Here is a 288358-nt window from a genome sequence, read left to right on the forward strand (position 1 = left end):
TGGAAGGGGCCTGTGGAGCAAGGATCAGTAAAAGCAACAGAAGGATCGGGAGCCGGGAAAGGAGAAGGCTTACTCATCAGTGGTGAAGTACTTCCTACCTTCAGCAGGCGACAAGGGTAATTGTCGCCCAGGGCCTCCCTTCTCTTCCGGAGGGTCTCAAATTCCACGTGGAAGCAGCCCAAGAGTTGAGCGCAGGGATCAACCTGCGACGAAGACGGAGCGTCAAGGCGATCTGCGTCAGGGGAGCCTGCCTGATACGCGCTGCCAATCGCCTCGCCAAGAGAAGCAGCTGGAGCCTCAGGGGCCTCAGTCGCAGGCGCTGAGGGCAGCTGCTTGTCACCCTCAGCTTCAGCGGCACGGGCCCCAAGAGCTTCTCCCTCATGAGCATCGCCCGGCGCTATCACCCCGCCGGGAGCCCCCTCGGCCTCTGGCGCCTCATGCCTCCCTGCTCCGCCATTTGAGGAAGAGTCGCGTTGGCCGACTGGAAGGGCAGTCACGATCACTGGGTTATCGTGAGGCCCCTGGAGGCCGGCGGGGCGCGGCCCCCACTCATCAAAGATAGGCATCTGATTCACAAAATCGCCCCTGCTCTTGCAGAGGTACAGCAAGGCCCCTCCCTGCTGGATGCTGCCAGGGTTGGGGTCCCCAGTCAGGGTCAAGAGCACTGTCCTCAGCACTTCAGGCGTCAGGTCCTCTTCCTGGAGCCTCATACGATCATCGCGCCCGCTGAAGGCCCACATCCGGCGGGAGTGGCGTTGGAGAGGAGCCAGAACGCGAAGTGACCTCAAGAACGCGAAGCGGTGCCAGACGAAGACGAGCCGGGGGCTCTCAAGCGTCTCCTGGCCCCAGCCCGAATTGGGGACAACAGGCGAAGTTGGCTCCGATAGCAGGGGGCTGGGCACCCCTGCATCCACATACAGCCACCGCTCGCAGAACCCAGCCGCGGGCAGAGGGAGCTTGAAGTCAATCCCCGAGGTCGCTGTCTCAGACGCGGCAACGAAGCTCACGCACGCCCAGCATTGGGTAGGGTCGACAAGGCGCAGCGAGAAGAAGTGGCGCAGCAAGGCAACCGAAGGAAGGATGCCCATCATAGCCTCGCAAACAAAGGCAAAGACCGAAAGGAGGGTGATGGATTCAGGACCCAGATGCATCATGTGGATCTGATAGTGGGAAAGCACGGCATTGAAGAAATCAGAAAAGGGAAGAACCAGACCCGCCCACAGGGCATCGGCAAAATATGGGTCCTCGGTGACTATCCTGTCGATGGAGAAGTGGGACGCGGGCCAGGCCGTCGTCCTCCCGCATTCGTTGAAGATAGTGGCCAGAGCCGAGCTGACCTTGCCCAAGGCCTCGGCGGGGGCCACCAACGGCGGCGGGCAAGGCGGAGGCACGGGTTTCTTCCCTCTTCCCTTCTTCGTCGGAGCCATGGCGATGGGAAGGGGGGGGGGAAGGTTCGAGATTGGGTTGGAGACGGAAGCTGGAGTTCGAGCGGAGGAAGGTCAGAGGGCACTCGAGCAACAGAAAGGGGAGCGGCTGTGTACGACTATGAGTCCGCCTAGCAAGGCGCCAAATAAGGGGGGCGTGGGGGAATAGTGCCGCCCACGCCCAATCAACCGCCACGCGGCGCCCAAGACCGTAGGTTGTTAGGGCCCGCGGCGCTTCGCCCTGGTCCTTTCGCCTCCCTGCACGGCCAAGTCCGGGCGCGCCTTGGGCTCGGGGGCTACTGTCGGCTTTCTGGGAACGGGGGTCCCCAGACTTGCCTGCCTGCGGCTGCGGCGTGGCTCAAAGGGGGCCCAACACGGCCCATCTTCATCAACACAACCCCAAGACCCTCGCGAGGGGCCAAGCCTCGCGGGGCGGACGACACAAAGCTTCCTCAGGCACGGCCACATCAGGCTGGCTCGCGAGGAGGCGGAGAGATCAAGGCGGGATACCTCACGAGGTGCCCGTGACGAAAGCCATGACGACCAAGGGCGCCAGGCGGGCGCCAGCCCGCGTAGTGTCCTCTTTTCCTCTTTGGTGCAAAGGGAGCAAGCGCGGGCAAGAGCATCAAGCAAAGGCACCCGTTTCGATGCAACGAGACCAAGACCAGTCCAACGGCAGGAAGGAAGTCATTGTGGAGCCCAAGCCAGCGTCACCACCAGAGCCTTTGGCAGGCGAGGACCAACTTTAGTCAGGATAAGTGTACCAGATGTTCCCCTTCAAAATGGCCAATTGTTGGCGCCCTTCCCGCTCAATATTTGGGAAGAGGCCCAGGGCCTTTGCCTGTAAATAGGACTAGCCACCCACAGAGAGAAGGGGGCGGAAATCAGAGAGAGAATCAACAAGAGAGAGAGAGAGAAGGGTGACTGAACTCCCCCTAGCAGTTCATCCCTCCAACCAAGAACAGACCCTCGCGAGGCTGTTCTTCCCTGTAAATAGGACTAGCCACCCACAGAGAGAAGGGGTCGGAAATCAGAGAGAGAATCAAGAAGAGAGAGAGAGAAGGGTGACTGAACTCCCCCTAGCAGTTCATCCCCCCAACCAAGAACAGACCCTCGCGAGGCTGTTCTTCCTTGTATTGCTCATCATCATCAGCCCAAGAGGCAATCCACCACACCACACACTGGAGTAGGGTATTACACCACAACGGTGGCCCGAACCAGTATAAATCCCGTGTTTCTTGTGCTGTTCTTTCCTTAGCTTAGATCTTAGCGAGGCGGAGGGGTGCAGGTAGGTAGGAGGCGAAATCTCCGCGCGCACCCCAGTGTTCGAACCTCAAGGGTCTGCCGGAACCCTAAATCCGACAAAATTATTGGTCTTGCTTCAATTGTCGTGCCTCCTAATGATCCTTTAGAATAATATTTGCTAGACCATGCAAATGATACGTTTATGAATGAAAGAAGGGAAATACATGAAGTACCCTTTAATCAAGGACCTATTTTGAAACACAATTTGCCTATTTAAATCCTTGGGGATCCTCCTTCACCTAAGGGTGATCCCGTGTTTGAGCTTAAACAATTACCGAATACTTTGAAATATGCTTATCTTGATGAAAAGAAGATATATATCTTGTTATTATTAGTGCTAACCTTTCAGAGCATGAAGAAAAGAAATTATTGAAAACTCTGAAGAAGAACCATCCAGCTATTGGATATACTCTTGATGATCTTAAGGGCATTAGTCCCACTCTATGTCAGCACAAAATTAAATTGGAGAAAGATGCTAAACTAGTTGTTGATCATCAACGACGGTTAAATCCTAAGATGAAAGAAGTGGTAAGAAATGAAATACTAAAGATTCTATAGGCAGGTATAATTTATCCTATTGCTGATAGTCAATGGGTAAGTCATGTTCATTGTGTCCCTAAGAAGGTATGTATAACTGTTTTTCCTAATGATAAGCATGAATTGATTCCACAAAGAATTGTTACAAGTGATAGAATGGTAATTGATTTTCGTAAATTGAATAAATCTACTAGAAAAGATCATCACCCTCTACCTTTTACTGATCAAATGCTAGAAAGATTATCCAAACATACACATTTTTGCTTTGTAGATGGTTATTCTGGTTTCTCTCAAATACCTGTGTCAAAAGAGGATCAAGAGAAAACCACTTTTACTTGCCCTTTCAGTACCTTTGCTTATAGACGTATGCCTTTCGGTTTATGCAATGCACCTCCTACCTTTCAAAGATGTATGATTGCTATATTTTCTGATTTTTGTGAAAAGATTGTTGAGGTTTTCATGGATGATTTCTCTGTTTATGGAACTTCTTTTGATGATTTCTTAAGCAACCTTGACCGAGTTTTGCAGAGATGTGAAGAAACTAATCTTGTCTTGAATTGGGAGAAGTGCCACTTTATGGTTAATGAAGGTATTGTCTTGGGGCATAAAGTTTCTGAAAGAGGTATTGAAGTTGATAAAGCTAAAGTAGATGCTATTGAAAAGATGTCGTGTCCTAAAGATATCAAAGGTATAAAAAGTTTCCTTGGTCATGCTGGTTTCTATAGGAGGTTTATTAAAGACTTCTCTAAAATTTCTAGGCCTCTCACTAATCTCTTACAAAAAGATGTTCCTTTTGTTTTTGTTGATAATTGTGTAGAAGCATTTCAAATACTTAAGAAAGCCTTGATTTCTGCACCTATTGTTCAGCCACCTGATTGGAATTTACCCTTTGAAATTATGTGTGATGCTAGTGATTATGTTGTTGGTGTTGTTCTAGGACAAACAGTTGATAAGAAATTAAATGTTATTCAGTATGCTAGTAAAACTCTAGACAATGCCCAGGGAAATTATGCTACTACTGAAAAGGAATTTTTAGCAGATGTATTTGCATGTGATAAGTTTAGACCTTATATTGTTGACTCCATAGTAACTGTTCACACTGGTCACGCCACTATTAAATATCTTATGGAAAAGAAAGATGCTAAACCTAGACTTATTAGATGGATTCTCTTGCTACAAGAATTTGATTTGCATATTATTGATAGAAATGGAGTTGAGAACCCCGTTGCAGACCAACTTGTCTTGGTTATAAAATGTTCTTGATGACCCACTGCCTATTGATGATAGCTTTCCTAATGAACAATTAAATGTCATAAATGCCTCTCATAATACTCCATGGTATGCTGATTATGCTAACTATATTGTTGCTAAATTTATACCACCTAGTTTCACCTACTAGCAAAATAAAAAGGTTTTCTATGATTTAAGACATTACTTGTGGGATGACCCACACCTTCATAAAGAAGGAGTAGATGGTGTTATTAGACGTTGTGTACCTCAGCATGAACAAGAAAAGATCCTACGCAATTGTCACTCCGAGTCTTACGGAGGACACCACACTGGATATAGACTTTTAGGGTTTAGCCATTACGATCTCGTGGTAGATCAACTCTTGTAATACTCATATTCATTAAGATCAATCAAGAAGGAAGTAGGGTATTACCTCCATAGAGAGGGCCTGAACCTGGGTAAACATTGTGTCCCCTGTCTCCTGTTACCATCGACCTTAGACGCACAGTTCGGGACCCCCTACCCGAGATCCGCCGGTTTTGACACTAACATTGGTGCTTTCATTGAGAGTTCCGCTGTGACGTCGAAAGATTGGATTGATGGCTCGCCTTGTTCTCAAGGACAATGTCACCTCCGGAGGAGCACTGACCCCATGACAAACCCTCCGGCTGGGCGGCTTCATCATGACCGCCCTTTCGGCCGTTAGGCCGACGATGACTTCTCGGGTCATCAAAAATCCCCTCCATGTTGACTCCAAATACTCCAAGCAGATGGATCTGGCGGAGCTGTCATCTTTAAACGAGCTCCTAGATAACATCGCCGCCCTGGGGGTCGCCACAAACTATGATCGGATTGGGCTTAAACCCGACCAGAGAGAAATTAAAACTCCACCGATTACCCATCAATTAGCGGTAGTAGAGGAGAAATACGACAACTCTTCCTCTATATTGAGAACAAAATGTGTTCAGATCTCTGAGCTTGAAGAGCCAGACACCTTCCTGCAGAAATACATGCCTTGTCCTCCAAACATAGAACTGGACGACCAGCCCAAAAAATCAGTTGACATCCCGGAGCCCGAACTACTATGTTTGGAAGTTCTTCAAACTCCAGATCCTAAATTGGGTCAGGTTCGGATTTCAAACCACCCACCCACCCAGATATAAGCGCTCTCATGGGCATACGCCAGCAGTCTCAGGAATTGGTCCACCACTTCTGGGCCAGATTCCTCCATGTCAAAGATAAGATTGAAGATTACCGCACCGAAGACACGATCTCAGCGTTCCGCAATAATTGCACGGATGAAGGAATGCTCAACTCTATCAACCGTCGTCGCATATCATGCTTCGCAGACTTGGCAACCATAGTATACAAGTACTGCGCAATGGAAAGCGCCTGGAAAACTCAGGCAGCTCGCTGGGAACCGCCGGTTTCCACCCAACCCCTCGTTCAGGTGAAAAGGACGCACCCTCGTGGCACGCCCGGCCCGATGGTAAAGAAATATAAGCCCATTACGGGACACGAAACCGTTCTGGAGGGATGGCTCGATGGACCATGCAAGTTAAACGCAACACGAGATACTATATCAACCCACAGCCTTAGAGCATGTTGGATACTCCGGCAGGTGGCCAAGAGCGGCGATGATATCCTCACCAAAAACAACCCAGAGCAATATCCCCCAGAAGATGATGACGTCAGAGTATTGACGGTCTTCGAGACTTTTGCTTCAACCAGTAAGCGCAAAAGGGCACTCCGCGACCTCGCCGAAGTATGCCAAATCGCAGCAACAAACCTTTGGAACGACACGGCCATAACTTTCAATACCGATGACGAACCAAAATTCAGGACAGTCTGGGCACCGGCCGCCTTGGTCCTCACTCTGATCGTGGACTGCTTCTGGTTCACCAAGGTTCTCATGGACAGTGGCAGCGGACTAAACCTCATTTACGAGGATACACTCAGTAAAATCGAAATAGACAAGAGCCACATCGAGCAAAGTAGCATGACCTTCTGAGGAATTATTCCTAGTTGGGAGGCGCGATGCGCGGGAAAAATCACGCTCGATGTGGTATTCGGCACACCGGAGAACTATCGGACCGAAGAATTAACCTTCCAAGTGACTCCTTTCAACAGTGTATATCACGCCCTATTGGGGTGAGATGCATTTACACGCTTCCAAGCTATACCTCACTACGGGTATATGAAGGTCAAGATGTCCGGTCCCAACGACATAATCACTCTCGCCAGTGATCCAGGCATAGCACTCCATGCCAAAAATAAAACCGCATCTCTGGCCCTTGAGGCATTATCTGAAGCCCTAGTGGCCGAAGATTAACCGCATTACGCTCCACGGTGGATAGGGACAATGTAATCCTGGACAAACGACCCAAATCCACCTCCTTCAAACCAGCAGAAGAAATTGTCATATTCCAAGTCCATCCAACGGACCCCAAGAAGATAGCATCTATCGGGGCACAACTAGACCCAACGGTCGACACCATTCTACGGGAGTTTCTGCGCGAGAACTGGGATATATTCGCCTAGCACCCCTCAGATATGCTAGGAATCCCACGCAGATTGGCCGAACACATCCTCAATATATTGAAGGGATATAAACCGGTCAAGCAAACACTACAGCGCTTTTCCAAACCCAAACGTCAAGCTATGGGGGCGGAGCTAGCCAAGCTAATCGAGGCCAGATTCATTAGAGAAATAAAACACCCGTACTGGCTAGCAAACTTGGTGATGATGCCAAATAAGGATAAATCCTGGCGCCTGTGCGCCGATTTCAAGGACCTCAATAAGGCCTGCCCTAAGGATCCCTTCCCCCTCCCCCGCATCGACCTGATCATTGATGCTGCCATAGGACACGACTCACTGTGCTTCCTCGATGGATATTCCGGATACCATCAAATCAAAATGAAGGAGTCCGATCAAGCCGCAACAGCATTCATTACCCCATATGGGCCATTCTGCTTCAACACCATGCCCTTTGGGCTCAAAAACACCGGGGCCACCTACCAACGCATGATTCGAACATGCCTGGAGAAACAGATCGGCAAGACAGTTGAAGCATACATGGACGACATCGTCATTAAAAATAGGCACGTCGATTCACTAATAGACGATTTACGTCTCACATTCAACAACCTCCATGCATATGACATCAAGCTCAATCCGGAAAAGTGTGTTTTCGGTGTCCCTGCTGGAAAGCTGCTGGGCTTCATCGTTTCCAATAGAGGAATTGAAGCAAATCCAGCCAAAATCCGAGCTTTGTCACAATTGGCTACGCCAACGGACCTTAAACAGGTCCAAAAAATCGCAGGATGCGTGGCAACTCTAAGCTGCTTTATCTCCAGATTGGGAGAAAGGGCATTGGCACTATTTCGCCTCCTCCAGCGCACCGATCATTTCGAGTGGACGGATGAGGCAACAGCTGGACTGGAGGAAATAAAAACCCTTCTTGCGAGCAACCCAATCCTAGATGCGACGAACGTCGGCGAACCAATGTTATTATACATATCGGCAACGCACCAGGTGGTGAGCGCCGTGCTCGTCGTTGAGTGAGAGCAGGACGGAGACAAATTCCCGCTTCTGAAGCCGGTATACTACGTATCAGTGACGTGTCAAGAGAACATGTGCGGAGCTGGAGAGATAAGCCCGACAGGCCTTGCCGGGCAGCTAGTGATGTGACACTGAGCGGTGCATTAAATCCACCCTGCCAGCCCGCAGAGTTAGGTATGATAGCACTGTTTGCTATCATTTCAGTGGGTAATGACTGTTTTGACACTGTGGTGACCCCTTAATCTATAAAAGGAGGCCCATGGCATTCGTAGGAGGGGGTTAGAGGGTTGGAAACTAGACAAACCCAAGCCACCATACGCTTGTGGTCACCGTAGCCTTGAGGCAGGCCTTGCTGGGAAAGTGTACCACACACTACCATGTTCATTTCCACCATCAATCCACCAAAGCAGGAGTAGGGTCTTACGCCTCGCGGCGGCTCGAACCTGGGTAAATTGCTTGTGTGCTCTCTGCCATGCTGCTGCGCGCTAGTCTGCTCTTTGTGCAACGTGACGTCCCCTACCGAACCAGCAAGGGGCCGCCTGGTCCCATAGGTGGTCATGGATATCCCGCGACAACGCCGGTCCTCTTCGACAAGGCAGTGGTCTCTTCCTGCTGTTCCGCACTCCCGACGATCTTCGCCCTCAGTAGGTTGTGCTCGGCCAGGAGCTTCGCATTGCTCTCATTTAGTTGCCAGATGACGCTGGTAGCCTATTCAAAAGAGGCATTCATGTCGTCCTGCAACCTTGCCCAGCCGGAGATCTGATCCATCTGGTGATGGACGATCGCATGCATGTGCCTGTAAGAGTCCTTGCCTACCCGCGAGACATTTTCGCAGGCCGCCGCGGCATGGGAGGACATCTCTGCCACATTCACGATGCTGCGGGACATCTCTTCTGCTTCCGTGGCGCGGCCGTACCAGTCTGCTGCATCGACGACGTGACGGGACCTGCGTGCTACTTCGATGGTGTGGCGGGACCTTTGTGCTGCTACGGCCAAGCGGCAGGACATGCCAATTGCTTTCGTGGCGAGGCGGGACATCTCTCGTGCTTCCGCTTCCATGCTCCCATCTCCTTGGTGGCAATCTCTTGACCCAGAACTCACGCTAGCCATGGCAGACCGCACAAGGGAACGATGATGAATGACTTTTGTTTTTGTGGATGAGGAGTTGAGGAAATGTGTAGTCATCTTGGAGTGGGTAGTATATATAAACAAGTAACTATACACTCCTAAGTGTTGAAACCATTTAGGTTTGATTCGGTGTGAACAGGTTTTGCAATTAATATAGCATGGCAGTAATTGGAATGTTGATGGGGACACATTGCTCAAAATTTATTGACGGTTATAGTGCGGACCACTTCTCGGGAAGGCGTAACGTGGGCACGCCTTCTCGCCGCATACGTGGCGTTTGCACCATAGTGCACTGCAATAGGCAATGTGTCATAGCCCTAGCTCAGCCTATTTCTTTGCTTGATCATCGTGTCATCATTCTTAATATGCAAATGAATTTGAAATGGGACTGTTAAAACCCTAGCAGCAAATGAAATTCAACTAGGTCAAAATTAAATCTTCATGAAACCTAAAATTGCCATTCAAAAATGTTCATCATCTTTGTCTTGGGGCTAGAACCTCTGACAAAAATGGTTCACAGACAGGCATGGGGTGACTGGAATAAATTCTTGGCCTTATCTGATTTGGGCATTTAAATTTTATATATTATCTGAAATGTCCAAATATTCATGAACAGAATGTTTGCCGTTGGAAATAATTCCAAACAGTGGCCACTAGCAGGTCTTCATGGATTTTTGAAAATGCTCTTTGCATTTTTAATAATCCAAAACAATTACAGAAGAAAATAGAAATAGGAAAGAAAATTAGAAAAGAAGAGAGAGAGGACTAACCTGGGCTCACCTGGCGCCCCAGCTGGCCCAGCACTATTGCAGGCCCATCCCACACCGCCGGTCGTCGTCAAGCTGCCTGCAGGAGGACGCCGGTGTGTGCTCGGCCGCGCGCGCCACCTCCACCCTGCCCGGCTGCCCACTCGTCGCCCTGGACGCCTCCCGAGATGGCACACATCTCCCCTCGCCCCCTGCACCTCTCCCCTCTCTCCCAGGACCCATTCCCCCTCCTCTGCTCTCTTCTCGAATGGAGCTCGTCGATGCCGCTCGCCGTTGCCGTCGCCACCTAGCCCCCCTCGCCTAGCTAGTATTCCCAGCAGCTCTGCCACCTCGCACTACGCCTCTCCACAGAAGGAAGCCAGTCGGAGCACCCCATAATGCTGCCATTGTCGTCATCCCCTTCTTCGGCTGCTTTAGATCCCCCTCGCCACTCCGCTCAGCTCCGGCCTTCCCCGGTCCCACTTCGACGCCCACTGCAGCCACCGTGAGATTCTATGCTGTTTTACCCTCTTCCCTGTGACGTTTGCTAGCCCTAGCCGCCGTTTCGCCAATGATCGAAACCCGCCGCTGCCTGCACTCGCCGCCGCCGACGCTTCGGTGACCATTTGGTCTGGGGCGCGTGTCCAGTGAGCTCCATGCACCGCGTAGAGCATCTCCAGTGCTTCACCCCGCCCGTTTGCACAGCGCAACTGCGTTCCCGCGCACACCCGAACGCCCGCCGCCGCTGCCGAGCTCGTCGCTGACAGCTCCAGCCACCACACGCCCGTCTACCACCCCCATCCGAGGTGCACCGGCAAGAGCTCTGGAACGAGCCTAGCCACGCATCGAACAGGTCACCATAGCCCAATCCCAAGCACCGCCATCGCGTCTGACCCCGCCGACGTCAAGCCATCGGTGTGTTTGACCATGTTTGACTAGGGGTTTGTCCTCCCCTGGGTAGCTGACAAGTGGGCCCAGGCCCCTGCTAATTTTGGTTAACTGTTAATTAAACTTAATTAGCCTTGCTGATACTGACATGTGGGCCCTGGGCCTTAACTAATCTAGATTAGGATTAGAATAGTGCTAATTAACTTAGGTTAGTTAGTTAGACACTGACATATGGGTCCCACTTGTCAGGTTTGACCTGGTCCAACTCGTTGACCTGTTGACGTCACTCAGACGTCATGTTGATGCAGTAAAGGATTTTTTGCATTTAAAATAATTCACGAAATTCCAGAAAATAGCTAAAACTTCTAAAAATCATAGAAATTCAACCATAACTCTAAATGAAATAATTTATATATGAAAAATTATCAGAAAAATCCAATCTATCTATCTATACCTTTTTCATGCATGTTAGAACAACTTACAGCTGTTGTTTAGGACCAATCATATAAATGGCATTTGAATATTCACGTATGGAGTTTGAATTTGAATCTTGGATTCAAACCAACTCCATTTACCCCGTTGCTAGTTGCATTAGCTCAAATCACAGCATATTGACATGTGATGAACATGCATCATATTGGTGCATTGCATTGATTATGTTCTTCCTTGTTTGCCGGTATTTGTCCCCTCTCAGTAGACGTGGTTCCAACGATGAGTTCAATGACACCGATGAAGAGCTATACTATCTTCAGAAATTCCAGGCAAGCAAAACCCCCTTGTTCATTCCGATACAATCCCACTCTCTCAGTCCTGCTCTCTTTTACTGCATTAGGACAACAATGATTCAACTGTTACATGCTGCAGTAGTTGAACCCCTTTCCTCTGCATGACCTGTCATTGCCACAGTAAATATATGAAACCCACTAGCATGAGTAGGAGTTGTTTGAGCCCTGATGTGCCTACTCATTCATGCTTGTTTGTCATGCATGCTACTACTTAGAGTTGAGTCAGGTCTGATTTATCGGGGATGAATTGGAATGTGGTGAACATGTCCTACTGTTGAGAGCTAAGTGTGTGAACACGATTTGGTAAAGGTAGCGGTGAGAGGACATGTAGGAGTACATGGTGGGTTGTCTCATTGAAGCCATCCTCAGGAACTGAGTTCTGTGTTTGTGATCCATGAACAGCTACGACCACACATTGGGCCCTGAAATATGACCCCGCTCGACTTATTAACCGCCCTATCCTCTGTCCAGGAGTTGCAAGTAGTTTCTGGTGTTTGTAGTATGCTAGAGGCCGTGCGCAGCGCTGACCCGAGGGGTGGGCTATGATGTGGTAGGCACGTGGCCCGGTGTACCGCGTCGCCTGTTCGGTGCCTCGGGAACCCTGCACACATCGTTCGGGGCCATAAGTGGAAACCTCGGTCGGACTCCCTTCGGATGGAACCTCAATAGGCGATAAACCTGGACTAGGGACTTGTGTGGTTAGTCAGGTCGTGGTCTACACCCACGTCGGCTTTCGCTTGAAGTCTGTCGAGCACATGTCGTGTGCAGACGCTAAGGGATGGAAACATGTGTGAAGAAGTACACCCCTACAGGGTTATAAATGATCTATTCGAATAGCCGCGTCCGCGGTAAAGGACTTCTGGATTGCCTATAAAATTCATAGACAAGTGAAAGTGGATACTCTAAAATGCGCAAGATAAGCGTGAGTACTATGGATGGCCTTCTCGTAGGGAGAGGGGAGTGGATCCATAGTGGTGTATTGATATGGTGAATATGTGGACTCGTGTGCGCCACCTCAAAAGAGTTACTTGCAGTTGTAGTTCAGGATAGCCACCGAGTCAAAGCTGGCTTGCTGCAGTTAAACTCCACCACCCGCTTTGTTGATACTGATGCATATGTAACTAGATCTGATGTAAGTCTTGCTGGGTACATTTGTACTCACGTTTGCTTAATTTATGTTTTTGCAGAGAGGCTTCAGTCTCGCTAGTTCTTCCACATGGACTTCGACGTTTAGCTTGTTACCTCAGCTACGATCTTCTGCCCTTGGCAGGGTCTTGTAGATTGTTAGGCTCCATCAAGCCTTCTTGCTTTATAGTTTTCTATACTTAGACAAGTTAAACTTCCACATGTGCTTATTGCTTGTATGACTTGAATGCTGGGTCATCAGACCCATGTTTGTAATATTTGGCTCCTCGGAGCCTAATGAATAAATACTTTGAGTCATAGAGTTTTGTTGTGATGCCATGTTGTATTTGCACATATCGAGCATATTGTGTGTATGTTATTGAAATGCTTGGTATGTGTGGGATCCGACAACCTAGTTTTTTATCCTTGGTAGGCTCTCTTACCGGGAAATGTCTCCTAGTGCTTCCACTGAGCCATGGTAGCTTGCTACTGCTCCGGAACACTTTGGCTGGCCGGCATGTGTCCTTCTTCGTTCCTGTGTCTGTTCCTTCGGGGAAATGTCACGTGGTATCTACCGGAGTCCTGTTAGCCTGCTACAGCCCGGATTCTCTGGATTTCTGTTAGCCCAGCTGCTACAGCCTGGATTCACTCGCTGATGACCGACACGTTCATTGCTGGGTCATGTATGCCGGTCCCTATAAGTTAGTGCCACTCTGGGTTTACGAATAGTCATGTCGGCCCGGGTTCTTTGTCATATGGATGCTAGAGACACTATCATATACGTGAGACGAAAGGCGCAAATGGTCCCAGGCCAGGTAAGGTGGTACCCGTGGGAATACCGTGTGACTTAGGATCGGTGTGAATTAGGATCGGGGTCCTGACACAATGTCAGCACACGTCTTGTTCCAACAACCATGCGCGCTCGTTATTACCATCGCGCATGATTCTTTTAATTAGAATGTCTGTGCCCGTCTAGCGCACACACGTTGATCTATCTAACTGTTTCTGTTTGTTGTGGCTAATCGCAAACAGTTCATCCATGTGAAGTGTATGCCATCAATCGCAGACACCTTGATCTGGCTGACCCGTTTCTGTTCTGTTGCCTAATCGCAAACAATTAATCCTTCTGAAGCGTATTCCCTTAATCACACACACCTTTATCTAGATGCCCGTTTCTATTGTTCCTCCTCATCACAAACAGTTCATCCGAGGAACCGTATGCTGTATATCGCACACGCCTTCATCTGGTTGCCCGTTTCTTTTGTTCTGCCTCATCGCAAACAGTTCATTGAACTGAACCATATGCCCTGCATCGCACACACAATTAAAATCAGAACCGTGTTTGATGCTTCTGTCATCGCAAACGTTTTGCACCTTTTTTGATGGTTCTTGTACATCACCATTTGCGATTATTGCATCACACACAATTTCGTCAAAGGGTCTTTGATCGTAGTGTCGCGTTAGCAACAACCTGCAGTAGTGTCTCTACCTGGTGCTTTCTATAAGAGGATGATGACTCAGCAATAAAAGTAAATAGATAGCCCTTCGCAGAGGGAAGAAGAGATTTGCAGAGGTGCGAGATCTTAGGCTTTTGAAACAGAGATGAATATAATTTTGAGCGGTATGCTTTCATTGTCAACATAAAAACCAAGAGATCTTGGTATCTTCCATGCTAGATACATTATAGGCGATTCCCAAACAGAATGGTAAAGTTTTTACTCCCCCTCCACCAACAAGCACACTCCACGGCTGGCCCGAAACAACGGGTACCGTCCATACAAACAACAGTCCTGGGGGAGTTTGTTTTGAAATTATATTTGGATTTGATTTGAGCATGGACCCGAATACCAGCCACTTTCTCATGAATGACAAGTGAATCAACACTGTTCTTGAGAATAAACCACCTAGCATGGAAGATACTGACAGCCCCTAGTCGCTACATGAATGATCAGGCATACAAAATAGATTATTATTTGATGGTTTAGAGTTTGGCACATGCAAATTTACTTGGAACGGTAGGTAAATACCGTATATAGGTACGTATGGTGGACTCATATGGAACAACTTTGGGTTTATGGAAGTGGATGCACAAGTAGTTTTCCCGCTTAGTACGAGTGAAGGCTAGCAAAATATTGAGGTGCGACCAACTAGAGAGCTACAATAGTCATAAACATGCATTGAGATTAACCAACATTGAGTGCAAGCATGAGTAGGATATAAATCACCATGAACATAAATATCGAGGAGGCTATGTTGATTTTGTTTCAACTACATGCGTAAACATGTGCCAAGTCAAGCCACTCGAATCATCCAAAGGAGGATACCATCCTATCATACTACATCACAACCATTTTAAAAGCATGTTGGCACGCAAGGTAAACTATTATGAAATCCTAACTAATTAAGCATGGCATGAGTAACTATAATCTCTAATTGTCATTGCAAACATGTTTCGTTCATAATGGACTGAATCAATAACAATGAACTAATCGTATTTACAAAACATTATAGGTCAAGTTCATACCATCTTTTCTTCATCTCAGTCATTTCATCATATATCGTCATTATTGCCTTTCACTTGCACGACCGAATGGTGTGAATAATAATAAGAGTGCATGTGCATTGGACAAAGCCGGAATCTGCAAACATTTATTAGAAGTAGAAGACAAGGTAATATGGGCTCTTTGTTAGATCAACAATAATGCATATGAGAGCCGCTCAACATTTTCATCGTGGTCTGCTCCTTATGACCCAAAGAAAGGAAAAAAGAATTTCAAAGAAACACACTGAAATATTTTCGGAGTTTTTGTTTTTCTTAACAAAGTAAAACAAGAACGAGAAAAACTATTTACACGGGAAAGCTCCCAACAAGAAAAAAGAAGAACGAGAAATCTTTTTGGGTTTTCTTTTAATAGTACTACTAAATAAACATGGAAAGATGCTACACCTATTTTTTGGATTTTCTCAAAGTTTTTCACTGGACGAGCTCGGCAGCGGCGGCGGGCGTTCGGGTGTGCGCGGGAACGCAGTTGCGCTGTGCAAACGGGCGGGGTGAAGCACTGGAGATGCTCTACGCGGTGCATGGAGCTCACTGGACACGCGCCCCAGACCAAATGGTCACCGAAGCGTCGGCGGCGGCGAGTGCAGGCAGCGGCGGGTTTCGATCATTGGCGAAACGGCGGCTAGGGCTAGCAAACGTCACAGGGAAGAGGGTAAAACAGCATAGAATCTCACGGTGGCTGCAGTGGGCGTCGAAGTGGGACCGGGGAAGGCCGGAGCTGAGCGGAGTGGCGAGGGGGATCTAAAGCAGCCGAAGAAGGGGATGACGACAATGGCAGCATGATGGGGTGCTCCGACTGGCTTCCTTCTGTGGAGAGGCGTAGTGCGAGGTGGCAGAGCTGCTGGGAATACTAGCTAGGCGAGGGGGGCTAGGTGGCGACGGCAACGGCGAGCGGCATCGACGAGCTCCATTCGAGAAGAGAGCAGAGGAGGGGGAATGGGTCCTGGGAGAGAGGGGAGAGGTGCAGGGGGCGAGGGGAGATGTGTGCCATCTCGGGAGGCGTCCAGGGCGACGAGTGGGCAGCCGGGCAGGGTGGAGGTGGCGCGCGCGGCGAGCACACACCCGGCGTCCTCCTGGCAGCAGCTTGACGACGACGGCGGTGTGGGATGGGCCTGCAATAGTGCTGGGCCAGCTGGGGCGCCAGGTGAGCCCAGGTTAGTCCTTCTCTCTCTTTCTTTTCTAATTCTTTCTATTTTCTATTTTCTGTAATTGTTTTGGATTTATTAAAAATGCAAGAGCATTTTCAAAAATCATGAGACTGCTAGTGGCCACTGTTTGGATTATTTCCAACGGCAAACATTTCTGTTCATGAATATTTGGACATTTCAGATAATATATAAAATTTAAATGCCCAAATGCAGATAAGGCAAGATTTAATTCAGTCACCCAATGCTGTCTGTGAACCATTTTTGTCAGAGGTTCTAGCCCAAGACAAAGATGATGAACATTTTTGAATGGCAATTTAGGTTCATTGAAAAGATTTAATTTTGACCCTAGTTGAATTTCATTTGCTGCTAGGGTTTAACAGTCCCCATTTCAAATTCATTTGCATATTAAGAATGATGACACGATGATCAAGCAAAGACAATAGGGGCTGAGCTAGGGCTATGACACATTGCCTATTGCAGTGCACCCTATGGTGCAAACGCCACGTATGCGGCCGAGAAGGCGTGCCCACGTTACGCCTTCCGAGAATAGTGTCGCACTTATAACCGTCAATAAATTTTGAGCATGTGTCCCATCACATTCCAAATTACTGCCATGCTATATTTAATTGCAAACCTGTTCACACCGATCAAAACCTAAATGGTTTCACACTTAGGAGTGTATTAGTACTTGTTTATATATACTACCACTCCAAGATGACTACACATTCCTCCTCAACTCCTCATCCACAAAAACAAACAAGTCATTCATCATCGTTCCCTTGCGTCTGCCATGGCTAGCGTGAGTTCTGGGTCAAGAGATTGCCACCAAGGAGATGGGAGCATGGAAGCGGAAGCACGAGAGATGTCCCGCCTCGCCACGAAAGCAATTGGCATGTCCTGCCGCTTGGCCGTAGCAGCACAAAGGTCCCGCCACACCATCGAAGTAGCACGCAGGTCCCGTCACGTCGTCGATGCAGCAGACTGGTACGGCCGCGCCACGGAAGCAGAAGAGATGTCCCGCAGCATCGTGAATGTGGCAGAGATGTCCTCCCATGCCGCGGCGGCCTGCGAAAATGTCTCGCGGGTAGGCAAGGACTCTTACAGGCACATGCATGCGATCGTCCATCACCAGATGGATCAGATCTCCGGCTGGGCAAGGTTGCAGGACGACATGAATGCCTCTTTTGAATAGGCTACCAGCGTCATCTGGCAACTAAATGAGAGCAATGCGAAGCTCCTGGCCGAGCACAACCTACTGAGGGCGAAGATCGTCGGGAGTGCGGAACAGCAGGAAGAGACCACTGCCTTGTCGAAGAGGACCGGCGTTGTCGCGGGATATCCATGACCACCTATGGGACCAGGCGGCCCCTTGCTGGTTCGGTAGGGGACGTCACGTTGCACAAAGAGCAGACTAGCGCGCAGCAGCATGGCAGAGAGCACACAAGCAATTTACCCAGGTTCGAGCCGCCGCGAGGCGTAAGACCCTACTCCTGCTTTGGTGGATTGATGGTGGAAATGAACATGGTAGTGTGTGGTACACTTTCCCAGCAAGGCCTGCCTCAAGGCTACGGTGACCACAAGCGTATGGTGGCTTGGGTTTGTCTAGTTTCCAACCCTCTAACCCCCTCCTACGAATGCCATGGGCCTCCTTTTATAGATTAAGGGGTCACCACAGTGTCAAAACAGTCATTACCCACTGAAATGATAGCAAACAGTGCTATCATACCTAACTCTGCGGGCTGGCAGGGTGGATTTAATGCACCGCTCAGTGTCACATCACTAGCTGCCCGGCAAGGCCTGTCGGGCTTATCTCTCCAGCTCCGCACATGTTCTCTTGACACGTCACTGGACGGCAAGGCCTGTGGGTTTCTTCTATAGGAGTTGGCTGCCATGTGGCAGATGCTGCCACTTAATCACCTTGCGGCTTGGCACCGCACTGATTGACGACGTGGGTCGTACTTGCGCGGTTGGCAGGGTGGTTTGGTCGTACCCACTGAAATGATTGCTTGCTTCTGGTTGTGGCCTGGCCCCTTGCCGGGCTCGCCTGCCCGGCGAGGGAGGCCCTTCTCTTGTCGATATCATGTTCCTTTGGCTCGATCTTAATCTCTCTGAGCTGCATGTTGATTCTTCAAATATCTTGGTTCTTCAACCTCTATCTTAAGCTGGTGCTCCAATCTTGATCTTGTGCATGTGCATAGTGGGGCAACATATGCGGGGTCTGTTGCACCGACAAAACCCCCGGGCCTGCCCCAATCGTGCTGCGGAACGCCGGCAGGGTAGGGCCTAATAAGTGCACAGGCAGGGCTGCTGAAGGGGTTGGCCCCTTTGAAGTTTTCTGTTGCTGCTTCATTAGTCTTGATCTTGGGGCGGTTTCCGATTCCCCCGTGCGTGGTGTAAAGCCAACAGTGGTGGGGCCGCGGCAGTGATAGCCCATGAATGACTTTAACGCACATGGTAGAAACCGCCAAATTACTCTTCCCACAACATGCTCTTATCCTCAGCCACATATGCCGCATGCATAGCGTAGGTAGGTAACGGAGGCGCATGCTACGAAAGAGCATCTTGAAGTGGGTCCATCCATCTTGAATTGGCGAAGGAGGGTGGTGTTTGCCTGTTGATGGAGCAGCTGCCCTTCCCCGCCCGGCCTATAAAAGGAGGGGCGGAAGAGGGCGAAGTCGTCCACCTCTGCATCCCTCTCCCCCTTATTTCTTGGTTATCTGCATCTTTTGGAAATGCTGAAGGAGGGGCCCGGGGCCAGCCCCCGGCCTTCTGTTAGGGGCAATTGTTGCTTCATGTTGGTGATGACGCTTGGGGAGTGAGCTTGGTCCTTGGTACGGTGAACTTCTTGGTCTCTTTGAAGATCGGCCGGGAGGCAGGGTTGGAGATCACTGGTAATCCCAGCATTGCCCCTCCCGGAGGCCTTGGGGCCGTTGTCGACGAGGCGCGCGCCTTTCGGTTGGCTGGGGCGATGGTAGCGGCGTATACCCATTGCGGGTGATGCCGCTACCATCTCCGCCCCTTCCCCCTTTTCCTCCTCTCCTCTTTCCGTTCGGGGAGGGGTGATGGGCCTTGCTCGTCACCTTGCGCAGCTCCTGGGTGCACATCGGCCGCGGACCATGGTGGATAACTGCTCCGCCGGTCCCTTCGTCGTTGTCCTTCCCCAATCTCTTATTTTATTCTCATTTCCCTCGGGTTTAATCATCCTGGGAAAAGGAGCAGAGGAAGGAAAAGAGGGGTTATAGGGTTTTTATCTTTTTTCAATCTTAAATCTGCTGGCAATTGCCAAATTTTAATTCAAATAATGTAATCTCGCAAGTCCATGTTCGTGTTCTGTAATGCTTGTACTTGTATTTGCATGTCAATGAAAGAGATAAACCTTGCCGAGAACTTGTGCATGTATATGTCCATGCAGAGGTGGGATGCCTCTTTACTGTAATTAAACGAGTTTTCCCAGCAGGATACCCTGCCGGCACCCTTTTTATCTGCCGGAGAACCATGTCTGCTGGGGAACAGACTGAGGCGCTAGCCCCCCACCCACTCCCTTTTCACCAAGGGCCACTACGACCGTCCAGGCCAAAGCAATGCTCAAGCCAAGGATGGGAGCACCCTAGTTTCAAGAGAGTGGCGAGGTTTCTCTATGCACAAGTGATAGCTTACAGAACACTAACAGACAAGAGGTAAACTTATCTGTTTGGCTTGCTGGGTATCGCCGTGCCGTGCAATCTTCTTGTCCCTTGTCGAAGCCAGGTACACGGCAAGAACCTACAACTTCATGCAGATGAGAATGAATGCAGGATGCAATCCTATCTATATGCATATGCAAATGCTCATGAAGTGCATATGCAATGATCTGGGTGTGCTTGTTCATGCATGCAATCTTAGTTGGGGGCCCCCTACAGCACTTCTTTATTTTCTCTTGCACGGGATCATCGCCCCGGCTTGACCAAGGGGTTACATGCAACTTCGACAATGCCATGTACAATGCATGGCTGCTGGGCCTGCCCAGCAGCCTCTGCGCCTTTTGTGTAGAACTTATGGAGATGCTCAATGTTCCATGAGTTTTGCAACGGCATGCCATCTCCGGACTCCAGACGGACTGCGCCAGGTCTGGAGACTCGTACTACCCAGTAAGGGCCTTCCCACTTTGGTGATAACTTGTGTGTACCCTTGACGGACTGAACGCGCCTAAGGACAAGGTCACCTTCCTCAAGACACCAGGCACGAACCAGGTGGCTGTGATAGCGAAGCAGGGCTTGCTGATAGCGTGCAGCACGCGTAGTGGCCCGAAGACGGTTCTCCTCAAGTAGCACGGCGTCGTCACGCCGGTGCTGATCTTGTGCTACTTCATCGTTGGCAAGCACCCGAGGAGACCCGTAAATGAGTTGTGTGGGGATAACTGCTTCTGCCCCGTAGACTTGAGAGAAGGGAGTCTACCTGGTAGCTTGATTAGGTGTTGTTCCGAGGGACCAGAGAACTACCGGCAGCTCCTCGATCCACCACATGTCGTGCTTTTGCAGCATATCGAAAGTCCTTGTCTTGAGTCCATGAAGCACTTTAGCGTTCGCCCTCTCAGCTTGTCCATTGCTCCGGGGGTGTGCCACAGAGGCAAATGAGATCTTTCATCCGAGGGTTTGAACAATATTGCATGAAGGCGTGGATCGTGAATTGGGTGCCGTTGTCAGTGATGATCCTTGCCGGAACTCCGAAATGACACACCAATTCTTTGAAGAACTTGATAGCTAACTAAGCAGTCACCTTCCTCATGGCAGTCATTTCCAGCCACTTTGTAAACTTGTCGATGGCAACGAACAAGAATTCAATGCCCTCGATTGCTTGGGGGAAGGGGCCGAGGATATCGAGCCCCCAGACCGAAAATGGCCATGACGGAGGGATTGTCTGAAGAGCTTGGGTAGGCAGGTGTGTTTTCTTGGAATGGAAATTACAGGCTTCACATGTCGTGACGAGCTCAACTGCGTCTCGGAGGGCTGTGGGCCAATAGAATCCTTGCTGGAATGCTTTCCCAACTAACGCCCTTGATCCAATGTGTGAGCCGCACATTCCTGTGTGAATCTCAGCCAGCAGTTCCTTTCCATCCTACCGGCAGACACACTTCAATTTCACACCATTGGGCCTCCTTCTATACAGATTGTCATCGACAAACTGATACATATTGGCCCTCCGGGCTACCTTCTCAGCTTCATCTGGGTCGTCGGGGAGTTCTCCGGTTTGGAGGAAGAGGACGATGTGCCTTGCCCAAGTTGGATCCTGAGGCTCGGCAACGAGGACTAGTGGCACCTCCTCGGCTGTGGGAGCACCAGCCTCGTTCACGGGGTCCATAGGCCCGGCTGGAGGGGGTGGTCCGGCAGGCTATGAGGAGTTGTTTCCGGCAGGGTCTCTCCTGGGAGTGGATGGCTCGATCGGGAGAGGCTTACCTTAGTCCAACTTTCTGCTTTTCTGGGCCATTGTGGTTGGTGATACAGAGGGTCGAGAGAGGTGGAGAATAAAAGTTCCTGGTTCCACAGGAAGCTTCTGCGCAGCGCACTTTGACATGTGATCAGCTATGCTGTTTTCCGCACGGGGTACGTGCTCTGTTTGCAACCCGTCAAAGCGCTCCTCTAACCTCCTTACTTCCTCAACGTATGCTTTCATAAATGGGCTTTGGTAATCCTTGTTGACTTGTCTCACCACCAACTGTGAATCTCCTCGAATGATCAGCTTCTTGATTCCCAATTCTGCTGCAATCCTGAGCCTGGCAAGGAGCCCTTCATACTCAGCTGTATTGTTGGTGGCTTCTTCCCGGGAAAAGTGCACTTGGATGACGTACTTCAAGTGCTCCCCGGAGGGGGCAATAAGAAGCACACCAGCTCCTGCACCTTGTAGGGAAAAAGCAACATCAAAATACATAATCCATTCTTGGGTGATTCCTTGCCGGGGAGAGCTGTTTCCATTGCTTCCTCATCAGGGGTTGGCATCCATTCTGCAATAAACTCTGCCAGCGCCCTGCTTTGAATGGTTGAAGTGCTCTCAAAACTTCAAACCCAAGCTGGATAACTCCAAAGCCCACTCCACTATTCTACTAGTAGCCTCAGGGTTTCAGAGTATCCTTTGCAACGGAAAACAAGTAACAACCATGATCTCATGGGCCTGGAAGTAGTGGCGCAGTTTCCTTAAGGCCATGACGAGGCCAAAGATCAACTTTTGCCCAACAGAGTACCTCGATCTAGCCCCTTGCAACAAGGAGCTAATGAAGTACTATAACATCCCATGTGTAACTTGCCATATTTGTATTCCAACTCTTGCCATTTTTGGCACTAAGTTATGATATTTCCTCGTTGTTGGGTTTCTATCTTCGTGTCGTTTTGTCTTTCTCATGCATCTCATATCATGTCATCATGTGCATCGCTTTTGCATACGTGTTCGTCTCATGCATCCGAGCATTTCCCCGTTGTCCGTTTTGCGTTCCAGCGCTCTTATGTCCTCCGGTGACCCCTTTTACCTCTTTTCATGTGCGGGTGTTAAAAATTTTAGGATTGGAATGAGACTTGCCAAGTGGCCTTGGTTTACTACCGGTAGACCGCCTATCAACTTTCGTGCCATTTGGACTTCGTTTGATACTCCAACGGTTAACCGAGGGACCGTAAAGGCCTCGTGTGTGTTGCAGCTCAACACCCCTCCAAAGTGCCCAAAACCCACCAAAACCCCCTCCATAATCTAGGTCATTCGATCGCGATCGCGTGGCCGCAAACCGTGCTCAATTTGGAGCCTCCTAGCTCCCTCTACCTATAAATATAGACCCCCCCTCGAAAATCCCGGATCTCTTCCTCCCCAAACCCTAAAAATCCACTCCTCTCGCCGCCGGACGTGTCCGATCGGGCCGGACATGTCCGCCCCGCTCCCCCCGACGAACCAGGCGCCACCACGTTTCCTGGCGGCCGCCCCCGCGCCGCCGGCCCGCCTGGCCCGTGGCCGGCCCTCCCCGCCGCCCGCGCGCCGCTCCACGCCGCCCCACTCGGCCTCGACTCCGGCCGCCGCCCGCCATCGCCGACTGCTCCGGCCGCCGCACCACCGCCGCCTCGCCGTCCAGCCGCGGCCACCGCCACCTCGTCGCCCCTCGCCGCCTCGCGCCGCCCCGGCGACGACTCCGGCCAGCCTCCTCCTCTCCTCCGGCAGGTCCCCGGCGAGCTCCGACGTCAATTTCGGCGAGATCCGCCGCCACCTCGGTTCGCGTGCCCGGACGAAACCTAGATCTGGATCTAGTCGGTTGACTTTTTCCCTCACCCGCAGTATTTTTAGCGTTTTTCATCGCATCATAACTCTGCATCCGTGGCTCCGTTTTGGGCGTGTAGCATATCAAATTGTTCGCCTCGATGAGTACTTCATTTCATTCCATTGCATCATGTTCATTTGAGCTCATCTTGATGCCCTAAATGCTGTTGCAAGAGTGCTATGCATTGTTAGTTTCAGATTCTTATCAGTAATTGCACATTTGTCATTTTTGCCATGATTGATGTGTGCCTCCTATGAACTTGAGCCCTGCATGTGTTTTGAAGTATGCCATGTCATCTTTACAGGGGTGTATGCCATGTATTTTTTTGATCTATGTGTTGACTAGCACAAGCATGCAAAGTAGCTCTCGTAATGTTGCTGATTTCAGGGACTTAAAATCTGTCTTTGCCCTGTTAATATTTTTAGGCCATGTATTCTTGTTGCTACAGAGTGATCCATGCCTCTTTTGAGCATGTTCAGTAAGGATCATTTTGAGATATTGTGCTGCTCTATCCATCCATGTCTTTGTTTGCAATTATAGAGCACCCTAGCTTGACTCAATCGAGCTCTACTTTTGCTATAAAATGTTCCTGGAAGATTGTTTACATGTTAAGCAATTTTGCCGAGGTTGTTGTATTTGATCCATGCATGCTATGAGGTTGTTCTTGCCATGTTTAGCTTCTATGCCATGTATACTTGCTGGCTGTATGCTTAGTTTGCCATGCAATGCCTTGTGTTGAGTGCATCGAGCTCGTAAACATGCCTACGTGAATCTGTTTTGCCATGTTCCAGTTTTCTTCCAAGTCTGAATCTGTTAACGAAAGTTGCTATGTTCACATGGTTGCCATTTTTTTTCTGATCCCTTTTGGCTTATGGTCAGTAAGGGACTTTTGTTGTATGCTTTGAGTAGCTTCATGCCATGCCTTGCTTTGCCATGATATGTTCCTGTAGCATGTTATTATCTTGCTCTAAACATTGCTTCCTGATGTAAATTCCTGACATGTTGTTATTTTCACTAAGTCTGTAACCTGATATCTTTTGCACTTTTGCCATGCTTGTTTTAACCTAATATAGAGTGAATTAGCCGTAGCTCAGTGTTCATATTTTGTCAAGCATCTTGAGTGGATCACTGCCATGTGATTTTTTGCTATGTTAGAGTGCAGTAGCTTGTTGTTCTTGATGCATTTAGATGGCCTCGTGTTGTTAATCGCAGATCGGTGCCATATTTGTTTTGCTTGCTATTTGCAAACCGTGCATCCGATTCCGGTGATCTTTACATCGATTTCGACCGAAATCAACTCATCTTTCTAGTGGCACTCTTGGTTTTCCAAGTTGAGGCCAGGTTCAACCTTTCCTTTCCGAAACATGCATATGCATCGCATATCACGTCTCGCATGTCATGCCATGTTTTGCATCATGTTGCTTGTGCATTGCACGTGGTTGATTGTGTCTCCCTTTGCTTGTATTCTTGCTTTGGGTAGAGCCGGTAGACGAGTACGTGATCGAGGAACCAGTTGAGTATGCTTACGTGGATCAAGCTAACGTCAACTTAGAGAACTTTGCAGGCAAGATGACCATACCCTCGAAATCACTTCTATGTTTGCTTGCTAGATGCTCGCTCTTTTGCTATGCCTATGCTACGATACCTACCACTTGCTTACCATGCCTCCCATATTGCCATGTCAAACCTCTAACCCACCTTGTCCTAGCAAACCGTTGTTTGGCTATGTTACCGCTTTGCTCAGCCCCTCTTATAGCGTTGTTAGTTGTAGGTGAAGATTGGAGTTTGTTCCTTGTTGGAACATGTTTATTGTTGGGATATCATTATTATATCTTGTCTATCTTAATGAATCTATATACTTGGTAAAGGGTGGAAGGCTCGGCCTTATGCCTGGTGTTTTGTTCTACTCTTACCGCCCTAGTTTCCGTCATACCGGTGTTATGTTCCTTGATTTTATGTTCCTTACACGGTTGGGTCATAATGGGAACCCCTTGATAGTTCGCCTTGAATAAAACTTCTCCAGCAATGCCCAACCTTGGTTTTACCATTCGCCACCTAGCCTTTTCCCTTGGGTTTCGCGGACTCAAGGGTCATCTTTATTTTAAACCCCCGGGCCAGTGCTCCTCTGAGTGTTGGTCCAAACTGAGCTGCCCACGGGGACACCTCGGGGAAACTTGAGGGTTGGTTTTACTCGTAGCTAGTCTCATCCGTTGTGACCTGAGAACGAGATATGTACAGATCCTATCGGGATTTGTCGGCACATTCGGGTGGCTTTGCTGGTTTAGTTTTACCATTGTCGAGATGTCTTGTAATCGGGATTCCAAGTCTGATCGGATTGTCTTGGGAGAAGGAATATCCTTCATTGACCGTGAGAGCTTGTGATGGGCTAAGTTGGGACACCCCTGCAGGGATTTGAACTTTCGAAAGCCGTGCCCGCGGTTATGGGAAGATGGGAATTTGTTAATGTCTGGTTGTAGAAAACCTAAATCTTAACTTAATTAAAATGAATCAACAGAGTGTGTGGCCGTGATGGTCTCTTTTCGGTGGAGTCCGGGAAGAGAACACGGTCTCGTGTTATGCTTGAACGTAGGTTGTTCTACGATCACTTCTTGATCATAGTTGCTCGATCGTGCCTTTGCCTTCTCTTCTCGCTCTCTTTTGTGTATGTTAGCCACCATATATGCTAGTGCTTGATGCAGCTCCACCTCATACCTTTTACCCTTCCTATAAGCTTAAATAGTCTTGATCGCGAGGGTGTGAGATTGCTGAGTCCCCGTGACACACAGATTCCTTCCAAAACCAGATGCAGGGACCGATGATACCGCTCAGGAGATTCGACTGAGCTCAAGTGGGAGTTCGATGAGGACTCAGGACGATACTATGTTTCCTTTCTAGATGATCAGTAGTGGTTCCCAATTGGGGGGATCGGGGACGTTGTTGCATTTGGGGTTATCTTTATTTTGGTTCCGTAGTCGGACCTTGATTGTATCTGGATGATTGTAATGTTATTTATGCATTGTGTGACGTGGTGATTTTAAGCCAACTATGTATCTCTTTCCTTTATTCAGTACATGGGTTGTGTGAAGATTACGCCACTTGCGACATTGCTTACAATGCGGTTATACCTGTAAGTCGTGCTTCGACACGTGGGAGATATAGCCGCATCGTGGGCGTTACAAGTACACTGGGCGCTGCACCACTTTCTTCCTTGCCATGTCCTTGGGGTTGCACTCATTATCGTGCTTACTGTTGTTCTGATCCTCCACTGACTCTGCCACGGTCTGGTTGCTCTCCGCTTCATCCACTTCTCGCTATGCTACCAAGGCTTCACTAACCACTTGGTTGGTTGCTGCCAAGTAAAGCAGTAACGGCTCTTGAGGTTTCGGTGCAACCAGGGTAGGCACAGATGATAGTTAAGTCTTCAACTCTTGCAAGGTTGTATCTGCTTCCGGGGTCCACTTCATAGGCCCTGCCTTCTTCAAAATTTTGAAGAATGGCAGGGCATGCTCGGCAAACATGGAAATGAATATGCTTAGCGTGGCAACGCATCCCGTCAAGCACCTCACATCCTTAACTATCCTTGGCGCTTGGATCTGCTTAATGGCCTTGATCTTGTCGGGGTTGGATTCAATCCCCTGATGGGACACGAAGAATCCAAGTAGCTTGCCGGAGGGAAAACCAAACACACACTTGTCCGGGTTAAGCTTCAGGTTGATCTTGCGCAAATTAGCAAATGTCTCCTCCAAATCCTGGATAAGGGTGGCCTTATCCTTGGTCTTGACCATAATGTCATCCATATAGGCTTCTATGTTTCTGTGCAGTTGTGGCTCAAAACCAATCTGGACTGCTCTTACAAAAGTAGACCCGACACTCTTCGATCCGAAAGGCATGCGGACAAAACAATATGTACCACATGGAGTGATGAATGATGTTTTCTCCTCATCTTCTTTGGACATAAAGATCTGGTGATATCCAGAGTAAGCATCCAAAAAGGAGAGAAGATCGCACCCTGAAGTAGAATCCACAATCTAATCAATGTGTGGCAAGGGGAATGGGTCCTTCAGGCAAGCCTTATTGAGATCTATGAAATCAATGCAAAGCCTCCATTTCCCATTCGCCTTCCGAACTACCACTGGGTTTGCTAACCATGTAGGGTGCAATACTCCTCTGACCAATCCAACTGCCACTAACTTGATTTCCTCGGCAATAAACTGCTGCCACTCCAAGGCTTGCTTCCTAACTTTCTGCTTGACGGGTCGGGCATGTGGGCAGACAACAAGGTGGTGCTCGATTACCTCCCTGGGAACACCGGGGATATCAGATGGTTGCTAGGTAAACACATCGATATTCGCCTGCAGGAAGGCAACGAGCACGCTTTCCTATTTGTCGTTAAGGGTGGCGCTGATGGTGAAAGTAACATCAACACCAGCCAGCCCTGTCGGGACCTCGTTCACTTGGGGTGATGCAACCTTGGATCTCTTGCTGTCGGACACTCCGGCACGTCGTCAACGGGTGTTGTGCACTCGGAGGGGGCACGCTTCCCGGACTCCTTGGTGGAGGTCCTACAATCCCTCTTCTTCCCTTTGTTTTCCTTAGCGGGGACCGTTGCCGCCATGGCCTCTGCTGCGACGGCACCCCGATACATCCTGTCCACACATATGATTGCGTCCTTCTCATCTGATGGGATGGTGATGACTCCCAACGGCCCACACATATGAACTTGGCCAAGGCCGTTCGTCCCAGAATCCCATTGTACAGCAGGAGGAGCTCAACCACATCAAACACAACCTTCTTAGTCCAATAATTCAGCTATCCCCCAAATGTCACCAGCAACGTAATCTTTCCCTTGGGACAGCTCCTGCCAGGATTGACTCCTTGAAACATGCCGGTAACCTCCAGCTCTTCTTATCCTATCTAAAGCTTGTTAATAACTGTTGGGGAAATCAGATTCAACCCGGCACCGCCATCCACTAACATCTTTGTGACCTTGAGGTTGTGAATTGTTGGGGAGACCAACAATAGCAAACACCCTACCACGGTGGTGCGGCAAGGGTGGTCCTCCTCATCAAAGTTGATGGGCGTGTGGGAGCGGCTTCCGGGCCTCTAGCGTTGGCTCCACAACACTGACCTCTTGTTGTCGGTGTCAAAACCAGCGGATCTCGGGTAGGGGGTCCCGAACTATGCGTCTAGGATCGATGGTAACAGGAGACGGGGGACACAATGTTTACCCAGGTTCGGGCCCTCTCTATGGAGGTAATACCCTACGTCCTGCTTGATTGATCTTGATGAATATGAGTGTTACAAGAGTTGATCTACCACGAGATCGTAAGGGCTAAACCCTAGAAGCCTAGCCTGTATGACTATGGTCATGAGTATCTCCTTTCCGGACTAACCCCTCCGGTTTATATAGACACTGGGGGCAATCTAAGGTTACATAGAGTCGGTTACATAAGAAGGAATCTTCATATTCGGTCACCAAGCTTGCCTTCCACGCCAAGGAGAGTCCAATCCGGACACAGGTACAGTCTTCGGCCTTCATGTCTTCACAGCCCATCAGTCCGGCCCATGATAACAGGCTAGACGCCTGAGGACCCCTTAGTCCAGGACTCCCTCAGTAGCCCTCGAGCCAGTCTTCAATAGCAAGGTATTCGGCACACAAATTGTCTTCGGCATTGCAAGGCGGGTTCCTCCTTTAATGATCTCCAAGTGATGTATTCGGCCATCGGTTCAATGTCGCCCCCCTCGGCTTATGCGCGTCAAATAACTTTGCTTCCCATGTGTCAAGCAAAGGTGGAAGGTCAGGGTATTTTTGCAGATAACACCCCCGTCCATGCAAGGAAGAGCACATATTAAAGAGATTGGATCCTAGATCCATTTAGCACCACGCAGAGGAAATCCCCGGAAACTGCTTAGGAGAAACCATTCCAGCATGGCTAGCGCCCACAGCTCCTCCACCCGTTCCGGCCCAGAGAAAGGCCAGTGGGAGAGGTGTTCAGTGTCCCATAGTCAATTGATGAAGCTGCAGACGCAGGGATTTCTTCCCCTTGCAGATCTAGTTTCTGCTCGAGGGGGGCTAGATTCCTTCAATGGTGAGATTTAGGCAGAGGACTTCCCCAATCCATCCGGGGGAGAGAGAGTATGTTTCGTCCCCTACCTGCTAAGGGGCGTTGGGTTCCCCATTCATCCGTTCCTCCGAGGGCTTTTGGAATACTATGGCCTCCAGCTGCACAACTTCACCCCTGCCTCCATTCTGCACATTGCGGGTTACGTCGCTTTATGCGAACTATTCCTGGGTATCGAGGCTCATTTCGAGCTGTGGAGGAAGTTGTTCTTTCTTGTCCCGCGTAATCACGAGGGGTCAATATTTGAAGTGGGCGGAGCCGAAGTATGGCGTATCATCGATACTCGATATCTGTCCGGCACACCAAGGAAGGCATCCGAAGAATGGCCTTCCAAATGGTTCTGTATTGAGGACATCGCGTTTCCTGACCCAGTCCAAAAGGGTCTTCCTGAGTTTGCGAGCGTTCCGCTAAAGAAACGCCACAGTTGGCGTCCCTAGAGTCTTGAAGAGGAGGACATCGCAGAAGTTTGCCAGCTCATGAGCAAGATAAAGATGCTCGCTCAGTCCGGACTCACAATAATCGGGGTAATGGCGACCTCCATAGTGCGGGGGGTTCAGCCGCTACAATACAGAGGGCTGCCCATGTGGCACTACAATGGAGTGTACGACGCCTCCCGCTATGGCCGGAAGGGTCCGGATACCCCCATCGCTCTGGCCAAAACATTGGCCGAGCTGTTTAAAGGGGAGGAAGAGGAGTTTCTTCGCATTAAGCACATAGATGGGTATTCTATGTATGATCCTCCCAGTTGGGTAAGCTTCGACCCCTCTATTCCACTCATTTCCCTTCCGGATTACTTTTGATAAATTTCAAGTCTGTTTGTTATGACAGCATTAGCGGAAGGTAGCTGAAGGACTTCATAGTCCTGCCCCATAGCCGGAGATCCACAACCGGGAGCTAGATCCTAGGTTTGAAGAGGATCCGGATATATTCGTGGTGCTTGCGGGGGGAGTGTTTTACCAGAAAAGCTATAACGGCACAGAAGTGGCCAGCACCGCCGACTACCCTGGCCTTCTTCCTGCTTCACATGTCAATAATTAAGAAACACCTTCTCTAAAAGAGTGCTCTTATTCTGCCTCACCCACCACACTGTATCGTGCTTCACAGGGGAGACGTTTGGCGATTTCGAAGAGATCGGCTCCCATGCCGGGCAAGCCTTCCAAGAGGAAAGCAAATAAAGACACGGTCGTGCCTTCATCGAAGAGGTATGAACTCGCCAACCTGCACCTGAGTAGTCACGTCCAACCGTGACCTTCCCGTTTTCCATGTGTCAGGAAGAAGGTGCGCTGGACTGTATCCAGAGGTTCAAGCGGTCGTACTTCCCACAGCCAGGATTCAAATCCTGCTGTGAAGACGGGGGGTGATGCAGGGGCGACGCCGGACTATCCTCCAGCCGAGGACTCAGAAGATGTATCTGTCACCAACTCAGAATTGGAGAGTGCCATGAATCATCGGCGCCACTGGGCCATTTTACAAGACCCTGGCTTTTCAGAAGAGTTGTTTAACGCCTTTAGCTCAGCCGATGCATACATCTGGGCTGCTCGAGATGGTATTAACAGGGCCACAAAGTAACATATGAAAGATGTGCATATAAATTCGCATTGTCTGACTATGATAACCATATGCTAGTAGCCCCCAAGACTTAAAGGAGTTGAAACAACTAATTTAAGGATCAATGTACAACCAGGTGCTTACGGAGAAGAATACCCAGCTAGCTCAGGAACTAGAAAAGTGTCAGCGCCAGCTGCTTGCTGCCAATGCCGAACTGGAGAAATACAAGGCATCTCCTGGTAATATTTTCCTCTATCGAAAATTCATAATGATACACCGATAGTGTGAATATGGGTTCTAATCTTTGTGTTGGGTCGTTAGACCAAATTCGAGAGCAGCTGGACGCCGCTCGAAGTGAAGAACACAGAGCCAAAAAGCTACTAGTAGCGGGCGAGCGTGTATTGACAAAAGTCATTCAAGAGAAAAAGAAACTCTAGGATTCGAACACCAAACTGGGCGAAGAACTGAAAGATGTGCGAGCGCAGCTAGCCAGCTCTGTGAAGGAGAACAAGAAGCTGCGAGGCGGCATATTCAGTACGTGGCCGCTTTTATCTTATAACAGTTTGGAGGTAACGGTAGCTGATATAGCTGGAATTGCAGGTGTATTGACGAACCGCCCCAAAGAGGAAGTGTCTGGATCATCAGGTGATCTTCTGCAAGGGCTGTCACAGTTGCACGAGCAAGCTCGGCATGCAATGTGGAGTGTAGACAAGGCTATATGGCCATTCGACTCCCCTCCAGGAAGTATGGAGAAGCTGGTAGAGCTGCTCAAGGGAGCACGACGGCGTATCCGGCTGTGGAAGATATCTGCCTGCCGAGAGGGTGCGCGAGAGGCCTGGGCCATGGTGAAGACGCGATATACCAAGCTGGATCCTAATCACATGGCTCGTGTCGGACCGCTAGGGCCGAATGGGGAAGAAATTCCCATTAGTATAGTATATGACCAAGTAGAGGTGGCCGCCAAATATTCCCAACAGGATTGTAAGTTAGACTGCCTATTGGAACGTGTAGAGGAAGAGGTGTTCGAGTCCAAGTGACTGTGTACTTTCCTCATCTAGCTGAATTGTATATCATTTGTCATGGCAAACCTTTTCGCTTCAACCTCCGGACCCGAAGGTGCGGAGTGTTTCCGAATACCGTCGCGGCCGAATAGGTCGGGGTATTCCTGGAAAACTAGGCGTAGAGGTCATAGTTTCTTGAACAGACAAGTTGTATCCGGCTAGCTATGTTATATTACATTGATATCGTAAGAAACATCTTCCAGACAGAATAGTCCTGTTAAGGGTTCCTTTCCGTGGGTGTGCATGCATTTAATGCACATGTCCGAATTGTGATGTGAACACCATAGTTTGTATAACTTCTGGGGGTACACAATGGAGTGAGTTTTTTAAAACATCTTTAATTCAGCGACCGAATATTCCCTTAAGAACGCTAACCTTCGGCTTCACCCAGTCTGAGGTACACATCCGGATGACCCGGCTGTAACAATCGTAGAGGTGCTCCCTTTATGCCGTAGCCAAGCTAACGGGAACGTAGGGCATAAGCACAGGAGCCAGTTAACCCAGCTTGGCCAAAACTTAAGTCATATCGATGCATATAGTGGCAAAGAAAAGGTACATATGGAAAAACTCATATGTGAGGAGCTTGATGCTCAAGGAATGACAAGAAATTATGTCCAAGAAGCCCCCAGGTACAAGTGGCATACATATTTAAAGATGTGTGTGCCAATGGTGTGCAGTCTAGCCGTACTAAAGCTTTAAAGCAAGAAAGAAGAAAAAATCGAAAAAGAGAGAAAAAATAATGGAAACTACTAGGGAGGAGGAGACAAACAAGGGGTTTGGTGCTAGGCATAGAATCTTTGGAGTCTGGCTGCATTCTAGGGGTTTGGCTTGAGGCGATTGTCTAATACATCGTGAAGACGGTACACTCCTCTGGTGAGAACTTCGTCAATTATGAAGGGACCCTCCCATTTGGGCTTGAGTTTGTCCTTTTTCTTCTCCGGCAGGCGTAGAACGAGTTCGCCAACATTGTAAGTCTTGGACCGTACTTCTCTGCATTGATATCTTCGAGTCTGCTGTTGGTAAAATGCTGAACGGGCTTTTGCGACATAGCGTTCCTCCTCCAGGGCATCTAGGCCGTCCAGCTAATCAAGCTCGGCTTCTCTCTCTTCATACATACACACTCGAGGTGAGTCGTGAATAATATCGCAGGGCAGCACGGCCTCTGCGCCATACACCATGAAGAAAGGTGTGTGTTCGGTAGTGCGGTTGGGCGTGGTCCACAGCCCCCAGAGTATGGATTCGAGCTCCTCAACCCGGTGCTTGTATGATTCTTTCAAAGACCGCACTAGTCTGGGCTTGATGCCGCTCATAATAAGATCGTTGGCTCGTTCGACTTGATCGTTGGTTTGTGGGTGGTAGACGGAGGCGTAATCGAGTTTAATACCCAGATTAGTACACCAGGTTTTACCTTGTCGGCTGTGAAATTGGAGCCATTGTCAGTGATGATGCTATGTGGGACACCATAACGGTGCACAACACCGGATATGAAGTCTATCACCGGGCCGGACTCAGCCGTTTTGACCGGTTTAGCCTCTATCCACTTAGTGAATTTGTCCACCATAACCAGCAGATATTTTTTCTTATGGCTTCCCCGTTTAAGGGGTCCAACCATATGGAGTCCCCAGACTGCAAAAGGCCAAGTGATGGGGATTGTTTGTAAGGCAGTGGGGGGTATATGGCTTTGATTGGCAAACAGTTGGCATCTGACGCAACGTTGGACAAGGTCATGTGCATCTGCTCGGGCCGTCGGCCAATAAAACCCTGTACAGAAGGCCTTACTAACAAGGGCCCAACCTGCGGCGTGGTGACCGCCGAGTCTGGCATGAATTTCAGCCAAGAGTTGCCGCCCCTCTTCCTCGGATATACATCGTTGAAGGACTCCGGTGGCGCTTTTCTTGTAAAGCACTCCATCATGAACCTTGTAGGCCTTTGAACGCCGGACAATGCAGCGGGCCTCATTCTAGTCCTCAGGAAGCTCTTTCCTGTTAAGGTAGGCCGGGAAGGGTTTGGTCCATGGGGCAATGACTGCCATGATGAGATGCGCCGACGGTGTTATTTCGGTGGCTGATCCCCCAACATCATTGGTGTTTCCGGGATCTGGGTTATGTTTGGGTCCGGACTAGTATTGCCATTTTCCCCCTACCACACCACGGATGGCTTAAAGAGCCTTTCCAGGAAGATATTAGGCGGGACGGGGTCGCGCTTAGTGTTGATACGAGCAAGAACATCCACCGCTTGATTACTTTTTCGAGCCACATGATGGAACTCGAGCCCTTCGAACCGGGCCGGCATTTTTATGACTTCATTATGATACGCTGCCATCTTTGGATCTTTAGCATCGAAATCTCTATTTATTTGAGATATTGCAAGGTTTGAGTCCCCGCGTACTTCTAGGCGTTCTATGCCCATGGAGACAGCCATGCGGAGACCATGCAATAAGGCCTCGTATTCGGCTGCGTTATTGGAGTCTGTGTATAGTATTTGGAGAACGTACTAGACGACGTCTCCACTAGGGGACGTTAAAACGACACCCGCTCCTAACCCTGCCAGCATTTTGGAGCCGTCGAAGTACATGACCCAATTGGAGTATGTGCCTTACTCTTTAGGGAGTTCGTCCTCTGTCCATTTGGCGACGAAGTCGGCCAACACTTGGGATTTGATAGCTCGACGTGGTTTATATGTAATCTCAAATGGGAGGAGCTCGATGGCCCATTTGGCAATCCGGCCCGTAGCATTGCGGTTGTTTATAATGTCATTGAGCGGTACTTCGGAGGCCAGCGTGATTGAACACTCCTGGAAGTAGTGACGGAGCTTTCGGGATGCCATGAAGACTGCGTATGCTATTTTTTGATAATGAGGGTACCGGGATTTGCATGGTGTAAGGACAGTGGATACGTAATATACTGGCTTCTGGAGCGGGAATTTATGTCAGTCCTGTTCTCGTTCAACGATGAGTACGGCGCTCACCACCTGATGTGTTGCCGATATGTATAATAGCATCGGTTCACCGGCATTTGGTGCGGCCAGGATTGGATTGCTCACAAGAAGGGTTTTTATTTCCTCCAGTCTGGGTGTTACCGCGTCCGTCCACTCGAAGTGGCCGGTTCGCCGTAGAAGGCGATAGAGTAGCAGTGCCTTTTCTCCCAATCTGGAAATAAAGCGGCTTAGAGCTGCTACGCAACCGGCAAGCTTTTTAACTTGTTTAAGGTCTGTTGGCTTAGCCAATTGTGATAGAGCTCAGATTTTGGCTGGGTTTGCTTCAATTCCTCTATTAGAAATGATGAAGCCCAACAGTTTTCCAGCGGGGATGCCGAAGACACACTTTTCCGGGTTGAGCGTAATGTCATACGCCCGGAGGTTGTCGAATGTAAGACGTAAGTCGTCTATTAGTGTTTCGACGTGCCTAGTTTTGATGACGATGTCATCGACATAAGATTCTACTGTTTTGCTGATCTATTTCTCCAGGCATGTTTGAATCATGCGTTGGTATGTGGCGCCGGCATTCTTGAGCCCAAAGGGCATGGTGTTGAAGCAGAATGGCCCATATGGGGTGATAAATGCTGTTGCGGCTTGATCGGACTCCTTCATTTTGATTTGATGGTATCTGGAATATGCATCGAGGAAACAGAGTGAGTCGTGTCCTGCGGTGGTGTCGATGATCTGATCAATGCGGGCAGGGAGAAGGAATCCTTAGGGCAAACCTTGTTGAGGTCTTTGAAATCAACGCACAGGTGCCAGGATTTGTCCTTTTTGGTACCATCACCAGGTTTGCCAGCCAGTCCGGATATTAGATTTCTCTAATGAATCCGAACTCGATGAGTTTGGCCAGCTCCTCCCCCATGGCTTGTCGCTTGGGTTCGGAAAAGCGCCACAGTGTTTGCTTAACCGGTTTAAACCCCTTTAATATATTGAGGCTATGTTCGGACAGCTCGCGTGGGATCACTGGCATATCTAAAGGGTGCCAGGCGAATATGTCCCAGTTTTCGCGCAGGAATTCTCATAGTGTGGTGTCAACTGTTGGGTTCAGTTGAGCTCCAATAGACGCTGTCTTCTGGGGTCCGTTGGGTGGACCTGGAATTTGACTATTTCTTCTGCTGGTTTGAAGGAGGTGGACTTAGGGCATTTGTCGAGGATCACGTCATCCCTGTCCACCGTGGAGCATAGTGCGATTAATTCTTTGGCCGCGAGGGCTTCGGATAGCGCCTTCGGGGCCAGGGATGCGGTTTTGTTTTCAGCGCGGAGTGTTATGTCCAGATCATTGATGAGAGTGATTATACCGTTTGGTCCGGGCATTTTGAGCTTCATATACGCATAATGGGGTATGGCCCGGAAGCGTATAAAAGCATCCCGCCCCAAAAGGGCTTGATATCCGTTGCTGAAAGGGGCCACTTGGAAAATTACTTCTTCGGACCGATATTTCTCCGGCGTGCCGAATACTACGTCAAGTGTGATTTTGCTCGCGCACTGCGCCTCCTGACTGGGAATAATTCCTCGAAAGGTTGTGTTACTTTGCTTGATGCGGCTCGTGTCTATTTCCATTTTATGGAGTGTGTCCTAATAAATGAGGTTTAGTCCGCTGCCGCCGTCCATGAGGACCTTGGTAAGTCAAAACCCGTCCACGATGGGACTGAGGACTAACGCGGCTGGCGCTCGTATTGTTTTGTACTTTGGTTCGTCACCGGCGTTGAATGTTATAGCCGTGTCGTTCCACGGGTTTATTGTAGCAACTTGGTAGACTTCGGCGAGCTCGCGAAGGGCCCTTTTGCGCTTGTTGGTTGAAGCGAATGTCTCAAAGACCGTCAATACTCTTGAGTTATCGTCTTCTTGGGGGATGCCATTCTGGGTCGTCCTAGATAAGGATGTCCTCGCTGCTCTTGGCTACCTGTCATAGTGTCCAACATGCTCTAAGGCTATGGGTTGCCATGGTATCTGGTGTTGTATGTACTTTGCATGGGCCATCGAGCTACCCCTCCAGAGCAGTGCTGTGTCGCGTAGCGGATTTGTGTTTCTTGATTGTTGGAATGGGCATGCCACGAGGGTGCGCCCTTTTCACCTGTAGGGGGAGTTGAGTTGGGACCAACGGTTCCCAACGAGCTGCCTGAGTTTTCCAGGCGCTCTCCATTGCGCTATACTTTTGTACGATGGTTGCTAAGTCAGCGAATTTCAGTATGCGGCGGCGATTGCTGGAGTTGAGGATTCCTTCGTCTGTGCAATTGTTACAGAACGCTAATATTGTGTCCTCGTCACGACAATCTTTTACCTTGTCCTTGACAAGGAGAAATCTGCCCTAGAAGTGGTGGACCGTTTCCTGAGACTGCTGTTATATGCTTATGAGAGCGTTTATGTCCGTGTGGGTGGGTGAAATTAAATCCGAACCTCGACCTGACCGGTTATCCGGAGTCTGACGACCTTCCGAGCTTAACAGTCCGGGTTCCGGAATATCTTCTGATTACTTAGGACCACCGTCCGATGTTATGTTCGGAGGGTTGGTCATATCCTTTTGCGGGTGAGTATTCGGATCTTCCTGATCAGCGATCGGAACATAGTCTGTCTTTGGTATATAAGAAGACTTGCCATCCTGCTCCACGACTACTGCAATCTGGTGGGTGACCGGTAGGGTCTCGATTTCTCCTTGATCGGTTTTAGGCCCGATCTGATCGTAGTCTGTGGCTATTCCCGAAGTGGCGGTGCGATCTAGAAGTTCGTTCAAAGACGAAAACTCCGTCAAATCCATCTGCTTGGAGTGCTCGGAGTTGATGTGAAGGGGGTTTTCAATGGCCCGATAGGTCATCATTGGCTCAACGGCCGAATGGGCAATCATAGTAAAGCCGCCCGGCCGGAGGGTTTGGCCTGGGGCTAGAGCTCCCCCAGAGGTGATGTTATCTTTAAGGACAAGGCAAGTCATCAAGCTTTTCGTCGATGGCACAGTGGAACTCTCAATGAAAGCACCAATGTCGGTGTCAAAACCGGCGGATCTCGGGTAGGGGGTCCGAACTGTGCGTCTAGGATCGATGGTAACAGGAGACAGGGGACACGATGTTTACCCAGGTTCGGGACCTCTCTATGGAGGTAATACCCTATGTCCTGCTTGATTGATCTTGATGAATATGAGTGTTACAAGAGTTGATCTACCACGAGATCATAATGGCTAAACCCTAGAAGCCTTGCCTGTATGACTATGGTCATGAGTATCTCCTTTCCGGACTAACCCCTCCGGTTTATATAGACACCGGGGGGGAATCTAGGGTTACATAGAGTCGTTTACATAAGAAGGAATCTTCATAGTTGGTCGCCAAGCTTGCCTTCCACGCCAAGGAGAGTCCAATCCGGACACATGTACAGTCTTCGGCCTTCATGTCTTCACAACCCATCAGTCCGGCCCATGATAACAGGTCGGACGCCCGAGGACCCCTTAGTCCAGGACTCCCTCACTCATGCCCATTGCTTGAGCTGGCGATGGGAGGAGTGCAAGGACACACCCCTATCAATTCATATGGCATGAGTGGCCCACCGAAATTCCTGCTGACTGGTTTCCTCTTCATTCCCTCCATCACTCAAATCATCACAGGTTTCCTTCTCTTGGCCCCTGGCGGGTTTTCCTTGGTTCCTAAAGGGTTTGCTGGGGCGGTTTGCTTCACCGCCTCGGCCCTTTCCGCCTGCACCATTCTGGCCTTTCCCCTTATCACGCTTATCATACTTTGCTCTCTATCTCTTGACAAGCTGCTCAACTTGATAACATTCATGGAGGTCGTGGTCCTTTGTCTGGTGGATCTTGCATTACGGCCCTTCACCTTTCCCAGCTTTCTCTGCGGCAGCGGCTTCCCGGCAGGCAGTGCACGCAGCAACTTCCTTGCCGGGGGCCTTAGCCTTGGCCTTCTTGCTGGTACTAGGCATGCCAGAACCTTCCACAGTCATCACTGTCTTATCTCTTGGCTTCTTGTTGCGCTTCTTGCCCTTTCTTTGACCGGTTGATTCATCTTCTTCCTCTGAATCAACATTGATGCAATCCTCCTCTCTGGGCAACTTCCTTCATTCCTCTATCTGAGCATACTTATCCACTAGTATGTACAACTCGTTCCAAGTGTTGGACAACCACACATTCATCTTAGAACGAATGTGGTGGTTGCGCACATTGGACTAGAAGGCTGCTATAATAGCTGCAGGATGGATATTCGGAATATTCCTATGGACTTTAATGAATCTTTGTAAATACTTACAGAGAGTTTCTCCTTCCTTTTGTTGGAGAAGCTGTAGGTCACTGGGACTGCTGGGCTCCTGATGGCCGCCGGTGAAGGCACCGATGAACTCGTGGCACAGGTCTGCCCATGATGAAATGGAGTTCTCTGGCAGGTGCATGAGCCAAGATCTCACGTTGGACTTGAGGGCCAATGGGAAGTAGTTGGCGAACACCTTTTCGTCTCTTCCCCCGGCAGCCTGAACAGCGATGGTGTAGATGCTCAGGAACTCTCCCGGGTTCAGTCTTCCGTCGTAGTTCTCGGGTTTCTCCGGCTTGAACGTGCGGATGGACGGCCAACGGACTTGCCATAGCTCGCGTGTAAAGGCAGGGCAGCCGACCTCGAAAGGTAGGCACCCGCCAACAGCGAGCGCAGGCTCGTCGACATTGAGGCCGCTGCACCCGTCGGTCTGGCAGGGGACGTCGAGAGGCCATCCCACGACAATGCGCACATCTCCCCGCCGCCTATCTTCCGGGGTCTGTCGTTCGCTCGGACGTGCTCGAGGGTCAGAAGGGGCCATCAAGACGTCGTCGAGGTCTTGATCTTGCCGCTCCCGTGCCTGCTGCCGTGGTGGGGACTGTACGGTAGGGACAGCCCCCTCTGTTTGGCCAGCAGTATGAGTAGTCGTCATCTCTTGGGGAGGCTGTGGCGAGCCAGCGCGCCATGAGCCCCCAGCCTCAGCGAAACCAAGTAGACTCTGGATGGCGGCACGCCATTCATCCATTTGCTCGGCTGCTGGCGGGAACCTTAGTAGCAACTGGGCTCGTGCCATAGCCTCTCTGGCTGTGCTTGGCATGGAAGTCGATGACCTTGACCACACCGTCGCCTGGCTCCTGATGGTGCCCGCAGCGGCGGCGGCAGCGGTGCACCTGCACTGCGGTGGGGCAGCCACCTAGGCAACGCGGTCGCGCAATGATGGCGCTCGAGGGTCCGCGGCTCCGTCGGTGGGAGGAGGGGGTGTAAGCGGAGTCACCCTCCTGTCCATACCTTGCGGATCTTGACCGTTGACACACTGCTGAAGTTGTTCTCCTCCGACGCCTTCAGCCCCCGTTGTTGCCGCAGGGGGAGTGGCGATGGCGCCACCTGCTCCTTCCACGCCCCCAGCAGCGCTCATTTTCTCACTCGTCCCCGCATCCCCCGCGGCATCTGAGGCCGTGGGCGGCGGAGCCTTCGAGGTAGATGGCTGGGCCGAAGGGCCGGACTTCTTCTTCTTGGGCGCCATGGTCAATGGCGTCGTCGAAGATGAAGATGGCAATGAAGATGACGCGCTGCGCACACTTTCGGGTTCAAACAAGTGAGCCCCCTACCTGGTGCGCCAATGATGTCGCGGGATATCCGCGGCCACCTATGGGACCGGGCGGCCCCTTGCTCGTTCGGCGGGGGACGTCGCGTTGCACAAAGAGCAAACCAGCATGCGGCAGCACGGCAGAGAGCACACAAGCAATTTACCCAGGTTTGGGCTGCCGCGAGGCATAAGACCCTGCTCCTGCTTTGGTGGATTGATGGTGGAAATGAATGTGGTGGTATGTGGTACACTTGCCCGGCAAGGCCTGCCTCAGGGCTGGTGACCACAAGCATATGGTGGCTTGGTTTTGTCTAGTTTCCAACCCTCTAACCCCCTCCTACGAATGCCATGGGCCTCCTTTTATAGATTAAGGGGTCACCACAGTGGCATAACAGTCATTACCCACTGACATGATAGCAAACAGTGCTATCATACATTACAAAAAAAGACACATCTGTGACATTTTGGGACAAACGAAATTTTTTCTGTCATACTTATGACACTTCTATGAAGATAATTGTGACAAAACCCGGTATCATCATAGATGTGGTGAGCTCCTACTTCTATGACAAAAAATCATGACAGAAAATGGGCTTTTCGTCCTGGGCAGGCCGGAGACGCAGATGCATGACATTCTTTGGGCCGTCCATGACAGAAAAAACCATGGTAGAAGCGAGGGCGAGGAAAATATCGGGGTGTTCCCGGTTACGGTGGGTGGTCGGGGCCGAGCAATGCACGGAGGTTTGCACGTTTCTCTCGTACACGCATGCGCGTGGGTGCGAGGCATTGGGCTCTAACTGAACCCAAGCGAGGCATTCGCCTACTGAACCCGAGCGATTGCACTGCAGGCTACACGTTACTAAACCCAAGCGAGGCATTCACCTACTGAACCTGAGCGATTGCACTGCAAGCTACGCCTTACTGAACCCGAGTGATCGATCGATGGCTGTTAACTGAACCCGATCGAGCGATTCCTTCACTACTGCTACTAACTGAAGTTGATCGATGCTGCCTCTGGATGAACAATGAGCGTTGCTGGGGGGGGGGTTTGGATGAACAGTTCCCGGTGGGGGTGGATGAACAGGACCCCGTGGTGTTGCCTCTGGATGAACAGGACCCCGATCGATCGAGCCGGTTGGGGCTGGATGAACAGGACCCCGTGGAGGGCTGAATGAATAGGACCACCCCGTGGAGGGCTGGATGAACAGTAGACAGTGGAGGGCTGGATGAATAGTAGCCCGTGGAGGGGTGGTTTGTAACGCCCTCGATGCGGCTATATCTCCCACGTGTCGAAGCACGACTTAGAGGCATAACCGCATTGAAAGCAATGTCGCAAGTGAGGTAATCTTCACACAACCCATCTAATACATAAGGGAAAGAGATATATAGTTGGCTTATAATCGCCACTTCACACAATTACATGAATAAAGCGTTACATCAACCAGATACAATCAAGGTCCGACTACAGAACCAAAATAAAAGAAGACTACCCCAAATGCTACACAGATCCCCGATCGACCCCAACTGGGCTCCACTACTGATCAACTAGAACGAAACAACACAAAGGACAAGATCTTCATCGAGCTCCTCCTTGAGCCTGGTTGCGTCACCTGCTCGGTAACATCGGCACCTGCAAACTGGTTTTGGCAGTATCTGTGAGTCACGGGGACTCAGCAATCTCACACCCTCGCGATCAAGACTATTTAAGCTTATGGGTAAGGTAAAAGGTATGAGGTGGAGCTGCAGCAAGCGACTAGCATATATGGTGGCTAAACATACGCAAATGAGAGCGAGAAGAGAAGGCAAGGCACGGTCGATAAAACTATGATCAAGAAGTGATCCTAGAACAACCTACGTCAAGCATAACTCCAACACCGTGTTCACTTCCCGGTCTACGCCGGAAAGAGACCATCACTGTTACACACGCGGTTGATGTATTTTAATTAAGATCAACTTCAGGTTTTCTACAACCGGACATTAACAAATTCCCATCTGCCCATAACCGCGGGCACGGCTTTCGAAAGTTCAAATCCCTGCAGGGGTGTCCGAACTTAGCCCATCACAAGCTCTCACGGTCAACGAAGGATATTCCTTCTCCCAAGACAATCCGATCAGACTCGGCATCCCGGTTACAAGACATCCTCGACAATGGTAAAACAAGTCCAGCAACACCGCCCGAATGTGCCGAAAAATCCCGATAGGAGCTGCACATATCTCGTTCTCAGGGCACACTCATATGAGCGCTCCATACAACTAAAACCAAACCTCGAGTTTCCCCGAGGGGGCGCTGCACAGGGCTCTAGTTTGGACCAACACTCAGAGGAGCACTGGCCCGGGGGGGTTTAAATAAAGGGATTTTTGTATTCGTGCCCCTAGTTGGGTCACGCTGGACTGATTTGCCCCTATTTTTCAACAATTGCGGTTTTGCCCAGCTCACTTCACTCACCTTGTGTTTTTGCCCTTCTAGGGCGGTTCCGACCAGTGAGCAGTCGCCACGTGGCGAACCGTGATTGGTCGGAACCGCCCCGGAAGGGCAAAAGGAGAGTGAAGTGAGCTGGGCAAAACCGCAATTATTGAGAAAATAGGGGGCAAATCAGTCGAGCGTGACCCAACTAGGGGCACGAATACAATTGTTCCTTAAATAAAGATGACCCTTGAGTCTGCAGAACCCAAGGGAAAGAAAAGGCTAGGTGGCAAATGGTAAAACCAATGTTGGGCATTGCTAGAGGAGTTTTATTCAAGGTGAACTGTCAAGGGGTTCCCATTATAACCCAACCGTGTAAGGAACGCAAAATCCGGGAACATAACACCGATATGACGGAAACTAGGGCGGCAAGAGTGGAACCAAACACCAGGCATAAGGCTGAGCCTTCCACCCTTTTCCAAGTATATAGATGCATTAATTAAATAAGAGATATTGTGATATTCCAACAAAATATCCAAGTTCCAACATGGAACAAACTCCAATCTTCACCTGCAACTAACAACGCTATAAGAGGGGCTGAGCAAAGCGGTAACATAGCCAAACAATGGTTTGCTAGGACATGGTGGGTTAGAGGTTTGACATGGCAATATGGGAGGCAAGAAAGCAAGTGGTAGGTATCGTAGCATAGGCATAGCGAAAGAGCGAGCATCTAGCAAGCAAAGATAGAAGTGATTTCGAGCGTATGGTCATCTTGCCTGAAATCCCGCAAGGAAGAAGAACGAGTCCATGAAGAAGACAAACGGACATAGTCGAACGGGTCCTCACAAACGCGACGTTATCGGAACCAACCCGAAGAAGCAACACCGGAAAGAAGCACACAACATAGTAAACAACCAACACATGAACATGGCATGATATGCGGGATGCGGTATGCGGTGCATATGCATGATTTGGAAAGGAATGATTGTACCTGGCCTCAACTTATAAATCCAAGAGTGCCACTGGAAAGGTGAAGTGATTTCAGTATAAATCGATATAAAGATCACAGGAATCGGATGCACGGTTTGGAAATGGCAAGCAAAAGAAATATGGCACCGGTCTACGATAAACAGCAAGTAGCCTCCTAAATACAACAAGACAAATATGTTAAAGCACTCAAACATGACAACAAAATACATGGCAGGGATCCACTCATGATGCTTGACAAAATATGAACACTAAGCTACGGCTAATTCACTCAATAACAGGCTCAAACAAGCATGGCAAAAGTGCAAACGATAACAGGTTACAGACTTAGTGAAATTATCAACAAGTCGGGAATTTATCATCAGGAAGCAATGTTTAGAGCTCGAAAACTACATGCTACAGGAACATATCATGCAAAGCAAGGCATGGCATGAAGCTACTCAAAGCACATAACAAAAGTCCCTTAGTGACCTTGAGCCAAAAGGGATCATAAAGTACAATTTCAAGCATGTGAACATAGCACAAACATAAACAGATTCTGACTTAGTGAAAAACTGGAGCATGCAAAACAGATTAACAAGTAGGCATGTTTACGAGCTCGATGCACTCACTATGAGGCATTGCATGACAAGCTAAGCATACACCCATCAAGAAGACATGGCATAGAATCTAGACATGGCAAGAACAACAACATAGCATGCACGGATCAATAGCAACATCCTCGGCAAAATCGCTAAACATGTCCACAATCTTCCAGGATCATTTTATAGCAAAGGTAGAGCTCGATTGACTCAAGCTAGGTTGCTCCATAAATGCAAACAAAGACATGTATGGATAGAGCACCACAGTATTAACAAAACATCCTTACTGATCATCCTCAAAAGAGGCATGGATCACTAGGAAACAACATGAACATATGGCATAAAAACAATATCAGGACAAGGACTTAGTGAAATTCTAAGTCCCTGAAATCAGCATCAACGAGTAGGCTACTTTGCATGATATTGCTAGTCGACACAAAGATCACAAAAATATATGTCATACACCCCTGTAAAGATGGCATGGCATATAACAAAACACATGTAGAGCTCAGGATCATAGCATGCACACATTAATCATGGCAAAAATGACAAAAGGCCATTTGCTGAAACAGATCTGACATAATCATCACATAGCCTTCTTCCAGCAGCATTTCGGGCCTCGAGATGAGCTCCAATGAAAATGATGCAATGAGATAAATGATGTACTCGTCGAGACGAACATTTTGATATGCTACACGCATGAATCGGAGCTACGATGACAGAGTTATGACATGATGAAAATGCCCAAAAATTATGGAGAGAGGGAAAAGTCAACCCTAGGGTTTCGTCCGGATCTGGATCTGAGGCGGCGCGCTCTTTGAGGTTCATCGGAATCCCTGTTCACCGGAGGAGGGAGTCGCCGGACTTGCTGCCGGGGTGGAAGGAGGCACCGGAGGGCTCGGGGCGGCCGGATCCGGCGACGGCGGTGCCGGAGCGGCGTCCTCGAAAGGCGCGCGAAGGCGGCGGCGATGGCCGGCTGCGGCGCGGGCTGGAGCTCCGGCAGGGCGGCGATGGCGCGCGGCTCGTCGCCGGCGAGCAGGCGGCAGAGGCGGCTCGGTGAGGAGGCGCGGTGTGGGCGGCGGAGCACTGCGGTGAGGAGGTGCGGGATGCGGGCGGCGGCGCTGGCGCGATGGGCTGCGGGGGCCGGCCCCGGGCCGAGCGGGCCGGGTGCGGTGTGGGAGGAGAGAGAGGGCGGCGGGATGACGTGGCAGCGGGGGATTCGCTGAGGAGGGCGGCATGGACATGTCCGGTGTGGGAGAATTTGTCCGGTGGCGCGAGGTAGGAGGAGCTAGGGTTTCATCCGCGAGATTTTCGGGGGAGATGACATATATATATATATATGTAGAGGGGGCAAGGAGTGTCCAAACGAGGTGCGGTTTTCGGCCACGCGATCGTGATCGAACGACCGAGATGATGGAACAGGTTTAGGTGGGTTTTGGGCCACTTTGGAGGGGTGTTGGGCTGCAACACACACGAGGCCTTTTCGGTCCCTCGGTTAACCGTTGGAGTATCAAACGAAGTCCAAATGGCACAAAACTTGACAGGCGGTCTACCGGTAGTAAACCAAGGCCGCATGACAAGTCTCGGTCCAATCCGAAAACGTTTAACACCCGCACACGAAAAGAGATAGAAAGGGACACCGGGTGACATAGGAGCGCCGGATTGCAAAACGGACAACGGGGAAAATGCTTGCATGCATGAGATGAACATGATGACATGATATTAAATGCATGACACGCAAGCAATGACAAGGCAACAACAGCGAAAAACTGGAAGACACCTAGCACATTGGTCTCGGGGCGTCACACCACTCCACCACTACGAGAGGATCTCGTCCCGAGATCTAGGATGGCACTGGAGGGAAAAATGGAAGAGAAAGAGAAGAGGTAAAACTAAGTTGCTTCTTTGACAAACGAGTGAATTCAAAGAACCTTGAAGAGGTTAAGCCATTTCGAGAAAAGAATACAACGGAGATGAACAAAGTTGAAAACACTCCGTTAGAAAAGATGAACAAAGAAGAACAACTTCGGACAGCACTCCAATTGGAAAGAGATGAAAGACTTGATAAAATGAAAAAGCTTGAGCAAAGGGACACAACACTCCGGTTAAATGGATAAACCAAGAAAAGAACACGATCCTGACAAAACAAAAAGATGGGTTCAAGAGGCAACATCACAAAGCCTCCGGAACAAAAGAGAGAATGGAATGGAATGAATGACGAGAAACAAGATCTTGAGGGAGCACGCTCTTCGAGGGTCATCTTTATTTAAACCCCCCCCCCCGGGCCAGTGCTCCTCTGAGTGTTGGTCCAAACTAGAGCCCTATGCAGCGCCCCCTTGGGGTAACTCGAGGTTTGGTTTTAGATTGCAAAACGGACAACGGGAAAAATGCTCGGATGCATGAGACGAACATGTATGCAAATGAAATGCACATGATGACATGATATGAAATGCATGACATGCAAGCAATGACAAGGCAACAACAGCGAAAAACTGGAAGACACCTGGCACATCGGTCTCGGGGCGTCACATGGTTGAATAGGAGCCCGTGGAGAGGGCAGGTTGAACAGTAGCCGGTGGAGTAGCGTGCAGTGGAGGATGGATGAATAGGAGCCGATGGATGAAGAGTCGCAGGTGGAGGCTGGAGGAGGTCGACGGTGGATGAGCAGTAGCCCGTGGAGGCGGGAGGGGTCGACGGTGGAGATGAACTGTATCCCATGGAGTCCATTTTGCGGTACGCCACACCCCTCCCAATGAACAGGACCCCCGTTTCGACCGTAGCGCTCCAACACAAGTCTGTTTCCTCCGTTTTGCGGTACGCCACACCCCTCCTGATGAACAGGACCCCCCATTTCGACCGTAGGAGGTCCGTTTCCTCCGTTTTGCAGTATGCCAGACCCCTCCCGATGAACATGATCCCGTTTCGACCATGGCCGTTCGAACACAAGGTCATTTCCTCCGTTCTGTGGTACGCTAGGCCTCGTTTCCATCGGATGTTCCATCCAAGCCCTCCCGATGAACACGACGACGCATTTCGTTCCGACACAGCTGGTTAGCTCCCCATTAACACGACGACGACGCAGTTTCTCCGTTCCGACCCAGCCATGTACACGATCCCTGGCCGTACGTATTCGCGAGTAGGCGTTTGAGACCTTGCCCGTATGTATGTACGTAGCCATATTTTATTTCTTGCACACTGGCCGCTGTACATACGTGTACATGCTACGTGCGCGCCTCTACTACGACACGTGCGCTCCTCTACATCGACCAGTATGTACGTACACGTTCGCGACCAGAATGACAATGCTATTTATGCTTTGACTAGGTGGGTCCCGACTGTCAGGCACTTCCTTGCGTGTGAAGATGTAGCTAGTGGGTCGTAGCAGTCAGGGGGCGAATCGTTTTTTTGCCCGGATGCACTTCCTTGTGTGCGAAGATGTAGCTAGTAGGTCCCAGCAGTCAGGGGGGCGTTTTTTTTTGCGAAATACGGTTGCCTGTCCGGTGGGTCCCTACTGTCAGGTCGAGGAATCATTATTTTCCGCGTAATAAGGAGGCACTTCCTTGTTGCGGCCGTGGACCCAGCTGTCAGCCTCTCCACATACAGTCCACGTCCGATGGAAGCCGTTCCTTGACCATGTTGACCATGCCGCGCCGAGAGCACCAGGGCGGTGGACGACGGCGAGGCCTAGGAAGGGGACGACGTGGAGCCGGGGAAGACACGGCAGTGGATGCCCATGCGTAGAGGAGTAAGAGGGTTCACTGGTTCGCTGCGGTGTGAGGCTGCCGTCGCCGCAGAATAACATGGGTGTGGGTGAGTAGAGGGATGGGCTGGCCAGCAGTGGGAGTAGTAGGGGGCGGTGATGCCTCCAGGACATCGCAACCGGCCACGGGAGGTAGGAGCACGAGGCATGACCGGCGCTGGTTTAGGCGGCTGGAGCAAGAAGACTAGAGGTTGAAGAAGCACTACGGCCGTTGGATGGACATCGTACGGTCACTAGAGCTAGAATCATGCATATTGACTAAGTTGAAAAAGCCCTCCATCCCCGTCAACTTAGTAGGCCCACAAGTCAACATCCCACTATACTAGGTCCCAGCTAGCAGGGGGAGTATTCATTTTTTTGTGTAATAAGGAGGCACTTCCTTGCATGCAAAGATATAGTTGGTGGGTCCGAGCTGTCAGCGGCGGTAACGTTTTTTTCGCGAAATACAGAGGCCCTTTTGGTGGGTCCCAGATGTCAGGTGGAGGAATCATTATTTTGCGCGTAAGAAGGAGGCATTTCTTGTGTGCGTCTGTGGACCCAGTTGTCAGCCTCTCCATGAACAGTCCACTTCAGATGCATGTCGGTCGTTGACCACATTGACCAGGCCACGCCGAGAGCACCAGGGCGGTGGACGACGGCGAGGCCTAGGAAGGGAATGACATGGAGCCAGGGAAGACTCGGCAGTTGTTTCCCACGCGGAGGGCAGTACGACTGTACGAGGGTTTACTGGTCCGTCTGCCGTCACCGGAGAATAACAGCAGGTGTGGGTGAGTAGAGGGATGGCTAGGCCAGCGCTGGGAGTACGGTGGGGCGAAGGCCTGCGCGGCAGCACAGCCGGCCACGAGGAGGAGGGAGTAGGCAGTCCCGCCGGCGCTTGTTTGAGCGGCTAGAGCAGCAAGAGCAGAGATTGAAGAAGCACGACGGCCATTGGATGGACATCCAACAGTGACTGCTTGTGCATCAAATCTGTGAAAAACAGCATACAACACATCTGCCATTATTTCTAATAATTTATAGCCCATTTGCTAATTCTTAAGGTTTTTTGGAGCCCATATTCTTTTTGTTAGCATTACAGCCCATATTGTGGCCATGGTTACAAAATTATACGAAAGTTTGCATATTTCGGTGCGGTCCGAACTGTTTTTAATCCCAAAATTTCGAGTCACATTCAAACTAATTTTAAAAATAAATGTATATCAATATAAAATCCAACAAATTGTCCACACATAAAAATCAACACAGTTTAAAATCTCGAAATGAAAAATAAGAAATTTGAAACTAATTGCTGGTTTGATGTGTTATATATATGTACAACCCATTTCTCATTACTGATAGGCCATTTTCTCGGCCAACCGAATGAAGCTCTCCTCGTCTTGAAAGATTTGCAGCCCAACAGGCCTGACAAAGTGACTTACTTGGCAAATCACAAAAAAATGGGCTAGCAATTTTCAAAAAGAAAAAAACTACTGGGCTGATCTGTGGTAAACATAAAAGAGAAGGCGATCTAGACAGGCCAGAGTGCCCCGCACAGCCCAGTTGACACCCTGCTTCCGTCTCAAAAACAAATTAGATAAATGCCACTACAATTATGGCGATACATAAAAATGCCACTGCAATTTCCAAACTTTGAAAATGCCACTGCAATTTTTGCAAACTTTGGAAAATGCCACTGCAATTTGCAAACTTTGAAAAACGCCACTCCAGACTTCGAAAAATGCCACTGGAAATGGCATGAAATGGCATTTTTCAAAGTTTGGAAATTGCAGTGGCATTTCTCAGAAACACCATATTTGGAGTGGCATTTATCAAATTAACCCAAAGCAAAAATAACTGGGCGAGCTGCTGGGTCCCTGGTGTCAGCCGCGCGTTGTGCAATTCTCTCGTTTATTGACTACATTGACAATGGCATGGGACCCAGATTTCAGAAATCAATTAGGAGGAGCCATTTTTTTATTGGCTTGAAATAAGGAGGCACTTGCTTGCGTACTGCCATGACCTTGGCGGGTCCCTGCTGTCATCCTCTCCACATACAATCATCTCTTGATTGTGTATGCATCAACTTGGTAGGCCCACAAGTCAGCCTCTAAACCCGTGGAGGACAAATACAACCTATTAAAAAAATAACAGCCCATTCCATACGTTCAAAGAAAAGTTCAGCATTCAGAGCAAAGTAACAGGTCTGATCCACATATAGAGTACTGAACTTCCACATTGACAACCATCATAGCCAAGTTAACTATCTAGTCCCACAAATACTCTAGTAGAGTACAAGTACTAACTTACTCTTAGCTAACTAGACGATGCCGGCCGCCATTTGTGGTACACGCTAAATGCCTGTACCGGCGTCTTCCGCCTCGCCTCAGACTTGCCAGAGGTGTGATAGGGCGCGTTGCTCGCGCACATTGGCCCTTTCCATGCTGGCGTGGTCTACCGAAGCTTCGGCTTCTAAGTGGGAAACCGACTTGACGAGCTATTAGTAAAAATCGGCGTCGCAAACGCGTGCGTCCCCGACAACCTCCAGGTCTATTTTCTAGGCACCGGCCTCCATGTAGTCGGCCCAGTTGCGGGTGTTCTGCTCGCGACTCAAAGCGTCGGTGCGTTGCTTCTCCATGTCCTGCTGGGGGCGCAAATCGGCAATAGGCCGCTCCTCCGCTAGGCGGTCGCGCTCCAACAACTCCTCATAGTCTGCATTGCCATCTAAAGACCGATAGAATGCCTCCTCCCTCCGTCTGCCTTCTGGTGAAAACCCAAACACTAGTTTCGGCGGTGACCGCCTCAGGTGTCTCCTAACACGGACGAGCGGGGGCATGGCGGACGTGGCGAGAGCGAGGATAAGTGGCGAGCGACGTCGGGCCAGTGGGGGCTTATGAGGATAGGATGAGTTGGGTGATGGTGCCACCAGAGAAGCTCGGGAAACAGTAATTATAGGTGGAAGGTAGGCGAACTAGCGTGTCGCGGGAAACGCGATGGTCATCGCGGTCATCGGAATTCAATGCATAAGCAGGCATGGCTTAGCGCACCAATTTGCCATGGAAAACTAGAAAGACTAAAATTATGACTGTGCCGTCCCGTCCCGTCCATGCTGGGTCACACACCGGCATGACGGTCAAACGAGTGCACTCGAATCATCCAGATGAGGTACTCCCTCCTTGTCAAAAATGATTCCACCACTCATCATCTACCTTGGTTGGTTAAATTTTTGAATTAAGCCCTGCAAACCAGAAAGGAGGAACTACGTGTGTGATCCGCTATTTATTCGTGTAGGATCGAGTAGGTCGTTTTTTGAATTGAGCCTTGCAAACCGGAAAGGAGGTAGTACATGTGTGATCCGCTATTTATCCATGTAGGATCGAGTAGGTTGGATAGTGTATGTGTAGGATCGAGTAGGTCGGATGGTGTACGTGTACGATCGCATTAGTTGATGAACGTTCACTAGGAGATAAGGCATTTGCGAACGTTTTTGCTGGCAGTTTCTTCAGATTCGCATGGCATTTTCTTCAGACCATCTTGTCAGTTTGTTCAGAGGTAGGCATTTTTATTCAAAAAACTACCACTTCGGATCTTGCGTCGGAACTAAAACTGCCAGGAGCGCATTAGTAGGCTAGCTAGTGATCGATCAGTAACTTGTAAACACCGAGCAAACAGAAATAAGGAACTGTTAGTAACATGTAAACACTGAGAACACAGAAATAAGGATCATGTTGTGCACAACAGTAAGAGCCGATCCATTCAAAATGTTCACACGAGACTCACAGGCCTGGCATTGTATTATGTTCACATTAGTAGCCCAAATTCAAAACCAACTAGTACGATTCCCATACATAAGATCAACATGTTAATGCATCTCAAACATTCAGTATAGACTGAAAGACAAATTTGTTTGTGAAGTCTACAATTCCTCTTGCAAACGTAAGTGGTTTCACCAACAGCTGGAACCATGAGAATGAACCACACATGATGGAGGAACATCCACTGCAATATGATTTGGTATTCTCTCGATCACCACGGTGAGACTATTTTCGGAATACAAACTTTAACTTAGGAAAAATGATGCCCATTGTATAATAACACCAAAGCAATGAAGCACCTAGTGTTGGCCAATAAATAGTACAATACTACTTTTCTGCAGTCCATGAAGTGACTATCCAATCTTTCTGTGTCTATTTTCAAATGGCACTGCATGCAGTGACTATACTATTCTCTTGTGTAGTTCAACCAAAATTGTGGTCACTTTGTGCGTTTGCCAAATAGCAATGGGCAGACATCTCTGTCTGCACAAATATCAAGTAGCTAGTAAACATATACCCCACCTTGTATTTTTGGTTTAAACATGTCTCTTCCGCTTAGCATATGTCATGTTTTGCACTAGACAATTTGATACAGTCATGTTTTGCCCTGGAAAATTTCATACCGAATTGATTTGCGGGTTCAGAGCAGAAATATAGCACCTATTCTTCATCAGACCAAGGATATCCATGTTCGCAGTGATGGAAGAGGTGAAATCGATACAACCGAAATTGAGCATCCAATCATTGAATCCTGTCCTGCACCTCCAATGTAGGTCCACCCTACCAATAAATTCACATGCAAACCACTAGTATTACTATCCAATGACAGTACAAAAAGAGTAGCAAGATAGTAGCAAATCATGTACCTTCGTAATGCACAGCTCATAGTGCCACCAATTGGATATAAAGGTTTGGAAGAAAACATGCTCCTAATGTTGAACCAGTTGGACTTTTTGTGCAATTCCACTAAAATCGAGCATCCCTGTTTGCATAGATATTGAAAGTGTGATTACTATAAAAGTGGCACTAGTTGAAGCACAGACTCACAAATATAAGCATTCCAATTTCTTAATGGGAAAAGGTAGCAAGAATGTTTCTAACCACCTGTTTGAAGGAATAAATAAGGCAACATTGGCTGATGTCAGAAAGGCATATATAGTTATTTATGAAAGAATGGTCGATTCCTGACCTTTCCTCTTGTTTTAAGCATATTTTGTGTAGTTCAACTAAAATAAAATGCCATCACCGCCTTAACAATTCAGTGACACTGTACAAAAGGAAATGATTTAACATTACATCATGATGTCAGGTATGTACTCGACAGGCATTAAAGACAAATATACAGACCTCCTCCGATAACATAATGAACATTAATTTTAACAAAGGTGTGACTAGCTTTACCGGGATAATTTGAGTGAACTCTACACCCTATGTTCCTTAATATAAGACGTTTTCGCAGTTCAATTTAAAGTACCCAAACATATAGTATTTAGAAAAACAGGTAGTAGTTTTCTTGAGCACATATTTGGGAAAGCTTGCAACACCATTCGAATAGTACAAATATACACTAATCCAGTGGCTAGTGCAACACTAGAGTTGTTATTTTATTACAGGGTACAGTACAATGGTTTTACTGAACAGGTTTCCATAATCTCTAGCACTGGAAGATTTCTATAAGAATTAACAATACAAAATGTAAAGGTAACAAGTTTCAGCATTGGTATACTAGTTGTGCAAGAGCATTAAACCAAATACAAAAGTCTGAAGTTAACTAGCATTATTAACTAATGACAGTATTAAAAAATTGCAAACCATGTACCTTCAAGGTAAATATCATTTTGAACTCGAGTGGAGATGAAAAATTGCTTTCCCTATCTTGATAATCGATCAAACATAAAAACTTGATCGAACGAATCAATACAATAGCCAAAGGAGGAGGTGCCCACTCTTGACCTTTCCTCTTGTCTTCATAATTTTTTGTGCGGTTTAACCAAAATAAAATGACATTAGCACCTTGGCATTTAGGTGACACTGACAAAAAATTTGACTTATCTCATGAAAGTGAGGTATGTAATCTATAAGCATTAACAGTGCAAAAATCTGAAGGTAGTAACAAGTTTCATCGTTGGTATACTGGCTGTGCAACAACATTAGAATGCCTTAGCTGAAAATTATTTAATACATCCACAATCAACAGCTAACCCTGAAATAATCCAGAGACATTAAATGGCATTGCTTAAATTTATCGGTGGCATTAGACTGAGTGCGGCATTAGTTAAATGTGGCATCACTTTAGCAATAGCATTGGTTGACTTTGCCGCTGGCGTTATATTAACAGAAAAAAGAGGCAATAAGAGCATGGGAGACCCATTCCGACAGTGGGTGCACCAGTACGATGTACCTCCATGGACGCATAGAGTGGTGAGGGAGGTATGGTTGCCCAGAGCAACAAATATCCAGGCAGCATATGTGGATTACGTCCCATTTTTGTTCTCTTTAGCCACCTTTTTCGTATGTGAGGACAACATACCGATCGACCTGGTCATTCTCTATTGCGTTGTCATGCCTTTCTACCCTTCTTCAACCAAGAGACACGAGACTTGTTCCTTAGCTATTGATTTCCCCCTTTTCAACCTAGATGCGGGTTCGATGCCTATTCTCTTGGATACTACAGTCTCCCTTCCTTTCCTTATTCAACCTAGACATGGATTAGTCTGCGTGAAGTAGGGTTTCCTTTAATAGTGCAAATTAAGGTTTTCGTCTGCGTGACCAGGAGAGCAGAGGATAGGAAATTGGGAAGATGGTGGAGTGGAAAAAGATCCACATGCAGCGATGTGGCAGATGAGGCAATAGAACAAGCGTATGGTTCGAAAAGAGGTAGCATAACTGAGGGTCGGCGGGAAGTGGCTTCGCTCGTGGTCGTCGTCCTCCGCAGGCACTACGGCAGCGAGCTTGGGGATGGAGGACATCCCGCACGGGCGCTAGGCCTGAGAGGACGGCCTTGTCGTTAGCGCGTGACCTCGCTCGCCGGCGACAAGTGTGTCAACGCTGCACATCATTTTCATCCCCGACGGATCTATGACCACCGGTGAGGAGGGAGAGAGAGGCCGTCTTTTTTACATATGGAGAGGGGGTGATAGTGTGAGAAGAAAGTGGGCATCCCTCAGCAAGAAAGCTCTGAAGCTCCATCCTATATATCTTTTATATACAACTAGTACTAGAGTTGGAGTAGTGGTAGAGTAGTTTATATTTTCTCTGCAAACATTACCAGTTAGTCGTGCTTCAAAACTGAACGGCACGCCATTAAAAAAATAAAGGTCAATAACTAATGTGGCACCTCGGGCCAACGCGGCCAGATCGCATTTTACACGAGAAATTACACACCATGTTTTGTTGACATGTGGTCCCGTTCCAACATGTTAGTGAGACGATGGCGAGTCCTTTTGTACAATTTTCGAAAGGACGTTTAGGCCGGGGCACCTCTTTGTGTACCGTGGCAAACTGGCAACCGTCCACCGACTCTTCGCCTTTCCCTCTCAATTTGGAACTACTGTCGCACGCTCTTCCTCCCTCCTCCATTTTCCTTCACCCTTCCTTCTGCCATTATTCGAGCGTCTTCTCCATGGAGGGAACAAGCCAGAAACGACCCCGTTATTCTTTCTCAGATCTGAAAGATAACGTGGTGGGGGAACTCATTGATCGGTGCGATGTCATCACCTCGGCTAGCATGGCAGGTTCGTTCAACACCATTCTCGACTCAACTAATAACATCATTACAAGGAACCCAAGGGTCCAGGAGCGGTTTGATCTCCCTTATCTTCTTCGTTATAAGCCTGTTCGCATGGGCGCGGACGACGGAGGCCTCGCCTTGTGCAAGTTGATGCCGCTTGATAACGATACATGTGATGTCAAGCTGCCATCGCTTCAGGGTAAGGCCTGGGATGGCGCAAATGGATATTGGGTACAATTGCGAGTGGGAACTTGTGAATGTGTACACAAGTTAGCGGATTCCACTTCCAAAAATCTCCGAGTGCCCTGAGGTTGAGCACATAGATGATCTACGTACATTCAAATACAATCATGGTGACTGTCATCTACGGAAGATAGCAATTTGTCGAGTTCCCAGCCGCTCTTGGAATTACAAGAACTATCAAGTTGTTGCTATCTTCAAAAAGCTTGTTGCCGTCCTTCGTGGTTCGACTGGATGGATATTGCTCAAAAATCAATTTCTGTACACTGGATGAGTACTATGATGCAACTGAATACGGGGGTCTTGTGTTTGCAGCCACCACTCATGGCACTGTTTTTGCATGCCATCCTCATAGTTTCGATACATTTATCTTCCACCGTAATTATAATTGTTTCATCCACATGCATGTGGGTTAGCAAGTTTCCCTTTACTAATTAACCTTCTTCTTGTGTTTCCAAGATCCTGTGAACATTCCACCACATATACTTGAAAAAATTTATAACCAAGGGGGAGATGACGATGGTGATTATCACGAGCATGAGGATTAGCAGAACTTATATACTCGGTGGCGCCTGGCAACTAATTCCGATGGATCACCTCTTCTTGTATGTATATAGTGCACTGTGATTGTTACTACTGAGGTAGCTGGTGTTGTCTCCCATGGTCGCCCTCTCCGGACCTATTCCAACACTCGTTGCAGGGTATTCAGGATGGATACTAGTGTGCTAGCGGCAACACCTTCTCCCTGGTTCAGTATTGATAGTCTTGGAGAAAACTCGCTCTTCCTTGGATAAAACTATCCAACATTGGTGAAAGGCGATCCATCTGCAGTTGACACAATGTTACTACCATTTATGAGAAGCAACTGCATCTATACCTCGAACATTGCGGTGGTTCCCTACCCTGGTCCTGATATATGCCGCTTCAGCATGGATGATCAGTCATGCGTTGCTCTCGATATTGACAATAGTTGGCCCTTCCCAGAGCACCTATGGTTCAAAGCAAGCGTTTCTAACGCCGAGGATTGGTTGAGTTGAAGTTCATTTCATTGCTTGTTATTTGTTGTGTGATGAAAACATCAGTATTTACTAGAATGTTTTGTTGGAAATAATCTATAATCCAATATGTATCCTCGTTGTCGTTGTGTGTTGATGACTTGTTGTATGTAATGAATGGTACATTTGCAAATGCATGTCATAGACTCAATTTATGAATGGTTTTCGAGTCACTTCTTGGAGTGTGAGTACGGTAGTAGTATAGCCAGCATCCAGTTAGTATATGAAGTTGCCACATCACATAGAGCCAACCTAATATTGGAGTATGCTAGCCCTCCACTGGCGCGGCGCTTCAAATGGCGGAGGAAGTGAGAGGTCGCGTCACCTTGTGTCCAGATCTGAGATGCCACGTGTACCCGATGAATGACTCCTAGTTCGACCATCGTGATGCTAGGTGCGAGCCGAGGGACAATGTTGGAGAGACCCCCTCATAATTTTCCTACATTGGTCGTTTGATTCATAGGATAGAATGGTATAGGATTTTTTTTCCTATGTAATAATGTTTTAATTGGCAATCTAGCATCCACTCCAACTTTTGTTTCACTTCCTTTATTCCTACGAAGAGAGTACTTGCTCCAAATGATGTGGCGCTGCAACAGCCGCCTATATTAATTAACCATGCTCTAAAAAGGTGGACCAGCTTTGGCTATAGTAGTAATGTACTAGGTTAGTAGGTGACCTTGCGCTTGGCTCTTCTCCTCTTCCGGAAGTCGAACAATAATGATGGTACTATAGTAGTACTTCTGGAAATTTGACACCAAATGAACTGCTGCACCTCCACCGCTTGTAAGCAAATGTTTCTCCTCGTGCTGCAGCCACCGCGCACGCGTTGGCGAGGGAGAAGGCGTAGTAAGCAAGCTTCTCGTCGTTATGGGAGTTTATGGGACACATAAAAGTTATTTATTAGTACTCTCTTCAAAAAGGGCCGACCATGTCCATGGCTACCATCTTGTGCTCTGTCATTGAGTACGTGCACTATTCATGTTCCATCGAGGAGAAAAAATATTGCGTAGTAGTACTAGGTGCCATCGAAGTGCACGGCTCACTTACGCACCTTGATGCTAGATGTCCCATGTGTCATGGAGGCATATAGTATGATTTTGTAAAATGGAGGCATATAGATGTCCCGCGTGTCGGCAAAAGGATGAACAAAGCTCATGTCTTAGACGAAAGAGTGGAAGAACATAGATTCCTGACGACCGAGAAGGAGCAGAAAACCTCGGGGTGGAGCGTCTGCACTCATAATATTTTATATTACTCAGCTATATAAAATCAACCAAATCTCTCCACGTTCCTATACCATTCTATAGTATGAGAATAACTTTGCATGTAAGCCATTGATTCACTCTATCCAATGGTCATAGTTGGAAAATCCAAACAAAACCAAGCATCGGATCAACGCTTTTTTCGATATCAACACTTTTCGCACTTAGATTGTTGCCGCCTGCCCACCTAGCCCACTTGTATATCCGCTCACGTGTGATGACCACAGGAGCTATCCACTTAGATTGTATGTTAAAAATTAAAGGTTGATAACTAATGTGGAACCTCAGGCCACGCGGCCAGATCGCATTTTGCACGAGAAATTACACACCATGTTTCATTGACATGTGGTCCCATTTCAACATGACAGTGAGACCACGGCGAGTCCTTGTGTACAATTTCCAAAAGGACGTGTAGGCCGGGGTGCCTCTTTGTGTACCGTGGCAAACTGGCAACCGTCCACCGACTCTTCACCTTTCCCTCTCGATTTGGAACTGTTGTCGTACGCTCTTCCTCCCTCCTCCATTTTCCTTCACGCTTCCTTCTGACATTGTTCGATCGTCTTCTCCATGGAGGGAACAAGCCGGAAACGACACCGTTATTCTGGCCCCGATCTAAAAGATGACGTGGTGGGGGAACTCATTTGATCGGTGCGACATCATCACCTCGGCTAGCATGGAAGGTTCGTTCAAGACCATTCTCGACTCAACTAATAACATCATTACAAGGAACCCAAGGGTCCAGGAGCGGTTTGATCTCCCTTATCTTCTTCGCTATAAGCATGTTCGCATGGGCGTGGACGACGGAGGCCTCGCCTTATGCAAGTTGATGTCGCTTGATTACTATACGTGTGATGTCAAGATGCCATCGCTTTAGGGTAAGGCCTAGGCTGGCGCAAATGGAGATTGGGTTGTTTATATTGGGTACAATTGTGAGTGGGAACTTGTGAATGTGTACACTCGTCAGCGGATTCCACTTACAAAAATCTCCGAGTGCCCTGAGGTTGAGCACACAGATGATATACGTACGTTCAAATACGATCATGGTGACTCTCATCTAAGGAAGATAGCAATTTGTCAAGTTCCCAACTGCTCTTGGAATTACAAGAACTATCAAGTTGTTGCTATCTTCGACAAGCTTGTTGCCTTCCTTCGTGGTTCGACTGGATGGATATTGCTCAAAAATCAGTTTCTATACACGGGTGTGTACTGTGATGCAATTCAATATGAGGGTCTTGTGTTTGCTGCCACCACTCGTGGCACTGTTTTTGCATGGGATCCCCGTAGTTTTTGTATGTTTTTCTTCCACCGTAATTATAATTGTTTCATCCACATGCATGTGAGTTAGCAAGTTTCCCTTCTCTACTAATTAACCTTCTTCTTGTGTTTCCAAGGTCCTGTGAGCATTCCGCCACATATACTTGAAAATTTTTATAACCAAGGGGGAGATGACGATGGTGATGATCACAAGCATGAGGACGAGCAGGGCCCATATGCTCACTGGCGGCTAGCAACTAATTCCAATGGATCACCCCTTCTTGTCTGTATACAGCCCACTGCTGATGTAACTACTGAGGGAGCAGGTGTTGTCTCCCATGGTCGCTCTCTCCGGACCTATTCTAACACCCGTTGCATGGTATTCGGGATGGATACTAGTGTGCTAGCGCCAACACCTTCTCCCTGGTACATTATTGACAGTCTTGGAGAAACCTCGCTTTTCCTTGGACAAAACTATCCAATGATGGTTAAAGGCGATCTAACTGCTGTTGACACAATGTTACTACCATTTATGAGAAGTAATTGTATCTATACGTCGAACATTGTTCCCTACCCTGGTCGTGATATAGTAGGCCACTTCAGCCTGGATGATCAGTCCTGCATTGGTCTCGTGATTGACAGTAGATGTCTCTTCCCAGAGAATCGCGGCGACAATCGGCCTCGTGAGCTTCTTCCAAAGCTCGCGAGCAGGCCTCATTGGCAATCTCGAGGGATGCCTCGGCCTTCGCATTCTCAAGGTCGCACTGATAGCGACCAAGGTTGATGGCCACTCGCAGCTTGCACCTCTCCTCCACCAACCGAAGACCTTCAGCCTCAAGACGCGAGTCGACACCAGCAAGCTCTTCACCAAGGCGGTTCATCGCTCCCATCGCCTCCTTGAAGAGCTCGTGGCGGACTACGCTACGCCCATGCTCGAGCTCGAACGCTCGACCCACCTTGTCTTCCACCTCGGGGGCTGCGGGTGGAGCATCAAGTGGCGCGCCACCTCCCGGTTGAGGGATGGGGGCTGGCGCGGTCCCAGGCGCCAACCGACCCTCGTGAGGGGCCCGAACCGAACAAGGCTCACTGCTTGAAGAAGACCCCAGGATCGAGGCCAGCTAGCCGCCGACCGTGACCAGGGGAGGAGCCCTTGGCACGCCTGCTGCACTCCGAGCAAGGCCGCGAATAAAGGACGGTGAAGGCGCAAGCTCGGGGCGCCTTGATGACGGACCAACTCCCATGGCTGACCACACGCTGTGGGCAGCACCCGAGCCTGTAGCGCTGGAGCTTGGCCAGTGCGATGGGACAAGAGGGAGCTGCTTCTGTGGAGATTTCACGGTGTTAGCAGAAGGGTCCTGAGGGGACAGTCATCAGGAAAGGAAGGCGGCACATAGAAGATCACCAAGATAAGGTACTTACTCGTCGATGGCGGTGTACTTTCGTCGCTTCAACGGCCCAAAGTACCGCTACCGCTCGGAGATCCCTTCCTCTTGCGGAGCTCCTCGGAGTCCACACAAAGGTGACCGAAGCGCTAGAAGTGACGGCTGGTGCACGGTGGAGCTGAAGAAGACCCAAGAGGGATGGCCTCAGGGGAGCCCGGCTGAGCCGAACAGCCCAACTCCTTCCCACTGCGACCTCCCGAGACTCCAGGAGCCTCAGCCTCGGTAGCCGCATGCCGCATCTCCTCGGCAACCGATGCCTCAGGAGGGGGGTCGCAGGCTCCCGAGGACAACGCCCCCGGATCACCACACGACATGTGCTCCTCAGCACCCGAGCCGCCGGCCCCCGTCGCGGCTCGCTCCCCTACATCGTCACCTAGGGCGAGCCCGGCACCGACGGCAAAGAAGGGGACCACGATGACGGGGTTCTCGCGAGGCCCCACCAAGCCGACTGGGCGCAGCCCACACTCATCAAAAGGAAGGCATGTTCGCAGCAAATGTGACTTTATTCTCGCAGTGGTACAACATGCAGCTGTTCATGGGCATCTCGTCTGGCAGAGGGACACCTGATAGGACTGTGAGCACTGTCTGCTACGCAGCGAGAGGAAGCCCCTCCTCCTGAAACCTCATGTTGTCCTGTCTGCTGAGCAAGTCCCACATCAGGCGAGAATGGCGTTGGAGCAGAGCAACTCGACGCCTGACGAACTCCCTCACCACCATGGGCACAGTCACACCAAGGTCCTTCAACCACCCCAGCCTGGCCCAGACGGGGGCAAGGCAGGGGCTCGTGAGCTTCTGATGACCCCAGCCGGAGTTTGGAATAGCAGGCCCCACCGGAGCTTGGAGCAGAGGGTTGAGCACGCCTGCGTCAACAAACACCCATCATGTACGGAACTCGCTCGTGGATGAAGGGAGCTCGAATTCGATCCCCATGCCTGCCTTCGCAGCCACAGCCTGGAAACCCACGCACCCCGAGTTCTGCTGGGGGCCGGTGAGATGCAACGAGAAGAAGTGGCGGACGAGTGCCACGGAAGGGGCGATGCCCACCGTGGCCTCGCATGCGAAGGCAAAGGCGGCGAGAAGGGTCGCGGCCTGAGGATCGAGATGGAGCATGTGGATCTGATAGTGCTCGAGCACCGCGTTGAAGAAGGCGGAGAAGGGAGGAAGCAGGCCAGCCCAGAGGGCATCAATTGAAGGTCAGGACCCTGGTAACTGTCCGGGCCATGCTGCTACGAGATGCGGGCTAAGCCGGCGTCTCTCCCAACTCGTTGTTGAGCACCTTGTCCATGGCCTCGTCGTTGAGCACCAGAGGTCGGCCGAGCGCCGGCTCGAAGGATGGACGCGTAGTCGGCGAGGATAGAGGTTTCTTCCCCTTCCTTGTTTGTTTCGGCGCCATGGCGGTGAAGCGGGCAGAGCACAGGTTGGACTAAGAAGGTGGAGTAGGGCGTCGAGGCAGCAGGAAGATTGGAAGAGCCAGGCGTGACGGAAGAAGAATAACTGTGTAAGAGGCGGGGCCGCATAGCCAGGCGGATTCAAGGGCAGCATGGGGAAGCGGAGACGCCCACGTCCAATCATCCACCACGCGTCAATCGAGGCCGCAGGCTTTGGGGGCCCGCGACGCTCCGTACTTGGCCCTTGGCTTCGCCGTGAAGCCAAGCCCGAGCGCACCTTGGGACCAGGGGCTACTGTCAGCGTCCTGGGAACGGGGGTCCCTAGACTTGCCTGCCTACGGCCCGCGGCGTGGCTGAGCCTGCAGGCCGTACAGCCCATCTTCACCAAAAAAGCATCCAAGACCCTCACGAGGGTCCAAGCCTCGCGAGGCGGACGACGCAAGACCTCCTCGGGAGTAGCCTAGCTAGGCAGGCTCATGAGGAGTGGAGATATCAAGGCGGGGCAAACCTCACGAGGCCCTCATGACGTGAGCCATGACGCACAACACCAGGCAGGTGGCAGGCGGGCACCAGTGCGCCCAGCATCCTTGTTTCCTCTTTGGTGCTAAGGAGGCCAGCACAGGCGAAGAGTACCAAGGCATCAGGCAAAGGTTGCTATATTGGTGCAACAAGACCAAGACCAGGAGGACGGCAAGAAGGAGGTCATCGTGGAGCCCAAGATGGCGTCACCACCAGAGCCTTTGGCAGGTGAAGACCACTTTTGTCAGGATAGCTTGTACCAGCTGTCCCCCTTCGAATTAGCCCGCCATTGTTGGCTCCCTTCCCACTCGATATTTGGGAAGAGGACCAGGGCCAATATAAATAGGACTAGCCACCACCTTAGCAGGGGACAGATCATTGAGGGACGGATCATTCAGACCATCCTCACACACACAAGCTCACCGAGCACAAGAACACCTCAACCTCAGGAGGTTGTTCTTCCGTTGTACTGTTCATCATCAGCCCTAGAGGCAATCCACCACCACCACACTGGAGTAGGGTATTACACCATAGCGGTGGCCCGAACCAGTATAAATCTTGTGTCTTTCTGTGTTGCGAGTTCGTCGAGTTCGTCCGCGAGATCTTAGTGAGCTAGGGCGTAGATTGGTAGGAAGGAAAGACTTCGCACGCACCCCAGTGTTTGAACCTTAAGGGTTTGCCGGAACCCCACATCCGACAGTGACAGGTATTACTAGATATTGCTAGTCAAATACTAAATCCAGATGGACATGGTAGTACTACTAAATCCAGACGATGGTGCTAGTACTAGTAGTAGTACTACCAATGTAGTAGCACTGTACTACCCGTTGGTCAAATTATTACATGCTGCTCCTCACAGTGAAGTGACAAGACCCTACGCCGGAGATGACACCTGAGTATAGGCGCCGTGTTCGACATACCATAGTCAGCCTCATAGTCTGCAGTCACTATCATCATGGCTGTAGACCTAGCCTGCTTACAACTAGCCGTGTTCGACATAATTTCCCGTGCGTAGATGTCTGTGCATTGCACGGAACACCAAGATTGGGGGGTAGACGGCACCGGCAGCGGCCATCGCGCCAGATTTTTTCCATGGCCTTCTAGATGTGGTGGGGAGGAGATAAGGCTGATTGTGAGAGACAAGGTGTTGTTTGTAAATAGGGAACAAGTGCGGGCATCTTTTTGCAAAACTGGAGAAGTTTGTGTTGGCGTCCTGGGAACGGGGGTCCCCAGACTTGCCTGCCTGCGGCCCACGGCATGGCTGGGCTGGCAGGTCTGTACGGCCCATCTTCATCGACAAGACATTCAAGACCCTCGCGAGGGGCCAAGCCTCGCGAGGCAGACAATGCAAGACCTCCTCAGAAGCGGCCTCGCTAGGCAGGCTCGCGAGGGGCGGAGAGATCAAGGCAGGGCAAACCTCGCGAGGTCCTCGTGATGTGAGCCATGACGATCAAGACCAGGCGGGCGCCACCGCGCGCAGTGTCCTTGTTTCCTCTTTGGTGTCAAGGGGGAAAGCGCAGGCGCAGAGTACCGAGGCATCAGGCAAAGGTTTCCATATCGGTGCAACGAGACCAAGACCAGAAGGATGGTAGGACGGAGGTCACCATGGAGCCCAAGACAGCGTCATCACCAGAGCCTTTGGCAGGCGAAGACCACCTTTTGTCAGGATAGCTTGTACTAGCTGCCCCCTTTCGAATTGGCCGTTGTTGGCTCCCTTCCCGCTCAATATTTGGGGAGAGGACCAGTGCCTATATAAGTAGAACTAGCCACCACAGAGAAAGACGAGAGAGAGGGAGAAGCGAGACAACGAAAGACAAGAAGAGAGAGGATCGACCTTATCACAAGTCCACCAAGCACAAGAGCACTTCAACCTTAGGAGGCGGTTCTTCCCTTGTAACTGTTCTTCATCAGCCCAAGAGGCAATCCACCATCACCACACTGGAGTAGGGTATTACACCACAACGATGGCCCGAACCAGTATAAATCTTGTGTCTTTCTGTGTTGTGAGTCCGTCGAGTTCATCTGCGAGATCTTAGAGAGCTAGGGCGTGGATCGATAGGGAGAAAACCTTCACGCGCACCCCAGTGTTAGAACCTCAAGGGTTTGCCAGAACCCGTGATCCGACATTTGGCGCGCCAGGTAGGGGTGCGCCGTAGCTTCTCTTACGTCAATCTGCGCTCCGTCGACACCGCGCTTCGCCCACATGATAGGCGCCCTGCCACCGACTCCGGCGGCCAGCGTTGACGATGGGGCCAGGGGGCTCCGAGCCATGGCCCCCGCCGTAGGGTGGGTGCAGTGGCCGCCCAAGTTCAAGCCGGAGATGCCACCGCGCTACGACGGTGCGGCGGAGCCGTCAGCTTTCCTGCTGGCGTACGAAGAGGCCGTCCTCGAAGCCAGGGGCGATGACAAGGTCATGGCCAACTGGTTTCCCATGGCCCTCGCCGGCGAGCCGCGCGCCTGGCTGCTCAATCTTCCTGGATCCACGGTGGCGTCTTGGGAGGAGCTGCGTGACCTCTTCACTACACGCTACGCGGCACCGGCGCACCACATCAAGCCATTCCTCCGCCAGATCGGCGCCGCTTCCACGCGCTCGGGGGCTCCGCCGGGCTGGGCCGCGCCTGAGGCCGACCTCACCTTCAACTCAGAAGACCACCCCGTCACCACCACTGGCTCGGGCATTCTTCCGATGCTCTGCATGCCCACCATTTGCAACGTGGCCATCACCAAGACCCTCATAGACGGCGGCGCTGGCCTCAACTTGCTCTCCATGGAGGCCTTCAGCCTTCTACATGTGCCGCTCGAGCGACTCAGCCTCAGCAAGCCTTTCTCAGGAGTTGGTGGCGGCGCTGCCCACTCCCTAGGGCAGATCCGCCTTCCCGACACCTTTGGAACACGCGAGAACTACCGCACCGAGCTGGTAGACTTCGACATCGCCCACATCGGCCTCCCGTACAACGCCATCCTCGAGTACCTAGCTCTGGCCCAGTTCATGGAGGCGACTCATCCAGCCTACAACCTCATGAAAATGCTAGGAAGAAAAGGTGTCCTCACCATCAAGGGACACACCAAGGAGGCCGTGACGGCACTCAAGCTCGCCTTCAGGACCGCTGCGGCGGCGCAGTCCGTCGGCACCGGTGCCCCCAAGGCCAAGGAGGCCGCGCCAACCAAGCAGAAGCAGTTGTTCACCCAAGACAAGGCCGAGACAAAGCTGGTGCCGGTCGACGAGGACGGCTCCTCAGGAGCCACCTTCACCATAGGTGTCGGCCTCAACCCCAGCCAAGAGGAAGCATTAGTGAAAGTTCTTGCGCGCGAACAAGGACATATTCGCATGGGAGCCCAATCAGCTGGTGGGGGTCCCGAGAGAGGTGATTCGGCACCACTTAAGGGTGTGCCCCAATGTGTGCGCTTTGAAGCAATGAGCAAGGTGGCAGTCCACGGAGAAGTAGGCCTTCATCTTCCAAGAGACCCGCAAGTTGGAGGCAGCGAGTGCCGTTCATGAAGTCAAGTACCCCGAATGGCTGGCGAACCCAGTTGTGGTGCCGAAGAAAGGTGGGAAGGAGCAAATGTGTGTCAACTTCACCAACCTCAACAAGGTGTGCCCTCATGATCGGTTCCCTCTCCCGCACATCGACCAAATCGTCGACTCCACCACTGAGTGCGACCTACTATGCTTCCTGGATGCATTCTCAGGGTATCACCAAATCAAGATGGCGGTGGAAGATGTAGAGAAGACAGCCTTCCTGACCCTGTGTGGGGTGTACTGCTACACCTGCATGCCCTTCGGACTGCGCAACGCGGGTGCGACCTTTCAGTGGCTGATGCGCATCGCTTTAGGGCGGCAGCTCGGGAGGAACACGGAGGCCTACGTCGACGACATTGTGGTAAAGTCTCAGGAGGCGAGAACCTTGATCCAAGACCTGGAGGAGACCTTCGAAAGCCTACGCCAGGTGAACTTGCAGCTTAACCCAGAAAAGTGTGTGTTTGGTGTTCCTTCCGGCAAGCTACTGGGATTGCTCGTGTCGCACAAAGGGATCGAGGCGAACCCGGAGAAGATCAAGGCCATTGAGGGCATGAGCCCGCAGCAGACCCACAAGGAAATGCAGAAGCTGGCTGGTCGGGTGACTGCATTAGGGCGCTTCATCTCCAAGATGGGAGAGCGCGCCTTACCCTTTTTCAAGCTAATGAAGAAGAAGGGCCCGTTCGAGTGGACTCCGAAGGCCGACCGAGCCTTCCAAGACCTCAAGAGATACCTGACCAGCCCGCCGGTGTTGGTGGCGCCGCGGCCTCTCAAGCCCCTAGTACTTTATATTGCAGCCACGCCATACTCCGCCAGCGCTGCGCTAGTGGCGGTTCAGGAGGAGCACCAGGCCAAGAGTGCGCCATGCCAAACTACGTCGCCAACTGAGATGACGCATGATCTGGAAGGCGAAGCCAGAGCCATAGCGGCAGCAACAGAAGACCAAGCTCGGTAGGATGACACCATAGAGATTCCCGCAAGCGACCAGACACCAGAGGTCCTACCACCTCATGAGGCACCCCAGCTTGCGCAAGATGCGAGCCTCACCAACACACCGGTCCTCGTCGAGCACCTGGTGTACTTCGTTAGCACAGTGCTCCGGGACGAGAGGGCACGTTATCGCATGCCTTGGAAGCTCCTGCTCGCGCTACTCGTGGCCTCGTGCAAGTTACGGCACTACTTCCAGGTCCACCCCATCAAAGTCGTCTCGGCCTACCCGTTGGAGAGGGTGCTCAGGAGCCCCAACTATGTTGGAAGGATCGCCGAGTGGAACATCGAGCTGCATGTATTCCAGTGGGAGTTCAGCACCACCAGGGTCATCAAGGTAGCCACACTCGCTGACTTTGTGGCAGAATGGACGGAAGCCCCGGCACTAGAAGCAGGCGAGGACCGGTCCACCTCGCCAGGAAGTGAGGCGCCAGACGGATGGGTCATGTATTTCGATGGTGCCTTCGCGCACCAGGACACGGGGGCTGGAGCAGTGCTCATCTCACCCACACAGGACAAGCTCTACTATGCTGTGCGGCTCTGCTTTCAACAGGGCGAGAAGGTCTCCAACAACATCGCAGAATATGAAGGCCTTATAGCTAGCCTGAAGGCCGTGACAGCTTTAGGGGTGAAGCGCATCACCGTTAGGGGCGACTCATAGCTCCTCGTCAACTTCTCCAACAAAGTGTACGAGCCAAAGGACGAGCACATGGAGGCATACCTCCCGGAAGTACGTAAGATGGAAAAGCAGTTCCTAGGCATGGAAGTGCAGCATGTGCCCCGTGGCACCAACAAGGAAGCCGACGACATCGCCAGGAGGGCATCCAAGCAGCAGCCCCAAGAGCCTGGCGTCTTTGAGGAGTGGCTCTTCAAGCCGTCAGTGACGCCACCGCTTTAGAGCATGGCACGGCCTCGGGAGGAGCTCCCACAACCGCCTGCCACGGGAGCCCCAGCTTGTGGCCCAACCTCAGGGGCTCGCTTGCTCTTGGCGATCGAGCCTCAAGAGGGATGTTGGACCAAGGAATTCAAGGAATATCTGATGCAAGGGGCGCTATCGGAGAAGGAAGAGAACGCAGAACGCATAGCCCGACAAGCCACGACATACTGCATCCAAGACGGTGAGTTGTACAGGAAGCGACCAAATGATGTTTCGTTGCGTTGCATTTCTAGGGACCAGGGGAAGGAGTTTCTGATTGACATACACGGCGGGGACTGCAGACACCACTCGTCGTCATGAACTCTCGTGGGCAAGGTGTTCCGCAATGGATTCTATTGCCCCACGACGCTCAACGACGCAGCTGAGCTGGTGAAGTCTTGCGAAGCTTGCCAGTTCCACGCCAAGCAGATCCATCAGCCAGCTCAGGGTCTCCAGACTATACCGCTCACCTGGCCCTTCGTGGTCTTGGGGCTGGATATCTTGGGCCATTCCCCCAAGCGCCAGGGGGCTACCGCTACCTCTATGTCGCCATCGACAAGTTCACCAAGTGGGCGGAAGTGGAAGCCATTCGCACCATCCCAGATGGTTCCGCAGTTAAGTTCATCAAGGGCCTCGTGAGCCGTTTCGGGGTCCCCAACCGCATCATCACAGACAATGGCACACAGTTCACTAGTAACCTCTTCAAAACATACTGTGCTAACCTTGGAACGCAGATCTGCTACTCTTCGGTGGCGCACCCCAGGAGCAATGGCCAGGCTGAATGCGCCAACGTGGAGGTCCTGAGAGGCCTCAAGACCAGGACCATCAAGAAGAAGCTCGAGGCCTGCGACAGGGGCTGGCACGACGAGCTCCAGTCCGTGTTGTGGTCCATCTGCACCACCGCCACCAAGCCGACGGGCGATACCCCGTTCTTCCTTGTCTACAGAGCCGAAGCAGCCCTCCCTCATGAGGTCAAGCATCGCTCCACATGGGTCCTGGCGCTTGATGAAACGTAGCAGGAAACCATGCGGGAGATGGACCTCATACTAGGCGAGGAATGACGCCGTGAAGCTGCACTGAGGGCAACAAGGTACCAGGAGGCGCTGCGGCGGTACCACTGCCGCAGCGTCCGCTCTAGGATGCTCGAGGCGGGCGACCTCATCCTGAGGCGGGTCCTCTCCAGGGAAGGGTTGCACAAGCTCTCACCCATGTGGGAGGGCCCGTTCAGGGTCGTCCATATCTCCAGGCCTGGCGTCGCGCGCCTGGAGATGCAGGACGGGGTGCCCATCCAGAACGCGTGGAACATCCAGCACCTCCGCAAATTCTACCCATGAAGCAAGGCCCGGTGCCTGTGAAGAATCGCCGCTCGTGACACTCTCACGTAATAATGAGTGGGGTTGTACATGCTGATTTGGTTTCTCTTAATCAAAGTTTTCTTCTGGGGTCCCTTGCTGATTTGGTTTCGTCGCCTTTTGCCGCCTTTTCTGAATCTAGTTCGCTTGAGCTCTCTCTCTCGCATACCTCACGAAGGGGCTAAGCCAGTGCCTTCGTGAGGGTTTCTTCTTCCTGCGTTTGTCCTTCTCTCTGCCTTCGGTCTGCCTTCTCACAAGGCACCCTCGTTCGAGCCCGCCACCGGCACATCTCTCCTAATCCGTGCCCCTCGGGTACCGCGATGTGAACCGCTGGGTCAAGGCTCAGGTGAACGATAAGTCTCCTAGCGAGCTTCCTAACAAGTTTTTTTGCAGTTCCTGAGCAACCACTAAGCCAAGACGGGCACGAGGAGACAAGTGCCTCGTGAAGAAGAGGCTGCCCGAACGCACCAGGCTAAGATATCTCCGCATGAATAGCGACATAGAATAGAAATAACAAGCATAGCGTAATGATTGAGGAATCACAGTTCGATACACGCCCCTCCAGGCCCATACTGGTTTCATTTTGATGCAGGAAAGAAAAGAGGAACTAAACAAAAGTGGCGTTGAAAAGGACCACGAGGGAAGGCCTCCAGCGACGTCTCGAGCTCAGCTGGACCCCTCCTCGCACTCCACGGAGGCGCGGCGATGAGACTACCCGCTACCACCTTCGAAGCGGGCGCGGCGGCCGGGCGGCTGGTCGTAGCCGCCACTGCTGGAGCTTTCGCCAAGAGAAGAGCCGTCGTAGCTGGACGAGGTGCGGCCGGTGTGCTCACCCTCATCGCGGCCATCGCCGAGGCTGAGCACCTCCTCGCCGTCATCCGTCTCGGGGCAGCACCCGGCGCGGCGACCATCTTCCCCGAACGCCCTCACGTAGAGGGTCCCATCACCGTCATACCTGAAGTGGAGGCTGCACCGCTTTCCTAGGCCGAGCGCGCGGCGGAGACTTCAACCGCGACCCAGGAGGCCCTGCTGCAGCAATCGTCCGTCCGCAGCCAGAGCCTGCATGGACCAAGGGTCGGCAGCTCGTTGGCGAAGAAGCGCAGAAGCTGGAGCCAGTTGCCGGCCGGATCCACCGACTAGACAACGAACTCCGACAGCACCTCCGCCGAGTGGAAGCGTGGCCGGGGAGGTCGTGCGACCACGGCACATCTCCCCTCATCAACGGGGCTACCACGACTGGATCGACCTCCGCCACGCGCAGCAGCCCACCCTGGGAGCAGGGGGCCACGACGGGAGTCGTGGTGTGCTTGCGGGTGCGGCCACGTCCCCGTTTAGGCGCCGGGGAGTTGGGCGCTTCATGAGGGGCCTTTCCTTTCTCCGCGGCGGAGAACCTCTTTGATGGCGCCATTGGAGTCGGTGGTGGAGTAGAGGAAGAAGAAGCGAGCGGAATGGGAAGAGATGGGTGACGGGGGCTTTGCCCCCCTCCCCATTTATAGCAGGAGAAGGCCAACCAGCACCCCCACGATCACAGGTAATGATAGCTTTCCTTGCATGTCGCAGGGACTTGTCAAGTCGGGCAGTTTCTGAGGCAGCGTGGGGAAGCGGAGACGCCCACGTCCAATCAACCGCCACACGTCAACCGAGGCCGCAGGCTTTGGGGGCCCGCGGTGATCCGCGCTTGACCCTTTGGCTTCACCTTGAAGCCAAGCCCGAGTGCGCCTTGGGCCCGGGGGCCACTGTCGGCGTCCTGGGAACGGGGGTCCCCAGACTTGCCTGCCTGCGGCCCATGGTGTGGCTGGGCTGGCAGGTCTGTATGGGCCATCTTCATCGACAAGACATTCAAGACCCCTCGCGAGGGGCCAAGCCTCGCGAAGAGGACGATGCAAGACCTCCTCAGAAGCGGCCTCGCCAGGTAGGCTCGCGAGGGGCGGAGAGATCAAGGCAGGGCAAACCTCGCGAGGTCCTCGTGACGTGAGCCATGACGATCGAGACCAGGCGGGCACCAGGCGGGCTCCAGTGCACAGTGTCCTTGTTTCCTCTTTGGTGTCAAGGGGGCAAGCGCAGGCGCGGAGTACCGAGGCATCAGGCAAAGGTTTCCATATCGGTGCAATGAGACCAAGACTAGAAGGACGGTAGGACGGAGGTCACCATGGAGCCCAAGACGGTGTCATCACCAGAGCCTTTGGCAGGAAAAGACCACCTTTTGTCAGGATAGCTTGTACTAGTTGTCCCCTTTCGAATTGGCCGTTGCTGGCTCCCTTCCCGCTCAATATTTGGGGAGAGGACCAGGGCCTATATAAGTAGAACTAGCCACCACAGAGAAATACGAGAGAGAGAGGGAGAAGCGAGACAATGAAAGACAAGAAGAGAGAGGACCGACCTCATCACAAGTCCACCAAGCACAAGAGCACCTCAACCTCAGGAGGCGGATCTTCCCTTGTAAATGTTCTTCATCAGCCCAAGAGGCAATCCACCACCACCACACTGGAGTAGGGTATTACACCACAACGGTGGCCCGAACCAGTATAAATCTTGTGTCTTTATGTGTTGTGAGTTCGTCGAGTTCATCTACGAGATCTTAGAGAGCTAGGGCGTGGATCGATAGGGAGAAAACCTTCACACGCACCCCAGTGTTCGAACCTCAAGGGTTTGCCGGAACCCGTGATCCGACAGTTTGGTTTGTATGCGTCAGATATAGATCCGGCGGCTATTGTGAAAGATGGCAGGCACAACATCATCACCAACTCAGGACCTGTTTGATTCGCAGGATTTTGAAAACGCAAGAATAGGACATGGCAATATTACAAGTTTCAAACCAATATTACAAATGTTAGGAGTAATGCTTCACCTACGAAGAGGGAATTACTAGGAAGTTTATGTAAGAACTTTCATTACTTTAGGTGGATGTAGCATTATCGTACACACTAAAACCCACCGCCCTGACAAGTCACTAATGGGCAAATAAGTTTTCGAGTCTCTGGCCACTTGATGTTTCAAAAACAAATTTAGCTTCTGCGGAGACTTTTTCATTTAGGCTTAGATGCTTGCGGTGATCAGCACGTCATTCATTAGTTGCACCAGAGAACGCCAAACCTCATTACCTTGAGCACACTTGCCTCCAGAACAAAGAACCTGGCCAATTTAATCTCTGATGTGCTGCCTCTGTAGTCGATCAAATCAATTTCTTTAAGATGGAGATGAAGGCATTCGATGAGATTGTTATAGTGCATCACATTTTTTCACTTTCGGGTCTTTTTTATCTGCAAAAGAAGGGAACATATTAGAGAAGCTGGCTGTATAAGATTGCCGTGTCATCAAGAGGTACCAATATCATTCGCTCATACGATAGGGTTAGCTGGCTAGTGATATTTTTTCACTCTCTCTCTCTCTTTCTCTTTCCTCTCATTTACCTAGGAGTACGTGAAGAGCTTGGGCATTTGTTTCCTTCCACTATGTGGCCGATGCCATATTTCGCAAAAGTTTTCCACATAATACGCATCGATGTCAAATCAAAAGATTTTGGCACCACTCTCGTGATGTGAGAGAGTTGGCACCACTGTGCACACAGGCCCACATGTATAAACAAATCAATCAAACCAACTACACCAGCCTCTCACTTTCAAAAACAAGTGTATTTTATTGCCTCAGTCCTCTCTCTCTCTCTCCCATGCAAGTGTTTTTTCATTGCGTGAGTTAATTTGGCACCGGAGCAAAGGAGAAAGTATCCTATGGAAACCCAGTTTCAATGGAAACATGGAAACTGGCGTCCGATCTAAAATATGCGGTCCAGATCAAGAAACTTCGGCCCATCAGATTGCTTTGTGATCTTTTGCAAAAAGCACCCTTTTTATTCCTTATTTCTCATAATCTGTACCAGCCAGATTCTACTACTTTCAAATGTTTAGTACATGGTTAGCCGACTACAATTTAGTGTATGGTGTTTCTGAGATCATAATCTCATCTATATTGTCCACTTCCTTGATTGATATAATCTGATTTTCAGCATTGCTCAGTTACTACTTAGGTACAGGGAGCTACTTGAGTTGTGCTCAGGGAACCCGGCATACTGAATGTCTAACCTTAGTCTGAATTCTGAAATTAGTAGTGCTCAGTTAGTACGCATAAGAAACCACTTTAGTTTTGTCTAGAAAGCTGAAACCGCATTCAAGACTTTGACTCTTTGAGTAATCTAATAAAGTTTTATCTGTATACACTTGATCTATCAGACTCATTCCTACATGTACTCTTGACTGATCCAGCAGCGCTAAGATTACTTTCAACAGATTCCATGCATAATATTACAATGGCATTAATTATCATCTTCACTGAAATTTGTTCACGAATGCACCAACTCAGTACTCACAAACACATGGTTGGATGCTTCATAAACCCGGCGTACAGTAAAAAATACAAATTATAAACTACTGACTACTGATTACTGATATGAATCTAACAGTACCAGGGAATTCTAGACTGAGAAAATCAGCACCCATGCATCAGGGTGGAAGAATATGTGCGCCCAGTTTTTGTTCAAGTAGTCGCTGATGACGCACTAATGCAGATACTAGCCATTCGCTGGAGTAAACAAAAGAGTTTGTGACGCCCGCCGAGAACTGAATTGCTGCACCAAGGACTCTGGTCCACGTCGCCGACGACACACAACACGCATGACCTCTGCAATGATGTCGGAGTCGAGGGCAAGCGGGACCGAAGGGATGCTGCTATCCGCGCCAGAACTTCAGAACACATCGTCGTGGCTGCCGAAATAGACGGCGCCGCCGCTCTTAGATGTGGAGGAAAAGGAGGGGAATTCCATGTCAGCTCAAACAAGACCTTGATTTGATAGAAAGAAAAACTAGGGTGTTTTCTGCAAAGGAACAACCTGACCAGCGGGCGCTTTTTTGCAAAAAGACGTGGTACATATACAAAGGTGATCTAGCCCGCATATTTCACATCCAACGGCACAAGTCGGGGTTTCCAAGTTTCCTGTGAGAAAGAGTTTCCATAGGATACTTTCTCGGAGCAAAGTAGGTGATCCAGATTGGGGCACCAGGTGACCAATGGAGGGGCACCAAGTGAATTCGGCACGTGTTTTGGCCTACATAGTGGAGGGCCGTTATAGCCCACTTTTGTACTACCTCTTATTTAGTATAATATTTTGACCATAGATTTACGTAAGAAAATGCCAATGCATGTCACTAAAAATTACACCATTTGAAATTATGTTCAAATACGAATCCAATGATATAGTTCTTAGTGACATGCATTAACATTTTGTCAGTTAAATCTATGGTCAAATTTTGATACTACAAAATAGGAAGAGTAAACCAGGACGGAGGTAGTACTTGCTCTTAGGGTAACCATAGAGTTACTGGAGTAGTCTAAGTTACTTTCCACTATGACTAGCCTAGGCTACTATAGTAGTACAAAAAACGATGCAGGTGATCACGTGAGAAAAAAATACTAAAAACATTTCTTTCGGTGCAGTGCGTAGATGCAGTTTTGAACACTACACTTGTCATCATAATTTGGGAAAATTACGAAAAAACTGAGCTATGTTGTGATTACTGTTTACTAATAGGAAAGAAGTTTCACCTCGATGAGTAGCTTCTCCGTGCACGGAAAGCATGTAAGGAATCCAACAACTTGATCCAAATTGGGGCCGATAGATTTTATTGCCAGGATCTTCACTGTGCGCATAGACTGGGTCAAGCTTGTGGAATCATTTTCTGGAAGACGGTCATAAATACATCAAGAAGAAATTTAAAAATGTGAATTTCAAGAAGACGGGGAAGAAGATGACCGTTGTACCTGAACGATTATGGATCCAATAAAGAGTTCAGAATTTGGCAGACGAGTGCACCAAGGCTATCAATTTCGGCGCGTCAATGAACCTAATTTTTTTTGGACCTTCTAGATCTGATACAAGCAATCTCACAAGGAAAGGCGCATTCTCAGTGACCATAACATGGAACAGATGGAGTGATCTCTTCCCAATTGATGTCTTGTTGCGGGGCCAGCAAGACACATAAATCCATCAAAGATTCGCCGAGGCGATGTGGAGGCTAATGAACATGTGGATCTGCTTAAGACGAAGGTACTCAAGCGAGTACAGCTGTAGAGCAGGTGCTCCATATCCTTCTTTGAGATGACAACGTCGAAGAGGTCGAGCTTCTTGAGTTGAGGGACAAGAAGGGCGGGCGCGACATTAATCTAGGGAAGATAGCAGGAGCTGAAGCTGGCGTGGCGCAGCGTTGGCGTGAGGCGAAGCACGGACGAAAATAGAGAGCGACATCGTCCAGCTTCAAAGCTGAGCTCCTCGAGCTGATCTAGGGCGGGGGAAAAGAACCACTCGTCGAACTTGGGTTGGACCTTGCAGTTGGTACTGAACATGCGGATGTCAAGGTGTCTGGCTGGCCCAGGGTGCGATGAAAGGATCCTGGAGACTGCGGCCATGCATTTGCAATCCCCGTCGCAGAGGCAGTTGTCGACGGTGAGGCTAAGGGGGATGCGGTGCCAAAGGGGGCGCCACCGCCGGGAGAGCTGGGCGATCCGCACGGCAGATTTGGTGGGGAGGAGGCCGATGATGACGAGCAGCATGTCATCGAGGAGGCTGCTGATGAAGTCCAGGCTTGCCGGATGCAGTTTTGGCTCGAGCCGCCTCCTCTTGTTGGCTGCCTCGTCATCCATCTCAACTGGCGCCGATGCCGGTGTACACGTGTGCTGGTGTGTGTTGTGTGTTGGGTGTGCGTGAGTGCGTTCTTCTGTGCATGCCGCCACGTAGTGGTGAATTGTGCACGAGTGCTTCCTTCACGCGGAAGAAGTGTGTCCTCAATGCGCCCTCAATTTACTAGCGTGCTGGGTGCTACCCCGAGTGGTTTCAACTTTGTTTACTTCACTGCGTGTTAGATGGGCCTCTAGTTTACTTATTTTCACCCACTGCCACATGGGCCAGCACACGAAGATACAGAACATGAGCTGGCAAGACAGCATGTGGACTGGTTGACCGGTCAACTAAACAATATACGGAGCTATACGCTGACACAGTGAGCGTATAATCCGACGGTATAGAGTGTTCGAGTGAGAGGGGAGGCCCGTGAGAGATAGCAGAGAGAGACAAAGAGCTACTCCCTCCGTTCGATAATGTAGTTCCAACATTTTTTTAAAAGTCAAACTTTTGAAACTTTGACCAAGTTTATAAAGAAATTACTTATATCTACAACACCAAAGATAAATGATAGTATGAAGTAAGTACATGTTGTGATGAATCTAATGATCGTTCCAGATGTAAACGTTTTTCTCCACATATACCTGGTCAAACTTTTCTGAGGTTTGACTTTTCAAAACATCCATATGCTTATGGATGTGAGAGAGTCCCTAACTAGAGAGAGAGAGTGTGTGTGAAATAGAAAGAGCGAGTGAAAAAAGTGTGTGTGCGTGTGTGAAAGAGACATGGACAACACTTGATAAAAGTCGAGAAAAAACATGTGTTTCTTATGAAAACATATCACACATGCATCTTCGACAACGGAAGCAAGGTGAGGAGATAGTGTGTGGTTGTTTGCAACCGAGAGAGCAAGACCCCTAGCACGTGGCCAAGAGGGGTCTGACAAACAAGGGAGAGAGGTCGACAGAGACATACGGAGAAAATGCGGACATGGGGAGGAGAGAGTGTATGTTTGTCATAGAGAGATCCCCTGGAGATCGTGGTGGGACTACATGGGTGGGAGATCAAGTGTAACGCCCTCGATGCGGCTATATCTCCCACGTGTCGAAGCACGACTTAGAGGCATAACCGCATTGAAAGCAATGTCGCAAGTGAGGTAATCTTCACACAACCCATGTAATACATAAGGGAAAAAGATACATAGTTGGCTTACAATCGCCACTTCACACAATTACATGAATAAAGCATTACAACATCCAAATACAATCAAGGTCCGACTACGGAACCAAAATAAAGAAGAACCCCAAAAGCGACAAAGGTCCCCGATCGACCCCAACTGGGCTCCACTACTGATCAACTAGAACGAAACAACACAAAGGGCAAGATCTTCATCGAGCTCCTCCTTGAGCTTGGTTGCGTCATCTGCACGGTTCAACGGCACCTGCAAGCTGGTTTTGGAAGTATCTGTGAGCCCCGGGGACTCAGCAATCTCGCACCCTCGCGATCAAGACTATTTAAGCTTATGGGAAAGGTCAAGGTATGAGGTGGAGCTGTAGCAAGCAAGTAGCATATATGGTGGCTAAACATACGCAAATGAGAGCGAGAAGAGAAGGCAAAGCACGATCGACAAACTATGATCAAGAAGTGATCCTAGAACAATCTACGTCAATCATAACTCCAACACCGTGTTCACTGCCCGGACTCCGCCGGAAAGAGACCATCACGGTTACACACGCGGTTGATGCATTTTAAATAAGGTCAACTTCAGGTTTTCTACAACCGGACATTAACAAATTCCCATCTGCCCATAACCGCGGGCACGGCTTTCGAAAGTTCAAATCCCTGCAGGGGAGTCCCAACTTAACCCATGACAAACTCTCACGGTCAACGAAGGAATAGACCTCCTCCCGATACATTCCGATCAGACTCGGTATCCCGGTTCTACAAGACATCCTCGACAATGGTAAAACAAGTCCAGCAAAGCCGCCCGATGTGCCGACATCCTGATGGGAGCTGCACATATCTCGTTCTCAGGGCAACACCGGATAGGTCAAGCTACAAGTAAAACCAGCCCTCAAGTTTCCCCGAGGTGGCCCCGCAGGCTGCCCATTTCGGACCAACACTTAGACAAGCACTGGCCCGGGGGGGTTAAAATAAAGATGACCCTCGGGCTGGCCTAACCCAAGGGAAAAAGAGGCTAGGTGGCAAATGGTAAAACCAAGGTTGGGCCTTGCTGGAGGAGTTTTATTCAAAGCGAGCTGTCAAGGGGTTCCCATTATAAACCAACCGCGTAAGGAACGCAAAATCCGGGAACATAACACCGATATGACGGAAACTAGGGCGGCAAGAGTGGAACAAAACATCAGGCATAAGGCCGAGCCTTCCACCCTTTACCAAGTATATAGATGCATTAATTAAATAAGATATATTGTGATATCCCAACAAGTAAACATGTTCCAACAAGGAACAACATCTCCATGTTCCAACATGGAACAAACTTCAATCTTCACCTGCAACTAACAACGCTATAAGAGGGGCTGAGCAAAGCAGGAACATAGCCAAACAACGGTTTGCTAGGACAAGGTGGGTTAGAGGCTTGGTTCAACAATATGGGAGGCATGATAAGCAAGTGGTAGGTATCGCAGCATAGGCATAGCAAAAGAGCGAGCAACTAAGCAAGCAAAGATAGAAGTGATTTCGAGGGTATGATCATCTTGCCCGAAATCCCGCAAGGAAGAAGAACGAGTCCAGGAAGAAGACAAACGGACGTAGTCGAATGGTTCCTCACAAACGCGACGTTACCGGAACCAACCCGAAGAAGCAAACACCGGAAAGGAAGCACACAACATAGTAAACAACCAACACAAGAACATGGTATGATATGCGAGATGCGGTATGCGATGCATATGCATGATTTGCAAGGGAATGAATGAACTTGGGCTCAACATGGAAATCCAAGTGTGCCACTGGAAAGGTGAGATGAAATCACTTGAAAACGATATAAAGAACGCCGGAATCGGAGTTACGGTTTGGAAATGGCAAGCGAATCAAATATGACCACGTTCTGTGATTTACAGCAAGTAGCCATCTAAATGCAACGAGATGAACATGCTACATCACTCAAACATGGAAAAAAAATACATGGCAGGGATCCATTCATGAAGCTTAACAAAAGTCTAGCACTGAGCTACGGCCAATTCATCCACTAACAGGTTCAAACAAGCATGGCAAAAATGCATATGGTAAACAGATCTCAGACTTAGTGAAATTAACACTTGTCTGGAATTTCAGATCAGATAGCACTCTTCGGAGCATGAAAACTATAGGCTACAGGACCTGAACGTGGAAAAGTAAAGCATGGCATGGAGCTACTCAAAGATCTTAACAAAAGTCCCTTAGTGACCTTGAGCCGAAAGGGATCAGAAAATACAATTGCAAGCATGTGAACATGGCAAAAACATAATCAGTTCTCAGACTTAGTGAAAACTGGAGGATGCTGAAACAAATATCAAGTAGGCATACTTACGAGCTCGATGCTCTCACTACAGAGCAAGTCATGACAAACTAAGCAAAAAATGGCAAGAGAAATACAAGCTAGAAATGGCAAGAGAAATAGCATAGCATGCACGGATCAACTACAATATCCTCGGCAAAATCGCTAACAAGTAGACAATCTGCCCAGATTCACGAAGTAGCAAAAGTAGAGCTCGATTGACTCAAGCTAGGGTGCTCCATAATTGCAAACAAATACATGGATGGATAGAGCACTACAAGATTAACAAATCATCCTTACTGATCATCCTCAAAAGAGGCACAGATCACTAGGAAACAACATGAACAAATGGCCAAATGAGATAAACAGGTCATGGACTTAGTGGAAATGCTAAGTCCCTGAAATCAGCATTACCAAGTGCCTCACTTTGCAAGCTTGTGCTAGTCACCACACACATCACAAAAATACATGGGTTGCACCTCTGGAAATATGGCATGGCATATAACAAAACACATGTAGAGCTCATGGGCATATCATGCACATAATAATCATGGCAAAAATGACAAATATCTAATTGGAGCAGCAGATCTGACAATTATCTCAAATAGCACTCTTCTAACAGCATTTCGGGCATCAAGATGAACTCAAATGAAAATGATGCAATGAGATGAAATGATGTACTCTCTGAGACGAACATTTTTATATGCTATATGCATGAATCGGAGCTACGGATGCAAAGTTACGATGCGATGAACATGAGCATATAAATCTGGGAATTTCGGGGACTTGATAGAATTTATACCTCCGAGAAACAGATCTAGGGTTCATCCGGCGCGGAAATCGAGGATCACCGGAATCCTCGCCGGAGAAGAGGGAGAAGGCTGCCGGAGAAGAGGGGGCCACCGGGGAGGTGCGGGGAGGCGTGGAACGGGCGGATCCGGCCGCGAGGACCTCAGATCCGGTCATGGCGCGGGCGGAGGAGGTTGGCGGGGCCATGGTAGGTGCGGCGGCGCGCTCGCCGGCCGGAGTGGGCGGCGGCATCCATGGCTGCGGGGCTCGAGCTCCTCGGGCTTGCAGCACCTGCGGGTGAGAGGGAGATGGTGAGGGGCGAGGGGAGAAGCGAAGGAGAGGGTGGCGAGGGACCTGGTCCCGACGGAGGTGCGGGCCGACGGAGAGGGCTCTCCGGCGAAGCTCCTCGCCGGCAGCCAGAGTCCAAGGCGGCGTGGGGCTTCAGAGGAAGTAGGCGGACGAGCGGGAGCCAGGCGCTAGGCGGCGGCGCGCGGGCGGCTCGACCTGGGCCCGATGCGGCCCACGGCGGGCTCGCGATGGGCTCCGGCGGGCCCCTGCGCGGTGGACGGCGTGGGAAGGACAGGTGGCGCGAGGCCATTGGCGCGAACGGCAGCGGAGGTTGAAATGGACATTTCCGGGCTGCGGGTATTCGTCCGGCGGCGACGGGGAAGATAGATCTAGGGTTTAGGGGGGGAGAAGAACCGTGAATTTCGGAGGGGATCACATATTTATGGGTAGAGGGAGCTAGTAGAGTCCAAATGAGGTGCGGTTTTCGGCCACGTGATCGTGATCGAACGACCGAGATGATGGAGGAGGTTTAGGTGGGTTTTGGGCCACTTTGGAAGGGTGTTGGGCTGCAACGCACACGAGGCCTTTTCGGTCCCTCGGTTAACCGTTGGAGTATCAAACGAAGTCCAAATGGTACGAAACTTGACAGGCGGTCTACCGGTAGTAAATCAAGGCCGCTTGGCAAATATAGGTCCAATCCGGAAATGGTTAACCCCCACACATGAAAGAAAGGTAGAAAGGACCACCGGAGGAGAACGGAGCGCCAGAATGCAAAACGGACAACGGGGAAAATGCTCGGATGCATGAGACGAACACGTATGCAAATGAAATGCACATGATGACATGATATGCAATGCATGATACGCAAGCAATGACAAGGCAACAACAGCGAATAACTGGACGACACCTGGCACATCGGTCTTGGGGCGTTACAACACTCCACCACTACGAGAGGATCTCGTCCCGAGATCTAGAATGGCACCGGAGGGACAATGGAAGATAAAAGAGAAGAGGTAAAACTAAATTGCTTCTTTGACAAACGAGTGAGACCAAAGAACCTTGAGAGGTTAAGCCACTTCGAGAGAATAGTACAACGGAGATGAACGAAGTTGAAAGCACTCCATTAAGAAAGAGGAATAAGAAAGAACCGATTCGGGTAGCACTTCGGCTGAAAAGAGATGAAGACTTGATGAAATGAGAGAACTTGAGCAAAAGGGACACAACACTCCGGTTAAATGGATAAGCCAAGAAAAGAACATGATCTTAGATGAAACGAGATGATGGTTGAAGAAAACAACACGCAATGCCTCCGGAACAAAAGTAAGAATGGAATGGGATGAACGAAGGGCAACAAGATCTCGAGGTAGCATGCTTACAACAAAAGCTAGAATGGAGTTGTTGGAAAACCAACAACGAAGGAATAAGCTTGATACGGTCTTGTGGAGTACATCTCAAATTAATAGATGAAAAACTTGCCACTCACGGGAAAAGGAATTTGATTGGTAAGAACAAGGAGACGAGAACTTATTTCATCTGGAGGATAATGAAGAACTTGGATCATTTATAAGCACCATAAATAGCAACAATCCTTAGGGAAGGCTTTGGTGAAATATAACCCAAGATAATTCCAATGACGAGATTGATGGATTTAAAATATCTCATTCTTGACAACATGTGAATCATGAAAAATGAACTCAAATTATCAAAAATGACATAATACCACCTCCAATGATACGGTAGACAGAAATGCACTCCGGGTCGCAAGAAGAAGAAAGCTTGAGCTCCTCTACAAGAATCTTGATGAACACTTCGAGAAAGGATTAAATCCTTTATGGACCACCATGTAGGGCCTTCATGAAGAACTCCGGGAAAGAAAAGATAAAGCATCTCGAACTGAGACTATGATATGATGAACCACTCCGGAAAAAGAATTAAACACTTGGATGGAACAAGAATAAGAATTATGTTATGCGTATCCTTCAACAATTTAATTGCTGACAAGCAACGGATTTGGCATACTACTTATCCTCGTAGAAGGATTAAGAGAGATATAGCGCAAACTTGAAGAGGCCTTCAACGAACCACTGGTATGATTGAAAAGAACAAAAGAGTTGATATGATAAACGAATGACGAGAAGTCTTGAACGAACCACCGTAAAAATTGGTTATGAACGAAGAGAAGATAAAGAAGACACTGGGAAGAATTAGAAAATAACAAAGATGCTTGAGAGAATTTAGATCCATGAGAACGAAGAGATCATGAACTGATTAGAGATCACTTGAACGAAGCACCGGTAAGATTGGAGAATGATAACTGAAAGCTGAGAATGAATAAACCTGAATTGATGGACTCCAGATAACCAAACTGAGAAGACTCTTGAATTGCTCCGGATAAGTGAAAAGAATTCTCACAATCAAACAATTATGAGAGGATGGCAACAAGCTAGAATCACGAATCTTGAAGAGAATGGAGCAAGATTAAAGAGAAACACTTCTTCGGTCTTCAAAATTCCGAGAATGACGACGAGAAACACCATCATGACTTATTTAGGCACTCCGGAAGAATCAAAACGAAGAGGTTGAGCCAGCGATGAAAAGAAATTGAAAGATCTTGGAGAAACACATCTGACTGATGAAAAAAATTCATTCTTACGTCAAACTTTGAGATGAATTTGAAAAGCTCCGGGAGAATAAGAAGAGTCAGGTAAACTCCTGGAAAAAAGACCCGTGGGTTAGGGCCCACTCAAAAGAAACACCGTTGGATGATTGTTAGAAACTGAGATTGTACCGGTTGAATTAAATGGCTAGAATGAGATAACAACCTCGAAAGATCTTGAACGAATGCAGAGTGGAAAAACACGAATCTTCAATATATCTTGAGCACTCCGGAAGAATTGAATATCAAGAAATGAAATATTATGAGGTGCACCGGTACGAGAAGGCATTTGAAACGAGGGAAGGATATGATCAACAAAGCTTGAATTAGTTCCACCGGAGAAGAAAGAGAAAGAATAATGATGAACTTGAGGTTCCGTTAGAATCTTCATGAGAATCACCGGATAAGAATATTGATAGAAAAGAATGGAGAGACTTCACATCAATAAGATGGATGCTTGAATAAGAAATCTGAATCCTTCAAAAAAAACAAGGGTGGGTGGGCGGGAAAACAAAGGCAACTTGGGGACGGATGAAACAAACACCGTTGATGAAAAACTGAGATTGGATTTTGCGGATGTTGAGATGATCGGGTCCACTTGAAGAGAAGCACACCGGTTAAAAAGGATTGACATGACAAACTCGATGATCGAGAAGGATTAGTGTTCACATCGGGGTATGAGAACACCGCTTAGGAAAAGGTATGGAATCTACATTTGTCTTCGTAGCAACTCGAATACCACAACTCAAAACAAAAACAAAGGATTGGCTTGCAGAATAAGCCAGAACAAACATATGATAGAGATTTCTTCCGAAGTTTTCGTGGTGGGGCCTACACGGGCTCGATCGTATAGCACCATCATGTACAAGGCTGTGCACATGACATACGAAACGTCCCTAAGTCCGCATAGCCAAGGACTCTTTAAGACACAACGAGACCACTGTAAAACCAACCGTGGATAGGCGGACCACTAGACGTCGAACCCCAATTTCATATCATACATCTGTCGGAAAGATATCCTAAGCGCTACTTGAATTCCCACCTATGAAACTCCCGAACCTTTCCGGTTATGCAATCAGGTGTTGGGGATACAGGGGAAGCATAATATCTCACCCAAAACTAGCAAATCCTACATCCAGCTGTATCCATCCTTCAACACATAACCAAGAAACCTTCGGAAATCGTCTACCTCAACCTTCGAAAAGCATCCGTTATACGAGTTATGGCAATACTCCCGAACTCCCGGCCCAGTACTGGGTGGCGTCGAGGTTATCTCACCAACGAACTGCATAAAAGAGATTTTCGATGTCGGCGTACTAAACTCAGGTATTCCAGAACTGCAACGATAAAATTATGACGACAACACCTCGGAGCTCAACTCCCCGGGACACTTCCACAAAACCCCTGACAGGAGGCACCAAGACAATGTTCTCGTCACAAAACCATCGGAACGATTCCAAGATACCCGCGTGATCCTAAAAAAAATTTAGTGAAATTTGAGAAGAGAAGAGTCAAAACTCTACGTCAGGATGCCTTACCAGAGCGATGAGGAGACTGGGAAGTAAAAATAATTCCTAAACTCTCCGATATATAATTCCTAAATGACTCAAAACATTTTTCTAGACACAACTCGGCCGCTAAAAACGATCAAGCAATGGGGCTCCTAAGGTCGGGGAAGGCTCTGATAACAACTTGTAACGCCCTCGATGTGGCTATATCTCCCACGTGTTGAAGCACGACTTAGAGGCATAACCGCATTGAAAGCAATGTCGCAAGTCAGGTAATCTTCACACAACCCATGTAATACATAAGGGAAAAAGATACATAGTTGGCTTACAATCGCCACTTCACACAATTACATGAATAAAGCATTACAACATCCAAATACAATCAAGGTCCGACTACGGAAACAAAATAAAGAAGAACCCCGAAAGCGACAAAGGTCCCCGATCGACCCCAACCGGGCTCCACTACTGATCAACTAGAACGAAACAACATAAAGGGCAAGATCTTCATCGAGCTCCTCCTTGAGCTTGGTTGCATCATCTGCACGGTTCAACGGCAGCTGCAAGCTGGTTTTGGAAGTATCTGTGAGCCACGGGGACTCAGCAATCTCGCACCCTCGCGATCAAGACTATTTAAGCTTATGGGAAAGGTCAAGGTATGAGGTGGAGCTGTAGCAAGCAACTAGCATATATGGTGGCTAAACATACGCAAATGAGAGCGAGAAGAGAAGGCAAAGAACGATCGACAAACTATGATCAAGAAGTGATCCTAGAACAACCTACATCAATCATAACTCCAACACCGTGTTCACTTCCCGGACTCCGCCGGAAAGAGACCATCATGGTTACACACACGGTTGATGCATTTTAAATAAGGTCAACTTCAGGTTTTCTACAACCGGACATTAACAAATTCCCATCTTCCCATAACCGCGGGCACGGCTTTCGAAAGTTCAAATCCCTGCAGGGGAGTCCCAACTTAGCCCATGACAAGCTCACACGGTCAACGAAGGAATAGACCTCCTCCCGAGACATTCCGATCAGACTCGGTATCCCGGTTCTACAAGACATCCTCGACAATGGTAAAACAAGTCCAGCAAAGCCGCCCAATGTGCCGACATCCTGATGGGAGCTGCACATATCTCGTTCTCAGGGCAACACCGGATAGGTCAAGCTACGAGTAAAACCAGCCCTCAAGTTTCCCCGAGGTGGCCCCGCAGGCTTCCCATTTCGGACCAACACTTAGACAAGCACTGGCCCGGGGGGGTTAAAATAAAGATGACCCTCGGGCTGGCCTAACCCAAGGGAAAAAGAGGCTAGGTGGCAAATGGTAAAACCAAGGTTGGGCCTTGCTGGAGGAGTTTTATTCAAAGCGAGCTGTCAAGGGGTTCCCATTATAACCCAACCGCGTAAGGAACACAAAATCCGGGAACATAACACCGATATGACGGAAACTAGGGCGGCAAGAGTGGAACAAAACACCAGGCATAAGGCCGAGCCTTCCACCCTTTACCAAGTATATAGATGCATTAATTAAATAAGATATATTGTGATATCCCAACAAGATAATTTATACCTCCGAGAAACAGATCTAGGGTTCATCCGGCGCAGAAATCGAGGATCACCGGAATCCTCGCCGGAGAAGAGGGAGAAGGCTGCCGGAGAAGAGGGAGCCACCGGGGAGGTGCGGGGAGGCGTGGAACGGGCGGATCCGGCCGCGAGGACCTCGGATCCGGTCATGGCGCGGGCGGAGGAGGTTGGCAGGGCCATGGTAGGTCCGGCGGCGCGCTCGCCGGCCAGAGTGGGCGGCGGCGTCCATGGCTGCGGGGCTCGTGCTCCTCAGGCTTGCAGCACCCGCGGGTGAGAGGGAGATGGTGAGGGGCGAGGGGAGAAGCGAAGGAGAGGGCAGCGAGGGACCTGGTCCCGACGGAGGTGCGGGCCGACGGAGAGGGCTCTCCGGCGAAGCTCCTCGCCGGCGGCCGGAGTCCATGGAGGCGCGGGGCTTCAGAGGAAGGAGGCGGACGAGCGGGAGCCAGGCGCTGGGCGGCGGCGCGCGGGCGGCTCGACCTGGGCCCGATGCGGCCCACGGCGGGCTCGCGATGGGCTCCGGCGGGCCCCTGCGCGGTGGACGGCGCGGGAAGGACAGGTGGCGCGAGGCCATTGGCGCGAACGGCGGCGGAGGTTGAAACGGAGATGTCCGGGCTGCGGGTTTTCGTCCGGCGGCAACGGGGAAGATAGATCTAGGGTTTAGAGGGGAGAAGAACCGTGGATTTCGGAGGGGATCACATATTTATAGGTAGAGGGAGCTAGGAGAGTCCAAATGAGGTGCGGTTTTCGGCCACGCGATCATGATCGAACGACCGAGATGATGGAGGAGGTTTAGGTGGGTTTTGGGCCACTTTGGAAGGGTGTTGGGCTGCAACACACACGAGGCCTTTTCGGTCCCTCGGTTAACCGTTGGAGTATCAAACGAAGTCCAAATGGTACGAAACTTGACAGGCGGTCTACCGGTAGTAAACCAAGGCCGCTTGGCAAATATAGGTCCAATCCGGAAATGTTTAACCCCCACACACGAAAGAAAGGTAGAAAGGACCACCGGAGGAGAACGGAGCGCCAGAATGCAAAACGGACAACGGGGAAAATGCTCGGATGCATGAGACGAACACGTATGCAAATGAAATGCACATGATGACATGATATGCAATGCATGACACACAAGCAATGACAAGGCAACAACAGCGAATAACTGGACGACACCTGGCACATTGGTCTCGGGGCGTTACATCGAGTGACAAGGTGTATGCGCGGTAGAAGATACCCTGAGAGATATCGAGATAGACGTATGGATGGAAGGAGACAATATGTGTGTTCCTGATGACTAGTGAGAGATAATCATACTTAGGGGGGAGTGCTTGCACCTATGATGGAGTGAGGGATTATGGTACTTATTAGGGGGGTGCGTGTCACATAGAGAGAGAACAAGGGCGGAGAGTGTTGGATGGGTCTATATGTATAGCGCAAGCGAGACATGTGTATGTATGAACCAGGGAGATAGGAAGTTTGAGAGAGATTGAGGAGCCCCGATAAGCCTGAGTGGTGCATCAGATAGCTGAGAGGGGGAAAGAGATATTCCATCCGCTCGATAATGCAGTGGATGTAAATTTTTTAGAAGTCAAACATTGGAAACTTTGATCAGGTTTACGCAAGTGTTATTTATATCTACAACATGGTGAATCTAATGGTATATGTTTGCCGTTCTAGGTGTAATTGTTTTTCACCACATACATGGTCAAACTTTGTGATGTTTGACTTTTCAATAAATCAATATGCTATGGACCGAGGAGAGTGCCTAAGTCGAGAGAGATCAAGTGCGTGTGAAGGAGAATGAGTAAGTGTGCAAAAAGAGTATGTGTGTGAAAGAGAAAGTAACAACAAATGATAAATTAGAGAGAGTGTATGTTTTTTCGTTTCTTAGGGGAACATCTCACGCATGCATCTCCGAGATAGAATAGCGAGGCGAGGAGATACACGAAGATATCTAGTGTGTGATTGTTTGCAACAGAGAGAGACACCCCTATAGCACATGTCCAATAGAGGTCTGGCCAACAAGGAACAAAGGTCGAGAGGGACACTTTGAGAACATGGACACATGGGGAGGGCGAGAGGGTGTGTTTGTGATAGAGAGATCCCCTCTAGATCGTGAGGGGACTATATGGGTGGGAGATCGAGGGAGGTGCGTGTGCGATAGAAAGATGCCCCGAGAGAAATCGAGATAGACCATGCACATCTTTGTGATGGAGACTAAGATTAGCTAGTCATATACATATAGGGGGACTGCGTGTGCCTACAATTGAGTGGGAGACCATCATACTTGGCTAGCTAGGCATGAGATTGTGTGTGTGTGTGTGCGTGTGTGATGGAGAGAGAACGAGGGAGAGAGATAGAGTTTTAGATGGGCCTATCGAGTGCAAGTGAGATTTGCATGTGTATGTGTGACCCAGGTAGATGGAGAGTTTGAGAGGGGGGAGAGCTCCGAGACGACAGAGTGGTGCGTGAGAGAGTTACGGGCAATGAGCCAAGGAATTTGTGTGCGTACGATGAGTGCACCCAATATATCTATCTTGGACTAGAGAATCATACATAGTGTGCGAGAGAGACCTGTAGATGGAGTATATATGCATGTGAACTAGAAAGACCCCCCCCCCCCACACACACACAAAGAGAGAGAGAGAGAGAGAGAGAGATGGAGAGAAAGCGAGAGGGACCAACAAGGTTTGTGTGTTGGATGCGTGCGACAGAATTGAAGATTGTCGGCGAGAGAGAGAGAGAGAGAGAGAGAGAGAGAGAGAGAGTTCGGGAGAGGGGGAGGTCGCGTTTTATGCATCAAAGACTGGTATAAACCATGTTTCGATATAAACTTGCATTCAAATATTTAAATTGGAGAACATGTTGTCTGCAATCCACACATGAACGGATATATGCGTATATCAAACAAGTTCATTAATTTGACTTTCAACATGTTCATGGAGTACCATAATACTGTACAACATGCTACTCGATTGAGGTGTTCAATTTTGGATTTAGTTCACTATTTTGACCTGGTGAACGAGCTATTTCATTGAATCGAGATATTTCATTTTGGGTTTGATTCCTGTTTTTGAGTGGGTCAACTATTTGTCATATAGTAAATCGCTAGCAACGAGCATGTAAAAACACATTACTCCCGAGCATCATCTCTCCATATAAAAAAGAAGTGGCAAGCTAATATTTCAAAATTTGATTCGAATTGACTTGGTAAGGTAGACGTGGATGCTCATTCTCCCAAATTTTGAACGAACCATTAAACATCCTCTGCTCGGTGGAATTCTCCCGAGCAAAAAATGGCAGACGCGAAATTACCGTCCTATGTGGGACACGCATCAATTGGCCCATTGTACATCGAGGGTAGGTTCATAACTTCATCCAAGCACGCCTTCTCCTCGGCCGAATGACATGTGCCGAATAATTCATAAACCATGGTCGGCAAAACATGCTCTCCTCGCCCGAAATAGCTCATGCCCACTATTTCAAAACACGCTCTCCTCGCCCGAAATCGCTCGTGCCCACTATATTTCAAAACACGCCCTCCTCGCCCGAAATGGCTCCCGCCCACTATTTGGGGAGAAGCAAAGTTACTCTACTATCCCCGACCCTCAGTACACAGACCCAAGCCGAGAAGCCTAAAGGCAGGGGTGGAACTGTAACTCCCCCTCACATTTCAGGCAAATGTGTCCGTAAAGCATGGTTCCCCTCCCCCCCCAATTCCCCCCCCCCCCTATTCATACCTCGTGGGTGCCAAATCACCTTCTCCCCGGAATCTCCCTTCTCCCAAGTCGTGAAACCTCGGCCCCTCCTCCATGGCGCCCCACCTCACCAATTTCACAGCCGCCCTCCTCCCTAATGCCGGAGACGATGTCCATTTGCCGTCGTGCACTGGGCCATGTGCCTCTTACTCCGTGCTGCTAGAGCTGCCTCGACGACGGCCGCGTGAACCGTACCGGAGCCGATTCATCCTGTCGTTGTTCACGGCACCAGAGTGGCTCCAACTTTGGATCCGTCCAGAGTCCCGGTGCTGCTTCCCCGTAGCCATCGACCGTCACGACATCATTGTTTCCCTGCCGCCGGTCGCCACCACAACCGCGCCGGCCTCACCGACTCGGTAGCTGGACCTACCTACTTCACCATGCCGCCAGATAGGTCGCACCCTCATCTCAAATCACTTTATTTAGGCGTCAGTTGTCTGAATTTTTATTCTGGGCCAATTGATTCCCAATGGGAAGCAGCACCCCTCGAGGCGGCAGAGCTCCTAGGCTGCCGGTTGGCTGGTGTCTAACGTAAGGGTGCGAGGCCGCAAGTTCACCGCGGAAGCAGTGCTTAGGTGGCTATCTTAGAGTTGCGTGGGTTGAAGGTATTGTCGCCGCCGGATCTGATGACCGGGAGTCTTTGTGGATTGGCCCGGGGGCGGTGCAACCACGGCAGTGCGGTGGGGCGGGGAGCGGGGTTTTGGCCGGGGCCACGGACGGCGGAGGCAGGCTGCTCTGCCGTTGGTCGCTGGCTCTTCGGGGAAGATTCCTAACAATGTCAGTCGGGAGGCACAAGACGGCCATCAAGCCATCCGGCGTAGATCGTACAATACCAAAATATAATAAAATCGTGTGACCCCAATTTAGTCTTCAGTCAACAGACGTGTCGCCACTGTCGTACCTTGCTGTTGATCTCTTAGTGTATTTCTTCAGATCAAAGAGATGTGTCGTTGTTAACATTATGCGTTATCTGCATCTTTAGCAACACCGTCTTTCGACTCACCTCAGCTGCTCCAACAAGGGAAGCATACACCAGAAGGGAGCTATAGTCCCACTCATCAGTTCCCTGCATCGAATGCGCGTGCCTGACATGGATAGCCACAACAACTGCAGGGCCATCGACAAGTCAGCACATGATGCTCACTCCTATGGATGGCGGCCAGATAGGTTGTACCCTCGTACTACTTGTGTGCAACATTTATGGCTTTGTTATTCATCTAAGCATGGAAAATATATTATCACATTTCACTGTATATTCATGCTGATCTCTTATGGGTCTTGTTCAGGAGTTAGCGTTGTTCCATAGTTCAACTAAGGTACTTGTTCTTTAGGTAACGTTGTTCCATAGTTATCATTCATCAGACAATGCTATCCCACAGGCTGGTGATTATAGTATTATACCACTTCTGGTATTACCTATTATGTTCTTTAATACTTGTGTGTGTCATCTAGTTAATCTCGAGTACAAACAATACATATTCTGTAGCTTTCATCTGTGTTCTCCCTTTAGTTTTTCAGACCTGTTGCTGCTAGTTAACCCCGGTCCTACTATTTATGTTGTCTCCTACAGGCACTCATTACATAAATCTAACTACTAGTTGTCTTCCATGCATGTCAGATATAATTGCACACACTGATATATCCACAAGAACCTCACAGAGCAATGTAAAGGCCAATAAACTTGATGTCAATGATACCCAATATGATGGAACATGTAAAGGCAGTTCTTCAGAAGACTTGCAGAAAGATGTTGAATCCTCTTCACCCCACAAGGTCCTTGCTCTAACTTGGCCCGTGATATGGGTACAACATGCATATAATGTCCTGGAGTGTATCTACTCTGTTGCAATGCCATGTGCTTAGCATGCTGATCATGCATGTAAATATGTCATGCCTTCCTGTTTTTCAGTACCTATTCCATTCATGACAACATGTTCTCAAATTCAAGTACTGTCATTCTAATCTATCGCAATGACATCTGTTAATTTGGACATCATGCTTCTGAATATCTTATGCATTGTTATTCATCAGTATGTACTTCATTAGTCTCCCATACCATGCTTTTTTACATTGAAGTGATGTTCTAGTGGTCTGTTGCAATGCCATCTTAGTTTCCCAATCATACACGTGTATGTTGCCTTAGTTTTTTCTGTACGTATTCCGCTAGCATATAGTTTTACATTCAACTAGTGTTTTTTACTATGTTGTCCTGTCATATCCCTAGCTCTTACACCATACTCCCTCCATCCGGATTACATGTTGCCGAAGTGGATAAAAAAGGATGTATCTAGAACTTAAATACGCCTAGACCCATCCATTTTTCCAGATGGAGGGAATACATGTCAATATGTCATGCCTTTCTATTCTTCAGTACCTATTCCATCTCTCTGTTGTAGCATGTTTTATAATTGAAGCAACATTCTTCTATACAAGGCATGCAAGGGCAAGAAGACTACGTTAGAATCTGAAGGGTTACAAACCAGGTCTTTGCAAAAGATCCAAACGCCAGGAGATAATAAACCAACTCCAGTTTTTATAGATACTGCTCTAGCATAGAGAAACCCAACTCCTACTGATAATAAGCAGATTCCAGTGGCCAAAGAACTAGTCCGCCCCAGTCCAGCAAAAATATGTCAACTCCATTCTAGGAAGCGTGTGCGTATCCTTGCATCATGAAATTTTATAGCATGCTGATCATATTTTCTACAAGTTTCTTACCCATCTCTCTTTTAGAAAATAAGCTTAACAGATAGAAGAATTTCTGCACTGGTATCGTCTGTGAGGAAAGATTCTTGCGGGAATTCTCTGTGCTCCAATGCATATGTAAGTACTGATACCTCTCCGTCATATCTATAATTTTTGATTGTTCCATGCCAATATTCTACAACTTTCATATACTTTTGGCAACTTTTTATACTATTTTTGGGACTAACATATTGATCCAGTGCCAGTTCCTGTTTGTTGCATGTTTTTTTGTTTCGCAGAAAATCCATATCAAACAGAGTCCAAACGGGATAAAAACGGATGGAGAATATTTTTGGAATATTTGTGAAATATGGGAAGAAGAATCAATGCGAGAAGGTGCCCGAGGGGGCCACGAGGCAGGGGCGTGCCAATGACCCTTGTGCCCCCCTAAGGCCGTTGCTGCTCTTCTTTGGCCGCAAGAAAGCTAATTTTTGGAGAAACATCTGGGCAAAGGTTTCAATCCAATCAGAGTTACGGATATTCGGATATATAAGAAACAGTGAAAGGGCAGAATCCCAGAGCACAGAAATAGAGAGAGACAGAGAGACATATCCAATCTCGGTGGGGCTCTCGCCCCTCCCATGCCATGGAAGCCAAGGACCAGAGGGGAAACCCTTCTCCCATCTAGGGAGAAGGTCAAGGAAGAAGAAGAAGAAGGGGGGCCCTCTTCCCCTCTCTTCCGGTGGCGCCGGAACGCCACCGGGGCCATCATCATCACCGCAATCTTCACCAACACCTACGCCATCTCCACCAACATCTCCATCACCTTCCCCCCTCTATCTATAGCGGTCCACTCTCTCGCAACCCGCTGTACCCTCTACTTGAACATGGTGATTTATGCTTCATATTATAATCCAATGATGTGTTGCCATCCTATGATGTCTGAGTAGATTTTCGTTGTCCTATCGGTGATTGGTGAATTACTATGATTGATTTAATTTGCTTGTGGTTATGTTGCTGTCCTTTGGTGCCCATCATATGAGCACGCGCGTGGATCACACCATAGGGTTAGTTGTATGTTGATAGGACTATGTATTGGAGGGCAAGAGTGACAGAAGCTTCAACCTAGCATAGAAATTGATGCATACAGGATTGAAGGGGGACCAATATATCTTAATTCTATGGTTGGGTTTTACCTTAATGAACATTAGTAGTTGCGGATGCTTGCTAATAGTTCCAATCATAAGTGCGTAGAATTCCAAGTCAGGGATGACATGCTAGTAGTGGCCTCTCCCACATAAAACTTGCTATCGGTCTAGTAAAGTAGTCAATTGCTTAGGGACAATTTTGCAACTCCTACCACCATTTTTCCACACTCACTATATTACCTTCATCGTTTCTTTATCTAAACAGCCCCTACTTTTTATTTATGCGCTCTTTATTATCTTGCAAACCTATCCAGAAAAAACTACAAAGTACTTCTAGTTTCATACGTGTTCTAGGTAAAGCGAACGTTAAGCGTGCGTAGAGTAGTATCGGTGGTCGATAGAACTTGAGGGAATATTTGTTCTACCTTTAGCTCCTCGTTGGGTTTGACACTCTTACTTATGAAAGAGGCTACAATTAATACCCTATACTTGTGGGTTATCAAGACCTTTTTCTGGCGCCGTTGCTGGGGAGTTATAGCGTGGGGTGAACATTCTTGTGTGTGCTTGTTTGCTTTATTGCTAAGTAACTTTTATTTGCTGTTCTAAGTTGTTCTCTATCTTTAGTTATGGATATGGAACATGAAGTCCCAAAAAAATAGGTGTACATGCTACTCATGGAGATGGGGAACCTCCTAAAACCCTCGATGCTCATTATGTGAAAGATATTATGTACTACTTTGATAATCCTAAGGAAACACCAATCAACTTAGTAATGGAAGACACGTTGGATCAGCATGAATACTTTAGGGATTATCTCTTGACTCAAAAAGGGAAACTATTATGGGATCAAATTCATATGTTGCATTGGTATGCTCGGGAACTATGCTTGAGATATGATTATACTTCTTGCTCTAGGATGAAGGCTCCACACCTTCCCTTTTCATGCAAATTTAATGATGATAAAACCTTGGCTTCTTATGCTAATTGTATATATGATTACTATGATGTGGAACAAATAGAAGAATTTGTTGCTTTTATGGGTGCTTATGAAATTGATTAAAGAGTGTGAAAGTTTTGATGATTCAGTTTATCGACCTGAAAATTTAGCTATCTTTAAATATTGCTATGAGAATTATGAATTTAATTCCGATATTGATGATTTTATTGAGAGAGACTCCGCTGTCCAAGAAGAGATTAATATTTTGTAGGAGTCTATGGAAGAAGAAATTGATGAAACTGTGAGCTCATTGGATGAAAAAGATGATGAGGAGAGCGAAGAACAAAAGGAGGAAGAACGGATTAGCTACCCGTGCCCACCTTCTAATGAGACTAACCCTCCAACTCATACATTGTTTAATGTCCCTTGATGCTTACCGAAGGATGATTGCTATGATAACTATTATGATCCCGTTGATTCTTTTGAAATATCCCTTTTTGATGATGCTTGCTATGCTTGTGGCCGAGATGCCAATATGAATTATGCTTATGGAGATGAACTTGCTATAGTTCCTTATGTTAAACATGAAATTGTTGCTATTGCACCCACGCATGATAGTCCTATTATCTTTTTGAATTCTCCCAACTACACTATATCGGAGAAGTTTACCCTTATTAAGGATTATATTGATGGGTTGCGTTGATGATTTTTATAGATATAATATGCATGTGCTTGCTGCTCCTACTTGCAATTATTATGAGAGAGGAACTACATCTCCGCCTCTTTATGTTTCCAACATGAAAAAATTGTAAGAAACTGTTTATACTATGCATTGGCCTTTACTATGTGTGCATGAATTGTTCTTTTATTACATGCCGATGCATAGGAAGAGAGTTAGACTTCGTCATTACATGATATATGTTACTTTGTGCTCACTACTAAATTACAAATCATTGTTAATTAAAATTGTCTTTGATATACCTTGGGATCCGGGTGGATCCATTACTTGAGCACTATATGCCTAGCTTAATGGCTTTAAAGAAAGCACTGCCGGGGAGACAACCAGGAAGTTTTAGAGACTCATTTATTTCTATTGTGTGCTTTTATAAAGTTTAAAAACAAAAAAAATAAAGTGGGGAACCCAAAACTTTTTCAAAAAGGAAAGTGAAAGTGAGAGAGACAAGCATTGTTGAAGTGGGGGAGCTCCTTGAACTTTGTTCATGCTCACGGAATCTTTGTGAATCTTGCTTACAGAAACTTTTAAACAAAAATAATTATCCCCTTCTACAATTCCATTGTATAATAAAAATAATGTGCCAAGGTTTGCCTTTACGATGTTTACAATTCTTGTTGGTTTGTGCGGTGCAGGACAGAAACTTTGGCTGTAGTGCGTGATTTTACATTGTTTACTGGAATGCCAAACGGTTCTGAAACTTTTTGCACTGTCTTTATATACAAATTGTTTATTTTTCCTAATTTTGGAAGAATTTTTTGAGTACCATAGGTATGGTGAATGTTCAGATTACTACAGACTGTCCTGTTTAAGACAGATTATGTTTTTGATGCATAGTTTGCTTGTTTTGATTAAACTATCAATTTCTATCAGTGGATTAAGCCATGGAGAAGTTATACTACAGTAGCTACAATGCAAAAAAATATGAATTGGTTTCCAACAGTACTTAGAGTAGTGATTTGCTTCATTATACTAACGGATCTTACCGAGTTTTCTATTGAGTTTTGTGTGATTGAAGTTTTCATGTTTTGGGAGAGATCACGATGGATGAAGGAATAAGGAGTGGCAAGAGCCTAATCTTGGGGATGCCTGAGGCACCCCAAGGAAGTATTCAAGGACTCCCAAGCAACCAAGCTTGGGGATGCCCCGTAAGGCATCCCCTCTTTCTTCTAACGATCATCGGTAATTTCACTTGGAGCTATATTTTTATTCGTCACATGATATGCGTAAATCTTGGAGCGTCTTTTGCATTTAGTTTTCACTTTTCTTTTGTGCACCATGCTGGCATGATATAGTCCTTGGTTGATTTATAGAATGCTCATTGCACTTCACTTAAATCTTTTGAGTATGGCTTTATAGAATGCTTCATGTGCTTCGCTTATATCATTTGAAGTTTGGATTGCCTGTTTCTCTTCACATAGAAAACCACCATTTGTAGAATGCTCTTTTTCTTCACTTGTATTTGTTAGAGCATGGGAATATCTTTTGTATAAAGAATTAAACTCTCTTGTTTCACTTATATCTATTTAGAGAGATGACAGGAATTGGTCATTCACATGGTTAGTCGTAAAATCCTACATAAAACTTGTAGATCACTAAATATGATATGTTTGATTCCTTGCAATAGTTTTGCGATATAAAGATGGTGATATTAGAGTCAAGCTAGTGGGTAGTTGTGGATTGTAGAAATACTTGTGTTGAAGTTTGTGATTCCCGTAGCATGCACGTATGGTGAACCGTTATGTGATGAAGTCGGAGCATGATTTATTTATTGATTGTCTTCCTTATGAGTGGCGGTCAGGAACGAGCACTGGTCTTTTCCTACCAATCTATCCCCCTAGGAGCATGCGCGTAGTACTTTGTTTCGATAGCTAATATACTTTTGCAATAAGTATGTGAGTTCTTTATGACTAATGTTGAGTCCATGGATTATACGCACTCTCACCCTTCCATCATTGCTAGCCTCTTAGGTACCGTGCATTGCCCTTTCTCACCTCGAGAGTTGGTGCAAACTTCGCTGGTGCATCCAAACCCCGTGATACGATACTCTCTATCACACATAAGCTTCCTTATATCTTCCTCAAAACAGCCACCATACCTACCTATTATGGCATTTCCATAGCCATTCCGAGATATATTGCCATGCAACTTCCATCATCATCATATACATGACTTGAGCATTCATTGTCATATTGCTTTGCATGATCGTAAGATAGCTAGCATGATGTTTTCATAGCTTGTCCGTTTTTTATGTCATTGCTACGCTAGATCATTGCACATCCCGGTACACCGCCGGAGGCATTCATATAGAGTCATATCTTTGTTCTAGACATCGAGTTGTAATATTGAGTTGTAAGTAAATAAAAGTGTGATGATCATCATTATTAGAGCATTGTCCCATGTGAGGAAAGGATGATGGAAGCTATGATTCCCTCACAAGTTGGGATGAGTCTCCGGACTTTACAAAAAAAATAAAAGAGGCCAAAGAAGCCCACAAAATAATAAAAGAGGCCAAAGAAGCCCACCAAAAAAAACGAAAACAAAAAAAGAGAAAAAATGAGAGAAAAGAGAGAAGGGACAATGTTACTATCCTTTTACCACACTTGTGCTTCAGAATAGCACCATGTTCTTCATATAGAGAGTCTCTTGAGTTATCACTTTCATAAACTAGTGGGAATTTTCATTATAGAACTTGGCTTGTATATTCCGATGATGGGCTTCCTCAAATGCCCGAGGTCTTCATGAGCAAGCACGTTGGATGCACACCCACTTAGTTTCCAGTTTGAGCCTTCATACACTTATAGCTCTTAGTGCATCCGTTGCATGGCAATCCCTACTCCTCACATTGACATTAATTGATGGGCATCTCCATAGCCCGTTGATTAGTCGCGTCGATGTGAGACTTTCTCCTCTTTTGTCTTCTCCACACAACCTCCACCATCATATTCTATTCCACCTATAGTGCTATGTCCATGGCTCACGCTCATGTATTGCGTGAAAGTTGAAAAGGTTTGAGAACGTCAAAAGTATGAAACAATTGCTTGGCTTGTCATCGGGGTTGTGCATGATTTGAATATTTTGTGTGGTGAAGATGGAGCATAGCCAGACTATATGATTTTGCAGGGATAACTTTCTTTGGCCATGTTATTTTGAAAATACATGATTGCTTTATTAGTATGCTTGAAGTATTATTATCTTAATGTCAAATGATAGACTATTGCTTTGAAGCACTCGTGTCTTAATATTCATGCCATGATTAGATTACATGATCAAGATTATGCTAGGTAGCATTCCACATCAAAAATTATCTTTTTTATCATTTACCTACTCGAGGACGAGCAGGAATTAAGCTTGGGGATGCTGATACATCTCCACCGTATCTATAATTTTTGATTGTTCCATGCCAATATTCTACAACTTCCATATACTTTTGGTAACTTTTTATACTATTTTTTGGACTAACATATTGATCTAGTGCCCAGTGCCAGTTCCTGTTTGTTGCATGTTTTTTTCTTCGCAGAAAATCCATATCAAATAGAGTCCAAACGGGACAAAAATGGACGGAGAATATTTTTGGAATATTTATGAAATATGGGAAGAAGAATAAACGCGAGAAGCTGTCCGAGGGGGCCACGAGGCAGGGGGGCGCGCCTGTCCCCTGGGCGCGCCCCTGACCCTCATGGGCCCCCCGTAAGGCGGTTGCCGCTCTTCTTTGGCTGCAAGAAAGCTAATTTTCAGAGAAAAATCTGGGCGAAGGTTTCAATCCAATCGGAGTTACGGATCTCCAGATATATAAGAAACGGTGAAAGGGCAGAATCCCAGAGCGCGGAAACAGAGAGAGACAGAGAGACAGATCCAATATCGGAGGGTCTCTCGCCCCTCCCATGCCATGGAAGCCAAGGACTAGAGGGGAAACCCTTCTTCCATCTAGGGAGAAGGTCAAGGAGGAAGAAGAAGAAGGGAGGGCTCTCCCCCTCTCTTCCGGTGGTGCCGAAACGCTGCTGGTGCCGTCATCATCACCGTGATCTTCACCAACACCTATGCTAGCTCCACCAACATCTCCATCACCTTCCCCCCTCTATCTACAGCGGTCCACTCTCCCGCAACCCGTTGTACCCTCTACTTGAACATAGTGCTTTATGCTTCATCTTATTATCCAATGATGTGTTACCATCCTATGATGTCTGAGTAGATTTTCGTTGTCCTATCAATGATTGGTGAATTACTATGATTGATTTAATTTGCTTGTGGTTATGTTGCTGTCCTTTGGTGCCCATCATATGAGCACGCGCGTGGATCACACCATAGGGTTAGTTGTATGTTGATAGGACTATGTATTGGAGGGCAAGAGTGACAGAAGCTTCAACCTAGCATAGAAATTGATGCATACAGGATTGAAGGGGGACCAATATATCTTAATGCTATGGTTGGGTTTTACATTAATGAATGTTAGTAGTTGCAGATGCTTGCTAATTGTTCCAATCATAAGTGCATAGAATTCCAAGTCAGGGATGACATGCTAGCAGTGGCCTCTCCCACATGAAACTCGCTATCGGTCTAGTAAAGTAGTCAATTGCTTAGGGACAATTTCGCAACTCCTAGCACCATTTTCCACACTCGCTATATTACCTTCATCGTTTCTTTATCTAAACAACCCCTACTTTTTATTTACACGCTCTTTATTATCTTGCAAACCTATCCAGGAAAAACTACAAAGTACTTCTAGTTTCATACTTGTTCTAGGTAAAGCGAACGTTAAGCGTGCGTAGAGTTGTATCGGTGGTCAATAGAACTTGAGGGAATATTTGTTCTACCTTTAGCTCCTCATTGGGTTCGACACTCTTACTTATCGAAAGAGGCTACAATTGATCCGCTATACTTGTGGGTTATCAAGTACCAGTTGTATATCACTATATTTTTACATCAGCATGTATTTTGTTAATCGGCGTGAATCCAACCTTTATCTAATCTAAATTTAGTTGTAGCAAAATGTATGATTAAAGGCCACAATGTTGATTTTTGTAAGGAAAACTTCCTGGTAGTTTTGCATCCTGAGCTGCATGAGTGTATTATCTCATATCAGTGGGTTTGATTACTTTGGTTCTGTAGTGGGTTTTCAGTGTTTTTTTACTGTGTTGTCCTGTTGTATCCCTAGCTCTTACATCATACTCCCTCTGTCCGGATTACATGTCGCAGAAATGGATAAAACTAGATGTATCTAGAACTGCAATACGCGTAGACCCATCCATTTATTTCTGGATGGAGGGAATACATGTCAATATGTCATGCCTTTCTATTCTTTAGTACCTATTCCATCTCTGTTGTAGCATGTTTTATAATTGAAGCACCATTCTTCTATATAAGACATGCAAGGGGAAGACGACTATGTTAGAATCTGAAGGGTTACAAACCAGGTCTTTGCAAAAGATCCAAACGCCAAGAGATAATAAACCAACTCCATTTTTCATAGATACTGCTCCAGCATAGAGAAACCCAACTCCCACTGATAATAAGCAGATTCCAGTGGCCAAAGAACTAGTTCCCTCCAGTCCAGCAAAAGAATGTCAGCTCCATTCTAAGAAGCATGTGCGTACCCTCGCATCATGAAATTTTATAGCATGCTGATCATATTTTCTACATGTTTCTTACCCATCTCTCTTTTAGAAAATAAGGTTAAATGATAGAAGACTTCCTTCATTGGGATTGTATTCGAGGAAAATATCTTGCGGGAATTCTCTGTGCTCCAATGCTGATGTAAGTACCTGTTGTATATCACTATATTTTTACATCTGCATGTATTTTGTTAATCGGCGTGAATCCAACCTTTATCTGATCTAAAATTAGTTGTAGCAAAATTTTAAAGGCGCCAATGTTGATTTTTGTAAAGAAAATTGCCTGGTGGTTTTGCATACTGAGCTGCATGAGTGTACTATCTCATATCATGGACATTACAAAATTGTAGTGCTGCTCCGGTTGCCCATTCATTCATTGTGTCAATGTTGCTTTCATATTACCTTACCTGGCTGATGATAGTTGTGCCATATTGTGTTAATTTGGTGTTGGCTAGTTGCCCAAACGTTCGTTGTGCCAATGTTGCTTTCCTATTATCTGACTTGGCTAATGATAGAATGCTAGTGTCTTAATTTGGTGCATGCTGATGAAGATAAGAAGACAAACTCTGAAAACAGCAAGGCAACCCCGTTGTTTCTTTCCAATAAATCTAGCCCAGGTAATATGGCAATAACTCATGATTAATCTGTTTGGTTCCCCTCCTAATTTATGTTATGATGAAGTGGTTGAGACCGAGTCCACTATCAATAATACAAGCCTGCCAAAGTCGCCATCTGAATCTGTTCAGTATCCTCTGTCTCGAATGCAACGGAAAAAATGTATGTTTGTGAACCAATTAATGGCTGAAGGAATGATGGAAATGGTGGAGGAATCAGAGGTGCAGAGTCGTGCGACACAACAACTGATCAATGTTTCCAGAGACATTGTAGCAAAGCAGCAAGAACTTGCCCACATGCTTATGGGCGTCATCCGTGCTGAGGTTGCAGATTGTGATGTTGTAGATCGTTAGGTTCTGTTAATTTATTTGCACTGGCATCAATCTTTGATTGCCTAGTGGATGTTATTTCCGGTAATATATGCTGGATGTGCAACATTTTTCCTTGTATGTCGTACCTTTGCTTGATCGGTTTTGGTCCTGTGCATAATTGCTCGTCGTAATGGGCTCAAATTATCTAATTTTTCCTAAAGACATGTACGAACTTTAGTGGTCCCATTAAGTTAATGGGCCGTTACCAGGCCGAAAGTTAATGGTCGGCCCTCTTAACTCCCGGGTCGTTAACAGGGTGACATCAAAGCGGGCAACAAGTGGGCCCAATTGATTTCACGGGCTGTTAACAGGCCGTTACTAAGTTCGGGCTACATATAGCCCAACTATACTGTGGGCCTTTAGCAGGCCGAAAGAGACAGCGGGCTTGTACTGGACCATGAAGAGCATGGGCCGCTAAGAGGCTGAAAGTCAGGTCGTATTGTAAATGGCCCAACTGTGTTGTGGGCCTTTAGCAGGCCGAAAGAGAAACCGGGCTGGTATTGGACCATGAAGGGCATGGGCCGTTAAAGGGCCAAAACTCAGGTACGACTACAAATGGCCCAACGGATATATGGGTCGTCAATAGGCTGAAAGACACACCGGGCCGGAAAATTGGCCCAACACTTAAATGGGTCGCTAAAAGGCCAAAACTTAGGTCCAACTACAAATGGACCAACTGATTTATGGGTCGTCAATATGCTTAAAGACACACCGGGCCGGAAATTAGCCCAACATTTAAATGGGTCGCTAAAAGGCCGAAAGATGTACATCATGAAAATTGGCCCATCCACTGAATGGGCCGTTAACAGGCCGAAATCTCATCGGGCCGATATTGAGCCTAAATATATAGTGGGATGTTAATGGGCTCGAACTGATGATGGGCTGCAATGGTGTCAAATCTTTAACGGGTCATTGACGGCCGGAATTGCCACATCTCGTATGGGCTGTGGGCTTAAATGGACCTGAGACAAGTAGGCCTTGTATGGGTCGGCCTGCTAATTTTTACTGGGCGACCTTTTTCACCGAAATGGGCCACTGTTGGGCCGTACCACGTGTCGACCTATCATAGGCGCCTCATGTCCAATGAGTGGATGACATCTGTCCCAACGGTGAGGCAACACATGTTTCCTCCGGCCAATGATGATTTCACACATGGAAAATCCCCATTGGTTCGGGCTGTTAACGGCTTATCGGATCCAAAACTGGACCAGATAGCTTAACGCGTTCCGTTACGGTGGATGCCACGTGTCAGTCACCCTTGACGAAAGCACTTCTGTGATGCGCGATTTATCGCCATGGAAGTGGACACTTCCGTGATGATAATTTTGGTAATGTCATGGAACACTTCTACAACAGCACAGGTATGACTATCTTGATTCTGTCATAAAATCGTCATGGGGATGTATATGCATGACAAAAAACGCGACCTACTGTGACAAACACGTATCATCACGGAAGTGTATTTTTTTGTAGTGATACCTAACTCTACGGGCTGGCAGGGTGCATTTAATGCAATGCTCGGTGTCACATCACTAGCTGCCCGGCAAGGCCTGTCGGGCTTATCTCACCAGCTCCGCACTTGTTCTCTTGACACGTCGCTGGACAGGTGTCACCTGTGGGTTTCTTCTATAGGAGTTGGCTGTCATGTGGCAGATGCTGCCACTTAATCACCTTGCGGCTTGACACCGCACTGATTGACGACGTGGGTCGTACTTGCGTGGTTGGCGGGGTGGTTCAGGCCCCACAAGCCCCGGCAGGCGCTACCAGGGTGTCTTGATTGCTTGCTTCTGGTGGTGGCCTGGCCCCTTGCCGGGCTCGCGTGCCCGGCGAGGGAGGCCCTTCTCTTGCCGATATCATGTTCCTTTGGCTCGATCTCGATCTCTCTAAGCTGCATGTTGATTCTTCAAGTCTCTTGGTTCTTCAACCTCTGTCTTAAGCTGGTGCTCCAATCTTAATCTTGTGCATGTGCATAGTTGGGCATCATACCTGGGGTGTGTTGCATCGACTGGCGTCATCATCGAGAAACTTATGGACGAGAATGCCATGTTGCGCATCGAGCGCAGAAGGCTGGTGTAGGAATCCGTGGATGCTCTCAAGCAGCATCTTGAGGATAAGACAGAGATCATCGCCGCTCGCCGCGGAGACTCCTGCAGCAACGCATCAAGAAAGTAGAGATTAGTGAGCCAGATCGTTGTCTTCCTTCTTCTTTTGCCCTTGTGTGTTTTGGGCATTGCCGCATGTGGCTTTTTTTAATTATGTTCCTAAATATGTAAGATAATAATTATCCGTTGTCAACTTCCTTATATTCATCATGCTTGCTATAAGTCGCAGTCGATGCTATATAGGTCCGTCAGATCTTACATCAAGATCCATGAAAAACTTTCTTTTTAGATTTTCATTTTTGTCTCTTAAATCTCAGTCCAGTGAGACATATAGCCATGCCATAAAACAGGGGCTCGGGCGCCATTAATGGAGACGTTGGGAGGGAGGTGCGCGGCGGGTAGAGGTCAAAGGGCTCTCCTCCCGATCAGCACGCGCAAGGGTCTGATCGCATGCCTCCCGTACTCAAATAGCTACCCCGCACAGCACCTCCTAGCCAATAAAAAAAGGGGACGCGTGGCGGCACATAATTGGTAAGTAGAACGCCTATGGTTTCAATAATAGTTGTGTTTCCGATTTGTAACGTGACAGCACTTGTTCCAAAATGACTTTGTTGATTGTTAATTTGTGCGCCTTCGCAAATCAGATAGAAAAATTACCCCAACATGTTGGTGCCATGTCATGACACCATGCCAAGTTTCATGATTTTCAGGCGTGTTTTGGATTTACAGGAATTAAAAACAAAGTTTCTCAATCTTTCCGGCCGAGCCACGATGCCCAGATGTTTGAATTTCATTCCCATTTCTTGCATGGGACCTAGAAATTCACCCAAGGCACACATGTGATTTTTCAACCAACTTTGGTGCACTAGAGCATGTGCTTGTAGTTCAAATTTGAATTATGCACATTAAATGCCAAGAAATTTAATTAATGTATAAAAAGGCCAAACGAACCCGGAATAATTCCAAAATTTAGCACGATACTTCTATTTGGTCTAATCTGCCTGTGTAAAAAAATTAAGGCGGGAAAAGGCAAGGTACGTATGTCGTTTCACACATGGAGGTGACACATTCCCTCTCAGAACCACGAGCCTTCTTGAGGGAAGCTCCGCTTTGCAAGAAGCTTACACCAAAGCTTGTCCCAATTCGGCCAAAAAAATTACCGCAGCATATTGGTGCCATGTCATGACACCATGCCAAGTTTCATGTTTTTCAGGGGTGTTTTGGATTTTCATGAATTAAAAAACCAAGTTTCTCAATCTTTCCGTCCGAGCCACGACGCCCAGATGTTTGAATTTCATTCCCATTTCTTGCATGGGACCTATAAATTCACCCAAGGACACACATGTGATTTTTCAACCAACTTTGGTGCACTAGAGCATGTGCTTGTAGTTCAAATTTGAATTATGCACACTAAATGCCCAGAAATTCAATTAATGTATAAAAAGGCCAAACGAACCCTGAATAATTCCAAAATTTAGCACGATACCTCCATTTGGTCTAATCTGCATGTGTAAAAAATTAAAGCAGGAGAAGGCAGTGTAAGTATGTCGTTTCGCACATGGAGGTGACACGTTCCCTCTCGGAACCACGAGCCTTCTTGAGGGAAGCTCCAGTTTGCAAGAAGCTTACACCAAAGCTTGTCCCAATTCAGCCAAAAAAAATTACCATAGCATGTTGGTGCCATGTCATGACACCATGCCAGGTTTCATGATTTTCTGGCATGTTTTGGATTTACAGGAATTAAAAAACCAAGTTTCTCAATCTTTCCGTCCGAGCCACGATGCCCAGATGTTTGAATTTCATTCCCATTTCTTGCATGGGACCTAGAAATTCACCCATGGACACACATGTGATTTTTCAACCAACTTTGGTGCACTAGAGCATGTGCTTGTAGTTCAAATTTGAAGCATGCACATTAAATGCCCAAAAACTCAATTAATGTATAAAAAAGGCCAAACGAACCTGGAATAATTCCAAAATTTAGCATGATACTTCTATTTGGTATAATCTACCTGTGTAAAAAAATTAAGGCAGGAGAAGGCTGTGTACGTATGTCGTTTCGCACACGGAGGTGGCACGTTCCCTCTCGGAACCACAGGCCTTCATGAGGGAAGCTCTGATTTGCAAGAAGCTTATACCAAAGCTTCTCCTAATTTGTCCCAAAATTTTACCGCAGCATGTTGGTGCTATGTCATGACACCATGCCAAGTTTCATGATTTTTAGGCATGTTTTGGATTTACAGGAATTAAAAAACCAAGTTTCTCAATATTTCCAACCGAGCCATGATGCCTAGATGTTTGTATTTCATTCCCATTTCTTGCATGGGACCTATAAATTCACCCAAAGACACACATGTGATTTTTCAACAAACTTTGGTGCACTGGAGCATGTGCTTGTAGTTCAAATTTGAATTATGCACATTAAATGCCGAGAAACTCAATTAATGCATAAAAATGCCAAACGAACCCGGAATAATTCCAAATTTAAACACGACACTCATGTACTAGTTGCATGTTCACTATACGTAAATATTCTAGCAATTCAAACACCATCCTTTCCCTCCGTAACACCATTTTGTCTTTCAAAACATAATGAAAAAATCAGGTATACCACAAACAGTTTACTAGAAAGAATCGTGTGGGATGCGATATAAAATATCTTGGCGCACCGTCTTGTCTGGCTTACGCATGAACCTTCACCGTCTACAGTCCACCGCCCCCGCTTGAACCACACTTGCGCGCTAGTTTCTCGCGGCACCGAGCGAAAAAAAATTGCCACCGCGGAAATATCTATCACCTCGCCCCCTCCCTCCCACCAAAAGCCACATTTCCACTGTTCGTCCTTGCTTTCCAATTTCAAACCTTCACTGTTGCTTACTGGCAACTCAGCCTCCTCACCGGTGACCCTTCTTCTTGTAGTGTCGCCTCCTCGCCGGCTACCCTTCTTCTTGCAACGCCGCCTCCTTACCGGCGACCCTTCTTCTTGCGGCGCCGCCTCCTTGCCGGTGACCCTTCTTCTTGCTGCGCAGCCTCCTCGCCGCCGACCCTTCTTCTTGCTGCACGGCCTCATCGATATGGTCAGGTAATCCACACCCCACCCACACCATCCTCCTCCATTCCCGTCCCACATGCCCCGGCCGACGGCGCTACACCTTCCGTCGAAATCACTGTCCCCCTCCTCCAATTAAGCACCGCCCACAGCCATTTGCACATAGTATAACATGGAGCTCAGTAGCATGCGGCGGCACGTGCGCACGAGATCGCTATGGCTGCCATGTGTGCCAACCGTCAGATCTTGGAGGAGCACCTCATATTCGAGGCCACCATCGACACCTCCATGCGGTTGTCTACTTTAAAATACAGTTTGTGCTGCTTTCTCGAGGCCACCGCCAGTGCCTTCTAGTGATTTGTCCTCTGTAATGTTAATATGCACTCTGATGTTCAGTTAACAATTTGGTCCTCTTAAATGTAATGTTCAGTTAACACTTTGGTCCAACAATTGCTACATTTCGTAGTACTGTTCTCAAGCATTATTTGTGTTGTTAACTGTCTTATCTTCCAGTACATGTTTCTATTCTGCAATGTCGTGCTCAGTTAACTATTTTGGTTCATTTTGTCTGTTGTCCATTTAACTGTTTGGTTCAGTTCTGCAGTTTGATTTTCATTTGCCGTGGGTACAATTTTTTATTGTTATTCATGTGAAATAAATCAAATTTGGATGTACTCAATACATATTCTACTGATAGTATGGCAACTCTCAGTTAACCTGATCAAGATCTTCCTTATGTGTGTTGCAGGGAAACAATCGGAGACATTGTGGTTTACCATCGAGGCTTCATCAAGCATGGTCCTTTGGCTAATAGCACGTTATTATGCAGTTGCAGGGATCATTCTAATATTTAGGTTTCTTACAATTTGTCCTTGCACATGTAGGTCCTGCTGTCAGAGGCTTAGACCCACTATTCGACCCATTTTGCATATGGGGAAATGAGATGTCCATGAATATCAATCGAGTCAAGAAACTCAGAAAGATTGTTAGGATGAAGAAACTTGCGACGAATAATTGCAAGATCTTTGTTTGCACAATGAAGAAGACATCAGTCAACTATAGGATGGTACTAACTCTTTTACCTTGTTTTTACCCCTTGCGCCATTTTAAAATTTATAACAGCGATTTATGCATTCAGTACTTTTCAAAGCAGTTCATTGATGATTACCTCTCAAACCACCTGCATGGTCAAGAGGCAAGGAAGGTATTCATTCAACACCCACGGTACAATATTGAAGTCTTGTTGAAGAGGACGAAGGTTGGGCGGGCAATTATCTGTAGCCACTGGCCTAAAGTTGCAAGGACATTCAACATCACTGAAGGCTCAATATTTGCCTTCCGCTTCTGCAGTTTCCCAGATGAGGTTCATCTGTCTATTTACCACAGTGTATGATGCTACTTTCCAAAGGTTTTTGATGATGCATGTGAAACTTGGTGCTGTTGTGTAATGGCGTAACTGAGTGCCGAAGCTATCTGATGTAATTCGATTATGAAATCCTGGTTGTTGTTATACGGATATGAAATATCTGGTGTGTTTTATAATAAATATCAATTTGATTAGTACATGGATTATCATGAATAGGCTAATTACCCTGCTTATTGGGGTTTTCTATTGCAGACGGTTACTCAGACAGCACCGTGGGCGATGAACTCAAACAACCCGCACGGTTTCTAGAAAGTAGGCGTGTTCGATCAACTAACAATCACACACGGCTTCTGACAGAGAACTGTTTGCGTTAGGCCACCTTGCATAAACGTTTCCACACAAAGAACTGTGTGATATACATACGAACGAAAATGATTTTCTCGGATTCACCGTGTAGGATGTACATACGAACAGAAACAATTGGGTTTTGATGCCCCGCCGGATCGCACATGAGATCATTTTGCCCCAACCAGTGAGTTAGGAGGGCCTATCCCCGACGGTTTCTGGGTCGTGTGGGAAGGACCCCCCTATCGCCCACACTCACTTGGCGATGGTTCCAAACGCCATCGTGGAAAGGGGTTAAAAACCGTTTGTATAGCACATCGTTGTACCAGTGAGAGCACCACTTTTATTTGTATGCATTGTTATTAATTGATATTGAGTATAACTATGAGTGGATCTCTTTTACCATGAATTACAATGTCTAGTCAGTCCTTGATCTCCAAGGGTGCTTTGCATTTATATTTTGCGGTCTCAGAAAGGGATAGCGAGATTCCATCTTGTTATATCATATCATTGTTTTGAAAAAGTGTTGTCATTCAAGATTTATTATTATTGCTCGCTAGTTGATTATGTCATTGATATGATTAAATTGGAGACCTAAATGTTATTGTGAATATGGTTAGTTCATAATATTCACTGAAAACCTGAATGCTGGCTTTACATATTTGCAACAACAAGATCAAACCAAGTTTGTAAAAGTTTTTCTTTATCACTTTGAGTTTGTCAACTGAATTGCTTGAGGACAAGCAATGGGTTAAGCTTGGGGAGTTGATACGTCTCCATCGTATCTACTTGTCCAAGCTCGTTTGCCCTTATTTTGGACTCTAATTTGCATGATTTGAATGGAACTAACCAGGATTGACGCTATTTTTAGCAGAATTGCCTTGGTGTTATTTTCGTGTAGAAATAAAAGTTCTTGAAATGACCTGAAAATTTACGGAGAACATTTTTTGAATAAATAAATAATATTGGCGAAAGAATCAACGAAGGGGACCCACCTTCTATCCACAAGGGTGGACGGCATGCCCTACCCCCCTGGGCGCGCCCCCTACCTTGTGGGTCCCCTGGACCTCCACCGACCTCAACTCCAACTCTATATATTCACTTTCGAGGAGAAAAATCAGAGAGAAGGATTCATCGCGTTTTATGATACGGAGCCGCCGCGACCTCCCGTTCTTCATCGAGAGGGCCGATCTGGAGCCTGTTTGGGGCTCCGGAGAGGGGGATTCGTTGCCATCATCATCACCAACCTTCCTCCATCACCAATTTCATGATGCTCACCGCCGTGCGTGAGTAATTCCCTCGTAGGCTTTCAGGACGGTGATGGGTTGGATGAGATTTATCATGTAATTGAGTTAGTTTTGTTAGGGTTTGATCCCTAGTATCCACTATGTTCTGAGATTGATGTTGCTATGACTTTGCTATGCTTAATGCTTGTCACTAGGGCCCGAGTGCCATGATTTCAGATCTAAACCTATTATGTTTTCATGAATATATTTGTGTTCTTGATCCTATATTGCAAGTTGTAGACACCTATTACGAGTTATGATATGCATACCCCAAGGTGACTAATTGGGATTCTTTCCGGTGATTGCCGTAGTTTGAGGAGTTCATGTATTCACTAAGTGCTAATGCTTTGATCCGGTTCTCTATTAAAAGGAGGCATTAATATCCCTTAGTTTCCATTAGGACCCCGCTGCCATGGGAGGGTAGGACAAAATATGCCATGCAAGTTCTTTTCCATAAGCATGTATGACTATATTCGGAATACATGCCTACATTATATTGATGATTTGGAGCTAGTTCTGTGTCACGCTAGGTTATAACTGTTTCATGATGAATGCCATCCGACATAATTATCCATCATTGATCCATTTCCTACGAGCTTTTCACATATTGATCTTTTTCTACGTTACTTTGTCGTTGCTACTGTTATAATTGCTACAAAACTGCTATTGTCACTTCTGCCACCGTTACCGTTACTTCCATACTACTTTGCTACTAAATACTTTGCTGCTAATATTAAGTCTTTCGGGTGTGGTTGAATTGACAACTCAGCTGCTAATACTTGAGAATATTCTTTGGCTCCCCTTGTGTCGAATCAATAAATTTGGGTTGAATACTCTACCCTCGAAAACTGTTGTGATCCCCTATACTTGTGGGTTATCATTGATAAGCCCCCTGCCGAGCTGCTGCTTCCGCCTCATGGCAAGCTCTGGCTTTATCCATGATCGCCTGAGCATTAATCATTAGGCCATAGGCCGGGTTATCATCACGGGGCGGGTTACGTCGCCGTTCACTGCTAGAGACTGCGGCAACTCAATGCGCCGGCTGTAACTGTGACTCGGATGGGGAGTCGAGTGCACACGATTACGGCTATAGGAATAAGCTGCTTGTTGTGCAACGATCATATGCAAGAGCTCAACCGCGTTCTGAGTCTCAACCGCGACTGGTGACTCACCGGTGATCGGAATCGCCGCCAGCCAGGTGCCGCTGCTAACATGTTATCCATCGGGTTAGAAAAGTGTCCAGGTGGCGTTAGGACACGCGAAGGCGGTGTCTGATTGGGGGTGGGTTAGGCACTTGTTCCTCCCTTTGTGCAGGCTCAGGCTACCGAGATTGAGCCACCGCCTGATTTCCTGGCACATCTGGGTTAATCTGAGGATTCACCCTTGCATCATGAGTACTTGGACCTGCCCCCAGTGTGTTAAACAGATTCATGGGCTCATAATGCAAAGGAAGGCAGGTTTAGTGCCTCTTACGAAGGACTGCGTTAGAGGCATTCTGATCCGGACTTAAACGCCAAGTTTCTGGCCTCACACGCACTGACTCAGCCTCGATCTGAGCCTATTCCGTTGCCATCCTAGTATTCTTTGTGTTAATGCCCTCCTGGGTCTTGGTTATCTCCTCACGGATCTTTGCAACCTCTACATTGCGCTCTGCTTGATTCGTCGCGGTGACCTTCGTTGACAATAGAGCTGTCAAGGTACCCATGAGATCCAGCAACACTTGAGCCAGCACCCTGCCTGTCCGGATCCACCAGCCCTTGCCGTGGCCAGGTCAGAGGCTGTTGCATCTGATGTTGAATAATTGAGAGCCGGCCCTATGCCAGCCATAAAGATAGCAGCCCTGCATGGCGGCTCATAGGGGTTCGAAATACTGTCACCATCGGAGTAGCCCCCAACCCCGCTGTCTTGAAGCTGATAGATCGACTTCGTCTCTCTAGTCGAGGATTCATCACCTGAGTAGATGAGAGTCTCTCCCCTAGATGCAGAATCTTCCGCAAGCCCTTGCCTTGTGCGAAACCTACAAAAACATGCTTCCGATCGGGTTGAACCCGGGTGGGTAGCGCGCGCCGAGCCAGCTCGGTGATGTCGGTGCAGATGTCCAGCTTAGGCTCTGATCCATCGACCTTGTCAATGAAGATGTGAATCCGGCCAAAGGGGGCCCGCTACTTGTACTCGATTGAGTCGGCCTCGGGGCCTCAACCAGCGTCATAGATGTAGAGCTTGCCGCGGCAACTCTTGGTCATCCTGCCAATGGTGTATCCCTCAATCCCTGGGAAAGAGCCCTCCAAGAACTCGAAACCACCATGCGCTGGCCACACAGCGAGCGCCAACTATCATGGTTTTGTCACGGCAGATGCCCTCATGAAAGGACTTAGGTATGAGGCCATGGCTATGGTGATTAGCTTAAAGGGGTTGAGCGGGACGAGAGACACAAGTTTACCCTGGTTTGGGCCCTCACGGTGGAGGTAAAAGCCTACTCATACCCTTGTTGCTATTGCTTGAGTATTGATAACAAGGGAGAGGATTCGCTTTACCTAGCCATCGATTGATCGTAACTTCCGTCTAACCCGCTATAGGGACTCGCCTTTATATACATAGGTCGAGGCCCTAGGCTTACGAGAGTCCAGGTCGGGTCATACTCTGTGACCGACCCTGGCTCTAAGCCACCTTGCCTTGCTAGGCAAGTCGTCGTTGGGCGGCTTACACCTCCTGGTCACGCGCCACCTCCGGTCTTGGGCCTTCAGTCGGCCCGCCTCGTAAGCCGCCTCCTGGCTTTCAAGTCTTGGCTTCTTGGGCCTGCCTAGGCTTCATTGCAGAGTCGCCAATTGTGTAACCCGACCCCTCCTGGGCGTGTTACACCATGGGGTTATATCCCCAACAGTCATAATAAAATGGAACAGTGGAAGTTGCATGGCAATATATCTCGGAATGGCTATGGAAATGCCATAATAGGTAGGTATGGTGGCTGTTTTGAGGAAAATATAAGGCATCTTATGTGTGAAAGATTGTATCATAACACGGGGTTTGGATACACCAGTGAAGTTTGCACCAACTCTCGAGGTGAGAAAGGGCAATGTGCAGTACCGAAGAGGCTAGCAATGGTGGAAGGGTGAGAGTGTGTATAATCCATTATTTCAACATTAGCCATAAAGAACTCACATGCTTATTGCAAAAGTTTATTAGCCATCAAAACAAATTACTAATACGCATGCTCCTAGGGGAATAGATTGGTCATAAAATATCATCACTTGTCCCTGACCCCACTCATAAGGAAGACAACTAAAAATAGATCATGCTCCAACTTCATCGCATAACTAGAGATCATACATGCATGCTTCGCGAATCACAAACCTTAACACAAATATTCTTACTAATCCACAATTATTCACTAGCATGAATCTAATATCACCATCTTTATATCTCAAAGAAATGCAAGGAATCGAGCTTCTCATATATTCAATGATCTTCATGAAAGTTTTATATCCCTCTTGAATACCCATCATATATTCCACAAAAAAAAGAAAGAATACCCATCATATTAGGACTAAATTCATAACCTAAGCAAATTGCCATACTATTTATAAGACTCTCAAAATAATATAACTAAAGCATGAGACTTCATCAATTTATTCAAAATAAAACCACCATCCTGCTCTAAAAAGATATAAGTGAAGCACTAGCAACTGCCTAGCTGAAAAGATATAAGTGAAGCACATTAGTATTCTAATAAATCCACGATTAATGTGTGTCCCTCTCAAAAGGTGTGTACATCAAGGATAATTGTGGCAAACTAAAAAACAAAGACTCAAATAAGACAAGACGCTCCAAGCAATACACATATCATGTGGTGAATAAAAATATAGCATCACGTAATTTTACCAATGGATTGAAGACAAAAGAGGGGATGCCATCCAGGGCATCCCCAAGCTTAGATGCTTGGTTGTCCTTGAATATTACCTTGGGGTGCCTTGGGCATCCCCAAACTTAGGCTCTTGCCACTCCTCATTCCTTAGTCCATCAAAACTTCACCCAAAACTTGAAAACTTCACAACATAAAACTCCACAAAAAACTCGTGAGATCCGTTAGTGAAACAAAGCAAATAACCACTTTTAGGTACTGTTGTAAACTCATTCCAATTTTATATTGGCCTTATATCTACTGTATTCTAACTTCTCCATGGTTCATACCCCCGATACTACCCATAGATTCATCAAAATAATAAAACAACACAATGATAGGCTGAACACAAGAAGCGTGCTTTTGAGAAGGCATTAGAGATCTGAAGATGATGGTAATCTTTGTCCCATGTTCCCTGCCCAACTTCTGGAGGACAGAGATCACCTATTCTTTAGATAAAACTTCAGCTCCAGGGTTTGGAATTATCTCCAGATCCAATGGCATGATGGGTTATTGAAAGTGTGTTATGTCGACTAGAGGGGGTGAATAGGCGATTTTTACAAATTCGTCACTAAGGAAATTCAAGGTGAGGAATTTCCTAAGTCACGAACAACTAACAGTGGAATAAGTACTCAGATGCAAGCGTAACAGAGTAGTAACACAGTCATCATGATGAAATGAAAACAAGCACAGAGTACAAGAAGCGTATAAACAGGATAAGTAGGCTGAAGACAAAGTTATTGAAGAAATAGGATTGAGGAAATTGAGAAAGTCTTCAGTCAAAGTCTTCAAACAATAACGATCAAGTACATCAACACATGAATGAGGAAATGAAAGGGTTGAGGAAATAGAACCATTAGCCTGGTGAAGACGATGATTTGGTAGACCAGTTCCAACTATTGTGACAGTCGTACGTCTGGTTGGAGTGGCTAGGTATTTAAACCTGAGGACACACAGTCCCGGACACACATTCCGCACCATATTCTCCTTGATCTAAGGTCACACAGACCTCGCCCAATCACTCATGGTAAGTCTTCAGGTGACTTCCAAACCTTCACAGACTCGGTCACTAGGCGATCCACAATTTCCTGTTGGATGCTCTAGACAATGACGCCTAACCGTCTGGAGGATGCACGGTCCTCAGAGGTAACAAGCATTAGTTCCACATAGGAACAATCTCTTCAGTGATGCTCAATCACTTTGGGTTTGTAGGTGTTTGGGTTTGGGTTTTTCCTCACTTGATGATTTTCGCTCAAAGTCCTCGGAGGATGGGATGCTCTAAATGACAAGTGTCAGTTTCTCTCGGAGCAGCCAACCAGCTAGTGGTTGTAGGGGGCAGCTATTTATAGCCTAGGGAGCAGCCCGACATGATAAGACATAAATGCCCTTCAATGATATGACCGTTAGGTGGGTAGATATTTTGGGACAGCTGGCGCATAGCACAGCAACGGTCGGATATTTGAGCTCTCAAATTCCTTAGGGCTATCATGTTCCTCACTTGTAGGCAATCCACACTGGTGAATTCCTAACTCCTCAGTCAGAACAAATTCCTCAGAGACCAGAAGATCTTCGTCTCTGTCACTGAAGAAGTTGACTGAACTGTATGAGATTTCCAATGGCTTCACTCGAAAGGATTGGGTAGGTGTACTATTTTGAGATGAGGATCACTTGGAAACTCTTCTTAGTTTTACCTCGACCCCTTTAAAAATACGGTGTTTCCTATGACTCAAGAAAGATAAAATAAAACTATGAAAACAAAATTCTTCACGTTTCATAATCCTCGCATGAATATCAAGTCTTCAGGGTCACACCAATTTCCTCACTTTCAAAGTCTTCAAGAAAACCAAAGTCTTCAGCTGAACACTTTCATTTTTAGGGGTCGAATTTCATCTTAAATATCAAACTCCTCATAGACTTATTGACTTGTGTACACTCACAAACTCATTAGTCCCTTAACCTATAAGTCTTCAATACACCAAAATCACTAAGGGGCACTAGATGCATATTGTAGAGTAGAGTCATGGAGATCTCCCCCTATATCTTGTAATTCATATACACATTTATCATAAGATATGAAGAATTTGAAATGCATGATGAAATATGGACTCTGACGGATTCAGCGTGCATGCATTAAGGCAGTTGAGGAATAAGCATGCTAAAAAGCAGTTCAAAAGAGTCAGAGCACCATGGGACTTAAGATTACAACTCATTGGAGCAAACACTTCAGAAGAGCAAGAGTTGTAACTTAACAAAAAAAGCCCATATATAGACCCGCTTGAAGACTAACTCAAATTTCTCCCCCTTTGTCATCGAATGACCAAAAGGGACGAAAAGTGAGGACTAACGCCCCTGAAGAATATCATCATGGTGTCGATGGAGGAGCGCTAGCGTTGTTGGGGTCGTCCGTTGGAGTAGGGCATATCGCGGTGTCGTTCAAGTCTTCAGCTTCATCCGTCTCGCACGATGAGGAATATGAGTTGGCGACCAAGTGAGGAACTTTGACCTTCTTGAATTTCTTCGAAGGTGGTTGCGCCTAGTCAAAGTCCTGTTGAAATTCTACCTCTTTGAGTTCTTCAGCACTTTAGAGGTTAGACAGAATAGCCCAAGTGTGGTCAAAGACTTCATGCAAGTAGTAGTGCTTCTTCTTCACAGTATTTTGAGTGACTATCATGTTCTGAAGAATTGCACCAAACTATCGCTTGACCCACTTTTGATTTCTATCAACTTTCTGATGTAGGCTGAGGAGAAGCTCACGATCAGTCATCACACACGGAGCAGTGGCTTGAGGATATTGCTTTGAAGCATTTGCGGTAGTATCATGTATTGTAGAGTCGTCATTAGTGGAATATGATGCAGCTTTGCAAAATTGTCCATCCAATGGACGAGTGCCTTCATCAATGACAGCAGCCTTGCCCTTCTCATCAGCTGAGGAAATAGTCCTTTTGAGGGCTTCAATTGGTGGCAAGTAGCTGAGATGATTTTAACAATCGGCCTTGTAATGAATTGAAGACCTTGATCTGATGAATCTCATAATCCATGGAGCATAAGGCATCAACTCAAACGGTGACAGAGCAGCATTGGCCAAAGTCCTCATGAAGAAATGATGGTAGTTGATAGGAATACCATGTATGATATTGAATAGCAGATTCTTCATTATGCCAAAAACTTCTTCATCAGAGTTGTGGCCCTTGATCGGACTGAGGGTTTTGGTCAATATGCGATAGACAATCCTTTGCACATACAGCAATTCCTTGACGAGGAATGCGGTCCTTGGAGCTTGGCCAGGCTTCAAAGGCTTCATCAGCACTTGGATCAGATGATTTGAGAGTTTAGGTTCACCATAGATACGCCTTGCACCTTCAGTGGGAGGACTGACTGGAATGGCATGAAGCAATTCAGAGGTTGGTGCTTTGTAATGAGTGTTTTCGGTCATCCAGTCAGGCACACATGAATTCACATCTTCAACATTTCCGGTGATGTGCAGCGTTGCATAGAATGAAGAATGAGTTCTTCATTCCAGTCATAGATGTCGGTGCAGAAGTTGAGTAGCCCAGCGTCATGAAGAACACTGAGGACTGGGGTGAAGCATGGAAGAGACTCCATATCCACATGAGGAATTTGCTCATGGTCAAAGATCTTATCCTTATCAAACAGCAGTGAGGAATATAAATTCATTTGGCTAGCCATCCAGAAATGCTTGCGATGAAGTTGAGCAGAGTCATAGGGATTGTAGTCAGAGAAGAAATGATGCACAACAAAGAAATCATCAGCTTTGAATTTCTGCTTCTTGGAGTGAGGATTATGTGGCTTGGGCTGAAGATTAGCATTTGAAGTCTTCACAGCCTCTTGATGTACAACCTCTGGATCCACAGGCTGAGGATTTTCAATTGCAGCTTCATTAGCTGCAGCCTTGGCTTCCATTTCTTCAGCACTAGCGGCTGGAACTTCTTCTAGAATTGCAAGATGTGAAGCTTGATGTCCTTCAGAGCCCGTATGAATTTCTTCAATTTGGACCGGGGACTGAGGAAGTTGATGCAGAGGTGTTCTCAAAGGTGAATTGGGGTGATGACTTTCCCAATAGTCATCATTCAGAATAGGAGTTGTTGACCCTGTCGGATCACGGGTCCTGGCAAAACCCTTAAGGTTCGAATTTTGGGGTGTGCACGAAGATTCCCCCCTACTGATCCACGTCCTAGTTTTGCTAAGATCTCGCGGACTAACTCGACGAACTCACAACACAAGGGACACAAGATTTATACTGGTTCGGGCCACCGTTGTGGTGTAATACCCTACTCCAGTGTGGTGGTGGTGGATTGCATCTTGGGCTGATGATGAACAGTACCAAGGGAAGAACAGCCTACTAAGGTTGAGGTGTTCTTGTGCTTGGCGAACTTGTGTGTGTGAGGATTCGGTCAGCTCAGGCTTGCTTCCCTTGCTTGCTGCCTTTCTCCTCTTCTCTCTCCCTCCCTCTACTGAGGTGGCTAGTCCTATTTATAGAGCCCCTGGTCCTCTCCCCAAATATTGAGTGGGAAAGGAGCCAACAACGGCCAATTTGAAAGGGAATAGCTTGTACAGCTTATCCTGACAAAAGTGGTCTTCGCCTGCAAAAAGGCTCTGGTGGTGACGCCGCCTTGGGCTCCATGGTGACCTCCGTCTTGCCGTCCTGCTGGTCTTGGTCTCGTTGCACTGATATGGAAACATTTTCTTGATGCCTCGGTACTCCGCGCCTGCGCTTGCCTCCTTTGCACCAAAGGGGAAACAAGGACGTTGCGCGTGCTGGCGCCCGCCTGACACCCACCTGGTCTCGATTGTCATGGCTTACATCACGAGAACCTCGCGAGGTTTGCCTTGCCTTGATCTCTCCGCCCCTCGCGAGCCTGCCTGGCAAGGCCGCTCCTGAGGAGGTCTTGCGCCGTCCGCCTCGTGAGGGTCTTGAATGCCTTGTTGATGAAGATGGGTCGTACAGGCCTGCTAGCAAAGCCACGCCATGGGCCGCAGGCAGGCAAGTCTAGGGACCCCCGTTCTCAGAACGCCGATAGTAGCCCCCGGGCCCAAGGCGCGCTCGAGCTTGGCTTCGAGGTGAAGCCTAAGGTCAAGCACGAAGCGCCACGGGCCCCAACAGCATGCGGTCTTGGTCGAAGCGTGGTGCTTGATTGGACGTGGGCGTCTCCACTTCCCCACGCTGCCTTGGAATCCGCCTGGCTATGCGGCCCCTGCAACCTACAGAGTTATTCTTCCATCACCCGCGCCATACTTCCTCGATTCCTCTGCTTCCCCGAGACTCTGCTCCTCCTCCCAATCTGGCCTGCGCTCCGCCTGCTCCATCGTCATGGCGCCGAAACAAGCTGACAAGGGGAAGAAGCCTCTATCTTTTGCTAGCGCGCCTTTGGCCATTGAACCCGCGGTTGGCCGATCGCTGGTGCTCAATGATGAGGCCATGGGCAAGGTGCGCCCCATGCTCGCCTCCAGTTTCAATGAGTGGGGGAAGACGGCGGCTTGGCCTGCGTCTCACGCTCGTATTGACCGGGCAGCCACCGAGGTCCCAATCTTCATCAACGCTCTTTGGGTTGGCCTGGTCCCCCCCTTTCTCCACCTTCTTCAACGTAGTGCTGGAACACTATCAGATCCACTTGCTGCATCTTGACCCCCAATCCATGACCCTCCTTGCCATCTTCGCCTTTGTGTGTGAGGCCATGGTGGGCATTGCCCCTTACATCGCCCTTATTCGCCACTTCTTCTCGTTGCACCTGATTGATCCTCGGCAAAGCTCGGGGTGCATGAGCTTCCAAGCTGTGGCTGCGACAGCTGGCACAGGGATCGACTTCGAGCTTCCTCCTTCCACGAGCAAGTTTCGGACATGGTGGGTATTTATCGACGCCGGGGTGCTCGGCCTTCCGCTCCATTCTCCATCAGCACCTGCCGTTCCCAACTCCGGTTGGGGCCACGAGAGGCTCACGAGCTCCCGTCTCATTCCTGTCTGGCTCAGGCTGAGGAGTTTGAAGGATAGTGGCGTGACTGCACCTATGCTGGTGAACGAGTTCATCAGGCGCCGAGTCGCTCTGCTTCAGCGCCATTCTCTCCCGATGTGGGCTTTGCTCAGTAGTCAGGACCATATGAGGCTTCAGGAGTCCGGGCTCCCTCTTGAGACGCGGTGAATAGTGCTCGAGGTCCTGACAGGTGTCCCTTCGCCGAACGACATGCCTGGGAAGAGTTGTCTGCTATACCGCTGCACGAACAAGGTTGAATTTGTGGAGCACATGCCTTCCTTTGATGAGTGGGGGTTGCGCCCGGACGGCCTGGTGGGGCCCCGTGAGAACCCCGTCAACGTGGTTCCCTTCTTCTTCGCTGGCGCCGGGCTCGCCCCGAATGTGGATGCAGGGGGGCGAGCACCGCCGAAGGCCGGCGGCCCGAGTGTTGGGTGCAGATGTCGTCTGGGGCTCCTGGGGCGTCGTCCTCGGGAACTCATGATCCTTCCCCTGGGGTATCGGTTGCTGAGACGATGCAGCACGCGGCTCTCAAGGCCGAAGCTCCGGAGGTCTCGGGAGGTCGCACTGAGACGGCACCCGACTGCTCTCCGCAGCTCGGCACCCCTGAAGCTGTCCCTTCGAGCGCTTCTCCGGTCGCACCCCATACCGGCCGCCACGTCCAGCGCTTTGGCCAGCTTTGCATGGACTTCGAGGAGCTCCGCAAGAGGAAAGGATCCCCGAGCAGCAGCGGTATCTTTGGGCCGTTGAAGCAAAGGAAGTACATCGTCGTCGATGAGTAAGTACTGTACCCTTGTGGTTTCTTGAGTGCCGCTTTCCTTCCTGACGGTGGTCCTTCAGGGTCCCTTCTGCCAAGGTCGTTGCATCTCCTGAGGAGCAGCCTCCTCTCTCCTCGACTGCCCTACTGGCCTTGAGCACCCCGCGCCCGCGCACCGCTCCCGGCACAGGGTCGGTTGGAGAGGCGCACTCGCCTTCATGGCGCCTTGAGCTCACGACCTCGTCGCCCCTCCTTGGCAGCCTTGCTTGGAGCTTGGCGGGCATGCCCAGAACCTCTCCTCTAGTTATGGACGGTGGCTGGTTGGCTTCGGTCTTCAGCTCCTCTTTAGGTAGTGGGCCCCATCTAGTTCGGGCCCCTCGTGAGGCCCGGCTGGCGCCTGGGGCAGCGCCAGCCCCCAGCCCCTCCTGAGAGGGGGCACACCGCTCCAGGCGTCGCCCACAGCCCCCGTGGCGGAGGACGAGATGGGTCGTGCGCTTGAGTTAGAGCACGGGCGGAGCGTTGTTCGTAATGAGCTCTTCCAGGAGGCGATGGGCGTGATGAACCGACTCGGTGAAGAACTTGTGGGTGTCGATGCGCGCCTTGAGGCCGAGGGTCTTCGGTTGGCGGAGGAGTGGCACAAGTTGATGGTGGCTATCAACCTCGGCCGTTGTCAGCGTGATCTTGACAATGCGAAGGCTGAGGCATCTCTTAAGGTCTCTCGTGAGGCTTGCTCCAGAGCTTTAGAGGAAGCTCGTGAGGTTGACCGCCGTCACGAGGCTGCAGAGAAGCGCGCGCGGGAGCTCCGGGCCTGGAGCGCACCCCTGGAGCAGCAGGTGGAGGCGCACAAAGCTGTCCTTGCGTCACTTAGGGGGACGCTCACCGAAGAAGAAGAGATCCGGAGGCGCGAGGAGGCGTTGGCACTGGAGGCCGTGGAGCGTAGCCTTGAGCTTGAGCGGCTGGAGACGAGGGTGCGTCAAGTTGCCCAAGCGGAAGATGCCGTTGGTGCGCGCGAGGCGAAGGCTCAGGAGGAGGTCGATCGCCGGGTGGCCGAAGTTCGCGCGGGTCTTGAGGGCAAGCATGACCTGAAGCTGTAGCCTGCGGAGACTGGGGCTGCAGGCAGGGCCGCTGCCCTTGGGCTCAGGCTTGCTGAGGTAGAGAGGCGCGAGGAGGCCACGGCAGCCGCCCTGGTCACGGCGCGGGCGAAGTTGGCCTCCGCCCGCGCCGAGCTGCTCTCTCTTCAGAAACGGGTTGATGACGCCGAGGTTATTGCACGGCTGAATAGGGAGGAAGTGCTTCAGCGGCGGACATTGGAGCGCGAGCACGCCCCTATGCTCCAGGTTCTCAGGAATGTACCATGACCTCAAGCAGTCGTATTGGTGGACTCGAATGAAGCGAGAAATTGCTCAGTTCATGAATGAATGTGATGTATGCGGAAGAGTGAAAGCAGAACACCAACGGCCATCTGGTCTCCTCCAACCTCTTTCCATTCCAGAATGGAAGTTTGACCATATTGAGATGGACTTCGTGACTGGATTTCCCAAGTCCAAGCGCGGAAATGATGCGATCTTCGTTGTCATCGACAAGCTTACAAAAGTGGCTCATTTTCTTCCTATCAAAGAATCTATCACAACAGCTCAGTTGGCAGAGCTATACACCTCCAGGATTGTCTCCTTGCACGGCATTCCGCAATTGATATCTTTAGATCATGGAAGCATCTTCACCTCTAAGTTCTAGACTCCTTTCAGAAGGCCATGGGCACCAACATTCGCTTTAGCACAGCCTTCCATCCTCAAACTAGTGGACAAGTCGAGCGAGTCAATCAAATCCTTGAAGATATGCTCGGGGCTTGTGTCATTTCCTTCGGTATGAAGTGGGAATATTGTCTTCCATATGCTGAGTTCTCCTACAACAACAGCTTCCAAGCGAGTTCGGGCAAGGCCCCATTCGAGATTCTCTATGGCAGAAAGTGCCGTACTCCTCTTAATTGGTCAGAGACTGGTGAACGCCAACTTCTTGGCAATGACTTAGTCACAGAAGCTAAAGAAATGTGTAAAGTCATTCGTGAAAATCTCAAAGCCGCGCAATCGCGCCAGAAGAGTTACTATGATAGCAAGCATCGTGACTTGGCTTTCGAGATCGGAGACCATGTCTACCTCCGCGTCTCTCCAATGAAAGGCACTCGTCGCTTCGGTATCAAAGGGAAGCTTGCCCCTAGATATGTGGGTCCTTTCAAGATCATTGGCAAAAGAGGTGATCTCGCCCATCAACTTGAGCTTCCGTCCAACTTCACAAACGTGCACGATGTGTTTCACGTGTCATAGCTTCGCAAATGCTTCAAGACGCCTGAGCGCACTATCAACTTCGAAGAGATCAATCTCCAGGAAGATATGTCTTATCATGAGAATCCCGTTGCTATTATTGAAGAAACCGAGCGCAAGACTCGCAACAAGTCAATCAAATTCCTGAAAGTGAAGTGTTCACACCATTCCGACCGAGAAGCCACCTGGGAGCGCGAGGATCACCTCCATTCTGAATATCTGGAGTTTTTTCAGTCCTAGATCTCGGGATGAGATCCTCTTGTAGTGGTGGAGTGTTGTAACACCCCAGATGTAAAACCTTCTTTATTTTGGCAACGTATCAATTTTGGTCGTCATCCAATTCCTTGGGTTTATCATGGTTGGCTTCTTTTGGTTTCCTTTGTGTTGTTATTTGTTGCATTGTTATGCCATTTCCTTTTATGTACTGCTTTTGTCATCCATGTTTGCATTGTGATCATTTCAAGTGTTGCATTTGTGCTTCTTGTAATGTTTCATTTCATCATGCTCATCATGTGCATTGTGTGTTTCATGCATGATCACCCCTTGCATCTCCCCTCCCCTCCTTCTCTTTCTTCTATTTGGCAAGTGCCATCTTGTCCTCCTCCATTAATGTTCAACACTTCCTCACAATTTAGTCATCATGTCCTAAACCTCTCTGCTGAATCTCAGCCTTATCTAAGTTGTTTTGGTTAGGGTTTAAAATGGTTCGAGTTTGGATTTAATTCAAACTTGAATTATTTTACTTCCTTTAAAAAAGTCCAAACCAATTTTATTAAATAGAGCACAATTCTAGGACCTTGAGCATATTTTCATTATTCTCAAACTCCTCTCCATCTCCCCTATGCTTTTTTGTTTCATTTCCGTTTGAGGAAAAAGAGAAGAGCAGCAGCTAGCAGCCTCAGCCCTGCCGAGGCCTCTTCTAGCCGCAGCCCACCTGGCCACTTGCCTGTTCATCTCAGCCCACCAAGCCCCCAACGAGAGAGAGTCGTCCTCCTCTGTACGGCGCGCATCCAGGGTGCCACGTCGACGTGCTCGATGATTTGACAGCCGTCCGGCGTCCCTAGCCCCTATTTATCATGTCACCGGTGCCCTAGGGTTTCTCCTCGACCGAGCCCCCTCCTCTCCTTCCCTCGTCGCCGCCTAGGTTAGCGTCGCACGCCACGCTGTCGCCCTGCCCACCATGCTCCGGCCGAGCTCGTGCTCGAGCTCGGGGTAGTCTCTCCGACCGCGTCCAGCCTCTCCTGCTACCGTGGGAGGGTTCGCCGAGTACCTCTTCGTCTCCTACCACGACGCACACGACGCCACGGCCCCTAGATTGACCTCCTCGTCCCATCTTCTTCCTCTTCATCACGGACATCAAGTCCACCAGAGTTCTTCGTCTCCCGTCGTCAATCTACCGCATCCCCGGATGTATGTTCTTGCCATAGGTATACTAGGTATACCCAACTCACTCCTTGCTCTTTATTGTCGCCAAACGATCCCCTTAGGAGTTGCTAGGGTCGTGCCTTCGTCGTGTTCTCGATGCTCCGGCAAAGTCTGCATTTTTTTCTTGTTGTTTTGAAGATGTTGTTGCTACCGTAGCATGCCTGTGTGTCCCCGCTCTGGATCCCCTCTGTCGCGCTCCCGCAGCTCGCTCGCGCCACACGTTCGCGTCTCGCACGCACCCTTCAAGCCTCCCGCAGCTCCGACGAGCTCCTCTGCCGCTCGCTACGCCCGGCACCTTCCCTGTTCCGCTCGTACCCGAGCACACACGCACGCGCGACACCACGAGCAGCAGCCACGAGCTCCCGCGCTCTCACAGCATCCCGCACGCCCGCCGGTGCTCTGCAGCTGCAGATGTCATCGCCTTTGCTTGCCGTCAACGCCAGAACTTTGCTGCACGCTCATGGTGATTCCTAGGACCGGGTCTCTCTCTGTTCAAAGAGAGACGCGCCGCTACATGTTCACAAGCGACCTCGTAGCCCACTAGTTGCTCCCACGCACTCTGATGCAGGAGGTCGCGGGTTCGAATCCCAGGCACGCTACCTTTTGGCTTTTATTTTCTTTGGTGACGCTGACAGGTAGACCCCTTTGGTTAGTCACACACGAACCTAGGCCCACTGGCCATCCCCCAATAAACCCCTGTTTTCCTTTTTCTTTTACACCCCAGCGAATTTCCATTTCTGGAAAGATGCCATTTCCATTTCAGACAAGTCCATTTCTGGACATTTCCAAATAAGGAAAATGCCATTTATGTCATATTCCATTTAGGGCAGTTTTTAACTTATTGCACTTGTGATGATTTTTCTACAGCAACCCCAACATATTATATATGTTTTGGGGGTAGAAAAATCCTACCAAACCAGTGGTGGCATTGTTTTTTGCATTTGAGCAAGTTCATGAACATGTCATTTTACATCATGTTGATGTTTTGTCTTTTATGTGTATATTCATGCAAACATGCTATGGGGATGTTTGGCACATGGTTAGCTTCATTTTCATGCCTACTCCATGCTAGATTTGCTTCATGCCATGTTATGCTATGTAGTGAGTTAGTCAAGCTTGTAAAGATGCCATGTTGAATCTGTTTCTGCTATGTCTAGCATTTTCACTAAGTCTTTAAAACTGTTATCTTTTGCATTATTGCCATGCTGTTTTAGTCATGCTCTAGTGGTTTATAGCTTTAGCTCAGTGTTCATGTTTTGTCAAGTATCTTGAGTAGATCACTACCATGTGCTTTGTTGCTATATTGGAGTGCAGTAGCTTAGTTTCTTGTTGCATCCTAGATGGCATCGTGTTGTTAATCGCAGAATTGTGCCATTCTTGTTGTGCTTGTCATTTGCAAACCGTGCATCCGATTTTGGTGATCTTTATATCGATTTCGACCGAAATCATCTCATCTTTCCAGCGGCACACTTGGTTTGCCAAGTTGATGCCTGGTCCAATATTTTCCTTCTGGAGCACGCATATGCATTGCATATCACATCCTGCATGTCATGACGTGTTTTGCATCATGTTGCTTGCGCATTGCACCGTGATTGATTGGTGGTCCTTTGCTTGTGTTCTTGCCTTGGGTAGAGCCGGGAGACGAGTACGTGATTGAGGAACCTGTTGAGTATGCTAACGAAGGTCAAGCTTTCGTCAACTCCGAGAACTTTGCAGGCAAGATGACCATACCCTCGAAATCACTTCTATCTTTGCTTGCTAGTTATTCTCTCTATTGTTATACCACGATACCTACCACTTGCTATATCATGCCTCCCATATTGCCATGTCAAGCCTCTAACCCACCTTTCCTAGCAAACCGTTGTTTGGCTATGTTACCGCTTTGCTCAGCCCCTCTTATAGCGTTGCTAGTTGCAGGTGAAGTTGAAGTTTGTTCCATGTTGGAACATGGATATTGTCAGGATATCATTATTATATCTTGTTTACTTTAATGCATCTATATACTTGGTAAAGGGTGGAAGGCTCGGCCTTATGCCTGGTGTTTTTTTCCACTCTTGCCGCCCTAGTTTCCGTCATACCGGTGTTATGTTCCTTGATTTTGTGTTCCTTACGCGGTTGGGTGTTATGGGAACCCCTTGACAGTTCGCCTTGAATAAAACTCCTCCAGCAAGGCCCAACCTTGGTTTTACCATTTGCCACCTAAGCCTTTTTCCCTTGGGTTCCGCAGACTCAAGGGTCATCTTTATTTTAAACCCCCGGTCCAGTGCTCCTCTGAGTGTTGGTCCAACTTGTCAGTCGCCGGTGGCCACCAGGGGCAACTTTGGGTTGGCCTACCAGAAGCTTGGACAATCCGGTGTGCCCTGAGAACGAGATATGTGCATCTCCTATTAGGATTTGTCGGCACATTCGGGCGGCTTTGCTGGTCTTGTTTTACCATTGTTGAAATGTCGTGTAACCGGGATTCAGAGTCTGATAGGGCCTTCCTGGGAGAAGGAATATCCTTTGTTGACCTTGAGAGCTTGCGATGGGCTAAGTTGGGACACCCCTGCAGGGTTTTGAACTTTCGAAATTCGTGCCCGCTGTTATGGGAAGATGGGAATTTGTTAATGTCCGGTTGTAGAAAACTTGACACTTAACTTAATTAAAATGAATCAACCGCGTGTGTAACCATGATTGTCTCTTTTCGGCGGAGTCCGGGAAGAGAACACGGTCTCGTGTTATGCTTGAACGTAAGTAGCTTCAAGATCACTTCTTGATCACTCTGAGCTTCTCGACTGTGTTTTGCTTCTCTTCTCGCTCTCTTGTGCATAAGTTAGCCACCATATATGCTAGTGCTTGCTGCAGGTCCATCTCACTACCCTTTCCTACCCTTAAGCTTAAATAGTTTTTATCGCGAGGGTGTGAGATTGCTGAGTCCCCGTGACTCACAGATACTTCCAAACAGATGCAGGTGCCGATGATGCCAGTGCAGGGGACGCTACCGAACTCAAGCGGGAGTTCGACGAGGATTCGGGATGTTACTATGTTTCCTTTCCGAATGATTAGTAGCAGAGCCCAGTTGGGGTGATCAGGGATCTAGCATTTGGGGTTGTCTTTCTTTATTTTGGTTCCGTAGTCAGACCTTGATTGTATTCTGGATGATGTATTATATATTTATGTATTGTGTGAAGTGGCGATTGTAAGCCAACTCTTTATCCCTTTCTTATTCAGTACATGGGATGTGTAAAGATTACCCCTCTTGTGACATGCCTACCATGCGGTTATGCCTCCAAGTTGTGCTCCGACACGTGGGAGATATAGCCGCATCGTGGGTGTTACAAGTTGTAACGCCCCGAGACCGACGCGCCAGGTGTCTCCCAGTTGTTCGCCGTCATTGCCATGTCATTCTCTTGCGTGTTGCATCTTGTCATGTCATCGTGTGCATTGCATCATCATGTTTTAAAAACTTGCATTCGCCCAGGTTCCCCAGTTTCGTCTGTTGTCCGTTCTGAGCCAAGACACACTTGCACACGCCCGCGGCATGTCCGAAATAATATTTTATAAGTGGCCAGAAAATGTTCTCGGAATGGGTTGAAAGTTGGCATGTGGTGTTGTTATAGTGTAGATAGGCCGCCTGCCAAGTTTCATCACATTCAGAGTCCATTTGATGCCCCAACGGATAACTATAGCGACAATATAGTCGGTCAAATCGTTGGTCGTTTTCGGTCTCCGGAAACCGTTGCCGGGCTGCCTTCTCTTCTCTCCTCTCAGCTCTTCACACTCTGCACAGCCCACCTGCAGTCCATCTAGTCCCTTTCTGTCTGGAGCCGTCCGATCATGATCGAAGGGCCCCCAAACCCCTCCTAACCCTAACCCTAGACCCCCTACCCTATTTAAGCACCCCTCCCTTCCAAATTTGGGCATTCCTAGTCTAAACCCTAGCCCCCTAGCCCTCCTTCCTCGGATCCGACGCCGCCACCTCGGAATCCGTGTCCAACCGCTACTCCGCCGCCACTTGTCGCCTCCCTGCACGCCAGCACCGCCGCCAGCCTCGCCCTCCACCTCTCCCTGCTTGCCACGTCGCCATTAAACCTCCACCCGCGCCGCAGGCCCGCCGGGCCCATCTGGAGCCCGCCCGGGCCCGGAACCGCGCCGCCGCCCGCAGCGCCGGAGTGCTCGCCCCGCACCCCGTGCGCCTCCCACCTCGTTCTCATTTGGATCAGTACTCCGCCGTCAGCAGCGCACCTGGCGGACCTCGCCGGAGCGCCGTTTTCTGTCGAGCTCGACCCCTCCGTCGGCGTGCAAGCTCACCGCTTCGTCGGCCTCATCGAATGCCATCGCCTGAGCCTCCCGATGCCCACCCCTCGCCCCCTGCCGCCTGTGTTGCCCTGTTCATCGCCGGTGAACCTCATTGTCACCTGGAACGGAACCCCGAGGCCAGATCCACCCGGATCCGGCCAGGTCCGACCTTCCCCGCCGCCGGCCGATCGACCCCAGCATCGAAGCCTCTGTTGGAAAAGGCAGTGCCTAGGAGGCGCTTAGGCACGCCTAGGCGTTAGGCAATGGCCAAACGCCTCGCCTAGGGCATAAATGGAGGTCTAGGCAGGGCAAGCAAGGAATTGCCTACCCAAGTAAGAAATCATGCCACATACTGTACTGATATGCCAAACGGGTTATATTCCAATGGCAGTGGATGGTAATTAACTTATTTATATGGCCTAAACTAATATCAACACCCATATAATAATCGCAAATACACTACGAGTAAAAAAATATTACCGCCTAGGCCGCGCCTAGGGCTCTTAGGCATCGCCTAGGCACTAGGCGAAGGCTAATCGCCTCGCTTACGCCTACCGCTTTTTCCAACCTTGTCCGGAGCGCCACCCCACCGCCGTACGGGGTCCGCCGGTGCCGCTCCCTGAGCATGAGGAGGACGAGCGCCCAGCTCGCCAACCTCCGCTGTCACTCGCACGCACTTGGGCCCCATGGGCCCCGATGACAAGGCCCAACTGCTCCAAGGCCCACCAACTGGCCTACCCGGCCTCCTCCCACCGAACTGGGACTGGCCCAGCTAGGTGAGCGCCAGCCCCTCCTCTCTGCTGGGCCGCCAGCCATTTTCGGTCCTCTTCTGGTTTTTTTCCTTTCAGTGATTTATCTAATTTTCCAGAGGTTTACCGTTTTGTAGAAAAGTCCCTAAACTCCATGCATATTAAAACTCAACAACCGTGCATCATATGTAAAAACATTATATATGAAAAATGCTTAGAATTTCATCTAGTTTAATAATATGCCACTTTCACCCATGTTTAACATGTTTAAAATGTTGTTTGTTTATATTTGCTCATATGCCATGCTAAAATGCTTTAATTCATAACTAAATAACCGTAGCTCCGATTTTAATAAGCTTTATATGTAAATGGGGTAGAAAATGCATAGTTTAACATGGTGGTTTTACTTTGCATGTTTAATAACTCTAAAATTGTGTTTAGGGTAGAACAGTAACAAACCTAAAATGTGCATATGAGGATTTTCCAGAATTGTTGTTTGTTATTTCTGGCATCATTTAAACTTGCCTAGATAGATAGCTTCTTTATGCTTACCTCTTGCCATGTTTAACAACATTTAAGATTGTTGAGTACATAAACGAGAGAGAACTAAATAAGTCATGTGGTGTTCCGTCAATATGAAACTCGTTGCATATTGATCTCCACTTAATTTGTAGTATTGTTTGTTGCACTTTGCCATGCCATGCATATTTAACCGGACATGCATCATACTTGGTTGTGCATCATGTCATGCTTATGTGATGGTTCTTTACCATGTTGTTTGCTTCTTTCCGGTGTTGCTTCTCCGAGTTGGTTCCGATAACGTCGCGTTTGTGAGGATTCGTTCGACTACGTATGTTTGTCTTCTTCATGGACTCGTTCTTCTTCCTTGCGGGATCTCAGGCAAGATGACCGTACCCTCAAAATCACTTCTATCTTTGCTTGCTAGTTGTTCGCTCTATTGCTATGACGCGATACCTACCACTTGCTATATCATGCCTCCCATATTGCCATGTCAAGCCTCTAACCCTCCTTTCCTAGCAAACCGTTGTTTGGCTATGTTACCGTGTTGCTCAGCCCCTCTTATAGTGTTGCTTGTTGCAGGTGAAGATGAAGTTTGTTCCTTGTTGGAACATGGATATTGTTGGGATATCATTATTATATCTCTTATTTAATTAATGCATCTATATACTTGGTAAAGGGTGGAAGGCTCGGCCTTATGCCTGGTGTTTTGTTCCACTCTTGCTGCCCTAGTTTCCATCATACCGGTGTTATGTTCCTTGATTTTGTGTTCCTTACACGGTTGGGTGTTATGGGGACCCCTTGATAGTTTGCTTTGAATAAAACTCCTCCAGCAAGGCCCAACCTTGGTTTTACCATTTGCCTCACCACCACCTACCTTTTCCCTTGGGAGTCGTGCTCCTGAGGGTCATCTTTATTTTAACCCCCCCCCCCCCCCCCCCCCCCCCCCCCCCCCCCCCCCCGGGGCCAGTGCTTGTCTAAGTGTTGGTCCGAACCTGTAAGCCGTCGGTGGCCACCAGGGGCAACTCTGGGCTGGCCTACCAGAAGTTTGGACAATCTGGTGTGCCCTGAGAACAAGATATGTGCAGCTCCTATCGGGATGTCAGCACATTGGGCAGCTTTGCTGGTCTTGTTTTACCATTGTCGAAATGTCTTGTAACCGGGATTCCGAGTCTGATTCGGTCTTCTTGGGAGAAGGAATATCATTCGTTGACCGTGACAGCTTGTGATGGGCTAAGTTGGGACACCCCTGCAAGGTTTGAACTTTCGAAAGCCGTGCCCGCGGTTATGGGCAGATGGGAATTTGTTAATGTCCGGTTGTAGAGAACTTGACACTTAACTTAATTAAAATGAATCAACCGCGTGTGTAGCCATCATGGTCTCTTTTCGGCTGAGTCCGGGAAGTGAACACGGTTCTTGTGTTATGCTTGAACATAACTAGTTTCAGGGTCACTTATTGATCACTTCTAGTTCACGACCGTGCATTGCATCTCTTCTCGCTCTTATTTGCGTATGTTAGCCACCATATATGCTTAGTGCTTGCTGCAGCTCCACCTCATTACCCCTTTCCTACCCATAAGCTTAAATAGTCGCGATCTCGCGAGTGTGAGATTGCTGAGTCCTCGTGACTCACAGATACCTCCAAACAGTTGCAGGTGCTGATGATACCAGTGCAGGTGGCGCAACCCAGCTCAAGTGGGAGCTCGATGAATATCTGATAGTTGTTTTGTTTTGTATCCTGTTGATCAGTAGTGGAGCCCAGTCGGGACGATCGGGGATCTAGCATTTGGGGTTGTCTTCTTTTATTTTGGTTCCGTAATCGGACCTTGATTGTATTCTGGATGATGTTTGTTTAACTTGTATTTGTGTGAAGTGGCAATTGTAAGCCAACTCTTTATCCCTTTCTTATTCAGTACATGGGATGTGTAAAGATTACCCATCTTGCAACATGCCTACCTTGCGGCTATGCCTCTAAGTCATGCCCCGACACGTGGGAGATATAGCCGCATTGTGGGTGTAACACGCCCGCCTGGTCTCGATCATCATGGCTCATGTCACTAGGACCTCGTGAGGTTTGCCTTGCCTTGATCTCTCCGCCCCTCGCGAGCCTGCCTGGCGAGGCCGCTCCTGAGGAGGTCTTGCGTCATCCGCCTTGCGAGGCTTGGCCCCTCGCGAGGGTCTTGAATGCCTTGTTGGTGAAGACGGGCCGTATAGACCTGCCAGCCCAGCCACGCTGTGGGCCGCAGGCAGGCAAGTCTGGGGACCCCCATTCCCAGGACGCCAACGGAGTATAAGGAGCAGATAATTCGTGAGTAATACCAAGTTCATCAAGATAGTCATCAAGACCAGTATTCTTGAACTCGGTCCCATTGTCACTCCTAATGTGCTTGATCTTCACACCGAAGTTTGTTGAAGCCCTCAAGGAAAATCGTTTGAAGACTTCCTGCACTTCAATTTTGTAAGTGATGATATGCACCCATGTATAACGAGAATAGTCATCAACAATAACAAAGCCATATAAAGATGTTGCATTTGTGAATGTATTATAGTGAGTAGGGCCGAAGAGATCCATGTGAAGCAATTCAAATGGACGAGTGGTAGTCATGATAGTCTTTGAGGGATGCTTGGACTTGGTCATCTTTCTAGCTTCACAAGCTCCACACAGATGGTCCTTGAGGAATTTGACACCCTCGATGCCAATGACGTGCTTCTTCTTCGTGAGTGTGTGTAAGTTCCTCATGCCCGCATGACCTAGTCGTCGATGCCATAACCAGCCTTCTGAAGATTTTGCAAGTAGACATGTGGCAGGCTGTGGTCCTGTAGAGAAATCAACAATATACAAGTCTCCTTTCCTAAAGCTTTTGAAGACTTTGGAGTGGTCAGATTTCATGATCACAACACAACAATACTTGCCAAAGACAACAACCATATCAAGATCACAAAGCCTTGAGACAAACATGAGGTTGAATCCTAAGGACATGACAAGCATGACTTTGTCCATGTGTCGATCCTTTGAGATCGCAACCCTACCTAGACCCAATACCTTCTTTTGCCTTTTGTCTACATACATGGTATGCTTCAGATGCGATGGAGATAAAGCAGTGTCCATCAATAATTTCTTGTCACCGGTCATGTGATTTGTACATCCACTATTGAGGACCCACTCAGTGGCTTTGGGTTGATCATCCTGCAGATGAATTAGTGCATTTTACGAACTCATATACTTCATCAGTGAATAATATGACATCAAATTCATCAGTTGAATTTCAGCAATCAGTTCAACAGAAATAGTAGCATAAGGACGTGAGAAATGAAAATTCATTCCTTCATAATTAGCTTGCGTCCTTTCAAGCAATTCAGGTCTCCAACAAATTCTACAGGTGTTTAAGTTCGTATGGAGACCTAGCCTTGCACAAGATATTAGTTCTTTTTCTTCACCACCCACATCTAGAGGGGTGGCAAAGAATTCATCATTATGCGAGCTCCATAAGAAAAAGGTGGCATAGAAGCCAGTCCACTTCATTTCATAGAAGAGGGATTAGAGTAAGCATATGAATAAGCAGAGAAATTCTTCGAGGACTTATGAACATAATTATTTGAAGGATAATGCACATATTCATAGCCCTTGGTCTTTCCCTGCGAAGCAGAAGTGTTAGCACGATGATGTTCATATGAGGATTTGGATCCATATGAGGAATTTGATCCATGTGAGGAATTTGGTCCGTATGAGGACTTGGATCCATATGAAGACTTTGGTCCATATGAAGAATTTGATCTGGGGTTCCTATTCTTCATAGGTGGTGTCATGATGACATTCACTTGAAGCCTTTCAAGGCACCTTTTGGGAACCCAGATTTTCTACATAGGGGGGCCATTCCTGCAGTTAGTTCCAACATATCTAGCAAATACTTCACCATTCTAATTTTCGAATAGTTTATAGTCAGAGTCAAACGACTCATCAGAAGAATATGAAGATTCACATGTAAAGCTAGATAAAGTAGATGGATCTATGGGAGGTCCTTTCGTAGCAACCCATGAGGTTTTGGGATACTGCTCAGGTTTCCAGTAGGTCCCATCAGCATTGAGTTTCTTCTCAAAGGCAATACCCTCTTTCCTAGGGTTCCTGTTGAGGATCTATTTTTAAGCACATCACAAAGAGCCTGATGCCCTTTGAGGCTTTTGTACATGCATGTCACATACAATTCCTTCAACCTTGCATTGTCACTGATACTAGTGGTATCCTCATATGAGGAATTTGTGACTATATAGGTAGTTGAAGAATTTGCAGCAATAGAAGCATTTGAACTTTCAGGTGAAGAATTAGCAAAATCACGTTTAATGCTTTTCAAACATGGTGGGATGAATTCAACCTGAGCGGAACTGAATAGTTGAGCAAGCAATGAATCACGTTCCTTTTGAAGATCTTCATAACTCACCCTTAGCTTCTCAAGATCTTGCTTTCTTTGAAGAAATTCATAAGAAAGCTTCTCATGATCAGCTAAGAGAGTGTTATGATGACTCTGAAGGTTATCAAACTTAGACTGAAGTCTCTGAAGATTTTCAGTCAGAGTTTGAGTACGATCCATTTCTTCACCCAACAGGTCATCGCTTTTGTCTGGCATGCATGTTTTGAACCTTTTCAAAAGCCTTTTGTTGTTTTACAACAATCTTAGCAAGTTTGGAATAGCTAGGCTTGAGGTTTTCATCGGATTCATCCTGACTTGATTCAGAGGACGGATATTTGAGTGCTTTGGCACTTTTTGCCATGAAGTAATAGGTGGGAGCGTAGTCATCATGGCAGTCGTCAATAGTGTTGGGGAAGTCATTTTCCTCAGAGTTGAAGATGGACTTGCTGACGAAAGCAGTAGCGAGAGCTAGGCTCGCCACACCAGAGTCTGACTCCTCAGATGCATCCTCTTCCTCATTTTCCTTAGATTCATCTTCAGAGTCCATTTCCTTGCCAATGAATGCCCAAGCCTTTTGGAGCTGGTCTTCTTGTGAGGCGAAGACTTTGAAGATTTTCACAATGAGGACTTTGAAGATTTCTTCTTCTTTGAGTCATCAGAACTATCTTCCTTGTATTTCTTCTTCTTTGATTCCTTCTCCCACTGAGGACAATCAGTAATGTAGTGACCAGGTTTCTTGCATTTGTGGCAGGTTCTGTTCTTGTAGTCACAGGATGAGGAATCTGATCTCATGTCATCACCCCTTGAAGATTTTCCAAAGCGACCACGTCTTGAGAACTTCTGGAATTTCCTCATGAGCATTGCTAGCTCCTGGCTCAGTTCTTTAGGATCACCAAGGCTACTACCAGAATCCTCATATTCAGATTCGGAGACTGCCTTGGCCTTCAGTGCACATGATCTGCCATAGCTTGGGCCGTAGAGGTCTCTCTTCTCAGCAAGTTGAAACTCATGAGTATTTAGCCTCTCGAGGATATCAGTGGGATCAAGTGACTTGTAGTCTCCACGTTCTTGAATCATCAGTGCAAGAGTGTCAAATGAGGAATCAAGCGATCTAAGCGATTTCTTCACCACCTCATGGTCGGTGATGTCAGTGGCACCAAGCTCTTGAAGCTCATTTGAGATGTCGGTGATGCAATCGAAGGTTTGTTGAACATTTTCACTGTCGAGTCTTTTGAAGCGGTTGAAGAGATTGAGAATAACGTCAACTCGAGAGTCACGTTGTGTTGAGACTCCTTTGTTGACCTTGAACAGCCTATCCCAGATAAGCTTAGCTGTCTCCAAAGCACTCACTCTGCCATACTACCCTTTGCTTAGATGGACACATATGATATTCATCGCTTCAGAGTCGAGTTGCTTGAATCTCTTCACATTAGCATCGTTCACAGAAGGAGTGATCGAGGGAACACCATTTTCACAATGTACCAGAGATCGTTGTCAATTGCCTCAAGATGCATGCACATCTTATTCTTCCAGTAGGGGTAGTCCGTCCAATCTAAGGTAGGACACCCAGCCGAGACCTTGATCATGCCTGCAGTCGACATAACTAAAACTCTAGGTGGTTAAACCAAAATCACACAGAACAAGGGAGTACCTTGCTCTGATACCAATTGAAAGTGCGTTATATCGACTAGAGGGGGTGAATACGCAATTTTTACAAATTCATTACTGAGGAAATTCAAGGTGAGGAATTACCTAAGTCACGAACAACTAGCAGTGGAATAAGTACTCAGATGCAAGCATAACAGAGTAGTAACATAGTCATCATGATGAAATGAAAACAAGCACAGAGTACAAGAAGCACATAAATAGGATAAGCAGGCTGAAGACAAAGTGACTGAAGAAATAGGATTGAGGAAATTGAGAAAGTCTTCAGTCAAAGTCTTCAAACAGTAACGATCAAGTACATCAACACATGAATGAGCAAATGAAAGGGTTGAGAAAATAGAACTAGTAGCTTGGTGAAGACGATGATTTGCTAGACCAGTTCCAACTGCTATGGCAGTCGTACGTCTGGTTGGAGCGGCTAGGTATTTAAACCTAAGGACACACAGTCTTGGACACACAATCCTCGCCGTGTTATCCTTGATCTAAGGTCACATAGACCTCGCACAATCACTCGTGGTAAGTCTTCAGTTGACTTCCGAACCTTCACAGACTCAGTCACTCGGTGATCCACAATTTCCTCTTAGATGCTCTAGACCATGACGCCTAACCGTCTGGAGGATGCACAGTCCTCAAAGGTAACAAGCGTCGGTTCCACACAGGAACAATCTCTTCAATGATGCTCAATCACTTTGGGTTTGGGTTTTTCCTCACTTGATGATTTTCTCTGAAAGTCCTCGAAGGATGGGATGCTCTAAATGACAAGTGCCAGTTTCTCTCGGAGCAGCCAACCAGCTAGTGGTTGTAGGGGGCGGCTATTTATAGCCTAGGGAGCAGCCTGACATGATAAGACATAAATTCCCTTCAATGATATGACCGTTAGGTGGGTAGATATTTTGGGACAGCTGGCGCATAGCACAGCAACGGTCGGATATTTGAGCTCTCAAATTCCTCAGGGCTATCATGTTCCTCACTTGTAGGCAATCCACACTGGCGAATTCCTAATTCTTCAGTCAGAACAAATTCCTTAGAGACCAAAAGATCTTCGTCTCTATCAGTGAAGAAATTGACTGGACTGTATGAGATTTCCAATGGCTTCACTCAAAAAGATTGGGTAGGTGTAGGATTTTGAGATGAGCATCACTTGGAAATTTTTCCTTAGTTTTACCTCGACCCCCTTTAATAGTATGGTGTTTCCTATGACTCAAGAAAGAGAAAATGAAACTATGAAAACCAAAGTCTTCACGCTTCATAATCCTCGCATGAATATCAAGTCTTCAGGGTCACACCAATTTCCTCACTTTCAAAGTCTTCAAGAAAACCAAAGTCTTCAACTAAAGACATTCATTTTTAGGGGTCGACTTTCATAGTAACTATCAAACTCCTCATAGACTTATAGACATGTGTACACTCGCATACTCATTAGTCCCTTAACCTATAAGTCTTCAATACACCAAAATCACTAAGGGCAATAGATGCACTTACAGTTATCACCAAGGGAATGCATTCTGGATGCAAAAAGAGGCTTTCAAAAGCCTTTCTTTTTATAGGTTGTTTTTCTGGCAGCCTGGAACATCTGGCTAACAAGAAATGATAAGATCTTCAGATTCAAGAGGCCAACTTTTGGAGCTTGGAATGCTAGATTCATCCATGATATTACCCTCACTCCCACAAAATGAAGAAATCAGTTAAACCCTTGCTGATACTCTAGATCAATGCTCTGCCTTGAGGGGTCTATCTTGTTTATTCATTAGCCTTGTTGTACATAGGTAAGGTTCTATGTATTTTGTGTAAGTAATTAACATAGAGTAGATATCTTAAATAGTTTTAATTTCTTTGTAAGACCTCTGGTTCCTTTGGTTTTAATATAAGGCTGTGGGGTTGTTGCCTCACAGTGTTCAGTAAAAAAACAGAATCTGTCAAGAACAGAATAGTCTATAGTAATCTGGACTCTAGACAAACTTCTGTAACTCCAAAAATTCTTAAAACTTAGGAAAACGTGGGAACTTTATATATCAATAAAGTGGAAAAAATTCAGAATTTTTTGTCTCCAGCACATTAGATCAATTTTGTTAATGGGCGCAAAAGTTTATGTTTTCTGACATAACCAAATCAACAATCTTCCAAACCATCCCAAAGGTCTTACTTGGCACAAACACTAAACACTAAAACACAATCATAACATAAGTATAATTGCATAAAGTCATAAAAACATAAAATAAAAATATTGGGTTGTCTCCCAACAAACGCTTTTCTTTAAAGCCTTTAAGCTAGGCGTTAATAATTTTAATGATGCTCACATGAAAGACAATAAGTTGAAGCACAAGGAGAGCATCATATAGAATATGAAAAACACATATAAGTCTAACATACTTCCTATGCATAGGCATCTTATAGGCAAACAAACTATCAAGGCAAGCAGAAACTAGCATATGCAAAGAAGAAGAAAGAAACAATAGCAATCTCAACATAACGAGAGGTAATTTAGTAGCATGAAGATTTTCCACAACCATATTTTCCTCTCTCATAATAATTACATGTAGGATCATAATCAAATTCAACAATATAGCTATCAGGTAACATATTCTCTACATAATCCACATGCATGCAAAGTTGACACTCTTCCAAAATAGTGGGATTATCAGAAAATAAAGTCATGACTTCTCCAAGCCCACTTTTATCAAAAAAATATAAAATTGAACAATCTCCAAATACATGGGATTATTTTTACCTAAAGTTGATGCTCTTCCAAACCCACTTTCAATATTATGGCAAACATATTCGTCATCAGGCTTAAATAAATTTTCAAGATCATAAGAAGCATTATCACCCCAGTCATGATCATTGCAATAAGTAGTGGACATAGCAAAATTAGCATCCCCAAGCTTGGGGTTTTGCATATTCTTAGCATAATTGACATTAATAGAATTTATAATAACATCATTCCAATCATGCTTTTCATTCAAGGAGCTATCGTGAATCACTCTATAAATTTTCTTCTTTTAACACGTACTCGCAATTTTTCAGATTCACGAGTTTCAATCAAAACTTCATAAAGATAATCTAGTGCACTCAACTCACTAGCAATTGGTTCATTGTGATTGGATTTTGTTTTAAATATTAGCAAGTGGATGACGATCCATAAGCTTTTTTCTAATGTTCAATAAACGTACAATTATACCAAGCGAACAAGCCCTGGAGGCACGAACCCCTAGGGCGCGGCCTCCTGGCTTGTGGCCACCCCGCGGCTCTTCTGGCCTCCTCCCGAAGCTTCGTGGGTGTCTTCTTGTCCAAGAAAAATCGTCAAAAAGTTTCGCTATGTTTGGACTCTGTTTGGTATTGATTTTCTGTAGAAGACAAAAACAAGGAAAAAAACAACAATTGGCGTTGGGCACTAGGTTAATAGGTTAGTCCCAAAAATGATATAAAATAGCATAATAATGCATATAAAACATCCAAGATGCACTACTGCAGGATGGTCCAAATGCGACACTACGATCAGAGACCCTTCGACGAAACTGTGTGCGATGCCATAATCACAAACGGATGACGGATGCAAGACATTTGCGATGACGGATGCATCAAACACGATTCAGATTTTAGTTGCGTGTGCGATGCAGGGCATACGGTTCAGTTCAATTAATTGTTTGGGATGAGGGGGAACAAAAGAAACAGGCAGCCAGATGAAGGCATGTGCGATATATAGCATACGATTCACTAGGATGAACTGGGTGTGATTAGGCAACACAATGGAAATGGTTCAACTAAACAAGATGTGTGTGATACGCGGCAAACAGGTCCGTAATCAGAAATGTGTGCGAAGACCAGTAATAACACAGATGGTTGCTGCTAATAAGCAGTGTGATTTGCTCTGTCTACAGTAGAATGACATGTGTATATATATATAATTGAAATAAACATCCAATTACATAAGTGACTAAAATATGTACATCTCGTAGCTTGTGTACGCGTCCATGGCCGCATACTTGGCATGTTGTTCATCCAGTCTCTCATGCCACACACTGTGCCAGGCGTTCTTGTCCTTATTGCTCTCATTCTCCATCTTCATGTAGTAAGGGTCAATGATGGCCAAGGCGAGGTCACTAGGGAGTTCAGTTTGTTTTTGTCACTGCCCCAGACCTTGTAGTGGCGCTGGATGTTGACAAGATTCAGGAATTTCAAGCCCGAAACCTTGAGTGCTTTTAGATCGTTGGTGGTGTCCACCGCAGCAAAACTGTAGTCGGAGCTATTGATAAACCTGGAGAAACGCTCGCAAGGCGTTGTGGCCAGGTGGTAGTGGTATACAAGAACGTCATGTCGCATGCACTACTGGGCAACGGCAACCTTCTGATCGTGCCCGTCACGACCCATGGTGTACTCGAGGTCAAAGCTAACCACTTGCTACTTGTCGTCTACAAGGAACTGCTCCATACTTCCGATGGAGCTCTCCATCGAGACCGGATCATTCGTGTACACCACCGAGAGAGCCTTCCCCCTCACGTGGGTGTCCACGATGTGTTGCATGGTGAACTGCTCGCCGTTGTCGTCGGTGGCCGCTGGGAGCGCCATTGGAGCCACGGGGAGCGCCATTGGAACCGCTGGATGTCCTCTTTGTATGTGTCCTCATGAGTGTGCTTATTGTGTCATGTGAGATGAGAGATGAAGGTAAATGGCTGCGGGAATAAAAGGGGGCAGGGCGGCGTGGATTCTCGGCGCGTCCACATGGCAGTTTTTGCAACAGGTAACTACATCGTCGCGCCGCGGCCGGCGCAACCGCATGCACACGAACGTGCATTATCGTGCGCCAGCCCCAATCACTAGTAGCGCGCGTGGAGGGACAGGGGCAGAGCACCCGAAGGGACACGAGAGCAGAGCGCGCGCGGCGGGACGCGAGCAGAGTGCGCCACGGTCGCCTGAACCGCAAGCAACCACACACATAGAGCAGTTGAACACGTAGGAAATGGTCGCCTACAAGCCGGCCGACAGTTGAGTCACTGCGTAGAGAGCGGTTGTGTGCTACCACCTCCGTCTAGTCTATAGTCCCCTTTATATTATGTGCCATACTTTGCCCTCAAATTTAACCAACAAAATGTTAATGCATGTTATAAAAAGTATAATTGGAAACGATGTTCAAATATGAATCCAACTATATAATATTTGGCGACATGCATTCATATTTTATTAGTTAAATCATACTTATAAACCAGGATGGGGGTATAGTAGGTAATTAAATCACAAACGTTTTTTTTGCATTAAGATTTCATGCATCCAACCATAAAAACACATGACAACCTCTGCTTCCCTCTGCGAAGGGCCTATCTTTTATTCTTGTCTTATACTTCATACAAGAGTCATGGTGATCTTCACCTTTCCTTTTTACATTTTATCCTTTGGCAAGCACAATGTGTTGGAAAGATCCTGATATATATAGCTAATTGGATGTGAGTTTTCATGAACTATTATTGTTGACATTACCCTTGAGGTAAAAGGTTGGGAGGCAAAACTATTAGCCCCTATCTTTCTCTGTGTCCGATTAAAACTTCATACCCATAAGTATTGCATGAGTGTTAGCAAGTGTGAAAGACTAAATGATAGTTGAGTGTGTGGACTTGCTGAAAAGCTCTTATATTGACTCTTTCCGATGTTATGATAAATTGCAATTGCTTCAATGACTGAGATTATAGTTTGTTAGTTTTCAATGAAGTTTCTGATTCATACTTGAAATTGTGAATGAATTGTTACTTTAGCATGAGAAATCATATGACAATGTATATATATGTTGCTATTATAAGAATGATCATGATGCCCTCATGTCCGTATTTTATTTTATTGACACCTCTATCTCTAAACATGTGGACATATTTTTCGATATCGGCTTCCGCTTGAGGACAAGCGAGGTCTAAGCTTGGGGGAGTTGATACGTCCATTTTGCATCATGTTTTTATATCGATATTTATTGCATTATGGGCTATTATTACACATTATGTCACAATACTTATGTCTATTCTCTCTTATTTTACAAGGTTTACACGAAAAGGGAGAATGCCGGCAGCTGGAATTCTGGGCTGGAAAATGAGAAAATATTAGAGACCTATTCTGCACAACTCCAAAAGTCCTGAAACTTCACGGAAGTTAGTTTTAGAATATATAAAAACATTGGGCAAAGGAAGCACCAGAGGGGGGCCACCCACCATCCACGAGGGTGGGGGTGCGCCCTACCCCCCTAGGCGTGCCCCTGCCTCATGGGCCCCCTGGCAGGCCTCCGGTGCCCATCTTTGTCTATATGAAGTATTTCGCCCTGGAAAAAACCATAAGCCAGCTTTCGGGACGAAACACAGCCGCCACGAGGCGAAACCTTGGCGGAACCAATCTAGGGCTCCGGCGGAGCTGTTCTGCCACGGAAGCATCCCTCCGGGAGGGGGAAATCATCACCATCGATCCTCTCATCGGGAGGGGGTCAATCTCCATCAACATCTTCACCAGCACCATCTCCTCTCAAACCCTAGTTCATCTCTTGTATCCAATCTTTGTCTCAAAACCTCATATTGGTACTTGTGGGTTGCTAGTAGTGTTGATTACTCCTTGTAGTTGATGCTAGTTGGCTTATTTGGTGGAAGATCATATGTTCAGATCCTTTATGCATATTAATACCCCTCTGATTATGAACATGAATATACTTTGTGAGTAGTTATGTTTGTTCCTGAGGACATGGGAGAAGTCTTGCTATAAGTAGTCATGTGAATTTGGTATTTGTTCAATATTTTGATGAGATGTATGTTGTCTCTCCTCTAGTGGTGTCATGTGAACGTCAACTACATGACACTTAACCATTGTTTGGGCCTAGGGGAAGGCATTGGGAAGTAATAAGTAGATGATGGGTTGCTAGAGTGAAAGAAGCTTAAACCCTAGTTTATGTGTTGCTTCGTAAGGGGCTGATTTGAATCCATATGTTTCATGCTATGGTTAGGTTTACCTTAATACTTCTTTGGTAGTTGCGGATGCTTGCAAGAGGGGTTAATCATAAGTGGGATGCTTGTCCAAGTAAGGGCATTACCCAAGCACCAGTCCACCCACATATCAAATTATCAAAGTACTGAACGTGAATCATATGAGCGTGATGAAAACTAGCTTGACGATAATTCCCATGTGTCCTCGGGAGCGCTTTCCTTTATATAAGAGTTTGTCCAGGCTTGTCCTTTGCTACAAAAAGGATTGGGCCATCTTGATGCACCTTATTTACTTTTATTACTTGTTACCTGTTACAAATTACCTTATCACAAAACTATCTATTACCGATAATTTCAGTGCTTGCAGAGAATACCTTACTGAAAACTGCTTATCATTTCCTTCTGCTCCTCATTGGGTTCGACACTCTTGCTTATCGAAAGGACTACGATAGATCCCCTATACTTGTGGGTCATTAGCGACCCTCCTTCATGCTGCTCAGCCTCGTCTATCCAGGCAGGTAATCCACACCCGACCCCCATCTTCCTCCTTCCACATCCCACATGCCCCGACCGCCGGCGCGAGCGCGACACCTTCCACCCGAATCACCGACCCCTACACCAAATAAGCGCCGCCCTAAGCCATGGTGCACGCAGTATAGCCAGGATCTCAAGGAGCATTTGGCAGCAGAGAAGCAAATTGCGGTCGCACGCGCGGATGAGGTCACGATGGCTGCCATTCGTGCCGACCCCTAGATCTTGGAGGAGCACCTTGCCATTTGCTAGCTATGTTGGTTAAGCATGCTCGGTTTACCTGTTGTGTGTATTGCTCCTGCCTTTCCTTCACAAATTCTAGTGAATTGTGCTATCTAATTTTACCATGCAATCTGTTGCTCTAGTGTATATGTTCTATATGTCATGCAGTGTGGTGCTCACTTATTAACTATTTTTTTAATTAGTTGTCATCTTCAGTTAACTATTTGGTTCAATTCTGCAAATGTGATGTTCAATTCTTCAGGCTGCAATTCTGTATTGTCATCCATGTGAGAAATAAATTGAATTTATCTTTACAAAATACATGAGAAATGAATACAATTGCTATATTTCCAAGTTGTCAAGCATGCTTGCTTTGGTTATATATTGTGCAATGGGGTGCTCAGTTAACGTTTGGTTCATTTGTGTTGTGGTGTTTAGTTAACTGTTTGGTTCAATTCTGCAATGTGATTTTCAATAGTTGTGGGTGCATTCTGTTATTGTATACCACGTGAGGAATAAATTGAATTTGGCTATAGTAAATACATGAGAAACAAATACAGTTGCTACAATTGGCTCTAGTTAACTTTTGGTTAATTATCTGATCTTCTATTAGGAGTATGTTATATTGTGCAATGTGGTGCTCAGTTAATGTTTGGTTAATTTGTTGTGGTGTTTAGTTAACTGCTTGGTCCAATTCTGCAATGCGATGTCCAATTGTCGTGGGTAGAATTTTGTATTGTTGTGCATGTGAGGAATAAATCGAATTTGGCAGCACTTAATACATGAGAAACATATACAAGTGCTATATTTCCTAGTTCTTAGTCATGCTTTGTTTGGATAAATGGGTTTTCCATGTGGCTTGAATTAATCTGATGAATCTGCAATGTGCTTATTTTTCATCAACATATTTTACTGATAGCATGCGAACCCTTACTTAACCTGATGACTAACTACCTTATATGTGTTGCAGGGAAACAATTAGAAGCACTGAGGTTTACAATCGAGGTTAGCACGTGCATGGTCCATTGTCTAATAACACATTATTGTGCAATTGCAGGAACCATTCTAATATTTTAGTTTTTAACATTTTGGTCTTGCACATGTAGGTCCTGCTGTGAGAGGTTTTGACCCATTGTTCGACCTTTTTGCATATGGGGAAATGAGTTGTCCATGAATATCAATCAAATCAAGAAACTCAGAAAGATTGTTACGATAAAGAAATTAGCGACAAAAAACAAGATCTTTGTCTGTGCAATGAAGAAGACATCAGTTCACTACAAGATGGTACTAACTATTATACCTTGACTTTTTTTATTCCTTTGCCCCATTTGCAATATAGAGAAGATATTTATGCACATCCTTGTTTTCAAGCCTTTCCAAAGCAGTTCACTGATGATTACCTCTCAAACCACCTCTATGGTCAGGAGGCGGGGAAGGTTTTCATACAACACCCATGGTTCAATATTGAAGTGTTCCTGAAGAGGACAAAGGATGGACGGCCTATCATCCACAGGCACTGGCCTAAAGTTGCAACTTCAACATGAATGATGGCTCAATATTCGCCTTCCGCTTCAGCAGTTTTCCAGATGAGATGCATCTGTCTATATACCGTCTATGATGCTAATTTCAAAAGGTTCTACATGTTGCATGTGAAACTTGGTGCTGGTGCTGTTGTGTAATGGGGTAGCTGAGTGCTGAAGCTATACATGTTGTACTCTGATGTATTTCAATTATGAAATTCTGCTTCCTTAATGTGGAAATGAAATATATTATGTGCTCAATATGAATGTCAATTAGATTAATAAATGGATTATTAATAATAGGGAAATTAGCCCGCTAATGGTGAATTAGCCTCCTAATTGGGTTTTGCTATTGCAAACGGTTATTGAAAAAATACCATGGGCGATGACCTCAGGCAACGCACAAAGTTTCTAGGAATAAACTGTGTTGGATCAATGAACAATCACACATGACTTTCTCTTGAAAACTGTTTGCGTTAGGCCACCTTGCGAAAACGTTTACCACATAAAAACTGTGTGTGATGGACAGCCTTTGCCTCACAGTTTCTTCTATGAATAGTGTGTGATACATTCAATAACGCAAACGATTTAACTAGAAAAATTGTGTGTGATGTACCTGTGAATGGAAACGTTTTCCTTGGAGTGGCTGTGTGGGATGTACATACAAATAAAAACATTTAGCGGGGACTGACTGTGTGGGATGTACTTGCGACCGAAAACAATTTCTCTTGTATAATTGTATTTTTAGCTCTACTGTATGTATTTCCGTATTTGAGCGCTCGCCGGTCGCACACGACCTCATTTTGCCGAGCGTGTGTGCCAGGAGGGCATATCCCCGACGGTTTCCGGGTCGTGTGGGAGGGACCCCCCTATCGCCCACACTCACTAGGTGATGGTTCCAAATGCCGTCGCGGAAAGGGGTTAAAAACCGTTTGTATAGCACCGACGCGCACCAGTGATGGATAATATAATAGCATGGAACAATAAAAAAAATATAGATATGTTGGAGACGTATCACAAGCCTAGAGTACATTTCGGTGACACCTTCACCATCCTTCATCTTGAACTTATCAAGTTGACTTTGAAGCACATCCAACTTGGATTCCTTGACAGACTCGGTACCTTCATGCGTATCAACCAAAGTATCCCAAATTTCCTTTGCATTCTTAAGGCGGCTGATTTTGTTGAATTCTTCGGGGCACAATCAATTGAAGAGAATGTTGCAAGCTTGAGCATTGTATTGCAGCATCTTCAATTCTTCCGCGGTCACTTCACGTTTTGGTTCTTTACCATCTTGGAAGAAATCACCTTGCAAGCCAACACACACAATAGCCCAAACGACGGGGTTATGACCAAGAATATGCATTTTCATCTTATGCTTCCAACTAGCAAAATTTGTCCATGAAATAAGGACTTCTACGGTGATAGTTACCCTAGCTAGACGCCATACTCTCCTAGGTTGTGGAACCAAGGCCATGATCACCAAAGCTATGAAAATCAAGGCTAATGGAGACCACCTGTAGGATCGAAAGTATGTCTTGAGGGGGTGATTAGACTACTTGACCAAATAAAAATCTTCCCTTTTACCAATTTTAGTTGTGGGCGGATTTTAGCAATTATGACAAGTCAAGCAATCAACCTACACATGCAATTCTAAGAGTATAATAGTGGAATGTAAACCATTGGATATGAAGGTAAAGGGAAGGGTTTGGAGAAGGCAAACGCAATAGAGACACGAAGATTTTTTTGGCATGGTTCCGATAGGTGGTGCTATCGTGCGGCCACGTTGATGGAGACTTCAACCCGCGAAGGGTAATGGATGCGCGAGTCCACGGAGGGCTCCACCCATGAAGGGTCCACAAAGAAGCAACCTTGTCTATCCCACCATGGCCATCACCCACGAAGGACTTGCCTCACACGGGTATATCTTCACGAAGTAAGCGATCTCCTTGCCCTTACAAACTTCTTAGTTCAACCCCACATCACGATGGAGGCTCCCAAGCGACACCTAACCAATCTAGGAGACACCACTCTCCAAAAGGTAATAGATGGTGTGTTGATGATGAACTCCTTGCTCTTGTGCTTCAAATGATAGTCTCCCCAACTCTCAACTCTCTCTCTCTCTCACTCTCACTGATTTGGCTGTGGTGGAAGATGGATTTGAGTGGGAAGCAACTTGGGGGAGGCTAGAAATCAAGGTTCAAATGGTTGGAATGGAATCTCTTGATCTCAACACATGAGTAGGTGGTTCTCTCTCAGAAAATGAATGGTGGAACTGCAGGCACATTCTGATGGCTCTCCTCAATGATAAGAAGGGGGTGGACGGGTATATATAGCATCCACACAAAATCCAACCGTTACACACTTTTGACTCATCTCGGTGGCACCGATTAGTTAGACTCGGTGGCTCTGATTTGTTCAAAAATATGAACGTTGGGAATCTCGGTGGGACCAATTGGAATAACTTGGTGGGACCGATGTGCTAGGGCTTAGGGCAAACCTCATCTCGGTGGCATTGATTGCATCAACTCAGTGAGACTGAAGTGAAGCAATAAGGAAACACGGAGTTGGCAAGCCATCTCAGTGAGACCGATTGCAATTCTCGGTGAGACCAAAATAATTGCAACAAGTAACAGAGAGTTGGCAAGGCCATCTCAGTGGGACCGAGATCCGTATGAGTGTGACCGAACTGTCAGAATGAACTCGGTGGCTTTGGATGGAAAATATCGGTGGGGCTGAGTTGGAGTTTAGGGTTTTGACATATTTGGATAAGAAAGTGGCTGAGGGTTTTGGAGAAATATCACTAAGAACTTGAGCAAGTGTACAATTAAGCAACACCTCATCCCCTTTTAATAGTATTGGCTTTCCTATGGACTCAATGTGATCTTGGACCACTTAAACAAACATGAAGAGTCTTGAGCTTTTGCCAATCCTTGTCCTTAGCATTTTGAGGGGTCCACATCTGTATGTCATGCCATGCCAATCATTGAACATCCTGAAATATTTATCTTGAATGGACATTAGTATAATAAGATATATGTTGTTATGAATTACCAAAACCACCCGGGGATTAGTTGCACTTTCAATACCATATACAACTCCTCTCTTCTACTCCTGCAAGATGATGGTTGCAAGAAGATGTAGTCTTCAATAGGATGAGCTTCTCCCCCTTATTCTGGCATTTTTGTTGTTTAGTACATAGGTACTACCCCATTTCTTTGATACTGATGCATATGTAGTGTAGATCCGGTGTAAGTCTTGCGAGTACTTCGGATGAGTACCCATGGTTGCTTTGCTCCCCCTTTCATTGAAATCGGTTATCGCAACAGCTGGTAGCACCACGGATGCAGGTTTCCTCGATGGCGCGTACTACGTGGAGGCCGACGACTAGGAGTAGTTCGGAGGTCCTAGGTAGGAGGCCTCGCCTTTCGATCTAGTGTCGTTGTTTTGCTTAGCCTTCTTAAGGCAAAAACTTGTCTAACTATGTCTGTACTCAGATACTTCGTGCTTTGATTACCCGTGACCCGGGCTTGTAATATAAAGACTTATGGTTATCCTTTGTGTCATAGAGTTGTGTTGTGATATTGATGCGAGTCACCGTTCGTGATCGTGCATGATGCGTGTATGATTAGTGCATGATTATAAATGGGGGCGTCACACCCAAATTACAACCCAAACCCTGGCAATTCAGCCATCGCCGTCGACCCAATTATAAGCGGATGTCAACTCTCCAAGTTGTTGACATGCGTGGGCTCCGAAATCAACATCATGTATGCAGAGACAATGTGGAAGATGGGACTACCACTGATGGGCCTTCGCCCTTCCCCACTCACTTTCATGGAATTATGCTAGGAAAGAAGGTAGAACCCCTTGGTCAAATCATCATGGAGGTCGTTTTCGGCTCCAAAGACAATTTTTGGGCTGAGTCCCCTTCAAAGGGGGCTATCACGCCCTCCTCGGGCGACCAAGTTTCATCAAATTCATGGCTATCCCATGCTACACATACATGAATCTCATGATACCAGGTCCAAACAACGTCATCATTGTCGCTGGCGACCCTATGAATGCTTTGGAAGCAGGTCGCCAACCTAGAGTACGTAGAAGCTGAGCTCGGCAACTTTAACGACACTGAGGCAAGCACAACAACCAATAACATTTCCATTGCAACAAGAAAGAAGCCTCACCCAAACAACAAAGAGCCCGAGGCATGAGCGCCACCAACAGACCCATCCGGCTCCAACTGGGAAATGGTAACCCCCACTAGCTAGTAGCCAAAAGGAGGAAACACGTCAACCAACCCGCGCAGAGCCTGAAATAACGCCATGAGCGGAACACCAAACCGACTGCGTCATTTCCTACATTAGAATTTTATTCCATTTAAACATTTTTCATATTTTAGTTCTTGTTATCGTCCTTTAGCTCGATCATATAAAGTTAAGAACAAAGGTGTTCCATAAAAATCACTTTTTCTCCAATTCCAAACTTTGTGATTGCTAAAACATGCACACGACCGTACCGACCCTCATGCGAAATGATTAAAGGCAGAGTATAAATAGATCCTCCTATTTTCTAGACTCATAGGATGCATCATTATTTGGACCCCTTCACTACTGTAGGATGCTGCTAACGCGACACTATGATCAGAGACCCTTCGACGAAACTGTGTGCGATGCAATAATCGCAAACGGTGGTGTAAAAGAACTATCAAAAAGGTGCAAAACATATGAGATGGAGGATGCATAAAACACGGTTCATATTTTAGTTGCATGTGCGATGCAGGTCATAAGGTTCAGTTCAATGAACTGTTTGCGATGAGGCGGAACAAAAGAAATGGGTAGCCAGATGAAGGCATGTGCGATATACAGCATATAGTTCACTCGGATGAACTGTTTGTGATTAGGCAACACAAAAGAAATGGTCAGCCAGATCAAGGTGTGTGCGATATACGGCATGCGGTTCACTCGGATGAACTGTTTGTGTTGAGACAAGAGAACAGAAATGGTCCAATATAACAAGATGTGTGTGATACGCGGCAAACAGGTCTGTAATCAGAAATGTGTGCGAAGACCGATAATAACACAGACGGTTGTTGCTAATAAGACATGTGTGTTCTGCGATGGGATTGCATACAGAACAACAACATATATATACACACTTATAAGAACATGGTTGCATAACCAAATTAAACATCCACTTACATAGGTGGCTACTACAACCATGGCATTTGCACACACCAAAGTAAACTATTACATGCATAATTACATAGGTGGCTACTACACACATGACATATCCACACACCAATAAAGTAAACTATATATTACATGCATGATTAACTAGCATAAACGATCATCTGATCATCATCTACTTCTTGTGACACTTGCTCTGCTTGTGGCTCGATCCGAGCTCGTCGATTTGGGTAACGAAGCACTTCCTCATGTCAATGATTTGCCCGTGCATCTCGTAGCATGTGTACACACTCTTGGCCGCGAACCTGAGGTGAGGTTCATCCAGTTGCTGCATCCAGGCCCTATGCCAGGATACGGGACTTATTCTCTGGGCATCCTGCTTCACCTTTTTGTAGTAGGGGTCGATGATTGCCGAGGAGAGTTCGACCAGGGAGTCCTTCTTCGTGCTGCCCCAGACCCTGTAGTGGTCACGAATTTCAACAAGGTTCTTGTAGGCCAAGCCCCGTAACACTGAGCGCTTTTACATCATCGGTGGTTTCCACCGTGGCGAACTTGTAGTCGGTGCTGTTGACAAACCTATTGAAATGGTCGCAAGGCTCTGTGGCCATGCAGTAGTGGTAGATGAGGACATGATGGCGCACGCACAATTGGGCGATGGCAACCTTCTGATCTATGTCGGGATGACTGGTGGTGTACTGGAGGTCGATGCCGACCACCTTGTACTTGTCTTGAGCAAGCAACTGCTCAACACTGTTGATGTAGTCGTCCACCATGGCCGGGTCGATGGTGTACACCACCGAGAGATCTGCCTCCCTCGTGTGGGTCTCCACTCTATGCTCGCCGAACTCCAATGGAGCACCGCTAGACATCCCCTCTCTATGTGTCGCCGTGGGTGTGCTTGTTGTGTTGTGGGGCGCGATCGAAAGGTTGAAGAGACTAAGGTTATAATGGCTGCGGGAATTAAAGGGGGAGTCGGACGGCTAGGATATCGGCAAGCCCTAATGGCAGTTCTAATTTGCAGCGCGTAGCTCCATCGTGCCGCACGTAACTGCATCGCATGGCAACGCGCGCGGCACGACCGCATGCATATGGGGCCCCCGACGTGATCATGCGCACGCCCAACCGCTGGTAGAGCACGCGTGGAGGGACGCAAGCAGAGCACTCCACGGTTGCCTCAACGGCGAGCAACCATATATATGCATATAGCAGTTGAACACGCAAGGAAAAGTTGTCCACAAGCCCAGCGCGCCAACGGACGCGAGCAGAGCGCGCCAATGGACGTGAGCAGAGCGCGCCATGGCGCCTAACGGCGAGCAGAGCTTGCCAAGGGATGCGAGCAGAGGCCGGCACAGTGATACATCGCAAATAAGATGAACTGTGCGAGCAATGTCGGAGACATCAAGCACGAATCATATTAGAGTTGTGTGTGCGATACGTGGCATACAGTTGATCCATCCGAGCTATTTGTGATGGAATAAGCCTTAAATTTAACGAAACGCTTGCTGGTATATAACCTTAAATTTAACCTTTGGCTGGTATATAACCTTAAATTTAACCAAAAAAGTGTTAATGCATGTTACAAAAATTGTATAACTGGAAACTATGTTCAAATACGAATCCAACGATATAATCTTTGGCGACATGCATTCCTATTTTATTAGTTAAATCCTACTTATAAACCAGGACGGGGGGTATAGTAGGTAATTAAATCGCAAACGTTTTATTGTATTAACTGTATGTGTAAGTGTCCTTTCTTCCTCCTCTCGCACGTCTTGTCACCCCGCTACTGCAGACGGCTTACAGCGCAAGCTTGCGCAGTGCGCGGAGGCGTTCTTTTGGCCAAACAGTGGCTCAAAGTGGCGCCAATGAATCGTCGGTGAGCCCGTTCCCACGCAACCTCACAGGTTCCTGCGCAAGCTTCCCGCCCGACTCGGTGAAATCCCCCAAAATCTCAATGCTTACCGGCCTGCTATATAAACCCTCACGGTCAGCGAGTCATGTGTCGCATTTTTCCCTCCCTCTATGTATCTTATCTCGTTTGCTTCTCCCACAATTGCCAATGGCACTGGTCCATCATCGCTCAGCCACTCTGCCGTCATCAGAGGACAACTCCAGCTGGGAGGCTACACTGTGGCGGCGACTCAGTCCCCGGCTTAGTGTAGTGCCCGTGGCGTCCCTGTTGGATGTGCATAGAACATCCACCACACGCTCTGCCGCCGTTGCCCGTTGGCAGCTGTTGCCGGCCGCCGTTGTTGCCACACCACCGTCGAAAGCCAGGGCCATCGCCCGCTCCGCCAACGCGTCTCGAAGGCGGGAGGTGGCCGTCGTGGCCGCCACCCCACTGTTGACCATCACCCGCTCCGCCACCGCGGCCTGAAGGCGGGAGGTGGCCATCGTGGCCGCCACCCCATCGTCTCCGCTGCTTGCCCCGTCTTCGATGGAACTGAATATCCCTACTGGAAGAATAAGATGCGCATGCATATTGAAGCCATTGACGTCGACCTATGGTATGTCGTCGAAAACGGCGTTCCCAAGGCTGGAGAAGGTGTCACTGCTGCTGATGTCAAGAAGTTCGTTCAACTGGACTCTACTGCCAAGAATATCATCTGTGGTCATCTGACCAAAGGACAGTATGGCCGTGTGAGTGCTTTGAAGACATCCAAGCTAGTCTGGGACTGGCTCTCAAAGGTCAATGAAGGCATCTCAACCCAGAGAGATCAAAGAATCAGTGTTCTTCGCAACCTCTTCAACCGCTTCAAGCGAAATGACAATGAGAATGTCCAGCACACATTTGACCGGCTCACTGACATCACAAATGAGCTTCAAGCCCTCGCGCTACTGAGATCACCAAACATGAAATCGTCAAGACGCTGCTGAGATCACTTGATAGTTCATTTGACATTCTGGCCCTGATGATTCAAGAACGTCCTGATTTCAAGACACTCGATCCGTCTGACATACTTGAGAGGCTCAACACACATGAGTTTCAGCTTTTTGAGAAAAGAGATATCTACGGTCCAAACTATGGGCGAACTCGTGCCTTGAAGGCAAAAGCTGTTTCCTCATCTGAAGAAGAATCTGACTGCAGTTCTGATGATCCTGAAGACATTGGAAGAGAACTTGCAATGCTAGTGAAGAAGTTCCAAAAATTCACTAAGAAGAAAGGCTTCAGGAAATCTTCACGATCAAGCTCAAGGAATGATGAAGCTTCTGCTCATGACTACAAGAAGAAAACATGTCACAAGTGCAAGAAAACTGGACACTTCATCTCTGAGTGTCCACAGTGGGACAATGAGAACAGAAGGAAGAAGAAGAGCAAGGAATATGATTCTGACGACAAGAAGAAGAAGAAATACTCAAAGTCTTCTTCCAAAACTTCATCAAGGTCTTCATCACACAAGAAGAGCTCATCTGGCAAGGCATGTGCGTTTGTTGGAAAGGAGATGGATTCAGAGGAGGAGTCCGCATCTGAGGAGGCAGAGGTGGAGTCTGAGGAGGAGTCTGATTCTGGCATTGCGAGTCTGGCTACAGCATACGTCGCCAAGTCCATCTTCAATACTGAAGACAATGACTGCATCACCGACACCGACGCAAATGACAAGAACGACTCCACTCCTACCTACTGCTTCATGGCACGCGGTGCCAAGGTAAACACACGCACAACTCGCTATGAAACATCTAGTGACGATGACTCTAAATGTGATTCAAAACGTAGCTACAAAACACTTGCTAAAATTGCAACTGAACAACAGAAAGCTATGGAACATATTCAAAAACTGTTAGACAGAAGCGATGATCTGTTGGGTGCTGAAATGACTCGATCTGAATCCTTAATTGAAGACATAAAAAACCTTCACGTTAAGTATCAGGAACTTGAAGATCGTCATGATACTCTCTCAACAACTCATGAAAAGCTTTCCTATGATTATCTTCAAAGGAAGCAAGAACTTGAGAAATTGAGGGTGGCTCATGAAGATCTTCAAAAGGAAAACGAGTCACTTCGCGCTGAACAGATCAGTCCCGCTCAGAAAGGATTTGAACCACCATGTCTTAAATGCATTGAGCGTGATAATGCTGCTTCTGTTGCTGAATGTTCCACTGCTACTACTCTTTCAATATCTTCAACTGTTGATATGGCAACTAACCCCTCTACTGAGGATACCACTTCTATTGCTGATGAGAATGCTAGGTTGAAGACATTGCTTGAAACAGGGATGTACAAAAGTCTAAAAGGGCATCAGACATTATGTGATGTCCTTAAGAAGCAGATTCTGAGCCGAAACCCTAGGAAAGAGGGTGTTCGGTTCATGAGGAAAATTAATGCAGATGGGTCTTACTGGAAACCTGAGCAGTACCCCAAAACCACATGGGTTGCTGCAAAGGAATCCTCAGCAGATCCATCCAATCTGTCTGGCTTCACTTGTGCTAACCCAATTATCATTGATGAATCCTTTGATGCAAACTATATATTGTTTAAGAATCAGAATGGTGAAGTGTTTGTTAGGTACATTGGTACTAACTGCAGGAATGGACCGCCTATGAAGAAGATCTGGGTTCCGAAAACATGTCTGGAAAATCTTCCTGTGAATGTCTTCATGACACCTCACTTGAAGAAGACAAACCTCAGACCAAAGGCTTCATATGGTCCAAATGCTTCATACAAACAGGGGACTCACCTGAGTCGCACTAACGCAAATATTTTGCAGGGGAACCATACTCGGGCATATGAATATGAGAGTGGTTCATCGAACCGTCATGTTCATATGACCAAAAATTATCTGCTTATCTATGAGTATTATTGTCCCCCTGCTAGACTGTTTGCTAAGGCTTCAAAGCCAAAATTCTCAGATGCTGCACTTAGACTCATAGCTTCTAAGCCACCCTTGAAGATGTGGGTGGTTAAGAAAGCTTAACTCTCTTTTGCAGGGAAAGGTCTCCAGCACAAAAACAAAATCTTCTGATGCTATTGCTGGGGACCATAAAAATCTTGTGGGGCGCAAGATAAACTGCCCAAATGGCATCATTATGTACTTCGTTCCTGAATCGCATGCTACTCTCCCCATTAGTCCTAATCTGGATCTAAGTTTTCATAACCCACTGGTTCGTCAAATGTTTATGCTTCACAACACTCTTCGTGAAGCCTATCCCCCTAACTGCACTGTAGGGTACGATACCAGCGACTTCAAAGTCTTCAGAATGGATTATTGACAGTGGGTGTACAAATCACATGACTGGCAGAAGAAGCCTTCTTATGGACTCAACTTTACGTCCATCCGACAAGAGCCACATTACATTCGCTGACACTGGTAAAAGTAAGGTATTGGGTCTAGGTAGAGTTGCCATCTCAAAGGATCAACACATGGATAAAGTCATGCTTGTTGAATCCCTTGGCTTCAACTTAATGTCTGTCTCAATGCTTTGCGATTTGAATATGATTGTAATGTTTGGAAAATATCGTTGCCTGGTGCTAATGGAATCTGACAAATCTCTAGTGTTTGAAGGGTATAGGAAAGGTGATTTGTATGTGGTAGATTTCTCAGCAGGACCACAACTTGCAGTATGTCTTCTTGCAAAAGCTTCAGAATGCTGGCTTTGGCATCGAAGGCTTGGGCATGCTGGCATGAGGAACCTCCACACCCTTGCGAAGAAAAAGCACGTCATAGGTATCGAAGGCATCAAGTTCAAGAAAGATCACTTATGCGGTGCCTGTGAAGCAGGTTAGATGACAAGGGCAAAACATCATTCGAAGACAATCATGACCACTACTCAACCTTCGAACTGCTTCACATGGATCTTTTCGGTCCCACTCACTACTCAACTTTTACTACTTCTGCATGCCTCTATGGCTTCGTAATTGTTGATGATTATTCTAGATATACTTGGGTGCACATAATCCTTTACAAGACTGAAGTGCAGGATGTCTTCAGACGCGCGCAATCGAGCTATGAACAATTTTGGCGCCAAGATAAAGCACATCAGAAGTGACAATGGCACTGAATTCAAGAACACTGGCCTTGATACATATCTTGATACCTTGGGCATCACACATGAATTCTCAGCTCCATACACGCCACAGCAGAATGGCGTCGTCGAACGCAAGAACAGAACACTCATTGAGATGGCCAGAACAATGCTAGATGAATACAAGACTCCAAGAAAATTCTGGACTGAAGCCATTGATACTGCATGCCATACAATCAATCGTGTTTATCTTCACAAGCTTGAACAAGACATTCCTATGAACTCCTAACTGGCAAGAAGCCAAATGTCAGTTATTTCAGAGTATTTGGCGCAAAATGCTGGATCAAGGACCCACACCACACCTCAAAGTTTGCACCAAAAGCACATGAAGGCTTCATGCTTGGATATGGAAAGGATTCGCACTCCTACAGAGTCTTCAATCTCTTCCATTACAAAGTGGTTGAAACAGTGGATGTGCGATTTGATGAAACCAATGGATCACAAAGAGAGCAATTGCCAAATGTGCTAGATGAAGTTCCAGCAAATGAATCAATCAAGCTTATGGGAACTGGAGAAATTGTACCTTCTGAAGCTCAACCTGAAGAAGAACTTATCATCTCAGCACCTGATCCACATGAAGACAATGCTCAGCCTGAAGATATACTTCAAATGACCACATAGATCAGCAAGAGCAAAGTCTTCGCCCCACACACCCTCGTGTTGCAAATGAAGTACAAATTGACAAAATACTGGACAGCATCAATGCACCTGGTCCACTCACTCGTTCAAGGGCAACTCAGCTAACAAACTTCTGTGGGCATTTCGCATTCGTCTCAATATCAGAACCCAAGAAAGTTGAAGAAGCCTTCATGGAACCTGAATGGATTCAAGCTATGCAAGAAGAGCTTCAACAGTTTGAGCTGAATAATGTATGGGAACTGGTTAAGCGTCCTGATCCACGGAAGCACAACATAATAGGCACCAAATGGATATACCGCAACAAGCAAGATGAGCATGGTCAAGTTGTCAGAAACAAAGCTCTCTCAGTTGCTCAAGGATATACTCAAGTGGAGGGCATTGACTTCGATGAAACATTTGCTCCTGTGGCTAGGCTTGAAGCCATACGCATACTGCTGGCCTATGCAAATCATCATAACATACTTCTATATCAAATGGATGTGAAAAGTGCCTTTCTCAATGGCAAGATTGAAGAAGAAGTGTATGTTGCACAACCGCCTGGCTTTGAAAATCCAAAACATCCTGACATGGTATACAAGCTCAACAAGGCACTGTATGGCCTCAAACAAGCCCCTAGGGCCTGGTATGACACACTCAAATACTTCCTGAAGAGCAAAGGCTTCATACCTGGTTCCCTGGATCCCACTCTTTTCACGAAGACATATGATGGTGAACTGTTTGTGTGCCAAATATATGTGGATGACATTATCTTCGGCTGCACCAATCAGAAGTACAGTGAAGAGTTTGGATATATGATGCAAGAGCAATATCAGATGTCCATGATGGGGGAGCTGAAGTTCTTCCTTGGCCTTCAAATACAACAACAGCGCAATGGCATCTTCATATCTTTTGAAGAAGTTTGGTATGCAAGACTGGAAAGGCTTCACAACACCAATGCCAGCCAAACATCATCTAGGTCCTGACGACAATGGTAAAGAGTTCGATCAAAATGCTTTATTTTATGTGCATCTAGGCCAGATATTATGCTTAGTGTTTGCATGTGTGCTCGATTTCAAGCGGCACCAAAGGAGTCGCATCACTTAGCTGTGAAGCGAATTCTTCGATATTTGGCTCACACCCCAACTCTAGGATTATGGTATCCAAAGGGCTCAGAGTTTGATTTGGTTGGATTTTCGGATGCTGATTATGCTGGTGACAAAGTTGATCGCAAATCTACATCAGGCACATGTCATTTTCTGGGACGATCACTTGTATGTTGGTCTTCAAAGAAGCAGAACTGTGTATCTCTCTCCACTGCTGAATCTGAATACATTGCTGCTGGATCTTGCTGCGCTCAGCTTCTGTGGATGAAGCAAACACTCAAGGACTATGGCATTCATCTGAAGCAAGTGCCACTTTACTGCGACAACGAAAGCGCCATCAAGATTGCCAACAACCCAGTTCAGCACTCGAAGACAAAGCACATTGAAATTCGTCATCACTTTCTCAGAGATCATGTTGTGAAGGAAGACATTGATATCATACACGTCAACACTGAAGAGCAATTGGCAGATATCTTCACAAAGCCCTTGGATGAGAAGAGATTTTGCAAGTTACGGTGTGAGCTAAATATCTTGGAATCCTCAAATGTCCTGTGATCAGGCACACATCCTAACACTTATGCATATTGATGACTTAGATGTGCAACACACGAAGTAGCGTATATCTTCAATCAATGAAGACATACATTCTAAGTGTGAATACATTAATGTGGAATTTGACTTCGGAGCGCCACGATAATTGTGCGCCGTGTCTGGGTCTAATACTTCCTATACGGTGGGTAACGCCACCACCAAACGTTCCATTTTGAAGTGTTTCACTCATGGCGTTACCTCTCAATGTCTCACATTGGTTTGGTCTTCATTCTCTGTATGTCTTCATATCTTCACTACGTTGATTATATGGATATATATGTACTGATGTTCAGTCCTCTACAGCATTCACTTATAGCTATGGTCTTCTTGGTTGAATCTTTTGAAAAGTGAATTGTGATCGGACCCTAACTCTCTATGCTTTCTATCTCAAACTCTATCTCTCCAAGTCATATGCAATTCTGTTGAAACTGTCGAATGTCTTCACTGTTCCTGTCAGCCGAAGACATTGAAGACAACCATAAAAGTCCGTTTTTAATGCTCATTCCTCCACATAAGATCCGGAGAAGAAGGAACGTCGCCCGACAATTTAGGCGTGCGTGGGACGTGGAACAAATCCCAATCGTCCTCTAACTGGCCACGCGTGCCTCAAATGCGAACCGCCAGGGGTACCTGCGTAATAGCGCAGTGCCGCCTCTATCCCTATAAATACACGATTCACTGCGGTCATTATCTCCTTCTTCCACCCTCGCACGAACCCTAGCCGCCACCGCTAGCACTCAGACGACGCCGGCCGACGAAGCGCTTCCAACCGCAACCTCTCCGACGCCTTTTTCACGCCGACAGCGGACATCATCTCTCCGCCGTCGCCGTAGGTGTCTTCCGTTGCCAAGTTAGGGCACGGAGGATCGAACTGCTCGGCCTCAACTCTCACTTCGTCTAGCAGTTCCAAGTGTGGTAAATAAAACCTCTTTTTACAGTCTCTTTTGATCCTACAGTTCAGTCACTTTCTGCCATAAGAAGTTTCTCTTCACACCAGTTAAATCTCTCGCTGCATCTCATAACATGCCTAGTATATTCACTTGTGCTTCATAAAGTAGTTAGATTCCTCACTTGTACTGATCTATGGGTTCGTACAAATCTGGAACCAACTTCTTATCTATAAGTGAATGTCTTCGCATAATGAGGTCAATGTCTTCTAAACCGATTTATCTTCAAAATCTTCTGAGAATGCATATGACCTCTTCCCCTTCCCTCGCACCTTAATGCTGTCACAGTACATGTCCGTGGGAGAATCCTTTGGTTCTCATAGTCTGCATTCATTTGCAGAGTACTTGCAGCATCACATCAACTCGCCTGAAGCCAGTTCTTGCAAAAGGAAGCCTTTGAAGCCTTTGAACATCTTGAAGCCTTCCAAGTTATTCATGGCTTCAGAAACAGCAGCAAGGAAGGGAGGCAGACAGCGACGTGGTGAAACGTCCAAAGATCTGCCTGATGAATTGGCAGATGTACAAAACTGATCCTGAAGAAACTATGGTCAGCGCAAGACACGAATCCAATGGATTCGAAGATATTGGGCAGAGCAATGGTTCCACTACCGCTTCGTCACTCAGGAATATGCGAGAAGTGCGCCATCAAGAGACCGTGGGGAGACGATACTATACAAAAATCTCGTACCCAGGTCCAGAACGAAGCCATTGCTCAAAGCTTCTATCCATGCATGTGAGAGACCACAGCCAGCTGAGGCACATCCGTCATCACTTCTCTGGTGCCGCGATGATAATCTCTTCAAGCGCAACTTTCAGTTTGCACAACAGTCAGCGAAGATAACAAAAAATTTGGGCTTGACTTCAACCCTGGTCCCTCCTCACCAAGGGCAGATGGCACACGCAACGCCGATCCCAATATCATCGGGCCGTATGCCAATCTTGCAGGCCTCATCACTCGCATCCTAGTCCAAGGGACTGCTGTGAATGACCCTCCAGCAGATACTGAGTCAGATGACGCCCCTGCTGCTCCGAAGCCAAAGCAGAAGAAGCCAAAAGCTCCAAAAGCTTCAAAGCCAGCCGCTTCTCCCAAGATCGCAAGAGTGAAGCCTTTAGCAACTGCACCTCCTGAAGCAGTGTGCAGTCAGAAGACTTATCACGAGTGTGCAAACCCCAAGAAGCCAAGAAGCCTCAGCCACACACAGGCAAAGAGCTCACAGCTGCTGACATTCTGCGCTGCGAAGCCATTGATCTCTCAAGCGATGAAGATCTTGGAGATGATGCTCTTGAGCAGCTTCATCAAGAGCAAGGAGGAGGCTGAAATCTTCAACAATCTGCCTCTGTTTGATGTCGCCATCATCCACAACTTCATCGATGAATGGTTTGACACACCAGACATAAGCTTCAATGATCTGCAGCTACCCATAGGCCTCAGCGTTGCCTTTCAAGGTGCAATCGCTTCAGAACTTGCAATAGCCCAGCGCATTGTAGAACTGAAGCAGAAAATTGATTATGAAAAGGCTCAGTTCAAGAAGCACGTGGCCAAGCTCAGTGTGCAAGAAGTGAAAAACTTCAAAACCATGTTGCATGAGCTGAAAGAGAGCTTCCTGAAGACGCGTGCTGAAGCTCAAGGCTCGCGAGAACGCATGAAGACTTTGGCTGATCACTGCGTGCAAGCCTACAATGAGGCAGAGAAGCGCAAGGCACTTGGGCGTCCCGGCATTGACCCCAGGATGGCCGCGAAGAAGAAAAAGAAGGCGGCTGTGCCCGAACCTGAAGCGCCAAGGTCAGAACCTAATGCTCCGATTGTCTTCCCCGCTGAAACGACTGGCTCGAAGCCAAAGAGTCGATCAACCGCCTCACAGCACAAGAAGACACGGACTGCAGAGGCTGAAGCTAAAAAGAGAAAACATTCTGAAGCCTCTCCTTCTGAACCCATCATTAAGAAGCGCAAGACAAAGAAATCTCGGGCTGCTCCCACAGAGCCCTTGATCGTTGAACCCCTCTCCGTCTGCTATCCTGATGCAGATCGTCAGTTGACAGTGCATGAGCCTGCTTTCATAGAGGCTCCGCACGCTGAAGACATTCCAGCAGCCAACCCCAATGCTGCTGAAGACATTGGTCCCCAAGACAATGTGCAAGGTGATGCAGCCCTTCCTCAGCTTCAGACAAGCGAACAGATCAGTATTGGTCATCCACTGACGCCAATCACACAAAATGCGTCGTGGGCAGATCGCCCACAGGAGGAAGATGAGCCCCAACCCACTGCAACTCCACCAGCGCCTACACTCCATAGGCTTCGCAGAGGGCCAAGGGCTCAGGCTGCTGAAGACATTCCGGCTGCATCAGCCAAAGAGCAAGCAGAAACACCACAAGCTCCAACTCCCCCGCACCAACAAGAAGCAGTTCTCAAGGAGAACGTGCCTGAAGCTGAAAAAGTTGAGGCTGCCACAAACAACGAAGCAAATGTGGAGCCCTTACCAACAACAGCTTCAGAAGACACCGAAGCTACTGCTCCTGAACATTCTGTGCCTGAGTCTGCTGCCGGACCACAATTCAACTATCATATTGCGCACAGGCCCCAGGTCCAGAAGCCGATCCCACGACTACCAAGGTTCCCAGGTCCTGCATCAGCTCCTGATTCCTTCAACATCAACGGCTTCAGGGCAGATAACACGTTTTTCGACCGCTCCAAGAACCCTTATTCAAGGGAACGGATTGTATCAGATAGGTTCTGGAGCCATCAACAGCGCAACTATTATTCATGCATCCTTTACAACCAAGGCCGCATCTTTCCTCACAAGCGCCTTGAGGTTGAAGCTGTTGCTGGTCTGCCTGGTCTGGAAGAAGCACTGGATTGCTTCAAGCAAGTGGGATTGCTGCCATTTATCACTGATGAAGAGCACTGGAACGAAGAGCTTCTGCTCCAGTTCTATGCCACTGTGCATATCAAAGGCTATAACAGAGATCCGAAGACATGGATTCTGGAGTGGATGACAGGCAATATCCATCATGAAGCCAATGCTTTCGACCTGATTGAGCTTACCGGCCTTCCCACTCCAGGCGAATTCTTTGAAGAAGGGTGCCAACTCCATGCTGAAGCAATTGAGAGCATATTTCAGCGTCCTGAGCCAGATATGAGTCAGATGCTCTCAATGATGAAGCCATTGCCTCCAAATGCACCCTATCCAACTAGGTTCTTCGTTGAAGACTTAGAGTACCTGCCCAGAACAATATATCAAATCATAAGGCGGACTCTCTGGCCAGTCAAGGGACACTCTCGATATGCAACGATCGATGGTGCAATGAAGACTCTCATCTTCTGCATTCTTCATGGCAAATGCTTCAATACACAGGATCTCTTCATCCGTCTATTTGCAGCGTCTGCTTCAGAACTGTTTGGATTAAAGTTTTATGCTCCTTGGGTTATGAGGCTGATCAAGCTTCACTCTGCAATCTCCTATCAACCCTCAGCCCGCAATCATAGGATATTTTTGCCTGAAGTGGACACATCTGCTGAAGCAATATATCCAGAGCCGGCCAAGCAACCACTAAGTCTTCAGAATGCCGAACACCAGAGCTTCACTCAAAATATTGAAGGTGTTGAAGCTCTCTCCCGAGTGTATCCAATGGCTGGCACCACACGTGCCCCTGCATCAACTGAAGCCACCAACAGCACAGCTGCAAAGAGACCCAAGAAGCGCGCTCGTGCACTCAATGATAGAGAGCTTCTTGTGGCTCTTCACCAAAAGCAAGATAGGCATCACGACTGGCTCAAGAGGCAGATGAAAAGCATCATGCAAGAAGTCAATCGCATCAGAAATCTGGCAACAAAGAATGCATTTGTCACACACGAGACTTGTCGCCGCACTTGGAAGGGCCTCACCATGATGTGCCCTGAAGCTGAACTGCATGAGGATGGCTTCAAAGAGCACTTCAAATTTGACTCCACGCCTCCAAGAAGAGCGGTGATGCGCAGCACACCATCACTTGAAGAGTCAGTACTGCCACCGTGTCTGCCCGGATTATTGAAGAAGAAGACGACGCGACATCATCTCCACCTGCTTCAACGCACGTCGAATCTGCACCAAGCTCGTCTGCACTGCCGCCAAACAACTCCACCAACCCTGCTGCGCCTGGGAACGCGTAGAAACCTCTATGTCTTCAAACCTTTTTGGTCATCACTGACAAAAGGGGGAGAAGCATATGATGGTTATAGTCTTCAAGCGGGTCACTATGGGCGGGTGCCTTCATATTTTGCTACATTTTGCTTAGTGCTTACAACTCCCGTTTTTGCTACATTTGCTTCTTTGAGTTGTAACACTTAGCCTTGATGGCCGTCTGCTACCTGCTTGTCACTCCGTTATGCGAAGATAAATTCCGCACTCATCTCTTACTGCAGACGTCCATTTTCCATTATGCATGACATTATCTTCATATACTTTCACATGCATAGTGGATTGTCATCATAAGTTGAAGTGGATCTCCACAAGTACAACCTGCCATGTGCATTTGCATTCAAAAGGAAAATTACTTATATGCACATCTTCAGGGGGAGCCCTTGCAACTTATGAAGACAAATTCCTTTACAATTTCACAAATTATGTTTTCCGTTGAAAACTTCAACTAGTTTGTCATCAATCACCAAAAAGGGGGAGATTGTAAGTGCATCTAGTGCCACCCCTAGTTCGTTTTGGAGTATTGATGACAAACCTAGTTGAGGGACTAATGTGTTTGTGAGAATTGCAGGAAAACACAGGTAGAAGTCCCTCATTGATTCGGTTTTATTACCAGAGATGACCCCTAAAAATGTACGAAGACATTGAAGACAATGGTGGTTTATGAAGATATTCATATTGAAGACAATGACATGAGAAGACTCCCTATGATGCTTTTGAAACTCGAAGACCTAGATCCTTCGTAGTTTTATTTCATTCATGTTGTGTCATAGGAACCACCGTACTGTTAAGTGGGGTCGAAGAGAACCAGTCAGAATGACTGAAGTGATGCCTAATTCAAATCCTATGTCTTCGAGCGAAGCCTATGAGAGAAAATCTTGTCCAGAATCAGACAAGTCAGCTTTACTTGTAGCCCAAGTAAAGTTGCCGTGTGAGTTCGAAATCCGACCGTTGGTACACGTGTCAGTTCCTTAGTGACCCAGGGTCATTTCGGACAGATCAGGTCGGGTTGCCAAGTGGCTATAAATAGTCCACCCCCCACAACCATAAACGGTTGGCTGCTCAGATTTCAGTACACGGCTTTTGTTGTTTGAGAGCAACCCACGTCGAAGCCTTTGAAAGAAAAATTCCTAGTGAGGAGAAAAGCCCTAACCACCCACAGCCAGAGTAAATTGGGCATCACTTAAGTCTTCGTGTCTGTGTGATTTGAAGACTTATTACACTTGAGGACTGTGCATCCTCCAGATGGTTAGGCGTCGCGTTCTGAGCATCCAAGAGAAATTGTGGATTGCCAGTGAATGAAGTCTGTGAAGGTTTGGGAGTCTACCTTGAAGACTTACCTGAGTGATTGGGCGAGGTCTGTGTGACCTTAGCTCAAGGAGAAAACGGTGAGGACTGGGTGTCTTGGACTAAGTGTCCTTGACTGAGTGTCCGGGACTGTGTGTCCTTTGGTTTAAATACCTAGCCGCTCCAACCAGACGTACAGTTGTCACAGCAACTGGAACTGGTCCAACAAATCATTGTCTTCAACGTGTCACTGGTTTCATCTTCACTTCCCTTCACTTACAGTTATTCATTGTGAAGCCATTGCATGCCTGCTTTATCTTTTGTCTTCACAACATGAATGTATGATCTGTTCGGCTTCATAACTTCTTCCTACCTGATCCTTATTACACTGAAGCTGTTTGTCATTGCGCTTTCACTCTATTGAATACATGACCATGGCTGGCCTAGTGTAATCTAACTTCCGCTGCATAGTAATAGGCATAATCTTCACTGTTTGTCTTCATAACTCTCATGTTTTGAAGACTTTCATAAAAATCGCCTATTCACCCCCCCTCTAGTCGATATAACGCACTTTCAAGTTCTATGTTGACACTAGAAAAATTTTGAAAGCAATAAGAGGAAATGGATATCATTTTGTCTCCAAAGGTGGCACGTTCCCTATCGAAACCATCACATTGTTGTGAGAAGCTCTGGCTTGTGAGAAGCTTATACCCAAACCTGCCCCAAATGGGACAAAAATTTTACCACGGCATGTTGATGGCCGCTCCATGATAGCATGCCAAGTTTCATGAATTTCAGACGAGTTTTGGATTTACTAGAATTTTAAAACCAAGTATCTCAATGTTAGCGGCTGAGTGACGGTGTCAGAGTCTTTGAAATTCATTCCCATTTCTTGCATGGGACCTAAGCATGCACCGAAGGACACAAATTTGAATTTTCAACCAATTTATATGCACTAGAGCATGTGCATGTAGTTCAAATTTGAATTATGCACCTAAAATGCCTGGAAAACTCAGTTAATGTATAAAAATGTCCAAACGAACCTAGAAAAAATCCAAAATTAAACACAACACTCCTGTTGTTCTATGTTGGCACTAGAAATTTTTCGAAAGCAATAAGAGGCAACGGATATCGTTTCATCCCCAAAGGTGGCGCGTTCCCTGCCGAAACCATCACGCTTGTTGTGAGAAGCTCTGGTTTGGGAGAAGCTTATACCCAAACCTGCCCCAAATGGGACAAAAAATTTACCGCAACATGTTGATGCCGCTCCATGATAGCATGCCAAGTTTCATGAATTTCAGACGAGTTTTGGATTTACTAGAATTTTAAAACCAAGTATCTCAATGTTAGCGGCTGAGTGACGGTGTCAGAGTCTTTGAAATTCATTCCCATTTCTTGCATGGGACCTAAGCATGCACCGAAGGACACAAATTTGAATTTTCAACCAATTTATATGCACTAGAGCATGTGCATGTAGTTCAAATTTGAATTATGCACCTAAAATGCCTGGAAAACTCAGTTAATGTATAAAAATGTCCAAACGAACCTAGAAAAAATCCAAAATTAAACACAACACTCCTGTTGTTCTATGTTGGCACTAGAAATTTTTCGAAAGCAATAAGAGGCAACGGATATCGTTTCATCCCCAAAGGTGGCGCGTTCCCTGCCGAAACCATCACGCTTGTTGTGAGAAGCTCTGGTTTGGGAGAAGCTTATACCCAAACCTGCCCCAAATGGGACAAAAAATTTACCGCAACATGTTGATGCCGCTCCATGATAGCATGCCAAGTTTCATGAATTTCAGACGAGTTTTGGATTTACTAGAATTTTAAAACCAAGTATCTCAATGTTTGCGGCCGAGTGACGGCGGCAGGGTGTTTCAAATTCATTCCCATTTCTTGCATGGGACCTAAGCATGCATCGAAGGACACACATTTGATTTTTCAACCAATTTATATGCACTGGAGAATGTGCATGTAGTTCAAATTTGAATTATGCGCATAAAATGCCTAGAAAACCCAGTTAATGTACAAAAATGTCCAAACGAACTCCAAAAATTCCAAAATTAAACACAGCACTCTTGTTGTTCTATGTTGACACTAGAAAATTTTTGAAAGCAATAAGAGGCAACGGATATTGTATCGTCCCCAAAGGTGGCACATTCCCTACCGGAACCATCATGCTTGTTGTGAGAAGCTTTGGTTTGGGAGAAGCTTAGACCCAAACCTGCCCCAAATGGGACAAAAAATTTACCATGGCATGTTGATGCCGTTCCATGATAGCATGGAAAGTTTCATGACTTCCAGACGAGTTTTGGATTTACTAGAATTTAAAAAACTAGGTATCTCAATGTTTGCGGCCAAGTGACGGTGGCAGGGTGTTTGACATTCATTCCCATTTCTTACATGGGACCTAAGCATGCAACCAAGGATACGGATTGGATTTTTCAACCTGTTTATATGCACTAGAGCATGTGCATGTAGTTCAAATTTGAATTATGCACCTGAAATGCCTACAATACCAAGTTAATGTATAAAAACATCCAAACGAACCCTGAATAATTCCAATTTTTTTGATGACACACCTATAGTTACATGTTCATTGTAGATAAAAGTTCTAGTAATTCAAACACCATTTTGTAGCTGTGACCCCATTACGTAACTCAAATCAAGACGAAAAATCAAGTAGATCGCACACAGTTTATTATCACCAACCGTGTGAGATCAGCACAAAATATTTTGGAGCACCATCTGAGGGTCAAGCACACTAGCCCGCTCCTCAAATATAATTTCACTGTTCAATCGTCGCCGGTGAAAGATGGGGACATGGACCCGCGTCGTGAGGGCAACTTCGGCGGCCCACTCCGGCGAGAGCGCGGCCGCAGCCGCCAGGCGCATTCTAACAAGCTTCATGAGGGCGGTCGCAATCTGCGTCCGGGCGGCCAAGGCAGCCCAAACGGCCGATGTTGCTTCTCAGGCGGCTGCAGCAGCATCTGCCTCAGGGATAGCAACTAGCAGAGCGGCACAGCAGATGTCTGTTCCGCAGCAGTGGCCTTAGCCCTAATGGAGGCCGCCCACCACCATGTCGAGGCCATCCATGCCTAACTCGTGGCGGTCACCGCACAAATCGAGCGAAGCTTCTCCGACAATGGTCGGCAACCCGCGGCCGAAGAGTTGGCAATCACTAGAGAGTTCGAGCAGCCGTCCGTTCCTGCATAGCATACCTTGCCACAACGGAGCCCGCCAAAGCCCAGATCGCGGCCGCCCACACCCATCTCGTGGCGGCCTAGTCCAAAGATATGGCGGACGCAGATGGAGAGATGCTTGCCAAGTATGGTGCCATTGATGCCATGGAGCCCCTTCCCCAGGAGACCGTCGGGCATGAGCTGGACATGGAGGCAGCGGCGGAGATCGACGAGCACCACCCGTAATGGTACTCTTTGTTTTGTTTAACTAAGAGCGTCGGTCTTTAATTTGATTGACTAATGTTTAGGTCAGCTAGCTATGTTTAATTGCTGAACTTGGTCAATTAAGAAGTGTGGGTGTGTTGTAGTCTCCTTTTTGTACCCAAATTATGCAATGACGTGGATGACCACTGTAACCAGGGAAATTCGAACCAAAATTTTTGACGTTTAAACTTATCACACACGGGTTAAGCTATCTAAATCATTTGTGATGTTCACATATCGTACACAGTTCTGAATAAGGGACCGTGTCTGATGACACTTTGCGCGCCAGCTTTTTCGCTGAAGCGATTCCAAAATTTTGGTTTCTGCGGAAATATCTACCTCCTGGCCCCCTCCCCCTTGCCAAAAGCCACATTTCCCCTGTTACCGCCTTCCTTTCCAAGTTGAAACCTTCACTCCTTGCTTGCAGCACTGCCTCCTCGCCGGCGACCCTCCTTCACGCTACTCGGCCTCGCCTAGCCAGGCACGTAATCCACACCCGAGCCCCATCCTCCCCCTCCTTCCACATCCCACATGCCCCGACCGCCGGCACGACACCTTCCGCCCAAATCACCGACCCCTCCACCAAATAAGCGCCGCCCTAAGCCATGGTGCGCGCAGTATAGCCAGGATCTCAAGGAGCATTTGGCAGCGAAGAAGCAAATCGCGGCCGCACGCGTGGATGAGGTTGCGATGGCTACCATTCATGTCGACCCCTAGATCTTGGAGGAGCACCTCGCCGTCGAGGCCACCGTCGACGCCTCGTGCACCGACGACGCGACGCGGTTAGCTGTTTGGTTCAATTCTGCAGTGCGATGTTCAATTGTTATGGGATCATTCTGTTATTGTATACCATGTGAGAAATAAATCGAATTTGGCTGTACTAAATACATGAGAAACAAATACAATTGCTATATTTCCAAGTTGTTAAGCATGCTTGGTTTGGTTAACTGTCTGATCTTCTATTAGGAGTATGTTATATTGTGCAATGTGGTGCTCAGTTAACGTTTGGTTCATTTGTTGTGGTGTTTAGTTAACTATTTTGTTTGGTTCAATTCTGCAATGCGATGTTCAATTGTTGTGGGTGCATTCTGTTATTGTATACCATGTGAGGAGTAAATTGAATTTGGTTGTACTAAATACATGAGAAACAAATACAATTGCTATATTTCCAGGTTGTTAAGCATGCTTGGTTTGGTTAACTATCTGATCTTCTATGAGGAGTATGTTATATTGTGCAATGTGGTGCTCAGTTAATGTTTGGTTCATTTTTAGTGGTGTTTAGTTAACTGCTTGGTTCAATTCTGTAATGCGGTGTCCAATTGTCGTGGGTAGAATTTTGTATTGTTGTGCATGTGAGGAATAAATTTAATTTGGCTGCACTTAATACATGAGAAACATATACAAGTGCTATATTTCCTAGTTCTTAATCATGCTTGGTTTGGATAAATGGGTTTTCCATGTGTCTTGAATTAATCTGATGAATCTGCAATGTGCTTATTTTTCAACAACACATTTTACTAATAGCATGTGAACGCTTACTTAACCTGATGACTAACTACCTTATATGTGTTGAAGGGAAACAATGGGAAGCACTAAGGTTTACAATTGAGGTTAGCACATGCATGGTCCATTGTCTAATAGCACATTATTGTGCAATTGAAGGAGCCTTTCTAATATTTAGGTTTTTAACAATTTGGTCTTGCACATGTAGGTCCTGCTGTCAGAGGTTTTGGCCCACTGTTCAACCCATTTTGCATATGGGGAAATGAGTTGTCCATGAATAATAGTCAAGTCAGGAAACTCAGAAAGATTGTTAGGATAAAGAAATTAGCGACAAAAAACAATAAGATCCTTGTCTGCACAATGAAGAAGACATCAGTTCACTACAGGGTGGTACTAACTATTATACCTTGCCTTTTTTTATTCCTTTGCCCCATTTCCAATATAGAGAAGATATTTATGCACATCCTTGTTTTCGAGCCTTTCCAAAGCAGTTCACTGATGATTACCTCTCAAACCACTTGTATGGTCAGGAGGCGAGGAAGGTATTCATACAACACCCCCGGTTCAATATTGAAGTGTTCCTGAAGAGGACGAAGGATGAACGGTCAATCATCCACTGGCACTGGCCTAAAGTTACAAAGACCCTCAACATCAATGAAGGCTCAATATTCGCCTTCTGCTTCAGTAGTTTTCCAGACGAGATACATCTGTCTATGTACCATCTATGATGCTAATTTTGAAAGGTTATACATGTTGCATGTGAAACTTAGTGCTGGTGTAGTTGTGTAATGGGGTAGTTGAGTGCTGAAGCTATATGATGTTGTACTCTGATGTATTTCAATTATGAAAATGAAATATATTGTGTGCTTAATATGAAATGTCAATTAGATTAATAAATGGATTATTAATAATCGGATAATTAGCCTGCTAATTAGGTTTTTCTATTGCAAACGGTTATTGAGAAAACACCGTGTATTCTGCATTCAATAACGCACACAGTTTCTAGGAATAAACCGTGTTAGATTAATGAACAATCACACACGACATCCTCTTGAAAACTGTTTGCATTAGGCCACCTGGCGCAAACGTTTACCACATAAAAACTGTGTGTGATGGACAGCCTTTGCCACAAAGTTTCTTCTGCGCACCGTGTGTGATGCATTCAATAACGCAAACGATAAAATTGTTAATATCGTGTGCAATGGCAATGCTATCACAAACGATTTAACAGGGAAAATTGTGTGTGATGTACCTGTGAAAGGAAATGTTTTCCTTGGAGCGACTATGTGGGATGTACATACTAACGGAAAAATTTAGCGGGGACTGACTATGTGGGATGTACTTGCGACCGGAAACAATTTCGCTTGTATAATTCTTTTTTAACTATACTGTACGTATTTCTATATTTGAGCGCTCGCCTGTCGCACACGACCTCATTTTGCTGAGCGTGTGTGCTAGGAGGGAATATCCCCGACGGTTTCTGGGTCATGTGGGAAGGACCCCCTATCGCCGTCACTCACTAGGCGACGGTTCCAAATGCCATCGTGGAAAGGGGTTAAAAACCGTTTGTATAGCACCTCGCTGTACTAGTGCTTGTAGTTGGTTTAGGTGCTGCATCCTAAGACCCCTCAATAAGCTGGGGGCTGCATCCAGGTATACCGGCCTCCACTTTAAAACAAACAAGCGACCAATGGTCTGAGCTCGGTCAAGGTTGGATTCCCTTTTTGTTTGTATCATGGTTAAAAAAGTCTTAAACAAAAGTATTGAGAAGCATACCCTAGCTTCGCTTCCTGCACCGACCACAGGCCAGCGCATGCAAGCCAGACCCTCGAAAGGGGCTCCCACTTTGCAAAATCCAAGTTACGACATTCTGGCTTGGTTGAAGAGGAGAATTTTCAAGGTAATAGATAAAAGACTTCTCGTTCACCCAGAGTTGACTGCTCATTTGCCGCGCCAGAGTTGGTCGACTGCTCATTAGCCGCACCAGAGTTGGTTGACTGCCTCTAAATAGAGGGTGCCCATGCAGGCAGATCGACGGCTTAAATGCGTTCAACCATAGTTGACTTCTCGTTCGTTGGCCAACATGAATGTCAGGCAAGCGGACAGACGGTCAACCCGCTGGAATGCAGTAGGAAGTTGTCTCGTCGTCCCACTCGGTCGCGTACGCTCTAAATTGGCGTTAACATGGTGCAAGTGGCGGGCCGCGACAGCTTTCTCGAACACTGCACATGAATGACGGCCGAATGGCTGACATGCGATAGTGACCCATCACGTCTGCCTAGGGTGTCGAAGGCCTACGTGGCGAAGGTCCGTATGGCCGCAAATCTTCACCAACTTTGCTTCCGATTTGTGAACTTTTGGACATCTAGACCGCGCCATGTTTCACTATAGGAATCAGGCACTTTGCTGTCTGCCATGGCTGGCGGCAAAGGCATGCCTGGCGAATGGCAAGGCCTTTGCCGTCAGCCAGCAGACGGCACCATGTCCTGCTGAACGAACTATGGCAAAGGGCACTTTGCCGTCTGCTGGCGGATGGCAAGATGCAAAGGTCTTTGCCGTCTACCAGCAGATGGCAAAGGGCATGGACGGCACAGGTTAGGGTTAGGTTCATTAAGGGGTTAACTATGTGCTTTGCCGTCTGCTGGCAGACAGCAAAGGCCTTTGCATCTTTTTCGTCTGCCAGCACACGGCAAAGTGCCCAAATAGGCCAACCCAGGTGCCCTCCCAGGTAGCTGCCACGTGGCTTGCTACGTCGTCTGCTGGCAGATGGCAAAGATGCAAAGGTCTTTGTCATCTGCTAGCAGAAGGCAAAGCAACCAAATAGGCCAGCCCAGTGCCCCCAGGTTGCATAGGTAGCTACCACGTGGCAGCTTTGCCGTCTGCTGGCAGACGGCAAACCTCTTTGACGTCTACCAGCAGACGGCAAAGTGCTTGTATTGCCCCTGTTTTTTTGTTTTTTCTTAAATTCAATCAATTTCATATATATATATATATATTTAAAATACTTTCAACAAGCATACATATCCCTGCCATATGGATATGATCATCCAGCACATATACATACCAACTCAAAAGTCCATATCCAACATATATATAGCCAACATATATCCAACAACAATCATACAATGGTTTCATCCATACATACATATATAGGTAGCAAGTTTCACATTGTTCATTGATGACCCACAAGTGTAGGGGATCTATCGTAGCCTTTTCGATAAGTAAGACTGTCGAACCCAACGAGGAGCAGAAGGAAATGATAAGCAGTTTTCAGTAAGGTATTCTCTGCAAGCACTGAAATTATCGGTAACAGATAGTTTTGTGATAATGTAATTTGTAATGAGTAGAAAGTAATAAAAGTAAATAAGGTGCAGCAAGATGGCCCAATCCTTTTTGTAGCAAAGGACAAGCCTGGACAAACTCTTATATGAAGGAAAGCGCTCCCGAGGACACATGGGAATTATCGTCAAGCTAGTTTTCATCACATTCATATGATTCGCGTTCGGTACTTTGATAATTTGATATGTGGGTGGACCGGTGCTTGGGTGTTTTCCTTACTTGGATAAGCATCCCACTTATGATTAACCCCCATTGCAAGCATCTTCAACTACAATAGAAGTATTAAGGTAAACCTAACCATAGCATGAAACATATGGATCCAAATCAGCCCCTTACGAAGCAACGCATAAACTAGGGTTTAAGCTTCTATCACTCTAGCAACCCATCATCTACTTATTACTTCCCAATGCCTCCCTCTAGTCCTAAACAATGGTGAAGTGTCATGTAGTAGACGTTCACATGACACCACTAGAGGGATGACAACATACATCTCATCAAAATATCGAACGAATACCAAATTCACATGACTACTTATAGCAAGACTTCTCCCATGTCCTCGGGAACAAACGTAACTAATCACAAAACATATTAATGTTCATAATCAGAGGGGTATTAATATGCATAATGGATCTGAACATATGATCTTCCACCAAGTAAACCAACTAGCATCGACTACAAGGAGTAATCAACACTACTAGCAACCACAGATACCAATCTGAGGTTTGGATACAAAGATTGGATACAAGAGATGAACTAGGGTTTGAGATGAGATGGTGCTAGTGAAGATGTTGACAGAGATTGACCCCCTCCCGATGAGAGGATCATTGGTGATGACGATGGTGATGATTTCCACCTCCCGGAGGGAAGTTTCCCCAGCAGAACAGCTCTGCCGAAGCCCTAGATTCGTTCTGCCAAGGTTCCACCTCGTGGCGGCGGGGTTTCTTCTCCAAAGCTTGCTTCTTCTTTTTTTTTCTCGGACGAAAGACCTCATATATCAGAAGATGGGCATCGGAGGGTCACCATGGAGCCCACGAGGCAGGGGGCGCGCCCCCACCCTCGTGGCCAGGGTGTGGCCCCCCTCTGGAACTTCTTTCGCCCAATATTTTTTATATATTCTGGAAATAACTTCTGTGAAGTTTTAGGACTTTTGGAGCTGTGCAGAATAGGTCTCTAATATTTGCTCCTTTTCCAGCCCAGAATCCCAGCTGCCGGCATTCTCCCTCTGTAACGCCCCCGATGCGGCTATATCTCCCACGTGTCGAGGCACGACTTAGAGGCATAACCGCATTGAAAGCAATGTCGCAAGTTAGGCAATCATCACAACATCCCATGTAATATAGATAATAAAAGGGGAGATACATAGTTGGCTTACACTCGCCACGTCAATCAAGTACATAAATAGCATTACAACATTCAAACACTCATGGCCCGACTACGGCGCCAAAATAAAAGATAACCCAACATGCGACACGGTCCCGATCACCCCCAACTGGGCACCACTACTGATCATCAGGGAAAGACACGTAGTATCTTGAGAGTCCTCGTCGAATCCCACTTGAGCTCAAGCGCGTCACCTGGAGCGGAATCATCAGGCCCTGCATCTGGTTTGGAAGTAATCTGTGAGCCACAGGGACTCAGCAATCTCGCACCCTCGCGATCAAGACTATTTAAGCTTATAGGTAAGGGAAGGTAAAATATGTGGAGCTGCAGCAAGCGACTAGCATATATGGTGGCTATCCTGTTCGCAAAAGAGAGCGAGAAGAGGAGTCAAAGCACGAACGCGAAACTAGAGAACAACATGTGCAAGCATTACTCCAACACCGTGTTCACTTCCCGGACTCCGCCGAGAAGAGACCATCACAGCAACTCACACAGTTGATTCATTTTAAAATAAATTAAGGTTCAAGTTATCTACAACTGGACATTAACAAATTCCCATCTGCCCATAACCGCGGGCACGGCTTTCGAAAGTTCAAATCCCTGCAGGGGAGTCCCAACTTAGCCCATGACAAGCTCTCACGGTCAACGAAGGAATAGACCTCCTCCCGAGACGTTCCGATCAGACTTGGTATCTCGGTTCTTCAAGACACTTCGACAGGTTAAAACAAATCCAGCAACACAGCCCGAATGTGCCGACAAATCCCGATAGGAGCTGCACATATCTCTTTCTCAGGGCACACTCATATTGTCCTAGGTACGGGTAGGCCAGCCCAGAGTTGCCCCTGGTAGCCACCGGCAGCTGACAGGTGGACCAACACTCAGAGGAGCACTGGCCCGGGGGGGTTAAAATAAGATGACCCTCGGGCTCCGGAAACCCAAGGGGAAAAGAGGCTAGGTGGAAAATGGTAAAACCAAGGTTGGGCATTGCTGGAAAAGCTTTAATCAAGGCGAACTATCAAGGGGTTCCCATTATCACCCAACCGAGTAAGGAACGCAAAATCCGGGAACATAACACCGATATGACGGAAACTAGGGCGGCAAGAGTGGAACAAAACACTAGGCGAGAGGCCGAGCCTTCCACCCTTTACCAAGTATATAGATGCATTAAGATAACATGGCAATATAATGATATCCCAACAAGTAAAAAAATGTTCCAATAAGGAACGGTCTCCAATCTTCACCTGCAACTAGCAACGCTATAAGAGGGGCTAAGCAAAGCGGTAACATAGCCAATCAATGGTTTGCTAGGACATGGTGGGTTAGAGGCTGAACATGGCAATTTGGGAGGCATGATAAGCAAGTGGTAGGCATCGTAGAATAGGCATAGCAAAAGAGCGAGCATCTAGCAAAGCAAAGATAGTAGTGATTTCGAGGGTATGATCATCTTGCCTGCAAAGTTGTCAGAGTTGACTGGATCCTCGAAAGCAAACTCAACGGGCTCCTCATTAGCGAACTCGTCTCCCGGCTCTACCCAAACAAGACAAACAAGCAAACGGAACACAATCAACCACGTGCAAAGCTCAAACAATATGATGCAAGGATGGTATCTATGCGGGATGCGATGCGGGATGCATATGCAAGATTTGACAAGGAATGCATGAACCTGGCGTCAACTTGGAAATCCAAGTGTGCCACTGGAAATATGAGATGAAATTGCTTGAAAACGATATAAAGAACGCCGGAATCGGTGTTACGGTTTGGAAATGGCAAGCAATTCAAATATGGCCACGTTCTGCGATTTACAGCAAGTAGTCATCTAAATGCAACAAGATGAACATGCTACAGCACCCAAACATGGCATAAAAATACATGGCAGGAAACCATTCATGATGCTTAACAAAAGTCTAGCACTAAGCTACGGCCAATTCATCCATTAACAGGTTCAAACAAGCATGGCAAAAATGCATTTGACAAACAGATTTCAGACTTGGTGAAATTAACACTTGTCTGGAATTTCAGATCAGATAGCACACTTTGGAGCATGAAAACTACATGCTATAGGACCTGAACATGGCAAAGTAAAGCATGGCATGGAGCTACTCAAAGAGCTTAACAAAAGTCCCTTAGTGACCTTGAGCCAAAAGGGATCAGAAAATACATTTGCAAGCATGTGAACATGGCAAAAACATAACCAGATCACAGACTTAGTGAAAACTGGAGCATGCTGAAATAGATATCAAGTAGGCATGTTTACGAGCTCGATGCACTCACTACAGAGAAAGTCATGACAATCTAAGCATACACCCATCAAGAATACAAAAAATACAAGCTAGACATGGCAAGAACAATACCATAGCATGCACGGATCAACTACAACATCCTCGGCAAAATTGCTAACAAGTAGACAATCTGCCCAGATTCATGAAATGACAAAAGTAGAGCTCGATTGACACAAGCTAGGGTGCTCCATAATTGCAAAAAAAGACATGGATGGATAGAGCACTATGATATTAACAAAACATCCTTACTGATCATCCTCAAAAGAGGTATGGGTCTCTAGGAAACAACATGAACATATGGCCATATGAGATGAACAGCTCAAGGACTTAGTGGAAATGCTAAGTCCCTGAAATCAGCATTAACAAATGCCTCACTTTGCAAGATTGTGCTAGTCACCACACACATCACAAAAATACATGGGTTGCACCTCTGGATAGATGGCAAAACATATAACAAAACACATGTAGAGCTCATGGGCATATCATGCACACAATAATCATGGCAAAAATGACAAATATCTAATTGGAGCAGCAGATCTGACAATTATCTCAAATAGCACTCTTCTAACAGCATTTCGGGCATCAATATGAACTCAAATTAAAATGATGCAATGAGATGAAATGATGTGCTCTCTGAGACGAACATTTTGATATGCTATATGCCCAAATCGGAGCTACGGATGCAAAGTTATAGCACGATGAACAGGGCAATATGAACTAGGGTTTCGGGAGAAAGTCAACCCAAATGTCCAGATCCAGATCCGGTGCATGGGAACCGAGGTCGCCGGAACAGTACGCCGGAGGTCGCCGGAGATGGCCGGAGGAGTCAGGGCGGCCGGCTTAGGGTGCGGACGTGGAGGAGGAAGCCGGAGGCAGCGTGGTGGTGGCGTCCGCGGCGGAAGCGGTGCGGCGGGGCGGCCGGAACGAGGAGGCGGCGCCTGGCGGCGATGGCGCCCACGGTGGCGCGGCAAGGCGGAGGTGGCCGGCGGCGGCCGGGTCGGGGAAGAGGCGGGCGGCGCGCGGGAGTCGAGCCGGGAGGGCCTCCCGCGGGCTCGCCAGGCCGGTGGCGCGGGGCGGCGGCGCCTGCCACGTGGCGCGACGGGAGAGGGCAAGGGGACAGCGGCGGACATGTCCGGCCGGGGACGGACATGTCCGGCCGGCGCGAGGTGTTTTTTTATGGTTTCGAAGAGGGGATCCGAGATTTGGAATGGGGGAGGTATATATAGGCATAGAGGGAGCTAGGAGTGTCCAAATGAGGTGCGGTTTTCGGCCACGCGATCGTGATCGAACGCTCTAGATGATGGAGAGGGTTTTGGTGGGTTTTGGGCCAAAATAGAGGGGTGTTGGGCTGCAACACACACGAGGCCTTTTCGGTCCCTCGGTTAACCGTTGGAGCATCAAACGAAGTCCAAATGGTACGAAACTTGACAGGCGGTCTACCGGTAGTAAACCAAGGCCGCTTGGCAAGTCTCGGTCCAATCCGGAAATGTTTAATCCCCACACATGAAAGAAAGGTAGAAATGACCACCGGAGGAGAATGAAGCGCCGGAATGCAAAACGGACAACGGGGAAAATGCTCGAATGCATGAGACGAACACGTATGGAAATGCAATGCACATGATGACATGATATGAGATGCATGACAATGATAACAACACATGGAGACAAAAACCCGAACCCGAGAAAATAAAATAACTTAAGGCCGGGAACGGCAAGAGTTGGAGTACATATTGGGTAAATCACATCCGGGGTGTTACAACACTCCACCACTACGAAAGGATCTCGTCCCGAGATCTAGGACTGAAAGAACGCCGGGTACTCAGAACGGAGGTGATCCTCGCGTTCCCAGGTAGCTTCATGGTCAGAATGGTGTGACCACTTGACTTTGAGGAATTTGATTGACTTGTTGCGAGTCTTGCGTTCAGTCTCTTCAAGAATAGCAACTGGGTGCTCACGATAAGAGAGATCTTCTTGGAGCTCAATGTCCTCGAAGTTGACGGTGCGATCAGGAGTCTTGAAGCACTTTCGGAGATGAGAGACATGGATCACGTCAGGAACATTTGCAAAGTTTGAAGGAAGCTCGAGTTGATAGGCGAGATCGCCTCTCTTGCTGACAATCTTGAAAGGTCCCACGTATCTAGGGTCAAGCTTCCCTTCGATACCGAAGCGACGAGTACCTTTCATTGGAGAGACGCGGAGGTAAACATGATCTCCGATCTCGAAAGCCAAATCACGGTGCTTACTGTCATAATAGCTCTTCTGACGGGATTGGGCTTCTTTGAGGTTATCTCGAATGACTTTGCACATTTCCTCTGCCTCTGTGATTAAGTCATTACCCAAAAGCTGACATTCACCGGTTTCAGACCAGTTGAGAGGGGTACGGCACTTCCTGCCATACAGAATTTCGAATGGGGCCTTGCCAAAACTTGCTTGAAAACTGTTGTTGTAGGAGAATTCAGCATAAGGAAGACAATCTTCCCACTTCATGCCGAAGGAGATCACACAAGCCCTGAGCATATCTTCAAGAATCTGATTGACACGCTCGACTTGACCGCTAGTTTGAGGATGGAAAGCTGTACTGAAGCGGATGTTGGTGCCCATGGCCTTCTGAAAAGAATCCCAAAACTTGGAGGTAAAGATGCTGCCACGGTCTGAAGAGATCACTTGTGGAATACCGTGCAGAGAGACAATCCGAGAGGTATAGAGTTCCACCAATTGAGCTGCAGTGATCGACTCTTTGATAGGCAGAAAGTGAGCCACTTTGGTGAGTTTGTCAATGACAACGAATATAGCATCATTGCCACGCTTGGACTTTGGAAACCCAGTCACGAAGTCCATCTCAATGTGGTCAAACTTCCATTCTGGAATGACAAGAGGTTGGAGGAGACCCGCTGGCCTTTGATGTTCTGCCTTCACTCTTCTGCAGACATCACACTCATTCACGAACTGAGCAATCTCGCGCTTCATTTGAGTCCACCAATAAGCCTGCTTGAGGTCCTGATACATCTTCGTGCTCCCGGGGTGGATGGAGAGGAGAGAATTGTGAGCCTCGTTCATGATCACTTTACGAAGGTCACCTTTGGGCACAACAATACGATCCTCGAAGAAGAGAGTATCCTTGTCATCAAGGCGGTAGCACTTGTACTTGGGTTGACTCTTGGAAATCCCAATCTTCACCTTTTTCACCATAGCATCAAGAAGCTGAGCTTGGCGAATCTGGTCTTCCAAGGTAGGAGAGACTTGAAGGTTGGCGAGGAAACCTTGAGGAACAACTTGCAGATTAATTTTGCGGAGAGCTTCACAAAGCTCGGGTTGATAAGGCTTGAGAATCAGACTGTTGCAATAAGCCTTCCTGCTCAATGCGTCAGCAATCACATTGGCCTTGCCTGGAGTATACTCGATACTCGGATTATACTCTTGAATCATTTCGACCCATCGAGTTTGCCTGAGGTTGAGATTAGGCTGAGTGAAGATGTACTTGAGACTCTTGTGGTCAGTGAAGATGTCCACTTTTCTTCCCAATAAGAGATGTCTCCAAGTCAAAAGAGCATGCACAACTGCCGCCAACTCGAGATCATGAGTGGGGTAGTTCTTCTCATTGGGCTTCAACTGGCGAGAGGTATAAGCAACAACTTTCTTCTCTTGCATCAACACTTGCGCCAAGACCTTGGAGAGAGGCATCACAAAAGACCTCGTACGGCTTGGATTCATCAGGCGGAGTCAGAACTGGAGCAGTGATCAATTTCTCTTTCAAAGTGTTGAAAGCAATGTCACACTCCGGAGACCAAACGTACTTGACGTGCTTCTGGAGAAGATTTGAGAGAGGCTTCGCGATCTTAGAAAAGTTTTCAACGAATCTTCGGACAGTAGCTTGCGAGACCGAGGAAGCTACGGAGTTGCTTCACGTTCTGAGGAGGTTCCCAATTCACAATTGCAGACACCTTCTCAGGATTCACACGCAATGCCCTTGGCAGAGATGATATGACCAAGATAAAGAACCTCATCGAGCCAAAATTCGCACTTGGAGAACTTGGCGTAGAACTGTGTTCCCTCAGCTTATCGAGTACCAAACGCAAGTGCTTGGCATGATCTTCCTTGTTCTTCGAGAAAACCAGAATGTCGTCGAGATAGACCAAAACGAATCATTGGTGTAGGCATTGAAGATGAAGTTCATCATGCGAGAGAAAGTCGGAGGAGCGTTGACGAGGCCAAAAGACATGACAGTGTATTCATATGAACCATAGCTTGTCCTGAAAGCCGTCTTGGGAATATCTTGCTCACGGATTCGAATCTGATGATAACCCATACGGAGATCAAGCTTGGAGAATACTTGGGCACCTTTGAGTTGTTCGAACAATCGTTTGATGTTGGGAAGTGGGTATTTGTTCTTGATGGTCTTCTTGTTCAATGGACGGTAATCAACACAAAGTCGGTCCGTTCCATCCTTCTTCTTCACAAAAAGAACACCACAACCCCACGGAGAAGAACTAGGCCGGATGAGACCCATTCTTCTCTTGAATATCGAGTTGCTTCTTCAGCTCCTTCAACTCTTCAGGTCCGAGCTTGTAAGGACGCTTGCACACAGGTTCCGTGCCAGGCTCAAGATCAATGACGAATTCAACTGGCCGGTGCGGAGGCATTCCTGGAAGCTCTTCTGGAAAGACGTCTTGATATTCGCAAACGACTGGAATTTGCGAGATAGCATCCAGTTCACCCTTCTCATTGAGAGAAAATAGACGGATGGTATCATCACGAGCGGCAAAGACAATTACATCCTCAGACGAATGAGTCAATTGAATCTGCCTGGCTGCACAATCAAGATGCGCCTTGTGCTTAGAAAGCCAATCCATCCGAGAATAAGATCAATATCCGAGTCACCAAGAACCGTTGGAGAAGCCAGAAACTTGTAGTCACCCAAGGTGATAGTAACATCCAGAACGATGGAGTTAGCATGCATGCGCTTACCGGGAGAGACAACTGCTAACGGACTAGGCAAAACTTGTGAAGTCAATTCATGCCTAGATGTAAACGGTCTCGAGATGAAACAATGCGATGCACCAGTGTCAAAAAGAACTTTTGGAATATCATTAACAGGAAGGTTACCCATGATCACATCTGACGAGTCCTCTGCCTGAGCTGCATTCATCAATTTGACCTTGGCGTGCTTGGGGTTATGCTTGACCACAGCTGTACTTGCCGATCTGACAGGAGGAGGAGGAGGAGACGCCTCTGGTTGAAGACACTTGTTGGCATAGTGACCCTTCTGTTGGCACTTGTTGCACGTGACCTCTGAAAGCGGACGGTGATACGGAGCACTCGATCTTGGAGCTTGAGACGAAGTCTTGTTCTGAAAGCCAGGGTTGGGTGGGTGGGAAGATCCACTGCCACCTTTGCTCTTCTGCTGATACGGCTGACGGAACGGAGGAGGAGGAAGCCAATACTTCTGCTGCTTGGCCACTTGAGTAGAGGAAGAAGGAGTAGCATCTCTGACTCGCTTCTTGGAAGCATCACACCTCAGTTGAGCAGCCTCTTGCTTCAATGCCATGTTGTAGAACTCATCGTATCCTCAAGGGCTCAAAGAGAACAAGAGCTAGCTGAATTTCTTCTCTGAGACCACCCCTGAACTGGTATATCATGCTCTTCTCATCAGGGACGTCCTGCTTGGCAAAGCGGGTGAGCTTCTGGAACAACTTGTTGTAGTCATAGACAGACAAAGAGCCTTGCTTCAGGTTGCGGAATTCCTCACGCTTGCTTTCAACCACGCTCTGGGGAATATGATGAGCTTTGAAGTCTTGACGGAATTCATCCAGGTAATCACACGTCCACCTCTGGAATCCTTGTACTGCTGGAACCATTCTGCAGCTTGATCTTTGAGTTGGAAGGAAGCGAACTTGATGAAGTCCTCAGGCCTGACGTTACTGCACTCGAAATGCTTGCACAGATCCACAAGCCAATCGTCAGCATCGGTTGCCTCAACACAATTGCTGAAAGTCTTTGGCCCGTTAGCAAGGAACTGGTTGAGTGTAGCAAAGTGATTCTGATTGTTGCCTTGGTTCCCTTGGTTGCCTTGATTGCGCTCTTGAAGAATTTGCATGATCAACTGTGTGTTTGCATTGGTTGCGGCCATCACAGCTTGCCATGCCTCCGGAGGAGGTGGAGGTGGTGGCGGATCTTGATTCTGATTCTGATTGGTGCTCTTAGCGGGAGCCATCCTGAAGAGGTTGACCACCGTTAGCACATTGACAGATAAAATGAAGCTGAATCCAACGGAATGAAAATTGCAACATAAAGTCTTCACATCCGAACAAAATGAACGAATGCATTCCTCTTGAAATGGTCACATATCCATAAATTGAGAAGCCACTTAGAATTTAGGTAGAGAAATAAATCAACAAGGTACGGATCAAGAACGAATACTCGGTAAGAAATCCCAATCTCAAACCAAATATCCGTGGAAGAAGAACTAGAGCTACAAGAATTCCCACCTATGAAACTCCCGAACCTTTCCGGTTATGCAATCAGGTGTTGGGGATACAGGGGAAGCATAATATCTCACCCAAATCTAGCAAATCCTACATCCAGCTGTATCCATCCTTCAACACATAACCGAGAAAAACTTCGGAAACCATCTACCTCAACCTTCGAAAAGCATCCGTTATACAAGTTATGGCGAACTCCCGAACTCCCGCCCCAGTACTGGGTGGCGTCGAGGTTATCTCACCAACGAACTGCATAAAAGAGATTTTCGATGTCGGCGTACTAAACTCAGGTATTCCAGAACTGCAACGATAAAATTATGACGACAACACCTCAGAGCTCAACTCCCCGGGACACTTCCACAAAACCCCTGACAGGAGGCACCAAGACAATGTTCTCGTCACAAAACCATCGGAACGATTCCAAGATACCCGCGTGATCCTAAAAAAAATTTAGTGAAATTTGAGAAGAGAAGAGTCAAAACTCTACGTCAGGATGCCTTACCAGAGCGATGAGGAGACTGGGAAGTAAAAAGAATTCCTAAACTCTCCGATATATAATTCCTAAATGACTCAAAACATTTTTCTAGACACAACTCGGCCGCTAAAAACGATCAAGCAATGGGGCTCCTAAGGTCGGGGAAGGCTCTGATTACCAACTTGTAACGCCCTCGATGCGGCTATATCTCCTACGTGTCGAGGCACGACTTAGAGGCATAACCGCATTGAAAGCAATGTCGCAAGTTAGGCAATCTTCACAACATCCCATGTAATATAGATAATAAAAGGGGAGATACATAGTTGGCTTACACTCGCCACGTCAATCAAAGTACATAAATAGCATTACAACATTCAAACACTCATGGCCCGACTACGGCGCCAAAATAAAAGATAACCCAACATGCGACACGGTCCCGATCACCCCAACTGGGCACCACTACTGATCATCAGGGAAAGACACGTAGTAAATCGTGATGAGTCCTTGTCGAACTCCCACTTGAGCTCAAGCGCGTCATCCTGGAGCGGAATCATCAGGCCCTGCATCTGGTTTGGAAGTAATCTGTGAGCCACAGGGACTCAGCAATCTCGCACCCTCGCGATCAAGACTATTTAAGCTTATAGGTAAGGCAAGGTAAAATGTGGAGCTGCAGCAAGCGACTAGCATATATGGTGGCTATCCTGTTCGCAAAAGAGAGCGAGAAGAGGGCAAAGCGCACGAACGAAACTAGAGACAACCTGCGCAAGCATTACTCCAACACCGTGTTCACTTCCCGGACTCCGCCGAGAAGAGACCATCACAGTAACTCACACAGTTGATTCATTTTAAATAAATTAAGGTTCAAGTTATCTACAACCGGACATTAACAAATTCCCATCTGCCCATAACCGCGGGCACGGCTTTCGAAAGTTCAAATCCCTGCAGGGGAGTCCCAACTTAGCCCATGACAAGCTCTCACGGTCAACGAAGGAATAGACCTCCTCCCGAGACGTTCCGATCAGACTCGGTATCTCGGTTCTTCAAGACACTTCGACAGGTTAAAACAAATCCAGCAACACCGCCCGAATGTGCCGACAAATCCCGATAGGAGCTGCACATATCTCTTTCTCAGGGCACACTCATATTGTCCTAGGTACGGGTAGGCCAGCCCAGAGTTGCCCCTGGTGGCCACCGGCAGCTGACAGGTGGACCAACACTCAGAGGAGCACTGGCCCGGGGGGTTAAAATAAGATGACCCTCGGGCTCCGGAAACCCAAGGGAAAAGAGGCTAGGTGAAAATGGTAAAACCAAGGTTGGGCATTGCTGGAAAAGCTTTAATCAAGGCGAACTATCAAGGGGTTCCCATTATAACCCAACCGCGTAAGGAACGCAAAATCCGGGAACATAACACCGATATGACGGAAACTAGGGCGGCAAGAGTGGAACAAAACACTAGGCGAGAGGCCGAGCCTTCCACCCTTTACCAAGTATATAGATGCATTAAGATAACAATGCAATATAATGATATCCCAACAAGTAAATAATGTTCCAACAAGGAACGGTCTCCAATCTTCACCTGCAACTAGCAACGCTATAAGAGGGGCTGAGCAAAGCGGTAACATAGCCAATCAACGGTTTGCTAGGACATGGTGGGTTAGAGGTTTGACATGGCAATTTGGGAGGCATGATAAGCAAGTGGTAGGCATCGTAGAATAGGCATAGCAAAAGAGCGAGCATCTAGCAAAGCAAAGATAGTAGTGATTTCGAGGGTATGATCATCTTGCCTGCAAAGTTGTCAGAGTTGACTGGATCCTCGAAAGCAAACTCAACGGGCTCCTCGTTAGCGAACTCGTCTCCCGGCTCTACCCAAACAAGACAAACAAGCAAAGGAACACAATCAACCACGTGCAAGCGTCTAAACGACCAACAGAAAGCTGGTTAGATGTGTTCCGCTATCTGTGTCGATTTGATCACGCCGTGTTCTAAACAAGGGTAATGATGCACAGGAGGGATGCCTAAGCTCTCGTGGAGATCGCAGATGACCGTGGATGGCATAGATAGGGCAAGAATTTGAAGCCAACGCGGGGTAATTGCACATGTAAGACTGCTGTCGTCATATCCGGGGAAGCACAAGGTGCCACTGGACAATAAGTGAGGATATCAACAAATTACTTGAAATAGATATAACAGATAGACGCCGGAATCGGTGTTTACGGTTTGGTAGATGGCAGAGCAATTCAAATATGGCCACGTTCTGCGTATTTTACGCAAGTTAGTCATATCTAAATGCAACCATAGATGAACATGCATACATGTTCTGCACCACAACATGGCATGACAAAATACATGTGCAGGACCATTCATGGAGCTTAACAAAAGTCTAGCACTGAAGCTACGGCCAATTCAATTAACAGGTTCAAACAAGCATGGCAAAAATGCATTGTGCAAACAGATCTTCAGACTTAGTGAAATTAACACTTGTCTGGAATTTCAGATCAGGTAGCACACTTTGGAGCATGAAAACTATATGCTACAGGACCTGAACATGGCAAAGTAAAGCATGGCATGGAGCTACTCAAAGAGCTTAACAAAAGTCCCTTAGTGACCTTGAGCCAAAAGGGATCAGAAAATACATTTGCAAGCATGTGAACATGGCAAAAACATAATCAGATCACAGACTTAGTGAAAACTGGAGCATGCTGAAATAGATATCAAGTAGGCATGTTTACGAGCTCGATGCACTCACTACAGAGCAAGTCATGAATCTAAGCATACACCCATCAAGAATACAAAAATACAAGCTAGACATGGCAAGAACAATACCATAGCATGCACGGATCAACTACAACATCCTCGGCAAAATCGCTAACAAGTAGACAATCTGCCCAGATTCACGAAATAGCAAAAAGTATCGATTTCAAGCTACCTGGTCCTCGTAATTCACGGAAGATGACATGGATTGAAGAGTAGAGCTACAGATACATCATCATTATAGTTCCATAGTTATCATAAGCATAATGTGCTCGCATAAATTTAATGCAATAAACGACAGTACCATGGATAGAGGGATATGAAGACAGCGTAGGGTCAGAAGTAAAACGCAACATCGCTCTTACCTGATCATGCCGCAAAACAGAGATCCGGATTCACAACGAATATCAAGCATGGAACATTTGGCCAAAGTGTGAATAACATGCTCAAGTTGACTTGAGTGGGTAATGTTCAGCATCCCCACGATATCTTGGCCGCACGCATTAACAAATGCCCTAAGTTCATCTTCTGCGAGTCACCAACTTTGTGCTAGTCACCTTGTCGCGACTGACTCACATTATCACAAATAATAACACTTGGGTTTTGGCACGCTCTGATAGGATGGCACAAATATCATATATACGAAAACAGCTATTGTATCCGTATACTCGCCTGCAGTTGTTGCAGTGTGTTAATGGGGAAACTCCCATTGATAGTATCCGACAATAACCATTGTGCAGGAAATTATCAGAGAACTATTCTAATTTTGGCCAAGGAAGGCAAAAGTAGTCTGCACAACTTACTCCTCAAAAGACACCCCTCTTCTATAACTGAGCATTGCATTTTTCGAGGCATAACCAAGAAGAGAACTTCTAAATGAAATACTGACAACCGCAATGCCTCTATGAATATTGATCGTCGCCCTCTCTCGGCGTAACATTTTTTGATATGGGCATACCTGCCGTCGAAGTCACTCCGGAGCTGAACGTGAAGTGCGAGAAGTTTATAGCAGCCGATGTAGATTTCAGCGCGAAAAACGCCACTAACAACTACGGAGTGTCGGGAGAAAAGTCACACCCCAGAACTGTGCCCACGTTTGGAAGTGTTAGGGTCCAACCCAGGTATCCATGGTGTGGGCCACCGCTGGAGGAATCCACAGGGAGGGCGATCGAACGGATACAGTACCTGGGCGCGCTAGGGCCTTACGCCCGATACCTAGATGGACGACATATGAATGAGTGTGCCGAGGAAGAGAGTCACGATGTGGCAGCGAGCTCGGGGCCGGATTCTTTAGGGTTGGCCGGACAGCGCAAACATTGTCGGAGGCTGTGGATTGCGAATAGGATTTGGTTTTACACGGCATGTCGCACGGCCCGGGAAGAAGCGAGGCGATCCACCAAGTCGGATCGAACGGGCGTGAAGCCTCGGGGGCGAGGGCTCGTGCAGTGGCGCTTCGTGGTCTGAAGACCGACGTGAGAGAGTGTGTCACTGACGCGCTCGGACGGTGCAGATTGAGAGTTGCTCGTAACAGCCGTATGGCCGCTGGCGGTCGGTATCGGAGCAGATAGGGAATCTGGTGTTAATGTGTTGTAGACTAACTCCTGTGGACCCGGTAACTGGTTGTCTTTGAAAGATGAAGTACAGCAGCGTGTGTGGAGTTGGCTGGGCAGATGGCTCTCGTCCTGCGGCGGAGTCTCGGAAAGTGAACACGGTGTTGGAGTAGGATGCTTTGCGGAAGCAAGGTCCTGTGGCGTCTAAGTTTCCGGCGTTGTAGAGGCTTTTGACTCGCCTGGCTCGCTCAGGCTCGCTCCCGGTCTTTGGTTGGCGAAAGGAGTCGGGCGCACCTGGCGGCAGCCTATGGCTCACAGTACCGCTTGTGGCCCGACTGGGGGCAGGACTAGGGCCGAGAGGCGAATGGAGTTCGTTGCAGACCTTCGCTGTCACGCTGATAAGCCTCGAAATAGTCGTGATGCGAGTACCGGAGTAGTGCCGTGCGAGATTGCTGAGCTCGCGCTGCTGTGGGACTGCTTACTTTAGATTACTAGGCTTCCAATTCAGACACGCCAGATGGGCGAATCGCGGCCATGGATGATTGCCGACTATGGGGGAGCTAGAGTTAGACGCTAGCTATGACCTCAAGGTGGGGAGTTCAATCACAAGGAGCGGAGCTCAAGCGAGCTGATGCTGTCAAATTTATCAGGTGCGGTGTATGATTCAGTAGGCGGTCGATCCGCAGTTTCGTGGGGTGGATCGAGTCCAACGAGATCGTGCGCTCTATGATGTGGGTTATGGATCTTTATTAATTAGTGTGTTTGGTGGGCTTGCTCTGGGGCCCAAAGTATGTCAGGAGTTTTGGGCCGAGTGATTGGGTTTGATTGTTGGGCTGCAACACACACGAGGCCTTTTCGGTCCCTCGGTTAACCGTTGGAGCATCAAACGAAGTCCAAATGGTACGAAACTTGACAGGCGGTCTACCGGTAGTAAACCAAGGCCGCTTGGCAAGTCTCGGTCCAATCCGGAAATGTTTAATCCCCACACACGAAAGAAAGGTAGAAATGACCACCGGAGGAGAACGAAGCGCCGGAATGCAAAACGGACAACGGGGAAAATGCTCGAATGCATGAGACGAACACGTATGGAAATGCAATGCACATGATGACATGATATGAGATGCATGACAACGATAACAACACATGGAGACAAAAACCCAAACCCGAGAAAATAAAATAACTTAAGGCCGGGAACGGCAAGAGTTGGAGTACATATTGGGTAAATCACATCCGGGGTGTTACACCTCTTCATGTAAACTTTGTAAAATAAGAGAGAATAGGCATAAGTATTGTGACATAATGTGTAATAATAGCCCGATATAGAAGCATGATGCAGAATGGACGTATCATTCATCCACCAAAATAAAAACAAAAAGGAAGGACAAGGAGAAGAGTAGACTCCATCAATGCAAGCTTCCGTGATCTAAAGCAAATCTGCAAATTGGGAAAGAAAAAAGTTAGAAGAAGAAGAATTTTTATTCTCTTTCTTTTTCTCCTCTTCTTTATCTTCTTCTTCTTCTTACTAAGGTAACCTAGCTAATTATGCCATTTTTTAGCTAACTAAGCATATTAAGTCATTTTGAAGAAAAAATGCTAAATGTAGGTCATTTTAGACCTAAGTAAGGTTATTACGTCATTTTCGAGGAAAATAAGCTGAGTATATGTCATTTTGGAGGTAACCAAGATTATTATGCCATTTTTCCCTAAGTATGCAAAGTATGTCATAAATGAACTAAAGAAGCTAAGTATAGGTAATTTTTTAGCTAACCTAGGTAGTTATGCCATTTTTGAGCTAACTAAGCATATTTATTCATTTTGGAGGACAAAATGGTAAGTGTAGGTCATTTTAGAGCAATCCTAGTTAAAATCGGTCATTTTGGAGGTAGGTAAGGTTATTTTGTCATTTTGGAGGAAAATAAACTAATGATATGACAGTTTGGAGCTAAACCAAGGTTATTATGCCATTTTTTACCTAAGTATGCTAAGTATGTCATAAATGAACTAAAGAAGCTAAGTATAGGTCATTTTTAGCTAACCTAGGTAGTTATGCCATTTTTGTGTTATCTAAGCATATCTATTCATTTTGGAGGACAAAATGGTAAGTGTAGGTCATTTTAGAGCTATCCTAGTTAAAATCGGTCATTTTGGACCTAGGTAAGGTTATTTTGTCATTTGGGGGGAAAATAAACTAATTATATGACAGTTTGAAGCTAAACCAAGGTTATTATGCCATTTTTTACCTAAGTAAGCTAATTATGTCATAAATGAACTAGCTAAGCTAAGTATAGATCATTATTGAGCTATCCTAGATAGTTTTGTCATTTTTAGCTAACTAAGCATGTTAAGTCATTTAGGAGGAAAAATGCTAAGTATAGGTCATTTTATAGCTATCCTAGGTAAAATATGTCATTTTGGAGCTAAGTAAGGTTCTTATGTCATTTTCGAGGAAAATAAGCTAAGTATAGGTCATTTTGGAGCTAAATAGGTCATTTCTTAAGCTAAGTATGCATTTGTAAAGCAAAACACTTGAGAAAAACTTACCGACATCAAGGAGGTGAAGGACCGGTCGGGGTTGCGCCAGTGATAGACGGAGAAGGATCGGTCGATGCTTGTCGGGAGGCATGATGCACCAAAGATCATTTGCAATGTCTCATTAGCATGATGCAACTCAAATGTGAATACTAGTAACTAATGACCATTCAAATGAAACTCGCCATGGGCGCTATACCAATCTGGGGCATCGGCGGAGGGGTCTGACCGTTGCTCTGGCACACAGACTGCACATTTGGTTTTCACGAGTCAGTCATATTAGTTAGTAATGAAACGAACATTACGTGCATGATTTGGCTAATATGCAGGAGAAACTTACCACGAGGAGCTTGTATAGAGCCCGGTGAGACGCGTCGTTCCGGTTCCTCTCCTCCTCCAACAGCCCAGTCGTCCTCTCCTCCATATCCCTCTCCCTCTCTGTCGCTTGCCTGTTTGCCTCTGCGAGAAGCTCCTTGGCCCTAGCCTCGATGGCAAGCTCCATTGGCCGTGGACAAGGCCTTATCTCAGGATCAGAGCTTGTCTGGCACTTCTTGATCTCCGAGAGAGTTCTAGGACAACATATGAGTCCATCCCCCATGGCTACCGAGCCATGGGACCTCCCGCCACTAGATATCATCACCACCTCTGGATCAAAAGGACTCTGGCTCAGGTTAAAGTTCTCCCCTTTCCTAGTCTTCCCCTCATCTCTGTACCTCACGAGCTTGTGGTGGGAGGAGATGTTGGTGAAGCTCTTGGGATGATCGAGGTCATACTCAGAGAATGCCTTGGCTTTCTTGTATGGGGCAGTATGGGCCATGGCATAGAGGTCGAACACCCCTGGAACCTCATTCTTGTTGTGTCACGCCTAAAAGAGAGGAACCAAATATTAGTTAAGGGCTCAAGCTAGCATGAAGAATGAAATTGCATGAATCATGAAGCAAACCACATACCCAGTTATCCCCGTACTCAAACAGGTTGGAGCTCCCTTGATGGTGTGGCGCACCTTGCATTTGGGCACGCTTATCCTTGGCCTTGTTGTGGACAGCTAGCCATTGGGGAGAGCACCACTCATCCACCAACGCCTCCCAACAGTCCATCCTATCCACGCACCATCTTGGGGGCACCTAAGTTAGTCAAGATAAATTTCAGCGCTATGCCTACGAATCAAATCAAGAAAACTAAGTACAAGGCCTTAAGAATAGGTAATTACCTTCATGTACTTCTCCTTACTCAGAAACTTGACGCGGCACTTCGTGTTGGACCTCTTACACTACAAAAAAATATACTTCCGTGATGATACGTGTTTGTCACAGTAGGTCGCTTTTTTGTCATGCATGTACATCCAGGACAAATTTATGATAGAATCAAGATAGTCATGCCTGTGCTGTCGTTGAAGTGTTCCATCACATTACCAAAATTACCATCACGAAAGTGTCCACTTCCACGATGATAAATCGCGCGTCACAGAAGTGCTTTTGTCAAGGGTGACCGACATGTGGCATCCACCATAACGGAACGCCGTTAAGCTATCGGGTCGGGTTTTGGATCCGATAACCCGTTAACAGCCCCGACCAATGGGGATTTTCCACGTGTAAAATCATCATTGGCTAGAGGAAACACGTGTCGGCTCATCGTCGGGACAAATGTCATCCACTCACTCGACAGAAGGCACCTATGATACATCGACACGTGGCACGGCCCAACAAGTTTAAATGGGCCGGCCGAACTAAAGGCCCACAAGATTTTGCGGACCATAATGGACCGGCCCAGCTAAAGGCCCACGAGATTTTGCGGACCATAATGGGCTGGCCTAGCTAAAGGCCCACAAGATTTCGCGGGCCATAATGGGTCGGCCCAGGTACAGGCCCACAAGATTTTTGTGTGCCATAATAGGCCGGCCCAGGTAAAGGCCCACAAAATTCTTGCGGATCATAATGGGCTGGCCCAGCTAAAGGCCCACGAGATTTTGCCGGCATTAATGGGCCGGCCCAGCTGTAGGCCCACAAGATTTTGAGGACCCTAGTAGGCCGGCCCGTTAATTGGCTGCCATGTTTTGGGCCAAGTGCCGGCCCATATTTGATACGGTCTATTAATGGCTTGCCACGCTCCGGGCATAATAGTGGCCCATATGAGATCTGGCCCGTTAAAAGCCTACCATGTTCTGGGCCAAATTATGGCCCAGATCAGGTCCGGCCCTTTAAGAGGTTTTGGGCCTAATTATGGCCCATATCAGATTTGGCCCGTCAATTGGACACTATGCTTTTGGGCCCACTTGCTAAAGGCCCACTTAGTAATTCGGCCTGATATTAGTTTTGGCCTACTAAGGGCCCATTTAACTTTTCGGCCCTATATTAATTTCAGCATGTTAAAAGCCCGTCATATAGTTGGGCCTAACTACGGCCCGGTTTGCATCCGGCCTGCTCGCAGCCGATATCTGATTGGGCCAAACAAGGACCGAGACAATTTTTCGGCCTGTTAAAAGCCCGTGATTTGATTCGCACAATCATGGACTGGGGTTCATTTCGGGCTGCTGCCGGCCCGTGAGCTGATCGGCACGTTTCAGGCCCAACCTACATCGTGATTGCATGACGGCCCGATTATGTACCGTAATTTTACGGTTTGGCCGGTTTACTGCGAAGACAGGATATATATACAGTAAAATAACTACAGCATCGTGAATAAGAAAAAACCTATACTATACAATAAAGAAATTACGGCATATTACATCCACTGGGCATCAAAGTTCGCCACTATGATAATAAAGCACAAGCAGACAGCAGATTACATACACTGGGCATCAAAGATCGCCACCAATGCAAATAAACACGCTGACAAAATAATATACAAAACCGACAGCACTTCAATAGAGTTCAAGAAAGGTTAGCCTTGCTGGGGAGCTGCAGCGCAAGTAGCTGAGCAAGATGATGAGACTGCGCTTGTTCAACACTTATATCTTCCTCACTCTGAAAGATAAACAAGCAGACAGATGACAGGTTTTGCACATAAAAGTATCAGTGCTGACAATTCATCACATTTCTTACTGACGAATAAAGTGACACAGTTTAAATTTGCATTAACACAATATGGTATTGTTCAGGTCAAGACATGGCAGGAAATGACATTGTGAAGGAGTTGGCAGCTTCACGACACCACTGGATTACAGATCAAGAACTCATAAGTATCAATGGTTAGTGTGTTGTCAATTTATACCATTTCATATTGGCAAATAAAGAGACGGTTTAAATAATAGTAGAATGATATGAAATTTTTCATAGTTAAGACATTGCAGAATATGACATTGTGCTGTAGTGGGTAGGTTCACCACACCACTGGATTACAGATGAAGAACAGAAGCATACATGCAGTGCAAAAGAAGATCACTTGCTCTATATAGTTTAATTTACATGGTATGAAGAAGGAACTCGGTTGTACAACTGAAAACTTAAATTGAGAAAGGACGAACTTTTGTTTATGAACTACATATAATAAACTTTAAACAAGCAATTTGATGCAAACACCAAAAATAAACAGCTGTTGCAGTCTTGCCTAACCAAATATATACAACAAAGTTTGAAGGCTTGAGATGGACAAACTTACATTATTGGTGAAGACATGCGCTATAAAGGCCTTGTCCATGCTGATGGGGGGGCAATTTAAGAAGTTTACCACAAAATATTCTTCAAAAGCATTGCCTTTATTCTACATTTTGTTAAGAGTAAATATAGATGTGATAATATACGAAAAAATGGAGAATATTTAAGATAAGATGAAGAGTGATGCTACATAACCAAGTAGCTATAAATGTAAGTGCAGCGATACAGGCAAAAGGTACAGCCAAGAGCAATGCACAGCTAAACTTCTTCAGTACCAACCTTATGGTAAGAGTAAATATAGATCTGATGTGTAGAAAATGGAGGGCAAAGGAAAATAAGCTGCAGAGTGATGGTACATGAACAACTACCTGTCATTATAAGTACACTGATAAAGGACAGCATGTACTTACAAGAACAATGCAGAGCTAAAAAAACATTGGCATTGGATATATTCTACACTAATGTAACCATTCATACAGATCAGATAATTTGGAGCGAACAATTGATAAGCAAGCTTCATGCATACTGCTGTCACATAATGAACCAGGTATGTATGCAAGTACAGTGATATAGGACAACAGGTACTAACAAGAGCAAAGCAGCGGGCAGCATATTTGAGATATCCTGTCGTTCTTGTCAAACCGGAATTCTTCTTCGAGCAGATTTCCTGCAAAAAAGATTTGTAAGGCACATGCGGAAAAGTAGAAGTTCAAATTGTCATGTGATTTCATAGACAGTACCTCATCCTGGGAACGAGACCAGTGCATAACAAGGTTTTTCCATTCAATGTCTTCTAAATTTAGCACAGGAGACTTCACCAGGAATTCGTTTATAGACTTGCCATCAAAGTGTGATTTCCTCAGGTAACACCGATACTGCTGCAATGCTTCCTTGAAAAGCACAAGCAAGCTTTGCTCATCATGACTATCCAGATTTTGACCCTCGCCTAGTTACAACAATGTAATGTAAATCATTGATGTGTTCAATCAGCAGAAAACAGGAAAATAATAGCCATGAATAATAGCACTTACACGTAAGTTGGACAGAAGATGTGAAAATGGTGTTTGTCTTCACAATAATCTTCCCATGATGGGAATATATGCACGTAGTCCCTAACAACATTGAAAGCATTGTCTTTTAAACTGGGAATAAATGGAATGGGGTTCCAATCTGCAGGAATTGGCCGTCTCTGCAGTTGGGATAGGTCTTCGGCCGGTGGACTTGCTGTACTTTTTGTTGGAGTGGGATTTTTCTGTGGTACAGTTGGTGCTATGGCAAATGAAATCGGTATACCTTTTGCTGGAGTGCAGGTCCTGTGTGGTGGGGCTAGTGGTGTGGCCAGTGAAGTATGGGTACAGTCTGCTGGAGTCGGTCCTACGTTTTGTGTCACTGGTTGTACAACCAATATAAGTGGGGTGCTGTCTGATTTCTCCGGCACCACCACGTTTTTCAAGGACTTTGCTGGTGCTCCTTCAGGTTCGGCAATCACCCTCTTCCTTTTTTGATGTCTGATGCACAAGAACAGCATTTGAGTAGAAAAACATGGTATGATGACAGATGGAATATGTATTGATAATGGATGGGCATGGCATCTCGACATATATGATGAGTAAACTAAGCAGATGGCGGTGCAACAAAGTAGAAGAAATGCAAGACAACATATGCAAGATACCCGCAATCAATAAAACATTGCCAAATTAGAACAGGCACCTTGATGGGTGAACAGGACAGGCCATCTGCCTTTGGCTCCTCGAGGTTAGAATAGTCATTAGGATGATATTCTGAACAAGAATCAACAGGTGGGGAGCGTATGAGTTTCATTGCATCCAGAATGGCACTCAATGCCTTGGTGCCAATTTTGTAAGTCATTGCAGTGTTTAGCTTCAAGAGTGGACTGCTGCTAGTGCGACACAAAGTAGCTACACAGATCATAGTGTAGATATAACGGGAAAACCTTAAGCATCAGAGTAAAATCAGCAAAGTGGAACTTGCTGGAATATATGTGCTAGTATTGCCAGTACGGCTAGAAAGGCTTCAGATACCAGCTCTCTTCAAGTGAAGGTGCGGTACTGTTAATATCAATGTAACTCTCAAAGGCGACATAGCTCCCTGCATTTCCTTGCTATTCTTATAGGATTCAAGTGGGTAGGCCACTACAAATCCTATTCCTATGTTTACAAGATCTTACGAATCAAAGAGGCTCAAAGTGTCCATCACAACCGACCGTATAGACCTCTACACTGCAAATGTCCCTGCTCGTCTTCAGTACAAAGAACATACTGTACTACTATCATACTCCCTCCATTCCAAAATATAAGTCTTGGTAGAGATTTCCACTATGGATCACATACAGATGTATCCAGGTACATTTTAGAGTGTAGATTCACTCATTTTACTCCATATGTAGTCCATGGTGGAATATATACAAAGACTTGTATTTAGGAACGGAGAGAGTACATATTAAAGAAGAACGGAAGAGGAACATGGTAAAGAAGAGCAAGCAGATTTTGGAAAATAAAATGTTGGTTGCGCAGTGCCCACACATGATGAACCAGAGCGCATTAAGAATGCAACTCCTAGCTGTCTCTCGACCATTTCAGGCGGTTGGATGAAGATCCTACGTCTCCTAACCCTTCTTCTTCCTCGTCTCTGATTCTTCCCATACAGAACAACGCACGGGCCGCCGGCCTGACCACCGGCCCCCACCGCCTGTGTTCCTCTGCCACCCCCACCCCCAACCCCCACCCGCGTCGAGTTTTCTTCGTTCAGCGAGGCCCCACAACCACTCGAGCCCCTTCGATCGCACCGGCGAATTCCGACAAGCTCTGAAAAATCGACTGACCCAATTTTGAAATTTAGTCTACTGTGATTTAACTAGTGTGGAATATAAAAGGGGAAAACCATAAGCATTGCGAGTATGGTGTTGAGTGTGCCATGGCGGATCTGAAGGTGCAAACCGGACAAAGGCAACTTCGCAACCAAGACAAGAAATCAGAGTAAAGCAGTGGCGATCTATTTTCTTGCTGCGATAAATAAGTTGAGCAGATACGAAAGAGTATCGCCTCTGGTGCGGCGCCGTGTAGGCATCTGCTGAGAATTTGACGGTGCTGCGGTAGTGATGGCTGTCGGCGGCGTGGAAGAAGATCTAGGAGGGTAGATGGTGGCGGTGGGCACGGTGGACGAGACGGTCGTAGGAGCGGCGCCGGCAAGGTGGACGACGGCGGGGATGAAGAGAGAGGACGGGATGCAAGGATCCCGGTCTGAAGCCGTGGATGAGAGAGGTCGATCTCTTGTAATGGACGGCGGCGTCGGGGTATCAGCTCCGGCATGGTGGAGGAGGACGGCGGTGGATGGGGTGGCGGACGGCGGCGGATGGAGGAGGGTGGGGTGGAGAGGGTGTTTTGGCGCCCACGGAGTACGAATGGGGAAAAGGGAGGTAGAGAGGAAGGGGGGAACCATGTATTCAGGGCGCGCTTGTCTCAAATGCGAGGAAATTTACAAACTTAGCCCCCGTTTCAAATTTCTACTACATCACAGCAACACTAGTCGGTCAGGGATAGGACGGTTAATATCGCATACACCGAATATTTGCCGATGAGAGTTTGTTTTTGGCGCCCATCGTGTATGAATATGAATCAGGGAGGGAGTCGATTTCGGCCGAGGACACACTGTGTTTTGGCACCCACCGTGTATGAATCCGGGTGAGAGGCGGTTACGTCATGTTTGGGTGAAATTACAAACCTACCCCTATCGAAACCTATAGAAATCCAGCATATAGGCTTTGCGTGGCAAGGATAGGCAGTAGTGATTTCCATCTCGCAGATTTTGGTTTTGGGCGGTTACTGCGACTTTCCCCGCTTCGTTCAAATTTTGCAGCGTGCACGTTTACCGTGCCAACTCAATTTGAATCCCGTTTGTATTCTATTTTTTTTCGGGCGGGATCCATTTTCAATTGGAATTACATTCTATATACATCATTTTTATATATATATATATACTTTCAAAAGCACAACAAAGAATTCTACTCCTTTATATGTATAATATGATCTACAAATACAATGATCTCGAAATCCTAAGGTTGAATTCGAAAAAAATTAACCAAATTATGTTCTACTAAAATGTATGGATCAGTAATATCTACATATTAAATAACATAGATGTGCGTGAATTCATATGAGTATGCATGTTTGATACATCAATTTTGGTTCAAGTATGGATTACATATATCATCATCTCGAATTCAAATATTTGAATCCCTTTTTTGTTCACTCCTTTCACGCCCATCTCTCTCGCATGCATGCTCCTTCAGGTAGCTATCACTCTCTTTTCTCCAGCTCACCCGCACGCTCACTTCATGTTGCTCCTATCCTCGCAAACATGGTCTCTCGACGTCTCCCTTGAGAAGTGTCACACTCTCCCTATCATTATAAATTACACGATTTTCATTATCTCTCACGTCTCTACTGTTCTCTGGTATCACTCGGTACCTAAGCTTTCTTTTTCACCACCAAACACAAAGTCTCCACTCGTCTTTCACTTTGTCTTTCTCTCTATGGGATTCTCTCACACACCCTATATGTCTCTACATATGACTCATACCACTAAAATTACTCTCTCTATCTCTCCTATAGACACAACATTTGTTGTGGTCTCCTTTTCGTCTCCATCCCAGACTGACATTATTCATTTGTTTACCGGTCAGACAACCCCGACTATCGTCTCCTCTCTCTCCCTCACAGACACACACGCACAACTCCTACCACTAAAATGTGAATGGAAAACGAGATTTTGTTATACCCAAACAAAAAAGGACTGGAGGGAGTGATTGCTCTGACACGGACGCGACCTCTCATAGCGCAGGCATTGAACTGGCGCGCCGGCCAAGAGGGCCGCACTCGCTGCAGGCCCGGCTGAGCACGCCTCCTCGCCGCGTGCAACCAGCTTAAGACTGCCCCGCCTGCCTTCATTGAGTCCGCACGTGTGTCGGAAACACGTCCTTCCGCGAGCCGGGAGGCATTTTAGAACAAAAAAAATGACTACAATATAATTAATTTACGCATGGTCTTGACTTGTTGTGCTCGCACTAGTAGCAGGAACTAGTAGAGGATTTTCTTTATTTATAACTCTCCTCACATTTTTTTGGCTTTGAAGTGAATCATGGTTGTGGACATTATGTATGAATGTGCAGATATCTGTGAACATGAGTTTGATGTGGAAGTTGAACTTGGAATGTCGGGCTTGCGCGTGAACTATACCATGTCCAATGCTTCGTCTGTTATTGTTTGGAAAGTAATTGTTGTTATTACATGACCCGAAAAAAACATTTTGTGCCACATCAGTAGATGCACGGACATCACAACAGGCATGCTGACTGGATAAACATTTGAACCTAGCTATCATGAAGGAAATTTTGTATTGACAATAGTTTTAGATAGCAGGAGACGCCTAGCCTGCTCTGCCTCTGCTAGCTTATTTCTGGCTTCTTCCATCTCTTCTTTGGCTTGGGTGAAGAGAGCATCTGATTGCTCTTTTCGCTTCTTCAGGAACTCAGCTACATTCTCAAGGGCTGATGTACGCTTTCTTTCAGCCTTTACTAATGCCACGAGGACACGAACAGCTGATGACTCCACCTGGCTTGTGTGTAATCCAGCATCATCTGGGAATTTGCACCTTGTGTCTAATCCAGCATCATTAGGGAACTGGCACCTTGTGTGTAATCCAGCCTCATTTTGGGAACATGATGTCGAGGTTGACCATACTTCCCTCCTCGTAGGAACTGCATCCTGACATGAAGTTACTTCTTTTTTAGATTAATAATCAGAGCAAACTAGATCCATTTAGTAGAAGCCAGATAAACAGAACTCGGAGAAGTGAATTCAAAAGGAATAAATAAATAAAAACAGACTACAAGGTGAGAACACCCACTTCCTACATCAAGCTAAAAACAAAAGCATTAGGACGATTAAGACTCTTCTTATTACACATCGAAGAACACCACGCTTAAGAGAAACAGAAACTACAACATATACACATCAAAGAACACGAGGCTACACGAAAGTAATTGAAAGGGTGTTATTTACCAAAGCTTGTTTTACAGGTTCGGTGCAGCTCCTCTTTAACTTGCCATGCTCCTTGAAGATGTCCCAAATATCCCGTGTTTGATCTTCATTGCTCGTCTGCATGTTTGCACTCGTGGTTTTAAAATCTCAACATGGCAAGAAAAATATACTACTAGTAATACTCGTGCATCTTGTGGGCAACATTAAAGCACTCATCTGCCATGTTAGAGCATCTCCAACAAGATAAACTACTCATACAAATGCATCTTGATGCGTGCAACACATGGGCATTTTGCTAGTTCTAAAAACCTTTCCATCATTAGCCACACTACTGGTTGCAGATGAAAAACCTACCCAAGCACAGCGCGATACAGGAGCGATGCACAATTACAAGCTGATATTCTGTTGGACAATGGAGGCTATAACCAATTACTTTTACGGGAACAATAGCACCCAGGAAATTTGAAGGGTAGGTATGAACAAAATTGGAACTGCACATGTACTGCTAAGTGATTCAATACACACATTACCAATCGAGGAGGAGAACGATGGTCGCGGCGGCCTCTGTGAGTCATGGTCGGCAACGGGAGTCAGTTCATTGTCCATGACGGTGGTACTTCTGCGCTTGGCGTCGGCTTCTGGGAAGCAGATACGAGACCGTGGAAGATGATGCCGGGGAAGAGGCTCCGTGTACGACGACGACGATGGACCGGCTCCGGTGCGGCATACGAGGTCATCGATTAGGCAGATGCGCTGCGGTGGACGAGTGCGCCGATGTAAAGGGGAGGAGCACGAAGGCTGCGGTGTCGTGGAGAAGTCTATTTTCCGGTGGGGATAGAAATTGGGGAGTATTCAGGTGTACTACTCTGGGTGCCGGGGTGGGGTTGGCTGGGTAGGGTGAACCTGAAGTTATGAAAACAGCCCCCTACCAAGCGTCATCCGTAGGCCTGTTCCGAAGGCTATGATGGTAACTTCCCACTGCTCGAATCAGGGTCGCGGGAGATTTTCCCGCCGACCTCAAAATTTTGTGACACTGGACTCCCCGTGTGGCGTGCTGAGTGATTCGGCTAAGCAACTAGCGAGTAGTAGTAGTAGTAGTAAACTCTGCATATTAGGTTTGACCGAAGTCAAACTTCCTAAAGTTTGACCAAGTTTATAGAAAAATATAAACATTTACCATAACAAATATGTATGATGTGAAAGTACATTCAATAATGAATCTAATGGTATTTATTTGTTATTGTATATGTTAATATTTTTTGTTATAAGCTTTCTGAGAGTTTACAAAACTTGACTTTGACCAATGCTAATACGCGGACTTAAATAAAAATGGAGGGAGTACACATTTGTTTTATTAGTTTGTAGTGAACTAATCATTTGTTGAAATTGTGAAATAAATATATTAGGCTATTGACTTTGAATGTAATGGTCTATACAATTCAATAGTTACAATCATTGTCGAATCCCAAGATGTATACAAGATCTATAGTACTTCACAACATGATCAAACTCACATAATCCCAGTCAAATGAGAATCTAAATGCATTTCATAGTTATTACTTTGTAGGATGCAACAAGAACAACCATAACTCTACATCATCCATTATAGAAGCAACATTTTGACATATCCCAATGTGTGAATGAAACGTGCAGAGAGAGCTTTTGAAGATGGAGCAGATAGGGAGGGAAAGATTGTATGTATGTGGACAAGAGAGTAGGAGACAAACCTAATGAGACAGAGAGAGAGATAGAGAGAGAAAGAGAGAGGAAGAAGTTAGGTCTGTGAGAAAGATGCATACATGTAATATACATGAGATGCGTGTGCATCTGGATTCTGTATACGTGGAAGGAGAAGAGACAACATGTTTGATGAGAGAGCAGGAAAAACATGGACGAGAGGGGAAGGATCTCGTGGGTTGAGGGATTGACAATTTTGTGCGGGGGAGAGAGGGATTGGTAATTTTGTGCAAGAGAGAGAAGAGGGTGGGGGAGGAGTCAGTCAGCCGTCGTCACATCACCCTGCTTCCAAATGACCCCGCATTCTCTAGCGCGGTGTGGTCACCGTCTTCGATCTGCTCGGTGCCCTCTTTGAAGATTGAGGTGTTGTGCGTGTTGGGGTGCAAAGAAGCACAAGCGAGAGTGGTCGCCGTATAACCTTGGATGGGGATGAATTGTGTGCTCGGGGGAGTGTGTGTGTGTGCGTGTTGTGCTGCGTGTGTCTCTCTCTCTCTCTGTGTGTGTGTGCATGTGTGTGTGTGTCAGATATTGAGAGAAAACAAACCTAAGGAGAGAAATAGGTATTCACGAAGAGATTGTGCGGGCCTTGAGGTGGGCAGGGGCCGGGTGAGGGTGTCAAAATGTGCGTGTTGATGCATGTGTTGCATGCGACCGTGCGAGGGACGGACGAATCGAGAGAGATGGTTGTTGCGTTACGGATGCTCCTCTCTCTGTCTCTCTCTCTCTCTCCCTCTCTCTCTCTCTCTCACACACAAGTAAACTAGAAGACCGTTCTCTCATGTATACACAACATATCGGCATCTGTCTATGTCTCACTCATGCACGATCATTTGCACATTCACACCTCTCTATGTCTGTAGCACACACACACCGTCTCCACATTGCCCTTCCGCCACAACACACATATGGACACATACACACGTTCTCTCTCAGTCACACACACAAAATCAGTATTACAAAAACTAGGGCACACCTAAAACATCCAAATCCAAATAAACACGAACTGGAGCTAAATTCAAATATATGGAAATATTGCAGCGTCAAGAACTTTCACAACAAAAAAAAGTTGAGTAATATTTGAGGATTGTTTTCACACACACAAAAAGGTTCGGTGTATGTCCTTCGAGCGCGACACGGTGACGCACCGTTCGATCGACCGCGCGGCCGCGGTTCACGCGCTTGCACAGGATTCCGTATCATGGCTGTGGTACTAAGGCTGGTCACAATGGGCAAGAACATAAGCTAGTAACTAATAAAAGCGATGCCTAAGTCTAATGTTTACGTGTACTAGTACGGTTTTCTTTTAAGTTTGACCAACCTTATATATAAAACTAAAGTAAGCTCCCACACGCGCACTCATCAATATGCCGCCGCCGTTGCGCATGCCGGCGCCCGCCTGCTCCGGCCAAAAATTTCTCGCCCATCACCGCCGTGTCACCGCCATCCTTGTGCCATGAAGCCGAAGGCTCGCCCGCTCACGTCGTCTGCAGTCCCTCCTCGCGATGCCGCCGCGCTGCCAAGCACGCGAGCAGCTGGTGGAGCCGCGTCTATGCACGCAACGTACGAAGAGGAGGACGAGCACGTGCTCCAGCACACCGGCGAGGAGGAACTAGCGTGTCATTGTCGTCTCCGCCCGCGCGTAGGAGGCGCGCATGGTGGCTGTCGCGGCGGAAGCCGGTCGCGCGCGCGTCGAGCCCGCAAACCGGGTGCGGACGCGGAATCTACCTTCGAGACCTTGAATGCCACGTGGATCCTGCAATCTGAAGGAGCAATTTGGGTTAGTCGACTCATGTGAGCCGTTTGATGCAACATGGATGGCTAGAAGGGCTTCTTCCACCTCTTCTGTCGTCTTCTTCCTTAGCTCCGTCGAACTTCTTTCACAAATCGACTGACCCAAATTATACTACTAGTACGAACGTATTAAGTACAGTAGGAACACGAAGATACGAGTAGTAGTACCAACTGCAAAAAGAACAGTAGTAAGACATAGTACTAGTACTATTGTACGTACTTAAGAGTTCAAATAACGAGAAAGAACATAAACATAGGGGCTGTTTGGTTCCTAGCCACACATTGCCACACTTTGCCACACCTAACCTTAGGCAAGTTTGACCAAGTTAGGTAGGTGTTTGGTTCTAGCCACACTTGAGACAAGGAATTTTTTATGAGCAGTGAACCCCACATGTCATAGACACAAAAAGTGTGGCAAGATTCCCTTAGGCAAGCCAAAGTATGGCTAACAATTTGAGCAACTCAAGTAAGGCAAGTGTGACAAATGTGGCAAAAATCATGTGGCAACATATGGCAAAGATAGTCACAATCCAAACAGCCCCATAGTTCTGCTGGGGCCCCAGCACAACACACCCTTGAAAATAAACTAATAGGCAACTAGTCCGCTTGACACTGCAGTAGAACCAGCATGAGCGACGGCACTGCCACCTACTTGGAATCCGAGTCCACGTCCTCGACTTCGTCCTCGTCCCTCTTCCTCTTCCTCTTCGCCGATGCTTCTTTGCTTGAACCGGACACTGGGCTCTACTTCTTCATCCAACCCTTGTAGATATTTAAACAAAGGTAGGCATCCATTACTGCGTACAGGATGTGATCTTCATCTAATGTCTTCGACTCCCATGCATGATGAAACTCGTGATGAGGTTTCTTCAGTTTAGCGTACGAAGGATCAATCATGGCTGCTGCCAGCGTCAGCATTGAAGGTTGAGAGGAGGACACCAGGCTTGCCTTCTAGAGATCGAAGGGCTGGCCTACAATGAGACCTATCCGATGCAGGACGTCACTGTCGTTCTTAAAGCCTACAGTAACGAATTTCACTCTTTTGTCCTTGAGGAAGTTCTTAAAATCCTGGCACTCAACGTCGAAATGGCATATGTGGTAGACCAAGCAAACGTTATGTACGCAAACCTGGATCACGGCGGGCTTCTTCTTCTCTTCATCCTTTAGATCCTTCTCTTGTCCCAGGACTGTGGTGTACTCAACATCTAGCCCAACGACCCACTCATCCGTTGAACTGTTGAACATGCGTAGGAAGCGAGCAAGCCATGCTTTCACCGTCTTGGATCCACATGTGTAGATGATGATGAACTGATCACCGGTGATGGCTCTAACCTGGTACTCAGCGGCGACCATGGAGATTTGGGAGGCCATGGATTTTGGAGGAGGGTTAGGAGAAGTTGAACTGTTGTACCCCACAAAAAAACTGGGAGCGAACTAATGTGAAAGGACGGAACGACTGGGAGCGAACTGTTGTAAGGTAGAAGACGGGGACGAGTAGGGCGTGCGAATGGCGTGGGGTTGCTGGCTTGCCCGGTAGATAAACGGCTGCAAGCCCCCAAAGAGTTCTCGAGAACTATGCGGGACACACTAGATGTCATGTCTACTAGACCCATATCGTAGGCCTGACGGTATGGCTTCTGCCTGTTCGCACGCCATGCCGGCGCGTGGATGTAACTTCACTTAATTCCGTCAAACGCCGCGCCTCCCATGACCTTCGCCTCCCTCGCGCGGTCACGCCCTTTGAGACTTCGACCGACTATAAATGAGCAATTTTTTTGCCTTTTTTTAGACAAGCAATTTTTTTGCCTACTCCGCATGCATGATACTCCCTTTGGTCCTTTTTACTCCTGTCAACCGTTTGCAAAGTGTTTGACCAAATTTATACTTTTTTTGAACACCACCTTATATTAATTAACCAGCCACACCAGTATACTCATTCGATACAATATTCACCACACAGGGCGGTACGTTATTTACAAGAATACCATCTAATCTATTGTCAAAGCTATACTTAGCGATTAAGTGTGCCACCTTATTGGCCAAACGGCTAATCTTTGACAATTGAAGATTGTTGATCAACTTCGAGATGCTCAACGCTTTCATCTTCAGGTCACGCATAGCAGACCTGTCAACGCTTTGACACGCATCAATGAAATCCCATGACCAAATTTATACTAAAAATATCAATATCTACAATACTCCCAAAACACTTAGACTAGCCACAGTGGGAGTAACTTCAGCGGTAACATCGAGTCCAACTCAGCAGATTTGCTTATGTGGCAATGAGTTAATGAAGAGAGAGGTAATTGTAGTAACTTAGCTAGTTACTGTAACATCACATGTCCCAATGCAATATGAGTCTATAACCTAATAAATGAATCTTTGCATGTTACCACACTTAAGTTACTACCCACTATGAAGGTAGTAACATAGTCTAGGGATATGTGTATGTTACTAGTGTATGTTACTATCCATTGTGGCTAGTCTTAGGCGCGGTGCATTAACTTCTACCTCATTTCTTGTTTCTTGACATATCAACCAATAGGATATGTTGGTGTGCATGCTTTTAATGACTTGAGACTACCAAAAACGACATGCAGTGGTTAGTTCATTACATGCAATGCTATTAATTAGCAAATAAACATTAAGATCTCTCGTTTTCCCCTCCTCCTTGGTCACAGTGCACAATCTAAGATGACTTGCTCACCTAGACGGAGGGAGTACTGATTATAAACATTAAGATCTCTCGTTTTCCCCTCCTCCTTGGTCACAGTGCACAATCTAAGATGACTTGCTCACCTAGACGGAGGGAGTACTGATTATAAACATTAAGATCTCTCGTTTTCCCCTCCTCCTTGGTCACAGTGCACAATCTAGATGACTTGCTCCTAGACGGAGGGAGTACTGATTATAATGAGTACTCAACTAGTACTAGTATAAGAACTACGTTTTATAATGAGTGTAAAAATATTGATTTGACATTGTGAATGTTGACACATTGTGGAATAGTTTTTGAAGTCTGCAAAAGTACTCAACTAGTGCTGTCGTTCTCCACAAAAAAATGTGTTTACCAATGCATGCATGAACTCTAGTTACTCTAACCCCCCTCTCTTCTTTAATTCTTTGCCACATCAGCATGTTTGCTATTCCCGTGTGCATGATACCAGCTAAGATACCACCATTATGGCCAGCCTTAATCATCGCATGCAATAATTTAGTGCACCTTGAAATATGAACATGTGTGGGGCGTGTTTGTTTTTAATGACTTGAGACTATACCTAGCCCGGCATGCAAGATGACTTATTATGCACCGTTCCCCATACCTGCAGGAAGCCCGTTCGTCTCCAAATTTTCCTCTCCATGTGTGGAAACAATATGCCTGCCAAACTCTCCTTCTCCCTCCGGCGGTCCCACCACTCCACCCCGTGTGAAAAAATCTGCATGCATGACTCTCCTCCCCCCACGCTCGTCCAATCCGTTGTGACCAGCAATATTTCCACCCCTTCGCTCCCTCGTAATTTACTCCAACAAATATGCCCACGTAGCTGTTACTTAACTGCAGGTGCATTCGGTCACTGACATATGGGCCCAACAGGGGTCTGGCCCACATGTCAGTGATGCAACTGGACTGGCAGTTAAGTCAGTGCAGCTCAGTCCATATCTTACGTAGGTGTGCCATTGGTCGCTATAAATACTGCGCCTCCCACGACATCACTATCTCCTCCCCTCCCTCTCACATCGACCACCATGGCATCGCCCCTCCCAAGCCCTAGGAGCCCCTCGCTGCACCACGCGGACGGTCATGCGTCGCGTTCCGTTCCTCGCCGCCACTAGTCGAGGAGGACGCGTCGGTGTTCGCTCCTCGCCGCTACGTCGACGCGTCGCTGTTCCGTTCCTCGCCGCCACTAGTCGAGGAGGACGCATCGGCGTTCCGCTCCTCGCCGCGACGCGTCGAGGTGGACGCGTCGGCGTTCCCAATCTCGCCAGCACGTGCGCCGGAGGACGCGTCAGCTCCCCGCTACGAGGAGAACGCCGCGCCGCCCGCCGATCCCCCCAGCCTTGAGGAGATTTGGAAAGAAATGGATGTCGCCTTGTGGGAGGCTTTGCCTCCAGCAGAGCGCGCCAAAATAGAGGCAGGGAAGAAGGCCGAGGAAGAGAAGCACACCGCGGAATAAGCTTCCTGGGAGGCCTATGTCGCGTCCGAGAGAGTCAGGCAATTGGCTCTTTCGCAAAAGGCTCGTGCGAGGGCCGTGAGGGTGGCAGAGGACGCCCGTGCCGATGCCCTGAGTGCAGTCGGGCCCAAGCGCCTCATCTACGCTTGGCGGTACGTGGACCGGGTGCACGCTTCCAGCGAGGAGGAGTACCTGTTGGCGCCGGATCACCACACCGGTGAGATCGCACTCGCCTGCGGGCAAGCCGCCAATCAGCACCTCGCAAGTTGCGAGGCTGAGGAAGAGGCGTTGTGTCGGCGCGCTAGGAAACGGCCGTGCACCAGGGCTCTCGTGGCGCGCCGCAAGCGCTCCTGCGAGCGCCGTGGCTTTTAGGAGGAGTATAATTTTTGTTTCGTAAGGCGATCTCATTAGTTTTGGGACGCAAATGATAAATCCCGAATGTTCAGGAATTTTTAGCGTCCTTAATTAAGTATGTAAAAGGGAAAGTTTGGAAACCTTGTGTATTCGTACGCATTTTGAAAGTATGTGCATATAGCACAAACTTTACTATATACTATCGCAGGAAAAGAATTCTATGAGACCAGGTCTCACGCGAGACCCATCCTGATGGATGACACGTGGCATTCACAAATCACAAAGCATCCCCCACCCCCCACTTAAAAGCCACGTGTCATCCATCAGGACGGGTCTCACCTGCTAACCATGAGACCTAGTCTCATATACGAGTAATTTTTTTCCACTATCACACTACATGTCTCTCTCGATATATGCTTGCAGACTGTGCTACTCCCTCCGTCCAGGTCAATGAGTCATCTTCGGTTGTGCACCGTGACCAAGAAGGAGGGAAGACTTATACACCTAGACGGAGGGAGTACTACTATTACTTATGTACGTGCAAATGCACGTTTTAACATTATGATGCGGTTTTTGTAAAAGTAGAAAAACAACACTAGTCAAGCTTGTGAAACGATTAATGCAAAACAAAAGCAAAAAATGCTCGTTTGATTGTTTACTTTTAGCTTCTTTCTCTGTGGTTATTTCTCTGTCGTACTTTGTACGGAGTATCTCACTGGTTGGAAAGGCATGCAAATTCCCAAACCGCTTCCTACACCCTGTATCTCACTGGTTGCTGGCGTTGACATTGTCGCCCATGTCGTCGAGGATGAGGTTGCCGAGGTCGGGGAAGAAGTCGTCGTTCGCAACTAATCATGTGGACTATCATAGTAGTAGGATACAGAGTAGAAACATGAATTTTACCACGATTTCGAATAGGAAGGACAGAAACACATACGGTGCAACGGGAGCTGCACCGTTGGCATTGAGGTTGTCGCCCATGTCCAAACACCATGTAGACACGGTCTTTGAGCAAGGTTCATAGTCGTTCCACGCTCGGGCATTGAAGTTTGTAACTATTTTAGATTAGAATATACTACTCCTCCGGTGCTAGTAGTAGAGCAGAGTCCTACTCTACTACTCTACTCAAGCAAGTTAGGGCATAGCATTGTAGGGAGTACCAGTACTGTGATCACTCAAGCAAGTTGTCTGGCATCGACATGACCCTACGCTGCTGGTATGTGTCTCGTAAGTCAACCGGCATGCTGTAGTCATCATCACCTGTCCACTTCCCGCAGCACATATTCGCTTCTCCATCTTTGTCCGCACATAATCTCGTCCAATCTTCCATCCCCGATAAGGCGCCTCCCCCCCTCATCCGAAACCCAAGCACAAACAATGGCAGATCCGAGCAGCGTCCGCCGAAAGAGTGGCTGGAATTAGCTCCCCATAGAGGTAATCAAGCTCATTGTTTCGCGTGTGGACAATCTCAGTACCATGCCGCTCGCCGCGTGCTCGTCGGGGCTGTACCGTTTACACAAAGCCCTCAGGCCGGAGCTTTTTAAGCCAGCTCCTTGCTTGCTGATGTCGCCTGATCTTCAGAAACGGCGTGTCACGCAGCATAACAATCGTAGGGTGGCGAGCATCAACCCCCTTGACTGCGATCCGATCCCCGTTAGCCTCAACTACATTAACGGTATGTACTGGGTCGGCATGAACACGTCTTGGATGGTGCTCGTTGACGGTCGCGGTAGCTAGATGCTCGTGGAGGTATACACCCGGCGATTGATCCCCCTTCCTTCGATTAACACTGCACTGGTTTGGCACCGTGGCCCAGAATACTCGGAATCTTACAGTAGCCAACATGATACCAAGTTTGATTTGCTCAAGGTTGTAATCTGCCAAGTGCCCACAAGATCTACGAATTATAAAGACTTCAGGCTAATTGCGTTCTTCAACCGTGGTCTCGCCTATCTGACAGGTCACTGCGGTAAGTGGATAAATCTACACGTCCATCGCAGGATCATACATCCTCCATGGTTCTCTGATGCCATTTAACACAAGGGCTTCATTTACGCTGTCGACTCCTTCTATTGCTGGACGTATTGCTGGCCTACTCCAGTCATTGCTACAAACGGTTGTTACAGCAGTATGTTACTTTCCTATGATATCATGATGGCTTGCTTATATTACTGTCAACATTTGCTGAAAAAATATTCATGCTCATAACATGTTGTTCTTAAGATTGACTAAACCAAGAGCCCTTTTTATTTGACTCCAACTTGATATGATGTTGTAGGCCGCCTGGTGTCCCTACCCTTCCTAATCCCAGAACCTTTCAAAGAAAATCGGCATGGCAGTTGCAGGTGGTTCTGGGCTCGATCAGACGACAACGAAAGATTGATGATCGTTCGCACATACCGGACGTGTTGTTTCGCGGAATACAATCACAGTCACTGCAAGGTCTTTGAGCAGGATCCCAGCTTCTCTGGGCCTTCAAGAATTTTTGACTGGAGGCTGGTAAGTAGCCTTGGTACACGCTCTCTATTTGTTGGACTGAATTATCCAATTAACCAGGAGATAACCGACGGCAAGGATCATGATGGCAGCGTGGTTTCGTTCATCGGGCAAAACTGTGTGTACACAGCGTACCATGCGTCTCTGCATGCACCATACCCTGATATGTGCCGCCACGCTCTACAGCCCAAAGTAGGAGAGAGGGTCGCAAGTATCAGACTTCGACCTGCTGGCTGGAGTTTCCCCTGTCAGGCACCCATCTGGTTCAAGCTGTCAGCCAATCTCCACAGCTTAATAAATAGTAACGTCTAACTGAGCCAGTTAGTTAGATGCGTACACTTGGTGTAGTAGGATCTTTATTTAGTTTGATGCATACACTTGTTCTTTTTTGGTAGACCTTTTGTAATGATGGCTGATGTTTGGTTTGGAAGAGAGAGTTGCGTCTTCACTCTTCTGGCCTGCTTACTGCTTCTGTTGCACCCCCAGCCCTGGTTGCTGCTGCTGCTGTTTTCAATGTACAATCAGTAGTATATTTCGTCTGTTGGTTGAATAAATGTGTTGTTAGAATGAACAAACACAATGTTTTGGAAGTCGTTGCATGGTTCGATCCTTTAGTGCCCCGTACCGTACGTAGCGCATACTATTTATCGTACGGAACACATTTTTTTTGAAACTCGGAACACATTTTCCACTTGTTGATAACATGCAGCCCACTGATGAAGGCCCAATAGAGAAGCCCATAATTAACTGGAAGGGAGGCTCTCACATGAATCCAGCCCAGGTACATGCTCATGGTCCCGTAAACATAAATAAGTAAATAAATAAATAAAGCTAAATGCTCATGCACCAGTTCTTTGGGAAAATAGGTAGCCCAGTATTTCTTTTTGAAGAATACCCAAGCTAGGCCTATTTGTTTTCTCCGAATTACTGGGCTGTAAATCTTTCAAGACGAGGAGGGGTGCATTCCGGCCTGGCTTAAGAGTATGGTCAATGTCTGTTAAAAGTAATATCAAAAGGGGTTGAAAATTCCAAAAAATTTATAGCAAATGGGATATAAGTTTCTTTTTTTGTTTTTGTTCTTCACTGATATCTTATACGTATTTCATTGGATTTAACATGACATAGTACTAATTTATTTTTAAATTTGTTTTAGTATGGCTATTAATTTTTGTATTAAAAATATTTCGTTCCCCAGCAAAATTTTGCGAATTTTCAAAATTTCCCACATATTTAGTTAATTTTTTGACCTTGGTACTGACCAGAAAATGGCCAGCAATTCTAAAAATGGAAAAGGGGCTGCAATAAATTCCATATGAATTAGAAAATGAGTAAAAATTATAAAAATAATAGCAAATGGGCTGTACACGCCACAGATTTCGAGGCTGACTTGTTTACGCAAGGCTTTGTTAGTGAACACACGATTCTAGCAGCAGTTAGTGTTGGATGTCCATCCAACGGCCGACGTGCTTCTTCAATCTCTGATCTTCCTGCTTCAGCTTCCTAAACTAGTGCCGGCGGGACTGCCTGCTCCCTCCTCTTGTGGCCCGCTGTGATGCCGCGCAGGCTTCCCCGGCCCACCCTACTCCCTCCGTTGGCCTGGCCGCACGCAATCAACTGCCTCCTTATTACGTGAAAAAAAATGATTCCTCCCACTGACATCTGGGGCGCACCGGTTGGGAGGCTGACCTGTGGGCCTACTAAGTTGACGCGTACGCAGGGCTTGTCAACTTAGTCAAAAAACGATTCTAGCAGCAGTAACCGTTGGATTTGAATCGAACGGTCCTGCTGCTTCTTCAATCGCTGCTCTTCTTGCACCAGGCGCCCAAACCAGCGCCGGGGAGACCGCCTGCTCCTGCCTCCAGTGGCCGACTGTGCTGCCGATGAGGCCTCATCGCCCCCTACTACTCCCACCGCTAGCCAGGCCCTGCGGCGACGGCAGCCTCAGACCGCAGCCGAACCAGTGAACCCTCGTACTCCTCTCTGCGTGGGCATCCACTGTCGGGTCTTCCCCGGCTCCGCGTCGTCCCCTTCCTAGGCCTCGCCATCGTCCACTGCCTTGGTGCTCTCGGTGCGGCGTGGTCAACGTGGTCAACGACATTCCATCGGAAGAGTACTGTACGTGGAGAGGCTGACAGCTGGGTCCACGACCACAGCCCAGTTTTTTTGTGATTTGCCAAGTAAGTCGCTTTGTCAGGCCTGTTGGGCTGCAAATCTTTCAAGACGAGGAGAGCTTTCATTCGGCTGGCCGAGAAAATGGCCCATCAGTAATGAGAAATGGGTTGTACATTTTTAAAACACATCAAACCAGCAATTAGTTTCAAATATCTGTTCTTCATTTCGAGATTTGAAATTACAATAATTTTTATGCGTGGAGAATTTGTTGGATTTTACATTGATATACATTTATTTTTAAAATCAGTTTGAATGTGAGTCGAAATTTTGGGATTAAAAACAGTTCGGACCGCACCGAAATATGCAAAATTTCGTATAATTTTTTAACCGTGGCCACAATATGGGCTGTAATGCTAACAAAAAGAATATGGGCTCCAAAAAAACATTAATAATTAGCAAATGGGCTGTAAATTATTAGAAATAATGGCAGATGGGTTGTATGCTGTTTTCCACAGATTTGATGCTTTCCTAAAAAAAAGGTTGACACACAAGCAGTGGTTGTTGGATGGCCATCCAACGGCCGTCGTGCTTCTTCAATCTCTACTCTTCCTCCTCTAGCCGCTCAAACAGGCACCGGCGGGACTACCTGCTCCCTCCTCCCCGCGGCCGGCTCTGCTTTCACGCAGGCCTCACCGCCCCACCGTACTCCCATCGCTGGCCTAGCCATCCCTCTACTCACCCACACCTGCTGTTATTCTCCGGCGACGGCAGACGAACCAGTAAACCCTCGTACAATCGTACTCCCCTCCGCGTGGGAAACAACTGCCGAGTCTTCCCTGCCTCCCTGTCGTTCCCTTCCTAGGCCCCGCCGTCGTCCACCGCCCTGGTGCTCTCGGCGCAGCCTAGTCAACATGGTCAACAACCGACATGCATCTGAAGTGGACTGTACGTGGAGAGGCCGACAGCTGGGTCCACGGCCGCACGCAAGGAAATGCCTCCTTATTACGCGCAAAATAATGATTCCTCCACCTGACATTAGGGACCCACCGAAAGGGCCTTTGTATTTCGCGAAAAAAATGTTACCATCGCTGACAGCTCGGACCCTCCAGCTATATCTTCGCACGCAAGGAAGTGCCTCCTTATTATGCTCAAAAAAATGAATACCCCCCTGCTAGCTGGGACCCACCTTGGTGGGAGGCTGACTTGTGGGCCTACTAAGTTGACGGGGATGGAGGGCTTTGTCAACTTAGTCAATATGCACGATTCTAGCTCCACTGACCGTACGATGTCCATCCAACGGCCGTAGTGCTTCTTCAACCTTTGGTCTTCTTGCTTCAGCCGCCCAAACCAGCGCCGGTCGTGCCTCGTGCTCCTGCCTCCTATGGCCGGCTGCGATGCGGCGGAGGCCTCACCGCCCCCTACTACTCCCACCGTTGGCCAGGCCATCCCTCTACTCACCCACACCCCCTGTTATTCTGCGGCGATGGCAGCCTCACACCGCAGCGAACCAGTGAACCCTCGTACTACTCTACGCGTGGGCATCCACTGCCGCGTCTTCCCCGGCTCCGCGTCGTCCCCTTCCAAGGCCTCGCCGTCGTCCACCGCCCTGGTGCTCTCGGCACGGCGTGGTCAACGTGGTCAAGGAACGGCTTCCATCGGACGTGGACTATACGTGGAGAGGCTGACAGCTGGGTCCACGGCCGCAGCGAGGAAGTGCCTCCTTATTACGTGCAAAATAATTATTCCTCCACCTGACAGCGGGACCCACCGGACGGGCCACCGTATTTCGCGAAAAAAACAATTGCCCCTGACTGCTGAGACCCACCAGCTACATCTTCGCACGCAAGGAAGTGCGTCCGGGCAAAAAAAAAACGATTCGCCCCCTGACTGCTGGGACCGACCAGCTACATCTTCGCAGGCAAGGAAGTGCCTGACAGTCGGGACCCGCCTGGTCGAAGCGTACGTAGCGTTGTCATTCTGGTCGCGAACATGTACGTACATACTGGTCGATGTAGAGGCGCGCACGTGTCGTAGTAGAGGCGCGCACGTGTCGTAGTAGAGGCGCGCACGTAGCATTTACACGTACGTACAGCGGCCAGGGTGCAAGAAAGAAAATACGGCCACGTATGTGTACATACGGGCGGGGTCTCGAACGCCTACTCGCGCATACGTACGGCGACGGCTCATGTACATGGCTGGGTCGGAACGGAGAAACAGCGTCGTCGTCGTGTTCATGGGGAGGCAACGGAATGCGTCGTGTTCATCAAGAGGGCTTGGATGGAACAGGCGATGGAAACGAGGCCTGGCGTACCACAGAACGGAGGAAATGGCCTTGTGTTCGACCGGCCACATTCAAAACGGGATCCTGTTCATCGGGAGGGGTCTGGCGTACCGCAAAACGGAGGAAACTGACCTCCTACGGTCGGAACGAGGGTCCTGTTGATCGGGAGGGGTGTGGTGTACCGCAAAACGGAGGAAACGGACTTGTGTTGGAGCGCTACGGTCGAAACGGGGGTCATGTTCATCGGGAGGGGTGTGGCATACCGCAAAACGGGACTCCACGGGATACTGTTCATCTCCACCGTCGACCTCCTCCAGCCTCCACAGGCTCCTGTTCATCCAGCCTCCACGGGCTCCTGTTCATCCAGCCTCCACCGCGCGCTACTCCACCGGCTACTGTTCAACCACCCCTCCACCGTCTACTGTTCATCCAGCCCTCCACACCACGGGGTCCTGTTCAACCACCCCTCCACGGGCAACCCTCCACCGTCTACTGTTCATCCAGCCCTCCACACCACGGGGTCCTGTTCAACCACCCCTCCACCATCTACTGTTCATCCAGCCCTCCACACCACGGGGTCCTGTTCATCCACCCATCCACGGGCACCCCTCCACCATCTACTGTTCATCCAGCCCTCCACCACACCACGGGGTCCTGTTCATCCAGAGGAAACGCCACCGCTCACTGTTCATCCAAACCCCCCGCAACGCTCACTGTTCATCCCATCGATTGGCTTCAGTTAGCAGCAGTAGCGAAGGAATCGCTCGATCAAGTTCAGTTAACAGCCATCGATCAATCGCTCGGGTTCAGTAACGTGTAGCCTGCAGTGCAATCGCTCGGGTTCAGTTAGAGCCCAATGCCTCGCTCGGGTTCAGTTAGAGCCAACGCCTCGCACACATGCGCGTACGTGTACGAGAGAAACGCGCATCGCTCGGCCCCCGACCTCCCACCATAACCGGGAACTCCCCGAAATTTTCCTCCCCCTCGCTTCTACCACGGTTTTTTCCGTCATGGACGGCCCAAAGAATGTCATGCAGCTGCGTCTCCGGCCTGTCCAGGACAAAAAACCCATTTTCTGTCATGATTTTTTGTCATAGAAGTAGGAGCCCACCACATCTATGATGATACCGGGTTTTGTCACAATTATCGTCATAGAAGTGTCATATGTATGACAGAAAAAAATTCGTTCGGCCCAAAATGTCACGGATGTGTCTTTTTTTTGTAGTGTTAATACCAGTTGAGGCGTAGTAGTCATGAACAGCCTGCACCTGAGCCTCGTGCCGTAAGTTTTGAAGTAGGCGCTTGCACTCGGCTTCGACAACCATAGCCGTGATCTCCTCCTGTTCCTCAAGACACATGTAGAAGGTATGCAATCAAACAAGACAACACTGATTAGTACAATCACTAGGTACTGTTGATTTTTAATTATGTAAAGGAGAAATTACCCAAAATGTCCGGATCACAATGTCGGCCACCGTCTCGCACAAGACATCGTCGACCCTCTCCTTCGGCGGGGCCGGGCAGCCAAGTACGGCTCCCAGCTCAATGCTAATTGTGGAACCTAACCCTCACCGGGCAATGTGACCCACCCCGGGAAGTTCTGCCGGCAAAGCACACCAAGGACCTGGTTGGGCCTACGAACACCAGGGGCGTGTTTCCAACCCCTGCAGTATGACAAGGCTAACACATTAGAGATTAATTTGAAGAAACATGAAGGCAAAACGTTAAAAATAGTAAATGCACTTACTTCGCCCTATTAGGTGCAATCAACCACCTCTGATCGCGGGTCATCGGCATGGGCGGGAGCTTTGTACCACCATGCTGGTAGACCTTTCCTCCCTCAACCAGCTCGCCCTCGCTATAGCTATCCTCAGAAAAGTTGTCCTCACCACCATCAGCATGGCCACTAGCCTCTGGAGTCACGTGGGATGAAGACTCTGGGACCAGAGTCTCGTGGGACAAAGACTCTGGGACCGGATTCTCATGGGACGAAGGCTCGTCGACATGAGGCTCGTGGACCGGAGTCTGAGACGGGTCCACATCAGACGGGTCCACCTCAGACGGAGTAGTCCTGTGGTCGGGTGAATCGGCTGGGGGTGGCAGCAAGGAAGGCGTAGCAACCTACCTACCTCCCCCGCCGCCACGTCCACCTCTAGCACCCCTCTTCATCCTCCCCCGACCTATCCCGGCCGAAGAAGAAGCGCCCGCCGGTGGTGTCTGCATACTGTCTAGCAGCGCTCTCTGGAGGTGCTGGGGTGGAATGGAAGCACCCCTCCTAGCACGTGCTGAGGAAGGAGGCTTGGAGCGCTCTCGACCCACGCCCACCATCTGTCAACACCTGCAATGACAAAGAGTAAACGAAATTAGTACAACATAAACATAATAAAAAAATTTAAGTGTATCATCATCATGAACATAATAAAATATTGAATACCTAATAACATGAACTAATTAATAATATATATATATATGTACATAATAATAATTGAATACACGACATTACTAATATTAATCTTCATCATCTATATATGCTCTGGGATCAATAAATGCATCATCATCATCACTATGAGTAATGACGTGCTCATCATCATCAATAAATGCATCAACATGTGGAAGGCCTCCTTTACGTAATCGGTCAAGCATTGATAGGTCATCCGCAGCAGTGACCTCTTCTTGTTCCAGCTCAAGGGTGAAGTCGGATTCATTGTCGCTGTCTACTTCAATGTGCCGGGGTGAAGTAGAGCGGTTCTTGAAACATTTTTTGGAAAGATGTGTTTCTTGGAAGAATTCCCTTTCACATGTGTCTGGGTTAATGTGAGGTTCATAATCCTCTTCATTGGGGAGGTGGTCTAACACATGGCGACACTTCATAAACGACATCCCAACCATTGAGATTTGGATCACTTTGACAGGCCCACGGTAGATAGAAAACTTGGGTTGTCTGTTGAGCCATAATATAGACATCGAGAACATCCAAATGGGTTCTTTGTTTGATTTCCACTAGCCCTATATGTTCATGAGTCCTTCTAGTCTCCTTTGGCTGGAATCAATAACATTTGAAGACTACGACGTTTGGTGGGTTTGCACCATAGAATTGAAGTTCATAAATTGCTTCAACTCTTCCATAATACTCAGTATCTCCTTTGCCGATAGCAGAGACACAACAATTGTAGACTTTCGGTCGGCCATAAATAGCTCTTTGCCATAGGTACGAAGGCGATACTCGTTGATGTCGTATTTGTCAAATGAATGGACCTTAAAGTCAAAACCATTAGTGACTTGTCTCATTTTGGCGTCCATAAACTCTGAATTAGCCTACAAGTTTAATACGAAAGGATTCTTGCATTAGCCACAAATTATACGAAGAAATGAAATGGTCTAATGGAAATTACCGTTTGTTTGAACCAAGAATTGAAACCGGGATAGCCACCTCCATGCTTTCCCAGAATCTCATACTCTTCAATGGAATCCTTTTGGATCGCCGCTCCATACGAGAATTTGGCAACATATCGACTGTATCAAATATCCGGGAATAAGAGCAGTTCAAATGAATTAGAAGTTGCGAAACAATGTACCGAGAACTTACTCGATGTACGGCCGCACTTCTGTTAGGTTGTTGAAGATATACAACGAAATGGTCCGCCATTCTTCGACATCCAACAATAAGGAATTAGAAGCACCGACTGGTGTGAGATTCCCTTTGAATAGGCTGAGGTTGGATCCACCCTTTTTAGGGTCGCCAGCATTGTACCGAGGCTTCGGATTATGCAAATGACGATTTTTGGCTTCGTAGTGTGTTGTCATGAAGTTTGCCGCCTCCTTAGTAATGAATGCCTCGGCCATCGATGCTTCAAATCTACGTTTACTTTTACATTTTGCTCGAAGCGTCTTTTGCATCCTATCAGTTGCGTAGCACCAACGATTTTGCACGCCCCCCCCCCAATCTTGCCTCGGTCGGGAGATGCAAAATCAAGTCCTGCATTGGATTAAAGAAGCCTGGTGGAAAGATCTTCTCTAACTTGCAGATCAACTCTGGCACCAACTCTACCATTTCTTCTAGCAGGCTAGGCGATAGTTCTTGCGCACAAAGAACACGGAAGAAATAGCCCAGCTCTGCCAATACTAGCCATTCAGCCTCAGGGATGAAGCCACACAACATCACCGTCATTACCCGCTCAATCCATATGTGCCAATCATGACTCTTGAGACCAAATATTTTCAATTTTTCAAGATTCGCTCCCCTCTTTAGATTCGTCGCATACCCATCGGGGAACATCCACTGCATTTTCACCCACGAGATAATTTCCCTCATAGATGGCCTTCCAAGATTGAACCATGCCTTTGGCTTTGCCCAGTTCTGCTTTCCTTTCAGTGGTTGCATGTTTTGTAACGGTCTATCACATGGCGCCTCCTGATCGACTCTAGCCTTAGTATTATCCTTTGACTTCCCCTCTATGCCGAACAATGTACCAAAAATTGCCTCAGCGATATTCTTTCCAGTGTGCATCATGTCGATGTTGTGTGGGCAAAGGAGGTCTTTAAAGTAAGGCAGACCCACAAGCATGTCTTGTGAGTCCAAGCGTGTTTCGAATTATACCCCTTGAAATACCCTAGACACTCTAGATCTGGCTCGAGAGCGTTTAACTGATCCAGGGTCTCTTGGCCTGTCAACGCAGGTAGTTGATTGCTCTCTCACTATAGCGCCAGAAAAGCTCATGTCTGCTAGGACTATGTTGGAATTTCCCCAAAGAGGAAGGGATGATGCAGCACAGCGACGGTAGGTATTTCCCTCAGTGAAGAAACCAAGGTTATCGAACCAGTAGGAGAACCAAGCAACACAACGTAAACAACACCTGCACACAAATAACAACACCTCGCAACCCGACGTGTTAAAGGGGTTGCCAATCCCTTTCAGGTAACGATGCCAGAAATTTGTAGTAGATTAAAATAATAGATCGCAAATAAAATAAAGTGCAGCAAAGAGTTTTTTGTATTTTGGTTTAATAGATCTGAATAAAAATGCAAAGGAAAAGTAGATCGCAAGCAAATATATGAGGAAGAAGACCCGGGGGCCGTAGGTTTCACTAGTGGTTTCTCTCGAGAAAGATAGCAAACGGTGGGTAAACAAATTACTGTTGGGAAATTGATAGAACCTCAAATAATTATGACGATATCTAGGCAATGATCATTACATAGGCATCACGTACAAGATTAGTAGACTGACTCCTGCCTGCTTCTACTACTATTACTCCACACATCGACCGCTATCCAGCATGCATCTAGTGTATTAAGTTCATGGAAAAACGGGGTAATACAATAAGAATGATGACATGATGTAGACAAGATCCGTTTATCTATTGCATAGATATATATCCCATCTTTTTATCCTTAGTAGCAACCATACATACGTGTCGGTTCCCTTTCTGACACTGGGATCAAGCACCGTAAGATTGAACCCACTACCGGGCACCTCTTCCCATTGCAAGATAAATAGATCAAGTTTGCCAAACAAAACCCAAATATCGGAGAAGAAATACGAGGCTATAAGTGATCATGCATATAAGAGATCAAAGAAACTCAAATAACTTTCATGGATATAAAAAGATATGACTGGTCATAAACTCAAAGTTCATCAGATCCCAACAAACACACCGCAAAAAGAGTTACATCATATGGATCTCCAAGAGACCATTGTATTGAGAATCAAGAGAGAGAGATGAATCCATCTAGCTACTAACTACGGACCCAAAGGTCTACAAAGAACTACTTACGCATCATCGGAGAGGCACCAATAGAGGTGGTGAACCCCATCCGAGATGGTGTCTAGATTGGATCAGGTGGTTCTGGACTCTGCTGTGGCTGGATGAATATTTCGTTGACTCCCCTAGGGTTCTGGGATTTTTGAGGTATTTATAGAGCAAAGAGGCAGTCCGGGGGGCACCCGAGGTGGGCACAACCCACCAGGGCACTCCTGGGCCTCCTGGCGCACCTTGGTGGGTTGTCCCCTCCTCGGGACTCCCCCAGGTGCAACCAGGGCCCAACATGTTCCTTCTGGTCCATAAAAAATCTCTGTAAAGTTTCCTGGCATTTGGACTCCGTCTGATATTGATTTTCTGCGATGTAAAAAACACGGAAAAAATAGGAACTGGCACTTGGCACTATGTCAATAGGTTAGTACCAAAAATGATATAAAATAATTATAAAACATCCAAGATTGATAATAAAACAGCATGGAACAGTCGAAAATTATAGAAATGTTGGAGACATATCAGCATCCCCAAGCTTAACTCCTACTCGTCCTCGAGTAGGTAAGTGGTAAAAACAGAATTTTTGATGTGGAGTGTTATTTAACATGTCATATCACATTCTTTTCTTTATAGCATGGACATTTGGACTTTTTATGTGATTCAAAGCAATAGTCTAGTGTCGACATAATAATTTAGATACTCGAGCATATCAACAAGCAACCATGTCTTTCAAAATATCAATGCTAAAATAAGTTAACCCTACAAAATCATATAATCTTGTCATGCTCTGTCTTCTTAACACAAAGTATTTATCATGCACAACCCCGATGACAAGCCGAGCAATTAGTTCATACTTTTTAACGCGCTTCATCTTTTTGAACTCTTACGCAATACATGAGCGCAAGCCATGGATATAGCACTACGGGTGGAATATAGTATGATGATAGGGGTAAATATAGAGAAGACAAAACGGTAAGAAAGTCTCATATCGATGTGGCTAACCAACGGGTCATGGAGATGCCCATCAATCGATATCAATGTGAGGAGTAGGGATTGCCATGCAATGAATGCACTAAGAGCTATAAGTGTATGAAAGCTCAATATGAAAACTAAGTGGGTGTGCATCTAATCCTATAATGAAAAATTCCCACTAGTATATGAAAGTGACAACGTAGGAGACTCTCCATATGAAAAACATGGTGCTACTTTGAAGCACAAGTGTGGTAAAGGATACTAACAATGCCCCTTCTCTCTTTGTTTATTATTACTTTTTCTTTTTCTTTTTTTTTCTCTTTTTTTCTTTTTTTCTCTCATTGTCTGGAGTCTCATCCCGACTTGTGGGGGAATCATAGTCTCCATCATCCTTTCCTCACCGGGGCACTATTGGATGTGGGGTTCCGGCAAACCCTTAAGGTTCGAACATTGGGGTGCGTGCGAAGTCTTTCCTTCCTACCAATCTACGCCCTAGCTCACTAAGATCTCGCGGACGAACTCGCAACACAGAAAGGCACAAGATATATACTGGTTCGGGCCACCGTTGTGGTGTAATACCCTACTCCAGTGTAGTGGTGGTGGATTGCCTCTAGGGGTGATGATGCACAGTACAAGCGAAGAACAGCCTCCTGAGGTTGAGGTGTTCTTTGAGCTCGGGCCCATGGTGCGCTCGGGCTTGGCTTCGCGGCGAAGCCAAGGGCCAAGTACGGAGCACTGCGGGGCCCAAAAGCCTGCGGCCTCGGTTGGCGTGTGGCAGTTGATTGGACGTGGGCGTCTCCGCTTCCCCATGCTGCCTCGGCAACTGCTTGACCTGACAAAAAGGCTGGCGCAGGCAGGACTTGCCTTTGTTGCTTCTTCCTTGCCTCGCTCTAGATCCCCTTTATTGCTCTTCGCCGCCGCTACCTCCAGATCTGCCCCAGCCTTGCTCTGCATCTGCCGCTCATGGCGCCGCGCAAGGTCAAGATTCCCTTGGCACCGGCTTGGTATGAGCCCGCTCTCGAGGCGCCCACCGTCAGGGAGAAGAGCCTCGCCTCCGTGCGCCTGCTGACATCCGGGGAGAGCAACGAGTGGGGGAAGACGGAGCTCTGGCTTGCGTCCGACGAGCCGGAGCCTGAGGGGAGCACCTTCTTCTCGAGCAATGCTACCTCTTGAGCACTGTGTTGGATTTCCCCGAAGAGGAAAGGATGATGCGGCAAAGTAGCGTAAGTATTTCCCTCGGTTTTTGAGAAACAAGGTATCAATCCAATAGGAGGCTGCACACAAGTCCCTAGTACCCGCACAAAACAAATAACTCCTCGCAACCAACGCGATAAGGGGTTGTCAATCCCTTCAGGTCACTTACGGGAGTGAGATCTGATAGATATGATAAGATAATATTTTTGGTATTTTTATGATAAAGATGCAAAGTAAAATAAAAGCAAAGTAAAAAAGCAAAGGAAATAACTAAGTATTGGAAGATTAATATGATGAAGATAGACCCGGGGGCCATAGGTTTCACTAGTGGCTTCTCTCAAGAGCATAAGTATTTTACGGTGGGTGAACGAATTACTGTTGAGCAATTGACAGACTTGAGCATAGTTATGAGAATATCTAGGTATGATCATGTATATAGGCATCACGTCCAAGACAAGTAGACCGACTCCTGCCTGCATCTACTACTATTACTCCATTCATCGACCGCTATCCAGCATGCATCTAGAGTATGAAGTTCATGAAAACAGAGTAACGCCTTAAGCAAGATGACATGATGTAGAGGGATAAATTCATGCAATATGATTAAAAACCCATCTTGTTATCCTCGATGCCAACAATACAATACGTGCCTTGCTGCCCCTATTGTCACTGGGAAAGGACACCACAAGATTGAACCTAAAGCTGAGCACTTCTCCCATTGCAAGAAAGATCAATCTAGTAGATTGAACCCAAAGCTAAGCACTTCTCCCATTGCAAGAAAGATCAATCTAGTAGGCCAAACCAAACTGATAATTCGAAGAGACTTGCAAAGATGACCAATCATACATAAAAGAATTCAGAGAAGATTCAAATATTGTTCATAGATAATCTTGATCATAAACCCACAATTCATCGGTCTCAACAAACACACCGCAAAAAGAAGATTACATCGAATAGATCTCCACAAGAGAGGGGGAGAACATTGTATTGAGATCCAAAAAGAGAGAAGAAGCCATCTAGCTAATAACTATGGACCCGAAGGTCTGAGGTAAACTACTCACACTTCATCGAAGAGGCTATGGTGTTGATGTAGAAGCCCTCCGTGATGGATGCCCCCTCTGGCGGAGCTCCGGAACAGGCCCCAAGATGGGATCTCGTGGATACAGGAAGTTACGGCGGTGGAATTAGGGTTTTGGCTCCGTATCTGATCGTTTGGGGTACGTAGGTATATATAGGAGGAAGGAGTACGTCGGTGGAGCAACAGGGGGGCCACGAGGGTGGAGGGCGCGCCTGGGGGGTAGGCGTGCCCCCCTACCTCGTGGCCTCCTCCTTTGTTTCTTGACATAGGGTCCAAGTCTCCTGGATCATGTTTGGTGAGAAAATCACGTTCCTGAAGGTTTCATTCCGTTTGGACTCCTTTTGATATTCCTTTTCTTCGAAACCCTAAAATAGGCAAAAAAACAACAATTCTGGGCTGGGCCTCCGGGTTAATAGGTTAGTCCCAAAAATAATATAAAAGTGGATAATAAAGCCCAATAATATCCAAAACAGTAGATAATATAGCATGGAGCAATTAAAAATTATAGATGTGTTGGAGACGTATCAAGCATCCCCAAGCTTAATTCCTGCTCGTCCTCGAGTTGGTAAATGATAAAAACATAATTTTTGATGTGGAATGCTACTTGGCATAATTTTAATGTAATTCTTATTAATTGTGGTATGAATATTCAGATCCGAAAGATTCAAGATAAAAGTTTAATACTGACATAAAAATAATAATACTTCAAGCATACTAACAAAGCAATCATGTCTTCTCAAAATAACATGGCCAAAGAAAGTTATCCCTACAAAATCATCTAGTCTGGCTATGCTCTATCTTCACCACACAAAGTATTTAAATCATGCACAACCCCGATGACAAGCCAAGCAATTGTTTCATACTTTTGACATTCTCAAACTTTTTCAATCTTCACACAATACATGAGCATGAGCCATGGATATAGCACTATAGGTGGAATAGAATGGTGGTTGTGGAGAAGACAAAAAGGGAGAAGATAGTCTCACATCAACTAGGCGTATCAACGGGCTATGGAGATGCCCATCAATAGATATCAATGTGAGTGAGTAGGGATTGCCATGCAACGGATGCACTAGAGCTATAAGTATAAGAAAGCTCAAAAGAAAACTAAGTGGGTGTGCATCCAACTTGCTTGCTCAAGAATACCTAGGGCATTTTGAGGAAGCCCATCATTGGAATATACAAGCCAAGTTCTATAATGAAAAATACCCACTAGTATATGAAAGTGACAAAATGAGAGACTCTCTATCATGAATATCATGGTGCTACTTTGAAGCACAAGTGTGGTAAAAGGATAGTAGCATTGTCCCTTCTCTCTTTTTCTCTCCTTTTTTTATTTGGGCCTTTTCTCTTTTTATGGCCTCTTTTATTTCTTTTCTTTTTTATTTTTCATCCGGAGTCTCATCCCGACTTGTGGGGGAATCATAGTCTCCATCATCCTTTCCTCACTTGGGACAATGCTCTAATAATGATGATCATCACACTTTTATTTTCTTGCAACTCGATACATAGAACAAAATATGACTCTATATGAATGCCTCCGGCGGTGTACCGGGATATGCAATGACTCATGAGTGACATGTATGAAAGAATTATGAACGGTGGCTTTGCCACAAATACGATGTCAACTGCATGATCATGCTAAGCAATATGACAATGATGGAGTGTGTCATAATAAACGGAATGGTGGAAAGTTGCATGGCAATATATCTCGGAATGGCTATGGAAATGCCATAATAGGTAGGTATGGTGGCTGTTTTGAGGAAGGTATATGGTGGGTGTATGATACCGGCGAAAGGTGCGCGGTATTAGAGAGGCTAGCAATGGTGGAAGGAAGAAAATTGTGTGTAATCCATGGACTCAACATTAGTCATAAAGAACTCATATACTTATTGCAAAAATCTACAAGTTATCAAAGCAAAGTATTACACGCATGCTCCTAGGGGGATAGATTGGTAGGAAAAGACCATCGCTCGTCCCCGACCGCCACTCATAAGGAAGACAATCAATAAATAAATCATGCTCCGACTTCATCACATAATGGTTCACCATACGTGCATGCTACGGGAATCAAAAAATTTAACACAAGTATTTCTCAAATTCACAACTACTCAACTAGCACAACTTTAATATCACCATCTTCATATCTCAAAACAATTATCAAGCATCAAACTTCTGTTAGCATTCAACACACTCATAAGAGAATTTTATTAATAATCTTGTATACCTAGCATATTAGGATTATTTAAGCAAATTACCATGCTATTTAAGACTCTCAAAATAATCTAAGTGAAGCATGAGAGATCAATAGTTTCTATAAAACAAATCCACCACCGTGCTCTAAAAGATATAAGTGAAGTACTAGAGCAAAACTATATAACTCAAATGATATAAGCGAAGCACATAGAGTATTCTAACAAATTCCAAATCATGTATGGCTCTTTCAAAAGGTGTGTACAGCACGGATGATTGTGGTAGAATAGAAAATAAAGACTCAAATCATACAATACGCTCCAAGCAAAACACATATCATGTGGTGAATAAAAATATAGCTCCAAGTAAAGTTACCGATAGAAGTAGACGAAAGAGGGGATGCCTTCCGGGGCATCCCCAATCTTTGGCTTTTAGGTGTCCTTAGATTATCTTGGGGTGCCATGGGCATCCCCAAGCTTAGGCTCTTGCAACACCTTGTTCCATAATCCATCAAATCTTTACCCAAAACTTGAAAACTTCACAACACAAAACTTAAAGTAGAAAATCTCGTGAGCTCCGTTAGCGAAAGAAAACAAAAGACCACTTCAAGGTACTGTAATGAACTCATTCTTTATTTATATTGGTGTTAAACCTACTGTATTCCAACTTCTCTATGGTTTATAAACTATTTTACTAGCCATAGATTCATCAAAATAAGCAAACAACACACGAAAAACAGAATCTGTCAAAAACAGAACAGTCTATAGTAATCTGTAGCTAGCGCAATATCTGGAACCCCAAAAATTCTAAAATAAATTGCTGGACGTGAGGAATTTATCTATTAATAATATTCAAACAGAATTAACTAAATAACACTTTCCAAATAAAAATGGCAGCAGTTCTCGTGGGCGCTAAAGTTTCTGTTTTTTACAGCAAGATATCAAAACTTTCCCCAAGTCTTCCCAACGGTTCTACTTGGCATAAATACTAATTAAACACAAAAAACACAACCAAAACAGAGGCTAGGTAAATTATTTATTACTAAACAGGAGCAAAAATCAAGGAATAAAAATAAAATTGGGTTGCCTCCCAACAAGCGCTATCGTTTAACGCCCCTAGCTAGGCATAAAAAGCAAGGATAGATCTAGGTATTGCCATCTTTGGTAGGCAATCCATAAGTGGCTCTCATAATAGATTCATAAGGTAATTTAATTTTCTTTCTAGGAAAGTGTTCCATGCCTTTCGTTAACGGAAATTGGAATCTAATATTTCCTTCCTTCATTTCAATAATTGCACCAATCGTTCTAAGGAAAGGTCTACCAAGAATAATAGGACATGAAGGATTGCAATCTATGTCAAGAACAATAAAATCTATGGGCGCATAATTCCTATTTGCAGCAATAAGAACATCATTAATTCTTCCCATAGGTTTATTAATAGTGTAATCCGCAAGGTGCAAGTTTAAAGAGCAATCATCAAAATCACGGAAACCTAACAAATCACACAAAGTCTTTGGAATCGTGGAAACACTAGCACCCAAATCACATAAAGCATAGAACTCATGATCTTTAATCTTAATTTTAATTGTAGGTTCCCACTCATCATAAAGTTTCTAGGGATAGAAATTCCCAACTCAAGTTTTTCTTCACAAGATTGCATCAAAGCATCAACGATGTGTTTAGTAAACGCTTTATTTTGACTATAAGCATGAGGAGAATTTACCATGGATAGCAACAAGGAAATACAATCAATCAAAGAGCAATTTTCATAATTAAATTCCTTGAAATCCAAAATAGTGGGTTTAGCAACATCTAGGGTTTTAATTTCTTCAATCTCACTTTCATCAAATTTAGCATCAAGATCTAAAAACTCCAAATTCTTGGAACGCCTTCTAGGTAAAGGTGGATCATATTCAGTCCCATTATTATCAAGATTCATATTGCAAAACAAGGATTTAATAGGGGACACACCAATAACTTTTAGATCTTCATCTTTATTTTCATAAAAATCCGGTTTAGCGGCCATCCTATTAACTAAGGTAGCCTGCTTATCCGGAATTTCAGCAGTCAATTTCTCGAGATTAGCAATTTGGGATCTTAAACCATCAAATTCTTTAGACATATCATCGAGCTATTTATTCATAAAACTCATAAAACTTTTTTTCCTTAAGCTCGTTTCTAAAGAAACTATTATGCTCAAATTGCAAGACCATAAAACTCCTAACGTTGTTTTCGATTTCTTCTAACCTTTTAAGGTGAAGATCACCAAATCGGGGAAGAGCCATCGAGACAAGCAGGCAATCCAACACACAAGCAAACAAAAAGCAAACGGCCAAAAAGAGGCAAATAGAGAAAGAAAGGGAGTATAGAGAGAGGGCGAATAAAACGGCAAGGGTGAAGTGGGGGAGAGGAAAATGAGAGGCAAATGGCAAATAATGCAATGCGGGAGATAAGGGTTGTGATGGGTACTTGGTATGTTGACTTTTGCGTAGACTCCCCGGCAACGGCGCCAGAAATGGCTCGTTGTCGGGAGGCAAATCTTGACTTTCGCGAACCTCCCCAGCAACGGCGCCAGAAATTCTTCTTGCTACCTCTTGAGCACTGTGTTGGATTTCCCCGAAGAGGAAAGGATGATGCGGCAAAGTAGTGTAAGTATTTCCCTCAGTTTTTGAGAACCAAGGTATCAATCCAGTAGGAGGCTGCACGCAAGTCCCTAGTACCTGCACAAAACAAATAACTCCTCGCAACCAACATGATAAGGGATTGTCAATCCCTTCACGGTCACTTACGAGAGTGAGATCTGGTAGATATGATAAGAAAATATTTTGGGTATTTTTATGATAAAGATGCAAAGTAAAATAAAAGCAAAGTAAAAAAGCAAAGGAAATAACTAAGTATTGGAAGATTAATATGATGAAGATAGACCCGGGGGCCATAGGTTTCACTAGGGGCTTCTCTCAAGAGCATAAGTATTTTACGGTGGGTGAACGAATTACTGTTGAGCAATTGACAGAATTGAGCATAGTTATGAGAATATCTAGGTATGATCATGTATATAGGCATCACGTCCAAGACAAGTAGACCGACTCCTGCCTGCATCTACTACTATTACTCCACTCATCGACCGCTATCCAGCATGCATCTAGAGTATTGAGTTCATGAAAAGAGAGTAACGCCTTAAGCAAGATGACATAATGTAGAGGGATAAATTCATGCAATATGATAAAAAACCATCGTGTTATCCTCGATGGCAACAATACAATACGTGCCTTCCTGCCCCTACTGTCACTAGGAAAGGACACCGCAAGATTGAACCCAAAGCTAAGCACTTCTCCCATTGCAAGAAAGATCAATCTAGTAGGCCAAACCAAACTGATAATTCGAAGAGACTTGCAAAGATGACCAATCATACATAAAAGACACTACAAAAAAATATACTTCCGTGATGATACGTGTTTGTCACAGTAGGTCGCTTTTTTGTCATGCATGTACATCCAGGACAAATTTATGATAGAATCAAGATAGTCATGCCTGTGCTGTCGTTGAAGTGTTCCATCACATTACCAAAATTACCATCACGAAAGTGTCCACTTCCACGATGATAAATCGCGCGTCACAGAAGTGCTTTTGTCAAGGGTGACCGACATGTGGCATCCACCATAACGGAACGCCGTTAAGCTATCGGGTCGGGTTTTGGATCCGATAACCCGTTAACAGCCCCGACCAATGGGGATTTTCCACGTGTAAAATCATCATTGGCTAGAGGAAACACGTGTCGGCTCATCGTCGGGACAAATGTCATCCACTCACTCGACAGAAGGCACCTATGATACATCGACACGTGGCACGGCCCAACAAGTTTAAATGGGCCGGCCGAACTAAAGGCCCACAAGATTTTGCGGACCATAATGGACCGGCCCAGCTAAAGGCCCACGAGATTTTGCGGACCATAATGGGCTGGCCTAGCTAAAGGCCCACAAGATTTCGCGGGCCATAATGGGTCGGCCCAGGTACAGGCCCACAAGATTTTTGTGTGCCATAATAGGCCGGCCCAGGTAAAGGCCCACAAAATTCTTGCGGATCATAATGGGCTGGCCCAGCTAAAGGCCCACGAGATTTTGCCGGCATTAATGGGCCGGCCCAGCTGTAGGCCCACAAGATTTTGAGGACCCTAGTAGGCCGGCCCGTTAATTGGCTGCCATGTTTTGGGCCAAGTGCCGGCCCATATTTGATACGGTCTATTAATGGCTTGCCACGCTCCGGGCATAATAGTGGCCCATATGAGATCTGGCCCGTTAAAAGCCTACCATGTTCTGGGCCAAATTATGGCCCAGATCAGGTCCGGCCCTTTAAGAGGTTTTGGGCCTAATTATGGCCCATATCAGATTTGGCCCGTCAATTGGACACTATGCTTTTGGGCCCACTTGCTAAAGGCCCACTTAGTAATTCGGCCTGATATTAGTTTTGGCCTACTAAGGGCCCATTTAACTTTTCGGCCCTATATTAATTTCAGCATGTTAAAAGCCCGTCATATAGTTGGGCCTAACTACGGCCCGGTTTGCATCCGGCCTGCTCGCAGCCGATATCTGATTGGGCCAAACAAGGACCGAGACAATTTTTCGGCCTGTTAAAAGCCCGTGATTTGATTCGCACAATCATGGACTGGGGTTCATTTCGGGCTGCTGCCGGCCCGTGAGCTGATCGGCACGTTTCAGGCCCAACCTACATCGTGATTGCATGACGGCCCGATTATGTACCGTAATTTTACGGTTTGGCCGGTTTACTGCGAAGACAGGATATATATACAGTAAAATAACTACAGCATCGTGAATAAGAAAAAACCTATACTATACAATAAAGAAATTACGGCATATTACATCCACTGGGCATCAAAGTTCGCCACTATGATAATAAAGCACAAGCAGACAGCAGATTACATACACTGGGCATCAAAGATCGCCACCAATGCAAATAAACACGCTGACAAAATAATATACAAAACCGACAGCACTTCAATAGAGTTCAAGAAAGGTTAGCCTTGCTGGGGAGCTGCAGCGCAAGTAGCTGAGCAAGATGATGAGACTGCGCTTGTTCAACACTTATATCTTCCTCACTCTGAAAGATAAACAAGCAGACAGATGACAGGTTTTGCACATAAAAGTATCAGTGCTGACAATTCATCACATTTCTTACTGACGAATAAAGTGACACAGTTTAAATTTGCATTAACACAATATGGTATTGTTCAGGTCAAGACATGGCAGGAAATGACATTGTGAAGGAGTTGGCAGCTTCACGACACCACTGGATTACAGATCAAGAACTCATAAGTATCAATGGTTAGTGTGTTGTCAATTTATACCATTTCATATTGGCAAATAAAGAGACGGTTTAAATAATAGTAGAATGATATGAAATTTTTCATAGTTAAGACATTGCAGAATATGACATTGTGCTGTAGTGGGTAGGTTCACCACACCACTGGATTACAGATGAAGAACAGAAGCATACATGCAGTGCAAAAGAAGATCACTTGCTCTATATAGTTTAATTTACATGGTATGAAGAAGGAACTCGGTTGTACAACTGAAAACTTAAATTGAGAAAGGACGAACTTTTGTTTATGAACTACATATAATAAACTTTAAACAAGCAATTTGATGCAAACACCAAAAATAAACAGCTGTTGCAGTCTTGCCTAACCAAATATATACAACAAAGTTTGAAGGCTTGAGATGGACAAACTTACATTATTGGTGAAGACATGCGCTATAAAGGCCTTGTCCATGCTGATGGGGGGGCAATTTAAGAAGTTTACCACAAAATATTCTTCAAAAGCATTGCCTTTATTCTACATTTTGTTAAGAGTAAATATAGATGTGATAATATACGAAAAAATGGAGAATATTTAAGATAAGATGAAGAGTGATGCTACATAACCAAGTAGCTATAAATGTAAGTGCAGCGATACAGGCAAAAGGTACAGCCAAGAGCAATGCACAGCTAAACTTCTTCAGTACCAACCTTATGGTAAGAGTAAATATAGATCTGATGTGTAGAAAATGGAGGGCAAAGGAAAATAAGCTGCAGAGTGATGGTACATGAACAACTACCTGTCATTATAAGTACACTGATAAAGGACAGCATGTACTTACAAGAACAATGCAGAGCTAAAAAAACATTGGCATTGGATATATTCTACACTAATGTAACCATTCATACAGATCAGATAATTTGGAGCGAACAATTGATAAGCAAGCTATCATGCATACTGCTGTCACATAATGAACCAGGTATGTATGCAAGTACAGTGATATAGGACAACAGGTACTAACAAGAGCAAAGCAGCGGGCAGCATATTTGAGATATCCTGTCGTTCTTGTCAAACCGGAATTCTTCTTCGAGCAGATTTCCTGCAAAAAAGATTTGTAAGGCACATGCGGAAAAGTAGAAGTTCAAATTGTCATGTGATTTCATAGACAGTACCTCATCCTGGGAACGAGACCAGTGCATAACAAGGTTTTTCCATTCAATGTCTTCTAAATTTAGCACAGGAGACTTCACCAGGAATTCGTTTATAGACTTGCCATCAAAGTGTGATTTCCTCAGGTAACACCGATACTGCTGCAATGCTTCCTTGAAAAGCACAAGCAAGCTTTGCTCGTCATGACTATCCAGATTGACCCTCTCCTAGTTACAATAATGTAATGTAAATCATTGATGTGTTCAATCAGCAGAAAACAGGAAAATAATAGTCATGAATAATAGCACTTACACGTAAGTTGGACAGGAAGATGTGAAAATGGTGTTTGTCTTCACAATAATCTTCCCGTGATGGGAATATATGCACGTAGTCCCTAACAACATTGAAATCATTGTCTTTTAAACTGGGAATAAATGGAATGGGGTTCCAATCTGCAGGAATTGGCCATCTCTGCAGTTGGGATAGGTCTTCGGCCGGTGGACTTGCTGTACTTTTTGCTGGAGTGGGATTTTTCTATGGTACAGCTGGTGCTATGGCAAATGAAATCGGTATACCTTTTGCTGGAGTGCAGGTCCTGTGTGGTGGGGCTAGTGGTGTGGCAAGTGAAGTATGGGTACAGTCTGCTGGAGTCGGTCCTACGTTTTGTGTCACTGGTTGTACAGCCAATATAAGTGGGGTGTTGTCTGATTTCTCCGGCACCACCACGTTTTTCAAGGACTTTGTTGGTGCTCCTTCAGGTTCGGCAATCACCCTCTTCCTTTTTGATGTCTGATGCACAAGAACAGCATTTGAGTAGAAAAACATGGTATGATGACAGATGGAATATGTATTGATAATGGATGGGCATGGCATCTCGACATATATGATGAGTAAACTAAGCAGATGGCGGTGCAACAAAGTAGAAGAAATGCAAGACAACATATGCAAGATACCCGCAATCAATAAAACATTGCCAAATTAGAACAGGCACCTTGATGGGTGAACAGGACAGGCCATCTGCCTTTGGCTCCTCGAGGTTAGAATAGTCATTAGGATGATATTCTGAACAAGAATCAACAGGTGGGGAGCGTATGAGTTTCATTGCATCCAGAATGGCACTCAATGCCTTGGTGCCAATTTTGTAAGTCATTGCAGTGTTTAGCTTCAAGAGTGGACTGCTGCTAGTGCGACACAAAGTAGCTACACAGATCATAGTGTAGATATAACGGGAAAACCTTAAGCATCAGAGTAAAATCAGCAAAGTGGAACTTGCTGGAATATATGTGCTAGTATTGCCAGTACGGCTAGAAAGGCTTCAGATACCAGCTCTCTTCAAGTGAAGGTGCGGTACTGTTAATATCAATGTAACTCTCAAAGGCGACATAGCTCCCTGCATTTCCTTGCTATTCTTATAGGATTCAAGTGGGTAGGCCACTACAAATCCTATTCCTATGTTTACAAGATCTTACGAATCAAAGAGGCTCAAAGTGTCCATCACAACCGACCGTATAGACCTCTACACTGCAAATGTCCCTGCTCGTCTTCAGTACAAAGAACATACTGTACTACTATCATACTCCCTCCATTCCAAAATATAAGTCTTGGTAGAGATTTCCACTATGGATCACATACAGATGTATCCAGGTACATTTTAGAGTGTAGATTCACTCATTTTACTCCATATGTAGTCCATGGTGGAATATATACAAAGACTTGTATTTAGGAACGGAGAGAGTACATATTAAAGAAGAACGGAAGAGGAACATGGTAAAGAAGAGCAAGCAGATTTTGGAAAATAAAATGTTGGTTGCGCAGTGCCCACACATGATGAACCAGAGCGCATTAAGAATGCAACTCCTAGCTGTCTCTCGACCATTTCAGGCGGTTGGATGAAGATCCTACGTCTCCTAACCCTTCTTCTTCCTCGTCTCTGATTCTTCCCATACAGAACAACGCACGGGCCGCCGGCCTGACCACCGGCCCCCACCGCCTGTGTTCCTCTGCCACCCCCACCCCCAACCCCCACCCGCGTCGAGTTTTCTTCGTTCAGCGAGGCCCCACAACCACTCGAGCCCCTTCGATCGCACCGGCGAATTCCGACAAGCTCTGAAAAATCGACTGACCCAATTTTGAAATTTAGTCTACTGTGATTTAACTAGTGTGGAATATAAAAGGGGAAAACCATAAGCATTGCGAGTATGGTGTTGAGTGTGCCATGGCGGATCTGAAGGTGCAAACCGGACAAAGGCAACTTCGCAACCAAGACAAGAAATCAGAGTAAAGCAGTGGCGATCTATTTTCTTGCTGCGATAAATAAGTTGAGCAGATACGAAAGAGTATCGCCTCTGGTGCGGCGCCGTGTAGGCATCTGCTGAGAATTTGACGGTGCTGCGGTAGTGATGGCTGTCGGCGGCGTGGAAGAAGATCTAGGAGGGTAGATGGTGGCGGTGGGCACGGTGGACGAGACGGTCGTAGGAGCGGCGCCGGCAAGGTGGACGACGGCGGGGATGAAGAGAGAGGACGGGATGCAAGGATCCCGGTCTGAAGCCGTGGATGAGAGAGGTCGATCTCTTGTAATGGACGGCGGCGTCGGGGTATCAGCTCCGGCATGGTGGAGGAGGACGGCGGTGGATGGGGTGGCGGACGGCGGCGGATGGAGGAGGGTGGGGTGGAGAGGGTGTTTTGGCGCCCACGGAGTACGAATGGGGAAAAGGGAGGTAGAGAGGAAGGGGGGAACCATGTATTCAGGGCGCGCTTGTCTCAAATGCGAGGAAATTTACAAACTTAGCCCCCGTTTCAAATTTCTACTACATCACAGCAACACTAGTCGGTCAGGGATAGGACGGTTAATATCGCATACACCGAATATTTGCCGATGAGAGTTTGTTTTTGGCGCCCATCGTGTATGAATATGAATCAGGGAGGGAGTCGATTTCGGCCGAGGACACACTGTGTTTTGGCACCCACCGTGTATGAATCCGGGTGAGAGGCGGTTACGTCATGTTTGGGTGAAATTACAAACCTACCCCTATCGAAACCTATAGAAATCCAGCATATAGGCTTTGCGTGGCAAGGATAGGCAGTAGTGATTTCCATCTCGCAGATTTTGGTTTTGGGCGGTTACTGCGACTTTCCCCGCTTCGTTCAAATTTTGCAGCGTGCACGTTTACCGTGCCAACTCAATTTGAATCCCGTTTGTATTCTATTTTTTTTCGGGCGGGATCCATTTTCAATTGGAATTACATTCTATATACATCATTTTTATATATATATATATACTTTCAAAAGCACAACAAAGAATTCTACTCCTTTATATGTATAATATGATCTACAAATACAATGATCTCGAAATCCTAAGGTTGAATTCGAAAAAAATTAACCAAATTATGTTCTACTAAAATGTATGGATCAGTAATATCTACATATTAAATAACATAGATGTGCGTGAATTCATATGAGTATGCATGTTTGATACATCAATTTTGGTTCAAGTATGGATTACATATATCATCATCTCGAATTCAAATATTTGAATCCCTTTTTTGTTCACTCCTTTCACGCCCATCTCTCTCGCATGCATGCTCCTTCAGGTAGCTATCACTCTCTTTTCTCCAGCTCACCCGCACGCTCACTTCATGTTGCTCCTATCCTCGCAAACATGGTCTCTCGACGTCTCCCTTGAGAAGTGTCACACTCTCCCTATCATTATAAATTACACGATTTTCATTATCTCTCACGTCTCTACTGTTCTCTGGTATCACTCGGTACCTAAGCTTTCTTTTTCACCACCAAACACAAAGTCTCCACTCGTCTTTCACTTTGTCTTTCTCTCTATGGGATTCTCTCACACACCCTATATGTCTCTACATATGACTCATACCACTAAAATTACTCTCTCTATCTCTCCTATAGACACAACATTTGTTGTGGTCTCCTTTTCGTCTCCATCCCAGACTGACATTATTCATTTGTTTACCGGTCAGACAACCCCGACTATCGTCTCCTCTCTCTCCCTCACAGACACACACGCACAACTCCTACCACTAAAATGTGAATGGAAAACGAGATTTTGTTATACCCAAACAAAAAAGGACTGGAGGGAGTGATTGCTCTGACACGGACGCGACCTCTCATAGCGCAGGCATTGAACTGGCGCGCCGGCCAAGAGGGCCGCACTCGCTGCAGGCCCGGCTGAGCACGCCTCCTCGCCGCGTGCAACCAGCTTAAGACTGCCCCGCCTGCCTTCATTGAGTCCGCACGTGTGTCGGAAACACGTCCTTCCGCGAGCCGGGAGGCATTTTAGAACAAAAAAAATGACTACAATATAATTAATTTACGCATGGTCTTGACTTGTTGTGCTCGCACTAGTAGCAGGAACTAGTAGAGGATTTTCTTTATTTATAACTCTCCTCACATTTTTTTGGCTTTGAAGTGAATCATGGTTGTGGACATTATGTATGAATGTGCAGATATCTGTGAACATGAGTTTGATGTGGAAGTTGAACTTGGAATGTCGGGCTTGCGCGTGAACTATACCATGTCCAATGCTTCGTCTGTTATTGTTTGGAAAGTAATTGTTGTTATTACATGACCCGAAAAAAACATTTTGTGCCACATCAGTAGATGCACGGACATCACAACAGGCATGCTGACTGGATAAACATTTGAACCTAGCTATCATGAAGGAAATTTTGTATTGACAATAGTTTTAGATAGCAGGAGACGCCTAGCCTGCTCTGCCTCTGCTAGCTTATTTCTGGCTTCTTCCATCTCTTCTTTGGCTTGGGTGAAGAGAGCATCTGATTGCTCTTTTCGCTTCTTCAGGAACTCAGCTACATTCTCAAGGGCTGATGTACGCTTTCTTTCAGCCTTTACTAATGCCACGAGGACACGAACAGCTGATGACTCCACCTGGCTTGTGTGTAATCCAGCATCATCTGGGAATTTGCACCTTGTGTCTAATCCAGCATCATTAGGGAACTGGCACCTTGTGTGTAATCCAGCCTCATTTTGGGAACATGATGTCGAGGTTGACCATACTTCCCTCCTCGTAGGAACTGCATCCTGACATGAAGTTACTTCTTTTTTAGATTAATAATCAGAGCAAACTAGATCCATTTAGTAGAAGCCAGATAAACAGAACTCGGAGAAGTGAATTCAAAAGGAATAAATAAATAAAAACAGACTACAAGGTGAGAACACCCACTTCCTACATCAAGCTAAAAACAAAAGCATTAGGACGATTAAGACTCTTCTTATTACACATCGAAGAACACCACGCTTAAGAGAAACAGAAACTACAACATATACACATCAAAGAACACGAGGCTACACGAAAGTAATTGAAAGGGTGTTATTTACCAAAGCTTGTTTTACAGGTTCGGTGCAGCTCCTCTTTAACTTGCCATGCTCCTTGAAGATGTCCCAAATATCCCGTGTTTGATCTTCATTGCTCGTCTGCATGTTTGCACTCGTGGTTTTAAAATCTCAACATGGCAAGAAAAATATACTACTAGTAATACTCGTGCATCTTGTGGGCAACATTAAAGCACTCATCTGCCATGTTAGAGCATCTCCAACAAGATAAACTACTCATACAAATGCATCTTGATGCGTGCAACACATGGGCATTTTGCTAGTTCTAAAAACCTTTCCATCATTAGCCACACTACTGGTTGCAGATGAAAAACCTACCCAAGCACAGCGCGATACAGGAGCGATGCACAATTACAAGCTGATATTCTGTTGGACAATGGAGGCTATAACCAATTACTTTTACGGGAACAATAGCACCCAGGAAATTTGAAGGGTAGGTATGAACAAAATTGGAACTGCACATGTACTGCTAAGTGATTCAATACACACATTACCAATCGAGGAGGAGAACGATGGTCGCGGCGGCCTCTGTGAGTCATGGTCGGCAACGGGAGTCAGTTCATTGTCCATGACGGTGGTACTTCTGCGCTTGGCGTCGGCTTCTGGGAAGCAGATACGAGACCGTGGAAGATGATGCCGGGGAAGAGGCTCCGTGTACGACGACGACGATGGACCGGCTCCGGTGCGGCATACGAGGTCATCGATTAGGCAGATGCGCTGCGGTGGACGAGTGCGCCGATGTAAAGGGGAGGAGCACGAAGGCTGCGGTGTCGTGGAGAAGTCTATTTTCCGGTGGGGATAGAAATTGGGGAGTATTCAGGTGTACTACTCTGGGTGCCGGGGTGGGGTTGGCTGGGTAGGGTGAACCTGAAGTTATGAAAACAGCCCCCTACCAAGCGTCATCCGTAGGCCTGTTCCGAAGGCTATGATGGTAACTTCCCACTGCTCGAATCAGGGTCGCGGGAGATTTTCCCGCCGACCTCAAAATTTTGTGACACTGGACTCCCCGTGTGGCGTGTTGAGTGATTCGGCTAAGCAACTAGCGAGTAGTAGTAGTAGTAGTAAACTCTGCATATTAGGTTTGACCGAAGTCAAACTTCCTAAAGTTTGACCAAGTTTATAGAAAAATATAAACATTTACCATAACAAATATGTATGATGTGAAAGTACATTCAATAATGAATCTAATGGTATTTATTTGTTATTGTATATGTTAATATTTTTTGTTATAAGCTTTCTGAGAGTTTACAAAACTTGACTTTGACCAATGCTAATACGCGGACTTAAATAAAAATGGAGGGAGTACACATTTGTTTTATTAGTTTGTAGTGAACTAATCATTTGTTGAAATTGTGAAATAAATATATTAGGCTATTGACTTTGAATGTAATGGTCTATACAATTCAATAGTTACAATCATTGTCGAATCCCAAGATGTATACAAGATCTATAGTACTTCACAACATGATCAAACTCACATAATCCCAGTCAAATGAGAATCTAAATGCATTTCATAGTTATTACTTTGTAGGATGCAACAAGAACAACCATAACTCTACATCATCCATTATAGAAGCAACATTTTGACATATCCCAATGTGTGAATGAAACGTGCAGAGAGAGCTTTTGAAGATGGAGCAGATAGGGAGGGAAAGATTGTATGTATGTGGACAAGAGAGTAGGAGACAAACCTAATGAGACAGAGAGAGAGATAGAGAGAGAAAGAGAGAGGAAGAAGTTAGGTCTGTGAGAAAGATGCATACATGTAATATACATGAGATGCGTGTGCATCTGGATTCTGTATACGTGGAAGGAGAAGAGACAACATGTTTGATGAGAGAGCAGGAAAAACATGGACGAGAGGGGAAGGATCTCGTGGGTTGAGGGATTGACAATTTTGTGCGGGGGAGAGAGGGATTGGTAATTTTGTGCAAGAGAGAGAGAGGGTGGGGGAGGAGTCAGTCAGCCGTCGTCACATCACCCTGCTTCCAAATGACCCCGCATTCTCTAGCGCGGTGTGGTCACCGTCTTCGATCTGCTCGGTGCCCTCTTTGAAGATTGAGGTGTTGTGCGTGTTGGGGTGCAAAGAAGCACAAGCGAGAGTGGTCGCCGTATAACCTTGGATGGGGATGAATTGTGTGCTCGGGGGAGTGTGTGTGTGTGCGTGTTGTGCTGCGTGTGTCTCTCTCTCTCTCTGTGTGTGTGTGCATGTGTGTGTGTGTCAGATATTGAGAGAAAACAAACCTAAGGAGAGAAATAGGTATTCACGAAGAGATTGTGCGGGCCTTGAGGTGGGCAGGGGCCGGGTGAGGGTGTCAAAATGTGCGTGTTGATGCATGTGTTGCATGCGACCGTGCGAGGGACGGACGAATCGAGAGAGATGGTTGTTGCGTTACGGATGCTCCTCTCTCTGTCTCTCTCTCTCTCTCCCTCTCTCTCTCTCTCTCACACACAAGTAAACTAGAAGACCGTTCTCTCATGTATACACAACATATCGGCATCTGTCTATGTCTCACTCATGCACGATCATTTGCACATTCACACCTCTCTATGTCTGTAGCACACACACACCGTCTCCACATTGCCCTTCCGCCACAACACACATATGGACACATACACACGTTCTCTCTCAGTCACACACACAAAATCAGTATTACAAAAACTAGGGCACACCTAAAACATCCAAATCCAAATAAACACGAACTGGAGCTAAATTCAAATATATGGAAATATTGCAGCGTCAAGAACTTTCACAACAAAAAAAAGTTGAGTAATATTTGAGGATTGTTTTCACACACACAAAAAGGTTCGGTGTATGTCCTTCGAGCGCGACACGGTGACGCACCGTTCGATCGACCGCGCGGCCGCGGTTCACGCGCTTGCACAGGATTCCGTATCATGGCTGTGGTACTAAGGCTGGTCACAATGGGCAAGAAAATAAGCTAGTAACTAATAAAAGCGATGCCTAAGTCTAATGTTTACGTGTACTAGTACGGTTTTCTTTTAAGTTTGACCAACCTTATATATAAAACTAAAGTAAGCTCCCACACGCGCACTCATCAATATGCCGCCGCCGTTGCGCATGCCGGCGCCCGCCTGCTCCGGCCAAAAATTTCTCGCCCATCACCGCCGTGTCACCGCCATCCTTGTGCCATGAAGCCGAAGGCTCGCCCGCTCACGTCGTCTGCAGTCCCTCCTCGCGATGCCGCCGCGCTGCCAAGCACGCGAGCAGCTGGTGGAGCCGCGTCTATGCACGCAACGTACGAAGAGGAGGACGAGCACGTGCTCCAGCACACCGGCGAGGAGGAACTAGCGTGTCATTGTCGTCTCCGCCCGCGCGTAGGAGGCGCGCATGGTGGCTGTCGCGGCGGAAGCCGGTCGCGCGCGCGTCGAGCCCGCAAACCGGGTGCGGACGCGGAATCTACCTTCGAGACCTTGAATGCCACGTGGATCCTGCAATCTGAAGGAGCAATTTGGGTTAGTCGACTCATGTGAGCCGTTTGATGCAACATGGATGGCTAGAAGGGCTTCTTCCACCTCTTCTGTCGTCTTCTTCCTTAGCTCCGTCGAACTTCTTTCACAAATCGACTGACCCAAATTATACTACTAGTACGAACGTATTAAGTACAGTAGGAACACGAAGATACGAGTAGTAGTACCAACTGCAAAAAGAACAGTAGTAAGACATAGTACTAGTACTATTGTACGTACTTAAGAGTTCAAATAACGAGAAAGAACATAAACATAGGGGCTGTTTGGTTCCTAGCCACACATTGCCACACTTTGCCACACCTAACCTTAGGCAAGTTTGACCAAGTTAGGTAGGTGTTTGGTTCTAGCCACACTTGAGACAAGGAATTTTTTATGAGCAGTGAACCCCACATGTCATAGACACAAAAAGTGTGGCAAGATTCCCTTAGGCAAGCCAAAGTATGGCTAACAATTTGAGCAACTCAAGTAAGGCAAGTGTGACAAATGTGGCAAAAATCATGTGGCAACATATGGCAAAGATAGTCACAATCCAAACAGCCCCATAGTTCTGCTGGGGCCCCAGCACAACACACCCTTGAAAATAAACTAATAGGCAACTAGTCCGCTTGACACTGCAGTAGAACCAGCATGAGCGACGGCACTGCCACCTACTTGGAATCCGAGTCCACGTCCTCGACTTCGTCCTCGTCCCTCTTCCTCTTCCTCTTCGCCGATGCTTCTTTGCTTGAACCGGACACTGGGCTCTACTTCTTCATCCAACCCTTGTAGATATTTAAACAAAGGTAGGCATCCATTACTGCGTACAGGATGTGATCTTCATCTAATGTCTTCGACTCCCATGCATGATGAAACTCGTGATGAGGTTTCTTCAGTTTAGCGTACGAAGGATCAATCATGGCTGCTGCCAGCGTCAGCATTGAAGGTTGAGAGGAGGACACCAGGCTTGCCTTCTAGAGATCGAAGGGCTGGCCTACAATGAGACCTATCCGATGCAGGACGTCACTGTCGTTCTTAAAGCCTACAGTAACGAATTTCACTCTTTTGTCCTTGAGGAAGTTCTTAAAATCCTGGCACTCAACGTCGAAATGGCATATGTGGTAGACCAAGCAAACGTTATGTACGCAAACCTGGATCACGGCGGGCTTCTTCTTCTCTTCATCCTTTAGATCCTTCTCTTGTCCCAGGACTGTGGTGTACTCAACATCTAGCCCAACGACCCACTCATCCGTTGAACTGTTGAACATGCGTAGGAAGCGAGCAAGCCATGCTTTCACCGTCTTGGATCCACATGTGTAGATGATGATGAACTGATCACCGGTGATGGCTCTAACCTGGTACTCAGCGGCGACCATGGAGATTTGGGAGGCCATGGATTTTGGAGGAGGGTTAGGAGAAGTTGAACTGTTGTACCCCACAAAAAAACTGGGAGCGAACTAATGTGAAAGGACGGAACGACTGGGAGCGAACTGTTGTAAGGTAGAAGACGGGGACGAGTAGGGCGTGCGAATGGCGTGGGGTTGCTGGCTTGCCCGGTAGATAAACGGCTGCAAGCCCCCAAAGAGTTCTCGAGAACTATGCGGGACACACTAGATGTCATGTCTACTAGACCCATATCGTAGGCCTGACGGTATGGCTTCTGCCTGTTCGCACGCCATGCCGGCGCGTGGATGTAACTTCACTTAATTCCGTCAAACGCCGCGCCTCCCATGACCTTCGCCTCCCTCGCGCGGTCACGCCCTTTGAGACTTCGACCGACTATAAATGAGCAATTTTTTTGCCTTTTTTTAGACAAGCAATTTTTTTGCCTACTCCGCATGCATGATACTCCCTTTGGTCCTTTTTACTCCTGTCAACCGTTTGCAAAGTGTTTGACCAAATTTATACTTTTTTTGAACACCACCTTATATTAATTAACCAGCCACACCAGTATACTCATTCGATACAATATTCACCACACAGGGCGGTACGTTATTTACAAGAATACCATCTAATCTATTGTCAAAGCTATACTTAGCGATTAAGTGTGCCACCTTATTGGCCAAACGGCTAATCTTTGACAATTGAAGATTGTTGATCAACTTCGAGATGCTCAACGCTTTCATCTTCAGGTCACGCATAGCAGACCTGTCAACGCTTTGACACGCATCAATGAAATCCCATGACCAAATTTATACTAAAAATATCAATATCTACAATACTCCCAAAACACTTAGACTAGCCACAGTGGGAGTAACTTCAGCGGTAACATCGAGTCCAACTCAGCAGATTTGCTTATGTGGCAATGAGTTAATGAAGAGAGAGGTAATTGTAGTAACTTAGCTAGTTACTGTAACATCACATGTCCCAATGCAATATGAGTCTATAACCTAATAAATGAATCTTTGCATGTTACCACACTTAAGTTACTACCCACTATGAAGGTAGTAACATAGTCTAGGGATATGTGTATGTTACTAGTGTATGTTACTATCCATTGTGGCTAGTCTTAGGCGCGGTGCATTAACTTCTACCTCGTTTCTTGTTTCTTGACATATCAACCAATAGGAGATGTGGGCGTGCAAGCTTTTAATGACTTGAGACTACCAGACACGACATGCAGTGGTTAGTTCATTGCATGCAATGCTATTAATTAGCAAATAAACATTAATATCTCTCGTTTTCCCCTCCTCCTTGGTCAAAGTGCACAATCTAAGATGACTTGCTCACCTAGACGGAGGGAGTACTGATTATAAACATTAAGATCTCTCATTTTCCCCTCCTCCTTGGTCACAGTGCACAATCTAAGATGACTTGCTCACCTAGACGGAGGGAGTACTGATTATAAACATTAAGATCTCTCGTTTTCCCCTCCTCCTTGGTCACAGTGCACAATCTAAGATGACTTGCTCACCTAGATGGAGGGAGTACTGATTATAATGAGTACTCAACTAGTACTAGTATAAGAACTACGTTTTATAATGAGTGTAAAAATATTGATTTGACATTGTGAATGTTGACACATTGTGGAATAGTTTTTGAAGTCTGCAAAAATACTCAACTAGTGCTGTCGTTCTCCACAAAAAAATGTGTTTACCAATGCATGCATGAACTCTAGTTACTCTAACTCCCCTCTCTTCTTTAATTCTTTGCCACATCAGCATGTTTGCTATTCCCGTGTGCATGATACCAGCTAAGATACCACCATTATGGCCAGCCTTAATCATCGCATGCAATAATTTAGTGCACCTTGAAATATGAACATGTGTGGGGTGTGTTTGTTTTTAATGACTTGAGACTATACCTAGCCTGGGATGCAAGATGACTTATTATGCACCGTTCCCCATACCTGCAGGAAGCCCGTTCGTCTCCAAATTTTTTCCTCTCCATGTGTGAAACAATATGCCTGCCAAACTCTCCTTCTCCCTCCGGCGGTCCCACCACTCCACCCCGTGTGAAAAAATCTGCATGCATGACTCTCCTCCCCCCACGCTCGTCCAATCCGTTGTGACCAGCAATATTTCCACCCCTTCGCTCCCTCGTAATTTACTCCAACAAATATGCCCACGTAGCTGTTACTTAACTGCAGGTGCATTCGGTCACTGACATATGGGCCCAACAGGGGTCTGGCCCACATGTCAGTGATGCAACTGGACTGGCAGTTAAGTCAGTGCAGCTCAGTCCATATCTTACGTAGGTGTGCCATTGGTCGCTATAAATACTGCGCCTCCCACGACATCACTATCTCCTCCCCTCCCTCTCACATCGACCACCATGGCATCGCCCCTCCCAAGCCCTAGGAGCCCCTCGCTGCACCGCGCGGACGGTCACGCGTCACCGTTCCGTTCCTCGCCGCCACTAGTCGAGGAGGACGCGTCGGTGTTCCGCTCCTCGCCGCTACGCGACGCATCGCTGTTCCATTCCTCGCCGCCACTAGTCGAGGAGGACGCATCGGCGTTCCGCTCCTCGCCGCGACGCGTCGAGGTGGACGCGTCGGCGTTCCCAATCTCGCCAGCACGTGCGCCGGAGGACGCGTCAGCTCCCCGCTACGAGGAGAACGCCGCGCCGCCCGCCGATCCCCCCAGCCTTGAGGAGATTTGGAAAGAAATGGATGTCGCCTTGTGGGAGGCTTTGCCTCCAGCAGAGCGCGCCAAAATAGAGGCAGGGAAGAAGGCCGAGGAAGAGAAGCACACCGCGGAATAAGCTTCCTGGGAGGCCTATGTCGCGTCCGAGAGAGTCAGGCAATTGGCTCTTTCGCAAAAGGCTCGTGCGAGGGCCGTGAGGGTGGCAGAGGACGCCCGTGCCGATGCCCTGAGTGCAGTCGGGCCCAAGCGCCTCATCTACGCTTGGCGGTACGTGGACCGGGTGCACGCTTCCAGCGAGGAGGAGTACCTGTTGGCGCCGGATCACCACACCGGTGAGATCGCACTCGCCTGCGGGCAAGCCGCCAATCAGCACCTCGCAAGTTGCGAGGCTGAGGAAGAGGCGTTGTGTCGGCGCGCTAGGAAACGGCCGTGCACCAGGGCTCTCGTGGCGCGCCGCAAGCGCTCCTGCGAGCGCCGTGGCTTTTAGGAGGAGTATAATTTTTGTTTCGTAAGGCGATCTCATTAGTTTTGGGACGCAAATGATAAATCCCGAATGTTCAGGAATTTTTAGCGTCCTTAATTAAGTATGTAAAAGGGAAAGTTTGGAAACCTTGTGTATTCGTACGCATTTTGAAAGTATGTGCATATAGCACAAACTTTACTATATACTATCGCAGGAAAAGAATTCTATGAGACCAGGTCTCACGCGAGACCCATCCTGATGGATGACACGTGGCATTCACAAATCACAAAGCATCCCCCACCCCCCACTTAAAAGCCACGTGTCATCCATCAGGACGGGTCTCACCTGCTAACCATGAGACCTAGTCTCATATACGAGTAATTTTTTTCCACTATCACACTACATGTCTCTCTCGATATATGCTTGCAGACTGTGCTACTCCCTCCGTCCAGGTCAATGAGTCATCTTCGGTTGTGCACCGTGACCAAGAAGGAGGGAAGACTTATACACCTAGACGGAGGGAGTACTACTATTACTTATGTACGTGCAAATGCACGTTTTAACATTATGATGCGGTTTTTGTAAAAGTAGAAAAACAACACTAGTCAAGCTTGTGAAACGATTAATGCAAAACAAAAGCAAAAAATGCTCGTTTGATTGTTTACTTTTAGCTTCTTTCTCTGTGGTTATTTCTCTGTCGTACTTTGTACGGAGTATCTCACTGGTTGGAAAGGCATGCAAATTCCCAAACCGCTTCCTACACCCTGTATCTCACTGGTTGCTGGCGTTGACATTGTCGCCCATGTCGTCGAGGATGAGGTTGCCGAGGTCGGGGAAGAAGTCGTCGTTCGCAACTAATCATGTGGACTATCATAGTAGTAGGATACAGAGTAGAAACATGAATTTTACCACGATTTCGAATAGGAAGGACAGAAACACATACGGTGCAACGGGAGATGCACCGTTGGCGTTGAGGTTGTCGCCCATGTCCAAACACCATGTAGACACGGTCTTTGAGCATAGTTCATAGTCATTCCACGCTCGGGCATTGAAGTTTGTAACTATTTTAGATTAGAATATACTACTCCTCCGGTGCTAGTAGTAGAGCAGAGTCCTACTCTACTACTCTACTCAAGCAAGTTAGGGCATAGCATTGTAGGGAGTACCAGTACTGTGATCACTCAAGCAAGTTGTCTGGCATCGACATGACCCTACGCTGCTGGTATGTGTCTCGTAAGTCAACCGGCATGCTGTAGTCATCATCACCTGTCCACTTCCCGCAGCACATATTCGCTTCTCCATCTTTGTCCGCACATAATCTCGTCCAATCTTCCATCCCCGATAAGGCGCCTCCCCCCCTCATCCGAAACCCAAGCACAAACAATGGCAGATCCGAGCAGCGTCCGCCGAAAGAGTGGCTGGAATTAGCTCCCCATAGAGGTAATCAAGCTCATTGTTTCGCGTGTGGACAATCTCAGTACCATGCCGCTCGCCGCGTGCTCGTCGGGGCTGTACCGTTTACACAAAGCCCTCAGGCCGGAGCTTTTTAAGCCAGCTCCTTGCTTGCTGATGTCGCCTGATCTTCAGAAACGGCGTGTCACGCAGCATAACAATCGTAGGGTGGCGAGCATCAACCCCCTTGACTGCGATCCGATCCCCGTTAGCCTCAACTACATTAACGGTATGTACTGGGTCGGCATGAACACGTCTTGGATGGTGCTCGTTGACGGTCGCGGTAGCTAGATGCTCGTGGAGGTATACACCCGGCGATTGATCCCCCTTCCTTCGATTAACACTGCACTGGTTTGGCACCGTGGCCCAGAATACTCGGAATCTTACAGTAGCCAACATGATACCAAGTTTGATTTGCTCAAGGTTGTAATCTGCCAAGTGCCCACAAGATCTACGAATTATAAAGACTTCAGGCTAATTGCGTTCTTCAACCGTGGTCTCGCCTATCTGACAGGTCACTGCGGTAAGTGGATAAATCTACACGTCCATCGCAGGATCATACATCCTCCATGGTTCTCTGATGCCATTTAACACAAGGGCTTCATTTACGCTGTCGACTCCTTCTATTGCTGGACGTATTGCTGGCCTACTCCAGTCATTGCTACAAACGGTTGTTACAGCAGTATGTTACTTTCCTATGATATCATGATGGCTTGCTTATATTACTGTCAACATTTGCTGAAAAAATATTCATGCTCATAACATGTTGTTCTTAAGATTGACTAAACCAAGAGCCCTTTTTATTTGACTCCAACTTGATATGATGTTGTAGGCCGCCTGGTGTCCCTACCCTTCCTAATCCCAGAACCTTTCAAAGAAAATCGGCATGGCAGTTGCAGGTGGTTCTGGGCTCGATCAGACGACAACGAAAGATTGATGATCGTTCGCACATACCGGACGTGTTGTTTCGCGGAATACAATCACAGTCACTGCAAGGTCTTTGAGCAGGATCCCAGCTTCTCTGGGCCTTCAAGAATTTTTGACTGGAGGCTGGTAAGTAGCCTTGGTACACGCTCTCTATTTGTTGGACTGAATTATCCAATTAACCAGGAGATAACCGACGGCAAGGATCATGATGGCAGCGTGGTTTCGTTCATCGGGCAAAACTGTGTGTACACAGCGTACCATGCGTCTCTGCATGCACCATACCCTGATATGTGCCGCCACGCTCTACAGCCCAAAGTAGGAGAGAGGGTCGCAAGTATCAGACTTCGACCTGCTGGCTGGAGTTTCCCCTGTCAGGCACCCATCTGGTTCAAGCTGTCAGCCAATCTCCACAGCTTAATAAATAGTAACGTCTAACTGAGCCAGTTAGTTAGATGCGTACACTTGGTGTAGTAGGATCTTTATTTAGTTTGATGCATACACTTGTTCTTTTTTGGTAGACCTTTTGTAATGATGGCTGATGTTTGGTTTGGAAGAGAGAGTTGCGTCTTCACTCTTCTGGCCTGCTTACTGCTTCTGTTGCACCCCCAGCCCTGGTTGCTGCTGCTGCTGTTTTCAATGTACAATCAGTAGTATATTTCGTCTGTTGGTTGAATAAATGTGTTGTTAGAATGACAAACACAATGTTTTGGAAGTCGTTGCATGGTTCGATCCTTTAGTGCCCCGTACCGTACGTAGCGCATACTATTTATCGTACGGAACACATTTTTTTTGAAACTCGGAACACATTTTCCACTTGTTGATAACATGCAGCCCACTGATGAAGGCCCAATAGAGAAGCCCATAATTAACTGGAAGGGAGGCTCTCACATGAATCCAGCCCAGGTACATGCTCATGGTCCCGTAAACATAAATAAGTAAATAAATAAATAAAGCTAAATGCTCATGCACCAGTTCTTTGGGAAAATAGGTAGCCCAGTATTTCTTTTTGAAGAATACCCAAGCTAGGCCTATTTGTTTTCTCCGAATTACTGGGCTGTAAATCTTTCAAGACGAGGAGGGGTGCATTCCGGCCTGGCTTAAGAGTATGGTCAATGTCTGTTAAAAGTAATATCAAAAGGGGTTGAAAATTCCAAAAAATTTATAGCAAATGGGATATAAGTTTCTTTTTTTGTTTTTGTTCTTCACTGATATCTTATACGTATTTCATTGGATTTAACATGACATAGTACTAATTTATTTTTAAATTTGTTTTAGTATGGCTATTAATTTTTGTATTAAAAATATTTCGTTCCCCAGCAAAATTTTGCGAATTTTCAAAATTTCCCACATATTTAGTTAATTTTTTGACCTTGGTACTGACCAGAAAATGGCCAGCAATTCTAAAAATGGAAAAGGGGCTGCAATAAATTCCATATGAATTAGAAAATGAGTAAAAATTATAAAAATAATAGCAAATGGGCTGTACACGCCACAGATTTCGAGGCTGACTTGTTTACGCAAGGCTTTGTTAGTGAACACACGATTCTAGCAGCAGTTAGTGTTGGATGTCCATCCAACGGCCGACGTGCTTCTTCAATCTCTGATCTTCCTGCTTCAGCTTCCTAAACTAGTGCCGGCGGGACTGCCTGCTCCCTCCTCTTGTGGCCCGCTGTGATGCCGCGCAGGCTTCCCCGGCCCACCCTACTCCCTCCGTTGGCCTGGCCGCACGCAATCAACTGCCTCCTTATTACGTGAAAAAAAATGATTCCTCCCACTGACATCTGGGGCGCACCGGTTGGGAGGCTGACCTGTGGGCCTACTAAGTTGACGCGTACGCAGGGCTTGTCAACTTAGTCAAAAAACGATTCTAGCAGCAGTAACCGTTGGATTTGAATCGAACGGTCCTGCTGCTTCTTCAATCGCTGCTCTTCTTGCACCAGGCGCCCAAACCAGCGCCGGGGAGACCGCCTGCTCCTGCCTCCAGTGGCCGACTGTGCTGCCGATGAGGCCTCATCGCCCCCTACTACTCCCACCGCTAGCCAGGCCCTGCGGCGACGGCAGCCTCAGACCGCAGCCGAACCAGTGAACCCTCGTACTCCTCTCTGCGTGGGCATCCACTGTCGGGTCTTCCCCGGCTCCGCGTCGTCCCCTTCCTAGGCCTCGCCATCGTCCACTGCCTTGGTGCTCTCGGTGCGGCGTGGTCAACGTGGTCAACGACATTCCATCGGAAGAGTACTGTACGTGGAGAGGCTGACAGCTGGGTCCACGACCACAGCCCAGTTTTTTTGTGATTTGCCAAGTAAGTCGCTTTGTCAGGCCTGTTGGGCTGCAAATCTTTCAAGACGAGGAGAGCTTTCATTCGGCTGGCCGAGAAAATGGCCCATCAGTAATGAGAAATGGGTTGTACATTTTTAAAACACATCAAACCAGCAATTAGTTTCAAATATCTGTTCTTCATTTCGAGATTTGAAATTACAATAATTTTTATGCGTGGAGAATTTGTTGGATTTTACATTGATATACATTTATTTTTAAAATCAGTTTGAATGTGAGTCGAAATTTTGGGATTAAAAACAGTTCGGACCGCACCGAAATATGCAAAATTTCGTATAATTTTTTAACCGTGGCCACAATATGGGCTGTAATGCTAACAAAAAGAATATGGGCTCCAAAAAAACATTAATAATTAGCAAATGGGCTGTAAATTATTAGAAATAATGGCAGATGGGTTGTATGCTGTTTTCCACAGATTTGATGCTTTCCTAAAAAAAAGGTTGACACACAAGCAGTGGTTGTTGGATGGCCATCCAACGGCCGTCGTGCTTCTTCAATCTCTACTCTTCCTCCTCTAGCCGCTCAAACAGGCACCGGCGGGACTACCTGCTCCCTCCTCCCCGCGGCCGGCTCTGCTTTCACGCAGGCCTCACCGCCCCACCGTACTCCCATCGCTGGCCTAGCCATCCCTCTACTCACCCACACCTGCTGTTATTCTCCGGCGACGGCAGACGAACCAGTAAACCCTCGTACAATCGTACTCCCCTCCGCGTGGGAAACAACTGCCGAGTCTTCCCTGCCTCCCTGTCGTTCCCTTCCTAGGCCCCGCCGTCGTCCACCGCCCTGGTGCTCTCGGCGCAGCCTAGTCAACATGGTCAACAACCGACATGCATCTGAAGTGGACTGTACGTGGAGAGGCCGACAGCTGGGTCCACGGCCGCACGCAAGGAAATGCCTCCTTATTACGCGCAAAATAATGATTCCTCCACCTGACATTAGGGACCCACCGAAAGGGCCTTTGTATTTCGCGAAAAAAATGTTACCATCGCTGACAGCTCGGACCCTCCAGCTATATCTTCGCACGCAAGGAAGTGCCTCCTTATTATGCTCAAAAAAATGAATACCCCCCTGCTAGCTGGGACCCACCTTGGTGGGAGGCTGACTTGTGGGCCTACTAAGTTGACGGGGATGGAGGGCTTTGTCAACTTAGTCAATATGCACGATTCTAGCTCCACTGACCGTACGATGTCCATCCAACGGCCGTAGTGCTTCTTCAACCTTTGGTCTTCTTGCTTCAGCCGCCCAAACCAGCGCCGGTCGTGCCTCGTGCTCCTGCCTCCTATGGCCGGCTGCGATGCGGCGGAGGCCTCACCGCCCCCTACTACTCCCACCGTTGGCCAGGCCATCCCTCTACTCACCCACACCCCCTGTTATTCTGCGGCGATGGCAGCCTCACACCGCAGCGAACCAGTGAACCCTCGTACTACTCTACGCGTGGGCATCCACTGCCGCGTCTTCCCCGGCTCCGCGTCGTCCCCTTCCAAGGCCTCGCCGTCGTCCACCGCCCTGGTGCTCTCGGCACGGCGTGGTCAACGTGGTCAAGGAACGGCTTCCATCGGACGTGGACTATACGTGGAGAGGCTGACAGCTGGGTCCACGGCCGCAGCGAGGAAGTGCCTCCTTATTACGTGCAAAATAATTATTCCTCCACCTGACAGCGGGACCCACCGGACGGGCCACCGTATTTCGCGAAAAAAACAATTGCCCCTGACTGCTGAGACCCACCAGCTACATCTTCGCACGCAAGGAAGTGCGTCCGGGCAAAAAAAAAACGATTCGCCCCCTGACTGCTGGGACCGACCAGCTACATCTTCGCAGGCAAGGAAGTGCCTGACAGTCGGGACCCGCCTGGTCGAAGCGTACGTAGCGTTGTCATTCTGGTCGCGAACATGTACGTACATACTGGTCGATGTAGAGGCGCGCACGTGTCGTAGTAGAGGCGCGCACGTGTCGTAGTAGAGGCGCGCACGTAGCATTTACACGTACGTACAGCGGCCAGGGTGCAAGAAAGAAAATACGGCCACGTATGTGTACATACGGGCGGGGTCTCGAACGCCTACTCGCGCATACGTACGGCGACGGCTCATGTACATGGCTGGGTCGGAACGGAGAAACAGCGTCGTCGTCGTGTTCATGGGGAGGCAACGGAATGCGTCGTGTTCATCAAGAGGGCTTGGATGGAACAGGCGATGGAAACGAGGCCTGGCGTACCACAGAACGGAGGAAATGGCCTTGTGTTCGACCGGCCACATTCAAAACGGGATCCTGTTCATCGGGAGGGGTCTGGCGTACCGCAAAACGGAGGAAACTGACCTCCTACGGTCGGAACGAGGGTCCTGTTGATCGGGAGGGGTGTGGTGTACCGCAAAACGGAGGAAACGGACTTGTGTTGGAGCGCTACGGTCGAAACGGGGGTCATGTTCATCGGGAGGGGTGTGGCATACCGCAAAACGGGACTCCACGGGATACTGTTCATCTCCACCGTCGACCTCCTCCAGCCTCCACAGGCTCCTGTTCATCCAGCCTCCACGGGCTCCTGTTCATCCAGCCTCCACCGCGCGCTACTCCACCGGCTACTGTTCAACCACCCCTCCACCGTCTACTGTTCATCCAGCCCTCCACACCACGGGGTCCTGTTCAACCACCCCTCCACGGGCAACCCTCCACCGTCTACTGTTCATCCAGCCCTCCACACCACGGGGTCCTGTTCAACCACCCCTCCACCATCTACTGTTCATCCAGCCCTCCACACCACGGGGTCCTGTTCATCCACCCATCCACGGGCACCCCTCCACCATCTACTGTTCATCCAGCCCTCCACCACACCACGGGGTCCTGTTCATCCAGAGGAAACGCCACCGCTCACTGTTCATCCAAACCCCCCGCAACGCTCACTGTTCATCCCATCGATTGGCTTCAGTTAGCAGCAGTAGCGAAGGAATCGCTCGATCAAGTTCAGTTAACAGCCATCGATCAATCGCTCGGGTTCAGTAACGTGTAGCCTGCAGTGCAATCGCTCGGGTTCAGTTAGAGCCCAATGCCTCGCTCGGGTTCAGTTAGAGCCAACGCCTCGCACACATGCGCGTACGTGTACGAGAGAAACGCGCATCGCTCGGCCCCCGACCTCCCACCATAACCGGGAACTCCCCGAAATTTTCCTCCCCCTCGCTTCTACCACGGTTTTTTCCGTCATGGACGGCCCAAAGAATGTCATGCAGCTGCGTCTCCGGCCTGTCCAGGACAAAAAACCCATTTTCTGTCATGATTTTTTGTCATAGAAGTAGGAGCCCACCACATCTATGATGATACCGGGTTTTGTCACAATTATCGTCATAGAAGTGTCATATGTATGACAGAAAAAAATTCGTTCGGCCCAAAATGTCACGGATGTGTCTTTTTTTTGTAGTGTTAATACCAGTTGAGGCGTAGTAGTCATGAACAGCCTGCACCTGAGCCTCGTGCCGTAAGTTTTGAAGTAGGCGCTTGCACTCGGCTTCGACAACCATAGCCGTGATCTCCTCCTGTTCCTCAAGACACATGTAGAAGGTATGCAATCAAACAAGACAACACTGATTAGTACAATCACTAGGTACTGTTGATTTTTAATTATGTAAAGGAGAAATTACCCAAAATGTCCGGATCACAATGTCGGCCACCGTCTCGCACAAGACATCGTCGACCCTCTCCTTCGGCGGGGCCGGGCAGCCAAGTACGGCTCCCAGCTCAATGCTAATTGTGGAACCTAACCCTCACCGGGCAATGTGACCCACCCCGGGAAGTTCTGCCGGCAAAGCACACCAAGGACCTGGTTGGGCCTACGAACACCAGGGGCGTGTTTCCAACCCCTGCAGTATGACAAGGCTAACACATTAGAGATTAATTTGAAGAAACATGAAGGCAAAACGTTAAAAATAGTAAATGCACTTACTTCGCCCTATTAGGTGCAATCAACCACCTCTGATCGCGGGTCATCGGCATGGGCGGGAGCTTTGTACCACCATGCTGGTAGACCTTTCCTCCCTCAACCAGCTCGCCCTCGCTATAGCTATCCTCAGAAAAGTTGTCCTCACCACCATCAGCATGGCCACTAGCCTCTGGAGTCACGTGGGATGAAGACTCTGGGACCAGAGTCTCGTGGGACAAAGACTCTGGGACCGGATTCTCATGGGACGAAGGCTCGTCGACATGAGGCTCGTGGACCGGAGTCTGAGACGGGTCCACATCAGACGGGTCCACCTCAGACGGAGTAGTCCTGTGGTCGGGTGAATCGGCTGGGGGTGGCGGCGAGGAAGGCATAGCAGCCTTCCTACCTCTCCCGCCGCCACGTCCACCTCTAGCACCCCTCTTCATCCTCCCCCGACCTATCCCGGCCGAAGAAGAAGCGCCCGCCGGTGGTGTCTGCATACTGTCTAGCAGCGCTCTCTGGAGGTGCTGGGGTGGAATGGAAGCACCCCTCCTAGCACGTGCTGAGGAAGGAGGCTTGGAGCGCTCTCGACCCACGCCCACCATCTGTCAACACCTGCAATGACAAAGAGTAAACGAAATTAGTACAACATAAACATAATAAAAAAATTTAAGTGTATCATCATCATGAACATAATAAAATATTGAATACCTAATAACATGAACTAATTAATAATATATATATATATGTACATAATAATAATTGAATACACGACATTACTAATATTAATCTTCATCATCTATATATGCTCTGGGATCAATAAATGCATCATCATCATCACTATGAGTAATGACGTGCTCATCATCATCAATAAATGCATCAACATGTGGAAGGCCTCCTTTACGTAATCGGTCAAGCATTGATAGGTCATCCGCAGCAGTGACCTCTTCTTGTTCCAGCTCAAGGGTGAAGTCGGATTCATTGTCGCTGTCTACTTCAATGTGCCGGGGTGAAGTAGAGCGGTTCTTGAAACATTTTTTGGAAAGATGTGTTTCTTGGAAGAATTCCCTTTCACATGTGTCTGGGTTAATGTGAGGTTCATAATCCTCTTCATTGGGGAGGTGGTCTAACACATGGCGACACTTCATAAACGACATCCCAACCATTGAGATTTGGATCACTTTGACAGGCCCACGGTAGATAGAAAACTTGGGTTGTCTGTTGAGCCATAATATAGACATCGAGAACATCCAAATGGGTTCTTTGTTTGATTTCCACTAGCCCTATATGTTCATGAGTCCTTCTAGTCTCCTTTGGCTGGAATCAATAACATTTGAAGACTACGACGTTTGGTGGGTTTGCACCATAGAATTGAAGTTCATAAATTGCTTCAACTCTTCCATAATACTCAGTATCTCCTTTGCCGATAGCAGAGACACAACAATTGTAGACTTTCGGTCGGCCATAAATAGCTCTTTGCCATAGGTACGAAGGCGATACTCGTTGATGTCGTATTTGTCAAATGAATGGACCTTAAAGTCAAAACCATTAGTGACTTGTCTCATTTTGGCGTCCATAAACTCTGAATTAGCCTACAAGTTTAATACGAAAGGATTCTTGCATTAGCCACAAATTATACGAAGAAATGAAATGGTCTAATGGAAATTACCGTTTGTTTGAACCAAGAATTGAAACCGGGATAGCCACCTCCATGCTTTCCCAGAATCTCATACTCTTCAATGGAATCCTTTTGGATCGCCGCTCCATACGAGAATTTGGCAACATATCGACTGTATCAAATATCCGGGAATAAGAGCAGTTCAAATGAATTAGAAGTTGCGAAACAATGTACCGAGAACTTACTCGATGTACGGCCGCACTTCTGTTAGGTTGTTGAAGATATACAACGAAATGGTCCGCCATTCTTCGACATCCAACAATAAGGAATTAGAAGCACCGACTGGTGTGAGATTCCCTTTGAATAGGCTGAGGTTGGATCCACCCTTTTTAGGGTCGCCAGCATTGTACCGAGGCTTCGGATTATGCAAATGACGATTTTTGGCTTCGTAGTGTGTTGTCATGAAGTTTGCCGCCTCCTTAGTAATGAATGCCTCGGCCATCGATGCTTCAAATCTACGTTTACTTTTACATTTTGCTCGAAGCGTCTTTTGCATCCTATCAGTTGCGTAGCACCAACGATTTTGCACGCCCCCCCCCCAATCTTGCCTCGGTCGGGAGATGCAAAATCAAGTCCTGCATTGGATTAAAGAAGCCTGGTGGAAAGATCTTCTCTAACTTGCAGATCAACTCTGGCACCAACTCTACCATTTCTTCTAGCAGGCTAGGCGATAGTTCTTGCGCACAAAGAACACGGAAGAAATAGCCCAGCTCTGCCAATACTAGCCATTCAGCCTCAGGGATGAAGCCACACAACATCACCGTCATTACCCGCTCAATCCATATGTGCCAATCATGACTCTTGAGACCAAATATTTTCAATTTTTCAAGATTCGCTCCCCTCTTTAGATTCGTCGCATACCCATCGGGGAACATCCACTGCATTTTCACCCACGAGATAATTTCCCTCATAGATGGCCTTCCAAGATTGAACCATGCCTTTGGCTTTGCCCAGTTCTGCTTTCCTTTCAGTGGTTGCATGTTTTGTAACGGTCTATCACATGGCGCCTCCTGATCGACTCTAGCCTTAGTATTATCCTTTGACTTCCCCTCTATGCCGAACAATGTACCAAAAATTGCCTCAGCGATATTCTTTCCAGTGTGCATCATGTCGATGTTGTGTGGGCAAAGGAGGTCTTTAAAGTAAGGCAGACCCACAAGCATGTCTTGTGAGTCCAAGCGTGTTTCGAATTATACCCCTTGAAATACCCTAGACACTCTAGATCTGGCTCGAGAGCGTTTAACTGATCCAGGGTCTCTTGGCCTGTCAACGCAGGTAGTTGATTGCTCTCTCACTATAGCGCCAGAAAAGCTCATGTCTGCTAGGACTATGTTGGAATTTCCCCAAAGAGGAAGGGATGATGCAGCACAGCGACGGTAGGTATTTCCCTCAGTGAAGAAACCAAGGTTATCGAACCAGTAGGAGAACCAAGCAACACAACGTAAACAACACCTGCACACAAATAACAACACCTCGCAACCCGACGTGTTAAAGGGGTTGCCAATCCCTTTCAGGTAACGATGCCAGAAATTTGTAGTAGATTAAAATAATAGATCGCAAATAAAATAAAGTGCAGCAAAGAGTTTTTTGTATTTTGGTTTAATAGATCTGAATAAAAATGCAAAGGAAAAGTAGATCGCAAGCAAATATATGAGGAAGAAGACCCGGGGGCCGTAGGTTTCACTAGTGGTTTCTCTCGAGAAAGATAGCAAACGGTGGGTAAACAAATTACTGTTGGGAAATTGATAGAACCTCAAATAATTATGACGATATCTAGGCAATGATCATTACATAGGCATCACGTACAAGATTAGTAGACTGACTCCTGCCTGCTTCTACTACTATTACTCCACACATCGACCGCTATCCAGCATGCATCTAGTGTATTAAGTTCATGGAAAAACGGGGTAATACAATAAGAATGATGACATGATGTAGACAAGATCCGTTTATCTATTGCATAGATATATATCCCATCTTTTTATCCTTAGTAGCAACCATACATACGTGTCGGTTCCCTTTCTGACACTGGGATCAAGCACCGTAAGATTGAACCCACTACCGGGCACCTCTTCCCATTGCAAGATAAATAGATCAAGTTTGCCAAACAAAACCCAAATATCGGAGAAGAAATACGAGGCTATAAGTGATCATGCATATAAGAGATCAAAGAAACTCAAATAACTTTCATGGATATAAAAAGATATGACTGGTCATAAACTCAAAGTTCATCAGATCCCAACAAACACACCGCAAAAAGAGTTACATCATATGGATCTCCAAGAGACCATTGTATTGAGAATCAAGAGAGAGAGATGAATCCATCTAGCTACTAACTACGGACCCAAAGGTCTACAAAGAACTACTTACGCATCATCGGAGAGGCACCAATAGAGGTGGTGAACCCCATCCGAGATGGTGTCTAGATTGGATCAGGTGGTTCTGGACTCTGCTGTGGCTGGATGAATATTTCGTTGACTCCCCTAGGGTTCTGGGATTTTTGAGGTATTTATAGAGCAAAGAGGCAGTCCGGGGGGCACCCGAGGTGGGCACAACCCACCAGGGCACTCCTGGGCCTCCTGGCGCACCTTGGTGGGTTGTCCCCTCCTCGGGACTCCCCCAGGTGCAACCAGGGCCCAACATGTTCCTTCTGGTCCATAAAAAATCTCTGTAAAGTTTCCTGGCATTTGGACTCCGTCTGATATTGATTTTCTGCGATGTAAAAAACACGGAAAAAATAGGAACTGGCACTTGGCACTATGTCAATAGGTTAGTACCAAAAATGATATAAAATAATTATAAAACATCCAAGATTGATAATAAAACAGCATGGAACAGTCGAAAATTATAGAAATGTTGGAGACATATCAGCATCCCCAAGCTTAACTCCTACTCGTCCTCGAGTAGGTAAGTGGTAAAAACAGAATTTTTGATGTGGAGTGTTATTTAACATGTCATATCACATTCTTTTCTTTATAGCATGGACATTTGGACTTTTTATGTGATTCAAAGCAATAGTCTAGTGTCGACATAATAATTTAGATACTCGAGCATATCAACAAGCAACCATGTCTTTCAAAATATCAATGCTAAAATAAGTTAACCCTACAAAATCATATAATCTTGTCATGCTCTGTCTTCTTAACACAAAGTATTTATCATGCACAACCCCGATGACAAGCCGAGCAATTAGTTCATACTTTTTAACGCGCTTCATCTTTTTGAACTCTTACGCAATACATGAGCGCAAGCCATGGATATAGCACTACGGGTGGAATATAGTATGATGATAGGGGTAAATATAGAGAAGACAAAACGGTAAGAAAGTCTCATATCGATGTGGCTAACCAACGGGTCATGGAGATGCCCATCAATCGATATCAATGTGAGGAGTAGGGATTGCCATGCAATGAATGCACTAAGAGCTATAAGTGTATGAAAGCTCAATATGAAAACTAAGTGGGTGTGCATCTAATCCTATAATGAAAAATTCCCACTAGTATATGAAAGTGACAACGTAGGAGACTCTCCATATGAAAAACATGGTGCTACTTTGAAGCACAAGTGTGGTAAAGGATACTAACAATGCCCCTTCTCTCTTTGTTTATTATTACTTTTTCTTTTTCTTTTTTTTTCTCTTTTTTTCTTTTTTTCTCTCATTGTCTGGAGTCTCATCCCGACTTGTGGGGGAATCATAGTCTCCATCATCCTTTCCTCACCGGGGCACTATTGGATGTGGGGTTCCGGCAAACCCTTAAGGTTCGAACATTGGGGTGCGTGCGAAGTCTTTCCTTCCTACCAATCTACGCCCTAGCTCACTAAGATCTCGCGGACGAACTCGCAACACAGAAAGGCACAAGATATATACTGGTTCGGGCCACCGTTGTGGTGTAATACCCTACTCCAGTGTAGTGGTGGTGGATTGCCTCTAGGGGTGATGATGCACAGTACAAGCGAAGAACAGCCTCCTGAGGTTGAGGTGTTCTTTGAGCTCGGGCCCATGGTGCGCTCGGGCTTGGCTTCGCGGCGAAGCCAAGGGCCAAGTACGGAGCACTGCGGGGCCCAAAAGCCTGCGGCCTCGGTTGGCGTGTGGCAGTTGATTGGACGTGGGCGTCTCCGCTTCCCCATGCTGCCTCGGCAACTGCTTGACCTGACAAAAAGGCTGGCGCAGGCAGGACTTGCCTTTGTTGCTTCTTCCTTGCCTCGCTCTAGATCCCCTTTATTGCTCTTCGCCGCCGCTACCTCCAGATCTGCCCCAGCCTTGCTCTGCATCTGCCGCTCATGGCGCCGCGCAAGGTCAAGATTCCCTTGGCACCGGCTTGGTATGAGCCCGCTCTCGAGGCGCCCACCGTCAGGGAGAAGAGCCTCGCCTCCGTGCGCCTGCTGACATCCGGGGAGAGCAACGAGTGGGGGAAGACGGAGCTCTGGCTTGCGTCCGACGAGCCGGAGCCTGAGGGGAGCACCTTCTTCTCGAGCAATGCTACCTCTTGAGCACTGTGTTGGATTTCCCCGAAGAGGAAAGGATGATGCGGCAAAGTAGCGTAAGTATTTCCCTCGGTTTTTGAGAAACAAGGTATCAATCCAATAGGAGGCTGCACACAAGTCCCTAGTACCCGCACAAAACAAATAACTCCTCGCAACCAACGCGATAAGGGGTTGTCAATCCCTTCAGGTCACTTACGGGAGTGAGATCTGATAGATATGATAAGATAATATTTTTGGTATTTTTATGATAAAGATGCAAAGTAAAATAAAAGCAAAGTAAAAAAGCAAAGGAAATAACTAAGTATTGGAAGATTAATATGATGAAGATAGACCCGGGGGCCATAGGTTTCACTAGTGGCTTCTCTCAAGAGCATAAGTATTTTACGGTGGGTGAACGAATTACTGTTGAGCAATTGACAGAATTGAGCATAGTTATGAGAATATCTAGGTATGATCATGTATATAGGCATCACGTCCAAGACAAGTAGACCGACTCCTGCCTGCATCTACTACTATTACTCCATTCATCGACCGCTATCCAGCATGCATCTAGAGTATGAAGTTCATGAAAACAGAGTAACGCCTTAAGCAAGATGACATGATGTAGAGGGATAAATTCATGCAATATGATTAAAAACCCATCTTGTTATCCTCGATGCCAACAATACAATACGTGCCTTGCTGCCCCTATTGTCACTGGGAAAGGACACCACAAGATTGAACCTAAAGCTGAGCACTTCTCCCATTGCAAGAAAGATCAATCTAGTAGGCCAAACCAAACTGATAATTCGAAGAGACTTGCAAAGATAACCAATCATACATAAAAGAATTCAGAGAAGATTCAAATATTGTTCATAGATAATCAATCATACACAAGATCATAGACTTGCAAAGAAGACCAATCATACACAAGATCATAAACCCACAATTCATCGGTCTCAACAAACAAACCGCAAAAATAAGATTACATCGAATAGATCTCCACAAGAGAGGGGGAGAACATTGTATTGAGATCCAAAAAGAGAGAAGAAGCCATCTAGCTAATAACTATGGACCAGAAGGTCTAAGGTAAACTACTCACACTTCATCGGAGAGGCTATAGTGTTGATGTAGAAGCCCTCCGTGATGGATGCCCCCTCCGGCGGAGCTCCGGAACAGGCCCCAAGATGGGATCTCGTGGATACAGGAAGTTATGGCGGTGGAATTAGGGTTTTGGCTTCATATCTGATCATTTAGGGGTACGTAGGTATATATAGGAGGAGGAGTACGTCGATGGAGCAACAGGGGGCCCATGAGGGTGGAGGGCGCGCCTGGGGGGCTAGGCGCGCCCCCCTACCTCATGGCCTCCTCCTTTGTTTCTTAACGTAGGGTCCAAGTCTCCTGGATCATGTTCGGTGAGAAAATCACATTCCCGAAGGTTTCATTCCGCTTGGACTCTGTTTGATATTCCTTTTCTTCGAAACCCTAAAATAGGCAAAAAAAACAGCAATTCTGGGTTGGGCCTCCGGTTAATAGGTTAGTACAAAAAATAATATAAAAGTGGGTAATAAAGCCCAATAATGTCCAAAACAGTAGATAATATAGCATGGAGCAATCAAAAATTATAGATACGTTGGAGACGTATCAAGCATCCCCAAGCTTAATTCCTGCTCGTCCTCGAGTTGGTAAATGATAAAAACAGAATTTTTGATGTGGAATGCTACTTGGCATAATTTTAATGTAATTCTTATTAACTGTTGTATGAATATTCAGATCCGAAAGATTCAAGATAAAAGTTTAATGTTGACATAAAAATAATAATACTTCAAGCATACTAACAAAGCAATCATGTCTTCTCAAAATAACATGGCCAAAGAAAGTTATCCCTACAAAATCATCTAGTCTGGCTATGCTCTATCTTCACCACACAAAGTATTTAAATCATGCACAACCCCGATGACAAGCCAAGCAATTGTTTCATACTTTTGACATTCTCAAACTTTTTCAATCTTCACACAATACATGAGCATGAGCCATGGATATAGCACTATAGGTGGAATAGAATGGTGGTTGTGGAGAAGGCAAAAAGGGAGAAGATAGTCTCACATCAACTAGGCGTATCAACAGGCTATGGAGATGCCCATCAATAGATATCAATGTGAGTGAGTAGGGATTGCCATGCAACGGATGCACTAGAGCTATAAGTATAAGAAAGCTCAAAAGAAAACTAAGTGGGTGTGCATCCAACTTGCTTGCTCAAGAATACCTAGGGCATTTTGAGGAAGCCCATCATTGGAATATACAAGCCAAGTTCTATAATGAAAAATACCCACTAGTATATGAAAGTGACAAAATGAGAGACTCTCTATCATGAATATCATGGTGCTACTTTGAAGCACAAGTGTGGTAAAAGGATAGTAGCATTGTCCCTTCTCTCTTTTTCTCTCCTTTTTTTATTTGGGCCTTTTCTCTTTTTATGGCCTCTTTTATTTCTTTTCTTTTTTATTTTTCATCCGGAGTCTCATCCCGACTTGTGGGGGAATCATAGTCTCCATCATCCTTTCCTCACTTGGGACAATGCTCTAATAATGATGATCATCACACTTTTATTTTCTTGCAACTCGATACATAGAACAAAATATGACTCTATATGAATGCCTCCGGCGGTGTACCGGGATATGCAATGACTCATGAGTGACATGTATGAAAGAATTATGAACGGTGGCTTTGCCACAAATACGATGTCAACTGCATGATCATGCTAAGCAATATGACAATGATGGAGTGTGTCATAATAAACGGAATGGTGGAAAGTTGCATGGCAATATATCTCGGAATGGCTATGGAAATGCCATAATAGGTAGGTATGGTGGCTGTTTTGAGGAAGGTATATGGTGGGTGTATGATACCGGCGAAAGGTGCGCGGTATTAGAGAGGCTAGCAATGGTGGAAGGAAGAAAATTGTGTGTAATCCATGGACTCAACATTAGTCATAAAGAACTCATATACTTATTGCAAAAATCTACAAGTTATCAAAGCAAAGTATTACACGCATGCTCCTAGGGGGATAGATTGGTAGGAAAAGACCATCGCTCGTCCCCGACCGCCACTCATAAGGAAGACAATCAATAAATAAATCATGCTCCGACTTCATCACATAATGGTTCACCATACGTGCATGCTACGGGAATCAAAAAATTTAACACAAGTATTTCTCAAATTCACAACTACTCAACTAGCACAACTTTAATATCACCATCTTCATATCTCAAAACAATTATCAAGCATCAAACTTCTGTTAGCATTCAACACACTCATAAGAGAATTTTATTAATAATCTTGTATACCTAGCATATTAGGATTATTTAAGCAAATTACCATGCTATTTAAGACTCTCAAAATAATCTAAGTGAAGCATGAGAGATCAATAGTTTCTATAAAACAAATCCACCACCGTGCTCTAAAAGATATAAGTGAAGTACTAGAGCAAAACTATATAACTCAAATGATATAAGCGAAGCACATAGAGTATTCTAACAAATTCCAAATCATGTATGGCTCTTTCAAAAGGTGTGTACAGCACGGATGATTGTGGTAGAATAGAAAATAAAGACTCAAATCATACAATACGCTCCAAGCAAAACACATATCATGTGGTGAATAAAAATATAGCTCCAAGTAAAGTTACCGATAGAAGTAGACGAAAGAGGGGATGCCTTCCGGGGCATCCCCAATCTTTGGCTTTTAGGTGTCCTTAGATTATCTTGGGGTGCCATGGGCATCCCCTAGGCACCCCAGGCTTTACACTTTATGCTTCCGGCTCGTATGTTGTGTGGAATTGTGAGCGGATAACAATTTCACACAGGAAACAGCTATGACCATGATTACGCCAAGCTATTTAGGTGAGACTATAGAATACTCAAGCTTAGGCTCTTGCAACTCCTTGTTCCATAATCCATCAAATCTTTACCCAAAACTTGAAAACTTCACAACACAAAACTCAAAGTAGAAAATCTCATGAGCTCCGTTAGCGAAAGAAAACAAAAGACCAATTCAAGGTACTGTAATGAACTCATTATTTATTTATATTGGTGTTAAACCTACTTTATTCCAACTTCTCTATGGTTTATAAACTATTTTACTAGCCATAGATTCATCAAAATAAGCAAACAACACACGAAAAACAGAATCTGTCAAAAACAGAACAGTCTGTAGTAATATGTAGCTAGCGCAAGATATGGAACCCCAAAAAATCTAAAATAAATTTCTGGACGTGAGGAATTTATCTATTAATCATATGCAAAAATAATTAACTAAATATCACTTTCCAAATAAAAATGGCAGCAGTTCTCGTGAGCGCTAAAGTTTCTGTTTTTTACAGCAAGATATCGAGACTTTCCCCAAGTCTTCCCAACGGTTCTACTTGGCACAAACACTAATTCAACAAAAAAAACACAACCAAAACAGAGGCTAGGTAAATTATTTATTACTAAACAGGAGCAAAAATCAAGGAATAAAAATAAAATTGGGTTGCCTCCCAACAAGCGCTATCGTTTAACGCCCCTAGCTAGGCATAAAAAGCAAGGATAGATCTAGGTATTGCCATCTTTGGTAGGCAATCCATAAGTGGCTCTCATAATATATTCATAAGGTAATTTAATTTTCTTTCTAGGAAAGTTTTCCATGCCTTTCCTTAACGGAAATTGGAATCTAATATTTCCTTCCTTCATATCAATAATTGCACCAATCGTTCTAAGGAAAGGTCTACCAAGAATAATAGGACATGAAGGATTGCAATCTATGTCAAGAACAATAAAATCTACGGGCACATAATTCCTATTTGCAACAATAAGAACATCATTAATTCTTCCCATAGTTTTCTTAATAGTGGAATCTGCAAGGTGCAAGTTTAGAGAGCAATCATCAAAATCATGGAAACCTAACAAATCACACAAAGTCTTTGGAATCGTGGAAACACTAGCACCCAAATCACATAAAGCATAGAACTCGTGATCTTTAATCTTAATTTTAATAGTTGGTTCCCACTCATCATAAAGTTTTCTAGGGATAGAAACTTCCAATTCAAGTTTTTCTTCATAAGATTGCATCAAGGCATCAACGATATGTTCAGTAAACGTTCTTTTTACTATAAGCATGAGGAGAATTTAGCACGGATTGCAACAAGGAAATACAATCAATCAAAGAGAAATTTTCATAATTAAATTCCTTAAAATCCAAAATACTGGGTTTAGCAACATCTAGGGTTTTAATTTCTTCGATCCCACTTTCATCAATTTTAGCATCAAGATCTAAAAACTCCGAATTTTTGGAACGCCTTCTAGGTAAAGGTGGATCATATTCAGTCCCATCATTATCAAGATTCATATTGCAAAACAAAGATTTAATAGGTGATACATCAATAACTTTTAGATCTTCATCTTTATTTTCATAAAAAATCGGTTTAGCGGCCATCCTATTAACTAAGGTAGCCTCCTTATCCGAAATTTCAGCAGTCAATTTCTCAAGACGAGAAATTTGGGGTCTTAAACCATCAAATTCTGTAGACATATCATCGAGCTCTTTATTCATAAAACTCATAAAACTTTTCTCTTCCTTAAGCTCGTTTCTGAAGAAATTATTATGCTCAAATTGCAAAACCATAAAACTTCTGACATTGCTTTCGATCTCTCCTAACCTTTTAAGGTGAAGATCACCAAATTTAGGTAGAGCCATTATGACAAGCAAGCAATCCAACACACAAGCAAACAAAAAGCAAGCGGGCAAAAAGAGGCAAATAGAGAAAGAGAGGGAGGATAGAGAGAGAGGGCGAATAAAACGGCAAGGGTGAAGTGGGGGAGAGGAAAACGAGAGGCAAATGGCAAATAATTAATGCGGGAGATAAGGATTGTGATGGGTACTTGGTATGTTGACTTTTGCGTAGGCGCCAGAAATGGCTCGTTGTCGGAAGTCAAATCTTGACTTGCGCGAACCTCCCCGGCAACGGCGCTAGAAATTCTTCTTGCTACCTCTTGAGCACTACATTGCATTTCCTCGAAGAGGAAAGGATGATGCAGCAAAGTAGCGTAAGTATTTCCCTCAGTTTTTGAGAACCAAAGTATCAATCCAGTAGGAGGTTGCACGCGCGTCCCTAGTACCTGCACAAAACAAATAACTCCTCGCAACCAACGCGATAAGGGGTTGTCAATCCCTTCACGGTCACTTACGAGAGTGAGATCTGATAGATATGATAAGATAATATTTTTGGTATTTTTGTGATAAAGATGCAAAGTAAAGTAAAGGCAAAGTAAAAAGCAAAGGAAATAACTAAGTATTGGAAGATTAATATGATGAAGATAGACCCGGGGGCCATAGGTTTCACAAGTGGCTTCTCTCAAGAGCATAAGTATTCTACGGTGGGTGAACTAATTACTGTTGAGCAATTGACAGAATTGAGCATAGTTATGAGAATATCTAGGTATGATCATGTATATAGGCATCACGTCCGAGACAAGTAGACCGACTCCTACCTGCATCTACTACTATTACTCCACTCATCGACCGCTATCCAGCATGCATCTAGAGTATTAAGTTCATGAAAACAAAGTAACGCCTTAAGCAAGATGACATGATGTAGAGGGATAAATTCATGCAATATGATAAAAAAACCCATCTTGTTATCCTCGATGGCAACAATACAATATGTGCCTTGCTGCCCCTACTGTCACTGGGAAAGGACACCGCAAGATTAAACCCAAAGCTAAGCACTTCTCCCATTGCAAGAAAGATCAATCTAGTAGGCCAAACCAAACTGATAATTCGAAGAGACTTGCAAAGATAACCAATCATACATAAAAGAATTCAGAGAAGATTCAAATATTGTTCATAGATAAACTTGATCATAAACCACAATTCATCGGTCTCAACAAACACACCGCAAAAAGAAGATTACATCGAATAGATCTCCACAAGAGAGGGGGAGAACATTGTATAGAGATCCAAAAAGAGAGAAGAAGCCATTTAGCTAATAACTATGGACCCGAAGGTCTGAGGTAAACTACTCACACTTCATCGGAGAGGCTATGGTGTTGATGTAGAAGCCCTCCGTGATGGATGCCCCCTCCGATGGAGCTCTGGAACAGGCCCCAAGATGGGATCTCATGGATACAGGAAGTTACGGTGGTGGAATTAGGGTTTTGGCTCAGTATCTGATCGTTTGGGGGTACGTAGGTATATTTAGGAGGAAGGAGTACGTCGGTGGAGCAACAGGGGGCCCACGAGGGTGGAGGGCGCGCCTGGGCGGGGGGGTAGGCGCGCCCCCTACCTCGTGGCCTCCTCCTTTGTTTCTTGACGTAGTGTCCAAGTCTGCTGGATCATGTTCGGCGAGAAAATCACGTTCCCGAAGGTTTCATTCCGTTTGGACTCCGTTTGATATTCCTTTTCTTCGAAACCCTAAAATAGGCAAAAACAGCAATTCTGAGCTGGGCCTCCGGTTAATAGGTTAGTCCCAAAAATAATATAAAAGTGGAAAATAAAGCCAATAATGTCCAAAACAATAGATAATATAGCATGGAGCAATCAAAAATTATAGATACGTTGGAGACGTATCAGTGGCGGCAATGTAGAGGAGCATGGGCTCTTTAGCAATCGGAGCAGCCAGAACAGGCGACAAGGACAGCATCCGCTTGAGCTGGAGGAATGCCTCATCCGCCTGGTCGGTCCACTTGAAACACATGGTCTTCTTCATCAACTGCTACAGAGGGAGGGCCTTCTCTCCCAGCCTGCTGACGAACCAACTAAGAGATGCTAAGCACCCGGTGAACTTCTAGACATCCCACAGCCAGGTCGGCTTCTTCATCCGCTCAATCTTCATCCGATCAATGGCCTTGATCTTTACAGGGTTGCACTCAATCCCACTCTTAAACAAGGAAGCCAAGGAGCTGTCTAGCTAGTACTCCAAAGACACACTTCTCCGGTTGAGCTTGATCTTAAAGCGGCATAGGTTGGCGAAGGTCTCCTTGAGATCCTATAAAAGGGTGCCACACTTCTCCATCTTCACCACTATGTCGTCCACATAGACGTGGGTGTTCCTTCCGAGTTGCTTCAGGAGGCACTTCTGCATGCAGCATTGAAAGGTGGTGCCATCATTCCTCAAGCCGAATGTCATGGTGATGTAGCGGAAGGCGTCGAAAGGGGTGACGAAGGTGGTCTTCAATCGATCGTCCAGGTCCAGCTTGATCTGGTGGTACCCGGAGTAGGCGTCCAAAAAGGACAGCAACTCATAGTCGGCCGTGGAGTCGATCACTTGATCGATCCGGGGCAAGGCAAACGGATCCTTGGGCAGGCTTTGCTGAGGCTCGTGTAGTCAATACACATGCACCACTTGTTGTTTTTCTTCAAAATGAGGATTGGGTTGGCAAGCCAGTCCAGGTAGAACACTTCCATGATGAAGCCGACTGCCAGAAGCTGGGTGATTTCTTCACCAATGATCATTCTCTTCTCTTCTAATAGGCGCCGGAGGGGTTGCTTGACTGGTTTAGCATCCGATCGCACATGCAGCTTGTGCTCAGCGTACTCCCTCGAAACACCCGGCATGTCCTTGGGGGACCATGCGAAGATATCATGATTCTCACGGAGGAAGTCGATGAGCTCGCTTTCCTATTTGTTGTCGAGGTTAGCCCCCATGACAGTGTACTGCTCCGGGTACGTCGAGTCCAAGATGATCTTGGTTTTCTTGGCCGGCTGGAAGGAACCCTCGACCTCAACATCCTTGGGGTCAGATGGCATGGTCGGCTGCTCGCTAGCCATGGCCACAACACGGTCAAGGAGGCACTTCTCTTCGGCGACGACGAGGGACTCGGCCAGCCGGGAGCTGGCTGCGGCGGACATGAGCGACTTCTTATAATTGTCGGCAATGGTGATGATGCCCTAGGGACCCGGCATCTTCATCTTCGGGTAGGCGTAATGTGGAACCGCCATGAATTTAGCTAGTGTTGGCCGGCCCAAGAGCGCGTGGTAGGGGCTGTCCAAGTCGATCACCTTGAACCAGATAGGCTCGAGGTGGAAGTGGGTCTTGTCGCCAAACAGGAAATTGATCTTGTTCTTGCCGATTGGAGAGCAGGAAAGCCAAGGGACGATGCCATGGAACATGGTCTGACTGGGCTAGAGTTGCTTCTCCTTGATGCCCAGCATTTCTATGGTGTCGCAGTAGAGGATGTTGATGTTGCTTCCGCCGTCTATCAGGACTCGGGAGAAGCGGCATGCCCCTCTCTCGGTTGAGAAGGTGGAGTCCAGCACCATGGCATAAGCACTAGGCGAAGGCATCCGGTCAGATGATCATCACGACTCTAGGTGATGGGCCTCTTAGACCAGTGCATGAATTGGGGGACCTCTGGAACAACAGCATTCGCCTCGTGATGCTGCTGACGCCGACTATGCTTGTCACCGGCTTCACTAGTGAAGATGATGTAAGTGGCGTCCTTGTTGGGGAATTCATCTTGGAGCATGCCGGCAGGGCGGGCCGGCTGGAGGAGGCGGCAAGCCCTCACCCTTAGTGATTGGGGTGAGCTAGCCACACTATCGGTGGTGTGGTTGGACGGCTTCGCCACTGTGGAACTTGCATGGGGCATCGAGGGCTTGCTCGAAGGAGAAGGCAGGCAGGCAGGCACCCTTGCCGCCCCGCTGACGCTTGGGGCCGGGTTGCCCGACCGGCTGCTGATCCTCGATGGTGGCCACCTGCCGGATGTTGGAAGCCGGCTGCTGGGCCTTGCGCTTGTTGTCGTTCGGCTATTGGTGCCGGTTGGAGTCACCAGCTGGCACTTGAGAAGCCGGCTGGATCACTTTCCCAGACGCGTCAAGCCGAATTTCTGACAATATGGAGGAGTCGGCTGTGGCATACTTGTCCGCCACAACCAGGAGCTCGTCTAAGGTAGTCGGCTCATCGCACAGAAGCTTCTGCTGAGCAAGGTGCCCTCTCTACACCCGGCGGTGAAGTACTTGATGGCCTGTACCTTGTGCACCCCTTCGCAGGAGTTGCGCAACTCGGCCCAGTGCGTCAAGTAGTCGCGAGTGGACTCAGTCAGACCCTGAATGCACATGGTGAGCTGGCGAGGCTTGGGGCCGCTTGTAGGTGCTGTCGAAGTTGCGCACAAAGACTTCGTTGAAGTCCAGCCAACTGTTGATGTTGTTGGCCTTGAGGCTGTTCAGCCATGTCTGGGATGTGCCCTGCAGCATGAGCGGAACATACTTCACGGCAACGCGCTTGTTGTCATTGGCTATGCTGACTACTGTGGCGTAGTCGGTCAGCCAATCCTCCAGCTTCATGGCGCCGGTGTACTTGGGAGTGTCTCGAGGGAGCGTGAACCCTTCGGCGAAGGGCTCGTCGCGGATGCGGGGGCCGAAGCAGGCCGGGCCGACTGTATCCTCTTCCTCCACTGCCAGGGACCGAGCTAGCCGCTCGATCCGGTGACGAGCGTCATTCTCACCGACTGCTTCGCGGGGGCCTAGCCGGACCCCCGGAGTCGGGTGGTCAACCGGCGTCGGAGAGGCCAGCCTCTCCCTGCGGGGGGGGGGGGGGGGGGGGAGGGGGACGCTCGTCCTGCTGGCGTTGGTCCTCCGCCCTTGGAGGAACTTGCCAGTTGTTCACAGCCGTCAGGCAAGTGTGCCGGCTGCGACTAGCAGCCGGCTCAGGGTTCCGCTGGCCGTGGCCGCCACCACTTGAGGACCGAGAGGTCGCTCCATTCTCGCGGCGGGTGGAGGGTTTTTGGCCTGCTGGCCGGCTTCCATCACACGGTCGCACGCGTCTTACTACGTGTTCACCGCGTCGAGGAGCTCCTGGAGGCGGTTTAGCTGGCTGCGCCGTTCCTCACCCTCTAGGTTCTCGAGTTCTGCCGCCGCCGCCTGCGCGACACGCAGGTTCTGCACTAGGGTGTGTAGATCGGATGTCCGACTCCCAGCATGCTAGTGATGGCCGCGCCGTGCTGCCGGATGGTGCCGGCTTGGCTGGGCTCCCCCGCAACTGGCGTGTCGCCCGCTATGTGGTCGATCTCGCGCTGGTTGGCCTCAACGTGGTGCTTCATGGCCGCCATCTTGTTGGCGCTGTCGAGGAGCTTGACACGGATTTCTTCTAGCTCCGCCGGGCCAGCGTCGGCACCGAAGGGAATGGCCAGGCTCTGCATTGCCGCTTGCAATGGGTCCTGAGCGGCCCCGCCAGTGTCCTGGTTGTTGCCAGTGACCATCACCTCCGCAAAGAGGCCAATGCCGAGCGCGCGTGCGGAGGCGTCCCTGCTGACAGGAGGGAGCGGGTCATCGATGACCACCACGTTGTCGAGGAACCCATCGGTGGAGGCCACATCGGAGAGGGTGAGCTTCTCAAAGAGATCGGCGAGGTGGCTCACGAAGCAGATGGCTCCTGTGCCGGTGGTGACCGCATCGGAAAGGCTGAGCTTTCCGAAGAGTTCGATGAGGCAGCTCGTGGGGCAGATAGCTCCCGCGTCACGCGATGTCTTGATGCATGCACAAACAAACGCATCGGGCTGGCTGGTCAGGCCACACGCAATGCGCTCGCCGGAGGGAAAGGTGGTTCCTGTCCGGAACACAACTCCGACCGACGCCGCGGATGGCCCCGTGGTGGGTGCCAACTATCGTGGTAATCTCACGTCAGATGCTAGGGGGTGGCTTATCATGGGTGGAGCCATGAGGACGTCGTCGGGTTCCGGAAGCGAGAGTGAGCACGAGCTCGGTAGCACACAAGACGTACCCAGGTTCAGGGCTCTCCGGAGAGATAACACCCCTAGTCGTGCTATGATGACTATGATCAAGTGTATACAAGGTTGCTGCCGGAGCTGTATTGCTAGAGGAGGAAGAAGGGTAGAGCTACCTCTCTTCTCATAGCTATGGTGAGTGTGTGTGAAGTGAAGGATGAACGCTTTGCATGGGTGAGCCCTGGGGGGTTTTATAGGCCAACCCCCCAGGGGTACAACGGTAATACGGCCGGGTGTAGGACCCGGACGTCGGTGTCTAGGGTCGCAGGATTCTCTGCCGACTGCTGGGGCCCGCCTTTGGAGGGCCCCGCCGGCTGCCGAGAATCCGGCCGACATGTAGGTCTCGTCGCCTGTGGGCCATGCTGATTGCCTTTCGCTGTAGCACGGTCCTTGCTGACGAGGGCCACGCCATGAGTCGTATGGCTACAGTCTTGCGCCGTGCGGGTAGGTGGCCACCTGGTCAGCGCGTACTGTAGCCACGCCCCTCCTGGATTCGGGGGGAGCAGGTGCCGCTGTAGCTACGCTCTGTCTTGTCGTAGTGGGTGATTGCAGACTCCGAGGGGGAGGATAGGTCAGCTGCTGGAAGCCGGCCCGCACCTGAAGCCATCTTGTGGGGATGCGCCATCTTCTAGAAGTCGGACGCGTAGTCCTAGCCGGTCCAAGGGACCGGCCATGTGGCCAGTCGGCATGAGGAGCTTTGGCCAGCCCCGATGTCTTGAAATGTCATTAGGTGCGGATGAGGCTACCCGGGGTCCATCCCCCCGACAATGATAAAGAGAATGATGAACACAGATACACAGGATGAAGACAACGGAACAAAATGATCAAGTAAACTATCGGCACAGAGCACGAATAAAAATTGCTGAATGAAATGCAGTGACGAAGATGTAACCAGTGGTGCTCGATGGCGCAGAGAGATTTGGTAGACCAGTTCACCCTTCTGCCAAAGGGCTACGTCTGGTTGGAGGGGCTATGACTTAACACTGAAGATAAACTCTCTTCACCCTATTCTCCTTCAACACAGAGCTGATCAGACTCAAGTTGATTTCACTCGTGGTAGATCCTTGTCGGCGATCTCCAAACCTTCCGCCGACCTTTGCGAACCACAATCACTCTTGGTTGCTGAAGATCGGGCTTGGTAAAGACAACAACTCTTCATCACTCGAAGCCGAAACCTATCCATCTCGAGAGTGCGCAGCTCTCAAGAGTAATAGGTACAAGAACTCTCACTCGGAACTACTGTGATGCTAAACCACTATCTAAGTTTGGGCTCTTGGTTTTTCTCTTAGTGGATCTTAAACTCAAATCACTCGCAGAGGGGTTGCCCAAATCAATCTTCAAAGAAATCTCAAGCGGAGCAGCCACCGGACAAAGCCGACGCGGGGTGGCTATTTATAGCCGCGACCTTCCCTGATGGGAAATGACCATTTTGGACATGAGGTCCAGCCAATGGCCAACCAACATGTTCACAACGATCGGATTTTGGAGCAAAGGTAACATTACTTGAGGAACAAGTAATGCTAACTTCTCGGTATGAGGCAAATCTCTCGCAGCGAAGAAGATCACAGTCTCTTGCTGCCAAGTATTTGCTCGGAGCACAAAGAGATTTCTGTCACAGCTTTCATAGAATTTGGGTAAGCATCACGGCGGATCTAAGCATCAAGAACCTATACCCCTCTTAATAGTATGGAGGTCCTATGACTCAAAAGAATGAAAAGAAGAACAACGAAATGAATACTATGTCTTCACTTTATCTTGGACTTCAATCGCTGCAGTCAATTTCTTCGGACGATGGTACCGAACCAAAAGCTTTACTTCAGCGGAAAACTTTCGAGGGGTCGATCTCTTCACATCAATCTCCTCGACTCTAGTACTTCAACAAATATAGTTCGTTCTTCTCTGCAACGTAGATGTACTTCGATGAAGTTCTTCGAACTCAGCATCGGAGACAACATTCTCTTCAGTTGTATATGAACTTTTTCTCTCTGTTATGCACTAGCAAACAAATCAGTCCATACATGTTTCTGTCAACAATCTCCAAAACACAAGGTAGGCAGATATTGCACCAATAATGTGACCCGACGTTTGTAACAATCATGACCCGGTATGATCAGTTTCTGTAACTCGGCAATTTCGGTGGAGCAACTCGACAAGCTCTACATCCTCAAGCCGGCTAAAAATCAAATGAATATCTTAAGTCCAATATTTTTTGTCAAGCCAGAGCATTGGAAGCCGACTCAAATGGATTATTTTTCCCCGATATTTTTTTGCGAAAAAAATAATGTCAACAAATTGATTTTGAAACTTCCTACTGCTATAACAAAGAGACCCAAACTTTACAGGAGGGATTCCCTTGAATATAACAAAGAGACACGATGTCAACTAACTCAAGAATTGCACGACTCGACAAATATTGACTCGGTCGAGTGTTTTCACAGAAGGGAATGATAAGGACTTAAGGATGAATAGATGTCGGCTCAGAAGAACCTTCGACCCGGTGCACAACCTTTCAAATTTGTTCTTGTCTTTATTTTGCAGGATAAGTTTAACATGAATAAATCCAAATAAACTGGGGGCTAATGGCGGGGGTATACCCCGCGGTATAATGATACGTCTCCAACATATCTATACTTTTTGTGTGTTCCATGTTGTTATATTATCATTCTTGGATGTTTTACAATCATTTTATAGCAACTTTATATCATTTTTTGGGACTAACCTATTGACATAGTGCCCAGTGCTAGTTGTTGTTTTTTGCTTGTTTTTTACTTCGCACTAAATCAATACCAAACAGAGTCCAAATGCAGTGAAACTTTTTGGAGAATTTTTCTGGACCAGAAGACACCTGTTAGGCCAAAGAAGTACTAGAGGGGGCTCCAAGGGGAGAACCACCCACCTGGGCATGCCTCGGGGCCCAGGTGTCGGGTAACGCACCAGAAAAAAAAATTCTGACCTATGCACCAGCCCAGGACCACTATGGAGACTGCATACATGGTTTGATCTTTTTCGTTACTGACTCGTAGCGCAGCGGGAAGTAGAGTCGATGACAATCGGCGGTGCAGATCCCCGCAACTAGGATTTACAACCTCCCAACCGCGAGGATGTATACCCTCATCTGCTCCTCAGACAGGCCTCCGGGGGGCGGTCGAATAGCCCCCCGAACGGTGTCGCAGACAGCCCTTCGGGAGGATCTTCGAAACTCGAGCGGTCACTCGGATAGCCCTTCGGGAGAACCTTCGAAACTCGGACGGTCACACGGACAGCCCTCCGGGAGGAACTCACGAACTAAGACCGAAACTACGATCTCTCTACAGAGTTGCACACATACGGTGTCATCTATCCGGCAGGGCTTCGCCGTCCAGAACTAGTTCCTGCCGGAACCCAGACAGCCTTTTGGCTCTACGAAACTATTTCGCGGGGAGGGAGAGAGAAGCCAGATCATTGCATGGCACTTGTATGTGAGAAGGGATGAGGAGAATGGAAGCCCCTTCTCCTCCTTTTATAGGCCAAGGCAAGGGGTGGGGTGGTGGAGGAAATACCAAAACACCCATGCTACATGTCCCACATGAAGGGTGAAATGGTAACTCAAGTGGGGCACCAAAGGGACACCATGGAGGCACCCCCTTGGCTAGCCACAACCTTGCCCCCTCCTAGGGGGGGCAACAAGCCACCAACATGTCTCCTAGAAACATGGGTGCTCCCTAGACAAAAAGCCACCAAACATGTAACCCCCGATTCGTGGGATCTTGTCCCCTCGTGCTGAGACAAGATGTTTTCCGCGAAACATTTTTTCTAAAAAATTCCGGAAGGTCCCAAAACATTTCCGGCACCCTCTAAAATTCTTCTGGGCATGATCCGAAACATTTTCGGTGTGGTGATTTTTATCAGCGAAAAGCAACAACGGCGGTTACGGCAGCTCCGGAACATTTTCGGTGTTTCTCTCTGGAAATTCCCAAAAGTTCCCAGACCAGTTCTGGGGCCCTCTAAGAATTTCCAGGCAAGTGCCAAAACCATTTTGACCTAATAATATATTCTGAAACAACTTTTCGGTTTTACCGGAACTCTTTCGGTGTTCTCTCTCCGGAACTCTTCCGTTGTCTCCGAAACTTTTCCGGTGACTTTCTCTCAGACTCCCCGTCTAGTATTCAGCAGATAGATGACCCTTAAGCATGTGACCCTATAGGTTCAGTGAAGTATATACATGACCTGGAACCCCTTCCGATCAATGATCAACATCGGAGCCGTGGACACCCATATTGACCCCTATACCCACACGAATGAATATTCGAGTGAACCTCCAGTTGTCGTGTGCTATTCCTATTGCTTCATGATATGTTACAAATACCCGAGGTGAGATTTACTTGCATCCCCGTGGATCAACGACTTGTCCACTATGCTAGTTACCTCATTACCGGTTTTGTTCTCTTTTCTCATTTCTGTGTTGCGGCATCCCTGTGATCAAATCACACTGTGTCTGGCCATATGATGATGGATACCATAACACCGAGAGGGCCCGAGAATATCCCCATCGTCGAAGGAGCAAATTCCAATCTTGAGCTATCAAGTTACTTGACACACTTTTCCATGAACCCGTAAGCCGCAGTAATAGCCACCCATTTACGGATGACGTTTAACAAACCCCAAAGTTCATGAAGCAAGTATGAAGAAACTCGATACTCTCATGGTCTAAGGAATTATGCAAACGTTAACCATCTCTGTGTTATGTACCATTAACTTGTGACGAACGAATCTCATAGCATAACATCAATCCGGGTCGATTCAACACAAATGTTCTCTTAACATTGTGCCCTCAAAGTTGCTGGCATAGACATGCCCATGACCAGGAAAACAGAATCATCATGCAACACTTGAGCTAGTCTTAGAGGCCAGGCTAGGAATACTTCTTACCGTTTATTATTCCACACGTGCATATGAGTCTTCCTCCGAGCCTCGTGTTATTGCAGACTCGAGAACCATAGCAGTTATAGCATGGAACATAAACATAATTATGAACATGGAGATAAGTAATAGCATTTATTATTGCCTCTAGGGCATATCTCCTACACCTGGCGCGCCCTGGTGGGTTGTGCCCACCTCGGCCGCCTCCCGCACCGCCTCTTTGCTCTATAAATACCCCAAAAATCCAAAAAACCCTAGGGGAGTCGACGAAAAACAATTCCATCCGCCGCAAGTTCCAGAACCACGAGATCCAATCTAGACACCATCACGGAGGGGTTCATCATCCTCATTGGTGCCTCCGATGATGTGTGAGTAGTTCATTGTAGACCTACGGGTCCGTAGGCAGTAGCTAGATGGCTTCCTCTCTCTCTCTTGATTCTCAATACAATGGTCTCTTGGAGATCTATTTGATGTAACTCTTTTTGCGGTGTGTTTGTTGGGATCCGATGAACTTTGAGTTTATGATTAGATCTATTTTATCCATGAAAGTTATTTGAGTTTTGATCTCTTATATGCATGATTACTTATAGCCTCATATTTCTTCTTTGAATCTTTGGTTTAGTTAGACCAACTAGATCGATTTTACTTGCCATGGGAAGAGGTGCTTTGTGATGGGTTCGGTCGTGCGGTGTTCTTTCCCAATGACAGAAGGGGCAGCAAGACACGTATTGATCGTTGCTATTAAGGTTAACAAGATGGGGTCTATTCCTACATTAATGGATCTTGTCTACATCATGTCATCATTTGTATTGCATTACTCCATTTCTCCATGAACTTAATACACTAGATGCATGCTGGATAGCGGACGATGTGTGGAGTAACAGTAGTAGATGCAAGCAGGAGTCGGTCTAGTAATCTTGGATGTGATGCCTATATAATGATCATTGCCTCGATATCGTCATAATTATTTGAAGTTCTATCAATCCCCCAACAGTAATTTGTTTACTCGCCGTATGTTATTTTTCTCGAGAGAAGCCACTAGTGAAATCTACGTTCCCCGGGTCTATTCTTTATCATATTTGCTTTCTGATCTATTATTTGCCACTTTTATTTTCAGATCTATTATTCCAAAAACCCAAAAATACCTTGCTACAATTTTTTGTTATTTATTTTATTTCGCGTTTCCACGAGATCTATTTATCCAATCTACTACAAACCAATCTATCTTTTACCCGAGAGGGATTGACAACCCCTCGTACGCGTCGGTTTGCAAGTATTTGTTCTTTGTGTGTAGGTACTATTTACATAGTGTTGCTTGGTTCTCCTACTGGTTCGATAACCTTGGTCTCATCACTGAGGGAAATACCTACCGTAGTTGTGCTGCATCATCCCTTCCTCTTCGAGGAAAATACTGACGTGGACACGAGCCATCAAGAAAGGATTTGTAGCACCGTTGCCGGGGAGACATCATCAACATCTATTAGGTTCCTAATCACAAATCTCATCTCCTTGCAATTTACATTATTTTCCATTTGCCTCTTGTTTTCCTCTCTCCCACTTCACAAAAATTTGTCGTTTTTTTCGCCCTCTTTTTCGTTCACCTTTTTCTCATCAAATCTTTTGTTTGCTTGTGTTACCATGTTCCTTCTATATGCTTGCATCTTGCTAAAAATCTATGGATCCTCATCCACTTTCTAATCTTTTTAAAAGATCCAATCATGATGAACCAATTGCTAGTGAGCTGAGTGCACTAGATTATCTTTATGAAGTTTTGCTTGAGATTCGTGAATCTGAAAATTGTGATGAAGAAATTTATGAAGTGATTCATGATAGCTCCTTGAATGAAAAGCATGATTGCAAGGATTTTACTATTAATTATATTAATGTCGATTGTGCTAATAATATGCAAAACCCCAAGCTTGGGGATGCTAATTTTTCTATGTCCACTACATATTGCAATGATCATGATTGGGGTGATTTTTCTTATGATCTTGAAATTTTATTTAAGCCTAGTGATGAATATGATATTTATAATAATGTTTTCAATAATATTGAAAGTGGGTTTGGAAGAACGTCAACTTTAAGTAAAAATAATCCCACATATTTGGAGAGTGTTCAATCTTATGATTTTTTTATGAAAGTGGGTTCGGACAGGTCATGACTTTAGTTGATGTTAATCCCACTATCTTGGAAGATTATAAGACGTTTATGCATGTGGATCATGAAAAGAAAATTTTATATAATTACTATTTGAATTTGAGTATGATCCTACATGTAACTATTATGAGAGAGGAAAATATGGTTGCAGAAATTTTTCATGTTACTAAATTACCTCTTGTTACGTTGAGATTTTCAGTGTTTTATTCCTCTCCTTTGCATATGCTAGATATTTCTTGTCATGGTAATTTGTTTGCTTATAAAATGCCTATGCGTAGGAAGTATGTTAGACTTAAATATGTTTGTCACATATTTCATGATGCTCTCTTTGTGTTTCAATTATTATCTTTCATGTGAGCATCATTGAAATCTTTCTGCCTAGCTAGGGGCATAAAATGATAGCACTTGTTGGGAGGCAACCCAATGAATAAATTTATTTTTGCCCTTTTCTTTCTGTTCTTGAGTGTTTGCACAATTATGCCTCTGTTATGATTGTGTTTTTTATGTTTTAATTAGTGGTTGGGCCAAGCAAAGCCTTTGGGATCATGTTGGGTGATAGTTGATTTGATCTTGTTGGAAAACAGAAACTTTTGCGTTCGGTAAAATAATTTTCAAAAATCACATAAGCGACGAACAATTCTAATTTTTTTACACAATATTGATATACAAATTCCCACATTGTCCTAATTTTTCAGAATTTTTAGAGTTACAGAAGTATACAAAGTTTTCAGATTGCTACAGATTGTTCTGTTTTTTTACATATTATGTTTTCTTTGCGTTGTGTGCTTATTTTGATGAATCTATGGACTTTATCGGGGGGTATATGCCATAGAAAAATTGGAATGCAGTAGATATAATGCAAAAACAAAATATGAATGGGTTTGCAATAGTTATTAATGTAGTGATTTGCTTTCTTATACTAACGGATCTCACGAAGGTTTTGTTGAGTTTTGTGTGATTGAAGTTTTCAAGTTTTGGGTGAGATCACGATGGATGAAGGAATAAGGAGTAAGAAGAGCCTAAGCTTGGGGATGCCCCATGGCACCCCAAGTTATTATCCAAAGAGAAACAAGCAACTAAGCTTGGGATGCCCCCGAGTGGCATCCCCTCTTTCTTCTAACGACCATCGGTATTTTACTTGGAGCTGCATTTTTATTCGTCACAAATCATGAGTTTTGATTGGAGCGTCTTGTATTATATGAGTCTTTGCTTGTTTTGCTTTTTAGTTTGTGTCATCTATCCTTGCTGGACACACCTATTTTAGAGAGCCAAAATTATGATATGATTTGTTAGAATTGCTCTTTATGCTTCACTTAAAAAATTTGAGCTATGGAATTGCTCTAGTGCTTCACTTATATCTTTTTTAGCACAGTGTGCTTTAATATTTTTGAAGAAATACTCTCATGCGTCACTTAGATTTATTTGAGAGTTAGTAAACTTCTGAAGAAATTCTCTCATGCTTCACTTATATTATTTTTAGAGATGGAAAAATTTTATGCTCATGTTCTTCACTTAGATTTGTTTGAGCTATCAAAAGCAACATATGAAACTAGTCCCAAAGTGATAGATATTCAAGAAAGATATAATAAAAACTTTCATGAAGATCATTGGAAAAAATAAACTTGATTCCTTGTAATAGTTTTGTGATATGATGATAGTGATATGTGAGTCATGTTGATGAGTAATTGTGTTTTAGTAAGAATATTGGTGTTAAGGTTTGTGATTCCCTATGCAAGCACGAAAGTCAATAGTTATGTAATGAAATTACATCCTACTAGTGGTGCATTATTCGGTGTTAGTTATGCTCAATGCTCGCTTATGTGATTTTTCGTTTCTTGGTTGGATGCTTCTCAATCTTTTTGCTACCTTCCTTTGTACCAAGTAGGAATACTACTTGTGCATCCAAAATCCTTAAACCCAGTTTTGCCAATTGAGTCCACCATACCTACCTATATGTGGTATTCTCTTGCCGTTCTAAGCAAATTTGTATGTGCCATCTCTAATTTTCAAAATAATTTCTTTTTTGTGTGCTCGTGCCGCTCATGAAACGGTAGGGGTGGCTGATATTTTTCCATGCTAGATGTGCTATTCTCAAGATGAGTCTTTATTCACTTGTCACTGCACGAGAGTACGGCAAAGGTATTAGGGATGCCCAACCCCAAAATGAAAAATGAATTTACTTTATGTTGTCAAATAATAAATTCCTTGGAAAGTGTTGGTATGGACGTCACCCATGGATACGGCTAGCCGTGGAATATGAAAGTATGGTGGGAAAAGGAATAAACTTTATTTTTTGTTTGGGAACCACCTATGATATATCTAGCATGGAAAGTATTGGGAATTACTCAATCGTTTTCGTTGACAGGAAAAGCATGCCACCCAAAATGTTTTATCTCTATCTTTTTGCTTTGAGCTCTAGCACCTCTACAAATCCCTACTTCCCTCTATGAAGGGCCTTTCTATTTACTTCATGCAATTTTTATTTATTTTTTGAGTCTCCATCTTCTTTTATAAAGCACCAACTAAAGGGGCACTATGATCGTACTTGAGCATTGGGTCTAACTAATATGCGAGTGTGTTTCATGAATGGGTCAATTATTGAGCATGATGGGCTAAGGATAACTTGATTTGGTGTTGATATTTTGAAAGACATGGTTGCTTGTTAATATACTTGACTATTGAAATCTTCATGACAAAACTAGACTATTGCTTTGAATCATATAAAAGTCCAAATGTCCATGCTACAAAAGAAAAGAATATGTGATGAACATGTTAGGTAGCATTCCACATCAAAAAAATTGTTCTTATCATTTACCTACTCGAGGACGAGTAGGAATTAAACTTGGGGATGTTGATACATCTCCAGCGTATCTACAATTTTTTTTTCTTGTTCCATGTTGTTATATTATCATTCTTGGATATTTTACAATCATTTATAGCAACTTTATATCATTTTTGGGACTAATCTATTGACATAGTGCCCAGTGCCAGTTTTTTGCTTGTTTTTTACTTCGCAAAAAATCAATACCAAACAGAGTCCAAACGCAGTGAAATTTTTTGGAGAATTTTTTTGGACCAGAAGACACCTGTTGGGCCAAAGAAGTACCAGAGAGGGGCTCCGACGGGAGCACAACCCACTTGGGCGCGCCGTGGTGGGTTGTGCCCACCTCGGCCACCTCCCGCACCACCTCTTTACTCTATAAATACCCCGAAAATCCAAAAACCCTAGGGGAGTCGACGAAACACAATTCCAGCCGCCGCAAGTTCCAGAACCACGAGATCCAATCTAGACACCATCATGGAGGGGTTCATCATACTCATTGGTGCCTCTCCGATGATGCGTGAGTAGTTCATTGTAGACCTACGGGTCCATAGGCAGTAGCTAGATGGCTTCCTCTCTCGCTTTTGATTCTCAATACAATGGTCTCTTGGAGATCTATTTGATGTAACTCTTTGTGCGATGTGTCTGTTGGGATCTGATAAACTTTAAGTTTATGATCAGATCTATTTCATCCATGAAAGTTATTTGAGTTTTGATCTCTTATATGCATGATTACTGATAGCCGTGTATTTCTTCTTCAAATCTTTGGTTTAGTTAGGCCGACTAGATCAATTTTTCTTGCCATGGGAAGAGGTGCTTTGTGATGGGTTCGGTCGTGCAGTGTTCTTTCCTAGTGACAGAAGAGGCAGCAAGACACGTATTGCTCGTTGCTATTAAGGATAACAAGATGGGGTCTATTCCTACATGAATAGATCTTGTCTACATCATGTCATCGTTCTTATTGCATTACTCCGTTTTTCCATGAACTTAATACATTAGGTGCATGCTGGATAGCGGTCGATGTGTGGAGTAATAGTAGTAGATGCAGGCAGGAGTCGGTCTACTAATCTTGGACGTGATGCCTATATAATGATCATTGCCTGGATATCGCCATAGTCATTTGAAGTTCTATCAATTGCCCAACAGTAATTTGTTTACCCGTTGTATGCTATTTTTCTCGAGAGAAGTGAAATCTACGGCCCGAGGGTCTATTCTTTATCATATTAGCTTTTCGATCTATTATTTGCCACTTTTATTTTCAAATCTATTGTTCCAAAAAACCAAAAATACCTTGCTACAATTTTTTGTTATTTATTGCATTTCGTGTTTCCACGAGATGTATTTATCCAATCTACTACAAACCAATCTATCTTTTACCCAAGAGGGATTGACAACCCCTCTTATGCATTGGGTTGCAAGTATTTGTTCTTTGTGTGCAGGTACCGTTTACATAGTGTTGCTTGGTTCTCCTACTCGTTCGATAACCTTGGTCTCATCACCAAGGGAAATACCTACCGTAGTTGTGCTGCATCATCCCTTCCTCTTCGGGGAAAATACTGACGCGGACACGAGCCATCATATAACCCGACCTGAAGTATGACCCGGTCGGGACTTGGCGACTCACTGGTGACCCGGCCGAACTTGGCGACTCACTGATGACCCGGCAGGCGGGAGAGATGAACGACAAGACCCAATGGTCTAGAAGGCGGCTCATGAGAAGACCGGCTCAAAGTACAGTATCCGGTGGGCCAGCTTGGGAGGAAAGGCATAAGGAATATTTCCCTTACAAGGGAAGCAAGATCTGGACTAGGATTCCACTTGTAAATAAGAAAATAGAGTAGTCCTAATCCTACTAGGACTCTACATGTAAGCCACCCCTTCAACTTCGCCCAGTTGGTGATGATGGTGTCGTCGGCGGTCACTCCGCGTCAGAGTTATCGTCTCTGTTCTTGACGCGTCGAGGATCACCGTCGCCACTCTCCTCCTTGTCGCTGTCGCTGGAGGAAGGGTGTTGGAGTCGCTCGAGCTTTCTACGCAGCAACCAAGGCAAAATCCAGACGCCTCGAAGAACTTCACGGAGAGCGTACCCGCTTCCACAAGCTTGAAGCGGAGAAGATGCCCTTCTCCTAAGCAATGGGCACGGACGAAAGTCTTCCATCCATGAGCAAGGTACATGGTACCATGGACAGAAAACTCCACCGTGACCCATGAAGGACCATTGTCGCAGCCGCTTGCGCGCCTCCACAGACCGCGCGAGCGGTCCTCCTCCATCACCCTCGAGAAAGGTCGTCCAAGCCACAGTCTGCTCTTCGGGCGGTGGCGCAGCTCCATGACGAACTCCGGCGCGGTGTCGCCCGTGTGGCCCTCCGCCGGCAACGGAGCAGCCGATGAGGCAATGACAAGCGCGCCACCACGGCTGCCCCTGCCGCGATCGTTGCGCCTTCCGTGCCCTAGTCCAGCATCTCTTCCACGAGCGCTTGGTCCGGTGTCTTCGACCGAGGATGGGGGCTGCGTGCGACTGCGAGAAGAGGCCCTTACAGCAGTAGGCACATGAGCCCGACTCTTCCCCCTAGCCATGGGGACTAGAAGGGTTGGCCGAAGACCAGAAGAAGGAGAAGGGTTGTGACACTTGGGGGGTTGAGATGGAAGGAGGATCAATGAGCATCACTCGCTGTAGCCTGCGATTTATAGAAGGAGCACGGGGGCTGGCTCATCGTCGCTCTTGAGCAACCGCCCAATTCCGCCAATCCCACACCCGAGCTCAAGGGCGGGCGCATCACTCCAGCAACCGTCCCACTACACCAATCCGCGGCACTGTGTCTTCTGCCAAGGCACATGTTCCCGAGCCCTGCTCGTCCACCACAAACCCCGCGCAATGCATGCGGCGCGAGTGGTGGAAACGGCAGATGCGGTGGGTGAACAAAAGGTAAATTGGCAATTATCCCGGCTCACGCGCGGGTGCCCTAATGGCACCCCATGGGCACGAGCGCCCCTGGTTTTTTTGGTACGAATGGTCCATGTCGCCCAAACACCAAAGATGCCAGGATAGGACTGGGGGTTGGCCTGAGTCCGGATTAATGAAGCAAAGAAGGTCTCAAAACACAACATAGTTTTCGGCAAGATCAATGCGTAAGTCTGTGCATTATTAGGCCTAGCCCAACAATGCTCGGCAGCACGTATGGTCCAGGCTCGGGGGCTCCTGTCGGTGCAACAAATAAGGGCGTTTATTGCCCTGACTCATGCACAGACACATCGCAGTTCCCCCTACGAGCTTCAAGTCCCACACAGCAATTAAGCTAGAGAAGCCGCTCTTCGTGAGATAAAGGAGCGCGTTAAGAAGACCAAGTCAACAACTAATCTAAAAATTCTCAGAGAAGTCTCCCTTGCCAACCAGACGAGGCCGGCAGGGTCGAAACTACGGCTAGGATCGAGACCGAGCCACGCCGGCAAGGTCTCCGGGACTGCCAAGGCCAAGGCCAAGGCCAAGCCTCAAGATGAAGGCCCGCCAAGCTCTGTGTCGACAAGCCACCGCCAGTTGCTACCGCTCCACCTCACCGAGTCGCCAGTCGCTAATCGGTGCGGTGTCGAGCCCCCAAGCAGCTAGGTGGATCCTGTCGGGAACATGGCAGCATGCTGGGGGGAAGATTACCTTTATTGACACCTGCCCCAGAGGCCTGTCAAGTGAATATGAGGTGGTTAAGCAAGCGGTGGAAGGACCTTGCTGTGGTTGCCTCTCCACGCGACACCTAAGGTAGCATTTATGGCATTTTGTCCTAAACTGTCAGAGTTAGGTATGATAGCGCTGTTTACTATCTAATCATCGTATAATGACTGTTTTGCCACTATGGTCACTCCTTAAGCTATAAAAGGAGGCCCGAGGCAACCTAGCAAAGGATTCGAACTTTTGATCCCCTAGCACTTGTACGCGCGTAGCTGCACTCCCCGAGCACCCTTGCCGGTCTAGAGCTCTCCACGTCTTCGTGCTCCCACCGATCAATACACCAAAGCAGGAGTAGGGTGTTACGCTGCAAAGCGGCCTGAACCTGGGTAAAAAAGAGCCTCCTCGCCACGCTGCTCCTGTTGCCTCTGCTCTTTGTGCAATGCGATCACCCCCCCCCAAAACAAAGGGGCCCATGGCCCCATAGGTGATCGTGATCATTCACCACGACACCTGGTCCTGACTTCTGACTGGAAGTACTCTGCAAACTTTGCATTTGTGTTGCACTACACAGGTTGCATCAAGCTAGTGTTTGCCAAGTTGGCATGGAGCTCCCCCCAAAGTGCCAACTCTTTGACTAGCTGGTTGAGCAGGGAGATGCCACAC

Source organism: Triticum urartu, chromosome 7, assembly GCF_003073215.2.
Source record: "Triticum urartu cultivar G1812 chromosome 7, Tu2.1, whole genome shotgun sequence".
Classification (NCBI taxonomy): Eukaryota; Viridiplantae; Streptophyta; class Magnoliopsida; order Poales; family Poaceae; genus Triticum; species Triticum urartu.